The sequence below is a fragment of the Neofelis nebulosa genome, chromosome 5, assembly GCF_028018385.1.
Source record: "Neofelis nebulosa isolate mNeoNeb1 chromosome 5, mNeoNeb1.pri, whole genome shotgun sequence".
Taxonomy (NCBI): Eukaryota; Metazoa; Chordata; class Mammalia; order Carnivora; family Felidae; genus Neofelis; species Neofelis nebulosa.
The window spans coordinates 103,801,363-104,019,377 of NC_080786.1; the positions used below are offsets into that span (position 1 = coordinate 103,801,363).

At 36.1% G+C, this 218,015-nt stretch overlaps 2 protein-coding genes and 1 pseudogene across 15 annotated transcripts; 1 reads left to right on the forward strand and 2 right to left on the reverse strand.

The window, feature by feature from the left end:
• Positions 1 to 39,420: 39,420 nt before the first annotated feature.
• Positions 39,421 to 171,299, reverse strand: DZIP3 (DAZ interacting zinc finger protein 3). Of its 13 annotated transcripts, none has more exons than XM_058731487.1 (33): positions 171,081 to 171,299; positions 155,196 to 155,294; positions 153,249 to 153,321; positions 150,810 to 150,965; positions 145,541 to 145,657; positions 142,687 to 142,767; positions 142,065 to 142,189; positions 139,002 to 139,116; positions 133,395 to 133,514; positions 132,184 to 132,285; positions 130,266 to 130,358; positions 129,441 to 129,493; positions 120,693 to 120,769; positions 118,417 to 119,034; positions 116,332 to 116,364; positions 115,303 to 115,472; positions 114,450 to 114,494; positions 109,555 to 109,580; positions 107,148 to 107,313; positions 105,664 to 105,759; positions 105,361 to 105,488; positions 93,731 to 93,799; positions 89,951 to 90,047; positions 88,333 to 88,436; positions 86,458 to 86,545; positions 84,924 to 85,025; positions 81,182 to 81,307; positions 78,187 to 78,329; positions 76,777 to 76,897; positions 76,178 to 76,321; positions 75,988 to 76,089; positions 74,054 to 74,173; positions 39,421 to 39,483 (listed from the first exon to the last, which is right to left on the reverse strand). In XM_058731487.1, the coding sequence occupies exons 2-32, from the start codon at positions 155,225 to 155,227 to the stop codon at positions 74,063 to 74,065; spliced, it is 3,633 nt and encodes a 1,210-aa protein (XP_058587470.1). In that variant the 5' UTR covers positions 155,228 to 155,294; positions 171,081 to 171,299; the 3' UTR covers positions 39,421 to 39,483; positions 74,054 to 74,062. The 13 variants fall into 13 exon arrangements, with proteins under 13 accessions (XP_058587470.1, XP_058587475.1, XP_058587471.1 ...); XM_058731492.1 differs by lacking the exons at positions 39,421 to 39,483; positions 171,081 to 171,299 and adding exons at positions 158,331 to 158,456; positions 158,567 to 158,792 and having other exon boundaries at positions 71,485 to 74,173; positions 153,249 to 153,318; XM_058731488.1 differs by lacking the exons at positions 39,421 to 39,483; positions 171,081 to 171,299 and adding exons at positions 158,331 to 158,456; positions 158,567 to 158,790 and having other exon boundaries at positions 71,485 to 74,173.
• On the reverse strand, positions 55,342 to 72,088 carry LOC131513168 (proteasome subunit beta type-3-like; annotated as a pseudogene).
• A 133-nt stretch (positions 171,300 to 171,432) lies between the features above and the next one.
• Positions 171,433 to 207,767, forward strand: CIP2A (cellular inhibitor of PP2A). Of its 2 annotated transcripts, XM_058731498.1 has the most exons (21): positions 171,433 to 171,686; positions 175,724 to 175,871; positions 178,072 to 178,184; positions 179,042 to 179,136; positions 179,643 to 179,739; positions 180,861 to 180,983; positions 181,131 to 181,276; positions 184,802 to 184,877; positions 186,759 to 186,977; positions 188,257 to 188,416; positions 189,915 to 190,056; positions 191,161 to 191,260; positions 192,759 to 192,877; positions 195,967 to 196,162; positions 196,875 to 196,949; positions 197,046 to 197,156; positions 199,453 to 199,649; positions 201,818 to 201,931; positions 202,170 to 202,252; positions 203,069 to 203,208; positions 204,197 to 207,767. In XM_058731498.1, the coding sequence occupies exons 1-21, from the start codon at positions 171,585 to 171,587 to the stop codon at positions 204,365 to 204,367; spliced, it is 2,727 nt and encodes a 908-aa protein (XP_058587481.1). In that variant the 5' UTR covers positions 171,433 to 171,584; the 3' UTR covers positions 204,368 to 207,767. The 2 variants fall into 2 exon arrangements, with proteins under 2 accessions (XP_058587481.1, XP_058587482.1); XM_058731499.1 differs by lacking the exons at positions 171,433 to 171,686; positions 178,072 to 178,184 and having other exon boundaries at positions 175,766 to 175,871.
• Positions 207,768 to 218,015: the final 10,248 nt, after the last annotated feature.

A 218,015-nucleotide genomic window follows, 5' to 3' on the forward strand; every position in this document is an offset into this window, starting at 1 on the left:
CAAGTCCCCTTTACCTGTAACATCCCTGCTTTACCAATAGTAAAGATAGTCCCTTCCTCTCTCTGTGTTTGTGTCTTTGGCGTTATTAGCCCCTGCTGAGGTTCTGTGAGAGGGCAGAGACCATGGAATGGGTAGTGGAGGAAAGACGCTGTAGCTGTCAACCACAGCCTGTGACCTAGCTACAGAGGCAGAGAAATTAGAAGTTATGTTTTACATTAGTTAATTGTTTCTTGTCTTCCTTTTTTCTCCTCGTTAAGTTTTATGGAGAGCCCTGGGTGGTAGCTAATGTTTTTGGTTTTAGTTTCCATTGGGGAAAAGAATGTATAGCTAGGTTCCTTCCACACTGGGTCATTGTGTTTTACCAAAGCCAGAGTTACTGTCAGGGGGTTAATTTCTATGTTGTTCTCTCTCCTGGTTTCATGATCTGTTCCTTCTCCTGACATTTCATTGGATTCTCCTCAGTTACTCAGCTTGGGTGTGCATCTATCTCCTGTTACAATTCTGACAGATATAATTACCAGTAATAAATCTGTCCCTCCTCCACCCTTTTATACCTAAGGGAGTACAAGGCATTTAGAACCTTCATAGAACTTACATATTCTAGATAATCATATATTTTAGCCCTGACTGCTCTGTCTGTTGATGAAAGCTCATGCTGATGGCTTCATTTATATTGCATTGCCACAAACTAAGCCCAGGCCCTTAGTTTTTTGAGGAGAGTTAGCACATACTGACATGCCACTATTTACAAAGCACTATGACAGGAGTTTTACACACAGTATATCGTTTAAATGTCACAAGAATGGCAGATGCACTGTACTCATTACTCAGGCCAAATATGTTGGGATGATCCCTGATACCTCTCTATTCCTTATCTGACACATGGGGGTCTCAGCAAATGTTTTGAGTGGGTCAATAAACATTTCTGTGGTAAAGGTATTATCTACATTTTGCAGTAGCAACTGAGGCTGAGGGCACTGAGAAATCTGCCCAAAGTAACACAGCTGGGAAGTCAGAGTTGAGAGACTCTAATCCTGTTCTGTGTGATTCTGAAGCTGCCTCTCCCCTACACCAGGCTGTGTCCCAACATGGACCTCCATATTAGCCTCTGCTCTTTCTAATCCTGCCCTACCTGCTGCAACCCACTGTGCCCATCTGCACAATGTTCTCTCCTGAAATCATCTCTTTTCAAATCACTCAAAAAAATTTCACTGCCCCCCACCCATTCCATTGCCTGTGTACCAAGCTTACCATCCTCAGCTTTGCTCCAGTGTCCCCCACAAGCAACTCCAGTCTACTCTTCCAACCTTATTTGCTGCTGCTGATCCTCTGAGGACCTTCATTCTACTCAAATATGTCTATTCCTGGTAGCCCTAATCCACTCTCTGTACTTCTTTTTCCTCTATACCTTTGTATAATCCATTTCCTCCACCCCAACTACCACCCCACTGCCACAGCCCACTTTTCCATCCCCCCAAACCCAACCCCAGTCTATAGAAAGCCTACCTGCCCTTGAAGGCTAGGAGCAAAAACCTCATCCCTACTGAAGCTGTTTATGACCAACCTCAGCCCACAATGACCACGACTTCCTCTTGTTTCCAATATCTGTCTACACCTTCATTTTGCACTTGTGGATTGCCTCCTATAATTGTTGATTATCTCTTTGTGTATTATATCTCATTTCTCCTACTATATTTTGAGTTTTATGCATAGCAAATACCATGTCATATCCATCTTTCCGAGTGCTTAGGATAGAATTTTACACAGTATAGGCGTTTCATATCTGTTCTTATATATCATTGGATGCTCTTGAATTTGAATGAAGTACAAACAAGATCCTAGACTGGCTACTCTATTTTAGTGTTTTATTTCAGAGATAGGAAGCACATACTGTGTACAGAGCATTGGCTTTAATTAGACAGATGGACCTTCACATCTCGTCTTTTTTTCAAAACCTACTCTAGGAATCTGAGTTCCCTTTTCTGTAAAATGGAGAAAATATTACCTTCCTCATAGGGTTGTCTTAATGATTAAATGAGGTTCCTGTGCTAAATACCTAGCACAGTGATTGGCACGTAGAAAACACTCATTAAGTGGTACTACCTTGGAGCTATCAGAAGCACGTGAGCTATTATCATGGAAAACTGTGTACCCAGGAAGCCTCCCAGCCACCATCCAGTCCATCCTGTATCTTTTTTCAGGTGATAATTGAAGGGTGAGGGGTTTGATCAAGGTCAAAGAGAATGCTAGTGGGACAGCAAACACCAGCAGTCAGATCTTTGATTTCCCAATCCAGTACTCTTTCCACTTTACACCGTTTCTCATGATAAAAGCATATAGCAGTCAAAAAGTATTTAAATCTCTTTTACTTTTTTTCTAAATAAGCAATGGCTCTCCTAAACTCTTGTATAAGTTGAAAATTACACCCTAGAGGCTAATCTTTTTCTTATAAAAAGAAGAAAGGATATAGCATTCTGGTTTTGACTTATAGAGAACTAGAACGAACATCACTCTCACACCTACAATAAGACAAAGAGTGGACAAATGGCAAGTTCATGACTTTTTTTGGAACCCACTGGAGGGCAGAACAGAAAAACTAGCCCAAATCCGGGGAGCAACATCTTCTGAGGGAGAAATGGAATTTAAGCTGTTGTTTACCTGGGGCAGGTACAGCCATAAGAAGAAGCTGGACTGTTTCTGTAGTCTCAAAGTATTTCCCCTCAAATACTATTAGTTACCAAGGGAAAAATCATGACTGTACAGCAGATAAACCTGGAAGACATCACCTTAACTCAGTGATTAAAGTGAACATCACCAGTACACCCTGACAAGATACAGTGACGTGTACATTACTTCTGTGGTATTCTTGCCAAAAATGCATAACCTCCGTCTAATCATGAGAAAGCATCAGAAAACCCCAAATTGAGGGATGGTGATCAAAAGAATTGGCCTGTAGTCTTAGCAATGTCAAAGTAAAAAAGGGCTGAGGAATTGTCACAAACTGAAGGATACTAAGGTGGCATGACAAATATAGTATGGGATTCTAGACTGGATCCTGAGAAAAACAGGATATTAACAACAACAACAAATAAACAAACAAACAAAACTGGAAAAATCTGAGGAAAAATAATCTGTAGTTTATTTAATAGTATTATATCAATGTTTATTTCTTAGTTTTCATAATTCTGATTATACAAGATGTTAACATTTGAGGAACCTGAGTGAAGGGTGTAGGAGAACTTTATTATTTTTGTAACTTTTCTGTAAGTCCAAACTGTTTCAAAATAGAAGTTTTTTAATGTTTATTTATTTATTTTGAGAGAGAGAGGGAGAGGGCACATGCCCACCAGTCTGCAAATGGGGGAGGGGCAGAAAGAGAAGGAGAAAGAATCCCAAGCAGGCTCCATGCTGTCAGCACAGAGCCCAAGGTGGGGTTCAATCCCACAACCCTGGGATCATGACCTGAGCCAAAATCAAGAGTTGGATGTTCAACTGACTGGGCTACCCAGGTCCCCCTACATCTGCTAACATCTATAGGCAGTCTGTTTTCAATCTGTCTGCTTCAGAAGGAAGCAAAGTATCTGTGAAATATCAGGCATCAAAATTTAATTTTAGGTGGACAGAGGGAGAAGTCCAGAATGGACACTTAAGTCAGGTAGCCATCTTCTTTCTTTCTCATGCTGGGAGGGATATCAGTCAGACTACTTAAGAATAAGCTACTTCCTTATCTGGACAGAGTATAAATATATTCAACTATATTAATGTCATAGTTAGACAAACTAAAGAATAAAACACCAAATTTTCAAGATGCTTATACAAACATGGATCTTGGCCCTGAACATCCTACTAGAGCTAATCTATGTAACTAAATAAAAAAAAGGTATATAAAGAGTTGATTGTCTTTGCTTTTTCATCCCCAGTGAGAGGGGGTGGTCTTATACGGTAGGAACACAGTCCCTATATAATTTTAAATGTAAGGAGTGGTCAGGAGGACGGTGGAACAGGAAGTTTCAGCCCTCATTTCTCCACAGAGACACCAGTTTGAGAATGATATACACACCGCAATATCTTTGTGAGAAGTCTAAAATCCAGTTAAGAAGTTGCAGTACTCCAGATGAGCATGGAACCTTTAATACCTGCATTGAAACACATAAGAGCAACTTCACTTTTCGCACATCAGCCCCTCTCCCAAGCCAGCACAGCCTCAGCATCAAGAGAGATGGCCTTAGCCTGCAATTTCTCCCTGCAGGCCAGGGAGAGAAGTGTGCATCCAATGTCTTGGACTTTCAGCATGCCGCCCAAAGGGCTGGTTTCTGTCTCACCTCACCAAGAGCACTGATGAAACCAGCAGCTAAGAACAAAGGAAAAGAGAAGGATGGCTTGCTGTGCCCAGCACAGTGCCACAAGCTTGAGGAAAAAAAATAAACCACAAGAACTTGAGATTTCTCTATAGGAAAAAAGAAAGAGGAATGGACACCAGAAGGAGCAAGAAATTATGGGCTCCTGAAAAGAAACCAATAAATCCCTAAAATTAGGAATTTACATGCATAAGTCCAGAGAAGACATAGCCATAGAAAAGGTTTGAGAAACACGCAGACTCTCTATCAGTGCTGATTGGTGAAGGTCTTCTGAACCTGTCAAAACCAGTCCATAAAAACTGGGAGAGGTGGCTGTTTCTTCCAGTGCACAGGCACCAACACAAAACTACAAAGAACATGAAGACTCAGAAACATCACCTCAAAGGAACAAAATAAATCTGCAGCAACTGATCCTAAATAAATGGAGATCTGTGAATAGCCTGACAAATAATTCAAAGTGATCCTCTTAAAGAATATCAGTGAATCAAAGGCTTGAAATTTCCCCATTGTTACGAATAATGCAAGCAACTGTGAGTCAGGCTATGCCTGGATATTTCTGCCAAATATCTCCCAAATAATTCTTCCTGATCAAGGCTGGAGTCTCGCTGGTAGCAGCAAGGCATGTACTTACACAAATTCCCAGGATGGAGGAAGAAATAAACTGCACCTTAAAAGATAATGAGTTGAATAGGAACCTCATGGGGGAATCCAGCTCTTCAGCTCTTCAGCTGAATAGCAAATAGCACAGCTCTTTAGCCATGAGTTAGGTAATATGTGGGGGGCAAAAGTCTGACCAAATCCTCTCCCTTTTTATAATCTAAAACACCATAGGCATTAGAGCACATTTAAGGTGGATGGGATCTTTTCACAAGGATCTTGCCCTTACCTTTACAGGAATTCGGAGAGACCTCCTATACCCCAGCCTCCAGTAAGTCTGGTTCTTTGGTAGGGTAGATCTCTGTGATCACTTAAAAACCCATCAACTTATGTTTAAAGGGAACAACTGGAAGATGGCCATATGATGACAGAACAGTCTGTAACCAACAGAGTTGGAAAGTTTCACCCTGCGTTGTTTCTCTTCATTGACCCCCAAAAGTAGGCTGATGAGCACCAAGGGCTGGACTATGGTTTCGAGTGCCTTCTAAATAAATTTATGATTTGGGGGCGCCTGGGTGGCGCAGTCGGTTAAGCGTCCGACTTCAGCCAGGTCACGATCTCGCGGTCCGTGAGTTCGAGCCCCCGTCAGGCTCTGGGCTGATGGCTCGGAGCCTGGAGCCTGTTTCCGATTCTGTGTCTCCCTCTCTCTCTGCCCCTCCCCCGTTCATGCTCTGTCTCTCTCTGTCCCAAAAATAAATAAAAAATGTTGAAAAAAAAATTTTTTTTAAAAAATAAATAAATTTATGATTTGAGTCCCCCAAAATGCCAAGTATTCTTGACTCAGATAAATGCAGACTGTCAGAGTGTATGGTGGATTGGGCCTGATTAGAATGACAATGAACCATTACCCAGACCTAAAAATGTTTATCAGGGCCCAATGTATATTGCACCTAGCATATCCACTGACATATCCTATATCACTCTTCACCATACCCATTAGCCCTCTTGCACAGAGGAATGATTGAAGTATAGAGCTGGGGTTGTACCATCTTCTGGACACAGCAAAGGAAAGCACACCTGAACATATGAGCTTGAAAGGTCACCCGGGCTCAAATATGTTTAAAGCATATTCTTGGGTTTGGAAATGTCAATACTTATTGGGTATTGACCTAATGTCTTAAAACGGTGACTAATCAGAAATTAGACTGGCTAAGTTGCCATGACAATTAAAAAACTGAAACAAAATTTAAGAAAGCACCTGCCATCTGATGGCCTGAATGCTTATCTTTAAGGGTATAAAAGCATTAATATAATGTTCCTTTTGTGCATGGGAGTAATAAGTGCCACAGAGAATAAAATATTACCAACTCCATCAATAAGGATGTTTAGGTAAAATAATAGTGTTTAGGTCTCTTTGTCTATTATGAACTTGTTGTGACAGGTAAATTTTTGACTGGCTTCTAGACTAATTGCTTTGGAATAATGATTGTATATGAGGTAATTGAGCAGTAATAAGTAATAAGCTCCCAGATATTGAGCCTCTGAAACCACCACCTGGTTGTAAATCATAACCATAGCTAGCCTTTCAGATAAAAATGGGCTCTGGTGCAAAAATTTGTCTGTTTGGGATTCACCTCATACCTAAAAATGTCTGAGGCCGATGAAAACATTACCACTATGAAACTGAACATTAAATCTCCATCCCTTGGGTAATTCTGAGTTCAGTGACCAGACCATGGTTTAGATGGGAGCAACCAAAATGACCATAGGACGTAATTAGAACCATCTGACAATAACAAAGCATGTCAGTGAACAAAAAGCACTGGGCTTGAGGGAAGCCTTGGTAAAAAGTCTTGTAGTACACTGTCTTAGATGGATGCTTTTTGCTTCATGTTTTGTTATAAATGCTTTATCATATGGTTTAATTCTTTGTGATGCTACAGGTCTTTGTCTTCAAGCCTTGTTGAAATAATTGTATAGAAGTATCATAGTTGAGGTTTTCCTGCAGACTGACCAAGGGATCACTTTCCGTTGACTACTGTGAAATGAAAAATAAGCAAAATTATAAGCTAGAGATAGTTGGAGTATTACAGACTTGAAGGAAAGATATGAAAGACAACCAAAATGAACTGTAATCATATACTTATGCTTGAGACAAGGGATGCTCTGTGCTTCATAGTTAGATATGCCAAGCTCCTATGTAAGTAAAATTTGAACAGGCTAAACAATAGACTCTGCCTAGCAATTTAGGCTCCACATAGATTCACATTTGTGTCAAAGCAGAGAACAGTGAGCTGCCCATGGCATATATGCAAGTCAAATGATATCCAAGGTAGTGATCCCAGAAGATGACCTTACTCAACCTGGAGCATTAGCTTAGCTTGATAACTCAGACCATAGGGAGACCAATGGACAAGTTGTTCCTGCCCTGAATTATAGAAGAGTCTTGAGGGGGTTGTGCAAGCTGTGTCGAAAGACAGGGCTGGCTTGAGTAGGAATTTCTGAAAACATTAGGAATGAGCTTGGGAGAAAAGGGAACTGCTCTGCCTGAAGGGGAACTTTAGAGCCAATGTTCATCTTTTGGCTATTCAGAAGTGGCTTCCACCAACCATCACATCAGAATGAGGATCCCTCTAACAGGCCAGCCCAAATGCTGTACCTCTTTACCAATGCCTGGTCAGTGACATTGTACTTTTTTCCCACTGTTTTTTTCTTCTTCCAGCTGTCTCCTGAGACCTCAACCTGCTATCACCTGGCTGCAAGGCTTTTCAGTCCCTATTTTTTCAGGAGTATCCATATCCCCAATCCTAAGGCATCTTCTTATTTTTACTCTTCATTTCCTGTTCTATTCCAGGATATAAAAGATGAAACTCTTTCTTCGAGTACTCATTTTCATCTTCCTTGAGCTGGTGGCCCTAGAAGGGGCCCAGAACATCTCAGGAATGGCTGTGGGTGAGAGTATAGTACAGTAAATGATTCCCATAGTAAGTGACCTGGGATCTCCCACCCATATTCAGCTCCCTAGACTCTACCACAAATCCATGCCCAGATCCCAGACACCAGCAAGTCTAGCATGGATTGTTCTCAGTCTTCATGGAATTCATGACCCAGATGTCTCTAGAATAACCTTGGACACAGTGACCTCTTGTAGGGACTGAAGTAGGTGAGGTCTCTGAAAAATTGTCTTAAAGACTCCCCTGCCTCCAGCTCAGGCTACTACCCCAAATCCCAAGCACCTGTTTCCCCTCCCACCATCTCATTGCACCAGACCAGTGAGTCTGAGTCACTATCCCCAAATCCCCTTATGTTATCCTTGTTTCCATGGAGGGTGATGTAGATAGATCTCTAGTTTCTGTCCTTTTCTTCTCCTTCTGTCTATTAATGTCTCTTTTGTCTCTTTTTTTCAAAGATATTTTGCCACCTGTTTATCTGAAAGTCTATCTCTCTGTCCTCTGGCTTCTTGCCCCCTTCTTACATGATACTTTTTTTTAAATTTTTTTAATGTTTATTTATTTTGAGAGAGAGCAAGAGACAGCACACAAGCAGGGGAGCATCAGAGGGGGAGGGAGACACAGAATCCAACGCAGGTTCCAGGCTCTGAGCTCTCAGGACAGAGCCTGACAAGGGGCTCAAACCCACGAACTGTGAGATCATGACTTGAGCCAAAGTCAGATACTTAAATGACTGAGCCACCCAGGTGCCCCTTACATTATACTTTTTGAACTCCCAAAGGTAGAGATAGGATAGCCACAAGTGAAAAGGGGTTAGCTGGACTTGAGGTAGGGTAGGCAGTTAAGAATTCCTCTCTTCCCAAATTTAAAAGGTCTATTGTCTCTGCCCCATACTCCATGCAGTATAACCTCATCATTGGTTTTACTTATGGCTATGGCTATTTCTCCTCAATGTCCTATGGGAAACGATCTGCACTACTAATGTGCCATTAGACTGGACCACTGCTTGTTGCTGCCACCTACTCTAGAATAAGACAGCTAAGACATTGCTCTTGTGATGCTTAAATAAATCTCAACTCCAATCAGGAAACCCTAACTAACCCTCATTTTATGTCTTCTCAATCCCAATTCCCTCTGCCTGGTGCCCAGGTAATACATATGGTCTCTGCATTTTTCTGCCTCTATGTCTTTCCTTGCTCTAGGAAATGGTAATTAAGAACTAAAATAATTACTTCTTTTTATTTTCTCCATGTTTTCCCTTTCTCCCTCATTTCAAGCTGTTGGACAGGTTTTGTTAATCCTTGCTTCAAGGCCTTTGGCTAGACAAAAGTATGCAGTGCCAAGTACATGAATCTTCCAGCACCCACTAAAGAACCCATGGCTCTTCCAATGTGAGCCAGTCAAGGTGTTATTGAGTGGGCAGGAAGAGAAGGACATTTTCTCATACTAAGGACAAGGAGAATACACTTCCCTGGTCTAACAATTGGAAAGAGGCCTAAGGTCGTTCCTAGTAGTAGGACTGTCCTTACTTTCCCTTCCTCATTCCACCTGAATGAGGTGAAAACACCTCAAAAAATAAAGACCCCACATTTATCAAGGAGACTAGCATCTAGAGAGCTTTGTACCCTGAACATGAAACAGCAGAATTGGTGTCCCCAATGGGACCATAGATTTGGGACAGCTCTGGTCTCTGGTAAATGATTGATGATCAAAGGGGATTTCTCCATTTGTTGGCTTCAGATGTTTACTCCATTATAGAGTGGATAGCCCCAATAAAGAGTGAAGTTGAATTTCCTACAAGCCTGGAAGAATGAGGGCTATGAGTCAAAATTAAGTTGACTTAGAGAACATAAAGAAATATAGAACTTCTTGCACACCCCAGTTTGTGATCATGGAGGATGCCCCCAGCCACATCTCCTGGATCCCAAGTGTTCTCAATTCAACTCAAGAGAATTATGCTCTGGGAACCAAGATAGAAACCCCATAAGCCCAGCCCCCTCATTATTCCAAAAGCCTTTATTGAACTTTGTTCTGAGCAAAGTTCTAGGCTTCAGGGATGCAAAGAGGAATATGAACCAGCAGTTCCCCTGAGGATGGTGAGGTTCGGGGCACCAGGGTTGCTTTGGTCACAGCTCACACCCTTATTTCTGTTTGCTGCTGGTCACACCTCACCTGAGGCAAGTAGATTGTTTCTCCTTTTCATGCAGAGACCTGGCCACAACCTGGTTCATATTCTTCAGCATAAGCCATTAGCTTGTCACCAGTTCAGTCAGAACTTTGGAAGGCCCACCGTCTCACATAATGAAGATTTGAAAGTGCTAAGCAAGCCGTAGGAAATCAGCTCTCCCAGCCCCAGTGATCAGAGTCCCTCCCATCTGAGGGAGGAAAAAAAGCAATGAGAGGACACCGGAAAGAGGATTGGTTGGAGTTTTACATCCTAGACAAGGAAAAGTTTGGCCCAAAAGAGATTGTTTCCTCAACTTCACTTTTTCTTTTGTGGGGAATAATTGAAAGTTCAAATCAAAAAGCTATTGTGAGTTTTTAAAATATTTGTTGATTACAATCAAACTTTTAAAAAAATGTTTATTTTTGAGAAAGACAGAGTGCAAGCTGGGGAGGGGTAGAGAGAGGGAGACACAAAATCTGAAGCAGACTCCAGGCTCTGAGCTGTCAGCACAGAGCTTGACACGGGGCTCGAACTCATGAACCATGAGATCGTGACCTGAGCTGAAGTCGGACGCTTAACCGACTGAGCCACCCAGGCACCCCAAAATCAAATATTTTTTACCAAACACTTATTTAGTGTCTGTGGTGTACCAGACATTGTGGCAAGTATTAGGTACACAACAATGATGGTGATACAGCTGCTGCTGTTGGTTATTCATGGAGTAATCAGGGTGATAAAAATATAATTTCAAAATAATGCAGTAAACGCTAGGTGGAAGGGCTGCCCCAGATACAAGAGAAGCGCTGATTTAACCACCTGAAACATGCTGAGAGGGTGAGAAACCGTTGTTAGGCGACCGGTAAAACCTCTCACATAGTAAGTTCTCAATCAGCAGCAGCTCTTATTGTTTACTCACCAATTAGAAGGACCTCATGGGCACATGGGCCCAGGTCTCATGTGGTGAGTGAAGGTGACATTCATGCTTCTACTTTCAGTGCCTCTATTACTCTTTTAAAACATTTTGCAAAATACTTGTGAAAGATTTTCCATTTATTAGTAAAAACCTAAATGGTCTGTATGACTCCTGTTTCAAAGGAAATGAGACATTTTGCCTCTTCTTGGACATTTTGTGGTTTGTTTTGTGTTTTGTTTTGTTTTGTTTTGTGATGGGGCTGTACACAGGCAAGCCAGAGAGAAGAACCATTTTTTGCCTTAGTGACCTGGAACTAACCATATTCCTGTTTTTTCTCATGTGTCTCTGCTCAGAATCACTACTAAAATGTCCTCGATAGCTAATGAGGATTGAAAAGCAAACACCTAAATGTTAAGAAAAAGCATGAACTTGAGATAGTTGTATAATCTCTCTATGCCTGTTTCCTCATGCATGAAATGGGAATAATACCTCATAAGGATGTTGAAAGATTGAATAGATGACATATATAAAAACATTACATAAATATTAGCTTCAATTGTTTATGCAGCGAAAATACTTGTAAACTGGCGGCACCTGGGTGGCTCAGTTGGTTGAGCGTCTGAGTTCGGCTCAGGTCACGATTTCATGGTTTGTGGGTTCAAGCCCCACATCAGGCTCTGTGCTGACAGCTAGCCTGGAGGCTGCTTCGGATTCTGTGTTTCCCTCTCTCTCTGCTCCTCCCTGGCTCATGCTCTGTCTCTCTCTCAAAAATAAACATTAAAAGAATTAATATTTATAAAGTGACTTTTCCAAAGTACCATTTCAGAGCCTAGTACATAGTAAGTGCTCTAGAGTATTATTATCTTGCTAAAGGTACCACTTCAGTAACGTTACTATCTGCCATTGACATTAATCACTTTCTTGTCTATACCAAATCATCACTTTTTATACTGCAAACAGTAGTGAATCTGGCAGAATAAGGCCTTCATCAAAAGCAAAGTGATTAAGCAAGGAGATGGGGAGCTTGGCCAGGGATCCATCCATTTATCATTCCAGAAAAGATAAAGAAGACATTTCTGAAGCATTAACTTACGAGCCTAGAATTCTAAATTACATCACCTATAAATCTAAGTGCTCCATGAGTGAGACTTACACCTGAGCTGAGAGCTAAGAATAATGGTGTTATTTATCTGCTGGGGCCTCGTGGATAGCAGAGGTCCCAGAATTAACGCTGATAATCATGTCTGTTGAAGAAGTGCTGACCACTCTAAATCAGCCCAGGTATTTTATCTGGCAACAACCTCTGTCGAATAATTCAGACAATTCTAATTATTGTATAATTCTCAGGAAATAAGAGAGCCATCAACAGGAAATTCTCTGGTCATAGTTTGTTTTGCTGGCTTTGGGTGGTTTTAAAGGGGATAGTATTTCTTTTTCTTCCCTCATGAAAATCAATTGTAATTAGCAGGATTAAAAAAAAAGAAAACTTGGGGTGCCTGGGTGGCTCAGTCAGTTGGGCATCCGACTTTGGCTCAGGTCACGATCTCGCCGTCCGTGAGTTTGAGCCCTGCATCGGGCTCTGTGCTGACAGCTCAGAGCCTGGAGCCTGTTTCAGATTCTGTGTCTCCCTCTCTCTCTGACCTTCCCCCATTCATGCTCTGTCTCTCTCTGTCTCAAAAATGAATAAACGTTAAAAAAAAAAAAAAGAAAACTTTTCATTGGTAGTTTTAGCCTTCTCTTTTCTCCTTCTTCAAGAATTTAACATTCCGGGGGCGCCTGGGTGGCGCAGTCGGTTAAGCATCCGACTTCAACCAGGTCATGATCTCGCGGTCCGTGAGTTCGAGCCCCGCGTCAGGCTCTGGGCTGATGGCTCGGAGCCTGGAGCCTGTTTCCGATTCTGTGTCTCCCTCTCTCTCTGCCCCTCCCCCGTTCATGCTCTGTCTCTCTCTGTCCCAAAAATAAATAAATAAAAAGAATTTAACATTCTGTGGTGGTTTAAATGTAGGCTTTACATTTTAGAAGAAAATTGGAATTGTTCATTAGTGTTGGTTATAGCAAAAAAAATTCTTTTTCATTTTAGATTAAGCTGTCTAGTTAGTGGCTGGAAAAGAATGAGGAATTTAAAAACATTGCTTGCTCTCTAAGGACAAATACTATAGGCTTTAATGATGTTTTAAAAAAATTTTTTAGATCACCAAATGAAGCTCAGACCAAATTGAGCACACTCCAAATCACCTAGTGACTATTAAAGAAATGCCCCAGCAGAAGGAGAAAGGCTGTTTTCCTTTGAATTCAAAATAAACTAACAACATATAACAAATAATTTCCTAATGTTTTGATTAAAAAGTGTTTTATACAGTCAACGAAGGCACACCATTTCTGAGACAAGATAACTGGAAATGTGCCTTGATTTTTGATATTCTAAAAAGCAAGCTGCTGGGAGATTTGTGAGGGATTTCAGTCTGGAAAAGATAGAACTGTAGCAGAACTGCTGACATAGACAAGGCTTCCCCCAAGCAGGTGTTTACTGAAGGTTACTAGTCCTGGCCACACAACGTTAGGCACAGCTCTGCAAGGATCTTTCTGCAAGTGTTAAAAATTGACTTGGAGAGCTATCATCAACCCAAGGGCAGTAATTAAAGTGGAAAACTGAGAACAAGTTCAGAAACAAAAGGCATCATTTCGGTCCAGATCTGAGGTGACGTAAGTCACAGGAGACAATGTTACAGTGACAAGAAGAAAGAAGAAGGCACAAGAGCTAGTCCTGGCTCTGCCACTAAATCATTTTTTGGCTTTGAACAAGCTACTGAAACTCCCTGCACTTCTGGTCCCTATTGTTGAGGGGTAAAATGTGGGGCTGAAGCTTGGGCTCACCATAGGAAAGCACCTGTTGGGTGCCAGTCAGCCCTCTTTTGATGCAAGACATCCCTAAGTGACTGTATCTGTGTTAGAATCCAAAGAAAATGGGACTTTCTGGAAGTGATGAAGAAAGGAAAATCTCTCCTGTCTAGATTTTCACTTGTGGAGAAGAAAACCTTTTAACCATTAAGCCCATAAAAGGCACATAATAAATGTCTAAGTGAACAGTTTGTTGTGATTCATGCTACTTCATTCACCGTGATTCCTTATCATTGAGGGACATACAAGGATGCTGCATTTATTTCCTATAAAATGGGAAAATACCTGCCTTGACAGTCGCTTTCAGCCTCACTGGTAATTAAATGCAAATTAAAGTAAGATAACATTTTCATTTATCAGACTGGCAGAGATTAAAAGAATAGTGTTACCCAGTGTTCACGTGAATGTGTAAGGAAAAGGGCACTTTCACATGCTGCTGTTGGGAGTGGAACTGATTCTGTCCTTTCCAGAATGACAATTGGACAATATAATTTTCAAAAGTCCTTTCAAAAAGAGTGCATTTTATAGAAAATTTTCCTGAGGAAACAAGAGCCCCAAAATATATATAAGATTGTTCCTTTAACATTATTTAAAATAGTGAGAATCAGACGCACCCACCTTTGATCCTGGCTAACTGGCTGTTTCCAACTAGACAGTTAGTCTTCTTGCAGATTGGCATGGCCGGGCCTCAAGCCTGCCAGTATTCAAACTGGAATTACATCATTGGCTCTCCCAGGTCGCCAGTTTACCAACAGCAGCTTCTGGGGACTGTCAGCCTTTGTAATCATGCCACATTGGAATACTGCAGTGGTGGCTGAGGAGGGATCTTCATGGGGCATCACAGGCATCCACAGTGACTGCAGAAGCTTGCAGGCTTCATGAGGGAAGTATAGCAGCCAGTTTCGCAACCTCAGGATGAAAAACACACTCCAAGCATGGTGAGGAGGAAGGAAGAAGTTCTCCTTAAGTAACCGCATCATCCTTGAATTTCCACCCATCCTTGGCCAGCTTGTTTTAATAAGAGAAGCAATGCCCTCATGCTGTGAGTGGTCAAACCCTAAGAAGCAGGTTTCTGTTACATGCAACTTACCTTATATGTTAATAGAATGTATATGTTAATGCACCATCTTACATGTAAGTCCTTGTAACTAAAGTCTATTTCCAACTTGTTTATCATGCTCTATTGAGGCGTCTTGTCAAATACAGTAACATTGGCACTCTTTTAAAATTATTGAACCATGCAGTAAGCTTTGTTATTGGATGGGGCCAGTGCCCCCTTATTACCTCACTTTTTTTCAAGATAGCTACACTCAAAAATTTTGTGTTTATTTTTAATTTTTTTTTAATTTTTTTTAACGTTTATTTATTTTTGAGACAGAGAGAGACAGAGCATGAACAGGGGAGGGGCAGAGAGAGAGGGAGACACAGAATCTGAAACAGGCTCCAGGCTCTGAGCTGTCAGCACAGAGCCCGACGCGGGGCTCGAACTCACGGACCGCGAGATCATGACCTGAGCCGAAGTCGGACGCTTAACTGATCAAGCCACCCAGGCGCCCCTATTTTTAATTTTTTTAATGTTCATTTATTTTTGAGAGAAAGAGAGAGAGAGCACAAGCAAAGGAGAGGCAGAGAGAGAGGGACACAGAATCCTAAGCGAGCTCCAGTCTCTGAGCCATCAGCACAGAGCCCCACGCGGGGCCCAAACCCATGAACCATTAAATCATGACAGAGGATCAACCGAGTGAGCCACCCAGGTGCCTTATACTCAAAGATTTATTCTTCCTGATGAACTCTAGAATTACTTCTCAAGTTGGTCCAACCCATTTTATCTTTTGAATGAAACTCTATTAAACCTATAAAGTAATTTGGGGAGAATTCATGCCTTGCCAACATTTCAGCTTTTCATTCTTGAGCATGGTATACCTTTCCGTTTTTTCCAAGCCTCTGTATCTCTGAATGAAAGTTTGTAGCATTCTTCACATACAATTTCTGCACAATTCTTTTTATGGTTAGTGCTAAATATTTTGTTTTATTGCTATTAGAAATAGAATTTTTTTTCTATTATATCATATAACTGGTTATGACTAACAAATAGAAAAAATCATTGATTTTCAAATATTTATCTTGTATATCTTTGCTCACTTATCCTAAGAGTTTTTCAGCTGATGCTTTTATGTTTCCTAGATATGTAATTGTATCATCTGTAAATAATGATGATCTCACCTGCTTTTTAATAGACCACTTTTCTGTTTATATATTTTATTGCATTAAGCAGAAAAATATTGAATAACAATGGAATAGTCATGTTTGTTTTGCTCTTGATTTTACAAGAAATCTATTGTGTCCCCATAAATACATTCTAATGTTTTAAGATAAGTATTCTTTACTACGTTAACAAATATTCTCCTATTCCTGGTTTTGAAAGAGTATATAAAAATTTTAAAAAACTAAACTAGTGAGAAATATAAACCTAAATGTCCATTAATAAATTAGCTGAATACATTTAAAACATACATAAAATGGAATACCACATACTCATTAAAAATAAAGCTCAACGTTAAATTGTTTATAAACCAATCTGGGTCTGTGGGTGATAAAATTTGTGGTGAGAGTAGATTTATTTTTACCTTTATCTACTTTTGAAATTTTCTCCAGTGATGACTGATCAATCATTGATTTCACAACCTGAAAGATGTTGAGAGGATGAGACACAGTTGAGGTAAGGTGACTCGTAAATCCTTTCACATAGTAGGGTTTCAATTAAGCAGCAGCTCTTACTATTTTCTCAACAATTAGATGGACTTATGGGCACATGGGCCCAGGTCTCACGTGATGAATGAAGGTAGGATTCATACTTCTACTCTCAGTGCTTCTATTGGTTTTTAAACACTTTTCAAAATATTTGTAGAAGTTTTTCTATTTATTAATGATAGTTTATATGAATGGCCTGTATGACTCTTGTTTCAAAGGAAATGACTGTGTTTGCCTCTTCTTGGACTTTTTTTTTTCCTTTGCAGTGGGGTTAGAGGCAAGCAAATGAGAAGAACCACCATTTGCCTTAGTGACCCAGAACTAACCATTCTCCTTTGTGTTTGTTCTCGCGTCTGTGCTCAAAATCACCACCAAAACATGCTCTATAGCCAATGAGAGAATTAAATAGCAAACACCTAAATGTTAGGAAAAAGTATGGTTTTGAAAGTTATTTCCCCTGGTTTCAGAATTTTAATTAAGAAATACTGAGAAACCACAAGTTTCTATATGATGTGTGAATCACATTCTAGAACTGCAGGATCTTTTGATAAAAAATTGACTTGTGCTACTTAACAAGGCCAGTATGTCATAGGACATGGTCACCCTGCCTTTAGCTCACTTTATTTAATGATGTAAAGACAAATTAAACAGGACTATCATCTCTGTAACCATTAAGAATTACTAAGAAGAGTTGACTCTGTCCCTTGGTTATTTATGTTTTCAAAGGACTGGATTCCTCCCTCCCTCATTGACCCTTTCCCTCTTTTCATTCTATTACCTCCTTTTCTTTGTCCTCACTCCTTTCCAGCATCTTCCTAACCTGCCTGGTGCTTGGCCTGCTGCCTTCTCTGAGACTTATGTGGACAGGGATCCGATCAGTGGTGCTGTGTGGCTTACCTGTCAGTCAGTCTTCACATTGGAAGCAGTCTTGGTCCTCCTCTGTAGAGTCTAAAAACAGTCTATTATTGATATTTTCCTTCTGCATAAGTAAAACATGGCAATCACTAAAAAAAAAAAACAAAACTACAGTCAAGCAAAAAAGAAAGAAAGAAAGAAAGAAAGAAAGAAAGAAAGAAAATGAAAGCATCTGTAATCTACCATCCAGAAAACCGCTGTTATATTTAGAATGTACATTTCCAGTGTGTTGCTTTGCATATAAAACATTTTTTTACAAAAACTAGATCATAATCTCACACAATTTCCTAACCTATTACCTTTTCTCTTAATGATTATACAAATTTTTCCACAGTATCCAAAATTCTCTAACAATTTTTTTTTTCCATTTCAATTTAACAAGCATTGCTTTAGTGCTTCAGTAACAACTCTGTTACCCTATATAAACCAGAGGAGAACCAGATGAACAACAGCTCTGTTTGCAGACACAAAACAAATACAAGTCAGGTGTTGGGAATGGGGTGGACAAGGTGTTGTAAAAGTAAGTACCCAGGAGATTAAACCTTGACAAGAGGCTAGGAAAGAGCTCCCAAGGGAGCGGCTCTACCTTCTACTGAGAATGTAGGTATTTTGGTGCGTATATGCACCCAGAGATGTTATCTGCTCCTATCTGAAGCTTTCTCACCTAGGTTGGTCTACCAGGTTTTCCTGTATATTTTAACATTATGCTTCATAACTCCTATTAGCCATCTGTGTGTAGATAGGCTTGTTTCTTCACCCTTGCCAATCAAGAGGGTATTTGCTATCAAACAGGTGTCTACTAGGACTGTGAATTAAAAAAAAAAAAAAGGTTTATATAGAGAAAATAGTAACTGAGTATTTCTCCAGTCTGGCTCCAACCTCAGAACTGCCTGTTTAATGTACTAGGTTCAAACTCCAGGCAAGAGACAATGGGGAAATTTCCCTCCTTCTCTAAACTTCTTTCCTCATCTGTAAAATGGGGATAATTATCCCACTTCACAAATATGTCATGGGGATCAGGCTAGCATTATTATTTATATTATTAGTGGTAGCTGTATTAATTCATCCATTTGGCCAACAATGAATGGCAAGGGGAGAGAGGAATGGAAGCCTAGTGTCTCATACAACAGCATATTCCCAAATGACTGGTGGTTTCCAGTCACAAAAATGGCTTCCAGATTGCTCCTAGCAACTCTGGAATGAAGTTCCTCACCAAGACCACCTAGGGAGGCCATAGGGTCATGCTCCTGCCATGCTCCAGACCACTTTACTGCCTGAAGTGTTTTTCTTCTTTCTTGTCTACTTTGCATTATTTCTTCAGATTATTGCCCTACTCTCTATACAACTGGAACTCACTCCCTTTAAGAAGTACTCTGAAGGGGAACACTTGGGATAAAAGCACCAAATACCCTTGACATCAAGGAAGTCCCAGTATCTTTTCCCTAAGCCAGTCCTCTCAGCTATATATCCTATTTGGTCCCTCCCTTTTTTGCAGCAGAATCTGGACCCATGATCTCTCTCCTCCATTTCTCCTGTGTTTTGTAGGGTATCTTATTCACTTTATATATATTCTTTGACTAAATTTGGAGATCAGATGCCTCTGTTTTTTTCTGTGTAGTAAAGATCAACCTTTAGTTTTATATTTAGAGAGAAAGAATGGAATGAAGAAAACAGATATTTGAAATACGCAATTCAGGATAATATTCAGGACATCAAATTATGCAGGAATTACCCAGTTAAATATTTGGGTCAACAAATTTCTCACTTCTCCAAAAGGGAAAGAATATATTTATAACTATAATCATTGCAGTAAATGTTTCTCTGCTTTGATATGGAGACTTGGGAAAGCAGAAGAGTAGATTACTGCGTTGTGACTATTTTTGAGGGTAGTATCTTAATTTATGGGTCTTGGAGCCTTGATGTCCCCATCTAAAAATGGATCAAATAATACCTGCCAACATCACAGAAATGTCATGAGGCTCACACTGTGTTTGTGACTTACAAATGTCAAAAGTTTTATAGACTTAATTATTATATTTTTAAATGAGCTGGCTCTTTCATAGGTATAATATTTTAAGAAGTCTGTGGAGGCGATGTTGCAAGTAAACTTCCAACAAATTTCACAGATATTTAAGAAATAAAATATATTACTTCCAATTTCATTCCATGTATTTCTATTGCCGGTTATTTCTAGGAAGTTTTAAATTTGGTTTCAATATCATTTCACACAAGCAGCTAAGAATATTTAACAGATTTGATTTCATCCATCAATTAAAGAGAACTTTTTTGGTGTTTCATATTTTAATTATTTTATGCTACAGCATTAGCACTTCTGATATGGTTTCTCTACAGATTCAAACCTGGGCACAGGAAGCAGATGACAGGTACACTTGCTGAGAACTGACTTCTGGTCTCAGCAAAGCTGGTATTGCAGTGATATCATTCACTTCTGCTGACCTGCAGGTGCCTCTCTTGCTCTGTGACAAACTTGTAGAGAGAGGAGCAGAAGGGGCATGGCTTTTGAGTCACATGGACCTGGCTTCAAGTTTTAGATAGGTCTTTTCATTCTAGTTTTTTTTTTTTTTTAATCTTTAAGCTGTAGATAATAAGTCCTACCTTGCAGCATATTTGGGGACTAAATAAGGTGGAGACGATTAACAAACCTGGAACATAGAAATTAAAAAAAAAAAAAATGTTTCCTTTCTTCTTCCACCTCCAAGCTGATGCTCTCATACTTCCAGCTGAACCCTTGGCCACTTTGCTCCAGCAATATGAGGGGCAAGTTAGCATCAAGCTCAGTTGCTGTATTTCCCCCATTTGGAAAGATTCTGCTGAACAAGACTATTTCCTAGGTAGGGTGCTAATTGGTTGGTCATATGGAATACAAGTGAATTCAAATCTGTCTTGATGAATGCCTGCTCATTGAATATGCACCTATTTATCATAAGATAGCAATGACAATTTTTCTCAGAAACAAATGTTTCTGATTTACATATATGTGGCTGATGCATGAAGTGGGTTTTATAAATCACTATGTCATCACCACCAAAAAATGCCCTCTAGCCATATTAAAAAGAGCGCGTGACAAGGGGCCTATCAAATTGAATGGAAAGGCCATAAAACCATCAGTTCATTTGACATAAAACTGATATATTATGTGATAATGCTTCAAGTAGAACCCGGGACCCCATTCATCACACAGGCTGCTCGTTGGCTAGGTTCTGAGCTGTGTGTTAATGAAATCGTCATGCTCCGGACAAGCTGCAGATTGCAGACCCCAATCAGTACTGGGGACCTACACACAACTGGGGAAAATGTTCCCGTTGAAAATATGTTTTGTTCACTAATGAACTTTCCTGGGAGAAAGCTGTATTAGGACAGAGGTCACACAGATTCTTGGGGATAGTGTCTTCACGTGTAAAGGGTAAGACTAGATCCATGGTTCTCTGTAAGAGAAGTGCATCAGACTCATCTGGTTAATCTATAGAAGTGCAGGATCTGGGCAACCCCAGCTTTAAAAAGAGCTCTTAGGTGATTCCGATGCTCACCCTGGGTTTAGCCTTTTTACTCAAAGTGTCATTCCACCACTAACAGCATCAACATTTGCTAGGAGCTTATTAGAAATGCAGAATCTTAGACTATGAAATTAGAATCTGAATTTAAACAAATCGCCAACAACTCTATGCAAGTTAAACTTTAAGCAGCAATGGGGCACCTAGGTGGCTCAGCCCTTTAAGCAACCAACTCTTGATTTTGGCTTAGGTCATGATCTAACAGTCATGATGTCACTGTCGTGAGATCGAGCCCTGCATCTGGCTCTGCACTTAGTATGGACCCTGCTTGGGATTCTCTCCCTCTCTCTCAGTCCTCCCCCACTCATGTGCCCCCATCCCTCCCTCACTCTCTGCCCCTCCCCGACTCATGTGCACCCTTTCTTTCCTTCTCTCTGTCTCCCTTTCTCTCTCTCTCTGAAAATAAACATTTAAAATCTGAGCAGCATTAGAGAAGCCTTGACCCCATATTAACATCTCTTCGGAAGCTTTCAAAATACCAGTGCTCAGGGGCACCTGGGTGGCTCAGTCGGTTAAGCATCTGACTTCGGCTAAGGTCATGACCTCTTTGGCTCATGAGTTTGGGCCCCTGTCAGCTGTGCTGACAGCTCAGAGCCTGGAGCCTGCTTCTGATTCTGTGTCTCCCTCTCTCTCTCTGCCTCTCCCCCACTCAAACTCTCTGTCTCTCTCTCAAAAATAAATAAACATTAAAAAAATAATAAAATAAAATCCCAGTGCTCAGCTGTTCCACAGACTCTCATCAAAGCCTGTAGGAGTGGAATCCAGGCATCAGGGTTTTATCTCCCCAGGTGATTCTAATGCATAGCCATGCTTGAGAACTACTAGCTTAGACCCTCATTTATAGTTTACACCTGCGGCTTAAGCTGGCCCTGAATGCATGATGATGATGATGGGAATACGCAGAATCACTGATTTAAGGAGGCAGGTCCAAGTAACAGCAGAAAGGAGAGAAGCATTCTTTGAGTTCCTCCTTCAGCCAGGTATTGTTTCATTCTTTTATATATACCTTCAAGACAACACTGCCAGGTAGGAATTGTTAAACGTTTTTAAAATGAAAAAATTGTGGCTCAGAGAGGTAAAGTGGTTTGCCCAAGGTTGTGTAGCTAGTGGACATTGTGCATCTTAGGATGCATAGAATGCAAAAGTCATTCTATGTTGCATTACCCTCTCCTCTCTGGTTTCCATTGCTCCTCTCCCACTGGCTTCCAAGGATATATTAGATTTTTTTCAGTGGCAGCAAAATTTCCAAAGTGGTAGGTAGAAATAAGGTGATTGCCGTATCCAGGATCATTCTACAGGTATCATCAGAATGGAATGTAGAGAAATATCCAAACTCAAGCTACCTGGGATAGGTTGAGTAGAAACCTGGAGGAGCCAAGAGTTGCCCACCTGGGTGGTGGTGTCAGGTAAGACCTTATTTTAGTGTCTTTACTCCAGTTGACAAATGCAATCTCTTTTGAATGTAATGACCATACTTCTATGTGAAATTTAGTGCTCACTTAAAAAAAGAAAAACACAGCTTGAGATATAATTGGCAACCAGCTGTACATATTTAAAGCCTACAATTTGATGAATATTGATATATTTGTATATTTGTGAAACTATCACTACAGTCAAAGTAATGAACTTATCTGCCACCCCCAAAATATTTCTTTGTGCTTCATTGTAGTAACTCTTTCCTGTCACTCCCCACTTCCAGGTAACCACTGATCTGCTATCAGTATAGATAAGTTTGCCTTTTCTAGAATTTTGTGCAAATGGAATCATATAAGGTATAGTCCTTTATTAGTCTTACTTCTTTCAATAATTATTTTGAGATTCATCCAAATTGTTGCATGTATTTAATGTTTGTTCTTTTTGTTATTTACCCATTTATCTGGTGAGGGGTTGTGATATAGGAAGAAATATATATTTGGTTTATGTCCCTGGTTCTTGACACAGAGACCCTAAAATCCTTGGAATTCTCTGAGGGATAAGTATCTTTGGGATGTTAATGAGATGACTCTTGGCTAAAAGGTCCTTAAATGGAAGCTGGTCACCAGAGAGACCAAGGCATTTTGGAACATTCAGCCCCACCCACTCCTATCTCCAGGGAATGGAGAGGGAGTAGAGATTGAACTAATTACCAATCACCAAATCAATCATGCCTGTGTAAGGGAACCTCCATAAAACCTCCTAAACGATGAAGTTCAGAAAGCTTCCAAGTTGGTAAGCACATCAAGATCTTTGAAAGGTTATATACCCAGAAAAGTCATGGAAGCTTCATGTCCCTTCCCTCATACCTTGCCCTATTCATCTCTTCCATTTAGCTGTTTTTGAGTTGTTTATAATAAACTGATAATAGTAAGTAAAGTGCTTTTCCCAGTTCTGTGAGCAATTCTAGCTAATTATCAATCCTGAGGAGATGGACATGAGAACCCCTTTGGTACAGTCAGTCAGAAATAGTAGCAGGGACTTGTGATTGGAATCTGAAGTTTGTGAAGTCTTGTGAGCCTGAGCCCTAACCTGTGAGGTCTGTGCTAACTCTAGATAGTTTCAGAATTGAACCAAATTGTAGGATACCCAGTTGGTATCCAGAGGGTTGGCAAACTCATTGTTGATGTGGGGAAACAACAACAACAACAACATTATTGGTGTTGTGAGTAAAAACAGCTCAGACAGGTGTGTTTGTATTACCTCTAAGCTGGAAAACCCAAACAAAGTTTCTATGAATTTTACGTATAAGCCTTCATATGGCCATAAGTCTTCATTTCTCTTGGATAAATATGCTGGGTCATATAGAAGATGTGTGTTTAACTTCATAAGAAAATTCCAAAGTGTTTTCCAAAGTGGCATTTTATATTCTGAAAAGAAGTATATGAGAGTTTCATATACTCCACACATGTCAACATTTGATATACTCAGTATTTTAAATTTTAGACACTCTAATAAATGTATACTGGAATCTCCTAGTGGTTTTACTACCATTTCCCTAATGACTAATGAGCATCTTTTCATATATTTACGTGGAATGTGTCTGTGTGTGTGTATGATCTGTTCTAATTTTTTTGCCCTTTTTGTGGAGCTCTTTTCCTATTGCATTTTGAGGGTTCACTATACATACCGGATAAATGTAATTTATGTGACTTAAAAATATTTTCTTGTGGGGCACCTGGGTGGCTCAGTTGGTTGAGCATCCAACTCTTGATTTTGGCTCAGGTTATGATCCCAGGGTTATAGGATCAAGCCCCATGTCAGGCTTGTGAGGCATGTGGAACCTGGTTGAGATTCTCTCTCTCTCTCTCTCTCTCTCTCTCTCTCCTTCTCCCCTGCTTGCATGTTCTCTCTCTCTCAAAACATACATCATGAGGTCTGTGCTATATATATATATATATATATATATATATATATATATATATATAATTTCCTATCTATGGCTTACCTTTTTATTCTCTTAACATCATCTTTCAAAGAGCATCTTTCTTTCCATTGAAGTCCAATTAATTTCTCCTTTTGTGGATTGTGCTTTTGGCATTCCATCTAAGAAAACTTTGTCTAACCCAAGGGCACAAAAGTTTTCTTTTATATTTTCTTCTCAAATTTTTACAGTTTTATATTTTACATTGAGCTCTATAATCCAGGCATAAGGTATGGATCAAAGTTTATTTTTAATATGGATATTTGTTTCAATACCATATGTTGAAAACACTATCCTTTGTCTACTGAATTGAATTTTTGTCAAAAAACAGTTGTCCTATATGTATGGGTTTATTTCTGTACTCTATTATTTTCCCACTGAAATATTTTTCTGTCTTGACTGATGCTTCTCTGTCTTGATTACTATAGCTTTAAAATTAGTGTAGAGTTCAGGTGGTGGAGGTTCTCCAGCTTTGTTCTTCTTTTTTCAATGTTGTTTTGGCTATTTTAAATCCTTTAAAATTCTCAAAGGCTTTTTTTTTTTTTTGGTAGAAACTTACAAGCTGATTGTAAACTTTATTTGGAAATTCAGTCAAGATTGTGTTGAGTTTATAGATTAATTTGGAAAAAATTGGTATCTTAACAATATGGAGTGTTCCAATCCATGAAGATGGTATTTCCTCTTCATATTTTTAGGTGTTCTTAGGTTCTTTCAGCAGTGTCTGTAGCTTTTAGTGTAAAGATCTTGCACATCTTTTGTCAGATTTACTCCTAAGTATTTAATATATTTTGATTTTATTATAAAGATACTGCTTTTTAAATTTGACTTGTAATTATTCATTGCTATTGCATAGATATATAATGAATCTTTATTTACTTTACATTCTGCAACCTTTTTAAACTCCTAGATTCGTATATTTGTAGATTCTTTCAGATTTTCTGTACAGAAAATGTCAGGGCGCCTGGGTGGCTCAGCTGGGTAAGGATTCCACTGAAGCTCAGGTCATGATCTCATGTTTCGTGGGTTTGAGCTCCGTGTTGGGCTCTGTGCTGACAGCTCAGAGCCTGAAGTCTGCTTCAGATTCTGCTTCTCCCTCTCTCTCTCTCTCTCTCTCTGCCCCTTCTCTGCTCACGCTTTCTCTCTCTCAAAAAAAAAAAATTGGAAAATGTCATCTGTATATAAAGAAAATTTTACTTCTACTTTTCCAAATTGAATGCCTTTCTTTTTTTCATACCTTATTTCACTGCTAGAACATCCAATACAATGTTGAATAGGTGTGACTGCAGATATCTTTACCTTTCTCCTGAGCATAGTGGGAAAACATTTAGTCTTTCAAACAGTGTCAGCTATAGGTGTTTGTTTGTTTGTTTGTTTGTTTGTTTGTTTGTTTTTCAACGGATGGTCTTTATCAAATTGAGTATGTCTCTTTCTATTCCTAGTTGAGTTTTTTTTAAATAAGGAATGGATGTCGGCTTTTGTCAAATGCTTTTTGTGCATTAAGGTGATAATGACTTTTCTTGTCTGCTATTAAGATGAATTACACTGACTTTTAAAATGCTAACTCAACATTGCATTCCTATAATAAACCCCATTTGATCATGATACATTATCCTTTTTATATACTGTTGCATTAAATTTCTTAAAATGTTAAGACTTTTGCATTAAAGGATATTTGTCTATAATTTCTTGGAGTGTCTTCATCTGACTTTAGTATCAAAGTAATTCTTGCCTTACAGGAAAAGTTCAGAAGGACTCATTCCTCTTCAGTTTTATGGAAGCTATTGTGTACAAATGGTACCATTTCTTAAATGTTTGGTAAAATTCCCAAGTGAAATCATCTGGACCTGGACTTCTCTTGGTGGGAAAGTTTTTAACTATAAATTCACTGTATGTTCTTGCCTCCTTTGTTGTAGATTGACCATATAAGCATGCATTTATTTCTAGGATCTCTATTTTGTTCCATTTATCTATGTGTCTGTTCTAATTCCATTACCATACACACTGTTTTATTATAGCATTGTAGTATATCTTGAAATCTGGGATTGTGATATCTCCAGCTTTGTTCTTCTTTCTCAAGATTGCTTTGGTTATTTGAGTTTTTTTTAAAGGTTCCATACAAATTTTATTTTTTATTTTTTTAATGTTTATTTATTTTTGTGAGAGAAAGCACAAGTGGGGAAGGGCAGGGAGAGAGAGGGAGATGCAGAATCCAAAGCAGACTCCAGGCTCTGAGCTGTCAGCATGGAACCCAGTGTGGAACTCACAAGCTTTGAAGTCATGGCATGGACTGAAGTTGGACACTCAACCGACTGAGTCACCCAGGTGCTCTTCCATACAAATTTTAGTAGTTATTTGTTCTAAATATGTGAAAAATACTATTGGTATTTTGCTAGGGAATTCATTGAATCTGCAGATTGCTTTTAGCAGTATGGACATTTTAACAATATTAATTCTTCCAGTCTATGAGCATAGACTATCTTTCCATTTGTGTTCTCTTCGGTTTCTTTCATCAATGTTTTACAGTTTTCAGAGTAGTCTTTCACCTCCTTCATTAAGTTTATCCTAAGAATTTTGTATTTGTGTAATTATAAAGTGGGATTTTAAAAAACTTCTCTTTCTGTTACTTTATTATTGGTGTATATAAACAAAACACATTACTGTATATTAATTTTGTATCTTGCAAATTTACTGAATTATTATTTCTAAGTTTTTTTTGGCAGAGTCTTTAGGCTTTTTTATTTATGTATAGTATCATGTCATCTGCAATTAGTAACAGTGTTACATATTCCTTACCAATTAAGATGCCTTTGTCTTGTCCGATTGCTGTCACTATGACTTCCAGTACCATGTTGAATAAAAGTAGTGAGAGTGGACCTCCTTGTATTTTTTCTTATCTTAGAGGAAAAGCTGTTTTTAACCACTGAATATGATATTAGCTGTGGGTTTGTCTTTATTTTGTTGAGGTATGTTTCCTCTAAACCCATTATATTTTTTATGAAGCAATGTTGAATTTTATCAAATGCTTTTTTTGAATCTATTGAGATGATTATGATTTTTACCTTTCATTTTGTTAATGTGGTGTATCACATTAATTGATTCACACATATTGAACTATCCTTTGATCTCTAGAATAAGTCACACTTGATTGTGAATTTTCCTTTTAATGTATTGTTGAATTCAGTTTGCTAATATTTTGTGCAGAATTTTGCATCTATGTTCAACAGGGATATTGGCCTAGAGTTTTTTTGTTTTTTTTTTTTAGTTTTGTTTGGTTTTGTAATGTCTTTGTCTGTTTTTGGAATCAGTGTAATGCTGGTCTTGTAGAATGTATTTGGAGGCTTTCTTTTTCTATTTTTGGACAGTTTGAGAAAAATATGTATTAACTTTTTGTAACTCACCTATGAATCTATCTGGTCCTGGACTTTTGTTTGTTGCTTTTTTGATTCCTGATTTGATTTTGTTACTAGTAATCAGTCTGTTCAGATTTTCTACTTCTTTATGATCAGTTTGGGAAAATAGTATGTTTCTAGGACTTTATCCATTTCTTTTCAGTTGTCTGATTTGTTGGCATATAATTTTTCATAGTAATCTCTTATAATCCTTTGTATTTCTGTAGTATTGATGGTTACTACTCCTCTTTCATTTGATTTTATTATTTCCCCCCCCCACCCTCAGTTCATCCATTTTTTTTTTTTTTATCTTCTCAAATAACCAGCTGCTGGTTTCACTACTTTTTCTACTGTTAGTCTATATTTTATTTATTTATATTCCGGTCTGTATTATTTCCTTTCTTCTACTAACTCTGGGCTTTGTTCTTCTTATTTTTTTTTTCAGTTTATTTATTTATTTTGAGAGAGACTGAGACAGGGTGGGTGGGGGGGAGGCAGAGAGAGAGGAAGACAGAGAATCCCAAGCAGACTCTGCACTGTCAGCACAGAGCTCAACGCAGGCTCAGACTCACAAAACTGAGAGATCATGACCTGAGCTGAAACCAAGAGTTGGACATTTAACTGAGCCACCCAGGAGCCTATGTTCTTCTCTTTCAAGTTCCTTTAGGTGTAACATTAGATTCTTCATTTGAGATTTTTCTTATTTCTTGAGGTAGGCATGTATCACTATAAATTTCCTTGTTAGAACTGCTTTTGTTGCCTCCCAAATATTTTTTGCCATTGTGTTTCCATCTTCATTTGTCTTCGTATATTTTTTTACTTTGTGTATTTATTTTGATGACTTCATTGATCAACTTGTTGTTTAGTAGTATGTTTGGCCTTTACACGTTAGTGTTTTTCCAGTATTTTTCCTTGTAGTTGATTTCTGGTTTCATATCATTGTGGTCAGAAAAGATGCTCAATATGATTTCAGTGTTCTTAAATTTATTATGATTTGTTTTGTAGCCCAACATGTGATCTGTCCTGGAGAATGTTTCACATGCACTTGAAAATAATGTGTATTCCGCAGTTTGGGGATGGAATCTTCTGTGTACATTTGTTAGGTCCATTTGGTCTAAGGTGTCATTCAAAGAAACTGGTTTTCTTATTGATTTTCTGCCTAGATGATCTATCCACTGATGTAAAAGTGAGGTGTTAAAGTTCTCTACTATTATTGTCTTACTATCAATTTTCCCTTCATGTCTGTTAATATTTGTTTTATGTATTACAGTACCCCAATGTTGGGTACATAGGTATTTACAATGGCTATATCCTCTTGTTGGATTGATCCCTTTATCGTTATATAATACCCTTCTTTGTTTCTTTTTAGACTCTTTTTTTTTTATTTAAAAAAAATTCTTTTAATGTTTTATTTATTTTTGAGACAGAGACAGAGCGTGAGCAGGGGAGAGGCAGAGAGAGAGTGAGACACAGAATCCAAAGCAGGCTCCAGGCTCTGAGCTGTCAGCACAGAACCCAACACGGGGCTCGAACCCATAAACTGCGAGATCATGACCTGAGCTGAAGTCGGACGCTTAACCAACTGAGCCACCCAGGAGCTCCTACAGTCTTTTTTTAAAAACGAAGTCAATTTGTCTTATATAAGTATTGCCATCCCAGCTTCTTTTTTTTTCACTTCCATTTGTATGGAATATGTTTTTCCATCCTTTCACTTTCAGTCTATATATGACTTTAAATCTGAAGTGAGTCTCTTATAGGCAGCATATAGGTGGATCCTTTAAAAAAAAAAAAAACATGCCACCACACAATGTCTTTTGATTTAGTCCTTTTACATTGAAAGTAATTATTGATGGGTATATACTTTTTGCCATTTTGTTAATTGCTTTCTGCTTGTTTTTGTATGTCTCTTCTACTCTTCCTCACTATTCTTGTGATTGATGGCTTTCTTTAGTGTTATGCTTGGCTTTCTTTCTCTTTATTTTTTGTGTCTCTATTATAGGTTTTGGGTTTGTAGTTATCTTAAGCTTCATGTATAACATCCTAAGTATATGGCAGTCTATACTGAGTTGAGGGTCACTTAAGTTCAAATATATTATACAGGAAATTCTTTTTTTACTCCCCCACTCCACCTTTTACATATATGTTGTCATATTTTATATCATTTTACTCATAGTTTTCTTTTAATTATTGCCTTTTCCACTTAAAGGAGTCCATTAATATTCCTTGTAAGGTTTGTTTCTTGGTGATGAACTCCTTTAACTTTTGTTAGTCTGGGAAACTCTTTGTTTCTCCTTCAATTCTGAATGATAATGTTGTCAGATAGAGTATCCTGGTTGCAGGTTGTTTTTCTTTAAGCACTTTGAATGTATCTTGCCAAGCTCTTCTGGCCTTCAAATTTTCTTCTGAAAAATCAACATTTAGCCCAAGGGGTTTCTCTTTTATGTAACTAATTGCTTATCTCTTGCTGCTTTTAAAATCCTCTCTTTATCTTTAATCTTTAAAATTTTAATTATTATGTGTTTTGGTGTGGGCTTCCTTGGGTTCATCTTGTTTGGAACTGTTTCCTCAACCTGGATGTCTATATCCTTCCACAGGTTAGGGAAGATTTCTGCTATTTCTACAAAATTTTCTGCCCCTTTCTTTTATTTCTTCCTCTGGGACCCCTATAATGCAAAATGTGTGTTTACTTGATGTTGTCCCAGAGAACCTTTATTGTATTCTCATTTCATTTTATCATTTTTTTCTTTTTGCTGTTTAGCTTGAGTGCTTGCTCTCCATTACCCCATCTTTTAGACTGTTGATCTGGTTTTCTGCATCCTCTAACTATTGTTGATTCCCTTTAGTGTATTTTTCAATTTCAGTTATTGTGTTTTTCAACTCTAATTGGTTCTTTTAAAAATTTTCTCTTTGTTGAAGTTTTCACTAAGTTCATCCTCTCTTTTCTCCAGTCCAGTGAACATCTTCAGGACCATTACTTTGCACTCTTTATCAGGTTGATTGGTTACCTCCATTTCATTTAGTTCTTTTTCTGAGGTTTCATCTTGTTCTTTCATCTGGAGCATATTTCTGTCTCCTCGTTTTGCTTAACTTTCAGTGCTTGTTTCTATGAATTAGGTAGAGCAGCTACTTTTCCTAAACTTGAAGGAATGGTATTATCTATGGTAATCCCCTGTGTAGACTGTGTGTGCCTGGTGACTTTGGCTGGCTGGAGCTATAACTGGTGTGGGCTGGGGATCTTAGGGAACTCTGTGCTGGGGTTGCTCTGGTGGGATGGCCAGAGCTGCATTGGGTTTGGGCCAAGGCAGCCCTGGGGCTATCTGCATGGGGAGTGCTGTGGCAGGATAGCTTAAACTGAAGTGGGCATAGGCTAGGGTGGTCTCACTGCTCTCCACACAAAGGGTGCCCTAATAGGACACTTAAAGCTAAAGTGGGTTATATCCTAGTTCCTCTTTTAAACTGTGGCTTTATTTTCTATGCCCCAGATTATTTTGGGCTTCTGTAGACTAGGGTTCTGGGGCTTACTGAGGTGGTAGGCCAGCTATAGCATCTAAATCATGCTCTTGTTTGCACTATCGAGGTTGAGAAGGAATGTAAACCATGGTGCTCACCAGCCCCTTCCACTGGAGGCAGTTCTAGCAGCTCCCCTGCTGTTTCAAAGAGTTCTAGTGCTGGATCTTATATATTCTATATTCTTTTAAACTGTGGCTTTTTCTGTGCCTCAGAGCAGATGAATCTTCTCACCATCCCTCAGTACTATTCCTCCCTACTGCAATTTGTAGCATCAGGAGTGGTGGTTACCTTTGTTACCATGTCTCCATCTCTCTTGCTGTTCTCTCTCTGGTCTATCTTTTGCTGTGCAGAATCTGTTCAGTCAAACCTCAGTTCTTCTTCAGGGGGAGCTCCTCCATAAATAAATGTAAATTTGATGTGTCTGTGGAGAGGTAAGTCCTGGGTCTTCCTATGTTGCCATTTGAACTACTGTCTGTTGTTATTAAAATATGACATAAATATGGCAAAGTACATACATCTTAAATGTTAAGTTCAAGATACATAGAACATTGCATAAATTCTAGACTCTTTCCTCATGTCCATCCCTGCACTTGTCCTTTTCATCAAGTGTTAGTTTATCTTATCTTCTTAAATTTTCTATAAAGGGAATCATATAGTATGTATGCATTTTTATCTGTATTACTTCATTAAAAGTTATGTCTGCATTATTTATCTATATTGTTATGAGGAAAATAGTCCTCTCTTATCCCCTTCTTTATAGTACTCTATTGTAAAAATTTACAATAATTTACCCATTCTCTTATTGGTAAGGTTATTTCCAGTTCAGAGCTACTATGAATATTACTGTTGAACTTTCATTTACATGTATTTTGGTGTACATACATACACATTTATGTTGTGCGGATTACTAGAATGAACATGATGAATAGTAGAGCAGGTCTATTCTTAGCTTAGGGAGATCTTGCAAATCAGTTTTCTAAAGGCTTATGTCAATTTATATTCCTATAGGCAAACTCAATGAGAAGTCTGTTTGTTTGACATTCTTGTTAAAATCTGGTAATTTAGGTTTTTGCTTACTTATTTTCATTTGTAGTTCTATTTTTTAGCTTTCTGAGAATTAATGATGACCATTTTTCATGTGCTTTTGGCTATTTAGATACCCTCACTTATGAGGTATCTGTTTTTCTCTTTTGTTTATATTAAAGTTTACTTCTCTTATTTATAGAAGTTCTTTATATTATATGAGTAGGAGTCCTTGTCTTATTTTTTTTTTTAATTTATTTATTTTTGGGACAGAGAGAGACAGAGCATGAACGGGGGAGGGGCAGAGAGAGAGAGGGAGACACAGAATCGGAAACAGGCTCCAGGCTCCGAACCATCAGCCCAGAGCCTGACGCGGGGCTCGAACTCACGGACCGCGAGATCGTGACCTGGCTGAAGTCGGACGCTTAACCGACTGCACCACCCAGGCGCCCCGAGTCCGTGTCTTATACATGTATTTCAAATAACTTATCCCAGATCGTGACTTCCCTTTTTGTTCTCTTAATAGGTCTTAAAAAATTTTTTCTTGAGGTATAATTTACATGCCATTAAATTCATCCACTGTAAGTTTATGGTTTGAAATATTTAGTGAATTTGTTCAAACACTACAACCTAGTCTTAGATTTGTTTTAATTTCCAGAGACAAAAATTGGAGGGGTAAAATTTGGTATATTCTATACTTTGGTTTTGTAGAGAGGATTCACTCCACAAAGAGGATTCGTGTCATTGTAGCCAGATGTCCCACAAGTCAATGTTTTTATAGTAAACATTAAAAAAATCTTAATTGTAATGAAATATGGTTTATTAATCTATTCCTACATGGTTAGACCTTCTGGTGTCCTAAGAGAAAAATCCCCTTGTACTTCTTATCTTCACTCTGATAACTTGGTAGGGGTCTTGGAGATAAACCTCACAAAATTCACAGGGGGGCTCTCTGTTATGCTGGGGCCCCAGTAATGTTAATTTCTGAAGCTCTTTCGTATAGTCTTCAACAATTAGCCATTTGCCCTGTTAGTGATTTACTCTCTCTGGTTCCAGTAGTGTCGTCTTCTAATAAGCTGTGATTCTCTCTATTCTCCTGTCTCCCATTTTTAGAAAAGTTTTCCCATGACTTCAATTCTCTGATGGATCTAGGAAGAGTTGTTGATTTTTTGGTTTATTCAGGTTTTCCTTGTTATCAGGCTGGGAGTGATACTTTCCAGGCTCTTTACATGTTGGACCAGAAACTGGAAGTCCTTATGTTTACTTCTGATATTTATTTCTAACTCAATATTATGGTCAGAGAACATACTCTACATTATTACAACTTTTTGAAAGTTGTTGACAGTTGCTTTGTGGCACAGCATATGGTCCGCTTTGGTCAGCCTTTCATGTGTAGCTAAAGAGAAAATGTATTCTGCAGTTGATGGCAGTAGTATTCCATATAGGTCAATAAGGTCTGCTTATTCTGTTACTTATTGAGACAGGTATAGGAAATATCCCAATAGGATTATGGATTTATCTATTTCTACTTGTACTTATGTTAGTTACACAAAGGCTTTGTTATTAGATCTACCCAAATTGAGGATTGTTATATTTTCCTTGAAATGAGCCTTTTATCATTGTATCTTATCTCTAACCCTAGTAATATTTCTTAAGGTCTATTTTATATTCATCATGCCAAACATATTTAAGTTAGTGTTTGCATATATTATATGCAATTAATATAAAAATATTAACATATTTTTAATTTCTACATTTCTATGTTCTTACATTTAAAGTAATTCCTTTCAAAATAGGAAATCGTTATTGTTTTTCTTTGTTTCTTTTGTCTTATGTTTATAATCCCAGCCTGCAATCCTTGGCTCTCAGAAAATTAAGGTTACTGCTAGTTAATGTAACTACTAATATATTTGCCATTTAAATCTACGATATTTCTGTGTGTTTTATATTTGTCTTTTTTGCTTTGTTCCTCTTTTGTTCCTTCCTCTTAATCAAGTATTTTTTATTCCATTTTCTTTTCTATTGGGTTGACGGTAATATGTTCTTTCTTTTAAATAATTTTAGGGGCGCCTGGGTGGCGCAGTCGGTTAAGCGTCTGACTTCAGCCAGGTCACGATCTCACGGTCCGTGAGTTCAAGCCCCGCGTCAGGCTCTGGGCTGATGGCTCGGAGCCTGGAGCCTGTTTCCGATTCTGTGTCTCCCTCTCTCTCTGCCCCTCCCCCGTTCATGCTCTGTCTCTCTCTGTCCCAAAAATAAATAAAAAACGTTGAAAAAAAAATTTTTTAAAAATAAATAATTTTAGGCAGTTACCCTGGAGATAACATGCATCCTGACTAGTTTGTATCTAGCTAGTACTTTACTACTTTCTGAGTAATGCAAGAGTCTTATAATATTTAACTCATTAACAAACTCGGCATTTTTGTTGTATTTACATTGTATTTTGTATTGTATCTATTTTATTATCAGTCTGAGTTTATAGCTGACCCTTGAACAACATGGGTTTGAACTACACGGGTCCACTCACATTTATTTTTGATAAATACAGTCTAATACTGCATATGTATTTTCTCTTTCTTTTGATTTTCTTGAATATTTCTCTAGCTTACTTTATTGTAATAATACAGTATGTAATACAACATGCCAAATATGTGTTAATTGGCTGTTTATGTTATTGGGAAATTTTCTGGTAAAAAATAGATTATTAGTTAAGTTTTGGGAAGTCAAATGTTACATGTGGATTTTTGACTGCATCAATGTTCTTAACTACCCATTATCCAAGGGTCAACTGTATTTGTTTGTTTTCTCCTGTGGGTGCTCTTTATTCCTTCCTGCATTAACAGTCTTCCATTTAGGAATATTTTTCTTCTGCCTAAATAAGTTTCTTTAGAGGGGTACCTAGGTGGCTCAGTGGGCTGAGTGTATGACTCTTGATTTCAGCTCAGGTCATGATCTCAGGGCCATGGGATCGAGTCCGTTTCGGGCTCTGCACTATGTGGAGCCTACATAAGATTCTCTCTCTCTCTCACTCTCCCTCCCCCTCTTCCCCCCTCTCTCTTTCCTTCCCTCTCCCTCTCCTCCTCTCTCTCTCTCCTTCCCTCTCACTCTCCCTCTCTCTCTCCTTCCCCCCCTCCTTCCCTCTCCTTCTCCCCCCCTTCCCTCTGCCACTCTCCCCTACTCATGCTCTTTCTCTATATAAAATACAACAAACTTCTCCTTAGTAAATGAACATCTTAGGCAATAAATTCAGTTTACATTTGCCTCAGAGATAATGATTCATCCTCAGTTTTAAAGGATACATTAACTGGAAATGGAATTTGGAATTGGCAGTTACTATCTTTCAACATTTAAACATATTAGTGCTTTATCTTCTGGCTTCCAGTGTTTCTGTATAAAATTAGCTCTCAGTTTTATTGTCTTTTTAAAATCCCTTAATATTTTAAGATGTCTTATTTTTCCAGCAGTTTTTCTATGATGTACCTGAAATGTGGCAGCAGCAATTTTTTCGTTCCCTTCCTTCTCCTTTTCCCTCCCCCTTTCTTCCTTTTTCTTCATCTTCTATTTTTTTTTCATGTTTATTTATTTTTGAGAGTGAGAGTGAGCAAGCATGAGTGGGGGAAGGGGAAGAAAGAGAGGGAGACAAAGAATCTGAATCAGGCTCCAGGATCTGAACTGTCCCCACAGAACCCAACACAGGGCTCAAACCCACGGACCGTGAGATCATGACCTGAGACGAAGTTGGACGCTTAACCAGCTGAGCCATCCAGGTACCCCCTTCTTCATCTTCTAAATGTTACGTGGGGTTTGAATAGCTTCCTCAACCTAGGACTTTTGTGTGTGTGTATCATTTTAGAAAATTCTTAGTTAAAATCTCTTTAAATGAGATTTATGACCCATTCTCACTCTTTTTTCCTTTTTTAAATCCAATTACATATATGTTAGATTTTTTCACTTTTATACTTTTCTGCATTTTCTATGTTTTTTTGCTTTCTAAGCTTCAGCCTAGATATTTTGTACTGTTGTATCTTCCTATTCACCAATCCTCTCCTCTGCTGTTCTATTAAATTAAACCCTTTAATAGTAGATTAAACTTAATTTTTTTTAGTTTTGAAATTTTACTTAAATTCTAATTTATCTTCTTTTCATCTGTCTTCCTGAATATACTAGTCATAGTTATTTTAAAGTTTTGTCTCATAATGACATCTGGAATACTTGTGGGTCTGTTTCTGTTGCCTGTTGTTTTTCTAGTTTTTCAGTCATTTAGTTCTGTTTCTTAGCATGGTTGGTAATTTTTGTGTGTGTATGGAATGGCAGTTATTATGTATAAAAAAAAATTAAGGATACTCCAAATTATGGTTATCTTCTAGAGATTTTATTTTCTAGAAGACAGAACATAAGCAGATCGCTTTGATCCAATCAAGTCTGATCTATTTCTGGTTTGTCCTTACCCTGTATTCTTAGGATTCTCAAAGGAATGCCTAGATTGTTTGTGAGCCCTGAACTTCAGTTTTGAGATATTGTGATTTATCATATAAATTATATACTTGGTCTTTATCCTAATTCCTAGCACAGAGCCCTTAAAACCCTTAGAATTTCTTAAGTGATAAGAATGATAAAGGTGTCTTTTTATTCATAACAAGCCTCTTTCAACTATACCTTGCTTTATATTAATGAGATAACTTTTGGAAAGCCCCTAAAGATAAGAATGAGGACTAGTTGCCAGGGGTACCAACCATTTGATTAGAGAGTTGGACCATTCAAGGAGTGAGAAGGGCTGGAGTTTGACATAGTCACTAATGACCAATTTTAATCAATCATGTCTATGTATTGAAGCCTCCATGAGAGTCCTGAACCACAAGGTTAACAGAGCTCCTCAGTTGGTGAGCATGTGGAAGTTCTGAGAGGGTAACTCACCTAGAGAGGGCATGGACGTTCTGTCCCCCTTTCTACTACCTTGCCCTATGCATCTTTTCCATCAGGCTGTTCCTGGGTATTATCCTTTTATAATAAACCAACAACCTAGTAAGCAAACTGTTTTCCTTAGTTCTGTGAGTTATTTTAGCATAGAATCAAACCCCAGAGTAATGGAAACCTCTGATTTATACCTGGCTGGTTGAAGCTCAGGTGACTAACTGGACCTGTGACTGACACTTTAAGTGGGAAGACAGTCTTGTGGAACTGAGCCCTTAACCTGTAGGATCTGATGTTATCTCCAGGTAGTTATCTCCGGGTAGATAGTATCAGATTAAATTAACTTTGTAGGACACCAAATGTGTGTCCACCAGAAAATGGAAAAATTGCTTGGTGTGTGTTTGTGTATGGGAGAGGAACAATCCCACAATTTGGGTGGCTAGAGTATTCTGTGAATGGACAGAAAAAAGATTCCCCCTCCCCCCCTACTTTTAAAGAAAGGCAGACTGCCACCTGCAGTGCCTCATTTGGATGTGTCTGGAGTCTTGGAAGCTTGACTACCCTATATTCTCCTACAAATGGACCCCAAGAGCTTGTTTGGAGATTCTAGCAGGGGAGTGCAGTTACTTGTACATTTTTAACCAAAGAAAGGTCCTTCTTTATCAGAGAAGGCCATCCTCTTTGACCAAGTATACAGCTTCTGGAGGGATGCACATGGAGCAGTGAGGGAGAAAGGGAACACCTGCCTACCCAGCCTGATCAGCCAGATCAACCCTGATGATCAATAGGGTGACAGATGTTGCAGCCAGATTGCCCTCACATCTAAGAGGTGTTTTTGCCTTATACATTTTCTCCAATGCATAAAGTCTCAGCAACTCATTTCTTTTTGATTTCTGGATTCTTGTCTGGCACATGTACAGCTAAGGAATTGGCCATTGCTTCAAGGGGGGGAAATGCAATAACGTCAGTCTCACCTCTCTACAGTTTTGCCTGTAAGACACTGGTATGGTTTCTTAGGTTCTGGTTGTCATTAGCCATGAACTCCACTTTATTGTTTGTCTCCCTTATCTGATACTTTCTTGAGCAATATGTAGTTAGTTACTTCTCAGTTATCTATGCATACAAATTCCTCCAGGAAAAAATACAGCTTTGCTTTCTTCCTGGAATCATGGCTCCTCAACTCCTAACTATCCTCATTATTCTCCAATGCTTTTAATTAGATGTCTTGAAAACATTTTTTATCCAGATTTTATGGTTTTTCAAAACTAAACAGTTAGTGATACCAACTTCTCCAGCAAAACCAGATGTAGAAGATTTAAAATGCATTTTTATTTCATTTTAAAGAAATTTCTAATTTTATAAACATTAAATTCTAAATATATGAAAAATGTCACTCCTGCTTCTCTAAGGATTTTTTGTCTGGTATGTTGAGTTCTTTAAGTTGTTGTTATTTATTAATTCCAATCCCCACCATTAACTAACATGCAGTTATAACATTTTAAAATAATTATTTCTGAGGAAAAAATACTTTGAATTTATACTCTGTCAAATATAGACATTTGATAATGCCTTAGAAATGAAACACCAATTTTAGAAGGAGTAAATTTCATTACTTTTTCTAAATTAAAAGTAACAAAGAATTTTGGCAAGATGCATAAATGAAATTTATTAAATACAAAGAAAAATCCAAACCTTGCTTATATCGTATTTTAATTCATTTTAAATCAATTCCAGAAGGAAAAAGAAGGCTTGCTTATGTCCAAAAGATACTAAAATTGATGAATCACTGAATTCTACTCCTGAAACCAATATTGCACTATATGTTAACTAACTGGAATTTAAATAAGAATTTGAAAAGAAAAGATACTAAAAAAGGGAAATGAGAAGATAAGAAACTTTATAAGACAAAGAGCAAACCCCATTATTATAAAACCATTAGACTGAATATATTTAGATCTGGGAAACATCAATTTCTTGCCAATAACCATTTACCTTAAGAAAATTGAAAAAATATTTTCCCCATGTCAAAGACTAAAATCGGAGGTCTAAGGATGATTCTCCAAGGCACAAGAATTGTAAATCTGGATTTATTGGTTTCATCCTTGTGTTTATACAGTAACAAAGATTCTTCTTCCTATGGAAAATGATAAAAATAACATTTGCATATAGATCAGGACTAGAAAAAATTAGTTCAATAACAGATTTACTAAAGCAAGGAATTGAAAGTGATCATTAACATTTTTATTACTGTTATGTTCACATACTGATATTTTGCAGATTTAAAAGCATATACACATAAAAGTTAGAATAGAAAATATGCTAGGGGCTGGAACTATGGGTGGCATTTTTTCTCTTACATTTCTATAGTTTAATATTTATGATTCAGCATGCATTACTTTCTTAATAAAAAAATACTATTGGGGTGCTTGGGGTAGCTCAGTTGGTTAAGCTTCTGACTCTTGATTTAGGCTCTGGTCATGATCTCATGGTTTATGGGATCGAGCCCCACGTTGGACACTGTGCTGGCAGTGTGGAGCCTGCTTGGGATTTTGTCTCTCCTCTCTCTCTCTTCCCCTCCCCTGTTAGCATTCTCTTTCTCTCAAAAATAAATAAACATTTAAAAAATACTATTAAAAATTTTTTTAGTAAAATTCTGTGAAAGCTGTAATATGTTGGTGTTTAGCCTTACTCTCTGGTGGCCACCCCTTACCATCATAAATCAGCCTTTGATGAGGCTTAACCATTCAGAACACTAAGTTAGAACATCCTGTCTGCTTCCTATCTCAAAGGAAGAAATGGAGACACTTGCTAACCTAGACTAAACCAGGAATGATCTCGTGACATAGACTGGGCAGCATTGATGCTGACAATTAATAAAGAGCAGTCAGGTTTGTAATTCCTTCAGTGGATTTTTGGCAGTTCTGTGGGATTTTATCTACTCAGGCCTGGTAGGAAAGAGAAGACTGGCAGATACCTACTTGTTAAGCAGTAATTGAAGAGAAATCTGAGCAAACTGTTTGTCAAAATGTGGTTTTGAAAAAAAGTTTTAACTAAAGATGCAAAAACAGTGCATGCAACACACCAAAAAACACTTCCTGAAGTGCCAGGCCCTGGACAGTATATGACATCTTTTTAATATAGTAGCACTTGTAGGTGCAGGAAACAAAACAAGCTATTAAAACACATAAAGGACAGAAAATGAGCCAAAATGATGAAATGGAAGGATTCTCCTCAAAAGAAATTCCAGGAAGAAGTGACAGCCAGAGGATTGCTCAAAACAGATATAAACAATATATCTGAGCAAGAATTTAGAACAGTAGTCCTAAGACTAATAGCTGGGCTTGAAAAACATAGAATACAGCAGAGAATCTATTGCTGCAGAGGTCAAGGACCTAAGAAATAGTCATGATGAATTAAGAAATGATGTGAATGAGATGTAAAATAAACTAGATGCAGTGGCAGCAAAGATAGAGAAGCAGAGGTCAGAATAGGTGAAATAGAAAATAAAATTATGGAAAATGATGAAGCTCAGAAAAAGAGAGAAAGGAAATTACTAGACCATGAGGGGAGAATTAGAGACCTAAGTTATTCAATGAAATGAAATAATATCTATATTCTAGGAGTTCCAGAAGAAGAAGAGAGAGAAAGCACTGCAGGTTTATTTGAAAAAAACTATAGCTGAGAACGTCCCTAATCTGGGAAAGGACACAGACATCCAAGTCAAGAAAGTACAGAGAACTTCCTTCAAAATCAACATAAACAGGTAAACACCATGACATATCACAGTAAAACTGGCAAAATACAAAGATAATGAGAGAATTCTGAAAGCAGCTAGGGGCAAACGGGTCTTAACCTACAAGGGTAGACACATAAGGGTAGCAACAGACCTGTCCACTGAAACTTGGCAGGCCAGAAGGGATTAGCAGGAAATATTCAATGTGCTGAATAGGAAATATATGCAGCTAAGAATCCTTTATCCAGCACAGCTGTCATTCAGAATAGAAGGAGAGATAAAGGCCTCCCAGACAAACAAAAGCTAAAGGAACTCATGACCACAAAACTAGTCTTATGGGAGATCCTAAGGGGGACTCTGTGAATAGAAAGCAGCAGACGACAAAGATCCAGAGATATCACCACAAGCACGGAACCGACAGATAACACAATGGCACTAAATCCATGTTTCAATAATCACTCTGAATATAAATGGATTAAATGCCCCAATCAAAAGACATAGGGTATCAGAATGGATTAAAAACAAAAACAAAAACAAGATCCATCTATATGCTACCTACAAGGGACTCATTTTAGACCTGAGGACACCTGCATATTGAAAGTGAGGAGATGGAGTATTATCTGTCATGCTACTGGATGTCAAAAGAAAGCTGAAGTAGCCATACTTATATCAGACAAACTAGATTTTAAAACAAAGATGGTAACAAGAGACAAAGAAGGGCATTATATCATAATTAAGGGGTCTATCCATCAAGAAGAGCTAACAATTATAAATGTTTATGCCCCCAATGTGAACACCCAAATATATAAACCAATCACAAACATAAATAAATGTATAGATAACAGTACTGTGATTGTAGGAGACTTTAATACTCCACTTACAACAATGAACAGATCATCTAGGCAGAAAATCAGTAAGGAAACAATGGCTCTGAATGACATATTGGACCAGATGGACTTAACAGATATATTCAGAACTTTTCATACAAAAGCAGCAGAATACACATTCTTCTCAAGTGCACATGGAACATTCCCCAAAACAGATCACATGCTGGGTCACAAAACAGCCCTCAACAAATATAAAAGGATTGCGATCATACCATGCATATTTGAAACTTGAAAACAACGAAAAGAAAAAATTTGGAAAGTCTACAAATACATGGAGGTTAAAGAACATCTTAGTAAAGAATGAATGGGTCAACCAGGAAATTAAATAAGAAATTAAAAAAATATTTGGAAGCAATGAAAATGAAAACACAACCATCCAAACCCTTTGGGATGCAGCAAAGGCAGTCCTAAGAAGAAAATACATTGCAGTCCAGAACTATCTGAAGAAGCAAGAAACGTCCCAAATACAGAATCTATCCTCACATCTAAAGGAACTAGAAACACAGCAGCAAAGAAAGCCCAAAGCCAGCAGAAGAAGAGAAACAAAGATTAGAGCAGAAATAAGCAATATAGAACCCCAAAACCCACAGTAGAATAGATCAATGAATCTAAAAGCTGGTATTTTGAAAGAATAAACAAAATTGATAAACCCCTTGCCAGACTTCTCAAAAAGAAAAGAGAACCCAAATAGATAAAATCATGAATGAAAGAGGAGAGATCACAACCAACACCACAGAAACAAAAACAATTATTAGATAATACTATGAAAATTATATGCCAACAACCTGGACAATCTAGGACAAATTCCTAGACACTCACACACTATCAAAACTCAAAAGGGAAGAAATAGAAATTTTGAGGAGACCCAGAACCAGTGAAGAAAACGAATCCATTATCAAAAATCTCCCAACAAATAAGAGTCCTGGGTCAGATGGCTTCACAAGGGAATTCTATTAGACATTTAAAGCAGAGTGAACACCTATTCTTCTCAAGATAGTCCAAAAGACAAAAATGGAAGGAAAGCTTTCAGACTTATTCTATGAAGGCAGCATTACCTTGATTCCCAAACCAGACAAAGACCCCGCTAAAAAGGAGAATTACAGGCCAAATCCCTGATGAATATCGATGCAAAACTTCTCAATAAATACTAGCAAAACGAATTCAGCAGTATATTAAAAGAATTATTCACTATGATCAAGTGGGATTCATTCCTGGGATGCAGGGCTGATTCATTATTTGCAAATCAATGTGATACATCACATTAATAAAAGAAAGGATTAGTACCATACAATCCTGTCAATAGATGCAGAAAAAGCATTGGATAAAATACACCATCTTTTCTTGATAAAAACCTTTAAGAAAGTTGGGATAGAAGAACATATCTTATCATAAAAGCCATATATGAAAGGCCCATAGCTAATATCATCCTCAATAGGGAAAAACTGAGAGCTTTTTCCCCTGAGACCAGGAACACAACAGGGATGTCCACTCTCACCACTGTTATTTAACATAGTGTTGGAAGTCCTAGCTTTAGCAATCAGACAAAAAATAAAATAAAAGGCATCCAAATGGGCAAAGAAGAAATCAAACTTTCACTTTTTGCAGATGACATGATACTCTGCATGAAAAACCTGAATGACTCCACCAAAAAAACTGCTAGAACTGATAAATGAATTCAGCAAAGTCACAGGATATAAAATCAATGTAAAGAAATCATTGCATTTCTATACATTAATAATGAAACAACAGAAAGAGGTATCAAGCAATTGATCCCATTTACAATTGCACCAAGAACCATAAAATACCTAGGAATAAACCTAATCAAACAGGTAAAAGATATGTACACTTAAAACTATAGAAAGCTTATGAAAGAAATTGAAAAGACACAAAGAAATGGAAAAAATTCCATGCTCATGGATTGGAAGAATAAATATTGTTAAAATGTCAATACCACCCAACACAATCTACACATTCAATGCAATCCCAATCAAAATTGCACAAGCATTCTTCTTGAAGCTAGAAAAAACAATCCTAAGATTTGTATAGAACCACAAAATACCCCGAATAGCCAAAGTAATGTTGAAAAAGAAAACCAAAACAGGAGGCATCACAATCCCAGACTTCAGCCTGTACTACAAAGCTGTAATCATCAAGACAGTATGGTATTGGCACAAAAACAGATACATAGACAAATGGAATAGAATGGAGAACCCAGAAGGTGTCCACAAATGTATGGCCAACTAATCTTGACAAAGCAGGAAAGAGTATCCAATGGAAAAAAAGACAGTCTCCATAACAAATAGTGCTGGGAGAACTGGAGAGCAAGGTGCAGAAGAATGACCTGGACCACTTTCTCACACCATAGACAAAAATAAACTCAAAATGGATGAAAGACCTAAATGTGAGACAGGAAACCATCAAAATCCTAGAGCAGATAACAGGCAACAACCTCTCTGATCTTGGCCACAACTTCTTTTTTTTTTTAATTTTTTTTTAATGTTTTTTATTTATTTTTGGGACAGACAGAGACAGAGCATGAACGGGGGAGGGGCAGAGAGAGAGGGAGACACAGAATCGGAAACAGGCTCCAGGCTCCGAGCCATCAGCCCAGAGCCTGATGCGGGGCTCGAACTCACGGACCGCGAGATCGTGACCTGGCTGAAGTCGGACGCTTAACCGACTGCGCCACCCAGGCACCCCTTGGCCACAACTTCTTACTTGACATGTCTCTGAGGGCAAGGGAAATAAAAGCAAAAATGAACTATTGGGACCTCATCAAGATAAAAAGATTTTGCACAGCAAAGGAAACAATCAATAAAACTAAAAGGCAACCAACAGAATGGGAGAAGACATTTTCAAATGACATATCAGATAAGGGGTAGTATTCAATATCTATAAAGAACTTACCAAACTCAACACCTGAAAAACATACAATCCAGTGAAGAAATGGGCAGAAGATGTGAATAGACACTTTTCCAAAGAAGACATCCAGAAGGCTAACAGACACATGAAAATATACTCAACATCGCTCATCATCAGGGAAATGCAAATCAAAACCACATTGAGATACCACTTCACACTGGTCAGAGTGGTTAAAATTAACAACTCAGGAAAAAAAAAAACATGTTGGTGAGGATGTAGAGAAATGGGAACTCTGTTATACTGTTGGTGGAAATGCAAACTGGTGCAGCCACTCTGGAAAACAGTGTGGAAGTGCCTCAAGAAAATGAAAATAGAACTACCTTATGACCCAGCAATAGCACTACTAGGAATTTATCCAAAGGATACAGGAATGCTGATTCATAGGGGCACATGTACCCCAGTGTTTATAGCAGTACTATCAACAATAGCCAAATTATGGAATTATGAAAAGAGCCCAAATGTCCATCAACATGGATGGATAAAGATGCTGTGTGTGTGTGTGTGTGTATACATACATATACATATATATGTGTATGTGTATATACACATATATGTATGTATACTTACCCACACATAATGGATACTACTCTGCGATGAAAAAAAAATGAAATCTTTCCATTTGCAACCACATGGATAGAACTGGAGGGTATTATGCTAAGTGAAGTAAATCAGTCAGAGAAAGATAAGTTTCTCAAGTTCCACATATGAGTGAAAACATAACAGAAGACCATAGAGGAAGGAAAAGAAAAATAAGTTACAAACAGAGAGGGAAGCAAACCATAAGAGACTCATAAATACAGAGAACAAACGGAGGGTTGATGAGGGTGGGGGGTTGGGGAGGCAGGGAAAATGAGTGATGGGCATTGAGGAGGGCACTTGTTAGAATGAATACTGGGTTTTATATAAGTGATGAATCACGGAAATCTGCTCCTGAAGCCAAAACTACACTGTAGGTTAGCTAACTTGACAATAAATTATTAAGAAAAAGAAAAAGAAAAATGTTTTAATTGATCTTAATAAATTATCCCTTGATTTCACTTTCATCTTTCATAATTTTCAGCCTTTCTTTTTTGTTCATGGAAATCCTGAAAAATAAGCCAATCATTATGAACATCTCAGCAACACCTTTGTCTTATACCTTATAAAATTTTATTTCTAGGGATCTAACCAAGTCCTCTTTCACAAGTTTTATTCTGTGTACTCAGGGATAATTGAAGGACCCAGGAGAAGGCTCACTGGCTTCAAACTGACCAGGGATTATACAAATAGTGGCAAGCCCAATCATTTGCAGTATCAATGATATTATAAGTACCCCATATTTTACTGAAATTTTCAGGTAGACTATATAAAATCACCTATAGACCATGATTGAAAGACTTTCTAGGTTGCACTTGTTTTTCAAGCCATTGTCTTTCCCTAGAATGGCTATTCTGTCCTATTTTAGAAGTTTCATTTGATTCACAAGGCCCATTTACTCAATATTTGCTGAATACCTATGTTATGGCAGATAATGATTTAGGCAAAAGACAAATAATAATAAACAAGATAGACACGAAGATTTCTGTTCTCATGAATCTTATATTATGAAAAAGATAATAAACAAGTAAACAACTGAGTTTTAGGTGAAAAGGCGAAAATGGTATCTGTGGTAGAGAAGAGGTCTGTTTTCATCATGGGAATCCAAGAAAGCTACTCTGAGATCACATTGGAGCAGAGAACTGAAAGATGAGTGAAACATGTAGCCTAAAGAATATTCCATGTGTATAGTACCTAAGGTAAGGTCCTAATATGATTGAAAATCAGCAAGAGCTAATTCATTTCAACATTTACAACAAGAAACTCTGATTCTCCCAGCTCACAATGACCAAATTCTTATAATAGCGCTTGTCTGTGTCCTTCATTTGGCACCAAATGTGTGTTGCATTATAATACTAGCTATCTTTGAGAACTTGAGATGCTTGCTTTCCACTTAATATTCATCTACTTCCTGCCAGGAACCTTGTCTTTTGCCTCTTGATATACTCAAAACCAAAAATAGTACTCTCATTCTATATTCAATAAACACTCATGACCATAATCTGATGTAATGACCTGTGTTACTGTCGTGCCCTCAAAGAGCTTATTATCAACTCTTGACTTACAGAGTTGGGCTGAGAGCAGTGACAGGCACTGGCTATCTAAAAAAAAAAAAAAAAGTATCCAATAAATGTATGTTGGCTTTGAACTTTTGTTTAGGTTTATTTTGTAATGATTTGATAATTTTATAAATGTGTTCATAATTAAAACAGTAGACTTAATTGAAATTACAGTTAAAGTGAATCACCTTTAGTTGCTGAAAAATGGCTTTTGTGGTAGGCTTTTAGCATTAAAATGGTTTTTCTTGGACTAAAACAATACAAACTTCATAACTACAGCTTATAATTAGCCTTACTTTTTGTCATATAATAGTGTTTCAAGACAGAAATCAAGGCATATGATGCTAGTTTTTTACACCCTTGCCATTTTATCTAAGCTGAGATAGCACATTGACAGAGAGATTATTCACAATGCAGAAGTGTGTTATTGCAATATTGGAATCCTAATAGTGGTTGTAAAATTTCATGGTTTAAGAAAATGATACAACCCATAGATACATGTTATAAAATGGAATATGATTTTTTGAAATTAAAAGGTGAAGCATTTGTACATTGCCTTTTAAAAGTGCTGATCAAATACCATCAACTTTGAAGTAAAAAATACTATAATTTTGACTTTATTCTGAGTTAGAATAACTCCCTGTGATAATATTATTCTAAAGTTGTTTTACTTCTGCATTTATCCAAAGAAACAACCTGGTGATTTTCAAGTCGTGTGTGTGTGTGTACTGATTGATATACAATATTGTATTAGTTTCAGGTATACAGCATAATGATTCAATATTTATATACATTAAGAAATGGTCACCACAATATGTCTAGTTATCCATTCACCACGTCCTCACCAACACTGGTCATTATCAAAAGGACAAGAAATAACAATTTTGACAGGTATGAGGTGATATCTCATGGTGACATTTGATTTGCATTTCCCTGATGGTTAGTGATGTTAAAGATTTTTCATGTGCCAGTTGACCATCTACACATCTTTGGGAAAATGTCTATCCAGCTCCTTTCCCCATTTTTAATTGGATTTTTTATATTGAGTTTTAGGAGTTCTTTATATTTTTTGAATGTTAACCCCTTATCAGATATAGCATTTCCAAATATCTTCTGTCATTCATTTGGGAGAAGGCTGCCTTTTCATTTTGTTGATGATGGTTTCCTTCACTGTGGAAAAGCTTTTTAGTTTGATGTAGTTCTATTAGTTTATTTTTCCTTTTTTGTCGTTGCCTGAAGAGACAGATCCAAAAATATTAAGACCAATGTCAAACTTAGTGTTTATGTTCTAGGAGTTTTGTGATTTCAGATCTTATATTTTAGTCTTTAATCTATTTTGAGTTTATTTTTATATATATGATGTATGAAAGTGGTTCAGTTTTCCCAGCATCATTTATTGAACAGACTGTCTTTTCCCTCATTGTATGTTCTTGACTCCATTGTTATAATTGACCATATAAGCACGAATTCATTTCTGGGCTTTGTATTCTGTTCCATTAATCTATGTATTGGCTTTTGGGCCGGTACCAAATTGTTTTCAAATCCAAGAACAAGACGCTTTCAGCTTTGTTCTTCTTTCTCAACATTTCTTTGGCTACTCAAGGTCTTTTATGGTTCTATACAAATTTTAGGATTATTTGCCCTAGTTCTGTGAAAAATGCTATTGGTATTTTGACAGAGATTGCATTGAATCTGTAGATTGATTTAGGTAATATGGACATTTTAACCACATTATTTTAATCCATGAGCACAGTATATCTTACCATTCATTTGTGTCATCTTCAATTTATTTCATCAATGACTTACAGTTTCAGAGTCTAGGTTTTTCACCTTCTTAATTTAAATTTATTCCTAGGTGTTTTATTCCTTTTGATGCGATTGTTAATGGACTGTTTTCTTTCTTTTTCTGGTAGTTTATTGTTAGTGTGTAGAAATGTAACAGATTTCTGTATATTGCTTTTGTATCCTGTAGCTGTACTGTATTCATTTAATAGTTCTAATTGTGTGTGGGTGTGGGTGTGTAATCCTTAGGAGTTTTTTTTATGTATAGTAACCTGTTATCTGCTGATAGTGACAGTTTCACTTTTTCCTTTCCAATTTGGATGCTATTTATTTATTTATTTATTTATTTATTTATTTATCTATTATTGTTGGCTAATTGCTATGACTAGGACTTCCAATACTATGTTGAATAAAATAGGTGAGAGTGGACATCCTTGTCTTGTTTTTGATCTTAGGAGAAAAGCTTTCAACTCTTCACCACTGAATATGATGTTAGCTGTGGGTTTGTCATACATAGCCTTTATTATGTTGAGGTATACTCCCCCATCTCCATTTTGTTGAGAATTTTATCATGAATGGATGTTGTACTTTGTCAAATGCTTTTTCTGCTTTTATTTAGATGATCATATGATTGTTATTCTTTATTTTGTTAAAAAGGTGTGTGTAGCACGTTCATTGATTTGCGGATATTGAACCAGGCTTGTATCCCTGGAATAAATCCCACTTGATCATGGAGTATAATCCTTTTACTGTATTGTTGGGTTCCATTTGCTAATATTTTGTGGCCAATTTTTGCATCCATCTTAATCAGGGATATTGGCCCATAATTGTTTTTTTGTATGGTCTTTGGTTTAGGTATCAGGGTACAGCTGGCTTCACAGAATAGGCTTGGAAACATTCTTTCCTCTTCAAATTTTTTGGAATAGTTTAAAGATAGGCATTAATTCTTCTTTAAATGTTCAGTAGTATTTACCTGTGTAGCTGTCTGGTCCTGGACTTTAGTTTCTGAGTTTTTTGATTACTGATTCAATTTCATTACTAGTAATTGGTCTGTTCAAAATTTCTAGTTCTTCCTGATTTAGTCTTAGAAGATTTTATGCTTTTAGGACTCTATCCATTTCTTCTCGGTTGTCCAACTTGTTAGCATATAATCGTTTCTAGTAGTTTTTTAATAATCTTTTGTATTTCTGTTATATTAGTTGTAACTTCTCTTTCATTTCTAACTTTATTTGCCACCCCCCCCTTTTGTTTTGACTCTGGCTAAATGTTTATCAATTTGTTTATCTTTTCAAAGAATCAGTTCTTAGTTTCATTAATCTCTTCTATTTTTTAAATCTCTGTTATTTATTTCTGCTTTTATCTTTATTATTTCCTTCCTTCTACTAACTTTGGTCTTTGTTCTTTTTCTACTTCCTTTAGATGTAAGATTAGATTGTTTATTTGAGATTTTTGTTGTTGTTGTTGTTGTTGTTGTTGTTGTTGTTATTTAAGGTGGATCTGTATCACTAATCTTCTTAGAATTGCATTTGCTGTATCCCATAGGTTTTGGAGTATTGTTTTCATTTTCATTTGTCTCATGGTATGTTATTTCCTTTTTGATTTCTTCACTGACCCAATGATTGTTCAGTAGCATTTTGTTTAGTCTCTGTGGGATTTTTTTGTTTTTTCAGTTTTTTTCTTAGAGTTGATTTCTAGTTTTATATTAGTTGTAGTCAGAAAAGGTGTTAAGATTTTAATCTTAAATTTACTGAGACTTGTTTTTGTGGCCTAATATGTGATTTTTCCTGGCCATTTGTTGTTTAAAAAGGTAGTTTGATGTTATAAAGAGGGAACACTTATTCTGATGTCAGGAATCTGGATTAGAATCATGGCCCTACTGCTTAATAGTTGTGCAAACTTGGGTAAACCACTTCCTCAGTGTTCTTGTCTCCTCAGTGGAAATGGCATCTTTCCTACAAACCTTCAAAACTTTCAGTTTCCTAGATCGTTGTCAGTTTTCAACCTTGCTAGGCAGTATTAAAAATTATTAAAGTTCATGTAGTTCAAATGGATCAATGAAATGTAATGGGGTTTAATATTTTATGTAATAAAATTACTTCTTAACAATCTATTGCTATGTGAAACTGGATGTAAAACTAATGGTCATATTTTCTTCTCCATCTTTTTTTAAGAGAATTTTTTAAATTTTCTATTGAAATATAATTGACATGTAACATTAGTTTCAGGCATATAATGTAATGATTTGCTATCTGTATATAATATGAAATCACAGTAAGTCTAGTTAACATCTGTCACCATTCATAGTTACCTTTTTTCTTGTGATGAGAACTTTCAAATTCTATTCTCTTAGCAATTTACAAATGGGAATGCAGTTTATTAACTATAGTAACCATGCTGTACATTTCACCCCTATGACTTATTTTGTAATGAAATTTGTACCTTTTGACGGCCTTCACCCATTTTGATACCCCTCCCCCACCACATACACATGCAACTACCAGTATGTTCTCTGTATCTATGAGCTTACTTCTTTGTTTTTTTTTATTTAATTTTTTTTTATAATTTATTGCCAAATTGGCTTCCATACAACACCCAGTGCTCATCCCAACAGGTGCCCTCCTCAATGCCCATCACCCACTTTCCCCTCTCGCCCCACCCCCATCAACCCTCAGTTTGTTCTCAGTATTTAAGAGTCTCTTATGGTTTGCCTCCTTCCCTCTCTAACTTTTTTTCCCTTCCCCTCCCCCATGGTCTTCTGTTAAGTTTCTCAGGAACCACATATGAGTGAAAACATATGGTATCTGTCTTTCTTTGCCGGACTTATTTCACTTAGCACAATACCCTCCAGTTCCATCCATGTTGTTACACATGGCCAGATTTCATGCTTTCTCATTGCCACGTAATATTCCATTGTATATATAAACCACATCTTCTTTATCCATTCATCAGTTAACGGACATTTAGGCTCTTTCCATAATTTGGCTATTATTGAAAGTGCTGCTATAAACATTGGGGTACAAGTGCCCCTATGCATCAGCATTCGTATATCCCTTGGGTAAATTCCTAGCGGTGATATTGCTGGGTCATAGGGTAGATCCATTTTTAATTTTTTGAGGAACCTCCACACTGTTTTCCAGAGTGGCTGTACCAGTTTGCATTCCCACCAACAGTGCAAGAGGGTTCCCATTTCTCCACATCCTCTCCAGCATCTATAGTCTCCTGATTTGTTCATTTTAGCCACTCTGACCGGCGTGAGGTTTTAATTTGTATAACCACATCTTAGTGTGGTTTTGACTTATATTTCCCTGATGAGGAGTGATGTGAGCATCTTTTCATGTGCCTGTTGGCCATCTGGATGTCTTCTTTAGAAAAGTGTCTATTCATGTCTTCTGCCCATTTCTTCACTGGATTATTTGTTTTTTGGGTGTGGAGTTTGGTGAGTTCTTTATAGATTTTGGATACTAGCCCTTTATCCGATATGTCATTTGCAGATATTTTCCCATTCCATCGGTTGCCTTTTAGTTTCATTGATTGTTTCCTTTGCAGTGCAGAAGCTTTTTATCTTGATGAGGTCCCAATAGTTCATTTTTGCTTTTAATTCCCTTGCCTTTGGAGATGTGTCCTGTAAGAAATTGCTGCGGCTGAAGTCAAAGAGGTTTTTCCCTGCTTTCTCCTCTAGGGTTTTGATGGTTTCCTGTCTCACATTCAGGTCCTTTGTCCATTTTGAGTTTATTCTTGTGAATTGTGTAAGAAGGTGGTCTAGTTTCATTTTTCTGCATGTTGCTGTCCAGTTCTCCCAGCACCATTTGTTAAAGACTTTTTTTTTCCCATTGGATATTATTTCCTGCTCTGTCAAAGATTAGTTGGCCGTACATTTGTGGGTCCAATTCTGGAGTCTCTATTCTATTCCATTGGTCTATGTGTCTGTTTTTGAGCCAATACCATATTGTCTTGATGATTACAGCTTTGTAGTAGAGGCTAAAGTCTGGGATTGTGATGCCTCCCACTTTGGTTTTCTTCTTCAATATTACTTTGGCTATTTGGGGTCTTTTGTGGTTCCATACAAATTTTAGGATTGTTTTTTCTAGCTTCAAGAAGAATGCTTGTGCAATTTTGATTGGGATTGCATTGAATGTGTAGATTGCTTTGGGTAGTATTGACATTTTAACAATATTTATTCCAATCCATGAGCATGGAATATTTTTTCATTTCTTTGTATCTTCTTCAATTTCCTTCATAACCTTTCTATAGTTTTCAGCATAAAGATCTTTTACGTCTTTGGTTAGGTTTATTCCTAGGTAGTTTATGATTCTTGGTGCAGTTGTGAATGGGATTAGTTTCTTTATTTGTCTTTCTGTTGTTTCATTATTGGTGTATAAAAATGCAACTGATTTCTGTACATTGATTTTGTATCCTGCGACTTTGCTGAATTCATGTATCAGTTCTAGCAGACTTTTGGTGGAGTCTATCAGGTTTTCCATGCAGAGTATCATGTCATCTGCAAAAAGTGAAAGCTTGACTTCATCTTTGCCAATTTTGATGCCTTTGATTTCCTTTTGTTGTCTGACTGCCGATGCTAGAACTTCCAACACTATGTTAAACAACAGCAGTGAGAGTGAACATCCCTGTCGTGTTCCTGATCTCAGGGAGAAAGCTCTGTTTTTCCCCATTTAGGATGATATTAGCTGTGGGCTTTTCACAGATGGCTTTTATGATGTTTATGAATGTTCCTTCTATCCCAACTTTCTCAAGGGTTTTTATTAAGAAAGGATGCTTTATTATGCAGCAAAGGCAGTCCTGAGAGGAAAATACATTGCAGTTCAAGCCTATCTCAATAAACAAGTAAAATCCCAAATACAAAATCTAACAACACACCTAAAGTAACTAGAAGCATAACAGCAAAGACACCACAAACCTAGCAGAAGAAGAGAAATTATAAAGATCAGAGCAGAAATAAATATAGAATCTAAAAAACAAACAAACAAAGAAAAAAACAGTAGAGCAGATCAATGAGTTGGTTTTTTTGAAAAAATAAACAAAATTGATAAACCTCTAGCCAGGCTTCTCAAGAAGAAAAGAGAGGAGCCAAATAGATAAAATCACAAATGAAAATGTAATTATTACAACCAGTCCCTCAGAAATACAAGCAATTATCAGGGAATACTATGAAAAATTATATGCCAACAAACTGGACAACCTGGAAGAAATGGACAAATTCCTAAACACCCACACACTTCCAAAACTCAAATGGGAAGAAATAGAAAATTTGAACAGACCCATAACTAGTGAAGAAATTGAATCAATTATCAAAAATCTCCCAAGAAAAGAGTCCAGGACCAGATGGCTTCCCTGGGGAATTCTACCAGACATTTAAAGCAGAGATAATACCTATCCTTCTCAAGCTGTTCCAAAAAAAGAAAGGGAAGGAAAACTTCCAGACTCATTCTATGAGGCCAGCATTATTTTAATTCCCAAACCAGAGACCCAGAAGAAAAAGAGAACTATAGGCCAATATCCCTGATGAATACGGATGCAAAAATTCTCAACAAGATACTAGTAAATCAAATTCAACAGCATATAAAAAGAATTATTCACCATGATCAAGTGGGAATCATTCCTGAGCTTCAGGGCTGGTTCAATATTTGCAAATCAATCAGTGTGATACATCACATTAATAAGAGAAAAGATAAGAACCATATGACCCTGTCAATAGATGCAGAAAAAGCATTTGAGCTTACTTTTGTTAAGATTCCACATGAAAGAGATCATATGGTATTTGCCTTTCTCTAATTGCATGAAGCATTATGCCTTCAACGTTCATTCATTGAGTCACAAGTGCCAAGATTTCATTCTTTTTTATAGCTGAATAATATTTCACTGTGTGTGTGTGCACACGCATGTGCACATGTGCGCACGTGTGCATGAATCCCTTCTTATTCATTCATTCATTGGTGGACACTTAGGTTTTTTCCATGTCTTGGCTATTGTAAATAATGATTCAATAAACATGAGATGCATATATTTTTTCAAATCAGTGTTTTCATTTTTTTTAAGACAAAACCCAGGAGTGGAATTGCTGGATCATATGGTAGTTCTACTTTGAATTTTTTGAAGAAATTCCACACTGTTTTCCATAGTGGTTGCATCAATTTACATTCCTACCAACAGTGCACAAGTGTTCTCTTTTCTCTATATGAATGCCTGCACTTGTTATTTCTTGTCTTTTTGATACCAGCCATTCCTATATGTATGAACTACCTCACTGTGGTTTTGATTTGCATTTCCCTGATAATTAGTGATGTTGAGCATAACTTTATGTACCTGTTGGCTATCTGTATGTCTTGTTTGGAAAAATGTCTATTCAGATATATTGTTTAGTTTGTTTGTAGTTGTTGAGTTGTAGAATTTCTTTGTTTTGAATAGTTCTTTATCAGATACATGATTTGCAAGTGATCTTCTCCCCTTCGGTTTGTTGCCTTTTCATTTTGTTGTGCAGTACCTTTTTTTTTTTTTTTAATATACTTTGCTTCCTTTGCTGTACAGTAGCTTTTTAGTTTGATGTAGTCCCACTTGTTTTTACTTTTGGTGTCAGATCAAAAAACTCATTGACAAAACTGATGTCAAGGACATTACTGCCTTTGTTTTCTTAGAGTTTTATGGTTTCAGGTCTTCAAGTGTTTAATCATTTTGAGTAAATTTTTTGTGTGATGTAAGAAGTGTTTTTGTGTGTGTGAATGAAAACCTAATTTTTTAGAGTGGGCTCTGGGTACTGAGGGTAAGTCCCTTTCAGTGTTGTGGTGGTGATTTTGTCCTTTTCAATGACGTGAACAATGACTCCTATGTCTGACACTGCATCCTGGTCCATAGCTTTAAGCATGGCTTGTTATATGAATTCAAACAGGTGCTCTAGATTCATGTTTGGCTCCCAAAGGGACTCATATATCCCACACATTTGTTTATCGCATATGCTGATGACCAGAAAGTCGTCAGTCACCGTGGGGTAGCTGATGAGGTCTAAAGGGCAATGAAGGGCTTAAAGATTTTGGGAACTAATTGGGCAATTACTAGGTCAGTGTAGTACTGGCCAAACTATTTCTCAGAAAGGAGGTTGGCCACTATGCTCATGAAGGTTTAAGGCTTTATCTGCCAGCCATACTATAGCTCATACACGTTCATCCAGAACTTGAGGTGCAGAGCAGTAGTCTGGACATTGGTGGTGAGTCCAGCCAATCTGATGTACAGCCAGTCAGCCGTGGAAAAATCTTCTGGAAGTCTGTGGTTCTCACCTGGGCCTGGAAGTAGGACTAATTGTATTATCTTCTCCCTTTGTTTTATTTTTTATTGAGGTGTAATTAGCATACAATTTTGTATTAGTTTCAGGTGTATAACACTGGTTCAAGAATTCTATACATTACTCACAACTTACCATGATCATTGTCATCACTGTCACCATACAATGTTATTACAATATTATTGGCTATATTCCCTATGCTCTACTTTTCATCTCCATGACTTCCTTATTTTATAACTGGAAATTTGTACCTCTTAATCTCCTTTATATCACCCACCCCTTCTTCTCTGGCAGCCACCAGTTTGTTCCCTGTTTTTAAGAGTCTTTTTGTTTGTTTGTTCATTTGTTTTGTTTTTTAGGTCCCACATGTAAGTGAAATCATATAGCATTTGTCTTTTTCTATATGACTTGTTGCACATAGTGTAATACCCTCTAGGTCTATCTATGTTGTCACAAATGACAAGGTTTCACCTTTTTTATGGCTGAGCAATATTCCAGCTCGCGCATGCACATGCATGCACATACACATACACACACACACACACACACACACACACCCCACACTGAATCTTTATTCATTCATCTATTTATAGACATAGGTTGCTTCCATAACTTGTTATTATAAATAATGCTGCCATAAACACAGGGATGCACATATCTTTTCAAATTAGTGTTTTTGTATTCTTTGGGTAAATACCCAGTAGAGAAATTACTGAATCATGTAACATTTCTGTTTTTAATATTTTGATAAATCTCCATACTGTTTTCCACAGTGGCTGTACCAATTTGCATTCCCACCAAGTGTGCACAAGATTTTCTTTTTCTCCACCTCCTCACTAACATGTATTATTTCTTGTCTTTTTGACAATAGCCATTCTGACAGTATAAGGTGATATCTCATTGTGGTTTTGATTTGCATTTTGCTGATAATCAGCAATGTTGAGCATCTTTTTTCTTGTGGGTCTGTTGGCCATCTGTATTTCTGTGGAAAAATATCTATTAAGATCTTCTGCCCATTTTTTGATAAAATTACTTTTTTGATATCAAATTTTGTGTTCTTTATACATTTTGGTTATTAACCCCTTATCAGATAAATCATTTGTGAAGATCTTCTCTCATTCAGTAGGTTGTCTTTTCATTTTGTTGACGGTTTCCTTAGCTATGCAAAAGAGTTTTATTTTGTGGTAGTCACAATAGTTTGTTGTTGCTTTTGTTTCCTTTACCTGGAGACATATCTAGAAAAACGTTGCTAAGGCAATGAGAGATTATTGCATATATTTGTATCTAGAAGTTTTATGGTTTCAGATCTCACATTTAGGTCTTTAAACCATTTTGAATTTATTTTTGTGTAGGGTATTAAAGCATATGGTCCAGTTTTCCCAGTACCGTTTATTGAAGGGACTTTCTCCCACTGTATATTCTTGCCTACTTTATTGTAGATTGACCATATAAACATGGGTTTATATCTGGGATCTCTATTCTGTTGATCTTTGTGTCTATTTTTGTACCATACTGCTTTTTTATAGCTTTGTAGTTTATATCTTGAAACCTGGGATTGTGGTACCTCTAGCTTTGTTCTTCTTTATTGACATTGTTTTAGCTATTTGAGTAGCTTTTTTTGGCTTCATACAAATTTCAGTATAATTTTAGTTCTGTGAAAAGTGTTGTTGGTGTTTTAATCAAGATTGCACTGAATTTGCAGATAGCTTTGGACATTGTGGACACGTTAACAATATTAATTCTTCTTAAATCCATTGGCATGGAATAGATTTCCATTTGTTTATATCATCTTCAATTTTTCATGAGTGTTTTATGGTTTTCAGAGTATGGGTTTTCACCTCCTTGATTAAGTTTATTCCTTGGTATTTTATATTTTGTGGTGCAATTGCAAATGGGATTGCTTTTTTAAAAATTTCTTTTTCTGCTTTGTTATTAGTGTATAGAAATGTAACAGATTCTGTATGTTTATTTTGTATTCTGCAAATTTACTGACTACTTTATTTCTAATAGTTTTTAGGTGGAGTCTTTAGGGTTTTATAGAGAGATTATCAAGTCAGTTACAAATAGTGACAGTTTCACTTTTTAATTTGGATGCCTTTTATTTTTCTTGTCTGATTTCCACAGCTAGGACTTCTAGTGCTATGTAGAATAAAGTGGTGGGAGTGAATAAACATCCTTTTCTTGTTCCTGATCTTGGAGGAAAAGGTTTTAGTTTTTCTCCATTGGGTATGATGTTAGCTGTTTTTCATATATGACCTTTATTATGTGGAGCTATGTTCCCTTTAAATCCACTTTGTTCAGAAACTTCATCATAAATGAATGTATTTTTCAAATGTTTTTTCTGCATCTATGGAAATGATCATACAGTTTTTATCTTTTCTTAATGTGATACATCACATCAATTGATTTGTGAATACTGAACTACCCTTGAATCCCTGGAATAAATCCTACTTGATTGTGGTGAATGATTTAAAAAATGTATTGCTGAATTTAGTTGATATATTTTGTTGAGGATTTTTGCATCTATGTTCATCAGAGATATTGATATTGGCCTGTAAGTTTTTTTTAAGTTCATTTATTTATTTTGAGAGAGAGAGAGCGTGCAAACATGAGTAGGGGAGGGAAAGAGAAAGAGGGAGAGAGAGAATCCCTGTCAGCACAGAGCCCAATGTGGGGCTCGATCTCATGAACCATGAGATCATGACCTGAGCCAAAATCAAGAGTTGGACACTTAACTGACTGAGCCACTTAGGCGCCCCAGCCTGTAGGGTTTGTTTGTTTGTTTGTTTGTTTTTTAATAGTTGCCTTTGTCAGGTTTTGGTATTAGGATGATGTTGATTTTATAAGAATAAATTTGGAAATTTTCCTTCTTCTTTTAGGAATAGCTTGAGAAGAATAGGTATTAACTCTTCTTTAAATGTTTGGTAGAATTCACCTATGAAGTGATCTGGTCCAGGACTTTGTTGGGAGTTTTTTGAGCACTGTTCAGTTTTATCATAGGTAATTAGTCTGTTCAAATTTTTTGTTTCTTCCTGATTTAGTTTTGGAAGATTCTATACTTCTAAGAATTTACCCCCCCCCCTTTTTTTTGTAGGTTGTCCAATTTGTTGACATATAAATTTTATGATATTCTCTTATAATTAATTCCTTGTATTTCTGTGGTGTTGGTTATTTTCTCTTCTTTGTTTCTGATTCTGAGTCCTCCTTTTTAAATTTTTTTAATGTTTATTTATTTACTTTTAATTTTTTAAAAGATCTTTTAAAGTTTATTTTGAGAGACAGAAAAAGTGTGAACAGGGGAGGAGCAGAGGGAGAGGAGAGAGTGAGAATCCCAAGCAGGTTTCAGCACTGCTGGCAAGAAGCTCAGTGCAGGGCTCTAACTCATGAACTGTGAGATCATCACCTGAGGCAAAGTCAGACGCTTAACCAACTGAGCCACCCAGGCACCCCAAATGTTTATTTTTGAGAGAGAGTGAGCACATGTGAGCAGAGGAGGGGCAGAGAGAGAGGAAGACACAGAATCTGAAGCTGGTTCCAGGATCTGAGCTGTCAGCACAGAGCCCAACATGGGGCTTGAACTCACAAACCATGAGATATGACCTGAGCTGAAGTCAGACACTTAACCAACTGAGCTGCCCACATGCCTCAAGTTCTCTTTTTCCCTTGATGAGTTTGATGAAGGTTTATCATTTAGTTTATCTCCTCAAAGAACCAGCTCCTGGTTTCATTGTCTTATCTATATATTGTTTTTAGTCTCTATTTCATTTATTTCAACTCTAATCTTAATTTTCCTTCCTTGTAATAGCTTTGGTCTTTGTCCATTGTTCTCTTCCTAATGCTTCAGGTGTAAGATTAGGTGTTTGAGGTTTTTTGTTTTTTATTTTATTTTTTTAAGGTAGGCCCATATCACGATAAGCTTTCCTCTTAGAATTGCTTTTGCTGCATCTCCAAGATTTCAGACCATTTTGTTTTCTTTTTTTTAATTTTTTAAATGTTTATTTATTATTGAGAGACAGAGCAAGAGCATAGGAGGGGTAGAGAGAGGGGGAGAGACAGAATCTTAAACAAGCTTCAGGCTCTGAGCTGTCAGCACAGAGCCCAATGAGGGACTCGAATTCATGAACCAAGAGATCAAGACCTGAGCCAAAGTCAGTAGCTTAACCAACTGAGCCAACCAGGTGCCCAAGACCATTGTGTTTTCATTTGCACTGGTCTCCATGTATTTTTTTCTAAATTTCCTTTTTTATTCGTGGTTAACCCATTCATTGTTTAGTAGCTTGTTTAGCCTCCATGTCCTTTTATGTTTTCCAGATATTCTTGTAATTGATTTGTTTCATACCATTGTGGTTGGAAAAGTTGCTTAATATGATTGCAATCTTAAATTTATTGACTTTTTTGTGGTCTAAAGTGATCTATCCTGGAGAATGTTCCATATACACGTGGAAAGAATGTGTATTCTGCTATTTTTGGATGGGCTATTCTGTATATATTTGTTAGGTCCATCTGGTCTAATATGCCATTCAAAGACACTTTCCTTGTTAATTTTCTGTCTGAATGATCTATTAATGTAAATGGGTTGTTAAAGTCCCCTACTACTATTGTATTATTGTCAATTTCTCCCTTTATGTCTGTTAATATTTGGTTTATGTATTTAGGTGCTCCTATGTTAGATACATAGATATTTATAACTGTTATATCCTCTTATTGTATTGATCCCTTATTATATAGTGTTCTTTGTCTCTTACTAGTCTTTGTTTTAAAGTATGTTATGTCTAAGTATTGCTCCCCTTTCTTCTTTATTTTTCCTTCTATTTGTATGGTATGTTTTTTCAGCCCTTCATTTCCAGCCTACATGTCTTTAGGTCTTAAGTGAGTCTCTTCTAGGCAGCATAAAAACACATCTAATTTTTTAAATCTAGTCAGCCCCCCTAGGTCTTTTGATTGGAGCATTTAGTCCATTTAAAGTAATTATTAATAAGTATGTACATATTGCCATTTTGTTAATTGTTTCCTTGTTGTTTGTGTAGTTCTCCTCTGTTCCCTCCTTCTTCTATTGCTCTCTTCTCTTGTGTCTTGATGGATTTCTTTAGTGTTATGCTTGGATTCATTTCTCTTTATTTTTGTGTATCTATTATAGGTTTTTGATTTGGGGTTACCATTAGATTTGTATATAACATCTTATGTGTACAGCAGTCTATGTTAAGTTGGTGGTTGCTTAAGTTTGAACACACTCTAAAGGCATAAATTTTTAGTCCCCCCTCCATGTTTCATGTTATTTGTTGTAATAGTTTATAACTTTTTGTGTATCATATCCCTCAACTGGTTTTTTTTTTTTTTTGAGGATATAGATTTTACTGCTTTTGGGTTTTAATTCCATACTGCCTTTATAAGTGATTAAACTACTTCCTTTACTACATGTTTGCTTTTAGTCATGAATTTTCCTTTCATAATTTTTGTTTTAGTCCTGATTATGGCCTTTATTTTCTACTGAAAGAATTGTCTTTCACATTTCTTGTAAGGCTAGTTTATTGATGATGAACTCTTTTGTTTGGGAAAGTCTTTATCTCTCCTATTCTGAATGATAACCTTGCTGGGTAAAGTATTCTTTTTATTTATTTTTTATTTTTTTAAAATTTAGATCTAAATTAGCATATAGTACAACAATGATTTTAGGAGTAGATTCCTTAATGTCCTTTACCCATTTAGCCCATCCCCCCTCCACAAGCCCTCTAGTAACCCTCTGTTTGTTCTCCATATTTAAAGTCTCTTATGTTTTGTCCCCCTCCCTGTTTTTATATTTTTTGTTTCCCTTATGTTCATCTGTTCTGTGTCTTAAAGTCCTCATATGAGTGAAGTCACATGATATTTGTTTTTCTCTGATTAATTTCGCTTAGCATAATACCCTCTAGTTCCATCCATGTAGCTGAAAATGGCAAGATTTCATTCTTTTTGATTGCCAAGTAATACTCCATTGTATATATATGCCATATCTTCTTTATCCATTCATCCATCGATGAACATTCGGGCTGTTTCCATACTTTGGTTACTGTTGATAGTGCTGCTATAAACATTGGGGTGCATGTGTCCCTTCAAAACAGCACACCTGTATCCTTTGGACAAATACCTAGTAGTGCAATTGCTGGGTCATAGGGTAATTCCATTTTTAATTTTATTGAGAAACCCCCATACAGTTTTCCAGAGTGGCTGCACCAGTTTGCATTCACACCAGTAGGGCAAAAGAGATCCTCTTTCTCCACATCCTTGCCAACATCTGTTGTTGCCTGAGTTGTTAATGTTAGCTATTCTGACAGGTGTGAGGTGGTATCTAATTGTGGTTTTGAGTTCTATTTCCCTGATGATGAGTGATGTTGGGCATTTTTTCATGTGTTGGCCATCTGGGTGTCTTCTTTGGTGAAATGTCTATTCATGTCTTTTGCCCATTTCTTCACTGGATTATTTGTTTTTGGGGTGTTGAGTTTGGTTAATTCTTTATAGATTTTGGATACTAACCCTTTACCTGTTATGTCGTTTGCAAATATCTTCTCCCATTCTGTCGGTTGCCTTTTAGTTTTGCTGATTGTTTCCTTTGCTGTGTGGAAGATTTTTTTTTTGATGAGGTCCCAGTAGTTCATTTTTGCTTTTGTTTCCCTTGCTTCTGGAGATGTGTTGTGTAAGAAGTTGCTGCGGCCAAGGTCAAAGAGGTTTTTGCCTGCTTTCTCCTCAAGGATTTTGTTGGCATTCTGTCTTACATTTAGGTCTTTCATCCATTTTGAGTTTATTTTTGTGCCTGGTGTAAGAAAGTGGTCCAGGTTCATTTTTCTGCATGTTGCTGTCCAGTTTTCCCAGCACCACTTGCTGAGGAGACTGTCTTTATTCCACTGGATATTCTTTCCTGCTTTGTCAAAGACTGGCCATACATTTGTGGGTCCATTTCTGGATTCTCCATTCTGTCCCAATGATCTGAGTGTCTGTTCTTGTGCCAGTATCATGCTGTCTTGATGATTACAACTTTGTAGCATAGGTTGAAGTCCAGGATTGTGATGCCTCCTGCTTTGGTTTTCTTTTTCAATATCGCTTTGGCTATTCAGGGTCTTTTCTGGTTCCATACAAATTTTAGGTATTCTTTGTTCTAGCACTGTGAAGAATGCTCATGTTATTTGGATAGGGATTGTACTGAATATGTAGATTGCTTTGGGTAGTATTGACATTTTAACAATATTTGTTCTTCCTATCCAGGAGCATGGAATCTTTTTCCATTTTTTGGTGTCTTCTTCAATTTCTTTCATAAGCTTTTAATAGTTTTCAGTGTATAGATTTTTCACCTCTTTGGTTAGATTTATTCCTAGGTATTTTATGGTTTTTGGTGAATTATAAATGGGATCAATCCTTGATCTCTTTCTGTTGCTTAATTGTTGGTGAATAGGAATGAAACTGATTTCTGTGCATTGATTTTATATCCTGCAACTTTGCTGAATTCATGAATCAGATCTAGCAGTTTTTTGATGAAATCTTTTGGGTTTTCCACATAGAGTATCATGTCATCTGCAAAGAGTGAAAGTTTGACCTCCTCCTGGCTGATCTGGATGCCTTTTATTTCTTTGTGTTGTCTGATTGCTGAGGCTAAGACTTCCAATATTATGTTGAATAACAGTGGTGAGAGTGGACATCCCTGTCTTGTTCCTGACCTTATGAGAAAATCTGTTTTTCCCCATTGAAGATGATATTAGCGTTGGGTCATTAATATATGGCTTTTATGATCTCGAGGTATGATCCTTCTATCCCTACTTTCTTGAGGGCTTTTATCAAGAAAGGATGCTGTATTTTGTCAAATTTCTTTTATTGATGTGATGAATCACGTTAATTGTTTTGTAGATATTGAATCAGCCCTGCATCCCAGGTATAAATCCCACTTGGTCATGGTGAATAATTTTTTTTAATATATTGTTTGATCCGGTTGGCTAATATCTTGTTGAGGATTTTTGCACCCATGTTTATCAGGGAAATTGGTCTATAGTTCTCCTTTTTAGTGGGGTCTCTGGTTTTAGAATCAAGGTAATGCTGGCCTCATAGAAAGAGTTTGGAAGTTTTCCTTCCATTTCTATTTTTTTGGAACAGCTTCAAGAGAATAGGTGTTAACTCTTCCTTAAATGGTAGAATTGCCCCAGGAAGCCATCTGGCCCTAGACTCTTGTTTTTTGGGAAATTTTTATTACTCATTCGATTTCTTTGCTGGTTATGGGTCTGTTCAAATTTTCTATTTATTCTTGTTTCAGTAGTGTATATGTTTCTAGGAATTTGTCCATTTCTTCCAGATTGCCCATTTTATTGGCATATAATTCCTCATAATATTCTCTTATTGTTTTTATTACTGCTGTGTTGGTTGTGATCTCTCCTCTTTTGTTCTTGATTTTATTTATTTGGGTCCTTTCCTTTTTCTTTTCGATCAAACTGGCTAGGGGTTTATCAATTTTGTTAATTCTTTCAAAGAGCTAGCTTCTGGTTTCACTGATCTGTTCTACTGTTTTTGTTTTGCTTTTGTTTTTTGGTTTTTTTTAATTCGGGTTTATTCGCATTAATTTCTGTTCTAATCTTTATTATTTCCTGTCTTCTGCTGGTTTTGGGTTTTATTTGCTGTTCTTTTTCCAGCTCTTTAAGGCGTAAGGTTAGGTTGTGTATCTGAGATCTTTCTTCCTTCTTTAGGAAGGCCTGCATTGCCATATACTTTCCTCTTATGACCGCCTTTGCTGTGTCCATACGTTTTGGGTTGTGGTGTTATCATTTTCATTGGCTTCCATATACTTTTTAATCTCCTTTAACTTCTTAGTTGGCCCATTCACTCTTTAGTAGGATGTTCTTCAGTCTCCAAGTATTTGTTACCTTTCCAAATTTTTTCTTGTGGTAGATTTCGAGTTTCATAGTGTTGTGGTCTGAAAATATGCACGGTATAATCTTGATCTTTTTGTACTTGCTGAGGACTGATTTGTGTCCCAGTATGTGGTCTATTCTGGAGAATGTTCCATGTGCACTGGAGAGGTGCTTTAGGATGAAATGTTCTGAATATATCCATTAAGTCCATCTGGTCCGGTGTGTCAGTCAAAGCCATGGTTTCCTTGTTGATCATTTGATTAGATTATCTGTTGATTGCTGTGAGTGGGGTGTTGAAGTCTCCTACTATTATGGTATTACTATCAGTGAGTTTATGTTTGTGATTAATGGATTTATATATTTGGGTGCCTCCACATTTGGTGCATAAATGTTTACAATTGTTAGGTCTTCTTGGAGGATAGACCCTTAATTATGATATAATGCCCTTCTTCATCTCTTGATACAGACTTTATTGTAAAGTCTCGATTGTCTGATAGAAGTATGGCTACTCTGGCTTTCTTTTGTTGAAAGATGATAGATGGTTCTCCATCCCCTTACTTTCAATCTGAAGGTGTCTTTAGGTCTAAAGTGGGTCTCTTGTAAATAGCATAAAGATGAATCTTGTTTTCTTATCCATTCTATTACCCTATGTCTTTTGATTGGAGCATTGAGTCCATTGACATTTAGAGTGAGTACTGAAAGATAACAATTTATTGCCATTATGTTGCTTGTAGAGTTGGAGTTCCTGGTGGTGTTCTCGGATCCTTTCTAATCTTTGTTGCTTTTGGTATCTATCTATCTATCATCTATTTTTTTTTTCATCTTTTCTCCCCTCAGAGAGTCCCCCCTAAAATTTCTTGTAGGGCTGGTTTAGTGTCACAAACTCCTTTAAATTTTGTTTGTCTGGGAAACTTTATCTCTGCTTCTATTTTGAATGACAGCCTTGATGGATAACGAATTCTTGGTTGCATATTTTTCTGATTCAGCACGTTGAATATATCTTGCCACTCCTTTCTGGCCTGCCAAGTTTCTATGGATAGGTCTGCTGCAAGCCTGATCTGTCTTCCCTTGTAGGTTAAGGACTTTTTTTCTCTTGCTGCTTTCATGATTCTCTCCTTGTCTGAGTGTTTTGTGAATTTGACTCTGCTATGCCTTGTCGATGGTCAGTTTCTGTTGAATGTAATGGGGATCCTCTGTGTTTCCTGGATTTTGATGTCTGTGTCTTTCCCCGGGTTAGGAAAGTTTTCTGCTATGATTTGCTCATATAACCCTTCTACCCCTATTTCTCTTCCTTTTCTGGGATGCCTATGATCCTGATGTTGTTCTTTTTTAATGAGTCATTGATTTAATTCTTAAATCATGCTCTTTTGCCTTAATCTCCCTCTTTTTTTTCTGTTTCATTATTCTCCATAAGTTTGTCCTCCATATCGCTGATTCTCTGTTCTGCCTCCTCCATCCTTGCCTCTGCAGCATCCATTTGAGATTGCAGCTCAGTTATCGCATTTTTTATTTCATCCTGACTAGCTTTTACTTTTTTCTCTGCAGAAAGCAATTCTAATCTATTGTCAACTCCAGCTAGTATTCTTATTATCATGATTCTAAATTCTGGTTCAGACACCTTGCTTATATCTGTATTGGTTAAGCCCCTGGCTGTCATTTCTTCCTGCTCTTTCTTTTGGGGTGAATTCCTTCGTTTCATCATTTTGAACGTAGAAAAGGAATTAAGGAGGTAGAAAAAATTAAAATTAAAATTATAAAAATATTAAAATATTAAAATTAAAAACAAATACACACACACAAAAAAATGAATAAATGATGCTAGGTCCTAGGTGTGTTTTGGTCTGGGTATTGAAAGTGGCTTGATAGATTAGAGAAAAAAGGAAAAAAAAGGAAATCATTTGAAAATTTGAAAAAATGAATACAATGAAGTAGACTAAAATAAAATGATGGAAGTAAAATAGAATTTGAAAAAATTTACACAAAAGTAAAAATTATAGTAGAAAAAAATATTTTTAATAAAAATTGAAAATAAAAATGAACTTTTTCTTTCTGTATTCAAGAAAAGAAATGAAAGAGAGGAGAGAAAGAAAGAAAATCGAATAGATGGACCTAACAGATTGAAATACAACTGAAATTACTTTGTTTTCCTCTAGAAGTCAAACTGTGAAGTGCTTTACAGTCCGTAAACTAAGCAGGGGGTGAGACTTGTGTTCTTGAAGAGCGAGGTTGGCCCAGTTGGGCAGGGCTTAGTGTAATGGCTTCCTTCTCCACTAGATGGCACTGATAGCCTACTGGGATGGATTGCTGTGGTGCTTGTAGGTGAGTATACGCATGCGTGGAAGTGGTGAAAATGGCGTCACCCAGCTACTCAGTCTCTAGTACTGGAACTCTCTTCTCCCTGATCAGTAATTGTGCACCCGTCCTTCATCTTCAGATTCTGTCCACTCCTCACTTCCACACTGTCCATGACGAAGCCCCAGGCAGCACCTCCCTCCCGAGTTTTGTCTCAGATGCGGCTGCCTTCCCTGGACCCCCACTTCTGAGGGACTGTGGCTTTGACCCATTCCGCCCCTCTGCAGAGGGTCTCATCGAGCAATGGCCAGGTGCTGGCCACACCCAGGAACGCTTGGAGAACCATGCTGCTGCCGATGCCCAGAGACTGCAGCCACGTGCCAGACAGCCCCCAAAAAAGTTCACGAAACAGTGCAGCAGCAGCTCCTCAGGGATTATGGAAAATCACAACACACATCTGGCACCAGGCTTCATCCCCAATGACCTTGTTCCAGCACCAGTGAATGTGGCCGTTCTCTGAGGTCTGCTGCGCCCAGGTGGCCTCACAGCGTCTACTAAATGTCCTTCCAGCAGTGGAACCACTTCTCCTCGTGTGGCCCAAGAATCTCCCGGACCCCACTCTGCTCCTGGGGATTCGCCCTTCCCACCAGAGCACCGCCAGGTATCGAGCTGTGGAGTTTCAGACTCTGCACTCACCCTGTTTAGTCTTAATGGAATCTAAACCATCTCTTTTCTCCTTTCTCCCTTTTTAGTTCAGTCCCTGCAGCTGTTTCCAATTTTCCTCTTTCTCTCCAGCTACTTTTGGGGAAGGGTGCTTTTCTCATATTCTTCCCCCCAACCCCATCTCCATCCTCTCTCCACATGCAAAAGCGGCTCCCCGCCCTCCACAGCTTTTCTCTCCCTAAGTTCATCTCTCCATGCTGCATTCTGAATTCTGTGGTTCAAGTTGTGCAGATTGTTGTATTAATCCTCAGATCAGTATTCTAGGTGTGCAGGATGGTTTAGTGTTGGTCTGGCTGTATTTCATGGACATGAGACACACAAAAAACTTCTATGCTGTTCTGCCATCTTGGCTCCTCCCCAGGGTAAAGTATTATTAGTTTCAGGCAATTTCTTCCTTGCAGTACTTTGAATATATCATGCCACTCCATTCTGGCCTGCAAAGCTGCTGAGAATCAGCTAGAAGCCTTATGGGTTTTCCTTTGTGCGTAACTATTTACTCTTCCTAATCTAAAAATTCCCTCTTTATGATTGCTTTTTGCCATTTTGATTACTTTGTGTCTTGGTGTGGATCTCCTTGGGTTCATTTTGTTAGGAACTCTCTGTGATTCCTGGATCTGCATATCTGTTTCCTTCCCCAGATTAGGTAAGTTTTCAGTATTTCTTCAAATTTTCTGCCTCCTGCTCTTTCTTCTTCTGGGATCCCTATAAATGTTATTATGCTTAATGATGTTGCAGAGTTCCCCTTAAGCTATTCTCATTTTTTAATTTTTTCCCTTTTTGCTATTAGCTTGGTTACTTTCAATCATCCTCTTTCAGATTGCTGATTCATTCCTCTGCATCCTCTAATCTGCTGTTATTCCCTCTAGTGCATTTTTAATTTATTATTGAATTTTTCACCTGTTACTTTTTTGTTTTCTACTTGAAGTTCTCGTTGAGTTCATCCATTCTTTCCTCAAGTCCAGAGAGTAGCTTTATGACCATTACTTTCAATTCTTTATCAGGCATATTGCTTATCACAGTTTAGCTCTTTTTTTCTGATACTGTTTTATTCTTTCATTTGGTACATATTCCTCTATCTCATTTGCTTAACTTTGTTTCCATGTATTAGGTAAGTCAGCTACATCTCCTTGTCTTGAAAGTGGTGGCCTTGTGTAGAAGAGGTCCTGTGGTGCCCTGTAGCACAATCCCTGGTGACAATCCCTAGTCACCAGAACTGAGAGCTGCAGTGGTGTCTCTTCTGTGGGCTGCTTGTGCCCTGTTGTTGTGGCTAAGCCACTTGTTATCTCAGACTGCTGTAATGACCCACTGCCTGCTATAAGCACACTGGGCAGGGTTTGGTCTCTCTGCTGATAACAGGACTGTCTAGGCCATTGTGGTGGGCAAGACTGGCAGTCAAGGTAACTGAAATTAGCCTCTCTGCCAGTTGCAGGCACACCAAAAGGTAAGGCTTGCTTCCTACAAGGCCAACTCAAAGGCTTTCATTGGTAGGCTGCAATCAGACTAAGCATCTGCAGTTACCCTCTTTGCCACAGCAGGTGCAAAAGCAGTTGAGCTTGCTCCCTGTGCAGCCAGCTAAGAGGCTCAATTGGTGAAACTGCAGGCACACTGGTGTGTGGGGTTATCCCCCTTCTCCTCACTTTGGAGTGGTGCTGGTCAGGCTTGCAGGGGGCTGGATGCCTACCGAGGAGGGTGGGTCTGTGGGGCAATCCAGGGTCAGGGCATGTAGTGCTAGCAAGATAGGTGGAGAGTGTTAACAATGACTCACACAAGTATCTGGTTTTCCTGTCTGGAGAAGAGAAATGGTGCCTGCTGGTTCTCCATCCCACCCCCCCACCACACCCCCCAGAGAAATCTAAAGATCCCTGGCCTTCCAGTGCACATTCTGAAATTAGTAAATCAATCTCCTTCACATATACCCCAGGCACTTTTCAAATTGCTGCTTCTGTGCTGTCTTGAGTTACTAAGCTGACTCTTTAAGGGCAGGGACTCATTTTCCTATTGCCCTCCTGCTCTCCTAGACTTAAGGTGGCTGATCTTTAAAGTATGTTTTTAAAGCCCTGCTTATTTTAAATGCTCCTGAAGTTAAACACCACTGGTTTGCAAGGCCACATAAGGGGACTGGTCTTCCCAGTGTGGGTCCCCTGTGCCTGGAGTGCCTGGTATGAGGTCTCGTCCTTTTCGCTTCTCCGTTCTGGTGGTATCCCTCCCATTTGTGGTTACTCTCACCAGGGTTTTGGTTTCCACTCTTCATACCTTTTTCAATGTGATCTCCTCTCTACAATGGACTGTGGGAGATCTGTTCTACCAGTCTTCAGGATGTTTTCAGAGTTAGCTGTATAAATACAGCTGCTATGTTGGTGGCCTGTGGGATGAGGTGAGCTCAGGTTCCTCCTACTCTGCCATCTTCTCTCTTCCCTGAACTTTCTCTCTTCCATTCACTCAATAAGGGTAGTTGAAGATTAAAAAAAAATCTTTAAGAATTTTATCAAGGAGCAAATTCCAACAGGTTGAATGACTAATGGAAAGTTTGCTACTTTAGAACACTAACTCTGTCAGACAAGTAGTCTTTTCCCCATTTGACATAAGTTTTGGTTGAGAAAAGCAATTTTTTCATGATTATATAACATGCCAAAGATGAGAGTTCAATTCAAACATAGATCTGCCTGAGAAAGCCACTTTCTACTATTCCAATAGTAGACAAATTTTAGCATGCTTTAGAATATCTAAATATTGCGGTGCTCAATCCAAATACAGATTCCCAGATGGCCTCTTGGAATATGTATCTTTTATAAACACACCAGGTAAGGGGCGCCTGGGTGGCTCAGTCGGTTGAGCGCCGACTTCGGCTCAGGTCACGATCTCGCGGTCCGTGAGTTCGAGCCCTGCATCGGGCCCCTGTGCTGACAGCTCAGAGCCCGGAGCCTGTTTCAGATTCTGTGTCTCCTTCTCTCTGACCCTCCCCCATTCATGCTCTGTCTCTCTCTGTCTCAAAAATGAAATAAACGTTAAAAAAAAATTAAAAAAAAAAAATAAACACACCAGGTAAATGCGATGTGGTCCAGGATCCATACTTAGAGTCCATTAACTCTGAAAACTGCCTACTCAAGAAAATCAGAAATCAGGTATCTTTAAATTAGTATTTGTTATTATTATCTGGCTATACACCAGCTATTCCTTAGCTACTAGAGTCCTAGAAGTCTTACCCAAGAGGCTATATGATAGAATATCCCAGGAACATTTTATAAGTATAGAGGATTCTTGTTAAATTTGAATCTGGTAAAAATAATAAACCTACCTTCCCTGAATTAACCATAAGATATAATTCATCATGATTGGGGCACTATTAATTATGTCAAAACAGTAGGAATTAATTAATTGGAACCATCCCGAGCAAACCAAGGTACCTGAAGGAAAAATCAAACTAACTTTTTCTCACCATGTCCTACAACTATTATGTATTTTTATAAACTCAATACCATGTTCCTAGTCCAAAAAAAATTAGTAGGTTTACCATTTGTTTCATTTTATTTTGATGAATATTATTTACAAAGAAGAAAAAACCACTTTTCTTGTTTGTACAAAGTCAATCCAAAGTGGAGATGTATTTGTGAAGTACTAAAAGAGAACACCAAGGGACAGAAGATCTGCATTCAAATTAAAATGTCATTTTGTAGCTATGACCTTGGATTATTTTTCTTACTTGGGCCTCAGTTTCATCATCTGTAAAATAAGGAATATCTACTAAACAACCACTTTAGAATTATCAGTGGATCAAATGAGGTAACAGGCATTTTGAAAGTATCTCAAAATAGCTGGAAAATGTTATAATTATAGACAAAATAAATTTGAAGGGAAACATTACAAGACATATCTTCTGACAGCAGCTGTAATGATATTACTAGACGTTTACAGATTGTTTTTGATGTAAATGTTGCCACTTCCCTCATTGTATTCCCCGAGAAGGATGGGATTCTAGATCTCTCAGGAGCCACAGGATTGACAGTGAGTATTGTTTACATAGAAAGTCCCTGACAGTTGTCTTCATTGTTTGATTACACTTATCAAAAAGAAAAAAATACCATTACCTTCAGCACCTGTAGAATTGGACATGACTCTCAAAAGTACAATCCTACTACATTCTCACTACATAACAGTTACTGTGGTGAGTTCTCTGGCCCCATCCTTAGACCCAAGGATGGCTGAGTCAGCACCAAGAAATTCTTACAGACTGATTTTGTGAAGAATGCCTGTGGCCAAGTGCCAGCACCTTCAAGAATTAGGACTGGCCCAGATGCTACTTATCCATATGATCTTAGGCAAGATGTACTTATAAAATGAGGTGATAGTCTTAGAGGATCATTCTGACATTCTATAAGTCTCAATGACTACCATCTTGGGTATTTTCCTATTCTTTGTCATAACAGAAAAAAAAAATCACAGTTAAGCAGATATAGATGTTTTAAATAGATTTAAAACAGTTTCAGGATACATTGGGACTGATTAAAAGATAAAATCTTTTCCACATGAAGTGAAATCGTACTTGTAAACAAACTAAGAAACATTTTTTACAAGATAATTTGCCATATGACCTCAAGGTGTTAGACAATTTTTAAAGGCCTTATAATTTCTGAATTTTTCAATTGAGAGATTCTTGGCATTTTAAGTGTCTAGAAGACTGCCTTCATTTTTGGATATTTTCTTCTACATTTTCCAGTCTATTATCATTACAGAAGAAAACATTTAGCATACAATTACAGAAATAGATAATTAACCAGATTTAAAGTAACTTCAAGATACATTTACACTGAAATATACAGAGAAAATAGCTGAGTCAAAACACACATTCACAGTCTCAATTTCATTAATTTATGGAAACTATTTAAATATGACCCAGGTAACATCTTACATGGTAACTGAATTCTTTATATTTAACTAGAGACATGTATAACACAACATTTACACAATACTATTTTCAAAATAGGGTTTTGACCTCTAAGAATAAAAGTTCTTAGTGACAAACTTTAGGCAGCAACTTAGCCCAGTGGATATTAACTTTGTTCTAAGAAGCAGCTACATATAAACAGTCCCTCATACCCTGCAGCAAGACAAAAGTGATATTAAGAAAATTTAAGGCAGAAAAAAAGAATCCTACAAGTGTAAGGTCCAATAACAATGTTTACAAATGAACATAAGATCTCAATTATTTAGCTGAGCAAGTGACTTAATTTACACATTAACTCCTTTCCTGTTTCAGATTCTGGGAATATTTATGCTTACCCTACTGTGCAAGGCATTGAGAACACAGAGGAGGATCGGACATGGTTTCAGTGGTGGGCTGGTACACGTTTAACAAACCCCTTCTTGGGAAGAGAATCTTTTACTTATAATATTTATGGATCCCTATGGTATAAATACTCCTATGTCCCATTTCAAGCTACCAACAATTTGGTAACTGGCTCACAAAATTCCTAACAATTCAACAGTCATCTCTTACAAACTATTATTAGCTAAGCTCCAATACACTACTGTATGGTCCCCACCCTCAAGCAGCTCGTAATCTCTTTGTGGGTACACACTTAAGAGGCTAGACAAGAACAGGGAAGATAGGGATAAAATTTAAATAATTCAGTTACAGAATTTGTAAGCAGTTTTAAAACTCAAAAGGAACAAAATCTGTGGAATTTTTGTACTTGTTTTCTATTCCACTTTTCCTTTTAATTTCAGAAAATTAAAATGCAGCATATTTTCAGTAAAGGGTAAGTGGAATAAGAAGGAAAAAGACAAGAAAAAACATCCCAAGATTTATGTTAACAGTGATGTTTCCATCAGAAGAAAATGCTTACTAAGATAAGGGCAAATATAATATAACTTTTAAAATTTAAGCCCTTTCAGTTCAGTTCCAAGTCCTGAAGATTTATCCTGTCCTCTTTGGCTGCAGCTTTGATGAGATTAGTATCGTGCAAAAGAAGCTAGCTAAAGAACACACTTCTTCACACCACTCACACTATCAGCTCATAATAAAAAGGCAAAACTAAATTCTGGAATATGATAACTGAACTTCTTTTGCATAGTCACCTTCTTGGATCAGATCTTGGGTAAGTGCCGGCTGGGGTGACCAGGAAATTCTTCTGGTAACAAAACATGGAGTCTACAGGTTGGGCATGTCCCCTGTTGCATCAGCCAAGGTCTAATGCACTAAAGGAGCAAAAATATTCATGTCAGACTCTCAGAGTTAGACTAACAGAGGTAACTGCTACACTATATAATCAGTTACCAGCCAACCTGTCTTCTGGTGGATCTTAAAACCTTATCTAGTAGATTGCCAAGCCAATTGCTGCAATAATGGCACCTTCTCTGATTCACTAAGCAATATAGCTGGTACACTTTTCAGCCAGTTTATTAGGATCCTTTCTCCAAACCCAATTTTCAGGATGAGTACCAATTCTTCCTAACAAAGAGGCTGAGGAAACCTGCCACATATTTTTCCTCTAGTTAATTATATATTGTTCTCCTTTACAATCCAGAAAAAAATACAAAAGTGACTAATACCTTGTACCAAGTGCTAATGGTGTTTTGAATTTAAAATCCCTAGATGATGGATATACTTTTCAGATGTCTTTTTGGTGAAAATGAAGTATTCTTTAGCTATGAACTATCTGTTAAGTCAATCGCTTGAGTAAAAACTCTCCAAAAACAAATCAATTTTACCTGTATAAATAATGAGAGCCAGGTCAGATGAGAGAAGATTAAGAATAGGCACTATACCATTTGCAACTATGTGGATGGAGCTGGAGGGTTTTATGCTCAGTGAAATTAGTCAGAGAAAGACAAATATCATATGACTTCGCTCATACGAGGACTTTAAGACACAGAACAGATGAACATAAGGGAAGGGAAGCAAAAATAATATAAAAACAGGGAGGGGGACAAAACATAAGAGACTCTTAAATGTGGAGAACAAACAGAGGGTTACTGGAGGGGTTGTGGGAGGGGGGATGGGCTAAATGGGTAAGGGGCATTAAGGAATCTACCCCTGAAATCATTGTTGCACCACATGCTAACTAACTTGGATGTAAATTAAAAACAAACAGGAAAAAGAATAGGCACTATATATTAGGCTCACTAATTGTAATAACCCTAGAAAAGTAACCTCAGTGGGTCACCTGCTTTCTATTCTACAGGCAATGGCAAAGAATAAGAAGTTTCATTAAACATTTATTTTCTAAATGGAAGCTTCAAATGGCTCAGTATCTTTCCTGGTCTTTTGGGAGTAGCCATTCTGTGTCCACTTCTTCATATCAGAGTAGATACAAACTATGTGTCACGTTATACATATACGGCTTGAATGAGCCGGCTACTTACTGTTCACTTCCCTGAGAAGACTGTATGTAAGATTATCTTTTCCTGGGTCAAATTACATCTTTGCACCATTAGACTTGGATCATAAATTGTATATCGATAGCATTTGCACAGCAACACCAGAAACTAATCTATACAAATGCCAAGAATCAACAAAAGATATGCCAGTCTCAGATTTTTCTAATATCAAAACTGAAACTTGAGCACCTAAAAAGCAAATACAAGGCCCGGAAAGACTGTTAAGGTGAGTCTTTTGCTTTCTAAGGGAAGGGGTCATCAGTAAATGGGAACAAAGGACACTATATGTTATTTATAGCAAATTGAGATGAAGTGACACAGTTGCTGTGTCAATCAACATTCCCTCCAGTTCTATTTGAAACTACTCTGTATTATTTCAATTTCATCACTGTCTGTCTTTTCGTGTAAGGTATGTAGAGATCTGAGAAAGCACGGTGCAAAGTGGGGCTAGGTATGGGGAAAACAGGCATCAATGTTTCTGTGTGGTTCTCCAAAGCATGGAGTTCTTTCCCATGGAATTCGTAACACAGCTATAGCCATGATACATATAAATGACTTCAAGTAAGGCAGTATGAATCTTGCTTAGTTGATTAAATGGCAAAATATTTAAAAAGATAAGTTTAAAGGGTTACCTGAGAATGGAATTTGTGAGCACAAGGCAAAACTGAGAGGTTTTCTGGAGAGAGATTCTCATGACAAATCACACAAGGCTCCTTTTCTTCCTCCTCTTCATCCTAGGGAAAATACACACAGAAGGCCCAATTCAGCTCCTTTCTTTCTCCCAAATTTAAATGTATTTAGAATCAACAGTCTCATTCTCACCAAATTATTGTCTCCTTCCCATGTGGCAGGCCCTTGTGAACTAAGGGGCCTCCAGGCTGGTTTGGGGGGCTGGGCGGCATTAGACTGTGGAGGAGTGTGGCTGGGTGAAACACAGTTACCATTTGGCACAGATTTTCCTTGACTCTGAAAGTAAGAATATTATACTTTTTTTTTTCAGAAGTGTTCAAAAACAGGAAGAATTGGTAGGATAGCATAGAAAGTAGGGTACAGTGAGAATTAGCAAAAGGATAAAGGTCAATTAGATTTGTGAAAAATCCTGAAATAAAATGTTAGTAATATTACTTGTATACTCAAAGCCAAGTTAAAAACAACTCTATATGCCCTTTTAATTAAAACAAGTCTTTACAAAAATTAGAAATAATGTCTTCCTTTAGAGTCAAAGTAACCTAGAATCAATTCCAAGAGGATCATTTTTATTCGAGAATGATCAGGTAGTATTTCAAAAAGACTTCCTATACCATTTAAGTTGAAGTTCAATTTTTAATAGATGTTTAATGTGATTACAGGTTATTGGAACAGACATGAAGATAATTAAGACTGCTAACTACCTGATACAGGTTTGTTTTTTTGTTTTTTACCTGTGATCTCTTGGGGTCAATAAATTGGGAAATCTTGTACACAATTTCATCAAATGTCAGTCCAGATAAGGATTTCCCATGAATGTCCTTCAATTTCCGTAAGAAATCCGTAAGCTCCTTTCTGGAAGAGGTCAAATAAAGAGCAGTGGTGATTTTTCCTACTGCCTTGAGGGCATGCCCTCCATACAAGTTACAAAATCCTATCGTATGATGGGTATGTAGAATAGAGATGTGGCCCTTTAGGTCTCTGATCTAAACTCTACCTAAATTTATCTTAAACCAAAATGAAAACTCAAGTTTATTTAATATTTATTCTTTCCAAAAAAGAACTTTAACTGTTTTTGAAAACTTACTGTATGAAAATTGAGGTTGTTATCTACTTACTTATGTACTAAGCTCTTTATATCATGTCTCTAACTGCTCTTACTCAGGACTAAAGTACTCCTTTTAACTTGGGTTACTATAGGTCTCTTTTCTGTGTTAATATTTAATCTTTGTTTTGTTTCTGAGTTTTACAAAATTAAAACTGAACAGAGAAGCTAGAAGACACATTAAAATAATGTAGGTTTCTTTATCACACAATCAATACATTCCTTTTCAAATCCCATATTCCGTTGACTCAAAGTCTGTATACATTTTTGGTAGGATAGAATAGGATGAAATATTTTCTTTCCCAAATGAAGTGTCAGGTCATCAGCCTGGTAAACTACCTTGGATTACTATTCATTTTATACATTTTATATGTACATATACTTATAACTGTATTACAGTTCTATTTTCATTGTCTGTTCACTATATTTAGAAAACCATAATCCTGAAGCATAACAATATGTTCATTAAATAAAAGTGTTAGCCTTCAAATGAAAATACTGGTTAAAAACTGGAATTATTTCCTTAAATACAAAAGGATAAAAAACTTCATTTCTGGAGAACAAAAATATCTTTCTGCTAAAGTCAGAACTGTGAAAATCACAGCAAAATAATTATTTCTTGCATTTAACTGTGTTCTCTAACAAAAACTAAGAGCCCTAAATAAAATTAAGGAAATAGGAAAGTAAAACCTGATGTTTGGGCTTATATATAAGCATACAATCAAAATTCATTTTGGAAAGAGGTTATTAATTATTGTAACTGGTGGCATTAAAATTGGATAGGCTTATGACTAGTTATACTTTTTAGTAAATGAGCAAACCTAAATTTAAAAATCTATTCTGTCATAATTTAAGACTAATATATTTAGTGAAGAGGCTTAGCATTTATATTGAACACTATCCCTTTAAATTTCATTTTCCTTACCAAGGCAATGGAAAAGAAATATATTTGTGTGTATGTTTGTTTCATTCCCCTAATTATGGTGGTGGAAAACGTAGAGTATGATCTGTACTCACAACTAAATAAAAATTAAGGTACCTGGTTTGTTGTGGAAAAACAGTTTTCAGCCTGTCTATAATCCTCTCCCAATTCATCATGGGGGGGTCACTTCCCAGACCTGCACTGGGAGGAGGCCCAGCGTCTCCCACAGGCGCCGGTACAGTCCAGGCTATACCAGTCATCTGAAAGGAACACAGAATTATAACCCATCAGCTTTAGTTATTAGGAAGTAACATTCCATGACAACATGGTATTTCCATACCTCAGAAAATGGGTAGAATGAAGAGGAAGAATATCGACCTATACATTCCCTTTTTAGAATTTTTTAAAAAATTTAACTAGCACAATAATACTTCTTGTTTTTAATTACCCTTATTTTGAAAAGGAGACATGTGTGTCTCCGTAATTGAAGAAATTACAGAAATACAGAGTATTTACTGCTGTATTTTAGAATAGTAAAGAAACAACTAGTGTGCTAACAGGGGAATGAGTGAATTATAGCATATTTAATCAGGTCCTTAGAAACATATCTATATATCTGAGAAGAAGACATGCCCATGAAAGGTTTTTGTTTTGTTTCATTTGGTTTTGGTTTTTTTGAGAGAGAGGGGGAACATGCACATGCATGCATGAGCAGGGGAGAGGAAGAAGGAGAGAGAAAGAATCCTAAGCAGACTCCATGCCCAGTGCGGAGTCTGATGCAGGGCTCGATCTCACAATTGTGAGATCATGACCCGAGCTGAAATCAAGAGTCGGACACTTAACCAACTAAGCCACCCAAGTGCCCCATTATGTTTCATTTTTTTTTAAAAGTCTGTGGTATAGTATTTATGGTAGGGCTCATTTTTATATTAAATTAAAAAAATATATATGCATAGAAAAGGGCTCAAGTTATAAACAATCTGTAAACTGATTATTTCCTAGGTTTTAACTGCAAAATAATTTTATTTTCTACTTTGTATATTTCTGTTATTTGCTTTATGATTTAAAAAAAAATTTTTTTTTTTACTTACATCCAAATTAGTTAGCATATAGTACAACAATGATTTCAGGAGTAGATTCCTTAGTGCCCCTTACCCATTTAGCCCATCCCCCCTCCCACACCCCCTGCAGTAGCCCTCTGTTTGTTCTCCATATTTATGAGTCTCTTATGCTTTGTCCCTCCCTGCTTTTATATTCTTTTTGTTCCCTTATGTTCATCTGTTTTGTCTCTTAAAGTCCTCATATGAATGAAGTCATATGATATTTGTCTTTCTCTGACTAATTTCACTGAGCATAATACCATAGTTGCAAATGGCAAGATTTCATTCTTTTTGATTGCTGAGTAATACTCCATTGTGTGTGTGTGTGTGTGTGTGTGTGTGTATACACACACACACACACACACACCCCACATCTTCTTTATCCATTCATCCATCGATGGACATTTGGGCTCTTTCCATACTTTGTCTATTGTTGATAGTGCTGCTATAAACATGGGGGTACATGTGTCCCTTCAAAACAGCACACCTGTATCCCGTGGATAAATGCCTAGTAGTGCAATTACTGGGTCATAGGGTAGTTCTATTTTTAGTTTTTTGAGGAACCTGCATACTATTTTCCAGAGTGGCTGCACTACCTTGCATTTCCATTTTTTATGATTTTTCTAATTATAAAAGTAGTTTATGCTATAGTTGAATTTTCAAAGAAATAAAGATGAGACCACTACTAGAATGTCTGCCCCATGTCTCATGAATGTTACAGACAAAGGTGGTATGCAAGTTGTAGTGACACCTCTGAGCCATGAAACCATCAGTTTTGCCATATGTTATGGCATTTCTTCTTAGAAACTTTAAGATTCTAATTAATATCAGGAAGTGAACACTTTTAGCTGATTACTAGGATAATTATAAACATGACAACTTTTACCTAAGGCTTTACAGGTTATTTTCAAATATAAGATTACTCATGAAAGATTAGCAATTACTAACAGCTACTGAAGTAACTCCTACAAAGCCTACTTAGAGGAGAAAACTGCCCAGACATCTGGGTTTGCCTTAGTGTCAACCTTTTCCCCAGGAATCAGAAAATAATCTTATTAGGTTGAGGTACTTCAAAGTTTTCAATAAGGGTGTGTGTGTGTGTGTGTGTGTACACACACACAAAACTATCTTTAATATAATGATGGGGGAGCAAACCACATGAACAACACTGTGATATCATGGGGAATAAAGAGATGTGGTACTCAGTTAACATGTTAAGGTCTATGTACATATTTATTAGCAGAGTCAGCCTCTGCAAAAATAAAGAGTCCATCTGACTATATATTTCAAAGGGAGACTATTTATAGGTATAAAAAACTGATAAGAATGTGCTTATGGAAAGTCAAGATTAGAGAATTTTCCTTAATTAACATCAATCTTCTGGGACAAGATTTTTTTTTATTAAAAAACATTTACCTTTGCCAAGATTACAACTAATAATCCTGGTCATTTAAATTTTCTCTATTGCCTCTTCAGGTTTGGATAAGGCTTATCTGGCTAGTTGTAGCTAGGAGGACGATTCATCACTTTATAGTATATTCCAAGGTGATGCAAATTATATTCTGTTTGTGTGCTACTATACATATGTGTGTGTATGTTTGTGTAAATAAAGTTTTTTCTTTAGCTTTGTGGCATAACTTTGTTATGAATTGGCTTCTTTGCTTTCTAATTACCCATCAAACATGCTAAATATAAATTATCTATTAAAAACATTAATCCACCCTATATTGTTGCTATTATAGAAGCAAAACTATAAAATCCTATAAGGACTGTCTACTATAAAAAGGTATTTATCTTTGTCTCCAGAAGCTAAACCAGTATCAGCTAACAAAATAATATATGGAAAGCTCTTAGCACAACACTTCAAATGGAACTATTCATTCACCTGTCATTCAGCTATCCTCCCCTCCACTACTACCACCACCATCACCACCTATCAAATAAACAGAACACATTCATTCACGAAGTCTACTGTGGTGATAACAACTATTCCACCAAAAAGGGATCTGTACCAGCGGAGCTCTAGGTTGGCCAGGTGCAGAGATGACTCCAGGGCAAACGGCAGGCATCTGAGGAACAGTGAGTATGGGTCTAAAGAAAGATTCTTTCATAAGAGGTCTTCCTAAGAACTGCTGCATCTAAAATAGAAAAGGTTAAAAAAAACAAAAACCCAATACATTTATATATTAAATAGGCAATGATCTAAATTCATAGAGCAATGTTTGGGGGAAAACAATTTGAAATCTAGATACAAAGCACTAGCATTAGAATTGGTGTTGTCATAACAGTTAAATGTACGCATTTTTGGAAAAGCGAAGGGTAGTGAATATACAAAAGAGCAGAGAGAGAAGAGAAGTGAGTTCTAGTCTCTCTTTCTACCTGGCTGGGTAACCAGGGATGCCAAGTTACTAATCTATAAAGCAGAGGGTTATTAGGTTAAGTAATTTTTAAAGTTCCCTCCCAACTATAATAATATAGGACTATGCTAAGAGGCTCCTCAATGAGTACTGTCCACATTGATGAATAATACTGATATTCAGAAATTATAAAGGACCAAAGCTGACTATAGAAAATATTACTTTCCTTGGTTACGCATTGCAGGGAACTTGTATCACCTGATGGATTTTGACTTTATGGTTAGCTCCAATGAGAGCAGAAAGCTGAAGTGCAGTGGGCCTGGGGCATAAACCCCCTTACAATGACTTGTAGACACGCTTATAGGTGTTACTGCACCTTCCAGGGGGCTGTGGAAAGCTAGCCCTTCTTAGCATCTAGCAATGGGATGGATACCTTACTGACTAGACTACAGAAGAGGACAGATTAAGTTTCTACTATGTGCCAAGTCTAGCACTGGCATAAACAGAAATTCAAATATTTTTTGAATTGGAAAAAAAAATGAACATCAACACAGATCATAGATTAATAGGGAACAATAAAATGAATACATGAGGTTTACACCGGATTCTTATTTAATAGCACTAAAGGAAAGACACTGTGTATATCATTGTCTATAAGGTACTCTTGCTAAAAATACTGAACCTGATTTTAAGCAACCGTCTAGATCTAATCAACAGTTTATAGAAAACAGAACATGTACAATGACATCACAAGGATGCAATCAACTAAATCAATAATGTGGGAATTTGAACTTTTTTAACAAATAAATGACATGAGTAAAAGAGAGGGGGGAGGGTAGCTGCTAGAGATTTAAAGAACAATGAGCCACATGCGAAGTTTAAACTTTATTTGAATTGTTTTTAAAAATAAGTTATTAAAAGAGTAATTAAAATCAAATTGGAAATATTGCAAATTAGGTAAGAAAAAGACATTTTTAAGGCAATTGGGAAATATAAATTTTAACTGGATTTTAGATATTAAAATTTTTAATTTTCTTAGTTAAAAAAATGGTGATACCATTATATCTAATAATAATATCTAATGGATAATGGATATTAGATATTAAATTTTTTAATTTTCTTAGGTAAGAAAAATGGTGTTATCATTATATCCAATAATAATAATATCCTCATCTTTTAGGATGAAGTATACATGGATGAGATTATATGATATGTACTTTAAAATATCCCAGTAGGAAGAAGAGGATGACATGAAACAAGATTAACAAAATGTTGGCTCTCTTAGTTCACAGAGGTTCATTATACTATTCTATTTTTGTGTTTCAATTTTCATAATGTAAAGTTTTTAAAGAATGAACGGATGGTGGGTATGAGTCAGTATTCCTGCTCTCTTTGCAGACAGCCACTACCTAATACTACTTGGGAGAATTAGATAGCCAGGGTACAAAACCCAAGATATAATAAAAACATATAAAAAATACTGGGTTAAACTGGGAAGAGTACCCCTTATTTCAGATTTCTCAGGTTAGACTACTATACATTTAAAGCTTGTTGACTATTCTTTATAATACTAGAATCTCAGAGATAGATGAACTCTTTGTATGTATGTATGTATGTATGTATGTATGTATGTATATTTCAAGTTTTTATTTAAATTCTAGTTAACATATAGTGTGATATTAGTTTAAGGAATATAATCTAGTGATTCATCACTTACATACATACCCATAGATGTATTTTAGTAACCAGGTCATCTAGTATAATTTCCTGGTGTTATACATGGAAAAAACAAAGTCCAGCATAGCTGATTTTTCCAAGAATAACATAGTTATTCAGAGAGTTAGGACTTAAACCCAGATCTCTAGTATGTTTCCATTGAATAATCTTAACTTACGGCAAATAGCATCGTTACATTTCTAGCATTTGCACTCTCAAACTGTTCCACTAATGTCTAGCGGTCGCTGATGCTTGCACTTGAACACAACTGTTCGTTTTGATCAAACACAGCGGTGATGCTAGTTAGGAAGCACAAAAGATACACATGTACCTCTCAGATGTTAGCAGAAGGACGCACAGAGCTTAACTGCCAGTGGGGTTTTCCCTTGACTAAACCTGGGTTAAGCCCCATCAGACATAAGAAAGCCTTCAAAGTGATGAGGATCTAGAGGTCAAAGTTTAACTACATATGTCAGCTATGGCGTTATCACTGGTATCAGACAGCTTGTGCTGATCTGGTTTCAAGAAACTTCAAAGAAAACTCTGTATGTGGCTTCGGAGTCTCTGGAGCCATTTTACATTTAGAGTTATCGGAGAGTTTAACTACAACCTATAGGTGGTAGTTTGAAAATGGGCAGAAAGCAGTTTCTAGAAATCATACAAGCATATGTGTTACTTCCTGTAGAACTACAAGGACTCTTTGGATTTCTCCATCATTTGCATATAATATTTCTTATCGGGGTAATTGAGTATGATGAAGTTCCAAGCCTAGAATAATAATGTTCATAATGTAGTGTTCCTATAAAAACTGAACTAAAAATATAAAAGGCAATACTGCATTCTAAAGACCATGGTGTACACCATATAATGCTTTTAGCTTTGGATTCTGCTTTTGAAACACAGTGTAACTCCACACAATTCACATAATTTTCAAGTTCTCTGATACACTCAACTATTTACAGAAATAACATTTTCAAAGTTCTACTACAAGCAGAAGTGCTGGGGTTGAAAATGACTGGCCACTAAATATCTCACACCTTACTCCTTTTCCTATTCCCAGATGTGTTTTGATAATAAAAATGATCACCTAATGGTTCTTTCCTGAAAGGTCTTTTGAAAAGCTGTGTGAATTTATCGGGTTAAGGTACTATGTTTCCCAGAAGGATAATATAAATAGCCCAACAGAGAGATAGCTGATTGAGACTCACTGATTCCCAGCAATAAGCAGGAAAGGGGCATAAACGGAAGCTACTAAAGGTAGAATAGGGATAAAAGTTAAGGAACAGAATGTTCAAAGTAGAAGTGGAGGGGTGAAGTCTAAACTGCTAGGGTACTATACTGAGATGGTTTAGTCATCTAGGGGTAACCTGAGAGCATTGGGAATTCTGCCCATCCATCAGTTTTTTCTTACCTTACAGGTGAGATTGACAGGATGAATGAGAATACATTACCTCTTTAGCTACCAAATACATCACTAAAATCCAGTGATACACCTATGTATTGGCGTGGCTAAGCCAGTCAACTAGTTATATCATCTGGAAATACTATAGCAGGAATAGACATAATTACAAACAATATGCACAGTATGTGCCTATTCTAGTTTGAACACACATTAAACATATAGCCCTTAGCACTTCATCAAGATGGAGATGGCAATTTTTCAAAATGTCCCATTTCTTACCAGTATGTCAGGATTAGGTGGTGGTGGAGGAAGCTGGATTGGAGGTAGGGTACTCAAGGCAAACCCTTGCTTCACCTTGTTAATTTGTTCATTGTACTGTGTCTAGTAGAACAAGAGAAACAATATTTTAGCGCAAAATAAACCTCAAAGAAATAGCATATGGGAATACTCGATGCAGTTTTGAATAATAAAACACACAACAGTGATTCTCAACCAATTATGTCAGAAATAACATAAAAACGATTTTTGACATAAAGTAATTCTATAACACACTATCCCCAAATGTACTGGCAAGGTACAAAGACACATAATTCACAGATCCTATGATAATTCTTCAGTATTTCCATAATTTTCAGCCCCAAAATGGGAATCACTGATATAAAGTGAATAGTGTCTAAAGATTTAAGAAGCTGTAAGTAATATCGGGCTGATAAATATGGGAAAACAGTATTTGTAACGAAGAGTTGAGCTACTTGGCAAATGTTCACTTTAAAAACTGGAGGGGAAATTTTATGGAATACTCATTAAATATCCACATTTTGTTTACCTCAGAGTTATACCTCTAGTTTTCTCTAGTATTATATATACCTTTGTTTTATCGTCATGGATTTTGCCAAAACTAAGACTCCAATCTCTGAAGCTTAACTACATACTCTCAAGTTTTTGGCATTGTTACTTCACAGTATTATTTTGTAAACAACCCACAGAGACCAGAAAAGAAATAAAACATTAGAAACTTCACACAGAAGACCTGTGCATGAAAGAAGACAAAGATGTAGCTGCTCTTGTGAGGTCAGTGAGTAAACCCAACAGAAATGCTAAGCATCACTGAAGACCTCATAACAAGAGTCTTGGAAAGAAACAGTCAAGACGGCCACCGGAAAAGCTGGACAAATAGGTAATGCTCTGAGGCAGTTGTCACAATTAAATGTCATTGTTTTGCTAGCAATGTTGTGAAATCACAAAACACTGAACATTATATATTTACCTGAAGATATAAATACAAAAATATCCTAAGGCCAAATGAAGAAATTATTAAATATTCAGTAGGTTACCTCTTTAGATTACGTTAAGCATAGTCCTAATTCTATTAAATAATGAATAAATATTTCGCATTATGGAATAAGAACATAAAATCTAAGACTGAAAACCAAGACAGGTCTGCTTGATTGTCCTTTTAATTATATAAACACAGAATTACTCAGACCAAGTTATGACAATTATTTTTGATTAGAGCAGAATCAGCTTTGGAATTCTAGGAAAATTAGGTGTGAAGCACAATTTTTGAGTTCCTTTATTGTACGAAGGACTTGAAAGACCTGAAAAACCCACATGTATTAGCCTACGATTCTGTCTACAATCAACTACATGGAAATATCGATCTCAAACTTTAAAAAGGCATAAATTGTAATAACTGAAAAAAAACATGTTCTTCCTTAAATTTCTCCAGTAATTGTTGTTAATGTTACATGTTTTCTTTATATATATACCTCCTACAACATTCAATTTACTCTAAAGATACTTCAGCACTTACCCTGAGGAATGCAATCTTATTTCTAACGTCTGTTACAATGGCATTCCAACTCTCTACTGCAGCCTTTAACTGAAGTGATTCCAGGTTACTGATGTAGGAAAGGAGACACAAGAGAAAATTCTTTCTTTTTATATACCACATAGGTCTCTAAAAATTTCCATTATATTCTTTAGCATGTATGTAAATAATATAAAACAGCAACAAAATTACCTCCGACACCAACAATTACCTCAAATGGGCACAAAGTTGTATGGAAGGGTTTTGTTATTAAAAATAAAACAAAGACGGGGAATATATTTTCTTTTTCAAGAGCAAATACAACTTCTGCTTCCACAACACCAAGTGTTTTTCTATCGTGGCAATAGTTTTTAGGACATATGAAATCTTTACGCAGGAATCCCTCTGTTGAAGTAAGGAAGCAGAGAAGGCCGAACAGGGAAATGCCCTAGCCATCAAAAGCAAGAGCATCCTTCCAGATGCTGAGTCCTCTTGGAAGCAGGTTTTAGACTATCTTCACAGTAGCCCTGACATCCCAGGGCCATAGGTGGCCTATCAGCTCTTGTGCAAATTCCTAAAAGATACCCTTATGGGAGGGCAAATCAGAAAGAACTACCTCTTCTGCGAGGATGAATTAGACTGTTGCCTCGATGCAGTGCATAAACTACACAAACACAGCAGCTCTGCCAAACATGCCCACCAGATGACTTAAGTAGGAACAGCTTTGGGGCGCCTGGGTGGCGCAGTCGGTTAAGCGTCCGACTTCAGCCAGGTCACGATCTCGCGGTCCGTGAGTTCGAGCCCCACGTCAGGCTCTGGGCTGATGGCTCGGAGCCTGGAGCCTGTTTCCGATTCTGTGTCTCCCTCTCTCTCTGCCCCTCCCCCGTTCATGCTCTGTCTCTCTCTGTCCCCAAAATAAATAAAAAACGTTGAAAAAAAAAATTAAAAAAAAAAAAAAAAGTAGGAACAGCTTTGAGGTGTGGAAGGTCTGCCATCTCTAGAAGAGATTTCATGAGGCCTTTCAAAAGGCTCTATTAAAATATCCCCACCCCAGTGTCACCCAGCACACCAGTTTTAAAAGAGCAGAATAAGTTATCACTGAGATCATCTTATACAAATTGTCTTGATAATATTTTAGTTTATAGAGTGCCCCTTCTCCCTCTAGCAAGCAAAGATAGACTGATCACTTACAACAGTGCTTCCCGGACCTAAATGCACATCAGTATATCCTGGGAATCTTGCTAAACATCAGAGATTCTGATTCTTTAGAATTGAAGAATAATGATGATCATTAAAATGATCATCATTAAAAAAATGATGCCTTGGTCCCAGAAATTCTAATTTAGTTAATTCTTTAAGCATGAAGGTATACTCCATAAAATTATAAATTTAAGGACAGTCTCATGCAACCTGCCCCAAATTTAAAAATCACTTATTATCACACAGGAAGAAACTGGCTTTAACTTAGGATTTCAGGTGTTAATACTGATCTTTCCCTCAGTGTATTCCAAAAGTATATAAAATCAAGCATTAGAAGAGAAATCTATTAGAAAAAAGGTTTTCCACTTAGAATCCACCCCGTTTTGTAAATATCTAGTCTGGATGCATGTTTCTGAGATTTTTCATCTACTTCACTTCAGGGGAAGGGAAAAATTTGTCCGCAGCTATTACTGTGCTCAGATTTCTCAGTGCTTCGGGAAAAGCAACCAAGCAAAAGTATCAAAGTGACTAAAGGAATTTTGAGGTTTAAAAAAAATAAGGGTTTGTTTACTCCAAAGACTCTGGTGTCTTACATGTAAAACACAGATTATGTTTGACCTCAAACCTCTTGTTAGTATCTCTGAGATAAAGAAGCATTAAGGAAGAGTAAAATGTTACCTTGCCGCCATGTGAGTCACCCTGGCAAGCTGGCTGAGGCATTCCTTTTCAGTCTGCTCTAGGTGGAGCAGACCAAAATCTCTACGACACTGTAAGAAGTACACCTACAGATTTTTGAGAGAAAGACAAAGAAGTTGAAGGTGTCCTTGTAAATGAACACGTTGTTTTCTAAATCATTTCTAGTAAAGGTGAAGCTATTTTTCAATCTCTTCCAGCACCTGAGTCTCTTGACCATCCATAATACATTAGAAAAACTCTAATTCTGCAACTCTAACTTTTTTAGTCAACGGTTACTGAGTTGGTAACCATTCCAGAACATTAGTTTTTCAAGCTTGAACATACCCTGGTGTCATCTGAGAAACTTTAAAAAAAAATGGTGCCTTCGTCCCAGAAATTCTAATTTAATTGATACCAGGTAGAGCCTGAGTGCTAGGATTTTTTAAAGTTCTCAGGTAACTCTACTATGCAGCAAAGTTTAAGAAAACTCAAAAGAATCCTGCTATTTGTTTTGTTTTGTTAATTGAGGAAGGGATCAGAAAATAATAAGACCACACAGGAGGAGCATGCAGTCCAAATGGACTTTGGGAGGTCAATGGGTCCAATGTCTCCCCCATAGCAGGAATTCTTTCTGCACCATTATTGTTGCATGGTTACTTGGCCTCTGTTTTTTCTCAGTAATCACTCAATATTCACTGAAAGTAGATTATATTCTTGGACAGCATTAAGGGTTTATAAAATTAATCATGCAAGCAGAAAGAAACTTTCTGAGTAAAAGTAGTGAGAAACAAAATATACAAACTTGAGCTCTTAAAGTAATCTGAGGGTTTGATTTTTCAGTTATAGCTAGCATTTTACTCTCCAGATTATTTTTGGTTCAGGTATCATTCCTTGATTGTTGACCTCCAGATTCCCAATTATTCTGCTAAAGAATAGAGCTCACCCATGACAGAGGTAGGAAGATATATAATCCTTTTAATGTTAGTGAACTCTCTAAAAATTTTTACAGCGTTTGATATAAAACATTTTATATCAAGTTTGAATATCTATAAATAAAAATTACATCCATACAGATAATCAATCACATATCTTTTAGAAGAGACCCTAGTTGTGGTGTTCTAAGTTAACTTAAAACAAACTGTGAGTGACATTCTGGGGGTCTAGAAGGTAAGTTGGATATTTGAAATTGGGAGTGTATGATGTATATGTGTTTTGGGAAGATCTACATGGGAACTAACAAAGAAAGGAGATATTATCTCCAGCAGCAGTAAAATGTTATTCTTACAAACTTGGCTTAGTGACCTGGCTTCATGAGAATTTTCCCAAAATGTGTGTATTTCCTATATATACTGAAGCAGACCAATCTCCTGAAGTCATCTGGGGGAGGAAAACAACATAAGATCATCAACAATGAAGTAATCATGTACAAAATTGCAATGAGTCAAAGAGCACAAAAGTTGGAGTTATGTTTTCTGGCTGGTCCTAAGATGACTTATTTGTTTATTCAGAAATAAGGTTTTTTTTTTTCAATTCTTTAGTATACTAGTATACAAGGAAAACTTCCCTCCCCAACCCCATCTCTCTCTCTCTTTATTTATGTATTTATGTATTTATGTATTACCTCAGCTGTTAAAGCTCTGCTAGTTTCTGCATTCAGTTTGTTTAAGTATGTTTTAATTGTGCTTTCCAGGTTATGCTTCTCCATTTCCCACTGAGATCTGAAATATATGACCATTAAAGAATTAACAACACTGCAGCAAGGATAGACTTTTCTACCTTATTCAGGAGGGAGAAAGATACAAAACTATTCAATGAGTAAGAAATAATTTCTTGTAAAAGTTTACAGCAAATAAAAGTAAGAGAAGAGGGGCGCCTCGGTGGCTCAGTGGTTAAGCGTCTGACTTCGGCTCAGGTCATGATCTCAAGGGTCGTGAGTTCAAGCCCTGCGTCGGGCTCTGTGCTGACCACTCAGAGCCTGGAGCCTGCCTCGGATTCTGTGTCTTCCTCTCTGCCCCTCCCCTGCACATGCTCTCTTTCAATAATAAGTAAACGTTAAAAAAAAATTTTTTTTAAAGCAAGAGAAGACATTTACTTAACCCTTACTGTTATCCTTTACTATTAAGAGTGCAGAAGTTTTAAAGTTGTCAATATAGGGGCTATGATTTAAAACTTGGCTCTGAGAGGCACCTGAGTGGCTCAGTTGGTTAAGCATCCGACTTTGGCTCCGGTAATGATCTTGCGGTTAGTGGGTTTGAGCCCCGTTCATGCTATGTGCTGACAGTTCAAAGCCTGGAGCCTGTTTCGGATTCTGTGTCTCCCTCTCTCTCTCTCTGCTATTCCTTTGCTCACACACACTCTCTCTCTCTCTCAAAAATAAATAAACATTAAAAACTTTTTTTTAATGACAAAAAAATAAAACTTGGCTCTGAAATAAAGCTGTCTGACGATGAATCTGATTTCTGAAACTTAATAAATGTGAAACCTTGGGCAAGTTACTTAACTTCTCTATACCTCAGTTTCTTTGCATGTGAAAATGGAGAATACTGTAGTAATTACCTCAAAGACCTGTTGTGAAAATTCATTCAGATAACATACATAAAAATATTTTGTGTTTAATACACATTAAGTACTAAATAAATGTAAGCTATTATTATTTATAAATTTCACATAAAGTTTCTATAACCTTTCTGTATCCCCAAATAGCAACTACAAAAGGTTTTTATTATTCCTGCCATCACTGCATTAAAATATTGTACTGGTTGCCTCAGTGCTCACATTCAACACCTTAGAATCAAAACAAATCCTACAGCTGGAGAGGGAGAGGGGGGAGATGATGAGGACATTATTTATGAAGGACATTATGGAGAAAGACTACCTATAAGGTTTGACTTTTTCCCATCCCATTTCAGATTCCTACACCTGAGCCCCAAATTCTAAAATTTTTGTTTAATGTTTATTTCTTTCTGAGACAGAGAGAGACAGAGCATGAGTGGGGGAGGGGCACAGAGAGAGGGAGACACAGAATCAGAAGCAGGCTCTAGGCTCTGAGCTGTCAGCACAGATACCGACACGGGGCTCAAACTCACAAACCATGAGATATGACCTGAGCCGAAGTCGGTCGCTCAACCGACTGAGCCACCCAGGCGCCCCACCTGAGCCCCAAACTCTAGAGCACACAAACTAAATTATGACTTTAAAGGAAACAAATGGAAATATAATCTTGTAATAGGGATGTTTCCAAAGACTATCCTCATTGTTTCATTATTAGAAACACTTGGATACTTGCATACTTAACAAACATTAATGAGAAGCTTGATAAAACAATATACTGTATTGTTAATACCACTAAGGCTACAGTGTTTTCAGGGAAAAAAAATATTCAAGGACATATATTAATTCAACCAAAAGGAATTATTATGCCATTGAATATTGTACAAAATTGCCTACAAGAACAAGAGAAAAAATAAATTAGAAAATAAATTAGACTCCAACAAAATTAAAAACTTTTGTGTTTTAAAGCACATTATCAAGAAAGTAAAAAGACAACTCACAGAATGGGAGAAAATATTTGCAAATCATGTATCTGATTAAGGACCTATATCCAGAACATGTGTAGAACTCTGAAAACTCAACAAAAGACAACCCAATTTAATGCATAGGGGCACTTGTACCCCAATGTTTATAGCAGCACTTTCAACAATAGCCAAATTGTGGAAAAAGCCTAAATGTCCATCAACTGATAAGTGGATAAAGAAATTGTGGTTTATATACACAATGGAGTACTATGTGGCAATGAGAAAGAATGAAATATGGCCCTTTGTAGCAATGTGGATGGGACTGGAGAGTGTAATAAGCCATACAGAGAAAGACAGATACCATATGGTTTCACTCTTATGTGGATCCTGAGAAACGTAACAGAAACCCATGGGGGAGGGGAAGGGGGGAAAAAAAAAAAAAGAGGTTAGAGTGGGAGAGAGCCAAAGCATAAGAGACTCTCAAAAACTGAGAACAAACTGAGGGTTGATGGGGGGTGGGAGGGTGGGGAGGGGAGGTGATGGGCATTGAAGAGGGCATCTTTTGGGAAGAGCACTGGGTGTTGTATGGAAGCCAATTTGACAATTTCATATATTAAAAATATAATAATAATAATAAATAAATAAATAAATAAAATAAATGGCCTAAGGATTTGAATAGACATTTCTCCAAGTAGATACACAAATAGCCAACAGGCACATGAGAAATATTCAACATAGTTAATCATTAAGAAAATGCATATAAAAAACCACAATGATCAACTACTTCACATCCACTACAATGAGTAAAATGAAGACAGATAATCTAACAAGTATCTGTGAGGATGTGGAGAAAGCAGAACCCACATGCATTGCTGGTGGGATTGTAAAATGTGCAGTTACTTGGAAAATAGTTTGGTAGTTCCTCAAAAATTTAACCAGAGTTTACTACATGTCTCGGCAATTCCACTCTTAGGTATACACCCAAGGGAACTGAAAACCTTATGTTCATACAAAAATTCACTTACAGATGTTCATAACAGTATTATTCATAATAGTGAAAAAATGGAAACAAATGTTCATCTGCTGATGAAAAGGTCAACAAATTTTAGTATATCCCTACAATAGAATATTATTTACCCATAAAAAGGAATGAGTACTGATAACATGCTACAATATGGATGAACCTGGAGAACATTAAGTTAAAGAAGTTAATCATAAGAGGATATTTATTATACAATTATATTTATATGAAATGTCCAGAATAAGGCAAATCCAGAGCAACAAATGATAGATTAATGACTGCCAGAAGCTAGGGGAGGGGAGGAGGAGTGATTTCTAATGTATCCAGAATTTCTTTAGGGGGATAAGAATGTTCTGAAATCATACAAAGGTGATGGTTGTATACCTCTGTGAACATCCTAAAAGTCAATGAATTGTATAACTTAACACAGTGAATTTTATGCTATGTTTACTGAATCTAAGTTCCCAAAAAGTTACCTATAGGCAAAAATATGTCAATGAGAATAAAACTCAGCCAGTTTCATAAATCAGTCACACCTAGCACTATTAAGTGATAAGAACACATAAGCTCTAGTCCCTGGCAAGCTTATTGCGGCACTACAACTTTGCTCATCTAATCTCCCTCAGCAGTTTTCTAGGGCCAGAACTAAGGCAAATATATGTCCCAATTTGCCTAGGGCACTTCCAATTTATAACTGTTGTCCCAGTGTAATTATTAATAATGCTAATGCTCAATTTTATGCTCTAAAGTGCCCCAGTTTGGATAATAAATTATACGGCTACCCTGGCCAGAACATGCTGAGTGGAATACCTAAGAGTTTCAGAGATGCACATATACTAAACCAAATCAACAGCCAAGTTTGTACCTTTTCATGGAAAGTTGCTCCTTAAGATTCTTAATTTCATTATCTTTAGCGTGGCTCTGACGCTGTAATCTAAGAAAAAATGTAAGTCATAAATATTAGAAATTGTCATTAATACAGTCAGAACAGCTCTACTTGTAGCTGAGGAGGGACTAAATATGACCATCTTGAACCACAAATATTAAGCCTGAAAATAGACTCCTACAACTAGACCTTCTGCAATTTATCTTCCGATGTCTGATTTACTGACTTCCCAAAGAAAGTACTAAGGTCGAACCCCATCAATTAGAAGCTAAAGAGAATTGTACCCCCACTTCAAAGACTCAGAAAAATGTCTTTAGCTCTTTGTACCTTAGTTTACCCACTAGAAAACACCAATGGTATGTTTTAATTTTCTAGGCCCGTGATAGAACTGGTAACTTTAACTTGATTACAAAGTTATTATGTCAAGTCATACAAATTCATACAAACTATTAAAGGGTTAAAGTCTGAAAGAAACCCGATATTAAATATAAAAGTAAAGAGGCTGTGTGCAAATAAGCATTTTAATTAAAATAGTAAATTATAACAGGGGAGTCACCAACATCACCTAATCATGGGAAGACTGGGTAAAAATAAATCAGAAAACATCATTTGCAGTTAGCTTAAATATTAATATGCAAGAAGCTACTACGAGAAGTGAAAAGTAATACTTTTTAGTTGATGTATGTTCACAAACCATCTCTGATACTCCTTCATTGTGTTGCTGTATTTCTCCTCACAACTAAGTTTTTACACTAACCCATTAATTTGCTACAATATGAAGACACTTACAGCAAAAGCCCATTTCTCGTTAAGTCTCTGATATGTTGAGACACTTGAGATACATAGGAATTCTGGTTAATATAAATTATTGGAATGATAGCCTTAAAACAATGACTTTTTTATTATTATTTTTAAATATATATTTTAACGTTTATTTATTTTTGAGAGAGAAAGAGACAGCACGAGCCAGGGAGGAGTAGAGGGAGAGAGTAACGCAGAATCCGAAGCAGGCTCCAGGCTCTGAGCTCTCAGTACAGAGCCCCACACAGGGCTTGAACTCATAGACCATGAGATCATGACCTGAGCTGAAGTCAGATGCTTAACCGCCTGAGCCACCCAGGTGCCCTAAAACAATGACTTTAAATGTTGGTTGCATTGCTTACTATTAAATTTCAGAGATTACCCACTCACCTTTACTCCAAGCTTGTTAGAAGCTATAGAGACTTATAATCAATGTTCTATTGAACTAAAAATGCAATGAAAAGAAATCAGGTCTGTTTCTATACAAAAAAGATCATGTTCTCAAGTAAAGAATGAGAAAGACAAGCTTTGTTACTCAAGCAAGGTATGCAGGCGTATGTGGAGAGTTGAAAAAGAGGTAAAAAGATTTTTTAAATTGACATCCTCCTTTCCTTTGTACGCTTCCATTTTGTCAATATTTTACCTAACTATAGTTTAGAGGGCAATAAAGAGTTGACAGAGCTTGGTGGGGAATTCAGAAGACCTGGATTCTCAAATAATAGAGGATAAGGTAGGCATAGTTTCTATCATCCAGCTTGGATAGGAAATAGCTATCTATGTTCAAGCAGTCATAACTTCTTAGTCCTATTTTCTCATGAATAACATTAGAGCAGGATTAGATGTTCTTTTCTGACTGATCTCAAGTTACTCTGGCTGGCTATCATGTTTCTTATATGGGTTTTACTGACAGCGTTACTTAACATTTATTAAGTGCTTATTGTAATTTGTGCAAAATTTGTTGCTATTATATAAATCTTTCTGCTAATTCTGCAATTATCATCAACAAACATTTACCAAACATTTAGTGTAGGACTGACATTGAATTAGGCCAAAGAAAAAAGATTTCTTTGCTTTCTAATAAGTATCATGTTCTAAAGTAAAAGAAATCAACATTTTATAATTTAAAAATACTTATACATTTATCATATACTTTTGGGACATGTTCAAGTGAATAAAACAAAGGCTTAAAAGCTATATGAGAACACACACTGTGCTTGCTCATGTTTCCGCTCAGCCTACATGCCCTGTGTTTTCTCCCATCTCATTCTATGTAGTCGAGGTTCAATACTATCTTCAATGAAGTTCTTCCTTATCACAACAATCAAAAGTACTCTTTTTACCCTACAAAATCCCTACTAAGTATAGCTCCACTTGACAGTTATTTACATGTACAGCTGGCCCTTGAACAACATAGGAGTTAGGGATGCTGATAGCTATCCCTGACAAACGCAGTTGAAAATCTGTGTATATAACTTCTGACTCCCCAACAACTTTACTAATAGCTTACTGCTGACCAGCCTTACTGATAACATTAGTCAATTAATACATATATTGTATGTTATATGTATTATATACTGTACTCTTACAATAAAAAGAAAATGTTACCAAGATCATAAAGACAAAATACATTTATAGTACTGTACTATATTTATTTAAAAATTTTGCATATAAGCAGACCCACATAGTTCAAATCCATGTTCAAGTGTCAACTGTACTTTTTTTTTTTAAATTAAGCCTTTTGAGATAATCATAGATTAATATACAGGTGCAAGAAATAATAGAGATCCCATGTACCCTTTACTCATGTTCTTCAAAAGTTAATGTCTTGAAGAACTATAGTATAATAACCAGTATTCTGAATGGTGATACAGTCAAGACACTGAACAGTTTTATCACAAACCTCATTTTGCTCCCATTCCCATTTCCTCCTTATAACCTTGGATCACTAATGTTTTCCATTTTCATCATTGTGTCATTTCAAAAATTTTGAGGGGTACCTGGGTAGCTCAGTCAGTTAAGCATCTGACTTCAACTCAGGTCATGATCTCATGCCTCGTGAGTCCTGGCCCCACGTCAGGCTCTGTGCTGACAGCTCAAAGCCTGGAAACTGCTTCTGATTCTGTGTCTCCCTCTCTCTCTGCCCCTCCCCTGGTCATGCTTTGTCTCTCAGAAATAAATAAATGTTAAAAAAAAAATTTTTTTGGTAAATAAAAAAATAAACATTTAAAAAATCTTTAATTTGGAAATTTTGTCACTTCAAAAATGATATAGGAATGGAATCAAATAGTACATAAGCTTTGGGGATTTGCTTTTTCACTCAGCATAATTCTGTCTGCAGAGTCTGTAGTGTTACCATGGTTTCATTCCTGATGGTGGTGATATGTGTCTTCTTTTCTTTGTCAGTTTTGGTAGAGGTCTATCAGTTTTATTGATATTTGCAGAGAAACAGATTTTTAATTCATGAATTTTCTTTATTGTTTTTCTGTTTGCAATTTCATTACTTCTAATATTTATTAATTTCATCTGCTTGTTTTGGGTTTTTTTTTTCTTTCCTTCCTCCAGATTCTTGAGAAGGGAGCTTAGATTAGATTGAGACTTTTCCTTTTTTCTAATGTGTACAGTTGGTACTATAAATCTTCCCAGAATTGCTTTAGCTGTTTCCCACAAATTTTGATATATTGTATTTGATGTTAATTCAGTTCAACATACTTTTATTTCCCTTAAGAACTCTTTTTTGACCCACGGATTAATTAGAAGTGTTTTGTGTAGCTTCCAGCAGGAGATTTTCCTGTTATCTTTATATTTTTAATATGAAATTTATTGTCAAATTGATTTCCATACAACACCCAGTGCTCATCCCAACAGGTGCCCTCCTCAATGCCCATCACCCACCCTCCCCTCCCTCCCATCCCCCATCAACCCTCAGTTTATTCTCAGGTTTTTTTTTATTTCTATTAAAAAAAAATTTTTTTTAACGTTTATTTATTTTCGAGACAGAGACAGAGCATGAACGGGGGAGGGGCAGAGAGAGAGGGAGACACAGAATCTGAAACAGGCTCCAGGCTCTGAGCCATCAGCCCAGAGCCAGACGCGGGGCTCGAACTCACGGACCGCGAGATCGTTACCTGAGCTGAAGTCGGACGCCCAACCGAATGAGCCACCCAGGTGCCCCTATTCTCAGTTTTTAAGAGTCTCTTATGCTTTGGCTTTCTCCCTAACTTTTTTTTTCCCTTCCCTTCCCCCATGGTCTTCTGTTAAGTTTCTCAGGATCCACATAAGAGTGAAAACATATGGTATCGGTCTTTCTCTGTATGACTTATTTCACTTAGCATAACACTCTCCAGCAGTTCCATCCACGTTGCTACAAAAGGCCGTATTTCATTCTTTCTCATTGCCAAGTAGTATTCCATTGTGTATATAAACCACATCTTCTTTATCCATTCATCAGTTAATGGACATTTAGGTTCTTTCCATAATTTGGCTATTGTTGAAAGTGCTGCTATAAACATTGGGGTGTTTATAGTGCCCCTATGCATCAGCAATCAACAAAACTAAAAGGCAACCAACGGAGTGGGAAAAGATATTTGCAAATGACATATCGGACAAAGGGCTAGTATCCAAAATCTATAAAGAACTCACCAAACTCCACACCCGGAAAACAAATAATCCAGTGAAGAAATGGGCAGAAAACATGAATAGACACTTCTGTAAAGAAGACATTCAGATGGCCAACAAGCACATGAAAAGATGCTCAACGTCACTCCTCATCAGGGAAATACAAATCAAAACCACACTGTGATACCACCTCACGCCAGTCAGAGTAGCTAAAATGAACAAATCAGGAGATTACAGATGCTGGAGAGGATGTGGAGAAACGGGAACCCTCTTGCACTGCTGGTGGGAATGCAAACTGGTGCAGCCCTTCTGGAAAACAGTGTGGAGGTTCGTCAAAAAATTAAAAATAGATCTACCCTATGAACCAGCAATATCACCGCTAGGAATTTACCCAAGGGATACAGGAGTGCTGATGCACAGGGGCATTTGTTATTAATTTCTAGTTTGACTCCATTTTGATCTGAGTGCATGATTTGCATGATTTCAACTCTCTCAAATTTCTTGAGGTTTTATGGGCCAGCATATGTTCTATTATGGTATATTTTCCTATGGCCACTTGCAAACATATGTATTCTGCTATTGTCTAGTGAAGTGTCCTATAAATATTGATTAGATCCTATTTGGTTGATTGGGTTGTAGAAATTCTTTATCTTTGCTGATTCTATCTAGTTGTTCTATAAATTGCTTAGAGTAGGATGTTGAAATCAACAACTCTAATAGCAGGTTTTTCTATTTCTCCTTACAGTTCTATCAAATTTTGCTTCATGTATTTTGAGGCTCTGTTGTTTGGCACATACATCTTTAGGTTGTTATGTCTTCTTGGCAGATCGATCCTTTCATCATTATTTAATGTTCTTCTTTGTCTCCAGAACTTTCTTTGCTCTGAAGTCCATTTTGCTATTAATACAGCCATTCCTGCTTTCTTTTTTTTATTGTTTACATTGTATATATTTTACCATCCTTTTATTCTCAATCTATTTCAGTTGCTGAAACTGAAGATTCTTGTAAACAATGTATTGTTGGATTAGTTTTTTATTTTAATTTTTTTTCAATATATGAAATTTATTGTCAAATTGGTTTCCATACAACACCCAGTGCTCATCCCAAAAGGTGCCCTCCTCAATACCCATCACCCACCCTCCCCGCCCTCCCACCCCCCATCAACCCTCAGTTTGTTCTCAGTTTTTGAGAGTCTCTTATGCTTTGGCTCTCTCCCACTCTAACCTCTTTTTTTTTTCCTTCCCCTCCCCCATGGGTTCGTTAAGTTTCTCAGGATCCACATAAGAGTGAAAACATATGGTATCTGTCTTTCTCTGTATGGCTTATTTCACTTAGCATCACACTCTCCAGTCCCATCCACGTTGCTACAAAGGGCCATATTTCGTTCTTTCTCATTGCCATGTGGTACTCCATTGTGTATATAAACCACAATTTCTTTATCCATTCATCAGTTGATAGACATTTAGGCTCTTTCCATAATTTGGCTATTGTTGAAAGTGCTGCTATAAACATTGGGGTACAAGTGCCCCTATGCATCAGCACTCCTGTATCCCTTGGGTAAATTCCTAGCAGTGCTATTGCTGGGTCATAGGGTAGATCTATTTTTAATTTTCTGAGGAACCTCCACACTGTTTTCCAGAGTGGCTGCACCAATTTGCATTTCCACCAACAGTGCAAGAGGGTTCCCATTTCTCCACATCCTCTCCAGCATCTATAGTCTCCTGATTTGTTCATTTTGGCCACTCTGACCAGTGTGAGGTGATATCTGAGTGTGGTTTTGGTTTGTATTTCCCTGATAAGGAGCGACGTTGAGCATCTTTTCATGTGCCTGTTGGCCATCCAGATGTCTTCTTTACAGAAGTGTCTATTCATGTTTTCTGCCCATTTCTTCACTGGGTTATTTGTTTTTTGGGTGTGGAGTTTGGTGAGCTCTTTACAGATTTTGGTTACTAGCCCTTTGTCCGATATGTCATTTGCAAATATCTTTTCCCACTCCATTGGTTGCCTTTTAGTTTTGTTGGTTGTTTCCTTTGCTGTGCAGAAGCTTTTTATCTTCATAAGGTCCCAGTAATTCATTTTTGCTTTTAATTCCCTTGCCTTTGGGATGTGTCGAGTAAGAGATTGCTACGGCTCAGGTCAGAGAGGTCTTTTCCTGCTTTCTCCTCTAGGGTTTTGATGGTTTCCTGTCTCACATTCAGGTCCTTTATCCATTTTGAGTTTATTTTTGTGAATGATGTGAGAAAGTGGTCTAGTTTCAACCTTCTGCATGTTGCTGTCCAGTTCTCCCAGCACCATTTGTTAAAGAGACTGTCTTTTTTCCATTGGATGTTCTTTCCTGCTTTGTCAAAGATTAGTTGGCCATACGTTTGTGGGTCTAGTTCTGGGGTTTCTATTCTATTCCATTGGTCTATGTGTCTGTTTTTGTGCCAACAGTTTTGTTTTTAAAATACACTCTGCCATAGTCTTTTAATCGATGTATTTAGATCATTTACATGTAAGGTAATCAGTGATGTTAGGGCTTAAGTCTGCCATTATTTTTTGTTTGTTTCCTGTTTCTTTTTTCTTACCTTCTTGTGGGTTATTTTAACTTTTTTTTTTTTTTTTTTAGGATTCCATCTTGACTTATTTATAGTGTATCTGAATACATATATCTCTGTAGCTTTCTTTAGTGGTTGCACCTGGTATTACAATATGTATATGGTAATCTACTGGTATTGATATTTTCTTTACTTTCATATAGGTCTCTTTATCCTCTAAAGTTTTAAAATATAATTGCTGTACTTCCTCTACATAAACTTCACCTAAGATGGTATTATAATTTTTGATTCAAACATCAAATATGATTTAAAAAATTAATGAGAATAGGATGGAGTCTTATTATTTACCCCTCCCTTTACTCACCTGGATGTTCTTCTTTCCTTTCGGAAGTTCTAAGTTTCTATTATCATTTCCTTTATGATTATACACCTTCCTTTAGCTATTCCTTAATCATAGATTTAGTAGCAATGGATTCTTCTAGTTTTTCTTTGAGACTTGTCTTTATTTCCCTTCAGTCCTAAAGGATATTTTTGCTGGATATAGGATTCAAGGTAGTTGTTTTCTTTTAGTTTTTTTTTTTTCTTCCAGTACTTAAATAATGTGCCACTTCCTTCTGGCCTCCATGGTTTCAGATGAGAAATTTGATTCATTTGAATTAATGTTCCCATGTGTGTTTTCTCTGGTTGCTTTCAAGATTTTTGTCTTTAGTTTTTTTGCAGTTTAGTTATGATGTGTCTTGGCATGGATTTCTTTCAGTTTATACTACTTTGGGTTCATTCAGCTTCTTGAATTTGTAAATTTAGGTATTTCACCTCATTTCTTTTAATGCTTCTCCCTTCCCCCGCCCCCACTCTCTTCTCTCCTTCTGAGATTCTGACAAGAACTTACTTTATTATTGTCCCACAAGTCACTGAGACTCTGTCCTCTTTTTTATCTTTTCCCTAGTTTATCTCCTCTATGCTGTTAGATTGGGTAATGTCTTTTGTATTTCCTCAAGTTTACCAGTTCAATCCTCTGTCATCTTTATTAGTGATTATATCCAGCAAGGTTTTTTTTTTTTAATTTTTTTTTAGATCTTTATTTACTTTTGAGAGAGAGAAAGAGACAGAGCATGAACAGGGGAGGGGCAGAGAGAGAGAGGGAGACAGAGAATCTGAAGCAGGCTCCAGGTTCTAAGCTGTCAGCACAGAGCCCAACGCGGGGCTCGAACTCACAGACAGTGAGATCATGACCTGAGCTGAAGTCGGAAGCTTATCTACTGAGCCACCCAGGTGTCCCCAGCAAAGTTTTATTTGTTATTGTATTTTTTAGTTTTATAATTTCCATCCTTTATTATATATTTTTTGTAAGACTTTCTAGGTTCTCATCTGTTTAAAGAGATTTCAATTTTCTTGTTGAAGCATTGTTATGATGGTCACTTTAAAATCTTTGTCAGGTAATTCTCAAATCTGAATCGTCTTAATGTTATCATTTGTTGACTAGCTTTTCTTTTTCATGTTCTAATTGTCCTCATTCTTGGTATAATGAGGATTTTCTATTGTAGCCTAGATATTCTGGGTATTATGAGACTCTGGATTCTAGTTAATCTTTTTTTAGCAGGAAGACCCCCTGTTGCTGTGTACTGTGAGGGCTGAGTGGGTGTGTATGTTTAGCTTCTCATCTGGCCCTGCTTACAACATCCCACCAAAATTGTGGACACTGACACACTGCCTCGATGCAGATGGGTGGTGTGGAAGTTCAGTCCCCTCAATCCATGACATTTCCCATGAAAGTGAGGCACCAACTTACTCTGCTCTTTGCCTCAGCAGGGTATAAGATCAGCTTCCTGCTGGGCCCTACTGACACTAGGGAAGGAGAAAGCAGAGGGATGACTCATATCACTTTGTTTCTACAGGATGGAGAGCAGGGGCTCCCTGTTGGGCCCCTCTGGCACCACCTGGGGTGAGGGGAGAGAATAGAGTGCCAGCTAGCACCAAGGGTGGAAACTCAGCTCCCCATGAGGAGAGTAGAAGTGAAACCCATATTGAGTAGTCCCAAGTTAGATTACCTTAAGTTTCATTGATGCTGAGTAGAGGCAGAGGCTTAGATTGCTGCTAGATCACATTGACACTATCCTGGCAGAGGAACTGTAACACTACCTACTTCTGCACCGTGGGGAATGGAAGACCAGCTGCGATACTTACCTCAGTAAAGAAATCCGGTTTGTGCTATCTGCTATCATACTACCTGGTTCCAAGGGATGGTATGGGACCATTGGTGCTTGACTAGAGTAAGTTGGATAGTGCCAAAAAAGTTTTCTGTTGTTGTATTTTCCTTTTCCTGATCCTTTGGCTAGAGCAAACAGGCTTTTCTTGGGCTTCCCCCCACCACCTCTGCCTATTGGCTATTCGAGGTTAGTGATTTCTGCAAACTCTGTCTAGGATATATAGGAGGAAATAAGGAAAATTCATGTCATATCATTCTTCAAGTACCAAAGCTTCTTGACAGTCTGCTTTCTTCTACCTTTTAGAGCTTCCTATGCTTGTTTGTTGTATTATGTCTTGGGTAGTTTAGTAGTAAAAAGGATGAATGGCAAGGAATAGAGCTACTTCTTAGTAGAACTAGAAGTCCCTCTGTTATAAGTAATTTTAAACCCTTCACATTAATCTCTACTCTCCATTAGCTAGCAATGTCTGACATGTGTTGGTATCTTCTACATGTGCCTTCCTGAATTCTTCTCACACAGTAGGCCCTTGATAAATGTTGAATATTCTACATGGAGGGCTCATTGTATGAAGATATATGCGTCCCCTAAAATGGTGAAGCATACAAGGGCACCTGGGTCAGCTATCAGAGTTGAGGAAGGATATCCTCAGATGGTAAAGGAGAGAGACAGCTCATCTGCATGGATGACATTACTTTTCTGATCTCTGATACTATATAACACATATCTGGATTGGTCATTGCCTTCTAAGCTAAAATACAAAGTTTTGAACCCTGAAGTGTGGGTTCTTAAGTGACTGTAGCCAGTTTAGATTTGTCCAAGCTACCTTAGGTCTTCACCTCCTTAAACTTGAAGGATCTAACTCCAGCAGGGATAAGTTACAAAGTGTTTGTAACTGATACTATGTTGCCAATTCTAGGCATCCAGTTCTTCCTAAAAATTCCTTCAAGGATGAATGACATAATATGTGGGAGAAAATTTAAGACTTAAATCTGCCAAATATTTCTGCAACTCCATAATTAGTATTGTAGACTCCTTACTCTAAGATATTCCCTAGAACTTGTCTATTCTCCCTACTAGCTCTAGCAACTAATGGATTTCAAATTAGACTTTGTGGACAACTGGTATCTGTTGCATTACTACTTATTAAAATAATGTGTTATAAATCATGTTATTATTCCAAATGATACTGGTTGGATATAGTGATTAGTATAAAAAGAGTAAAGCAAGGCCACTCATTTTCTCCTATTAAGTCAGAAGTTTTAAGTCTTAGATATTTAATACTTAAGATTGTTAAGGGATGGGAATGCAAGCTGGTGCAGCCACTCTGGAAAACAGTATGGAGGTTCCTCAAAAAACTAAAAATAGAACTACCCTACAACCCAGCAATTGCACTACTGGGTATTTATCCAAGGGATACAGGTGTGCTGTTTCGAAGGCACACATGCACCCCAATGTTTACAGCAACACTATCAACAATAGCCAAAGTATGGAAAGAGCCCAAATGTCCATTGATGGATGAATGGATAAAGAAGATGTGCTATATATATACACAATGGAGTATTACTCAGCAATCAAAAAGAATGAAATCTTGCCATTTTCAACGACATGGATGGAACTGGAGGGTATTATGCTAAGTGAAATCAGTCAGTCAGAGAAAGACAAATATCATATGACTTCACTCATATGAGGACTTTAAGAGACAAAACAGATGAACATAAGGGAAGGGGAAACAAAAAGAATGTAAAAACAGGGAGGGGACAAAGCATAAGAGACTCATAAATATGGCGAACAAACAGAGGGTTACTGTAGGGGGTGTGGGAGGGGGGATGGGCTAAATGGGTAAGGGACACTAAGGAATCTACTCCTGAAATCATTGTTGCACTATATGCTAACTAATTTGGATGTAAATTAAAAAAAAAAAATTAAAATTAAAAAAAAAGTACATACAAATAAAAAAGATTGTTAAGGGAAATGAGATTGTTGGGAAGGAGCAATCTTGAAGGAATTTGATTCATTTTCAATCTCTTGGTCTTGGAACACAAAATATCTGAGAGACCAATATAAAAAAGGATTCAAGTGATTTCACAGTGTCTTTGAGGAATGTATTCATCATATGCTATAAAGAAACAGCAAATCATTGGTCATATTTTTACAAATTAGAATCATGATCTGAAAGTTAATTATCTTTCTCATGTAATTCTATTATAATTACACTTGTTCAGCCAATACATGTAAAGCTTGATATACAGAGTGAGCCGTTGCTTATTTTTCAATCCAGCTGGCAAGACAAATATATAGTTGGTTTTTAAGCAAGTACAGACCTGTAGTCAGCTATTCTTAATGTGTAGTCACAATGCCACCTAGTGGCTACACAAGGATTATCTTTTAAAGATGGCATTCAGTACGGAGCAAATCCAGAATTACCTATGAACAACAGATTTGCACTTACTTGGAAACCTTATTGATTCCAAAAGCCACTTGTTGGTTAAGAGATGAAATGATTTTGTCTTTCTTCTTAATCTGCATTTGGTTTTCTTGCCACCGAAAAGTCACTGTTTTCAACTGTCTTTTGAAATCCTGATGAAAATGAAAATTATTATTTCATAGTTAATTCTGTTCAAATCACCAGATTTTGAAAGAAAAAAGAAAATGTGTTCTTTAAAAAAAAAAAAAAAAAAAAAAGAAACTACCATTGAACTGAACAACTGAACTACCTCTGACTTGCTTCAGATATAATGGCAAAAGTACTTACTTCACACTGATAATGCAATTTATAAAGCTGCCTTTGCCGAGCAAGCTTCTCCTTCTCAGTTTCTCCATATTCTGTGGTTACTTTGCTGGTTGAGCCCTAATGAGCAAATGGAATACACATGACTTATTTTCCTCTAAAAAGTGCTCTAAGACTTTAAAGGAGATTTAAAGTTGCCATCTAACTCCTACTCATGCTTATGTCTCAATAAAAACATCACTTCTGTGATTAGTTCAGATAAACCCACCTCTCCCCAATTACAGCATTCACTAAATAGTACCACGGGTATGTGTCTACTGCTGCTACTAGTGGATAACATTATCTGCATGCTTACCATATTTTTAAGGTTTGTTTTTTTTTTTTTTTTGGTAACTTTTTGGTTACTTTTGGTAACTTTTATTGTTGTAAAGATCATCTGAGGTAGACACTTACTCCCATTTTAGAGATGATAAAACTGTGAAGTACCTCATCCAAGGTTACACAGAAAGTAGAGAAGCCTGAATTCCAACTCAGGCAGTCTTTATTCCCAAACACTTAATTATTATCAGTACTATCTTAGTTTAATATTCAACTTATCCACCAGATTGTAAACACTACAATCACAGGAACCATGTCTTAGCATAGCTCTGACAAAAAGCATGTGCTAAATGTTTTTTTGAATATATGAGGGCATTAACATTTTCCAAAATGTGTGTGACATTTTTATTATATTTTGGAGTTCTCATAGCTACTGAATGAAAACCAAAGGCCTCATATTTAAACTTTAGTCTGACATCCAAAGCTAAGAATATGTCATTTCAAATAAAATATACTAATATTCTAATTGCAATGGGAAAAAGAAGATAATGACAATTATATGTATGTTGTACTATCAGTCAGAGAATCATTTTTACTAACTGTACCCTTAGACAATCAATATTCCTATGTACTATGGAACAGGTTACAAAATTACCTTAGTATAGAATTCTCATTTAAATCAAGTGACTAAAAAAAATCTGTCTTTTGCTTGGTCGGATTTAGTGTTCTGCTGAGCACTTAAATCATGTTCACGTGTACCTTCATATATAGGAAGGTCATTCCCAGCAGTGACCGCTACAAGGAAAGGAACCAGAGGGGGGAAAAAACCTGTTGTATGTTAATATTTTTGTAGACATTTCATGTCTATAACCAGTTTAATTTTTTAAAAATGCAAGTACCTTTTTTTAAACAAAACTATTTTTCTCATGAATATTAATCCAAGTTTTTTTTTTTTTGCAAGGAATGCATTTATAATCAACACTGCCCAATAGTTAAATCCAGGAAATGGTTTCAGAGCCAAAGTGAAAAACTTCAGCTCCTAAGGCTCTTTTTCCCTCTATCCCTCTGACCCTCCCTTCTTGTTTTTTATTGCCCCTCACAAGCACAGCATAAAACACTAGGCTAACAGTGGTTAACGATGGTTTCTAGAAGAAGGAAGGCAGGTCTGTACCCTCTCCAGTCAGGCTTACCTGCTCTATCATGTCCAGAATATGTAATTCATCCAGACTATAGAACTTGTCTTCTGTTGCAGAATCCTCTTGAATATCACTTGCATCATCTTTCATAAATTTACTGACTGGGTGTAGATGTGCTTGCTCTTTCTTCAATGGCTCTTCCTTTCCTACCATATTTGGGCTACAGTGATGACAATCAATGTAATATTTTATAATGGTGTATAGGGTTTCTCATCTAAGCCATTGTTTCCCTAATTAATATTATATCAGTCTCATGAGAAAGGAGGGTTCATGGCCAAAGCAAGTTTAGACCGTGCTTATACTGTGTATTTCTCTTGATGATTCATAATGAATTTATTTATCATATATAAGACAGCACTCAATCAAGGTACCTATTCGGTTCATCCTAGTGTTTTCAAGAATTATGAGACCATAGAGTTCATATTTCAAATTATAATTATTAACATCAGTTACTTTGGGAAAGAATACTTTGGGAAATACTGACAAGCATTTCTACATCTGCTATATTATTTTATCATCACAGCATTCTTGAAAAGTAGGTTGGTTTAATCAATTTCATTGCTTAGGTCCAGTGTACATTTAAATAGTGGGCTGCAAATATCAACATAAAGTAGATTTAAAAATGGAGATTCTTTGGTAACAGGACTTAAAAAAAAAAAAAACTGTAGTGGTAACATGGATTTCAGTAACTAGAAACCACTAAAAAAAAAGAATGAAAATGCTGTAAGTGCAATGATAGTTAACTCATTTTTATACCTATGTCTAAAATGTAAATGCATGCTACTATCCTTTCAACTTGGTGTAGTGAGTGGCTATAAATTTCCTTCCCAATCTCATTAAATGGTAACAAGAAATAGTACTTTTACTTATAACACAATATAAATGACGTGATTAGTGAATAGAAAATCGGTAACTCTAGGATACGTTATTACTTCTTTTAGGCCACGGAGACCTAGAAAACAACATGGCATCTCATGCTTGTAGAGTAACTTGTAAAACACTATAAAACACTCATTAGGTATCACTGAGGTATTCTAGAATGACTCAAACATTTTGGAAAGTTCAATGAAATCAAATGCTTGTGTAGACCACTGGTTCCCAAACCCAATTTTCCAAATTACCTGAAGAGCTTTTTAAAATTATATTTTTCCAGGTATCCTGACAACTGTAAATACATAGATGAATCTGTATTTTTGAAAAGCTATAGAAGATTATTCCTAAATGTTTAAAGTTTAATAATGACACTGTAATAATATAGGAAAATGTTCTTATCAGTAAGAGATGCAAACTGAAGCATGTAGAGGTAAAATTACATGATATTTGGGACTGAAAACACCAACAAAAAACAAAATGTTAAGGGAAAAAAGTGAAGCAAATGTGGAAAAACAGTGTAATTGTTGAACTGGGATGATTAGGTACATATATTAACATGATATATTATTTTTACTTTTGTGTATATGTGAAAATTCTCACACAAAAACAAAGCTCCCTGGGTGATCTGATGATCATTCAGTTTGTGTCTACACTACAGGTAAAATAAGCAAAATGATGGGTAGCACTGTATGATTCTTTAGTAAGTTATTTTTATGGCTTCTAGACATGGTTTGAAAAAAGTAGAACAAACAAAAAACTATCACTCTAGTGGCTCAACTCATTGACAGAGAAAGTGAAAATTCATCCTTGGATGATGAACTATTAGCAAGTAGATCACATCCATTATCAATGAGAAAATATCAACTACAAGTGATGACTTTCAAGTTAAAATATGTTCTTGCTACCATTTTAAAGATATTTTAATAATTTATGTCCTCACAGTGAGTTCTCCAAAGTTACCAACTTTCAATTAAACTTTCTGTTGGGTATAATGAGCCTCTTCATTATTATCTCCCTTACTTCCATCCACTACTGCACTGTCATCAGTCACATAGTTGTATAACACAGTGATCTTTAGACATTAAAAGGTTTCCAGTAGGTTCAAAATTCACGGTAAACAACTGGAATTAAAAACCACCACCACCTATGCATTAATTAAACAAACCAAAACAAAACAAACTCTTTGGTAAAAGAGGTCATTAGGACAAACACTGATCTGTTCTTTAAGGTTAATTCTTACTTAAATTTAGATTTGGCTAACCACCATCTAGACTATATTATAGAAGATTTTATGCTGGATCCAAATTAGTCTTTGACTCTTGAGTAGCCTTATAGAAAAATGGTGAGAGATTCTATTCTCCCAAAGTAAATGATAATTTAACTTTTTGTTACTTTTAAGTGACAAGTTATTAAGAAAAGTAACTGTACTTTCTTCTTTCAGAACATTTCCCAAGGCAAGGCTGTGTCATACTGGCAAAACACACTTTGAGAATACTAGGAAAAATTTAAAAATTAAATAAATACTTACACTTGTTCTTCTTTTGATTCCTTATTCTGAAAAACAGCATCAAGAATTAGTAATCTATATCAACTATGCCAGTACAGCACAGTGATGTGACTGCATTTAGGTGTTTCTCAACCTTTTTTGACCACAACCAAAATAAGAAATATATTTTACATCATGATGTAAATGCACTTTGATTCAGAGATCTTTATCCATGAGTATAAAACTGAAATTGAAGTCACACTAAATAATCTTTACCCAGATTATGTATGTTATAGACTGCAAGTTTATGCTTCTCCCAAATTCATACACAGAAACCCTAACCCCCAATTAAGGGGGAAATTAATTAGGAAAGTAGTTAGGTTTAGATGATGCTATGAAGTCCTCATGATAGAATCAGTGCCCTTTTAAGAAGAGACCAGAGAGTTAGATCTCTTGCTCTTCTGTGTGCTCTCTCTCTCTCTACTTGCTGTGATGACGCAGTAAGAAGTTAGCCATCTGCAAACTAAGAGGGCCCTCACCAGACACCGAATCTGTTGGCACCTTTATTTTTGACTTCCCAGACTTCAAACATGTGAAAAATGTTTCTTGCTTAAAGCACCCAGTCTATGGTAGTTTGTTATAGCAGCCCAAACTAAGACAATACATAATGAACTCTGAAACTTTTTTTACTCTTACTAATTCTATTTATTTTATAAAATGGTAGTTGTGACCTGCTACATTGATTTTGTAATCTACCACTGAATCATGAAATAACTTAAAAATCACTGGTTCAGATATTGAAAGTAAATACTGGGGTTGAGTTTGTACCTACTGGTAATCTTGGGACAGGACATGTATAATTTTCCTTTATGGAATACTGTACTAACTATAAGAGTTCTTGAAAATCTACATACAAGGTGAAAGCAGATTGATATATTAAGAAATCTTATAGAAAAGGAAGTGTCAAGGAGATCACAATTGGAAGGAAATGTTAAAAAACCCTAAATTTTATGTTCATTAAAGTAAAACTATAAAAGCTACATAGTAGGTAAAGGTAATATCAATGACACTCAACACATATTAATAGTATTAATTGCTCTTATACATTATCCTATTAACAGTATTAATTACTTTTATATAAATTACAGTATTAACTTCTACCACCACCTCTTGTTTACAAGAAACTTTTGGATCTCCTTCCCCATAGATTCCATGATGTATTTACAAATTTGTTCTGCTTTATTGCCTGTAAACTAAGAGAATTTTGCATTTCAACATCTGATCAATGTCCTGTGCCAATTTGATTCTACAATTTAGAATTATCAACTCCTACCTTGGCTTCAGTATATCTGAATAGCTGAACTGAAAGACATTTATTTGGTTGTTCATAATGAACATCTAGTGTAGCTGCATAGTTTCTGAAACTTCTTTTTAGTTCTTCCCATGACAACTTTTTGTCAACACATGCAGCAGCCTGTTTTACATGCATCTCAGCAACTTCCCTGCTATAGACAGCACATCCAATTTGAAGGGCTAGATTTATTTCCTGCCATGTTTCCTTCCTTCCCCAAGGCATCATCACAAAGCCTTCTATTCTTCTGCCATCTGCTTTACCTCCCTTTTCTATTCTTAACCCTTAATTCCCCTGGGTGGGAGGTAGGAGTGGGAAGGAGGAGCTAATTAACTCCCAAAAGAGTTATTTATAATTTGGATATATTAGAAACTAAATACTAAATTCCTAACTGAAGAAAAAGTAACTATAGTGTCTCTATATATACCTGTTAGAAGTTATCTGTACTGTCTCCTCTATTTGCTATACAAATATTTCTTTTTCATCATATTCTTCCAGAGTCCCTGAAAGATCTTTTCAGGACTTCAGCTAATGTTAGGCAGAGATATTACAAGACAAATAATTAACAGAGGACACAATTTCATTCATAGAAATTTTGTTGTTATTCTGTATAACACAAGATAATTTTTTGTATGCTAGAATTTTTCATGAGGAAAACTCATTGGAGGATGTGATGGACTTAGCTAGACAACTGGTTGCTTACACTGTAACTAGACAATTCTTTGTATCAACAATAATGAAGTATATTAATAGGACTACTATATATGAAATAGTCATACGCAAAAATTTCAGCATTTTTAAAAAGGTCCCATACTTTAAAATTTAGATAAAAGAGAGACCTCTCTTCTAATGTCCACATCTTATCTTCATAAAATTGTCTTATTTTCACAGTATCTCAACTTCTTCTAAAAAAATAAATTAGAAAAAACTTAGGTTGGGTGCCTAGGTGGCTTAGTTGGTTAAATGGCTGATTTTGGCTCAGGTCATGATCTCACACTTCATGAGTTCGAGCTCCGCATTGGGCTCTGTGGTGACAGCTCAGAGCCCGGAGCCTGCTTCTGATTCTGTGCCTCTCTCTCTCTCTCTCTCTGCCCCTCCCCCACTCATGTTCTCCCTCTCTCTCTCTCAAAAATAAATAAGCATTAAAAAAAAATTTTTAGGGGCACCTGGGTGGCTCAGTCAGTTAAGCGTCTGACTTCCGCTCAGGTCATGATCTCACAGTTTGTGAGTTCGAGCCCCGCGTCGGGCTCTGTGCTGACAGCTCAGAGCCTGGAGCCTGCTTCACATTCTGTGTCTCCCTCTCTCTCTGCCCCTTCCCTGCTCATGCTCTGTCTCTCTCTGTCTCAAAAATAAACAAACATTAAAAAAAAAAATTTTTTTAAACTTAGGTTGTTATAAACAATAACAAAAAACTTCTTGACATTTAATAAGACATTTTTATTTTTTAATTTTTTTTAATGTTTAGTTATTTTTGAGACAGAGAGAGACAGAGCATGAATGGGGGAGGGTGAGAGTGAGAGGGAGACACAGAATCTGAAATAGGCTCCAGGCTCTGAGCTGTCAGCACAGAGCCTGATGTGGGGCTTGAACTCATGGACCGTGAGACCATGACCTGAGCCGAAGTCGGATGCTTAACCGACTGAGCCACCCAGGCACCCCTAAGAAGACATTTTTAATATTATTAGCATATGAATTTTTGAGTCGTGTTTACATTTATTTTCCATTGTGTTTATTACCTGTTTCATTTCAATTTGACATAAAAGTTGGGTTTTCCATTTAACTAGAATTGAAAATCTGAACAATCATATTTTAATTTGTTGTAAGAGACAAACTACGTACCTTTGGAACCAAGAGTTATAGTCTGACATTGCAGATTTATTTGCCCAGCTTTCTGTAGTATTAGACCTGGAATTTACTAATGTTTTGGTAAGAATTAAAAAGTATCAGTTAAACTAATAGATCAGTCTGTGTTTTATTATATAAGAACTGACCAGTAGTAAGTCTTCTTATTCATGTCTTTTAAAAACATAACTTAATTTTCAAAATAACTTTTGAGTGAAATTATAAATTATAATAAATGATTATGATAAACACGAAAATTATATTGATATTTTATTGATCACAGCATAAATAATCTGTATTCTGTTCTTCACCTAAGCATTTTATAAATTTACCTTGTGTTAAATTTCATTTATGACTAAAATTTGTGTATACTTCCAATAAATAACATTGGCTTACCAGATTGTATAGTTGGTCAAATATTCTCATTGCATTAATTTATAACATAATCTACAGAATATATCTAGATTTTAAGTGTATGTTTCAGGCCAGAAAAACAACACTTTTTTTTTCTTTTTTACCATAAAGTTTGCATAGCATAGTAGTTAGCTGTATAGTTGATTTAAAGGAAAAAAACCAACCAAGAAACAAACAAAAAACTCTTGAGTCCAAATCCATAGGAATCTACAAACATCAAGAGTGAATTAAAACATAAAGTATGAACTTTGGGTGATTATGATGTGTCAGTGTAGTTCCATCAATTGTAACAAATGTACCGCTCTGATGGGGGATGTTGATAATGCAGGAGGTTATTCATATGTGGGGGTCAGAGATATATGGAAAATCTTTACCTTCCCCTCAATTTTGCTCTGAACAACAACAAAAATTGCCCTACAAATATAGCCTTAGTTAAAAAAAAAATTAAAAAAAACAAAACTAAAAAAGACTCAACTTTCCTTTGTAATTTTCCAAGCAATTAAGAGACTTTTCGCTAAAACTCTGCCATAGATAGTAACAGTAAGTTGTTCATTTGTAATTGGCGAAAAGCAAAGACAAAGCATGAAGGAAGCTTCTTGCATTTGTACCATTTTTGTACATTATTGCACTGTTGGCAGAATTTTGGATATCAGGAAGAAAATCAACATTTCTAAAGGCTTTGAAAAATGTTTCTGAATATATCACTGGAAATATGATGAGAAGCTTTTTATAAAAGACTGAGTAGGCATTTTTTAAATGAGAGTGGTATGCAGAAATTAATGAAATTTCCAAGTAACTCAGTTTCTTATTTGTATATTTAAATGTATAATTATGATTTAGGGAAGTGAAGCAGGACATACTAGGAGCTTAAATCATTCAGGATCTACCATATATAACCACATATTCAATAAGCTATTGACATTTTTTTAAGTTTATTTATATATTTCATATTTATATTTATATTTATATTTATATTTATATTTATATTTATATTTATATTTATATTTATATCTATCTATTTAGAAAGACAGCACAAGCCGGGGAAGAACACAGAAAGGAGGAGAGAGAGAGAATCCCAAGTAGGCTCTGCGCTATCAGCACAGAGCCCAATGCGGGGCTGGAACCCATGAACCATGAGATCATGACCTGAGCTGAAATGAAGAGTCGGACACTTAACTGATTGAGCCACCCAGGCACCCCTAAGTTATTGACATTTATAAGTCATTTATGTTATATACCTACTTGAACTAAGTTCTAACAGCGAATCCATATGTAAACCTAAGTGTTCATAATCAGACATCTCTCTATTATAATGCTAATAGTCACTTACCTTTTTATTCTTAGTCTTTTTCTTTTTCTTTGGTTTACTCTTAACCTGACAAGAAATAAATAATTTAATTAATATGCAATTCAAATCACACAATAAGTTATTTTGCAAAATATATTTCCTCTAACCACTGAAATCTTTCATCTTCTAATATTATAGATTATTATTCTATTATTCTCATTATTCTAGATTCTATAGAAAACTATTTTCAGTTTCACTCTTATTTTAATCTCAGTCTTCTGCTCTTGAGAGATCATTGATCTCTAAAGGAATAACATAATATCAATGAGGAGGCTACAGAAAAAAGCTCACAGATCCTCACTTGCACATGTGCGTGCATGCATGAGCAACAAAGGAGGAAGGGAGGGACTTTCAAAAAATCAACACATTCAAGTCAATAAGATGAAAAATTAAGGCCAGGAGTAATTTAGTGACCATATAAAATTAACATTAAAGAAATACAGAGATTACATCCTGCAGGACTTTAATTTTACTCCTATGCAAATGACACTGAAATATCACGTTTTTCTCTTTTCTCTCTTCTTTCCCCACTATGTTTTCTTCTACTTTGTACTAACTTCCCACTTCTATTGCTATCACTCAGGATGAAGAAACATTCAGAAATCTAGCATAGTGCCTGACACATAACAAGTGTTTGGTAAATGCTGACAAAATAAAAAGGTTAAGGCAGGAAAGATTTTTGGAAGAAGTACTGGAGAAAGAACCATTCCAATTCAAGCTCTGTGTGAACACTGATAAATGTAAACTAAGATTGTCTAGGATGCTGTAAATACAGCACATGTAACAAAGTAAAAGCCCTGATTAAGTTCTTTTATATATTAATGAGCGCTTATACTTCCTGGAGATCTTTAGTAGATTCTGTTGAAGATTCACTGGGTATCGATGCTCCATCTTTATTCATTTCTGCTAACTGTATTTCAGGGTTTGATTTCACATTTATATTGTACTCCATGAGAGGTGGACTTAGTTCTTCTTCCTCATTCTGTAACTCTTCTATTTCAATACCTAAATGGTAATAACACTCAAAATCAGGATGCATTTAGTTTTAGCCTCATATCACTAAAAAACACCATCCTGGGAACAGAAAGACATCTTATTCTCTTTAATTACCAGGTGAAAATGAAATGCCCATTTATTAGTGACCAAATAGGTACTGATACTAGCTTAGAACCAATGAGTACAAACCCAAATGCTAAGATACCTTACTGTTATGTTAAGTAGACTCTAAATATTAGATATTGTACAACTTAAGTTGATTCTAAATACTAAGTCTTTTGAGGATCCTGACATTGACCCTGTTAATACTGCACCTAGTAAAATTTTAGGTTAGTGATATTTCTTTATTTTTAACTTAAATATTTTTATTGTTTAAGTATAATTTTACTTCAAACAAAACCCATGGTGTTGTTTTGTAAAGTATAATTTTAATTGCAGAATACGAATTGCATTTAAAGAACCACAGCACAAAAATGGAAATTAAAAAAATTAGCAACTCACCACCTGGCAAAAAGTATACAGCCTAGCAGTGGATAATTAGATAAAAGCTAAATAAGCTGAAGAGTAGCATATATGAGCAGGTAGAGCAAGCAGGTAGGCATTTTTGCCTGTTGAAGTGTCCAGTGTGTCAAAAGTTAATAAACTATGCTCGGGTAAATCCTGGAGACATGCATTAAGACCAAAGTGGAGGAAAAAGGCTCATACTACATTCAGCTGACCAGTAGTAGTTTGGTCACATGATTTTCCAAGCTTGTAACAAATAATAGTTTATCATATAGTTATTTGACCAAGTAAAATTCCTAAAAGTTTCCCTTAGCTATTCCAAGTTGAAAGGTCACCGAGGCAATTTGTTTCTAAACATACTTACGTTGACTGCCCGTTATTGACTGTAGAGCAATTCCTATGATACATAAAGAAAAAATTTAGATGTACAATTGGAAAGAGAACCAACAAATATCTGACTGGGACTAAGAAAAGTCAGAAGATTTTTACATTGTACCAATTACTTTTATAACTGTAAAAACAACCAGTTTCACTGATAAATCTAGTTTAAACAAGGCATAATCTTTAAATTGTAACATAGAGTTTATAAATTCATGTTTAGGCAAAGAAAACAAAACTTTGATAGTTCATAATAGATAATGCTTAGAATATAAGCACTTTAAAACAAGCAGCAGATTCTTAAAATTTTAAAAATCTAAGGTCATAAAGTAACAATAGTCAATTATGAAGCAAACCTCCATTGAAAGTGTCAGGATTTTTTAGCAATATGAATTATCCTGATCAGCCCTTCCTCTCCCTTGTCCATTAATATTTATTAAGCACGTACAATACATAAGGTTGTATTAAGCTCTAGATATTGAATGGTGAAGAAATAAGAAACTTCACAGTGATTCAGTGAGAACAATGGATATTAAACAAATGAAAACAACAACTGTAATAACTACTAGGAAAGAGAAGATGATAGGAAAGCCTCTATTAAATTAGGGACTAAAGCTTTTGGGTCTAAGTGGGAATTGCTTGAAATGCTTTGAATTTATTTAGTACTTAAATATTTCCCAAATATTACCTTTATTCTCATTTGTTAATACAAATCTTAATGAAGTGAGGAGCCTGCGTGGCACAGTTAAGCCTCTGACTCTTGATTTTGGCTCAGGTCATGATCTCGTGGTTGTGAGATTAAGCTCTGAATCGGGCTCTGCACTGGGAGTGGAGCCTGCTTGCGATTCTCCCTCTCTCCCTCCCTCTTTTCCCCTCCCCTGCTCATGCTCTCTCAATAAATAAATAAATAAATGAATACATAATAAAGTATTCATAAAGTAAATGTAAAAAAAATCCTCTTATTTTAAGTCAAGGGTTCTTGCATGACTTTCTCATATTATCGAAGTCAGCATTCTCTCCTCTTACACTCAGAGAAGGCTCTTAAAGGTTAAGCAGGAAAACACGACAGTATCCCAGGACCTTAGTAAAAGGAATGTTATTGAGGCCTAGCAATTATCAACAATAGTAGCTCAACAATTACAAGAACCCTGATAAGTTGTATGCTTACAAAGCATCAGTGTGGTCATCAGTTGCTCACTAGGTAGTACGACTAATAACTTGGGACCAGGAAAAGTCACCCGGGATAGCAAAGTAAAGGTTTCAGTGATGCTGACATGCCTTGAACTCCACTCCCCATGATGACAACTGAGAAGCTATCCAGGAATGTGGGAGAGGAGGTCTGAAGTCTTTCCCACATGAAGAGACAATGTCCTTCATGGACATTTGGACAATGGCTACCGCTGACCTTAAACATTACCTGATTTTTAAATTACTCATGGGCATGGCCAATGAATAGTTGCCAAACTTTTCAATTAATTGTCATGGTTCTGCTGGAAAGGAGGAGAAAACATATACCCATGTTGTCTAGAAGGCCATACTTGAAACATACAGTACCTGTATTTCATGGTTTTAGGCATCCTTAATTTTATAGTAGTGATAAAACTCCTTTAGTTAAAAATCTTCAACAATTCCTTTCTGAAAACAAAAACTCCTCAACATGGCCAGGGAAATCCTCTTGAATGTATTCTCTTTGTTACCTCTCCCCTATTTTGATCTCAGTAAGGCCAAACTTTTTAGTTCCCTGTATTACAATATATTTTTATGTTTCTATACCTTTGTTTTTGTTTCCTTCTGAAACGTCCTTCTCCATCTTCTTCGCTGGGCTAACTTTTACATGTCATTTAAGAATTCCTTAAATATTACACTCTCCAGAAAGCTTTTTTGGACTCTCAGGGTAGGATCTCCCATGGTATTCTGGAACATCTCTAGTACTATAATTTTTAGTAGTTTCTTGATGAGTCTATCCTCCCAAGATGTGAGCTCACTGAATCTCCTGCCCTTAGCACTGTGTCTGGCACATGGCAGACATTTAGTGAAGGTTTACCAGCTGAAGTAAATAATTATTTTGTACCTTGTTGATAGCAGGATAACATCCTCTGGATGATTTCTGGTACTGGTATGCCTAGGTAGATGGACAGTTGATGGTAATCAAGGGAGATATTCTCAATGGGATTCTCCTTCACTTTGTCAATATCCTCTTGCTTCATCCCAAGACGCAGAAGAATATCTGAAACTTTTTTCCAAATTGAATTGAATTGTGACTCAGTGAGACCATTCATCAAAATCTCACTAAGGAGGATATCCCTGTGTTTGCACAGCCTCAAGATGTCGGCAGACTTAGAGAGATCAGAAGATGATGGTTCCATATTCCAGCCTTTTTTGGGTGCAGGGAATACATTCAAATGTTTTATGAGAGCTAATAGGAGATATAAGTCAAACTGTTTGGACTGTGGTAGCTCCTTGTTTGGGGGATAAAGCAGATGCCATGCTCCACCCAAAGGGTGATTGGTCCAAAGATGGTTGTAGTAGGGTTCCAGCACATTCTTGTGTATAAGAAGTTCTTTTTTCAAAAGAGGGGGTGGCATAGCCTCATCAAATATTTGCCGGACAATGTCAGTACCAGAAATGATAATTATATGAAGCAGATGATAGAAATAATTATAATCAAGTTTGAAGATAGGCATTTCATCTGAAAATGAATTTTGAGAAGTCAAAACATTCCACATTAATGCTTTTTTCCTATGTGGTCTGTCTCATTACATCCTAAGCTCCTGTAGGACAGGGATGATTCCAAAACAATGAAATACAGTATAGTGCTTTGCCACAGCCAGTGCTCAATAAGCATGCTGCTTCTAGCTATCAAAAAAATCCCAACAAAAACAATATGTTCCCAAGCAAAAGTAATCACAAAGACTAATCACCAGAGAAGCCTTTCAACCATCCAGGGTTTTGTTCAAGTAAACGAGCTTTGGCAACCAAATGGCATAAAACTTTAGGCCTTTGGAAATTCTGAAGACTTTCAGGAATGGTAACTGCCAATGTTTAATTATATTTTATTCAGGCAACTTTATTTTAATCAGCACTGCCCAGTAGAACTTTCTGTGATAAAAATGTTTTAGATTTGTAGTGCCTATGAGCCACTGAAGACTGGAAATGCTGCTTTTCTAACAAATGAACTGAATTTGAAATTATATCCAAGTTTTATTAATTTAAATAGCTGCATATGGCTAGTGGCAACCATATCAGACAATAGAGAACTATATCAAAAAACATAAAGTGATCTAATGCCTTGATATCCCAGTGTAGTCCACAGACCAGCAGTGACATCCCCACGGGAGCCTGTTAGAAAGACAGAATCTTAACAACCACCTCCCCCCACCCCACCCAGAGCTACTGAATTGGCACCTACATTTTAACAATGTATAACAGATGATTTGAATATACATTAAAGTTTAAGGCACACTGGCCTGATGATGATATTCTTATCCTCTCAAAAGATAAATTAATGATTAAGTAGATAATTCATCAATGAAATGGAATAAGGCATGAGAATGAACTATTTGAGATTTTTCTGGTTTAATAGCACTTCCAAAGGAGGAAAGTAGACTGAGGTGAATTTAAAGTAGTAAGAACTTGATATATGATGGTATACTTTTTGTATGAATATCAAAATATGTATTTATCATAAAATGTAGCTTTATTATTTTATCCTTCACGATTCTGTGTTTCAAGAAATTTAGAAACTAATATTCTTGTTTGATATACTTGACATATACCGTGGAAGCAAGCAAGGTTACAAAGCAAATGACCCAGGGAACTTTCTCTGGGTAGCCTAGTAAGAAGCTGGCTGGGATCAAGGACACTCATTCCCCCCAGCAAGGACTGATATCAAACTATTCTTCCATGGGACTATGAGCCCTAAAAGCCTCTAAGTGGCATTGCTGACCAGCTGGCATTCCTAAACAGCTGGCACTTAAGTTTAGACTACTTGGCCTTGAGTCCCAAATTGTCATGCCTTCCATTTCGCTCTATTAACAGGGAATGCAACAAGAGAGGAGGGTTTGGTAGGGAACACCTGCTGGAGTCCAATCTCACTGTGTAGTCAACAGTTATACACAAGACCCAGCAAACTTCTCTATGATGCCAAGGTAATGGAAGACCCATACACCCGCTGATCTTTCCGTCCATGAATTTCAGCCCATGCCAAGTGATGCTTACTTAGTGTAAACATAAGCCCAGTGAATGACAAACATAAACACATGGTTGTCAGTGGTATGATACTGTACAGAGCAAGTCAAAACTTTTAATATACTTTTCAAGAGGAGACATATAAGAATAAAACAGTACCTTTTGCACTAAATTTTAAACTGATCTTCGGTCTTATATCAGTATCAGTAATTTTCAGAGACATCAACTTTTTATAACTGCAAGTAGAAAAAACTTAAGTCACCATTAATACCAAAGTTACTTAAGATTTCTGATATCAGCATGGCTAAATAAGTGAATATTGTCCTCTCCTCCTCCTTCTGGAAAAATTTAAAAGCAAAGGAAAAAAGGGAATGAACAAACAAAACCCACCAACAAGGATAACCCCACACTGTCAATTTTGTTGGAATTACCAGACAAATAGAACTGCTAAATCTCATACCAAAAAAAAAAAAAAAAAAAAAAAAAAAAAAAAGGCTGTGTAGCAACAGAAATACTGTAAAAAAGCAGCAAAACTATAACTCCCCCCAGACCTTCCTCCAACATAAGATCTTATCAATCACTAATCCAAGAAGAAAACTCGTGTAAGGACTAGTGATTTTTAAAAAAAGCCATACAGAGAAAGACAGATACCATATGGTTTCACTCTTATGTGGATCCTGAGAAACGTAACAGAAACCCATGGGGGAGGGGAAGGGAAAAAAAAAAAAAGAGGTTAGAGTGGGAGAGAGCCAAAGCATAAGAGACTGTTAAAAACTGAGAACAAACTGAGGGTTGATGGGGGGTGGGAGGGAGGGCAGGGTGGGTGATGGGTATTGAGGAGGGCACCTTTTGGGATGAGCACTGGGTGTTGTATGGAAACCAATTTGACAGTAAATTTCATATATTAAAAAATAAATAAATAAATAAATAAATAAATATAAAAATAAAAAAAGGCAACAAAGAAATTAGCATAACAGCAATACAAATAACCAAAAAAAATGAGGGGTAAAAGTAGCAAAATTTATTAAACAGACTAAACACTAATGTTGTCATGAAAAACTTGAGACTTGGCACTGAGATAAACTCTCCCACAGAAAACAAAATAAAACAAAAATGGGGCAATACCAACCGGATGTTTTAAGTTTAATGAGGACAGAGATTTAGGTGTTGGAGGTTGTTAGAGGTGTTTTATCTCCAGCACCAAGACACTGCCCACCATACACTACAACAGAAACATTTTAAACTCTAACAATATGAAGTACTGGCAAAGATACTGAATAAAAAATATTCTATACTGCTGGTGGGAGTGTAACCAGGTAAAACCACTGTGGGAAACAATTCAGCAAAATCTAGAAAAGTTGAAGATATGGTCAGATGGCCTACTGATTCTATTCCTAGGGATATATTCTGGAAAACTTTCTGTACATATACATCTGGAGACACATGCAGGCATGTTCATCATAGCACTGTTGTTATGGTCAGAATTCAGAAATAACCTGTATTTCTACCAGTGTAAACGGAAAAAAATTGAACTATACTTATAAATAACAATATATTATGAATTTATATCCAGAAGTAAAACATGACAACAAATGCACAAAGGTGGAATGATATGGAAACATTATTGTAAGGTTCATACAATACCTATACTATACACACAATAGTATAGTATTGGAAAATGAACTTTGACAAGTTAAAAACATATAAGTCTTAGAGCAATCATGAGAGAGAGAGGGTGAAAGACAGAAAGACAGAAAGAACAAACAAACCCAGGAAATAAAACACAAGGAACAGATGGGAAAAACTGAAAACAACCAGGAAGATGGTAGATTTAAATCCAGCCATATCAATAACTACAGCAAATTTACATGGAATAAACACCCAAATTTAAAAGACAGGTATTGTCAGGTTCGATATAAAGAAGCAAGACCTATGCTGTCCATAAGAAACTCTCTTTAAATACAGACGTATATAGGTTAAGGTAAAAAGATGCAAAAAGATATATACCATGCGAATATTAATCCAAAGAAGACACAAAATGACTAATAGGTACATGAAAAGATGCTAACGTTAGTAATCATCCAGAAAATGCAAATCAAAACTACAATGAGAGATCATTTCACACTTGTTAGATTGTCTGTTACCGAAAACACAATAAGTGTTGGCCAGATATGGAGAAAAAGGAACCCTGTGCACTGCTGGTGGGAACGCAAAGTGATACAGTCACTAGGAGAAACAGTATGGAGGTTCCTCAAAAAATTAAAAGTAGGGGCACCTTGGTGACTCAGACAGTTGAGCATCCAACTTTGGCTCAGGTCATGATCTCTTTCATGAGTTCCAGCTCCACATCAGGCTCTGTGCTGACAGCTCAGAGCCTGGAGCCTCCTTGGGATTCTCTCTCTCCCTCTCTGTCTGCCCCTCCCCCACCTGCGCATGCTCCTTCCCCCCTCCCTCCTTCTCTCTTTCTCTCTCTCAAAAATAAACATTAAATGGGGCACCTAGGTGGCTCAGTCAGTGTCCGACTTGGGCTCAGGTCATGATCTCACAGTTTGTAGGTTCAAGCCCCACATCAGACTCTGTGCTGACAGCTCGGTGCCTGGAGCCTGCTTTGGATTCTGTGTCTCCCTCTCTCTCTGCCCCTCCCCTGCTTGCACTTTGTCTTTCTCTCAAAAAATAAACCTTAAAATAAATTAATAAATTAATACATTTTTAAAAATATTTTAAAAAATTAAAAATACAATTAATCCAGCAACCCCACTTTTGGGTATATATTGTATACCCAAAGGATATGAAATCTCTGTCTTGAAGAGATATCTACATGTCCATGTTCCCTGCAGTATTATTTACAATAGCCAGGACATGAAAACAACTAAATGTCTATAAGTAGATGCATGGATAAACAAAATATGATTTTTATACACACACACACACACACACACGCATGCACTAGAACACTATTTAGCCATAAAAAAAAGGAAATCCTGCCATTTGTGACCACATGGGTGAACCTGGAGAGCATTATACTAAGTGAAGTAAGCCAGACGGAGAAAGACAAATACTGTATGATCCCACATAAATGTAGGAGCTAAAAAACCCCAAACTCACAAAAACAGAAAGTGGAATGGTGGTTGCCAAGGATAAGGGTGTGGGTAAAATGAATAAGGGGTCAAATTCCAGTGTACAGCATGGTAACTACAGTTAATATTTTTTGTATACTCGAAAGTTGCTAAGAAAGATCTTCAAAGTTCTCATTACACACACACAAGAAAAAAGTTAACATATTCATCACCTCATACAGTTAATTAACCTTACTGTGGGAATCTTTTTATAATACATACATAAATCAAATCATCACTTTCTATACCTTAAACTTATACAATGTTCTATGTCAGTTATATCTTTTAAAAGCTAGGAAGAAAATAGCAGCAATATAGAAAAAAATAAATAGATCACGAACAACTGTTCTTTACCCCAGGAAAATAAGGCTGATTCAGCATGTGAAAATACATTAATGTATTCAGCATATTAACAGATTAAAGAATAAGAAGAAAACCATATGATCATCTCAATGCATGCAGAGAAGCACTAATTCAATACTCATTCATGATAAAAAAAATTTAAGAGAACTAGGAAAACAAAAGAATTTATTCAACCAGAAAAAGGGCAACTACAGTTGATAGCTAACAACACACTAAATGGAGAAAAACTGAAGTCTTCTCCCTAAGATCTAGAAAAGGCAACGACGTCTACTCTCACCACTTGTATTTAACATTGTACCAGAGGACCTAGCCAGTGCAGTAAGAGAAATAAGCAAAACGTATATAAACTGGAAAAAAGAAATAGAGTTGTTTTTAGCCACAAATGACATGATCATCTGTTGAAAACCTCAAAGAATCTATAAGATGATATTAGAATTATTAAATACCAAGTCACAGGATACATGTCCAATATATACAGACCAATTCCACATAATACAAATAACTAGAAGTTAAAATTTCAAAAGTATTATTTGCAACAGCATAAAAAAACAAATACACAGAAAACTACAAACATTCCTGTGAGACATCAAAGAAGTTATAATTAAATGTAATTACACTCCACATTCATGGATAGGAAGCCTCAATACTGTTAAGACACAAATCATCCCCAAACTGGACTATAGATTCAACATAATCCCAATCATAATCCCAGCAAAAAGTTTGCAAACATTATGTTTCTTAGCTTTAATAAAGAACAGCAAAGGATCTAGAACAAAGTAGTTTTGAAAAATAAGAATAAAGTTGAAATCACACCTAATTTCAAAAGATAATAAAAAGCTATAGTATTGAAGATAGTATGGTATTGTTAAATGGACAAACATACAAATGAATGGAATACAAAAATGACTATATATAGTCTATAGATTTTAGATAGATATAGATGGGACAGAGTGAACCTTGACCCTTATGTCATACCACATGCAAAAATTAACTTGAAATGGATTATAAATCCGGGGCACCTGGGTGGCTCAGTCGGGTAAGTGTCCAACTCTTGATTTCAGCTCACAGTTTGTGAGTTCAAGCCCTATGTCAGGCTCCCAGCTGACAGCACAGAGCTTCTCTCTCTCCCTTACTCTCTGCCTCTCTCCACCTCTCAAAAATGAATAAATTTTTAAAAAAGAAGTGGATTATAAATCTAAATGTAAAACTGTTTTTAGTTTTATTAAAAAAACTGTTAGAAAAAATATAGGAGAAAATCTTTGTGATTTTGGGGCAGAAAAAATTTTCTTAAAACACAGAAAGCATTAAGCATAAAAGAAATGTTAAGACTTCACTGAAATTAATTTTTGATTTTTGAAAGATACCTTTTAGAAAATAAAAAGGCAAGTCATGGCCTGGGATAAAATATTTTAAAAATACATATTAGGTAATTTGTATCTGGAATACACAAAGAAATTTTATAACTCAAAGATAAACAATCCAATGTAAAAATGGGCAAAAAATTAGACTAGACAATTCATCAAAGAAGATATATAGGTGAAATAACACATGTATAAACATGTGGAAAGATATTCAACTTCATTAGTTATTAGGCAAATGCAAATTAAAACCACAATATACTATTACACACCTGCAGAGAAACTAGAACTCTCCTCCACTGTTGGTGAGAATGAAAATGTATAGCTACTTTGAAAAACATTTGGCAGTATTTTATAATATTAAACATATACCATAAGACTCATCACTCTTGCTCCTAGGAATTTACACAAGAGAAAGGAAAGAATATGTCTATACAAAAAGTATGTAAGTGAAATTTATAGTAGTTTTAATCATAATAGCCCAAGCCAGAAACAACTCAAATGTACTCAACTGTTGAATGAATAAATAAGTTGTGGTACATTTATACAATGGAAGACTACTTAGCAATAAACAAAAATAAACTAGTGTTGGGGTGCCTGGGTGGCTCAGTCAGTTAAATGTCCGTCTTTAGCTCAGTCATGATCTCATGGTTTGTGGGTTTGAGCCCTGTGTTGGGCTCTGTGCTGACAGCTCAGAGCCTGGAACCTACTTTGAACTCTGTGTCTCCCTCTCTCTCTGCCCCTCTCTGGTTCGTTCATTCATTCATTCGTTCTCTCTCTCTCTCTCTCTCTCAAAAATGAATAAACATTTTAATAAAAAAAAAAAAACTAGTGATACATGCAATAACATGGATGAATCTCAAGAACATTATGCTAAGTGAAAAAGTTCAAATGCAAAAGGCTTCCCTATTAAAGGACAGTCAGTAAAAAGCAGTACCATCAGGACAGAAATCACATGAGTGGTTACCAGCGTCTAGAGGTTGGGCAAGGGGAATGACTACAAAAGAGATTTGGGGGGAACTTTTTGGGAAGATAAAAATATTCTGTATCTTGATCATGGTAGTGGTTACCCAAATGTATACAAAGAAACTCATTTAAATGTATAGTTCTAAAGAGTGGATTTTACTGTATATAAACTACAGCTTGAAAAAACTGACCTAAAAAAAAGAACTTCAGTGTTTAGAAATGCATTTATAATTGGCACTTTCATAAAAAAGAGCAAGGAAATGATTACTGTGAAGGTCAGGATAGGTTACCTAGGGAGAAGATGAGGAGTCAGGGAGAGAGGGCCCAAGTGAGTGCTTCTGGAGTACAGGCAAAATCCCATCTTGGGTAGGGCTATGAGAGTGTTTGCTTTATAATATTCCTTAAACTCTGCATTTATATTTTGTGAGCTTTTCCTTATACTTTAATAACCATAAAACATGTTAAAGTTTAAAAAAGAATGATTCTGTTATTCATTCGTAAAACTCCATAAAGTAGCTCTTCCAATTTTGGTATTGTGATCCAGTTACCAGAGGATTCTCCCACAGATAACAACTAAAAAAACCTGGGCAAATTACAAAAAGTACTCCCTGTGGCACTGGATAGTAGAAGTAAAAGACCAACTCTGCTGAGAGGGTACGTGCTCAGAGGAGAGGAGGTAAGGGCTGGGTGAAATGTTAGTAAATTCACCAATCCTAGAGCTTTTAACCTGGGGCTAACTATACCCTGGCAGAAAACAAGTCTCCTAGGCTGTAGGAACCAGAAAATTGAAGCCAGGGAACCATGGCTATTGAAGAGAGTGGGGGAATCCCAGAAGAGAAAGAGATCCCCAAATATTTCTACCCACACCTCTGACTGCTGAACCACATGTTTGGAACAGACTCAAAGCAGCTCAGGTGAAGGCAAAAGAACTGAATGGAAACTGGGGCCACTACCTGCCTCCCCCAAAAAAGAGTTCACAGTCCATATACAAGTTAATTGACTGTCAAAACAAAAGTACATTACCTATTGCAGAATAACGGAATTTGGAACCTCTACATCTGTCATGTATTCATTGGGTACCAACTATATGTCAGGTACCCATGTGCCATTACGCTATGCACTAGAAATATGCTAGTAAGCAAGATAAAGTTCTTGCCTTCAGTGAGGTTATAGTCAAATGGAGAAGACAGACAAGAAAGTATAATAAAACTTAGTACATAGAGTTGACCTTTGAATTGAATACGGGTTTAAACTTCTACATGGATCTTTTTCATACAATGCAGTACTGTAAATGTATTTTCTCTTTCTTACGATTTTCTTAATAACATTTTCTTTTCTCTAGCTTAGAAATTTCAATATACTTCTCTAACTTTTTTTAAATCCAGTCAATTCAGTATATAAAACATATACAAAATATGTGTTAATTGCCTATTTAAGCTATCAGTAAGTCTTCCAGTCAAAAACAGGCTATTAGTAGCCTGTTAAGTTTTGGGGGAGTCAAAAGTTACATGAAAATTTTTGGCTGACGGTGGGGGTGGGGTTGGTACTTCTAGCCCCTATGCTGTTCAAGGGTCAATATTAAATTTTTTGATAGAAGTAAAGGGAACACGTGATAGAAACACCTAATGTCTAATGTCTTTCCAAAACTTTTAACCAGGCAAAACCAAAGGAGTAGAGTATTCCAAGCAAGGCCTGAAGGTAAAATAGATGGTATACTCAAGAACTAAAAGAAGCTTGGTATACTTGGTGCATATACACTAAGAAAAGAATGACAAGAGATGACACTAGTGAGTGCAGCAGGGACGGAGTGTCTGAAAAGTCAACCTAAGAAGTCCGAACTAAATTAAGAGCAATGAGAAGCCTCTGAAAGATTTTTAAACAGAAAAGTGATACAGTTCAATTTTCATTTTTGATAAGTATTCTTCATGGCTATGTAAACAACCGACTGAAGGAAGGTAAAGCTAGGGACAAAAAGACCAGTTTAGAAGGCGTTTCAGAATTCCAAGTGAGAAATAATAATGTGATTTAGTTTAGTGCAAATGTAGGGGTGGAAGTAAGAAGGCATTTACAATATTTTTAAGAAGCTGAATTGACTGGACTTAAAAATTACAGAGCAGTGCTGGGAAGGAAGATTCTAAGTCCAGTTATGGACATGCTAACTACAGTTATTTCTGGAAATAAAAGTGGAGCTTTTTGAGGGTGCCTGGGTGGCTTAGTCAGTCAAGCATCTGATTCTTGATTTTGGTTCAGCTCATGATCTCACAGTTTGTGAGTTTGAGTCCCGCATCAGGCTTCATTCACGCTGGCAGTGTGGAGCCTGCTTGGGACTCTCTCTCTCCTCTCTTTCTCTCAAAATAAACTTTAAAAAAAAATTAAAAAAATAAAACTAAAAGTGGAACTATTTAGTATGCCGGTGGATAGATCTAAATTTTAGGAGTGGAACCTATGCCAGAGATAAAGACTTGGGTTTCATTATCTTATAAAGGAAAACTGATGCCTTAGATATCAATGCCATATTCCTGGTAGTCTGAAAAATGGTAGATGTTTACACTTTCAACAGAAGAAAACAGAATCAATGAATTAGGAGAACTTTTTCTATTGAAATTTCTAATTTTAATAGCAATAATGCTCTCTACCTCTATGAGTTCCCAACTAACACTAGATCTTCCTCTGCATTACAGTTTTCTCATCCAAGAAATAAGATGATTCTAATCATTCCAGCAAGCTTGGAGGCCTGGATAAGTTTTGAAAGCTAGGAGAAAATTTTTACATCATAACAACTTAATTTAAATGACTTTAAGAAAAATATGTTTTGTTTTCAGGAAAAGATTATCTTTATACCCACAGGAAAAGCATTCACATAATTAACCCTTACTTGCTTTAGAATTTAATTGTCTACAGCATAGGGAGAGAGGAGAAGACAAACGTCAATCAAATTCAATTTTTTTCATACAACTAATACTCTTTTAAACTTAATAGAGCTCCAAAAAAGAAATTAATACACAAACGTAATGGAGCTCCAACAATTGACAGAAATAGAAAAAAAGCAGCAACTGAAAAATATGTACATGCTCAGGAAAAAGAAGAGTTTATTTCAAGCTTACCTTGCTCCTAAATTTTCAATGGTTATATATTCATCCTTTCTCACAACTTCAAACTGCAAGTGATGGAAAAAGAAAAAATAGCCCTAAAGTAGTTCAATTTTCAAAATTCTTTAATGTTACTTCTTAGCCTTACCATTTGAAAAAAGACAATGAGAATGAAGCTAAACAGACTTTAAAACAAGTAAAACAGAAGTAACAAGGTGAACCATACACAATCCTAATCAAACAACAAACGAGTGGATCTTAAAAAGCAGTCCAACTTTATATCAGTATAGGATTTAAATGCCGAATCTAAAACACAAAAAAATATATATGCAAAAAAAGAAATAATACATATTTATCATTTTGGTCCATTAGCTTATAAACTGAAGATGTGACAAGACACTTCCATAACTAGAAAAAATTAAGTAGATACAATTTGACTATGTTGTATGTAATAGGAACAATATGTGATGTTCTACAGATATTTTCATGGGAAAATGTTTACAAACTAAAAAAAGTTCAGAAAGTCTAAAATTATTTTATTCTTAGGTGGCACAGAATTAGATTATCATCTTTGATTTATGACAGACTTTCCCTCTTGGTACAGTCATTGCCTGCTTTGTTTCTCTCCCTCCCTCCCCTGTGTGCATCTTTATTTTTAAATATTTTTGTTGTTCTTAAGGTCCAAATCTATTGCTTTGGAGAAATCAAAGCAATAGAAAGGTCAGGGAGCTTGTCATCATCAAAAGAAAAAATATGACTAGAATACTATTATGATTCCCAAGTCTGTTTGCAGTAAAAAATATCAGTGAAGGGAAGAAAAATAAGAAAAAAGATACTTACCAAAATTTTAACAATTCCAGGTACATCACATTGCAGCATCCTTACCATATCACCTGTACATCCTTCCTTCAAACATTTTCTCCCACTAAAACTCTAAAGTTATCAATAGAAAAAACAATAAATTATTAACAGAAAAAATACAAATAAAAATTTAAAAAATCACTAATGTACAAAATTGATTAAAGTTCAATGCAGATGTTGCTAGATGATAAAAGATGTGAACAAACACTGGAGAGTTAGCTGTTTAAAGAGAGTCCATAGGGCATGTGGGTGGCTTAGTAGGTTGGGCATCTGGCTTTTGGTATCTGCTCAGGGCTTTATCTCATGGTTCATGGGTTCGAGCCCCACATCAGGTTCCATGCTGACGGTGCAGGGTGGGATTCCCTCTCCATCTCTGCCCCTCTCCCACTCACACTGTCTCTCTCTCTCAAATAAATAAAAACTTAAAAAAAATAAAGATAGTCCAATTTGTGTATTAATTGATTTCCTATTTAAAATGCATGATCACACTTTTCTCTCTCATCATTTCTACTTCAAAATCTTCAAGCAGCTATATTACAGCCTAAAATGTATTTGCTGCCCCGCAGGGAAAGCAACTTCAAGTAAAATGTACTGATTAAACAAGTATAAAAAGGAATACTGAATTTTTATCAGATATATGAGGGTTCCAGGGAAAGGAATAAAAATGTTGAGTCCTTTCTCTGGCTCTGACCTTACTATTTCCCTTGGTTAAGTTACTTAGTGTTCTTTTACTTCTCTTTCTTGAAGTTGAGCTATATTGATTGCCCTAACAATCAAAGAAGGTGAAAATTATTCACATGTTGCTTTAAGTAAATAAATAAATAAATAAGCATAAAATTTCATACAATGATGTTTAGTGTACGATGCAAGTTCATATTTTTTTATCTGTCAATCCTCACAACAATCTTAAGAGGTAGGTATTACTATTCTCACTTCAAATGGTTTAGAAAACTGAGTCTGAGAGTCGTTACATCACCAGCCTAATGAAAAAAAAAAAATAGTGGTGGCTCAATCTGCACATGAACCCAGATCACTCAACACTATATACAATATTCTTTGTACTATACTACAATTCCTTTATAAGGGGTTTTCTGCTGTTTGCACAATATAGACACTCTAGAATGAAACAGTACAGACCCAACCTATGGCCATTAGCTCACTAAAGAGTAACCAATATAGAACTGAGCTTTGGAATTCTACTTTCTTAAGAATTTAATTTAATTATATTAAAAAGATAAAGGTAAAAAGAAATAAAATAAATAAAGAAATAAAAAGATAAAAAGGTAAAAAGAAATAATACAGATGGGGTGCTCAGTTGGTTGAGCATCCAACTCTTGATTTCAGCTCAGGTCATGGGATCAAGCCCACATCAGGCTCTGTGCTGACCATGGAGCCTGTTTGAGATTCTCTTTTCTCTCTCCCTCTGCCCCCTTCCCCCACTTGCGCTCTCTATAAATAAACAAATAAACAAATAAATAAATAATTGAAGACTATAACATTTATTATTGTCCCCCGCTCCTTAAAATAGAAACTATCCTTAAAATTGTATGTACCCTTTCCTTTTTTTTTGGTTTACCAAATATGTATATCCTTTGAATCTATGTTCTTTATGTGAATACATGCAACAATATTTCTATTTTTAGGACTGTAAACTTCTAAAAGGAAGGAAACAAACTGATAAAAATCACTAAACAAAGCAATTAGCAGAGTATTCCCAACAAAGATGTGTTTAATAAATGGTGATAATGAACAAAGAATAATGAGGAGAAAAGCACGAGACAACAGGCAAAGAAAAATAGAGGGGAAAGAAAAAGGAGAGAAGGATATGAACAGGAAGAAATGAAGAGAAATGGATAAAGGAAGAAATGCTGTGAAACTTTGAAGGAAAAACAAATACCTGGTCATTTTCACCTGGATATTTTAAATTTTTGAACTTTTTCCAACAAATTTTATGGAAATAAACACAGCAGCTTTTACTGCACATTAACTGAAAAAATCCCTGGAAAAGATAAAAGTAAGCAGTTGACATGAAAATAGTAGTTCATACAGATATAGAAAATACTACCATAAGTCTCATTCATTCATTTCATTCATTCATTTATTTATTTATACATGAATACCTTAAGTCACTTTCAAAACTATTCTATAACTAAATGAATTTTACATGGCATTCAAAATTTATCAACAGATCACTGGTCATCAAAGAACTTTATAGGTCATTTTTCATAGGTCCATTTTCCCATCACTAAAGACAGTGCATTAGGATAGAAAGAAAAGGCAGTCAATTTGAAGTCAATGTAATCATCTTCCATATACCGCATACAACAAAATATCCGAAATTTGATGTGTGATCTTTTCAGAGGAACGTGCTCTCTGCCCCTCTTCTTCACCTCCATTTTTACATTTCTCTTTTCCTCCAGCCCCAATTTCATACCATTTTCTCCTGCATCTCTGCTAATAATCACCAGACCTGATTTGTTCTCTTAGTGATAGCTACTGCATTATCCCAGTGTTTAAATTTCTTGTCCTTCCCAGTGTGAGCTCCCTGGGAACTACAGCCCTGCATCCTTTAAATAGGTTGGCACTGACGGTCACATCTTATCCTATCTTGTGATTTCCCACAGCCTCATTCTGATATATCCAGAGAGAACTAGACTTGAAGTACTTTGTTAAATTTCTTCAAATCCAGGTTGGTTTCATTTTGTTTGACCAAGACCCATACAACAGATAATGATCGCTCACTTAGTAAAATAATCCTTGAGGAGTAACAACCTTTCTCCTTAGTAAAATGCTAGTATTTTCAACCTATAACATTTCTAACTATAAAGAATATTTCACATATTTTTCATGTATGATTACAGGCATTTGAATATTACAAAATCCTTAGCAAAATCGATTGTTTTTTTATTGACTCACAGGATTTAAATAATTCCTGCTCACTATGAATCTAAGTACTCAGAGATACTCAACTTCTTAACTGCATGAATTACTACTGTAATTAAACTAAGTACTCTTTTTAAACAATATTTTGATGCATGATAAGAATAATTTTTATCAAAGTTTAATTTTTAATTATATTAATTTAAAATCAGTTAATAATTATATTACCTTGTAATTGGTGTTCTTTAAAATGTCAGCTTCACAAGATCGCTCACAATCTAGATAACTGCAAATGGTCTGCTTCATTATATTACTTTCAGTTGTCTTGATAAAATCATTAAGAAGATCCTAGATTAAAAGGTTTTTTTAATTTTATGAATTATTAGTAACAAGACTGCAACACTTCCAATATTTTACCTTAAATAACATGTCCATTTTATTATCTCCCTTTTTTTTTTTTTTTTTTTTTTTTAATTTTTTTTCAACGTTTTTTATTTATTTTTGGGACAGAGAGAGACAGAGCATGAACGGGGGAGGGGCAGAGAGAGAGGGAGACACAGAATCGGAAACAGGCTCCAGGCTCCGAGCCATCAGCCCAGAGCCTGACGCGGGGCTCGAACTCACGGACCGCGAGATCGTGACCTGGCTGAAGTCGGACGCTTAACCGACTGCGCCACCCAGGCGCCCCTATTATCTCCCTTTTTGAAGGCATTGTATGTTTTCTTAAAAAACAGTATAGAACATATTTCCCTCATTCAAAGTAAACAATACCTGAGAAGGCCCTAAATTAGAAATACTGGGTTTTTTACTGAAGATAAACATGGAGAAAGGAAAAAGTCTTTATTTGAGTCTATACCTCTGTTCACCATCCTAACTTATGGCACAACACCCAGCATGTTCCTGTTAAAAATTACTTGCTCTGATATACATACAGAGAGACAACAAATCACTGGGAGCCCAGGAGGTCTGCTAGAACTGGTCTCCAGAACACCATATTGGCAGTGGGACTCCTGGAGTGGTGCAATATGCCGCTCGCTGCCATTATGGGCAGAAGTAGCGTACAGAAATATGCTTCCAATGTTGAGTTACAACTTGGAATGAAATTTCCTATTTTAAAAATGCTGATTAAATGTAGATGAAACACATTACCAGGTCTATGTTAAACAGGTCCTTTGACCAGGTCCTTAATCCTTATCCCTTAGAGAGACAGTATTACGAGATTTCAAATAGCAGTATTTCTAATATACCGAGAGTATACAATATGACTAATAAGCTTCTATAGACTATTTGATAAATCTAGTCACCATAACATTCTTTTGATGCCATTCAGAATTTTAAATTGATGGCTGATATTGAAGAATAAAGATATTTTGACCAAATTAACTAAAACATTTTAGTATCAAGAAGAGAGAGAAAGAAATGAGAGGCGTTTAAGGACCTTTCAGTATGAGGGTAGTATATCCTGTCAGCATAGCCAATGGCCAAATGGAAATGCTAAAAACAACAACAGCAGCAACAAAGGACTCACAGAAAATATATAACTACTGCAGTTTCACAGATCTTAAACTTAGTACTTCAATATTGATCTACTGATACTCCCACCAAATATATGCCACACATGCCTATAGGCATATATACATACGGATATACACAGCTAGCTACAGGGGTGTGTATCTCTGTGTTTTCCATCTTCTCTACGCCAGCCCCTTGCCTTCTTTAGAACACTAACTACAATTTGTATCTATTTTATTAGGTTTTTTTCCCTTTTTAATCCTTTTGTTCCTTATTCTTTATTCCTTATCTCTTGCCTCCCATCTTAGGCATTCATTCATTCAACATATTTACAAAATGCCTGTTTTAAGCCAGCTTGCTATGGAAGTTATGTATGTTAATGGTAACAGTAGTAAACTTAGCAGGCTAAGACTTAGCCTTCATAGGACTCACATCAATGTCATCTACCTCTATCTATTCAGCTTCAAGCCAGAAATCTTGAACTCAGCCACTGCATAATAGATTCCATCACCTTTTGCATGTAATATATCAACAAGTAACTACTGAGTCTTCTTCCAAAATACATTGCAAATTTTTCCATTTCTATCTCCATTTTTACCACTGGAGCTGCCTAACAGTTAGGCAGCTGTTACCTAGATTATTAACTGTAACAGCTGCCTAACTGCCCCCCTCTTCCCCACCTACTCTGCTCCAAGGTACTCTCTACACAGAAGCAAAAGATGTCAGTTACTTGCTTAAAACTCATCAATGGCTTCCCACTGTACCTAAAACAAAGTGGGGAACCCTTACCAAGGACTGCAAGGTTCTGTAGAATGTGCTGCTGAACCCAGTATATCTAGCCATCTCTTGAAATTCATCTCTAGCCTTGCTCATTATAAAATTTACACAGTTTTATCTTTTTCAGTTCCTCAGACTTGCTTGTGAAAGCCACACTATATTCCATTTACCTAGAATTGTTCTTTGCCCAGTCTTCACAGAGCTAGTTCTAGTCTCAATCTGCTGGTTCCAACTTGAGTTATCACCTCCCAGAGAGGCCACATATACATACGCATATATACGTATAAATATAGATACATACAGTATACAAGTGTATATGTGCGTGTTCTCCATTTTCTCATTTTATTATAATTTGATTATATCATTCTACTGTTTAAAAGTCTTCAGGGGTTTCACATTAAACTCAAGACAGGGTCTGAACCCCATACTTGGCTTATTAAGGCCTTCCATGATGTGGCTGACATTTACGTCTGTTATATTATGCATTTATGAAACAAGAACAGATGGTCATTTAAAAAAAAAACAAAGAACATAATACGTAACAACAAAAACTCTTAGTAGATAATAGCTGAAATAGTCATTGAAATTAAAATTTCAATAGAAGGATAGGAACAATGGTAATGTTAAAAAATAACAAGCATTTCAAAGGATATCACCCTGGCTAGGGTGCCAGCATCTCTAAGGGTGCTATACTGCCCCACCAGGATGAGTTTATCTAAGGGGATATATGAGGACAGGAACAACTGGGGCAGGGAAGGCCTCTGGTGGAACTCACCCAGGATAAAGGGGTACAGGTCGCCCTCTAATTGCCCTAAAAATAAACTAATCATAATGTCTGAGAAGCAAGATTTTCAGTGGGTTGCCAGGCATCAATCTTAACAAATTAAGAACATGCTGGCCTACAGCCAGAACAGGGTCATTGAAGCATTCTGTTCTGTCAGACATTAAACCTTTATTGGATTTTAAAGAAGTAAGGGAGTGAGGGCTGGTAGAAAGTCCAAAGCAGCTGGAATGGTGGCTGGGTGCCCAAAAAACTCATGGCAGCAAATATTTTTGGAAGCTGTATATAAATATTTTAACATTATAATAACTAATATAATAGCACTAGTGTGCACTGGCTGAATATCAGCCCTACACAGAAAGCTAAAGCTGAGGAAAATATCCTAGAAAATAGTACAAAAAAATAAAATGTAAGAAATAAGGAAAAAAATAATAAAATCAGAGATTCAGTTCAGGATGTCAAGTATCTGAATAATAAACATTTCAGAAAGAAAAAATGGAAATGAAGAAATTATCAAATAAGTAAATTTTTAGAATGTACCAGAACATTTTCAAAATATAATCTCAGAACACTAGAGAACACAGAATATCCTAAAAATTCCCAGAAAGAAAAAAACAAAACAGGTTACCAGCAAAAGATTGAGAATCAGAGCATCAGATTTCTGAAAAGTACTATTGGAAGCAAAGAAGGTAACAGAAACACACTGAAAATATAAAGGAAAATAATTTGCACCCTACAATTGGATGCCCAGGCAAGATACAAATAAAGTGTACAAAAAAGAAATTATTTCGAAGACTTGAAAGATCTCAAAAAATTTACCTCCCAATCAAGTACCCTTTTCTAGGAAGCTGCTGAAGGAGCTGTACCACCAAAACAAGGGAGTAAACCTAAAAAGAAAGCTTGAGATCAAAGAAACAGACGATTCTACATAGAAGTGAAGGATATTCCAAGGAATAAAAGAAAAACCTAAGGCACATTTAATAAAAACATATGACTGACTATTGGTAGGATGGGGAAAGGGAAATGTATGTGTAAAGGGGAGGTATAAGAGCTAATAAACCCTCCTCATCTGCCATCATGGGTAGTCAAAGATAATATCTACCATGGAGAAATATTTAAAAAGCAGCACATCTTTTCAAAAAATATAGGTAAATATCAAAGAAAAATGTCTAGAGAGTTGGAAGAAGGTTTCTCTAGTTAGGAACTACAATTAAAGCTGATGTACCACAGACTGTTAATGTTTAAGTCTTCTAATATTTGACAAACTACATGCATGTATTATTTTGCATGAAATAAAAAAATTCACTAAAAAAAGTTTGAATAACAAAAAATATTTTAAAAGGAGGAGGAAAAAGAGAAAAGTAAGACCAAGTAGGGCCTGCTTTAGGCAAGCAGCGAAGTTCAATGTTAAAAATAATATATAAAATCATTACTAAGTCTAGGTTTAAGGTCATGTGATTATCCTGATAAATGCCAAAAACTGCTTATTCTATTGATTACTGTGAGAGCTACATTAAAATAGTACTCTGAGAGTGGAGAGTTTTCTATCTCTCCTTCTAGTTATATTAGCTTTTGTCCCATACATCTCGAGGCTCTATTATTAGCTATATACAATTTGACCTATTACAGCTTACTAGAAAGTTGAATTTTGTATCTTTACAAACATCTGCTTTGAGGAATGCATTTGGCTTTAAAGTCAGCCCAAACATAAAGATCCCGAAAAGTTTAAACTAAAAGTCTGAAAAGACGTATGTCATTCAAACACTAACCAAAAGAAACTCAGTGTAGCTATTTTCATATTAAACAAATTAAAGAGTGACTGTAATATGACTTAAAAGATGGATGAAAGTTACCCCAAAAGTAAAGAATACCCAGAAAGTATGAGGAAATGGTAACCCTCATACTTTGCCTTAAGAATACAAACTGGTACAAACTTTCTAAGAGGATATATGAAGACAAATACCAACATGTTTACAAGTGTTTTAAAGACTTACTTCACAATTCCACCTTTAGAAATGTGTCCTATGGGAATTATGTGGGACATGCACAAAGATGACTTTACATAATAATGAAAAACTGGAATGTTTAGGATAAACTGAATATTCAACAGCAGGAAACTGGTTATGCAAATTAAAGCATGATTTTATGATGAACCATGAAAACAAATCATACTGTAGAATATTCTAATTACTGGGAAACTCAGAGTATATATTTCTAAACTATATATCAATGTATATAACATACCAATTTACTAAAAATAAAGGGTACAAGTGTTTATACATGTGTGTCTGGAAAAACATAAATAAAAATACTAGTATTAGTTTCTCCTTTTGAGGAAATATGGATAAATTTTATCTTTCAGTACTTAAACATTTTTCAAATTTTCTGAAATAATTTTTTTAAGTTTTCTTAGTACTTTTTAAATTTAAATCAACAACAAAATAACGGTAAGTATAATTAGAAAAAAAGTAAGTTAATTAACTACCACATTTAGCTATAGCCCCATGAAGTACCGGACCTGCATAGCTTTTAATCTTGTTTCTAAATAACAAATCTTGTTATTTGCTAACACAGCTACCTCACTTCTATGTGTTGAATCATACATTCTGCACAAAGTAATGGGATTAATGTTGTTTCTTATACAAAAAGCTAATTTCCAATAAAAGAACATGCTGCTATAGAATACTACAAAATTAGCACAGACCACACTTCATCAAAGAGGATTCTGATTAGTCACAGTTGAAATGCTGTTCTTAATTTCTTACTTTAAAAGTTGTAGGTAAATCTTCATCTTCTGCAGGATCTATGTCAAACCAATGATCATTTGTATCTCCTATTTCTTGTAAGCTTTTATGAAATTCTAGCAGTCCTCCATTATATCTGTAAGGCATTTATTTTAAAATAAGGTTAGTTTGAATGGGACTTTAACTAGATAGTTTACCAATAAGACAATGAGCAACTCTTTTTTTTTTTTTTTTTTGGTGGTAAGTAGGGTGATGATAACCTCTGGCATGCTATAGAAATACAAATACTAGGACTCTCACCTGTGGTAGATTGGGATGAAATACAGGTGGAAGGGGAGGCAATAGATTATGTAGTAGCTCAAGCTTGAACAGTATGGGGGCCTTGGTAATTAAAGGGATTGTAGAGTTGGTTGGCTTTTGTCTACTGTCTTGGAAGCCTTGAAGAAAGAGAATGACAGTCACAGGTCAGCCAACTATTGACTCAGGGCACACTGTGAAAGACAGAGGACTCTATGGCAGCATTTAAAGAGACTCTCTCCTGCAGCCATAAAGATAATATGTGCTGAAAATGAGGCCAGATTTAGTCACAAGGTGAAACAAACTGCAAAAGAGACCAAATGTACCTCCTTGACAGGACTATTACCAATTCAGGACACCCTGTGAAAGCTAAAAGGCCTCTACGGTAACATTTAAAGAACCATTACCAACTCTAATAAGGGCAAACTGTGCTGAAAATGAGGCCCAGTATTTAATCATAAGGTTAAAACAGCAGCAAAAACTAAAAACACTGCCTCAGTGGATTATGCTAAAATCAGGGCTCTGATGGGGAAAAAGTAGACCCTGAGGTCTGAAATGGAGACATTTAAGTAAAACCCTTAAATTGCCTTCAATTGCCTTCAATTGCCTCTGGCTGACAAGGAGTATCAGAATCCCTTTACTGACCAAGTATCATCTGAGGTTCATATCTCAAAAGATGATGCCCTTCCTTCTCAAGATCCTCTCCCATCTGTGCTTACTGCCCATAGAGCAATAACTCTAGGGTCAGGTATAAACAGAGCCCATGTAAGAAAACAGAGTTCCTGCCCTGAAAGAAAAAGCTTATTCACCCTAAGAATTGCAGAACTTGACCAGTATGTACTGGCAGAAACATATGTGGGAGTGGATCTTAAGAGTGTTGACCCAATAGACAAATATACAACTGGATAGAGAAGTGTATGTTGATATGGGAGGACTCTTCCACAATTCAAGATTTACTTTCCTAGCTAGGACACCTGAGACACCATGCTGCTGAGAAGGCTACTTGAAGCTTGGATCCAACATTGACCTATAGTAATTAAGGTGGAAATGCAGGAAATTTGAAGACAGAGTATTAAAGAAAGTTCAAGGAGGTAAGGATATTATAATGGACTTACTACCTAAGACCAAAGAAGCCACCACTAAACACAGTTCCCTGGAAAGGCCCAGAGGACACTCTAACTATTAAAGCAGTGTTTTCAGGCAGTTCAGTGGTGGTTGTTTTCTATAGGCCAGGGATGAAAGTCAATGATGCTGTCATGTGACTGGGGTTTCTAGTTATCTGTGATATGGAAAACAGATTCTCTCCAACACCCATCAGTAAAGAGACTAAAGAATAGTTCACACATCTGGGGGAAGGACAGCAATACACATTCTCTGTCTTGTCTCACAGCTATGAGAATTCTCTCTACAATATAAAGAGATTTTGATCATCCTAAAATTCTGCAAAACATCACACCAGTCCACTATATTGATGACATCATGTTAGTAAATGGGAAGCAGGAAGTCTTCTGGGTACCCCAGTGAAAAACAAGCATGCCAGAGGATAGACGATAAACCTTACAAAAGAATTAGGTAACTACCACAGAGATGACTCTTCTGGGAATCCCATGGTTGGACATAGCAGTAATACTGCATAAGGATTTAAACTGCCTAATTCATCTTTCAAATCTCAAACATTATTTCCTCAAGAAGACTTCTCATTCCCATAACTAGACTGGGGGCCCAGTAAAAACTTTAATTATTCACTGTATTTTCCTTCATAGCTCTTTATTATATTTCCAAATTAATTAGTTGTATAACTGATTATTTGATTAAGGTCTACAAGATTCACTATAATGTCAGTTACATGAAGATAGGAACTGTTTTGCACATCATTGTATCCCCAATGCTATCTAGAGATGCTAGCACAGGCTCTAGAATATGATACATTCTTAGCAAATAAAATTAATGAATTATGCTACAAATGGCTAAGGGTACAAATAAGGAAACAATCCATATCGGTTCCCCCGTACAATTTCACTAAACATATAATCCCCAATGTTCCCCAAACAAAGCATCTGGACTCTTTCAATGCCTTAAAAGCTCATTTATACCTTAAACACCTATTCAACTGGTGATAGTATTAATAACTACAACCAGCATTTATTTTTGTGTTCTTAGCACTAATTTTTTTTAGTTTATTTATTTTGAAAGAGAGAGAGAGAGAAAGAGAGTGAGAGAGAGAGAGAGAGACAGAAAGTGAGAGAGAGACTCCCAAGCAGGCTCCATGCTGTTACCATGGAGCCCAATGCAGGGCTTGGTCTCACAAACTGTGAAATCATAACCTGATCTGATATCAAGAATTAACGCTTAACTGACTCAGCCACCCAGATGCCCGAGCACTTAATCATTTGCAACATCCCTATAAGGTTGGCACTATTATTAGTTCCATTTTATAGATAAAAAACATAAGGCTGGAAAAAAAAAAAAAAAGATAAGGCTAAGCAACACTACATTCCTTAGAGTCATTGATTAGATACATAGTAGAAAATGGATTTAAACCCAGGTCTGTCAGATTCCAAAGCCTATGGTCCCTAATGTCTTTGCTACACTGACTTTTACTGCCATGATCTGTTAGATTTGATATTTAATATTCTCAAATACATTAAAGAAATTATTTCTATAGGAACAGGTGAAGAAGACCCAGAAGAGCACAAATGTCATCATACCTAGTATAGTGCAAGAACTATCCATGTCACAATGCTAAAAGTTGAAAGACAAGATTTACCCATTTATTAAAACCCTTACCTCTTCTGGGCACATCGAAGCAAACCACGTCCAAAATAAACTAAAGACATAAAGTTTTCACAAATTTCATTTTCTTGGATCACCATCTTCATCACTAGAAATTTATTCTCTGCTTCTGTATAATCCTGTAGTAACATAAAACTAGGTTTGGCTGATGTAAAAAGCATTTTTTTTTTCTATTACAAGAATTATTTTCCAAACTGGAGAAATTAGGGCAGCTTTAATATTGATCTAGTCATGCAGTCATTTATTCACATCTCTAATCCTAGCATCTCTGTATGTGATCATATAGATAATATACTCAGTGATTAAAATACCTATTCACAAAAGAACTTAAGATCTTCCCTAGCCAACATTTCAAAATGAACATTTAGAGAATTTCTTTTTTTTTAATATATGAAATTTATTGTCAAATTGGTTTCCATACAACACCCAGTGCTCATCCCAAAAGATGCCCTCTTCAATGCCCATCACCTACCCTTCCCTCCCTCCCACCCCCCCATCAACCCTCAGTTTGTTCTCAGTTTTTAAGAGTTAGAGAATTTCTAAAATCAACATTTTGTTAAAATCAAGTCATCGTATGTGAAAACACTTACAATGGGCAATAATACATACTACATACCTCTTTCTTTCCTCTTTCAGTGAGTGCTACTCCATACAAAAATAATAATGTCAGATAATAACCAATATTAATCTGATGTGCCTAAAAAGAAAAAAATTAATTGGGTCTTTAGACGAAAATAGTTTTTAGTATAGTAAGTTTAATTAAATATCCTAGGCTACTCAGTAGTTATTAAAAAGAGTAAAAATTATCATATTATCGATCATCTAATAAGAGAAATAGCAAATACATTAGATGTATTTGATAATTCAACCCTGAAGAAGAAAGAGGATAATTGATAATCTCAAAATAAAACACTAGAGTGTGATTAAAGAAAATGAAAGCCATCAGGATTTATTTTCTCCTTCCCCCTCCTGCCCCCACATGCTACAAATGGCTAAGGATCTCCATACAGATGTAGCAGTGAGTACAACTACATTCTGAGTCCCTGAAGTCCTTCAAAACAGGAGGGTGGTCTTAGAGACTCCGGACACAACACCCACTGTACCAATGCTAACTTCCTGGTTTTGATAATATATACTGTTATGTAACACCTAACTATTGGGGAAAACTGAATGAAAGGTATTCAAAAACCTTTCTGCACTTCTGAATTGTACAGCTATATTTTTGCAACTTCTGTGCATCTAAAGTTACCTCAAATAAAAAGTTTAAACATTGTCCATGGAGAACAATATTGTACATTCTGTTCGTAAGCTCTCTATTGACTTAAGATCATAACCCTGTCTTTTGTCACATTAGCTTTTTACAAGACTGTCCCATAAACAAGATCTTTTGCAGGTACATAGGGATGATAAGCATCTGCAGGACAGAAGTCTTTTTCTTTACTGATCTAACTGTATTCTCTTACTTAGCATACTTCTCATGGCCAACAGTACACATTTATGAGGTAATTGGCTAGTGTTAGAAGTTTGGCTTCAAATTAATCTCAGGGCAAATAGACGTGCAGGTTTGCGCTCAATGGACCAAGTGAGTTTGTGTTCACATACCGGTTTCCATCTTAAAATTTCCATTTCTGCAGAGGAGGTAAAATGCAGTTCAGAGAATGGACTCTAAAGCCAAGACTACATGGATTTGTATCCTGACTCTACTACTTACTACCTGCTGAATTAAGCAAGTTGTTTAACCTCTTTGCTTCAGTTTCTAATCTATAAAATGGGAATAATGGTGGAGGGATGGTGGTTATGAAGAGCAAATGAGCTAATCCTTACAAAAAGTGCTTAGAACAGTGTCTGTCATATAGCAAACACTAAATAAGTGTAAGCTATTATTTTATAACTTAAAAAAAAAATTGGTTTCACAAATAAATACAACAGAGCCTTTGGCTCACACAAGTCTAAAAAGAACATTTTGAGAACAGGATAAGATGTGGAATTGTGGTAATGCTATAATCATAAATAAAAGGTAAAGAACTCAGGAATTTACAGATGTAAGTGGTAGGTTTCTGACCTACATGACTCTGCCCTTCCCTTCCTACCATCCCCCCCACTATTAGCAGGGATTATTCTAAGTACTGGAACTCAATGGATATAGAGATATTATTGGCAACTGTCCCCTGCCCTCACCCCACTGCCACCTCCTACCAAGTTGTTCCACCTATCCTTGGTGGCCTTGAGGAACAGTGAGAGCTACAGGATACAGCAGTAGGCTGCTCTGATCATGACGATTCCAATTCTGCTCAACAATGCTACCAGGAGAGGGATCTCTTCCATTTCTTAACGTAAGACTCATCATTGAAATAATGCCTAAGTACAGTAGGCTAAGCAATCAGCATCTGTTAATGCTCATTTATTTCACTTCCTGGCAACCTGGTCAGTGGGAGAAACAGCACATCTTCAGCATCCCAGAACTTCTTGCTGAATACTTGTTAATACAAACTCCCTTTTGTTGGCTCTTTTGACTCCATGTACAATTCCTTTAGGGTGGTATATATCACCACTTAGAACCCCCATCCCGAGAGTCCTAAATAAAGATGATTTCTCCACATCTTTATAATATGGGACTTGGTGTCTTTGGGTACCTTGGTTGGTACCTGGGTAGTCCTTTCTTGACAGTAACTCTAATCCATCTTCTACATGTGTACAAAATTTAGTTTACTGATCCAAATTATTCAAGCAACTGAGTTTTCCTTTTACTGTCTTATACTATTGGTTCTGATTTTTTTTTAAGGTTTATTCATTTTTCAGAGACAGAGAGAGAGAGTGTGAGCAGGGCATGGGCAGAGAGGGAGACACAGAATCTGAAACAGGCTCCAGGCTCTGAGCTGTCAGCACAGAGCCTGACGCAGGGCCTGAACTCACAGACGGCGAGATCATGACCTGCACTAAAGTCGGACACTTAACAGAGTGAGCCACCCAGACGCCCCATATTGGTTCTGATTTTTGATGCCAGGTTTATTCTTCCTCAGATTTTCTATTTATTTCTAACATACAAATATATCCTGTTAATTTTATCTCTCATGAGTACTCAATAACAGATGACAGAAGTTCCAATTTTTACAAATATAGTTATCAGAAGAGGAGCTGATTAATAACTAGGAGGAAAGCAAGTAGTAGTTTCTCAAGTTTATAACTATTTCAATTGGGAAAGTCCAATTTTACTATTTATTGAAGTTTCTCTTTATTGAAGATAAACAATTTTATAGTAAGGAAGGGACTAGATTAGGCTTATTATGGACATGCAGTCATCAAAAAGTACAAGACACAGGAAGGAAATAAATTTATGCATACTTTTTCTCTAGAGGTAAAAGGAAAATACAAACTGGTCTACACCTTAAAACAAGCATGCATTGGCTACCCTCTCATTGAGAAATGTTGTCCAAACCCATTATTTCAAACTTTCAAAAGAAAACACTTACAGTATAATTAGTAGCCTGAACATTCCTAAGTGCTGCTTCCAGTTGTGTTATCAAGCAACGTAAAGTTAAAACAGGAACAATTTCCTCCCCATTCTGACTGTTAGCTGCAACTTCTCTCTGTGGAAAATAATTTGGTCCAAAATTTAAGTTAAAGCAAATATCTACACTTATTTTTATTATGCAAATAATACATGCTCGTTGTAGAAAATCTGGAGAGGATTTAAAGAAAAAATCCACACCAGCGAGATACAATTGTTTTCTTGTTTATTTTTCAGTCTGACAAATGTTCTCTGTAACTATTTCCTCAAAACACTTAAAAAGCATTCCTAAGCCTGCTGAGGGGTTGGCCACAACCACTTCTATTAGTAATCCCAGTTTATTCTCATACCTTCTATCCTCTAAGCATAGCTAAAATCTTCCTTCCAGCCCTGACCCTGCAGGAAGCAGGAATGCTTGGCATTAATACCAACATGAGGGCAAGGCATCTTAAGCTACGATCTGATTGGAACCAAGCTAATATACGACTTATATCACAGTTTGTTACTGCCATGGATGAAATGAAAAGGAGGACTGTGTGTTATCTTTGCATCCATTTCCCAAGCCTTGTACCTACAAGTGCTTGGCTTAAATTCCATTATCTGTTTAATGATATATTATCTGTGTGGAAAGTTTAACCTACACTTTAACTTGGTTTCTAGTATACGATACTGCTCCGTTTTTCTCCTAGATAACTAGAGACTTTATTTCCGTCTCTCTAGCACTCAATTTAATGAACGTCTTCCCCATCATCACATACGTTCCCTAAAGTAACCCACTGTCATGTTTTTAAGTAGTGTCTACGTACTGACAGTTTGCAAGCTTATATTTCCAGCTCAGAACCATCCCCTTAATTCCAGACTCATATATCCAACCAGTCACTCAACAGTAGCTCTTGAATTTGAGTAGGCATATAAAACCTAACACTGAAGTTCCACCTCCTTTAGAACTAAAAAAGCTGGACAAAATGTAGAAGCCATTTTTTGAAAGCAACAGAAAGCTACGAAGGCATTGAAAATCTCTGGAGCCAACATTCAGACATGAGACTGACTTTTGGAGCCACTTTTCTCCTTAAGGCAATTGACATTTTCAGTTGTGGCTAAGATGTTAGGCGTAGCTTTTAGCCAACTTACAAAGCTGGGGGGAAAAACAGAGTGTATGACCTATCAAGGATGAGGGACCCTGGTAAACACCTCATCCTTTGGTGCAGACTCTGAAGAAATATACCCTTAAAGTAAGAGTGTCTGTTTTGGTTCCAGTTTGAATGCAAGTAGTTTATTTGGGAGGTTCAGAGAACAATGGTGGAGAATAGAGATGTGATTCAGGGAAGGAAAAACAAGCTTTAAATTAATGGGTAAGTTATTAAGTTAGTTACCCACAGTGGGCAGCTGGGGTTAATAGAACAGAGAGACTCTGTAAACCAGTGAAAAATACAAGCTGCAGTATTATTCAACTCAAGGGGAGAGAAAACTGGAATATTTGCAGAACTCCCAAGGCTTATTGAGTGGTGATGGGGTGACATGAGAATATTAATTCCTTGGGATTTCTGAACTGCCATGAGTACAGCCTTCTGTAGTTTCAGGGAAAAAAAAAAAGCCTTGAGGCATAGACACATGGAAAACTGGAGATTGTCCAGAGCATACTGAAATAAGAGTTCAAGGGGCCAGGAGTTATGTGCAGGACACTCACAGTATCTACTACAAAAGGGAAAACATAAATAGACCCTTCTTCACAGAACAGAAGCTTGGAAACATCTCAATCCCTAGTTGAATGAAGTGATCTGCCAGAAAAGCACAAAGAAGCATTACTAAGGGAAGATTCTGTCCAGTTCTTCTAGTACTTCTCAAAGCAACGTTGCTCTAAATCAACTCTAGCAGCCACTGCAGGTAGCAGAATTCTCTATCATCCTTTAGATGACTGTGGAATTAATTTTGATGTTTTCATGTTCATTCATGATTTAAGTTATTTTTGCCTTTTTCTTAAGATTTTTAGCAGGGGGCTATCAATTTTACTGATCTTTAAAAAAAACAAGTTTTGGCTTTATTGACTTTTTTATTCTATTTCAATAAACTTAGATATCTTTATTTTTTTTTTTAATTTTTTTTTTTCAACGTTTTTTTTAATTTATTTTTGGGACAGAGAGAGACAGAGCATGAACGGGGGAGGGGCAGAGAGAGAGGGAGACACAGAATTGGAAACAGGCTCCAGGCTCCGAGCCATCAGCCCAGAGCCCGACGCGGGGCTCGAACTCACGGACCGCGAGATCGTGACCTGGCTGAAGTCGGACGCTTAACCGACTGCGCCACCCAGGCGCCCCTAGATATCTTTATTACTTCCTTCTTTTGACTTTGTTTTTAATTTACCGTTCTTCCATTAATTTCCTGAATTTTATGTTTAGATGACTGATATTCAACCTTGCTTCATTGTCTAATACATGTATTTCAAATTATAAATATTCCTTGAAACACATATTTTACTTATAACACAAGTTTTGATATACATTTTTTATTCAGTTCAAAAATTTACCTAATTTCCATTGTGATTTCTGACCCATGGGTTACTCTTAAGAACAATGATTTTTTAGTTAATCTTTCTGTATTGATTTATAAGTGAATTGTACAGTAGTTTGAGAATATGCTCTATATATTGTGATCCTTTGATGAGACTTGCTTTGTGACTAACACATGGTCAATTTTTGTAAATGCACTTAAAAAGTATGTATATTCTGCCACTGTTGGGTATCGTGTTTCATGTTTTGTGTGTGTGTGTGTGTGTGCGCGCGCGTCAATTAGATCAACTTTGCTATCATTCTACCTATTTTGTGTCCATGTTCTATCAGTTATTAAGAGAGTCATGTTAAAATCTACTGGGATTATTAATTTGTCCAGTTTCCATTCAATATTATCAATTTACTCACCTTCTCATATGTAACAGTTCTGTATGTATTTGAGTCTACTCTGGAATTTCTCTTCTATTTTCTAGACTTGCCAACTGAATCAGGAGCAAGTAATACAATCTTACACTTATGAGAGCTTCACATTAAGTTTCAATATCTAGGTGGGCAAATTCCCAGCCTGTCTCCCCTACACTTTTCTAATTTTCTTGGCTATTTTTCCTTTTATTTCCCATCTGAACTTTAGAATTAGCTTTCAGTAATAACAAAACCAAAAACAACATACTTGATCATTTTTATTGGAATTATGTGAGATACAGACAGCTTTATCACATTGTGTCTTCTTACATGTATTGCTTTTCATTTGGTCTTTTTTTCTTACCTTTATTAGAATTTTATAAATCTCTATTTAGTTTTAATATAAAGTATTGATTTCTAAACTTAATGTGAAAAAAATCATTGTGTAGATACTTGCTAAAATGCAGATTCCCAGACCTACCCCCAGAGATTTTGATTCTTTAGGACTTTAGTATGGGGTTCAGATAGTCTCATGTAGGTGGTATAGGAAAAATTTTGAGAAATACTAGTTCATATCTTATATATTTCTTGAGTGTTTTCCTAGGTATTTTCCCTTTTTTATTGCTATTATAAATAAGTACTCTTTCATCTATATCTTCTAATTGGCTGTTGTTTGCATATAGAAAAGCTACTGATTGTTGTTTCTGGGTGATTTCCAACAGATAAGAGGAAAATAGTGGCATAATTCCATCAGTTTCAAACCAGAATTCATACTGGAAAATTATCTCAGTTAAGGTTATAATTGTATGTAGTCTTTGGATATTTGTAGAGCTTGTTTGAATTGTTAATCATAACAGTATTGATTTGTTTCATGGAAATAATTAATAATGTATTCTTCCACAGAAAAGGCAACCATGGAATTGCCCCAATTAAAAGCTACAAAGAAATGAGTAGAACATTTTCTTTAACTTTGAAAAACTCCATTCATTTAGGAACTGATATCCATCTTATGCTGAAAGTTTCACAAATTATCTAAAAAAACTATTTCCAAAATGAAAATCTACAGTATATTCTCTATAGTATTTATTTTATTCATAAATAAAAAAGTTTAGGACATTATTTTTCTTCATCTTACATTCTTGAAAAAGTTGTTAACGTTCTACAAATTAGGAAAACTGAAAGCAATTCCCTGTCCCAGGGTGGCATGTTATGGGTTACTGGTAGAATAAAAATAAACACTAGACCTCACAGTCAATGGCTTACTGGCTACTAACCCATATTCCCACCATTATTCTTGAAAGGCTAGTACCAACTAACTTATTTCATTAATAAAAGTCTGTAAGTCAAGGCCCTTTGCAAAAAGTAAGATGAAGATTTCAAGACTTTAGCTACACTATTGTGAGAAAGAAAGGAGGGAGGAAAAGAGTCACTGTGAAGTAATAAGAAATACATACATGATTTCTGCTCCTAGTTCCTGATAATTTCTGGTCTTTGACTCTGGGTCCTGACACAGAGCTCCTAAAGCCCTGGGAATTTCCTAGGTGATAGGCGTATCTTTTGTTCTAATGAGATGACACTCAGCAGGCTCCTGGATAGGGCTGGTCACCAGAAACACCAAGCCATGATTAGAAGCTTGAAGCTTTTAGCCCTATCCCCCATTCCCAGAGGGAGAGGGGCTGGGCACTGAATTAGTAATTATCAATGATGATATGATATGATACAGCCTCCATAAAAAATCCTGGAAGTATACAGTTCAAAGAACTTCCAGATTGGCGAACACATCCACATGCCAGGGGAGCAGTGGCACATCCCAACTCCACAGAGGTAGATGCTCCTCTACTTGGAACCCTTCCAGACCTTGCCGTATATATCTCTTCATTTGGCTCATCTAAATCCTTTATCATAGCCTTTATTATATAATAAATTGATAAACATTAAGTGTTTGCTAACTATACTAGCAAATTGTGGGACCCAAAAGGGGTCATGGGAGCCCCAATCTATAGCCAGTTGGTCAGAAGTATTAGAGACAACCTAGGACTTGTGACTGGTGTCTGAATTGGGGCAGATTTGTGGGACTGGGACTGAGCCCTTAACTTGTGGGATCTGATACTAACTCTAGGTAGATAGTGTTAGAATTGAATTGACTTGTAGGATGACTAGTTAGTATAGGAGAATTGGTGTGGGAATAAATCCACACACCTAGTGTCAAAAGTGCTGTGAGGGTAGTAGCAGTGTGAGAGTAAAGGAAAATAGTATGTTTTCCCTGGAGAGTCCTATACAAAGAGTTGCACTTCTGTCTCAAAGAACAAATTATAATCTTACCTGCATGATTTGGAAGGAAAAATTTTCTTGTAAGAACTTCTTAATGTGAGGGACCACACCTTTTGGTAGAGTATTAATTGCATTCAATAACTTCTTCATCTCTACTAGTAGGTTAACAGAGACAAGATCGGTAGGTGTGTCCTTTTCCTGTTTATCCTAGAAGACATTATTAATTAAAACTTTCCATAATTATACATGTTCATATTACTCTAATATTAAGACCAAATATTTTTAAAAAGTGCCTTTACATACTATATGTAGATCACTGTGACAGACCTATAGAAAATCCAAGTAAGAATAAGACATTCTCTCTGCTTTCAAGGAACTTAAAACATAACAGGAAATCTAAGACCAAAACTATGGAAGCTTTAATATATTCATTTAATGCATTAATTTAATACATTCATCATAAATTCATTTGAAAGTTATAAATGAAAGTAGATATTTTAAGATGTGAAACTTATACCATTTTTTATAGAGTAGTGAATTAGAAAACATCATACTTATAAACAAAGTAGTAAAATAGAATGACTCTTAATTCGGTCAGAACTGAGTAAGTCATAATAATCTTGGGTCTACAGGAACTCATTCTTACAAACTTAATGAAGCCATAATTAATGGTTAATCAATAGCTATACAGTCAAGTCCTGGATTATTTATTAACATTAGTTGTGAGGAATGAGTGGGCGATAGAAAGGGAGATGTGCCTGGATGATGGCCTTCCTTCAAATCTTAACATGATACCTCAGTTCCTATACACTGTTTAAATTTATGGAATATGAATATGTTGTTGCTGACCTCTGATAATCAGAACTGACAGTTTCTTACTAAGGAGCCATGCAAAACTTGAGTCACTGAAATGCCCTGGTGGGGGTGATTCCTTGATCATCAGGTCTCCAACAGACTAGAATTACCCAGGAAAGTGACTAGGAATCAGTAAAGTCCATAATAGAGTCCCATCTGCCTACTCTCCCCTTCTGGATTTGAGTCTTAAATTAGGATTCCTCCATTCCCATCAATACCCAACAAATAATCTTACATTTTATAATATTTCATTGTATGAAAATTATATCCAAAAATGAAGGAAAATGTTAACAGTTTGCTACATCTCAGTGAAGGGTATATAAGTATCCTTTGTATTATTCTTGCAACTTTTCTGTAGGTTTGATATTTTTCAAAAAGTTCAAAAAAACAAAAACAAAACTTCCACAATAGATAGACCCTTAAAAAGAATAACCACTGTTAGTACTGCACACATTTCAAACTAAAGGTCAATTCTGCAGTCAAAAAACACCACAAACTCATCTTATACTAATTACCAAATTGATAAGCAAGATTATGGCATGAATAAAAATTTTTAATAGGGCATACTAAGCTTCACATTTATTATTTTTATCTATAAATATGATTTCAGTTAGTTGTTATTAATTATATAAATTCCATCTTTTAAGTCAGATATTAAGATATTTGATGCTCAAATCATTTTTGTAAAATTAATTTAGCCTCTAAACCAAATTCAGGTCAAAGTTTCTACTGCATTTGATTTCTGTATTTCCAGTTCTGTAGTTAAAAAAATATATTCTGGATCTAATCTCCCTGGTTCAAGTATATTTCCCTATGTACATCTGCATATATTGTATTTTGTATTTGTATTGTATTTTTCTGCAACAGCTTTGGTAGCGATAACCTCATGCAGGTGAATATGATTATTTTATGTTTATATTTTCTCTTCCTATATTACTTGATAATCTTATAAGCTTTGTTAACAGTGCACATCAATAATCATATATAACTATGTATATGGTTAAAATTGCACTAAAAGGAACCAAATAGCTCTTCATCCAACCTTAGTTAAATATAAGCACATGTGATATTTATGTATCTGTGTGGATGTGTGCTTTTATATATATATGTGTGTATACATATATATGTCTTTTTTAAGCTACGACAAAATTTATTGTCATTGCCAATATAAGCCTTATATTAACGTACACTTTAGTTATTCTTTCATTTTGAACTGGAAGTTCTAACAGTAAAGATAAAAACAGGAAAGAGAATTTCAAAACAACTCTGAAATGCCTTACTAAATAAAATTCTGTGTGTGTGTTTTCATGTGTATAGTTTTTATTTTGTTTGGATTTTGCTTTTAAAAGACAAATAAGAGATTCTTAAAATTGATTGTTGGGATGTTCTGGGAAAGTCAATTCAATCACCTACTAATTTTAACTTCTAGTGAGAATTGGTGCTTCTAATAACTTTGAGACACACATATCAATTATCAGAGAGCTTTCATTATGACCATACTTTTACTTGTAAAGGAAGGAAAGTAGACTCACCCCCAAATTTTTAACAAACATTTTAACTGACTAGATTTAGAATTATGTTGTCATACCTAATTAATCATTATTAATTAACAATGAAAATTAAATCTTCTCTTACCAGTTGATCAGTTGATTTTTCTACCTTATTCTTGATGTCCTCCTTAATCTGCCCCTCCACAGGAGGATCCCTACTTTAAATGAAAAATAAAGGTGTATTCAGAGGGTCTCCTTACAAAGAACACAATTAAACTGCAGTAGTAAAGAATCTAACAGGTGAATTTGTCTGAAAGTTCAAAAGTATAAACAATGTATAGCAAAGACTGATAACTCAAGCTAAAGAAAAAAATTATGCTGTCCCTTACTAAATGGTGATAAACAGAACTGAAGGCTGATGTAAAAAGCTTTACTTGAATAGACACACAATAGACCAAAATAATGGGGAAATTTAAACTTTATAGCACTGCTTCAGTATAAAGAAAAAAGGATCTTAAGAAGCCTCATGTTGTGTGTGTGTATATGTGCATGCATTTATTAAGATAATAAAGGTTTGGAAAGGATCTATCTTATGTAGATCCTTTTATATTTTGTTTCAAGTTCCTGGTATTATAGTCATCCAGTTTTCCAAAATAATTTTTTAAAATTGAGGGAGAATATCGTATTTAAAAACCAACTATTTTTGTAAAAATGAATAACTTGACAAGTTTTGCTTCTGGCATTGGTTTAAAATGCAAACATATATGGTGTTACATACAGAACTGAAAAAATTTATTGCTTTTGCCTACATACAGAACCATGATATTAGGCCCATAAGAATTCTATACACTAGCAGAGATAAAACTGAGGTGAGAAACATATCAATTCATTTACTCAGCATTATACTTTATAAAAATTATCCCATTTTACTTCACATTTATGTATTCATCTCATAGACAATCATTTATCATCTTCCGCTATGCCAACAGATTTTGTCAGGGGAAACTGGGACAGATAAACAGTACAGTATTATCCACATAGTGACAGTTTCAACAAAAGATGATTTATACACACAAACAATACTTCACAAGATGGTTCTCAGTGCTCTTTAAAATGTCATTGCAAAGAAAAACCTCTTAACTATCTTTTTATCCACTTCTAAGCCCCACTCCAAAAAGGAACATAAGGAATTTTCTTGTGTTGTCAAGGAATAAGAAATAGTGCACCAGTATTCTGAAGCCTCTCAATTTTTGTAGAAGAGTACATAAAGTTCTCAAATGCATACCCTACTTGCTAACTCCATTTCATGGAGTTCAAGCCAACAGTTCTCAGTCTCAGATGCTTATTAAAATCACCTGTGAAGCTTTTGAACAACCTACTTCAGAGCTTCTTAATCCAAAGTGTAGGATGTGGGCTGCTATATTCACCAGTTTTCCTAACAAATTTGGTATGTAAGCTTAACTAATCCTCACTCCCTCCCCAATATTAAAATGGCTCTATTAAAGGTTACTAATGAAATCCTGCTTGTTATGTCAACAGATTTGTCTTAGTTCTTCATTCTACCTAGCCTTTCTGCATTATTTAACATTGCCCATCATACCCTCCAACCTCCTGTGGAAACTTCTGCATTCTTTGTGGCTGCTGGTTCTCCTCCTAGCTCTCTACTCCTCAGTTTGTACCACTGACTACCCCTCTTCCTCTCATTCATCTTATTCGTTTATTATTAATACTTAATACAGAACAATATACATTAACAGAATCAAACCATGCTCCTGATATATTAGAAAAGGAAGGTACATCAACAGTCACTATGGCAGTCACTTTAAGATGGGTAAATTGATGTCCAGAGAGGTTATATACCTAGAAAGTAGCAAAGCTGGAACTAGAGTTTAGCCAGAGTATAGTACTTAAGAGAAATTTCCTGAAATTAGATTTCCCCCCATCTACATCCCCCACTAATCAAAGTTGCTAAACTGTCTTGAAGCATAAAGGTGTCTCATCTATACTAGCTTCCCAAGGTTATATGGAAAGGACAAATGTTGTGTCTTCAAATGCAACAAACATGGTTGGTTTTTGTCAACCTATCCCTTACCTCATAAAAAACTGTTCTGGTAGAGAATCCATGCTGCAGAATGTGTTTTGCAAAAGTCTTATTCAAATGTTTACAGACTTTTACTACTGATGTTTAAAGCTGCAAGAAAAGTAATATTTTTAATGGTCAAGTAGAAGGATTACATTCTTTTCCCCCACTATAAAAATATATATGATCATTAAAGAAATAGTTGTAATAGTTGAAATAGTTGTAAAAGAAAATGAAAATTACATAGTTTGGCCATCCAAAGGTAAGTCACTACCTACATTTTAATATTTTACTTCTTCCAGCATACGTATATTTTACCAACTTGTAATCATACTGGATAAATGATGTTCTACATTATGGTTTTCACCACTGAGCACTATATCAAAAGCATCTTTCATGTGATATTATACTCCTAGTATCTATTCTCAATGGTTACATAAGAATTGGCTGACTGGGGTTTCCTAGACCATTAATTTATAGATGGACATTTAGATTGTTTCCTATTTTACCTTTATGATTATTCTAAGAAATTCTCATAAGTAGAATTTCTCAGTCAAAAGACAAATATTTTAAGCCTCTTGGTGCATCTAAATGGCTTCCCCAGAAGTTTATGCTAATTTATTTTCCACAGAGTACATGAGTTTCTGTTTAATGCAATCTTCATTAACACTAATTGTTTTGTTTTCCTTATTCTAAAGGTAACATTTAGCCACCTTCCCCCAAAATCATGATTCTATGTCTTCATAAAATAGGAAAGGTGAGATGTACACTCTCTGGTTCAAATATCAATGAATGTCGTGGATGTTACCTGAAAGAAAAAAAAAAACTGCCGCCACACAAATGAAAATAAAAAGAATATCCATTTGTACATCTATTTATATAACTCTCTATTCAATTATTCCAAGAGTAACTCTTCTAAAATTAGTCACATTTACACCCTGATGTTTATAGCAGCACTACCTACAATAGCCAAATTATGGAAGCAGCCTAAGTGTCCATTGATAGATGAATGGATAAAGAAGAGGTGGTATTTGTATACAAGGGAATATTATTCATCCATAAAAGAGAATGAAATCCTACCATCTGCAATGACATGGATGGAGCTAGAGAGTATTATGCCAAGAGAAAGGCAAATACCACATGACTTCACTCAAATGTGGAATTTAAGAAATAGATGAGCAAAGGAAAAAAAGAGAGACAAACCAAGAAACAGACTCTTAATTACAGAGACTGATGGTTACCAGAGGGGAGGTAGGTGGGGTTATGTAGGTGATGAGGATTAAGGAGTGCACGTGTTGTGATGAGCACCAGGTGATGTATGGAATTGCTGAATCACTATACTGTACACCTGAAATTAATAGAACACTATATATTAACTAGAACTAAAATAAAACAAAACAAACCCCACTAATAGCATGTATAATATACAGCTGTAAGCTAGATCAGCAGAACTTTTGAAGGCCCATTATTAAAATGCAGTTCAGCATAGGTAATTCCCAAATAAAGAAAACATGTTCCACAAGATCATTTGCAAGTCACCTATCCATTCAGATTGTATTTACTCAAAGAAACACTATTTTACATGATACTGACTCTCCCTTAAAAGCCAGAAAAAGCCAACCAAACATGTAGAAAAGAAGTAACGGCTAGACCTGAACCTTCATAAGCCTTGAGGCCTGAGTATCCCGTCATTAGTGAGCTGAATAGGGAAGGGGGCAATTTGGTGCCTGACTAAAAGAAGTCCTGGGAGATCATCTGCAAAACTAATATTCCTAATTATGATACTGCCTGTAGATATTTTCTATATTTGACTCACACCAGCTCTAAGTTACAAAGGTAAGGGTAATTCTCTCAACAATCCAATGGATACTTTCTAATCAAAACACAAATGCAAACATTTACACACACACACACACACACACACACACCCATCTAATTTCTTCGTTTACTAACAAGTGTTGGCAAGGATGTGGACGCAAGGAACCCTCATACACTGTTGGTGGGAGTGTAAATTGGTGTAGCCATTGTGGAAAACAGTATGCAGGTTCTTCAAAAAATTAAAATTAGAAATACCATATGACCCAATAATTCTAAGTATTTACTCAAAGAAATTAAAAACATTAATTTGAAAAGATCTTTGCACCCCTGCAGCATTATTTACAATAGCCAAGAAATGGAATCAATCCAAGTGTCCACCAATAGATGAATAGATACAGATGTGATATATATACATAAACACATACACTGAAATATTATTCAATACTTGAAAAGGACGAGATCTTGCTGTTTGTGACAACATGGGTGGATCTAGAGGGTATTAGCTAAATGAAATAAGTCATTATTTCATTCAAACAAATGAATAAACAAAAAACAGAATCAGACCTATAAATACAGACAACTGATGGTTGCCAGAGGGAAGGGGATAAGACGCACGGGCAAAACGCATGAAGAGGAGTAGGAGATACAGGCTTCCAGTTATGGAATAAGTCACAGGAATAAAAGGCACAGCATAGAAATATAGTGAATAATACTATAATAACATATCATGACAGATGGCAGCTACACTTGTGATGAGCATAGCATAACCTATAGACATAATGAATCATTATGTTATACACCTGAAACTAACATAACATTAAATGCAAACTATACTTTAAAAAAAAAGGTTAAAAAATAAATTTCCTCATTTAAAAGACAGTTTTCTAACACCTCTTAGTTTCTTGCCCATCCCTAACAAAAATGTCTTACTGTCAGTATATCTCACCTATGCAGAATCCAGTTCTCCTAGATATTTTATAGTTTTACTCTTATTTTTAAAAACTCAATAAGCAAATATGTCAATTTAAATTTGCATTCTTCGTTCAATACCAATGAAAGATCTAACCTAACACTAATGATGAAGAGGTTTTTATTCTCTCACACTAGATCAGATCTGTTTCATCTCTTCAATAAAGCTTTATAAAAAAGGACGTGGCTTTGGGAATTCTAGGACTGTGATCAAACTGCTTTTCTTTTATAGCTTCTATAACCTCCCTGCTTATTTTAATAAAAAGTTAGGCATTATCTCACAGATTATACAAAAGCACACCTTTTCTAGACAAAGCAGTCCCCCTCATTTCCAGAATTTAAAAGCCCAGACACAGATACCTCCCCCTCTGATAAGCTCTCCTTCAGGCAGTTGTTTGCACAGATCACAGGCTGAAAAGGGAAGAAAGTCCTCTGGTAACAAGGTAGAGAAGATGGAAGGCCTCTGCTAAGCTATTCAGTGCTCAGCTTGAAAAAGAAAAGGATATAGTATTAATTAATAAATCAGAAGATATTTGGAGCCTGAATTAAGAATTAAGAAAAGCTAATGGCTTTTTTAGTCTGCTTAGAAATACAACCTGAGATGAATCTCTGTGGTGAAAGGTTTTCCAGGAGAATATCATCAACCCCATCATTTCCCCAGGAGCTAAGCAGATCATGTGTGGCAAACCCTACTGCAATAGCAGCAGCCGCGGTGACGGTGGCACTTTACAGCCTCTGCTGGGAAGGAAGGCGTAAGTGCCTAGCAACAGAAAGGAAGTAGCCAGCCCGAAACATTAACACACTGCTTCTAAAATAATCCAGAGGTTCTTACCATTCTAGAAGAGGCTGAAGGAAACCTTCAAAATCAGGGTTAACATGGGATAAAGGATGAATCTGGTTTCCCCTGGTGTGTTCATCTCAACAGGCTTTCCCTGTCAGCAGGAAACTAAAAATTTACCTCCCTTCCTGGAACTGAGGGATTGCTTGTCCACAGGAACCTATTCAGGTGCTAGCTAATTGATCAGAGGGCAAGTTAAAGGTCAGTGTCAATTTCTAGCACACCTTTATCCACCAAGCAAAATGATCTTACCCACAGGCTGTTTTACTGGTAAAAAACAAAGTCCTGCCATCTTTATCCTTATCCAACAGTAAAATGCCTTTCTTACTGCTCCCTCTGAGCTCCCAGCTCCCTCTTTCCCTCTTATCTACTGAAATTGTATCAAACTTTTTTTAATCGCAAAAGTATTCCACCTCCCCCTACTTTTAAAGGTGGCTTATTCACAACAAAGCAGGCAGTTTTGTTTCTAATTGTTTAATCATTCATTCAAATGTTTACCTTACAGCACTTGTCACCTCAACATTATAAAAGCACACTGTTTTTTAAATCTACTTGAGTGCTCATCGTAAGTCATCTGACCAAGTTAGAGGCTCTAACTAGCCAAAAAGTTCACATTTCAGTGTGTGGGTAGATAGATGTCCCATGGATTTACTACTCTTGTCAGTTCTGGCCCTTACAGATCACACAATGCCAGATGGAAAAAGGGAGTTATCGTGTGCAAAAACATTAAAATTCAACTCATTTTTCTCAATGCTATTAGTTTGAAAACAAAATAATATATTTTTCAAGAGAGAAATTCAGTTGTGAGAACTTTTCTTGTGCCCACTAAATCTGGGTTCCTCTATCTTGACACTATGGACATTTTAGGCTAGATGAAGCTTTGTTATGGAAGATACACTCTGCATTTTAAAGATGTTTTGGAGCACCACTAGCTTCTACCTCATAGGTGCCAAAAGCAACTCTCTCCCACCTCTCGGGTCCATTGTGAAAACCAAAAGTGTTTCCAAGCACTGCCAAATGTCCCCTGGGGGACAATATGCCCCAGTTGAGAACCACCTAAATGATTTAAAATGAAAAGAGCCTGGGTGGCTCGGTTGGTTAAGCGTCTGACTATTGATTTCGGCTCAGGTCATGATCCAACAGTTTGCGAGATAGAGCCCTGCGTCTGGCTCTGTGCTGACAGTGTGGAGCCTGCTTGGGATTCCTGGTCTCCCTTTCTCTCTGCCCCTCTCCCACTCTCTCTCTCAAAAATAAACAAACATTTAAAAAAAATACAAAGGTTAATTAAGTAAACACATAACAGATTGTTCTGAGGAAGAACACTAAGACTATCCTGGTATTATGTAATATTTACAATCATTTGTCTACAAGAAAGAAAAATGACATAAAGTACCTCATTTAGATTTCATATCAATGTCAAAAGTTGAGAGATTGCATAGCATTGGTAGTTAAGAGCACAAAAATATTGGAATACTCCTGCAAGGGTATACAGAACTGCTTTGATACACATTAGCTATGCAACCTTGCTTGAAACTAATTAACATCTGTGCTTCAGTTTCCTCATCTGGAAAATAAAGATGGTACCCACTTTAGGTTCCTCAAAAAATTAATAGAACTACCCTATGACCCAGCAATTACACTACTAGACATTTATCCAAGGGATATAGGCATGCTGTTTCGAAGGGACACATGCACCCCAACGTTTACAGCAGCACTATCAACAATAGCCAAAGTATGGAAAGAGCCCAAATGTCCATCGATGGATGAATGGACAAAGATGTGGTGTATATGCACAATGGAGTATTACTCGGCAATCAAAAAGAATGAAATCTTGCCATTTTCAACTACATGGATGGAACTAGAGGGTATTATGCTAAGCGAAATTAGTCAGAGAAAGACAAGTATCATATGACTTCACTCATGAGGACTTTAAGACACAAGACAGATGAACATAAAGGAAGTGAAGCAAAAATAATACGAAAACAGGGAAGGGGACAAAACATAAGAGACTCTTAAATATGGAGAACAGAGGGTTACTGGAGGGGTGGTGGGAGGGAGGATGGGCTAAATGGGTAAGGAGCATCAAGGAATTTACTCCTGAAATCATTGTTGCACTATATGCCAACTTGGATGTAAATTTAAAAATAAAAAACAAAACAAAACAAAAAAGATGGTACTTGCTTCACAGGGTCATCAAGATTAAATGTTTAAAATATGTAATAGAACAAGACCTAGCACATAGTAATTACTATGTAAGTGTTACTATCATCCCTTCATTATCATCAACAAATTTTGTTTAAATTTGTAGCAAAATCAGGTTTTTCTTCCAATTCTCTACCTTGATGGAGAATTGCTACCATATGGAAAGGAAAGGTAATAATGAGCTTGAGAGCTGGGACAAAAAACACATTTTTCAAATATATCCCACATGGCACAAATGCAGCTTAGTTTGCACATTTGGCATCTTGGGTTTTTCACATCAGCACATATGACACATGTCATATTCCTTAAACAGTATACCATTGTATAAATGTATCATTTCACCAGACAACTATTGATAAACACTTCCTCTCTGGTCTTCCCTTTTTTTCTTTTGCTATTACTAACAATGCTGCAATAAACAACCTGAACATGCAACTTGGTAAAATCTTGATAGCTATTTTACAAAGCTGGATTTACAGTACACCTGGGTGGCTCAGTAGGCTGAGCGTTCAACTATTAATTTCGGCTCAAGTCATGATCCCAGGTCATGAGATAAAGCCCTATGTCTGGCTCTGCACTAAGTGGAGCCTGCCTGAGATTCTCTCTCCTCTCTCTCTGTCTCTCTGTCTCTCTGTCTCTGCCCCTCTCCCCCACTCACACTCGCTCGCTCTCTCAAAACAAGAACAAAAAAGTTGGTTTATGACATCAGCACTGAATTACAGAAGTATTTCAGAAGTTCAGGGGTCTGTTAGCAAAGCAGGTCTCTGACACTGCTTGTTAACACTTCTGCTAGATTTTCTCAAAAGAATTCCAAAAAATTCCTTAGAGATGTGAGATGTTTTGCTCCATATGAGTAGTAATTACTTCAAGGCTTAAAACATTACGAAGAGGATGCTTTCTAGGAATAAGGCAAGACATTAGTAATGGAAGTTTCCTTATAACCAAAATTTTAAATATTATTGATCTGATTATGTTTACTATGCAAGCAGCAACAGCCATTCTTGGTGGCTTTTAAAGTAGAGGCTCTATGACTCTAGCACTCTGAAAGTCTTTATTACTCAAGTGTGAGCTCCAGGTAGACAAGAATGGCTAGGACCATCAGGTTAGACTCACACAGGTTATACCATTATTTTGTTACTGTTGTAAGAGTGAACAAAATATATTGATTATTTGGTTTTCTAATTTTCCATTAATTTCTTCCATTTTTTTATCTGACTTCCTGGCAAGGCCACAAAATGAACATAGCTAGCTAGACACAAGTAGCCAAAACATTATTTTACCCCAAAGAAAAAATAGTTTGTTTAAGGCAAACTCCAGGACTCATGGATAATGGTTGGAAAATCGTTGCAAAAGTTATCATAAACTGAAGAGCATTCTTGCCCTAAAAGATCAGGGAATTCACTGTCATACCTCAGCTTTTGTCATCTTGAAAAAAATCATTATTAGCACTGTCTGGCAGCTTATATCAGAAAGGAAGAACCCTGCAATGTACACCCAGCACCCTTCCTTATAAATCTGCCAAAACAGGAAATATCCTTGTCACAACCAGCATCTTGTCAGGAGTAGGTTTGTTTTTTGTTTGTTTGGAGAAGGTTTTTAATTTTCCTCAGACCCTCAGACCTATCCAGTTACTTCAAGACTTAGCAAACCTAAAGAACATACATTAATTTGTTTTTAATATCTGGAATGTACCTATAATGAATACGCACAGGTTAGGATTTACCTGGGGAAAAAAATCCAGATATTAAAATACCCATCAGTTTCCTTTTATTTACAGGTTAACACTGCGAAAATCACTGTTCAGAAACACAGCTAGAAACCCTTGGAAGGAGCATGTTATCACTAAGCAAATTTTCCAAAGCAGAATATTTTCAGCAATGTTATCATTACTGTTATTAGACAATGATGAGAAAAAGGAAACAAGACAGAATGTTGACACATGACACATGTAGAGATGATAATCAAGCAGGAAGTAGAGTATATAATATGCACTTGACTCTCTCACCACCAATGACAAGGCCTACAATACCCAAATCCAGACTGATCCACCAATGTAAGAAGACTCATTATCTCAGAAAGACATATATTTGTAAGAAGAGTTTAGCTGAGAAGGTAGGTCAAGGTTTTGGTTATGAAGAATTTTCTCTCATAAAATTAATTGGGTGTAATTAACTGTGGTTTCATCAAAAATAAGATTAATTTTCATCAGCTCCTATGTGTCTGGCTCTGGGCTGAGTACCTATGTACAGTGAATACACATCTGATCCTCACACAACTGTGAAATAAACATTACTGTAATTCATTTTAAAAAGTAAGCAACTGAGGGATTTAGAGTTCATATTGCTAACAAATTAATAAAAGCAGAAATTCAGGCCCAAGTGTCACTAACTGCAAATTCCATATTCTTTCCACTAGGTCCCATTAAGTGCAATATTTAACTATTTAAGCGTGGTGTTCAATTTTGAGCTAAACCGAGTAATATGCATAAAGACAAACACTTAGAAACAAAACTATTTATGTGACCTTACTGACTAGTAATGATACTGTAAAGATAATCATGACATCTGATAATTTCATAATATACTATTCTCATTAGTTTTTGCTAAGAAAATCCATTTGTTCAAGAAAACAATTCAGAAAAATGCCAGTACTACACGTGCTACTAAAATGAATAATAATTAATATGTGTTTAAATGCTCTGTTAAGGTTAACAATTTTGGAGAAGTCTCCAAATTTTTTTTTGATCACCATGTATCTAAAGCAATAAGTCTGAGAATACACTGACAATACATGAATAGCAATTCATTTATGAATTATATACAGATATTACTATAATATAAAATAAAAAAGAATGATATCAAAATAAGTAAAAATTTCTAATTGTTCCCACACCCTGATAGCTTCACATATCCCAAGGTGTGCATATTCCACTTTGGATGCCACTATCTTAGAAAATGGTTCCACATTTTAATTCAAGAAACAGAACATAATAATATCTTTCATGAACATAGTAATATCTACTTTCTGAAAGACTGGAAATTTAAAAATGAGATATGCAAAGGACTTGGCTCTGTATAAAGTAGGTCTTCAATAAATACTATAGTTAAAAATGATTATTGTACCTTAATTTAAAATAAAATTATGTCACTTACCTTTATCTGCAAAATTGGGATTCAGAAACAATGGATAATATTTATGTTTAAAAAAAAAGGCAACCTTCTCATACTGAGATATGAAATTAGATGTGAAATTGGGGTAAAAAACATTTACCCAAATTACCCAAACCATGTACTTAAACTAAAGTTGAATTCTGTGAAATGTGCAGGGAAAAAAAACAAAACAAAACAAAACAGGAATTGTTTGAAAGGTGAAAAGGTTAATTTTATGGTTTGGCAAATCATTTAGAGGTAAGTTGAATTTTAACACTTGACTGGGAAAAGAAACAGGAAGAGTAATTGAAAAGAGAGCAATTTTGGCTTAACAGGTTTTTTGCCTTTGTGTTGAGGGTAACATTTCTCAAAAATCAAAGTTGACATTAATTCTACAGACTTAGTTTTCTGGCTCTGCATAAAGGGCAAAATCAATTTAATATTAATATTTGAATATTTGAATATTTAATATTGTTTTAACTACAGTAGAGACAAGGTATCCAAATGAGTCCATGCCTAGACCTCTGCCAATTTTCTACCACTAGATTTCTTTGCCTTGAATCTTTGGAACCCGGGCCAATAGAACTTTTGTTCTACCTGCTATTTATGCATACTTAATAATCTCCTAATTTACACCTGGCCTCACATCTCCACTGAATAGAAGCCCCACAAAGTCAGGAATTTTTTTTTTTAATCCCTCTGCTATATATCTGCAGAGCCTACAACAGCACCTGGTACACTTCAAGCACTCAATATTGATTTAAAGAATGAAGCCACCTTTCCTCTGAATACCGCAAGTCCTCAGAAGGCAGAAGACGGAGTTTGTGTGTAAATTAAGACTGCCTTCTCAGCCAACCTGAGCCCTTCTTTACAGGTCAAAAGTAGCCCATATACTACTGTAAAACTATCCCTGCAGATAACCATGGAATCAAGACAGGGCCTCTGTCTTCTGGCAACTACTCAGTGTTCTTTGTTGTTTCCTCTAAATATTTAAGTACCCTGTGGTTTAGTTTTTCTATCCATACTCACCTTTTATCATTTAGGTTCAAGGCTTTAAATTTTTACCTTTAGCCTTGACCTCTCCCTTAACTACAAATAATATATTCGACAGCCCATTCAGCATCTCCTGGACGTCTAGTAGATATCGAAACATAACTGAAACTGAGCTCTAGATACTGCCTTCTCCCCACAAAATGGCTGAAGCAGAGCCACTCAGCCAAGCCAGGTCTAGATCAGACTAACTGCAGTCAACTCAAAGACTGGTGAGCAAGAAATAAATGCTCATGATTTATAACCACTGCGTTTTAAGGTGATTTGCTATGCAGAAAATACTGAACAATATGCCACACTGTCTAAAATTCCAACACTCCATCTTGACTGATACTTCCTTTCCCTCTTCCCTTTATTTTCCTCCATAGCACTTACTACATTCATATACTTTATTTATAGTTCTTATTTGTTGTCTATGTCTCCCGTTAAAATAAAAGCTCCACCTGGATAGAAATTTTTATCTATCTGATTCACTGCCATAACCCCAGTACCTGGAAATGTACTTACCACTCAAGCACTCATTAAATGTATGGTGGGTGAATGAACAATTAGCTCTGTGTTCACACTATTGGTATAATTCTCATACTACAACATTCAGTATTCTATAACCTCTGCACTTCTGTCACAAATTTATATCTTTATTCAGTCTGATTTATCTAACAGGACTTAAGCTCTGGTCATGAGACGTTAAAAATTTTCAGGAGGGCCTAGGTGGCTCAGTTAAGCATCCAACTCTTGATCTCAGCTAAGGTCATGATCTTACAGTCGTGAAATCAAGCCCTCCATAAGGCTCTATGCTGGGCATGGATCCTGCTTAAGAATCTCTCTCTCCCTCTCTACTACTCCCCTGCTTGTGCATGCTCTCTCTCGCTCTCACAAAAATAAACGTTTTTAAAAATTCCACTTTATGGGGTGCCTGGATGGTTCAGTCAGTTGAGTGTTCCAACTCTTGGTTTCGGCTCCAGTCACGATCCCAGGGTCATGGGATCTGTGCTGAGCATGGAGCCTGCTTGAGATCCTCTATCTCTCCCTCCCTCTGCCCCTCTTCCCAGCTAGCACTCTCTCTCTAAAAAAATCTATTTTACTCTTAATTAAAGGTATGCTAAGTTTTTCTAAAAGAAATAAAGGAGCTAGACAGCCCTAATACTGAGTTCTAAGATCCTAAGCAATTTTTTTTAACTCCCTTTAATATGTTTCTGGAACTATAAATTAGGGAAAATGTCTGTGCAAATACAAAGGATGTCAATAAAAAAATCTATGGAGAAAAGGGATTTTAAGCCAAACCTTGAAGATATTAATATTTTGCCCTAAAAAATGTGTTCTTATAGTACTCTCCATTTCTCTTAATAACACTTACTCTGATTTGTGTAACAGAATCTAAGCTCTTTGAGAATGAAGGAATATTCATATTTAAAAATTTTTTTACCTGTGTTGGTTAAACTAATTTAACTGGATTTTTTTCTTTTTTTAAGTAAAATACAGAAGCACCTAGGTGGCTCAGTGGGTTAAGTGTCTGACTCTTGATTTTAGCTCAGATTATGATCTCATGGTTGTGAGATCCAAGCCCCACATCAGGCTCCTCACTGAGTGTGGAGCCTGCCTGGGATTCTAGATACCTCTCCCTCTATCTTTCTCTGTCTCAATATAAATAAACAAACAAATATTAAAAAAAAATAAAAGTGAAATACAGATGCTCACTTTAGCTACTATCCTTTTAAAATCTGTGGGCATAAATGTCCTTTATAAAAAATATATATGTAAATCTGCTAAGCCTTGAACCTTAAAAAAAAAAATAAAAATAAGGGAAAATATGTATATGGATGGAATTAATAAACCTAAATATAAAATTAGTGATTCTGACAAAAAAGGAAAAGAGTAAAGTTGGTTCTTGAAAAGCTGAATGAAGTAGATAAACCCCTAGAAAGTTCCAGTAAGGAACTTTCCATAAGGAAAAATATAGGTAACATTTAAATGAAAAAGGAAATTTAAAACTACAATGAAGAGATTAAGAAAATTACTAGAATACTGATGCAACTTCATATCAAAATTTCTTTAAATCTAGGGCACCTAGGGGCGCCTGGGTGGCGCAGTCGGTTGAGCGTCCGACTTCAGCCAGGTCACGATCTCGCGGTCCGTGAGTTCGAGCCCCGCGTCAGGCTCTGGGCTGATGGCTCGGAGCCTGGAGCCTGTTTCCGATTCTGTGTCTCCCTCTCTCTCTGCCCCTGCCCCGTTCATGCTCTGTCTCTCTCTGTCCCAAAAAAAATAAATAAAAAACGTTGAAAAAAAAAATTAAAAAAATAAATAAATAAATAAATAAATAAATCTAGGGCACCTGGGTGGCTCAGGTCATGATCTCACCGTTTGTGAGTTCGAGCCCTGCATGGCGCTCTGTGCTGACAGTTCAGAGCCTGGAGCCTGCCTCAAATTCTGTGCCTCCCACTCTCTCTGCCCCTCCCCTGCTCGCACGTGCACTTTGTCTCTCAAATTAAATAAACATTAAAAAAAATTTTTTTTAATTCTTTAAATCTAAAGAAATAGTTGCTATATTAGAATATTTTTATTTCCAAACCTAAGGAAAGGTGGAAAAAATGATCAGATCTATAACCATATTACCATTTCAAATACTTTCAAAAGATCTACCACTAAATCAGCTACTTGATTTTATAGGCCAGTGGTATACAATCTACAAGGACCACCTGATTCCTATGTGATTCTCATTCTGTAGCACAGAAAAAAAGATTAGAAAACATCCAATTCATTTTTCAAAAGTTCACAAATTCCAAAAGAAAAAATTAATGAAAAAATTTTAAATACAAAATCCTGAATAAAATATTTGCATCATAGCAAATACAAGTTTTGTTACTATAATCTGTATGACCTTGGGCAAATTATTTCACCTCTTAGTTTTTTCACCTGTAAAATGGAGATAATAGTACCTAAAGTATGAAGCTGTTATGAAGATTAATTAGTAAGTATAAACTTCTTAGAATAGTGCCTGGCTTCTAACAAATGCTCACTAAGTGTTAGCTATTATTATCCCAAGAACAAAAAAGCAACACAATACATTGCATTATCATGTCAAAGTGGAAAATGTGATCTATAAACATAGGTATTTGATAATTTTTTTAAGTAGATGCTTTGGCAAGTCTTTAAGTACAACAGGTATAAAGGGCAATCTAAACATTTGAAAGACTACTACAAGCCAATAGCACAAATTATACTAAGTGTTAAAATACTGGTCATTCCCATTCAATTAAATCATAAGACAAAGATGTTCAGTATCACCATGATTATTCCAATTTGTTTTTGCACTAATGAAATAAAGACAACATATACTGGACAAGATGAAATTATTATTTATAGATGATATATAGTGAGAAAGTCTAAGAGAGTAAACAAAATTCTATAAAAACTAATAAGAGATTTTAGTCAGGGTCTGGATAAAAGATGTATCAAAATCAGCATCTTTTTTTTTTTTTTTTACAGTAGCAATAACAAAATTTTAAAGGAGAAAAAGAGAACCCGCTCACATTAACAAAAATTATACAATGCCCTGGAACAAACTTAATACAAGACTAGAAGATAAACTACATAAAATTTCACTGAACATGAAATACAACCTGAATTGTATTAACTATCTCAGCAGTATCTGTATCTTCTCAGTCACCCCAACTAGAAACTTGGAGTCCCTTCTAGTTTCATGCTTCTCTTCACATCTGAAATAAGTCATTAAATCCTGCCTATTTCACCTACTTATTTCTCCAATTTTTCACCTCTTTGTTATCTCCACTTCAATTACCCCTGGTAATCCTTTGCAAAGACTCAGCAAATTAAATATTCTCCTTACTCCTACCCTTATCCTTATCAAAATCACAGGCTGCCCAGTTGCCAGAGTAATCAACCTAAAACACAAACCTAAATAGATCAGGCCCCAGTTAAAAGCCAAAGATCACCACTGAATTCAGTATCAAGAATAAGGTCTTCAGTCATCTGGACCGAGCTTCATCACCATCATCACCACCATTTCCTCCTCCTCCCCATTTTTTGGTGCCTAAAATAAGACTGTTTCTCATATTAGGATGTGCAAGTATCTCTGCCTAAATGTGTTAGGGCTTCTCACAGTTACCATCATGGTACATCCTACTATACTTCCAACATCAATTTTTGAAAAAGATTTTTTAAGAAAGGCATATTAAAATGAGTATCTTACAGACGAGAATGCAAAATTTGTATCATTACTTATGTTAAAATGAAAGATTGTAAAGAAGATGGATAATTACTTATGTTAAAATGAAAGAGTGTAAAGAAAGATGGCATTTACAGATAGCAGCTTTGACCTCTTCCCTTAGCTGAGAATGAGTATGAAGATGAGACACTTGTCATTATTAGTGAAAAGTCTAACACCAACCAAAAGGTTGTCACTGCATTTGCTAATGAACTAAGATGTAACTAACACCTGCTGAGAAAGTAATTATGCCAGGCAACTGCTCTAAATTCTTGTAAGTTGATTAGCTCATTTTATAATGGTTTGCACCACCTGACATGACCTCATCTTTACTGCTACTCTCACCCTTGCTGTCTACCCTAGTCATAGCGGCATCCTTGGTGTTCCTGACACACATCATGGTCCCACTTCAGGATCTCTGCCCTTGCTTTTCTATCTACTTTTCCCCCTAGAGAGCAGGGCTGTCTCCTTCAACTCCTTGAAGCACTTCCTCAAATATTGCTTGCTCTATCTTGACCTCCCAACTCCCTTCTTCCCAACCACCATTATTCTCCAAGAATAATTCTGCTAAATTTTTTCTCCATCTCACCTCTTACAAACTGTTTTTTTCCTATCAGACCGTAATTTCCATAACATAGGTTTTATTCACTTAAATCGCTCGTGCTTAGACAAGTACCTGTTACACTGTAGGCTCTCAATGATTTCTGATTTATTGATTGAACAGGTACTACCGTTAGCTGGATTTTAAGAAACTGAAGCAGAGAGAATCTGCCTTATGGTCACATAGTAAAAGGTGGAACCAGAGTTTGTAAACAAAGCCTGGCTTCACTGGTCAACTGCATGGTGCCTCTAACTTATATGAATTCCATATGTACTACCTATTTAGTACATTTCCCCAATTAGTTGCTTCGCAGCAGGGATACTTCCTCCTGCCACTTCTAACCCATGTTATACAATCGATAACTGTTTACAGAATGAATGAATATGTACATTAATTACCTAATTATTTTTACATGTATGTCTCCATTGGCTGGATTATTGTAAGCTTTCAAACTAAAAACTTTTAATATAAAAAATCCTTTTTAAAAATGTAATGTAAAAACACTTTTTTTTGAACTGACAAAACATGATCCATGACGAATGATTTAATTAAAACGACATGCGCCTTGCTCTTCCAATTGTTTCCAAACTGGTTTTTAAAGCTTAATTCAATATTAGCATACTTCAAGCAAAAAAAGGTTCCAAAGCCAGCAACTCATTTCATTATATACACACGCACAATATTATCTCTTACAAAAAACGCAAAGGGCGGTGCCGTGTTTCATAGAAGACACCGAGGCTTAGAAAGCAATTGATCATGCCAAATAAAAACAGATACCTTCACTTACAAAAACTGACGCTAATGAGAACACTCTCCGCAGCAATACCTGGCCCAGAAGTCACCAGGAGCTAGCTTTCTGGAATAAGTTTGACGACTACCTTAAGGGCATGACTACCTCGCCACAGAATCCCAATGGCCCCAGGCTTACTCGGAAAAACAAACATTTCTGGGTAGAAAGGGTGGACGCAGGAAAAATATTTAAAAAGAGGTCCCTCCCAGGCCCCCTAAAAATCTAGAGGCCAAGATTCTCCTCAGAGCTCCTCACCGTGTCTAGACTACGGGGAAGCGACCATTTCTCAGGCAGAGGTTCGTGCACAAAGAAAAACCGGCCATCCAGCGTGAAGGCCGAAGAAGCAAACGAAAACTGAGAGCTCTAATGAACACGGACCCCCTGCGCCTAACCGCCCCTTCGCAAATTGAGTCGCAATCGCATTTCTCGCGAGATTTATCGTCTCCGCGGGATCTCGAAGTTGAAAGCTCGCGGCTTTTCGAAGCGACGGTGGGTTGAGGGAATGGGAAAAGAAGTTCGGGAAAGGACAGCTTCCAACCCCCTTGAAGAACCCACAGACCCACTAGACCCTCCCGCTTCTCCTTTCTTCATTGACAGCAGCTCTCCCAGGGTACCCAGGGACTTCCGGAGCGCTACCGGAACCGGAAGCATCGGGACTTAGGGGGGTGGGGCTGAAAAATCAAAAAAAGGGCCGCGAAAGTTGCAGGCCGGTGCCGGCAGGGTGGTAGTGGCTCCCAGGTGGGGTTGTGGCGAGTGCCAATGGACTCCACCGCCTGCCTGAAGTCCTTGCTCCTGACCATCAGTCAGTATAAAGCCGTTAAGTCGGAGGCGAATGCCACCCAGCTTTTGCGGCACTTGGAGGTGAGGGACTACGGGATGGGGACTCGATAAGCTTCCCTGTAGAAACCCTTAGTTCACGGTGCGGCCGGGGTGTAGCGGCCCCAGCCTGCAAAGTAAGGTCTGCCCATCGCTCCCTTAGGTCTCTTTTTGTATTAGTAAGGAAGGCGAAAGTCAGCCTTGAATTCCCACTCTTAACTCCGCCCAAGTCCATCCGCGTTCAGCTGGCTGCAGCTAGAGGGAAGAGTGACTGATACTCGAAGTCCTAGGAAGAGGGAGGGTGGGACAAAATGTTGGGGGATTTAGGCTCTTTTGGGGATTGGTAGAGGAGAAAGTTCGGAGCTATTTCTTTTCCTTCGTTTCTTTGGTTTTTCCATCGCAACAGAGCTCTTGCAGAATACACAGCACTTCTCGAGAGTGAAGGTGATGGGGAGTGATGATTAAAACTTGTTTTATTCCTGTCCCTTAGGCAGTTTACAATCTGAACCAATTGCTTGCTGCTTCTCTTATAACTCATGTTGAACTCGAATTTGAAAAAGAAAAAAATTTTTTAACTTTCCTTGGGTTAAAAAGCAATCACAATACTAATCATAATTTTTTTAACCAAAATATATTGTTCCCAGTTTTCAAACCTGAATTGCTAAATTGCTTTCACTTTTTCTGTTAGTTCCCACTAATTTATGGCTAGGTCACTTATTCACAGCTTTCTCTGTTCCTATTTGTTTTTAGGCTTTTAATCTCATTTCTTGCACATTCCAACTAACAATAACCTCAGTTTAATTAAAAAAAAAAAAATTAAGCTCAGCCAAAGCTTATTTTAATTCCATCTGTCACAGGTTCTGTTAACATAGAACTGAACATAATTTTAAAATATATTCTATTATATTTATGAGATAAAGTCTAAATTACAAAGATTAGCAAATTACTACTGGAGAGAAAAGACTATTGTGAATAGTACAGCAACATCAATCTGGATAACTGTTGTGATACTGGAATGCATTAAATGTGCCTGTTTCCTCCAGCTTCACTGATGCTCCTTCTTATCGCTTCAGGTGCCCATTTCCTAAGTACATTTTCTTTTTTCATTCATTACCTCAACAAATCTCTGCAAAACGAATAAAGTGTTAGCTGTTAAATGCTAAAGCTTTGCTTCTCAGTTAGAATATAAAAATGTGATAGTGGGCTCCAGAAGCCACAGAGTAAGCAGTTTTATTTAAGAAGTAGGAGTACATCATTTTAAATACTAATCAGAAACATGCCTTGAATCTGAGAGCCATGTTGCAGTGAATTGAAGGAGACTCAAAGAAATTTGAGGCTTAGAAACTGCTTGATACTACATTCTGGAACTTTTAAGGGGTTTACTGAAAACTCTTTTGCCATTTAGAGAGATAACATACATACAGCATATAATGTGCACTGATCTTAAGTGAAGAGCTTGAGTTTTTATCATACGTATATAGTCAAGTAGGTACACTTGTTTCATGACACAGAACATTTCCAGTCCCCTATAAGGTTTCTTCAGTGGTCCCGTTTCATAAGGTTCAGATAAGTGGACTCCTATAATATGTGCTTTTGTGTCTGGCTTCAACTCTACAAATCTGTAAAATCTATTCATGTTGCACATGTGCCAGTACTTTCATTCTTTTTTATTACTATGTAGGAATTCCACTGTATAAATGGGCAAGAGCTTACTTACATTCTGATGATGGGCAGTTGGGTTGTTTCCAGTTCTGGGTAGGATTCAGGGCAAATATGTTATAAACGTTTTTATATTTTTTTGAGATACATGCACTCATTTAGATACCTAGGAGTGGAATTGTTAGGTCTTTTGGTGGATCTTTGTTCATTTTTTGTTGAAACTGCCAAGCAGTTTTCCACCGGTTGCACCATTTTTACCCTCCTACCAGCAATATGTGAAATTTGCTGTCACTCATCCACACAGATCCTTAGTGTTTTCAGATTTCTAAATTTTAACCATTTTGATGGGTGATACTAATGGTGAATATCTTTGTGCATACTTCATGAGAGCAACATCTGAGGATACAAAGAAGTGGCTATCATGTGAAAGGAGATGATTGATTCTGCTATTTTGCACTTCTATATTTTTTCTTTGTAGCCCCATGCAGGACCTGAGCTTTGAATTTTTTTATGATTGGCAGAGCTGGGCTGGTCTCACTTTTGGTGGTTTTTTATAGTGCTAATGTTACATAATGATTATGAGCATGGATTCAGGAACAATGCATTTCAGTTATGCTGCGTCCTGGTGTATGCCTCAGTTTACTCATCTGCAAAACAGCACCTAACAGAGTTCTTATGAAGATGAAAAGAATTAACATATGTACATAGAACAATGCTTAGGCCAAAGTAAGTGCTAAAATTAGTTATTACTAAAATCTGTTTGCATGAAAACATCCAAGTAAAGAAAATTTGTAAAGTGGTTTTTACGTTTTACCTTGTAATAAATATTACATGTTGGAGTACTTATGCTGTTGAAATACAGGTCTTGTCCTGAGGCAAATAGTTTTTAAACCAGAAAATGTCTTCATCTTCTAAAGGACTAGCTTTATATAAGAAAGCAAAATGGCAATAAGAAGATTCCTTACCCCCAAATATCTACCAAATTTTTTTGTCTTTTTAAATTTACTTTAATGTTTTTTGTTTTTTGTTTTTTACTTTAATGTTGAAACTCTTCAGGGGCACCTTGGTGGCTTAGTCAGTTAAGCAACCAACTTCATCTCAGATCATGATCTCACGGGTTCGTGGGTCTGAGCCCTGCATTGGGCTCTGCACTGACAGTGGGCATCCTGCTTGGGATTCTCTCTCCCTCTCTCTGTCTCTCTCCTACCTGTGCGCTCTCTCTCCCTCAAATAAATAAATAAACAACAAAAATATTCCTCAGGAATAAATATCCTGAAGCTTTCTTATCAGCAAAGCTTTAGAAGAAAAACTGACATCTGGGTGAGGAAATAAAAGAGAGATAGAAAGGAAGGATTCCTGCTTAGACCTTTTAAAAAACAGATTTTATCTAATTCTAAAATAACTTTTTCCATCTTTATAGAAAAGATACTTATTTTTACAGTAGGCTTTTAATAACATTCAAAAAGCATTTTGAAAATACATGGCTGACAACTGTTTTTGGCCTTCAATCTCAGCTTTACCTTTTCAGGGGGAAAAGGAGAGGGTGGTTTATAGAGTTTTAAGAGGGGAGTAAAAACGTTGAATAACCAAAAATAAAATTTGTGCCTGACCTGACTACTTGAAATAATTTTCTAAATTTTTTTTAAATTTATTTTTGAGAGTGAGAGCATGCTCGCAAGTGGGGAGGGTCAGAGAGAGAGGGAGACGCAGAATCCCAAGCAGGCTCCAGGGTCTGAGCTGTTAGCAAAGAGCCCCACGTGGGGCTCAAATTCGTGAACTGTGAGATCATGACCTGAGCTGAAGTCGGACGCTTAACCGACTGAGCCACCCAGGTGCCCCTAAAATAATTTTTTTTAACTTCCTTTTTTGTCATCTCTAACTTCTGGGCTCAGCACCTGTCTTTGGAGGGAACAAAAGGAGTGATCACATAGTGAATCCCATGGGTAAGCCTTTGGATTTAGCTAGTTTTCACTTTGCATTGCCTCCCTTAAAAATAGGTGGAGTGCATATACTGGAACTTACTCAATAAATATGTTGGTAGTAGAGTGTTGATTTAAACCCTATGACTTAATAGAGTGTTCTGTGTAGTAAGGATAAGTATTGCTGGGTTGTCAAAGTTTGCCAGCTTGTGAAATAAAAGTATAAAAGACAATAGGATAGTGTAATAGGCAAACCTAACCTAGTTGGTGGAAGAGGGTTAGCTTCAGGCAGAAACGGATTAAAACTCAGATCTGAATGATTATATTAGCCAGTGAGAGAAGAGATGGGTAATTTTCCAGGCAGAGGGAACAGCATTTATGACTTTTCTAAATTGGGAAAAAGCGAGGCAGTGGTACTTTGGAAGAACTGAGTTCTTGTTTGAAGTGGAGAAGAGATGCAAATTGCCAAATCTTAACTGACACATTTTAATGACTGTTTTGTAGGTAATTTCTGGGCAGAAGCTCACACGATTGTTTACACCAAATCAGATACTACCAAGTGAATGCTTGAGCTGCCTTGTGGAGCTACTTGAAGACCCAAGCATAAGTGCGCCACTGGTCTTAAGTATCATCAGCTTGCTGTCTCAACTAGGTAATGTGTTTAGTTTCTCTTTTCCAGTTTTTAGAAGATGTTGAATTTAATATTTTTAAAAGGTGGATTTAGTTATATTTTCGGAGAATGATTCGCATTCAAAAGATTTATTCCTTGTGGGACCTTTCAAAACTATTTTGCATTATGGATCCCTTGTAAAGAGAATATTGTATGCATCCATTCTTAAAATTACTGGAACAAAGAATCTGAAGTATATCAAAGGTTCAGTGGTCTACAGAAAAGAATAACTTGAGAAATGCTGGCCTACTTTTGAATTAAAAAAAAAAAAAAAATACATGCACATATTACCACGGCTAACTACATCACTCAGAAAAGTCATAGCTAGCGATAAAAAAAATCACTCTTTTTCGATAGGCTACACTGAACTCAGAGCTAAGGGTAAAAATGCAGGTGTTGCTTTTTCTACTTCTATCTTTAGTTTTTAAATTTTCATTTAATGGGTACTTTTTTTTTTTTAAATGTGTGCTTGTGAGTGGAGGGGAGATAATTCTGAGTGTGATTATAAAATTAATACATGCTTATTATGAAAAAAAATCTCAGTGATCCAAAAATATTAACATAGACCAACATGCCCAGTAGGACTTTCTGTGATGATAGAAATATTCTATATGTATATCGTTTGTTATAGTAGCCATTAGCCACATTAAGGCTATTGAGCGTTTGTAGTGTGAGTAGTACACTGAAGAACTAAATCTTTAATTTCAATTAATCTAAATTTAAATAGCCACTGTGGCCCAGTATCTCTCAAGTTAGTACAGATACAGAGTAAAATAGAATGAGTCTTTATTCATCACCACCTCCTCATCATTTCTACGTTGGTGGCTAACATTCTTAAGAGTTTGACAGGTGTCTTTCTAGATATTTTCTTTTTTTTTTTAATTTTTTTTTTTTAACGTGTATTTATTTTCGAGAGAGAGAGGGACAAATTGTGAGCCGAGAAGGGGCAGAGGGAGAAAGGGAGACACAGAATCCGAAGCAGGCTCCAGGTTCTGAGCTGTTAGCACAGAGCCAGACACGGGGCTCAAACTCACAAACCATGAGATCATGACCTGAGGCGAAGTCCGGCACTTAACCGATTGAGCCAGGTGTCCCTTTCTAGATCTTTTCTATTCTATAACAGATAATTTTGGTTATTTTTTTTAAAATGGTGTTGTAGAGCATCAGATTTTTCTTTTTTTTCACTTAACATATCTTAGCTATCTTTCCATGTTGTTATCTAATAGCTGCCTTGTGCCACACTGTGGAGTACTATAATTTATTCAGCTACGCTCCTAATGGTGGGAACTCATGTATGCTCTTTTTCAAGTTTTTTTTGCTATCAGAATCAATAGTGTAATGAACATTTTATGGATTTTTTGCTCAAATATTAGTATATTTCTGTTGAGTTAATTCTCAGAATTTTCAGGTCATTTTTCAATTTGATCGTTACTAAATTACTTTCCAAAAAAGCTATGCTAATTCTAATATCCACCAACCTTTTGTGTGAGAATGGCAGTCATTTTCAACATTTAAATATATTAGAAATTTTTAAAGTTACAGTCTTTTTATTTTTTAAGTTTTACTTTTTAGTTAATAGACTTTTATTCCTTAGAGCAGCTTTAAGTTACAGAAAAATTGAGATGATAATCTTTTAACTGCAAAATTTCTGCAAGTATGTAAAGCAAGTTTTTCCCTTAAATTAGTCTACATAGAAAAATCATTTGTTTATTGACAGAAAAGGAAAAGCTTATACCCCCTTCCCTTTTACAGCTCATACTATTTCTTTGATTAAACTTTTGAACTGGAAAGTAATTATAAGTAAAATAGCCATATCATACTTGATAAGTAACTTTAATACAAAATAAACTTAAAGATTATTTCTCTTTTATTCATGAAAACCATGAATAAAAATATTTGGTGCCATTTTGGGGCACCTGGGTGGCTCAGTTGGTTAAGCGTCTGACTTTGGTTCAGGTCATGATCTCATGGTTTGTGAGTTCGAGCCCCGCATCAGGTTCTGTGCTGACAGCTAGCTCAGAGCCTGGAGTCTGCTTCAGATTCCGTGTCTCCCTCTTGAGAGAGGGAGCCCCTCCCCTGCTCGCTCTCTCGCTCGCTCTCTCTCTCTCTCAAAAAAAAAAATTAAAAAACATAAAAAAAATTTTTTTTTAAATATTTGGTGCCATCTTATCTTCACTTACAGCTGTAGACAATGAAACCAGAGACTGTCTTCAGAACACATACAACCTGAATAGCGTGCTGGCAGGAATGGTTTGTCGGGGCAGCACTTGCCATGGTGATTCAGTGTTTTTGCAGGTACATACACCCACACAGTACTTTTCACTTAATACTTCTTTTTCCTTCCTTATTTGCAGATCAAAATTCACAGTATCTATTGTAAATTGCTAGCTTATAGCATATGTGCTGGCATAATACTGCATGAATAGGCCCAGTTCTCCCCATTAATAAATTTAAGAGCTGGTTGATTACACATGTACTACTAATTTAAAAGTTTCTAGAGGAGGGAAGCTTATCCACATCCAGCATTATTTTGAAGAGAAACAAATCTACATTATAACTGCTTTGACAGACTTATAAACACAGATGTCAGCATTTTGAGATGTAAGCTATTCGTATTAAAATTGCAAAATGAGTCGGCATCTAGTCTCAGTCTGTTGAGGAAACATTCTACAAAAAAATTGAAGCTATAGATTTAGTTTTATTTAGCATAGACTCGAAGTTCTCATACAGATAATATTTTATTGAACCTAAAGTGCCATCAGTTGCAAGAAAGGAAAACATTACCAATTACACTGACATGCAGTTTTAAAAGTGGCAAAAATATGAAAAAATATATCTTAGAATTGATGGAATATATATGTTTCAGCTTGCATATTTGTTTAAGATGGTTAAGTGAACCAGGTTGATGACAAGATGCTCTGTTTAAAATAGATTATGTGGAAATGTGTGGAATCAGGAAATGAACCCTAAAATTCTTAGTAGTCTCACTACTTTATGTTTAAAAATAAAAATGAACCATTTAAGAAATCGAAAAGTTCTTGCTCTAAACTCTGCTTCCTAAAATGGTGACACACTCAGAATATGATTAGGAGTCCATATGAAATGTTTTTATGTTTATATTTATTACTTTTTTTTTTTTTTTTTATTCTCAGTGCATTCAACTTCTACAAAGATTAACATATAACATCAAAATTCTCCATTCTGGTGCCAATATAGATGAGTTAATTACATTCCTGATAGATCATATGTGAGTATGCAACCAAACATGTAACCAAATAATTTGTTGATTTATTTTCAAACTAAAACTGTGGAATAGTTCAGTTTTTCTTAGATAATTTTTTCCAGCTTTTTAAATTGAGTGAGACTCTGATTCTTGTTTACTCCTTTTAGATAGTTTCAAGGATCAAGTGCATAAAGCAGCTTTAGTCTTCATAACAGAAATTTATAAAATGAATTGATTTGGTCAGAAAACTATCAACCCTGACAATTGTATGCTTATATTTAATCTTGATAGGAGAATATACTGATGAGATAGCACCTGGTCATTCTGTTATTTCCATATTTCTGTGCTACAATTGAATAAGATCATTTAGTTTCAAAACATGAAATAAATGGTCCAAATACTACTCAAAGCTTGACTGTGTTCACATTGTTTTTGCATATAAAAAGGAGTTTAAATGTGAATTACTATAAAAGAGTAATTTAAAATGAACTTAATGCTTTTATCTTTTATTATTTTCCTTAAAACAACAGTCAGTCTCCTGAAGATGAGTTAACAATGCCTTGTCTAGGATTATTGGCAAATCTTTGTCGACACAATCTTTCTGTCCAAACATACATAAAGACTTTGGTAAGAAGTTTTGCGTAAAATCTTTCTTGTTTGTGGTGGGTTCTAAACTTAAAGAAAATTGTATCCATCTTTTTCATTAAAAATAGATTAACAAGAATTCTCATGTCTCATCCAGCTGACTCATCAGAATTAAGGAACAATCACATTGACACATAATTAACTTGAAGTATTCCACCCTTTGCACATGTTGTATTTAAGATGATAAGTATTGGGGCGCCTGGGTGGCTTGGTCGGTTGAGCATCCGACTTCGGCTCAGGTCATGATCTCACGGTCCGTGAGTTTGAGCCCCGCATCGGGCTCTGTGCTGACAGCTCAGAGCCTGGAGCCTGTTTCAGATTCTGTGTCTCCCTCTCTCTCTGCCCCTCCCCCGTTCATGCTCTGTCTCTCTCTGTCTCAAAAATAAATAAACGTTAAAAAAAAAAAATTAAAAAAAAAAAGATGATAAGTATTAATAAACAAGTACTAAAAGTTTTCCTTCTCTATAGCATCCCACTATTTCTTGTATTAAGTAATAAGAGAAATTCTAAATTATTTTGTGCTAATAGGAAGGATGCACATCACTGGCAATTCTGTTTACCTCAGTCTTCTATTTCCACAAAATTAGTGGCAACTCCGCTAGAAAGATCCATGAATAGATGACTAGCAGTAATCACCAGCCCTTGTGATCACTGAAGGTGAACAAATGAGGTTAACTGAACCACTGTTAGAAATATGTTAAATCAAGAAAGTTCTTTGATTCTTAGTTTGTGAACAGTTTCCCTGCTGTGCAGTACTCAGTATCACCTGTTTCCTGTTGTTAAATTAAACAGTATCTCATTTGTTCATGTACTGGAGGTGCTTTGGAGACAGAAGGTTATCTTGAGCCATGGAAGTGTTTGGGAAAGATAAACATTTCCTCATAGTTCCATATCTTAACATGGGACTCAACTTTCCACTGAGATTGTACCTGTTTTTATTACTATAAGCAATATGGAAAATGTGCCACCTCACTTTTTGAATGATCTATCAAGTTTGATAATGTTTAATAAAAGATTACTACTCTGTTCAAGATAGACATCCTAAACCAAAATATAATACTAATTTTTGTTTTAATATATTTTTGAACTTTTTTCTTTCTCAGAATAATGTGAAATCTTTTTATCGAACTCTTATAAGCTTCCTGGCCCATAGTAGTTTAACTGTGGTTGTGTTTGCACTTTCAATATTGTCCAGTTTGACATTAAATGAAGAGGTTGGGGAAAAGGTAAATATGATTTTTTTATTATTTGTGAAATAGTTCTGGAATTTGTATTCTCTGATATTTTAAGTCATTGAGACTCTTTGTTAAACTTTAGAATGGTGTCGACTTAAATTTTTTTCTATAATATAGTTTTCCTAATTTGTTTTTAAGCTGTTCCATGCTCGAAACATTCATCAGACTTTTCAGCTCATATTTAATATTCTCATAAATGGTGATGGCACACTTACTAGGAAGTATTCAGTTGATCTATTGATGGATCTCCTTAAGAATCCCAAAATTGCTGATTATCTTACCAGGTATGGCTCTCTGACAAATTTTAAGACTTATTGGTATTTCTTTTTTTTCTTTTCAACCAACATATGTTTGTTATTAATAAAACTGCCTTTTCAGATTTAGTGAACTTGGATTCTACTGATGAACAAGGAATAAAATTGAAATATTTTGATGTGCTTTATTCCCAGTCATTTTGCTTTTCGGGCCTGAAATGTAAAAGTGTAAGAACAGGGCAGGTGTGTGTGTTGCTTAGATGAATAAAGTTGTCTCATTCTCTTAAATATACACATCTTGATCTTTTCCAACACCAGTTTTAAATATTGACATTAGAATTCTTTGAAAGAATACTGTTACCATAAGAACATTCGTGTCAGTGTGTTTGTCCTTTTTTTCTTTTCTGCATAAAAATGGATAACATTATTGTTTGCCTCTGTTGTGTCTTAAGGTAAAATGAGAACCCATTTTTTATGCCCATTCTATCTCAGTGACATTTCATGTAATCATTTATCTTTTGAGATCAGTTAGCAACTGTTTTCCAAAGAGCTCATGGCCTTTTTATATCTTTTTTCTTAAATAAACATCTCAAATAACTGCTAGTCAGACCCATCTTTTTGTTACATGTTGATTCTGTCACTAATATTTTTTAAATATTTATTTATTTATTTTTGAGAGAGGGAGAGAGAAAGTGAGAGCACTTGCATGTACACAGCTGGGTAGGGGCAGGAGAGAGAGAGAGAGAGAGAGAGAGAGAAAGAGAAAGAGAAAGAGAGAGAAGAGAGGGAGAGAGAGAATCCCAGGCCAGCTCCACACTGTCAGCACGGAGCCCAAAGCAGGGCTGGATCACACAACTGTGAGATCCTAACCTGAGCCAAATCCAGAGTCCATTGCTTAACCAACTGAGCCACCCAGGCACCCTGGCCTTTTAATTTCTGAAGTTAAATTTTCCCAATGCCTTAGCTACTTTGTAATCATGAATTAGGAAGTTGTAGGGATTGCTTCAGAGTTCATTTAGTCGTTCACAAATGAGAAAACCAATTATTGAGCCCCTCCTGTGGTTAAGTATTGGGGGAGGAGGGATTATTAGCAGAGGCAGGGATTTGAAGACCTAGTCTCTAATCTTTGAGGAATGTAGAATCCAGAAATTGTATAAAGACATAGTCCCTAATTTTAAGGAACATAGAACCTAGAAGTTGAAAAAACAAAAGCTGGGTCGCCTGGGTGGCTCAGTCAGTTATGCATCTGACTTCAGCTCAGGTCATGATCTCATGGTTCTTGAGTTCAAGCCCCGCATCTGGCTCTGTACTGACAGCTCAGAGCCTGGAGCCTACTTAGGCTTCTGTGTCTCCCTCTCTCTCTGCCTCTCTGTTCTCACTGTCTTTCTCTCTCAAAAATAAATAAAAACATTTAAATTAAAAAAAATTTAAAAAGCTAACCACTAGGGCAAGGTTGATTACTATCCATGTGGTTAACTGATGTTTTTCAGAACCAAGAAGCATTCATGTTAGCATTTCATTTTTTTTTTCTTAAGCATAGGTGGATAAGAAAACCTTCCAGAGTGCCCTTCCTTAACCTGTTCTCTCTTTATCTAAGAGTCCTCCCAGTATACCCATTCTGACCATCAAATAGTGCTTATTTAACAACTTCTAAGTAAACAGGATATACCTCTGCAGGAGGACCAAAAGAAAATCTGATTTAGCATTAGTAAGTGGTTGCTTAATCTCTTCTTCCATAAATCTCTCAGTTTCACTATCTATTTTCTGTCTAGCCTAGAACTCCAGAATCACCTCTGGAAAGGAAATTGTATTTAATTGTGTTGTCTTGTTCATTTGCTGTACCATTTAGCAAACTATTCCTGAATCTGTCCCAAAGTCTAATGGCCGGGTTCCCAATCAAAACCTGGGAAAATCACACTTTATGACTTTGTATCCCATATACTCACTATCTCTATCTGGACAGCACCTCTCATATTTATATTTATTCCCAGCTTTGTTTTACATTTCCTACAGTGGACCTTTCTTTCTTTCTTTCTTTCTTTCTTTCTTTCTTTCTTTCTTTCTTTCTTTCTTTCTTTCTTAATGTTTATTTTTGAGAGAGACAGACAGACAGAATATGAGCAGGGAGGCACAGAGAGAGAGGGAGACATAGAATCTGAAGCAGGCTCCAGGCTCTGAGCTGTGAGCACAGAGCCTGACATGGGACTTGAACCCACAAACTGCAAGATCACGACCTGAGCAGAAGTCAGATGTGTAACCACCTGAGCCACCCATGCACCCCATCTACAGGGGTCTTTCAAATATTTACTACTTTCCTCTTGACACTTTTCACTCAGAAGATGACCTTATCTTTGTTTCACAGAACAACAGCAACAACAACCTGAATCCTACCTGATTGGAATTGTTTCAGATTTTTGCTCCTGAACCAATTTACTTGTGTTTATACCAATTCTTATTTGGTGTCATTCTGTTTCGCTCATAAACACACATCTTGTTATTCTGTGCATTAACTCTCATTCTGTCTTCTTTTTCAAGTGTCTTGTCTCTTCAGTGTGTCCCATTCTATTGCCTCCCTTTACTTAGATTCAACTTTCCTTCAACCGTATGTTCCCTTTAAAGTCTGTGTTCTTGGGGCGCCTGGGTGGCTCAGTCGGTTAAGCATCTGACTTCGGCTCAGGTCATGATCTCATGGTTCGTGAGTTTGAGCCCCGCATCGAGCCTGCTTCAGATTCTGTGTCTCCCTTTCTCTCTGCCTGTCCCCTACGCTTGCTCACTTGCTCTCTCAAAAATGAATAAACATTAAAAAAAATAAAATGCTAAAGTGTGTGATCTTCCATTGCATTCAAGGTAAATATCCAGGTTCCCAGCATAGCCATCAAAAATCTGGTCTCTGGTAACCTCTTATCCCTGTGTCTTTACGTTTTTGTAGGTACTTTTGTCTAAGCATTTCAGACGATAAATAGAATCCCCAACTTGCTAGAAATGCCTTTTGTGTAACCATGTGCTATTCCCTCTGAAGTACTTCTGCTAGAAGGCTGGAATACTTTCCCCTTCTGATGTCTAATTCCTGTTTGTTTTTTGAGACTCAAGTCTGGGAAACCTCAGCTGATCTGGCCTACCACAGCAAGTATGGGTTTGATACTCATCCTCCCAGCATCCTATACATTTCTCCATTATAATGTTGCATTTTACATTACATAATATGTTCTGTCTGCCTTTATTCTTTTGAATATTTAAACTTTTGAAAACTGTAACGTGCAGAAAAATCTTAACTGCACAGCTCTGAAGTTTTACAAAGTGAACACAGTCATATAACCATTGTGAAGGACTAATTGAACTCTTTGCAGCAGTCATTTAACCATTGCTCTCCGACAGAGTCATTCTCCCAAATACAGGATGTATCATTCAAGTATATATTTTGCAAAGATTGTTCTATATTAGAAGCTCAAAATAAATAGATGAAAGAAATCACTTAAATTTTATATTTGTCTTGTATATAAATCCTTTTTGATGTATCAATTTCATATTTATCATTTGATGTATATTTTAAACTAGGTATGAGCACTTTTCTTCATGTCTCAATCAAGTATTAGGTCTTCTTAATGGAAAGGATCCTGATTCTTCTTCAAAGGTGTGTAAAAACATAACTTTTTTGTTTTAAATTTTTGAAAACTGTAATGTGCAGAAAAATCTTAAATGTGCAGCTCTGAAGTTTTACAAACTGAACACAGTCATATAACTATTACCTAGATCAGAAAATACAGCATTACCAATACCCTAGAACCCTCAAATCTTCATTCACTGGTACATTCCCCTTGGAAAATTGTTTCACGGTGCCTAGTGAATATGCATACACCCTGTGACACCGCGTTTCCACTCCTAAGCTACATAGCTAAGAGAGACATATCCATAAGCTCATCAAAAGACATGTACAAAACATTACATAGAAAATGCAGCTTTAAAAATGACACGATTTCCTGTTTGTTTGTTTTTTTTTAATGTTTATTTGTTTTGGGAGAGAGAGCGCACACACCTGTGTGTGAGCCAGGGAGGGGCAGAGAGAAGGAGAGCGAAAGAATCCCAAGCAGGCTCCATGCTGTCAGCACAGATCCTAACATGAGGCTCAATCTCACAAACAGATCATCACCTGAGCTGAAATCAGGAGTGGAACACTTAACTGAGCCACCCATGCACTCCTATTTTCTGATTTTTTAAAACATCAGATGCTTAGGGGATAAATTCAACACAACACACACAAGGTCTCTACTCTGAAATTATAACACATTGAGAGATAGGAGCGCGTGGGTGGCTTACTAGGTTAAGCGTCTGACTTCGACTCAGGTCATGAACTCATGGTTTGTGGGTTCAAGCCCTGTGTTGGGCTCTGTGCTGGCAGCTCAGAGCCTGGAGCCTGCTTCAGATTCTGTCTCCCTCTCTCTCTGCCCCTCCCCCACTTGTGCTCTGTCTGTCTCTCTCAAAAATAAATAAATATTTTTAATTTTTTTTTTTTTTTTAACATTTTTTTATTTATTTTTGGGACAGAGAGAGACAGAGCATGAACGGGGGAGGGGCAGAGAGAGAGGGAGACACAGAATCGGAAACAGGCTCCAGGCTCCGAGCCATCAGCCCAGAGCCTGACGCGGGGCTCGAACTCACGGACCGCGAGATCGTGACCTGGCTGAAGTCGGACGCTTAACCGACTGCGCCACCCAGGCGCCCCATTTTTTTAATTTTTTTTTTTTTTAACATTTTTTATTTATAATATTTTAAAAAATTCAAAACATTGAGAGCTATAAAAGACCTAAATAATACAGATATATTAAGTTCATAGATTAGAACACTTGCAAAATCATAGCAGGCTTTAGTGGGTTTTTTTTGTTTTTATATTTCTTTTGTCTTTGGTGTATATGGAAATTGGGAAGCTAATTATAAAATTCACATGGATATACAAAAGTCCAAAAATAACCAGGGCCATCCTGGAAAAAGTGAATACAGTTGGAGGATTTCTAACACTACCAGATATTAAGACTTAACGTAAAGCTGTAATAGTTAAAACAGTGCAATACTGTCATAAGGATGGACTGGAACACAGTACAGTGTCAAAACAAACCATAGCATATGGTCTCCTGATTAATACAGTGCTGTCTTAAAAGTATGGTCATTTCAGGGAGCTTGGGTGGCTCAGTCAATTAAGTGTTTGGCTCTAGGTTCCGGTTTAGGTAATGATCTCACTCCCAGTATGGAACCTGCTTAGGATTCTTTCTCTCTCCTCTCCCTCTGTCCCTCCCCTGCTTGCACACATGTCCCCCTGCTTTAATAAAATCACCTTTTTGCACCAAAGAATAAAACAGAAAGAAAGAAAAAGAATAGTAAAAAAAATTGGAAGCTGTTTTTAATTTTTGTTTTAGAATATTTTCTTTAAAAATATGTCATTTTCAGCTTCATCATTTGGTTGCTTTGTGCATTACAGGCCAATGAAATTGACATTTAACGAAGACTTTATATTGCACAGGTTTTAGAATTACTTCTTGCCTTCTGTTCAGTGACTCAGCTGCGCCATGTGCTCACTCAGATGATATTTGAGCAGTCTCCATCTGGCAACACCATTCTGGGAAGCCGTTCTAAATGTTTAGAACCTACTGTGGCTCTACTTCGTTGGTCAAGCCAACCTCTGGATGGATCAGAAAACTGTTCTATTTTAGCTTTGGAGTTGTTCAAGGAAATATTTGAGGTAATATAATGATAACCAAAATGCCTCTTCATTTTTATGATTCTCAGTGAACAGTTTACTTTCGAAAATATTCACAGTAAATTTCAAAATGTTTATATACTTTATGAAAACTTTTCAATTAACAAGCTCCCTACCATTGACCTACCAAATTTCCTTTTTTTGGGCAAAGTCGGGGACATTAGTGTTTTCTTTTCTCACACTGAATAACTTATATGTATTCCTTTCAGTGTAATAAGTAAAGGTATTAGCTGAGATTTGTATGGTTTATTGTTGTATGACTATGTCTTTTGCAGTAGTCACATTCAGCTTCTCCGTCTCAGTGGATACTGTTGACCATCTTTATTATCCTTTGAGTGGATTAATATAAGAACATTGGATTCAGTCACTCAGATGGAGTGGAACATGCCAGACAATGCGAGGCACTTAGGATACAGACAAAAATTCTTTCTGTAGAGGCTATTACATTCTGGTAGTTTCTACTATCTAGGTCATTTAGCATTCTCTACTGTTTTCCCTGTTTTTATACCATTCTGCCTAACACAGTATCTTCCTGGAGTGTTTCCCTTCATGACTGGATCCTAGGCACAAACAAAAATGTATATGAGTGATTAAATATATTTGTCAAAGATTATGCACAAATTATTCTTTCTGTTTTATGTTGGTCTTGACTGTTAATCAGTTTTAGCGTTTTAAAAAGCCTTTCAAGATCCTTGATGGGAATTATTTATGGTTGTAAAGTATTAAGACCAGTGATTGTTATTTAATTATATAATTTCACTTGGCAAATTCAGGATTCTTGTTTTGAAATCACAGATACAGTCTAGTTAAAAGTCTTCTTTGCAGTTGAAGGGCACCTGGGTGGCTCAGTTTGTTAAGCATCCGACTTTAGCTCAGGTCATGATCTTGTGGTTCATGAGTTCAAGCCCCTCATCAGGGTCTATGCTGACAGCTCAAAGCCTGGAGCCTGCTTGGAATTCTCTCTCTCCCAATCCCTCCCCCACTCATTCTTTCTCTCAAGAATAAACATTTAAAAAAAAAAATTTTTTTTTAAGTCTTGTTTACAGTTGAATAACCCCAAACCTTACTGTTCCATTTAAGAAAAAAGTCATCATAGCCATCAAAACTGGGTAGATTTTAAATAGGAGACACAGGTCAATCAACTATTGAAGTAATTATACGAAATGTGATGAGAGTGTTGCAGCTCAGTGATGACTAGCTCTGTGTTCTTTATTCCATCTTTATTTTGATTTTTAATCATTGGTGGTGGTTAATTCTCCAGGATGTTGTAGACACTGCTAACTGCTCCTCAGCTGACCGATTTGTGACCCTTCTGCTGCCTGCAATCCTTGATCAACTTCAATTCACAGAACAAAATCTAAATGAAGCTTTACTAAGAAAAAAATGCGAAAGGATGGTCAAGGCCACTGAAGTTTTGTTAAATATCCTTTGCTGTTAAAACATGGAAACTAACCGCTCATTTTTTTCTAGCATCACATTTACTGCATTTTTGTCTTTATTTGTAATTTTGTCACTTCTCACACTTACATCTATTCAGAATTACTGAAGTTTAAACTCTAGAACTAATCCTCAATAAGGAGTGTGAAAAAAGTTATCCAGACTTTATTTTTTCCTTATTTTTCTTTGTAAAACTTTTGAACTAAATAATATTTTTAGAATACTTTTTAAACTGAATTTGGACATTTTTATCATAATTTGAGATTAGGAGATATATTCTAAAGTAACAGAACCGCTCTGTTACTCTAGTGCTAATTGCTGTCCCTGGGTGATTTGTGGTGCCACCGTTGGTAGCAGCAAATCAGAGAATAAACAAACATCAGTAGAGTCATTAGTAGTTTAGTTTATATTAGAATTTTTACTGAAAATTAAAGTCTGTAGGAATGTTTTAATAAAGATGACATCACACTTGGTTATAAAAAAGACAAATGTTGTCAAGACAAATTCATTTATTTCTAAAAAAGAAAAGCTTGAGTTCAGTTAATGTCACTGCCTAACTTCCATATTGCATGCATTTTTCTTAGGTCTTTCCTTGTGCTAGCTGTTTTCTTTTAGATCAGCTGATTCTATGTCCATATGAAGCTGAAGTTCCATTTTTAAAATATTTCATTAATGCTTTTTATTATCAATAAGGAGCCATTATATCTAAACCATATCTCTTATATTATACCTGGTCAGGTTTTCTTTTTTATATCTCAGAGCAACAAGAATTTGCTCAACTTTGTCCTGCCCTAGAGCAAATTCCACATCTGTTTACTCTCTTCTCTGAGCTGCTGTTTCTTAATTTTTCTTTACCGCAGTAATTCCCAGCCCTGGCTATGTGTTAGAATTACCTGGAGAATGTTTTAAAAATTCACCTGAACCTTACTTCCTTCCAGCAATTCTAATTTAATTGGAGTAATGTGAAACCCTGGGGAGGGGGAGGAGGGGGAGGTGTTGTGATTGATTGTTCAAACTGCCCAGGTGATTCTAACATGCAGCCAAAGTTGAAAACCACTGCTGTAGAGACACATGATTATGTTGCTTGATCCTAGAGATAGCTGTTATATGCAAACCTCAAAACTGGTACTATTCTGAGCCAAAGCCGACCCCTTTTTAATATAGATATTCAAATTAACTTGTAGTATACAAAATAGGAAAAAATAACTTCCCTTGGTTCAGCAAATATTGAACCATTGTGATAACCTGCTAATACTAACATCCAGCAGAGTAACAGACTTTTGGTCTCAGTCCCATCTCTTGCCACTTACCAGTCACTTAAATTCTCTGAGGTCTAGTTTCCTAATCTACCATTGAGCTAATTATTGTATGGAAGTGGAGTGACAAGATACTTTGTATGAAATCACTCAATACTATAAAGTGCTATACAAATGTAAGCGGTTTTTTGAAAATTTTTTGTTTGTATTCCTTAACAAAACTTACCTCTGTGTGGAGATGATACTCTAAAAATGCATGTTGCAAAAATTCTGACTACTGTCAAATGTACCACTCTGATAGAACAACAATTTACATATGGCAAGATTGATCTGGGGTTTGGAACAAAGGTAGCAGATTCTGATTTGTGGTGCGTATATGAAATCCAAATGGGACAGAATTTAAAGTTTTTTAATAATTTTAAAAACATTCAATTCATAGTTTATATGCTTCTAAAGAAAGGATAATCTTAACATGTGATTTGTTTTCCATTGTTCATTTTGTGTTGTTTTTAATTTGTTACTATCTAAGGGTCTTTTATACTCCTTTTTAGGAGGTTTTTTTGACATTGCCTCAGGAATTATTTTTATGTTCATTTTAACCAAAAAGCATGGAAAAAGAGTCATTTTATTATGAGGAAATTAGTAGTTTTTGTGCTAAAAAGGTTGTTCTTTTCACTGGCATGTCAGGACTTTCATTTAAAGGTGGATTTTCTCTGATAGTGATGAGATTATTTTATCCCCCTCCTCCCTCATGAATTAAGTCCATTAACAAGTCTTTAGTGAGGACCTGCTAAATGCTACATACTGATTTGTTCTGATTTCCATAAATGTCACAATTGTCAATAATTTGTGATCCTCAAGAACAAGGATTACCTTTTTTTACTTTTTTATACTGCCTTGTGGTACAAGGCTGAAAACATGGTTTAGTGTATTGGTATTTAGTGTATTAGGTATTCTACACCACTTAAGGTTGCCCTTTATTGTTGATATTCCAATGACAGAGCTAAGAATTAAATAGGTCATGTTGTCAATGCTGCTAGTAATTTGGAGCAGAAAATTGAAGCATGCTGGTATCTGAGTTTAGAAAAACAAACACTGTCTAAACTTAGACTATTAATGCCAATTTGTTTTTTTGGACTTGGGTTATAAGGATGCTGGTCTCTATTGTATTTTTACTTCCCAAAAGAAACAATACTTTGGTACGCCTAGGTGGCTTAGTTGGTTAAGCGTCCAACTCTTGATTTCGGCTCAAGTTATGATCTCGCAGTTCATGAGATCAAGCCTATGTCGGACTCAGCATGCAGAGCCTCCTTGGGTTCTCTCTCTCTCAAAATAAATAAATAAAATACTTCATCTTCCTGAGGTTTAGAAACAAAAGTGTTGGTTTTTCAGAATTTTCTTAGAATTATGACAGAAATAAATCTCTAAGCAGTTTTTTAGTTATCGAATTGAAATATGACTTATTTTTAAAGCAAACTTGCTGCTGATGTAGTTTTGAAAACTCTTGATTTGATGAACAAGCTTAAACCATTGGTTCCTGGCATGGAAGTAAGCTTCTACAAAATCCTGCAGGTGAGTTTAAACTCTTCAAATATTGAAGTTTATTCATACATAAATGCTTCCTAATGTGTGATTTTCTGTTTTAATATTCTTAATCTTTAGAAAATGTTTCTCTTAGAATTGGCCATCAGAAGACAATTGTTAGTTGTCTTAAGTAGCTGTAATGTTCCCAGTATATGATGATTTTACATAGTTTTGCAGAAATTGAACATAAATGCTTCTGATTCTAATGTATGGGCTGTTTATGATAGTAGTGCTTCCTCAGCCTTTTTCCTTTCTTGTGTCCTACTTCAGGTTTGTTTATTTCTACTAGTATTGCAGTGAAGAGGGGGTGGTATTTGTTTTGGAGTTTTTGGTTTTGGTTGGGGTTGATGAGGTAGGATATTAAGAGGATAAAGGACACATCTGGAAGAAAAGGACTTGATTGTGAATGATAACAGGACGAGAGAGGGTGTGCAGAAAATCGCTAACTCACAAATTTTGATGATAGTAGTAGCTGAATAAGAGCTCTAAATGTTTACCTTGATAGCCACAAAACCTGACTTACATGTGTGAGTTAAGTTACTATAATGATTTAACAAAGATGGCTCCGGGCCTGTATGGAAGCCAAAACTGAAACCTTACACAGGTGCCACTTACACACTCTGAGAGCATAATGCTTAAGAGATGGAGTTCAGATGTTGACTCCACCATTTATTAGTGTGGACTTGAGGACTTGAGCAGTTATTTCACTTCTCTGAACCTCAGTTTCCGTAACTACAGAATGAAAATAATGATCCCTCTCCATAGGAGCAGTTACAAAGAGTTACCATGAAGGTTATGGAGATAAAGCCCAGCTCTTAACATGGTTCTGTGGCCTTCAATTGTAACTGAGTACTTACAAGACACTCAACATAGTAAAATGTGGATAATTATAAAGGATTCATATTTTAGTATTTTTCTCTGTTAACACCTTAAAAGTTGAATCAAACTGATTTTTATGTCCTTTAGGAGATGTTTTTCAGAGTAAATTATTTGGGGCTTACAGTACTAATAAAAAAAATATTTGCTGACATGAAAGACTTATGCTTTAAGTATAATTATTTCAGTTACTAAATTAGAATTTTTTTAGTTAATTTGAATTTTATTCTTTTGACTTTAATTGGAAATGATTAGTTATTATTTCTTATAGCCAGATTTTGTTTTTAAGGGTAGCTGGACAAACAAAATTCAAAAATCAGTCAGCTATGGATGATATTTTAAATTCATCCAAATATTGAAAATATGATTTTCATAGGCACAACAAAACCATTCAAAACTTTTGCCAGAAATTTTTAAAGCTAGTGTTCATATTGACTGTGTAGATGACTATAACTAGGTAAAGGCTAATGAATACATTCGAACATCACGTAGAAACTGTTCACAATTTGCCTAGAATTATTTTATGATTTAGCTCTATTTACTCATCTTGCTCTAAAAAGCCTGACATTATTCTTTCTGCTTCTTGTTTTCTGGTTTCTGATTTACTTAGGATCCACGCCTGATTACACCCTTGGCTTTTGCTTTAACATCAGATAATAGAGAACAAGTACAGTGTGGATTGGGAATACTATTGGAAGCTGCTCCACTGCCAGATTTTCCTGCCTTAGTGTGAGTTGTAGTCATTTGTGGTATATCTCTCGTGGTTCTGGAATATCCTGCTATGTTTCTTTGGTAGTCCTCAATACAGATAGATTAGAAAATTTGTGAATTAAAGACATTGTAACAGTCAGTAATTTTTCAAGTGATTAAAAGAAAACTTGATTCCAGTAACTGAAAAGACCAGGTGTATACTCAGGGAAAAACTACATTTAGGTGGTTAAATATTTTATCCAGGCACTATGCCTCTCTGTCTCTCAGTTGCTCTATTAACATAGCAGCTTCTGAACCATGCTTTACATCCTATCAGTTTATTTCTTACAAGATAGAACAAGTTTCCCTGTGTTAGCTGTACTTAAAAAAAAAAAGGTAAAAAGACATTTAGGTTAGATTTGAGGAAAAACTTCCTCAGCTTAAGGGTTGTAGGTAACCACAGAATTGCCAGAGGATATGATGAGAACCTGCTCTAAAGGATTAAACACTTAATAAAGAACATAGCTTTTAGGACTAAAAAACTACCAACAAAAACAAAACAGAAAAGAAAACAAAGAACTTTCCCAGTTGTATAAATGATAAGTCTAAGCATCACTCTCATTGACCAGATCTGGATCGTTTTACAGATACCAAGGGTTCAGCCGTAAAGAACTATGTGGACTGAAAGGTTGGGTGCGGTGGTAGTGTTCCTAAAGAAAAATCCTGTGCTTTTTTTCAGAAAGTGGAATAGATAATGGCCAGGCAGAATTGTCCGCTATACTCATTAATTTCAAACATTAAGAGAGTATTTGCTGTTATGTTTGAAAAAAATTGAGATTTTCGGGCTCTCTGTAAACTAAATGGTTAACCAAATGTCCAGTTGTGTTCTACTTTAATTTTAAAAAATTTAAGGGGCTTGGGGCACCTTGGTAGCTCAGTCGGTTAAGCATATGACTCTTGGTCTCAGCTCAGGTCATGATCTTCCAGTTCATTAGTTCAAGCCCCACATCTGCACTGTCAGTGCAGCGCCTGCTTGGGATTCTCTCTCTTTCCCTCTCTGCCTCTCTCCTGCTCACTCACTTTCTCTCTTTCAAAAATAAATAAACTTAAAAAAAAACATTTAAGTGGCTAGTATAAATGAATTTGCAAAAGTGGTTTGAATAAACTGAAGCAAGTTGATAAGCAGGTAAGACATTCCTGTATGCTGGCGTTCTGAAAACTATAGCCAGCAGGAAGGCTGTAGATAAAGTTCTATTGCAACAAGAACATACCCATTCATTTTCATATTGTCTGTATTTTCTGTGTCTACATTCATGCTATGACATCAGGATTAGGTAGTTGTAACTATTAAGCCTAAGATACTTACTGCATTGTCTTTTAAAAAGTTTGCTAACCTCAGCTATTTTCTTAACTGACTTAGCAAACTCATTTTTCAGAATTAATAATTTAAGTAATCCTAAATTAAGAGATTAAGAACTATGGAGAACAAGACCACATAATCAAAATTGTCTTCATTTTATAGTGAATATTTTTAAACAAATAAATGGACAAATAGAGAGCTTCTCAATTTAAAGATAGAAGTGGTCTGGGGGCACCTGGGTGGCTCAGTCGGTTAAGCATCTGACTTTGGCTCAGGTCATGATCTCGCGGTTCGTGAGTTCGAGCCCCACATCAGGCTCTGGGCTGTCAGCTCTGAGCCTGGGTCCTGCTTCACATTCTGTTGTCTCCCACTCTCTCTGGCCCTTCCCCTCTCAAGCTCGCTCTCTCTCTCTCTCTCTCTCTCTCTCTCTCTCTCTCTCTCTCTGAAAAATAAATGTTAAAAAAAAATTTTTTTAAAAGTGGTCTGTGAAGCTGCTTCATTTTGTGGTGGCTTGGTTGCTCCAGCTTTGGTAATCTGATATAAAGGAAAGCCCCTGTGTTTCAGAATGGAAAGCTTCAGCTTCACTGAAAATGGGAGTCTTATCCTCTGTCTCTGTATGTGAAATCTACCACTTTATATCTTGGCTGCCCCATTCTTACTGGTGTCGTCTGTGTTTCTCTTTTGACACTGTTTAAGGTATTCATTTGTTTTATTTATGTCTGTTTTTGCCTCTGTTTACATCATCTTAGTTTAATAAGGTGAATTCATATGCTGGGTGGGCGGGTACATAAGTAGGTTTTTGGTGTATGTTTGTTTTATTTAGACATTTAACAAACATCTGGTGAGGGCCAGCAATGTGCAGGCCCTCTAATAGGCATTTTTTTAAATTTTTTTTTTTTTAACGTTTTATTTATTTTTGAGACAGGGAGAGACAGAGCATGAACAGGGGAGGGTCAGAGAGAGGGAGACACAGAATCTGAAACAGGCTCCAGGCTCTGAGCTGTCAGCACAGAGCCCGACGTAGGGCTTGAACTCACGGACCGTGAGATCATGACCTGAGCTGAAGTCGGCCGCTTAACTGACTGAGCCACCCAGGCACCCCTCTAATAGGCATTTTTGATACTGTAGTAAATTAGACCAGGAGCCACTGTCATGTGGTTTACATTCTAGTTGGGATACAAGTTTAAAAAATTAAGTTTCATAATGTGCACTTCACTGTGGATGGAGGGGCCTTTCTGAGGAAGTGAATTTGAACTGAGACCTGATGATAAGAAGGAGGCAAGTCTATGCAGATCTGGTAAAGGAACAGCTCATACAAAGGCCCTGAGGCAGGAACAAGATATGGTAAATAGAAGGGGCAGAATAGTCAGGTTGGTGAGAAAGTACTGACGAGAAAGGGCAAGACTGAAGGACATAGGTAAAGGACCGGTGATGTTGTCCATGGTAAGAAGGATGTTCTTACCAATAGCAATATCACTGTACTTAATTTTTACAATTAATCCACACTCAAAGACCAGTTCCGGTGCCTCCAAACCAGAGGTGGAATTGTCATTATAAGGGGTTGTAACTAGAAAAGAGTTTCTTCTGGCAAATTTTTAGGATATTTTCCAAAATTTGGCTTCATCATAAACTCCAAGATTATTTGGAAAACATGTGAAGGCTTATATTCCCAAAAAGATCCATTCTAGAGATTCCCTAATTCTATACTAACTTTGCCTTTTGCTCTATTTTTTGTAATCATTTGTTTTTCTTTTTGATTCCAATTCAGACTTGGAGAAAGCATAGCAGCAAATAATGCCTATAGACAACAGGAAACAGAACACATGCCCAGGAGAATGCCCTTGCAATCATTAAATCACAGTGTTCCAAGATCGGTAAAATGTTTAACTCCTCCACTTTTGAAAGCTAGAGTTCCTGGATTGAACATTGAGGAATTAATAGAGAAACTACAGGCTGGAATGGTGGTGAGTGGCAAATAGCCGTTATAAATGGGATTCTGCGTGGTACATGACAACTAAATATCAGCCCTGATTATAATATTTATTTAAGCAACTTTAGATGCAAATTTGAGCAATGAAACCTTATCTTTTAATTTTTTTTTTTTTAACGTTTATTTATTTTTGAGACAGAAATAGAGCATGAGCAGGGAAGGGGCAGAGAGAGAGAGGGAGACACAGAATCTGAAGCAGGCTCCAGGCTCTAAGCTGTCAGCACAGAGACCCATGCGGGGCTCGGAACCACGAACCATGAGATCATGACCTGAGCCGAAGTCAGACGCTTAACTGATTGAGCCACCCAGGCATCCCGAAACCTTTCTTTTAATATGAAAATAACAATATTCCAGAAAGTTTGGAAAGAAAGAAAAACATTAGCCATAAAATTATAACATTTTAGCACAGCAATCATTTTTCCCCCTAGTCTTCCCTGGGCAGCCCACCCTTACCCCTCTATTACCTCCCATCTAAGAAATATATCCCACAAGCATATCAAATCCTACCCAGATACTCTTCTGCAATAACCAGGTTAGTGAAATGTTTGTGAACCACCTGATAGGACATTCGTATTTTTTTACATTGTTACTCATCAAATTTTAATGATTTAGTTTCACATTAGACATTTATTTTTTTTATTTTGTTGAATGTGAAAGCTTTCTGATTTTTGACTGTTAAAACTTAGGTAAAGGATCAGATTAATGATGTGAGAATATCTGACATAATGGATGTATATGAAATGAAACTGTCCACATTAGCTGTGAGTACAAGCTCGTTTTAATTATATGTAACTGTTAAGCTTTATTAAAGGTGTTTTCTGGGAAGTGATAAAGATTGATGGTATGTTTTCTTATAGTCCAAAGAAAGTAGGCTACAAGATCTTTTGGAAGCAAAAGCTCTAGCCTTGGCCCAGGCTGATCGGCTGATTGCTCAGTACCGCTGCCAAAGAACTCAAGCTGAGACCGAGGTGTGGACAATACAAAGATCTAGCTGATAAGTGGAAAAATAAATGAAGTAGTACATGTACAAAACTGTGGTTCTATTTTTGTTCCTGTATTTGAAGTAAACCGTTCTCAGCATTTGACACGACTGTTCCCTCCATCTTGAAACCCTCCCCTGTTTAATTTTGGTCACAACGTCAACTTCTGGTTTTCTTTCTGAATTAATGGCTATTCTTTTTCTGTATCCTTTATGAGTTTCTTTTTCTCCACTCAACCCTAAAATACTGGCTTTTCCCCATGATATGTTCTAAGCCCTTTGCTGTTAGGTAGTCTATGGTTCCAGTCATTACCAGAATGTTAATGCCGCCAATTTTATGTGCTGAGCCAAGATCCTTTTTGCTCAGTAGTAAATGCTTCCTATACAGCTCTGTTTAAAAGATAGCAAATACTTCCCATTCTGTATAACCAGTCCTGAACTCAGCAACCTTTTTAAAAATTTATTCTTTTTTGTATGTTGTTCTGAAGGGTTTTCCAGACAAGAAACCTTGAAGTCACACAGTTACCTTCTGTAAGGAGTCCTTTACCAAATCCAGTTGATTCTACCTTCTAAATATTACTTTTTTCTGCCTTCTCTCTGTTCTTGCCACTATTTGCTAAGGTCAAATCCTTCATTTTTTTATATGAAAACATAGCAGAGCCTATACTTCCTACCTTCAGGCTGGAGCCCTCTTCTCAACCACCCTCCCCATGCATCCCAAGTCATCTGTCTTGTATTTTGTTCCACTCTCCCTTCTTCCTCCACAGTGAGCCCTGAGGCTGTAATCTGATTTTATTGCTTCTGTGTTAAATACTCTGCAGTGGCTATCCATTTTACTCAGAAGAAAGTTTAAATTCCTTAGTTTGGCACACAAGGATTCTAACTCATTCCGCATCTCCTGGCATTTCTGTGCATTCTCTGCAGTCAGCTATATTAGATTACTTTGCAGTTTCTTACGCAGTTCTGTTACTTTGCAGTTACTTGGCATACTCTTAGGTCTCCCTGTCTTTTTACTTGCTCTGCCATGTCTGGAACACTTTTCCTCTTTCTCTGCCTAACTCCTAATAATCCTTCAGGTTTCAGTTTACCTCCATTTCTTAGGAAGCTTTCTCTGGTCCTCTTCTTCCCACACTTGTGAAAATTGTATAACCCCACCTCGATCCTTGATGTCAGAGACTATTTATCTCCCGGCCCCAGCAAGCACCATACTCAGGTGCTCAGAAAGTTCGATATTGTGCTGTGTGCATCATTAGGAGTAAGAACTTACTGCAGTAGTATGAAATTTCCTAACAGACACAAATGGAATCTCAGCAGTTTGATATCATTTGTAATGAATTATAATAAAGTCATTTGACTTTTGAGAGAAGCGTTAAAATCAATGATACATAGAATACCTTTAGAGTCTTAAGTACAGATATTTTTAAAAATATGAATAAATATAACCATATGCTTTTCTTTTGACATAGATTCATTTGTCTTGACTAATAGCATGTTGAATTTATCATAAATTCCAACAAAAAAATTAGTGATATTAAAATCATTTTGTCCTCTCCCTTCCCATAGCGCATTCTTATATTCTATATCTGTTGAACATGTCTTGCATTTTATTGGAGAACTTAATGTTTTACTCATTTTACTGGAAAGACTTATAAAAATAATAATGGGGTATTAACTGTTTTATAGACTGTCATAAAAATATAGAAGGGCTTAGGTTTTTATCTGTCATTTCAAAATAAGAGTATTTCTCAGGCTGATGAATGGTGGGGAGAGTTCACTTCTCATTCTAGTTTTCTGTTTCTTTAATGTTTCATGTCACAAATACTTTCATATTAAATTTAGATTGTATTCTCTGTGTTGATTTTAAGCGTTTTCTTAAACATCTGTGATATGGTTAAGATCTTATTCTTAATTCCTACCTAAAATGGAGAAAACTGATTTGTATAAATTTTATGGTTTGGAGTTGATGGCTAGCCCCAAGGAGCACACTTACCCTTTTAATTGAGTGATGTATGTAGAGCTACCTTCATGCTGTTATAATTGTGTTCATTTCTGTGAATCTGACCATACCAAGATTGTTCTGGTCAGAACAATTTATTAAGTAAAAAACTATAACCGTGTCAGATTTGTTAGAACTAGTTAAATAATAAGTATGTGTGACTAATAAAACTTTATATAACCCAATAGATGCTAGCCTATTAGATATTTGGTAAACCTTTTAAATTGTAGAAACTGAGCATATTATATACATGGTAGAAAAGCCTCTGTTCTGTTTTGTTTGTTTTTAGGCACGGACACTTGCTGGTATGTTGAGAGAAGTTGAGAGAAAAAATGAAGAGCTTGGTGTGTTGCTGAAGGCACAACAGGTTGAATCAGAAAGAGCCCAGAGTGATATTGAGCATCTCTTCCAACATAATAGAAAATTAGAGTCTGTGGCTGAAGAACATGAAATACTCACAAAATCCTACATGGAACTTGTTCAGAGGTAAATGAATAAAGTAAATATTTCTGTGTAAAGTTAGAATCTAGAATGAACACACAGCGTTTTGTTTTTTTTTTCCTGTGGTCCTAAAATCCTTTTGTAAGCATTCCTATGTTCTGATAATTCCATAAGTTAAGTAGTTGGCAGGAAACTTACATCACAGGTAAATGAAGTATTGCTTACTCAAACTCCGGGTCCAAGTCAGAAACAATTCAGGTCTCTTTGTTTTTTTTTTCCAGTTGACTGTACTTTTTTCATGTATTCATGCAGTCATTAGTCATCTGAGATGTTAGCACCACAAGAACAAGTTGAGTCTGCTTTGTCTGACAAAGTCGAGTCTGACAAATCCCTAGGGTCTGAAACAGTACATAGTTACCACAGTTTGTAATAAGTTGAACCATTTAATGGGCCATTTCTGCAGATCGAATGTGTTGAATATTGCATAGTATTCAGCCTAATAGCATGGAAACTCGGATGTTAGTGTTTAAATCATTGCTTAATTTGTTGTCAGCATTTCTCCTTAATGTCGTTGAATATGGTTTACTTATATGTATGACTATATATGTGGAATAAATTCTTATAGGTGAATTGTTGGTTAAAGGGTATGTGTCTTCAAATTTTTGATGGATTGCCAAGTTTCCTTCCAAAAAGGCTACAGTAACTTACATGCCCACTAACAAAATGTGAGATTGTGTTTTACTCCTTTGTTGAAATTTTCTATCTTTTAGGTCAGTTTTAAAACTTCTGAAATATAAAGAAGACCAGGAACAGTTATGTGTTTTCTACCAAACAATAAAAATTAAAACATTCTGGTTAACGTGTTCTTTGTTTTAACTTACATTTTAAGATGGGTAAGATTTGAAAAAATGTTTTGTCTACGCTATTAATACAGAGATACAGAAAATTTTAACTCTGCAAGGTCCATGTGCTCATTTGCCCATCAGCTAAAATGAAGTGTAGAAAATGTATAGCATCTAGAAAATTTGTGATGCTAAAATATCCCAAATGGGATATTTTCTCCCAACAACTTGCTCCAAAGTTTGATTGTTTTAGGCAGCCCTGACAGAGTGGACTATTGTTGTTAAGTCAGGGTGTGAGAAAAAGTAAGCAGTGGTCCCAGAGAAATACGTGGTTTCCAGGAACTGCTGATGTTCAGATAGTGAGTAAGGGGCCAAGAGGTAAAACTCCTGCCTTAAAGGGCCATGTGGGTAACAAATAATGAAGCTGGCTGGGGAAAGATCATTTATAATGGTAGAGACTACCTAAAGGCATTCAAATTTAGAATTTTATTTTTTTTAAGTTTACTTATTTTGGGAGAGAAATGGAGTGTGTGAGCAGGGGATGGGCAGAGAGAGAGGGGGAGAGAGAAAATCCCGAGCAGGCTCTGTGCTATGAGTGCAGAGCCTGAAGCAAGGCTGGACCTCAAGAAGTGTGAGATAATGATGTGAGCCAAAACCAGGAGTCAGACACTTAATTGACTTAGTCACCCAGGTGCCCCCAAATTCAAAATTTTAAAACTGTGTGGGACAAATAAAATACTTCTGGCCAGATTTGCCCAGTGCCACTAGTTTGTACTTAATGACGTGAAAAGGACATTTTATACTTAAGATACTTGGGTGTCAAAGTATCACTTTAGAAAGTATTTCTGTGTTTACTTTGCAGGCAAAATAAGCAGGAGTATTAGATGCAGAGCTCTAAAGAGACCAGAGAAGTTTTGTGTCCTCAACCACTTTGTTGATTTGACATTTTTAATTAAACATATATTATGCCCAAGAGGCTAATGATGGCAGACTTAAGTTTTATGTTTTAATAGACTTCATCATTTTAGAGAAGTTTTTAAAAAATTTCTAGACCTAACTATAAAGATAACTATATAGCAAATTATGTAAGGCATTGTTATCTGTAAAATAAAGCTCTATATCCATAAATATGAGGTAAATGCCCTGCATATTTTCTTTTCATAGTAAATATTACCTCCAACATCACCCAAAACATATCTTTAATATCTTTTTGAGTTACTATTCTTTCTTCTTGTCTTGCTTGTTCATAACATTCCTCTTCTTTCCTTCAGTGTATGCAGTTTGATTTGAAGAAATAATAAAAGGACACACAGTGTTTTCCTCATCATATGTTTGCCTCCATAAAAATATCAACTCATCTTGTCTTTTCAGGAATGAAACCACCGAAAAGAAGAATAAAGATTTACAGATCACATGTGATTCTCTAAATAAACAAATTGAGACAGTGAAAAAGTTGAATGAGTCATTCAAGCAACAAAATGAAAAGTAAAATCCCTAGTTCTTAATTCTAATTATTTTGGATTTTTCAAAAACAATGATTCCCTTTATATAGAACATTATTTTTACAGATAAATTAATAGAATTTTAACTTATTTTAGATATAAAATACATTTTTGGCAAAATGTGAAGGTGATTATCATTCTTATTAACTGTCTCATAAAATACTTTTTGGAGAGAAAAAAATATTTCCTTGATGTTTTCTTCTATATTTTTATAACTTCAGGACTATTGCCCAATTAATAGAGAAAGAAGAACAGAGAAAAGAAGTACAGAACCAACTAGTAGACAGAGAATGTAAGCTAGCAAGTAAGTAGCTTCTTATTTAATAAATTGTCTATATTTTAACATACCTTGTGTTGGAAGAAAAATCAAAGCATGAATGGTTTTTTGCTTTTTCATTATTTTCTACTTCTCTCATTGTTTTAAACATTAAATCACATTTTAAACAGCTCCCCTTTTCTTGCCATAACATTTTACAGAGCAGTTTAGTTAGACTGATTAAATTGAAAAAGCAATATATATATTTTTTTAATCTGGGAGTTAAGGAAAGGATTCTTTTTAAAATGAGTTTTAAAAGAATGTAACAGCAGGTGGCAGTGCTAGGTAATTTTTAGTTACCAGCTTCTCAATAGTAGTAGCTCTGAAATCCACAAAAAAACATTTTTGTTCTAACTCACTTGCCTTAGAATACAGACATCTGCCTATATAATTTTCATACTTTTCTCCATCTCTCTTCTAACCTTTGAGCTCTAAGGTTTGTCTTTCCCCTCATTACTATATGTGTGTGTGTGTGTGTGTGTGTGTGTGTGTGTGTGTGTGTATACTCTGTTCCTATTATATATATATACATATATATACATATATATGTATATATATATAATAGGAACAGAGGAAAAGGGAAAGACATGGAGATTTGGCATTTTTTAATACTGGCATAGGGGATGAGTTAGGTGGTGTTTTTTATTAATCAAATACTGTAAAACTTTTATTTCCAGCAAGATATTTCCTCATGTTCCTAGTTGTCGTTTTTTTGCCCTAATTACGTACTGCCTAATAAATTTTTTCAGGGTAACATCAGTTATAGGACTTCTGGGCATATAGCTGACTCTGTTTGTTTTTAAGATATGCAACAAAAAACAAAAGTACAAGAAGAAAAGATTAAAGCTTTGCAAAAAGAAAGGGAAGATAAGGAAGAAACCATTGATATCCTTAGAAAAGAATTAAACAGAACAGAACAGATAAGAAAAGAATTGAGCATTAAGGTAAGAATCTGTTGAGTTCTCATTTATAGTAAGTCTGATTTTGTGAAAAAGATGAATTTGGGTAAATTAAAGTTCTACTTAGTAATTGCATTTAGAAGATACTATAATCTCAAAATTGACAATTGTTTTATTATAAAGACTCTCTTCACAATGTGAAAGGTGATTTCCTAAAATCACCAAAACTTTATTAAATATATATTCTGTGCCAGCACTTAACTTCTTTTAAGTAGGCAAAGAATACCTAAAGGGATTCCCAGTTCTGGATGCCAAATACATCCACATGTATAATTGTATATGGCTGCATCTCCGTTCTTTTAGGAGTAGTTCATATTTGTTCAGAACTTTATAATTTGCAAAGGACCCCTTGAAACATTTTTCTTAATCCTGCTAACACATATATTAATATATAATTATCAATAAGTATTTTAAACCTACAAATGAAAGTGAGTCTTGAGTTACTTGCTCAAGGTCAGTCACAAAGCTAAGTGGAACAGTAGACATATGCAGTATTCTGAATCTGGTCTAGTCTCATTCCACCTGTCCTGGTTGTTTATGTGTGGTAGCTGTGAATAGTGCTTTCTGGCCCATCTGCTACCAGGAAGATGAGGACTAGGATTGAATGACCATTTGAACAACCACAGAGCACAAATGACAGAAGAGGCATAAAATTTAATGCCACATTTACCAATTTCCTGGTTCTCCTTTAATGTGGTTATCTTAATAGTGATTCCAAATTGTAATGTGTAATATTTTCTGCAAAATTTCAGCTGCTAATATTGACTTAAAAAGATACATTGAATGTGTTTTTCCAATCTGTATTATTTATAATTCCTTATCTTAAACTTACTATATAATTTAACTAAATTTGTAATGTGTCCTTTGACATGGTTGTTTTACAAATGAAAATTAGAACATCTTAAGATACCTGTGAAGGGAAGACATGCTAAGTTGTTTTCCTCAAATCTTCCCCTTTTCCTCAATTCTTTAGGCTTCCTCCCTAGAGGTTCAAAAGGCCCAATTAGAAGGTCGTTTGGAAGAGAAGGAGTCGCTGGTGAAACTTCAGCAAGAGGAGTTGAACAAACACTCTCATATGATCGCAATGATCCACAGTTTAAGTGGTGGGAAAATAAGTCCAGAAACTGTGAATCTCAGCATATAGAAGTTATGTATTTATCTTCCTGGGGAGGTGTGGTAGAGAAGGTAATTTGTGACCCCAGAACAGTAGTAGATTATTGTCTAATTATTAATTTAGTAAAGAACGTGATCTGATAAATATTTTTATTTGGTCTTAAAAGTTTTACTTTCTGTTTCTGGCTTTTATTGCTTAAAGCTATCTTTCATTCTTATATTAGAATATTTTTCTTGACCTCCATTATTGTTTTTGTAAAGTTTTTCCATTTTCCTTCTGATTTTTAATTTATTCTCATTTGTAATTAGATTTTAAATCAAACTTTCTTGATTTAACAATCCTAAAGATTAATAAATTGAAAATACAATTACTAGTATAAAAAGAGAAGGCATATTATTGCCAGGGAAATTTTTTTCTAAATAGCACAAAAGAAAATTCAGTGAATTTAAAATAATTTTGTTACTGCATTTAAAATACAGTACGATATATGGTATTAGTTCTAAATTTGAAAAAATATAATGAATAGTTACAAAAATAATGTATGAAAATTAGAAAATATCTGATGTGTTAAATGAATACATTGTCACATAAAAAACACTATAGTTTGTACAATTATGAATAGCCTTAATTTTTAATCTTTTTAAAATGTACTATGTTGGTATACCCATATCATTTCCAATCAATTATGAATTTCTTTTGATTTACATAAGGATAACTTGGATTCCACCCTTGCTACCTATTCAGAAATCTGTTATATGTTGTTGATTCTAATGTCAGTTGCATTTAATATATTGCCTTTCATTGAAATAGTTTTTAATTTGGCCATTTAATTTTAAGGCATAGTTTAAATATCCTTATACATGTATTTCTTTAATACAAAGGGATTTTTTCAGTACTCTTCATTTGAATCAAATGTTCTAAGTGGTGTTTAAAACAGAAGAGTTTTTATATCGATATTTGGTTGATTTTTATTGCTACTTTTTATAACCATTAATTTTGCTTAGTGTTTTCTTCCCTATTTATATCTTCCTGTGACTTAAGTTAACTTATATTTACTTCTATTTTTCAACCATAATATACCTGAAATTATCTTTAGAAATTAAATATATTTTCATAATTTGCTAATTACATTAAGTGTCAAACTATAATAGTTTTACATACTTGGATACATTTTGTATAGTTCTGCAGATTTTAAAAACAGCATTGTACAGAGTAACATGTTTTAGATTGTTGTTTTATAAGGGGTACATTCTGTTTCTCTCTTGAAATTGCATGCAGTTTCAATTTTACATGAAAAAGTGTTTAAATGGATAAATATGACTGAAGAATAAAAGGCTTTGTAAAATAAAAGAGAAAATTCTATAAATAAACCAGGGGTGCCTGGGTGGCTCAGTCAGTTAAGCATCTGACTTTAGCTCATGTCATGATCTCACAGTTCGTGAGTTTGAGCCCTGTGTTAGGCTCTGTGCTGACAGCTCAGAGCCTGGAGCCTGCCTCTCTGCCCCTCCCCCACTCACGCTCTGTCTCTCTCTGCCTCTCAAAAATAAAAGAAACATAATAAAAAAATAAATAAAATAAATAAACCAAACCTCTAGGGAAAATCAAACTATCTTCACACTTTAGACACTTTTAAGACACTGAGACTAGCCCAGAACTGCCCAATAGAACTTTTCATAATGATGTAAATGTTCTATACACTGTCCAGTATCATAGCCTTTAGGCACATGTGATTGTTTTTAAATTTTTTTTAATGTTTATTTTTGAGAGAGAGAGACAGAGCACAAATGGAGGAGTGGCAGAGACAGAGGGAGAAAGAATCTGAAGCAGGCTCCAGGCTCTGAGCTGTCAGCACAGAGCCCGACACGGGGCTCAAACTCCCAAACCATGAGATCATGACCTGAGCCTAAGTTGGAAGCTTAACTGACTGAGCCACCCAAGTGCCCCTGCCACATGTGATTTTTGAGCACTTAAAATAAGGGTAGTGCAACTGAAGAATTAAAATTTTAACTGCCATACTGCTGGATGGTTCAGATCTAGTCCATTTTTCCAAGTATGCATTTACTTAAGCCACTCAATTTGCCTATTCTTAAAGATCTATATAGACAGAGTCCATGTATTTTTTAGTAACCTTTTTTTAACACAACAATTTTAATGAGTTATTCCTTATCTTTTTTCTCTAAAGAGAAAAAATTGTACTTCAGCTTTAAAGGTGAATACTAATCATCACCCACTTCATTTCTTCTGTTTATCCTAGTCTTTCTCTCTCTTGTAGCATCTTTCATATGGTTGCTATTATTTTTCTTAACCTTAGTATGTTAAGTACTTTTTCTATTTTTTTTTTTTTCTTTTTAGGTCCATACCTCAGATTAAAATAGTGTGTGTGTGTGTGTGTGTGTGTGTGTGTGTGTGTGTGTGTGTGTGTTTTAAAAAATTTTAGTTTAAGCAAGTTTGAGCCACTACCAAAGAGTTTTACAAATGATTTCTGTATATATGACCACTTCCTAGTAGAGAAAATGAAACTAAATAAATGCATCATTATAATAGAATTACTCAAATTCTCTTAAAAAAATTTGCTATGAGGAGTTTATCCAAGTGTACATTACACAGTTCTTTTTGCCATTTACATTTGCCACTTGAACAGATACGAGCTTCTCTTAAAATTTGGCTCATTGAAATTTATACTAAACTGCCTAATGTCAGGGCAAAACCAAATACTCATTAAAACTTAATCCTGTGTTTTGAGAGTAGTTTGTCAGATTAATGTCCTTTTAGTTGTTTCTACTTGTTATAAAGACTAGTTATTTATGCTAAGGATGTAATGAGACTGTCTTAAGACTGTTGGTTAAATGAAAATGTTTGACTTTCAACTTCTACCCAAGGCTCATGCACAGGTGTTAAAGTACGTCTAATCAAGGTATATTCTCTAAATCTCATAACCTTATTTTAACTTCTTTTCCTCTTTTCAAATAGTTATGAATTGTGTTTACAGCCTTGCTTCTGATTTACCTACTGATGAATCAAACACATACCTTGTTTGTGACTTAATTACTTTATAGGAGTCAGCAAACATTTTCTGTAAAGGACCAGATAGTATTTTAGGCTTTGTGAGACATATGGTCTCTATCACAACTACCCAGTTCTGTGACTGTAGCAAGAAAGCAGCCATAGACAGCAGGTAAATAAATAGGCATTTAGAATAGGCATATAGAACTGTGTTCTAATAAAACTTTACTTACAAAACTGTCAAAACTTTGCTATTGTGTCTCTTTATCTTTGGTAAACTTTGGCTTAAGGTCTGAGGTCTATTTTATTTGATATGAATATAGCCACTCCAGCCTTTTAATGTTTTCTGTTGGTCTGGTATATGTTTTTGTATCCATTTACTTTTAACCTGTATCATTATATATAAAACTTATGATTGTAGACAATACATAGTTGAGTCTTGCTTTTTTTTTTAATCTATCTTGACAATTAAGTCCTTAACTTTCACAGTCTGCTTGGAGTTAATATTGTACTACTTAGTATAAAATTGGAGAAAACCTGCAACTGCATTGGTCTTCTTATCCTCTCCTCTTCTTTTATGCTATATATGACATATATCTGTATCATTAACACCCAAAACAATGTTATAATTTTTCCTCTAAATGACTATATGGAAATATATCTGGCTCTCAACATCATAATATATTTACCTGTTTACCCACAAGTAGTATCTTCATTATAACATTATTTTACTCTTTTGAAATAATTAGTAATTTGTGGGGAGATACTGCAAGTACCCTGTTTCTTATACCTTTCACCTACAAATCTCAGCATCCACTGATAATTCTTGCCTGGAATACGTTGTCAGTTACTCTGATGGTTGCCACATTTTTTAACTTGTTTTACTTTCTAATAGAAAAAAATTGGACATTTTGGTAATATTGTGATATACTGGGAAAAGCAATCAAAATTACATCATCTATTACATCACTGACAAAACTAAAATATAGTACTTACAGGTTTACACTTAACAGAGTGTGTACTTTTTGTGTGTGCATCTTCTCACAAGCCAAGAATTTGAGATTTGCTTTCTGTAGTTTAAGAAAATAAATAATAGGTATGTTAGGCATGTGGAATTTTTTTTTTTTTTTTTAACCACAGGGCCCTTTGGATAGTATTTTCCTTCCCAAACCCCCTAATCTTGTTCACTCGCCTTGGTTCTCTCCATGATCACCAGTAAATACTCAATGCATATTACCCATAATGATAAGTCTTTTGGATTAAGAAACAAATTGTATATTTTCTGCATTCACTTTAACATTCAAAATAACTAATTTTTAAAAATGAACACATGAAAATGTGACCTATGCCTTTAAAAGGTAAATGGTTAATTTTTTAATAATGTACATAATGAACCTGATAAGTACTTGAAATTGTATGCTTCGTAATCCGTACATTTAGGGGAAACAAAAATTATGGGTTTCTTTGAATCTGCAAATCACTTTGAAATCTTAAAAAAATCTTGCTCTATTCAGCACTTTGTAGCTAATTGACTTTCTTCCTGTCATGCCTGTCATGAGGCTTGTTTTGTTTATGCTTTTGTTCATCTAACCATTTGAAAATACCCCAAGAAAACTTAATTATCACCAGGAATGAGAGGTACCATACTTCTCAGAAACCAGCTTTTCTTCACGTTAAAATAGCCCATCGTAAAGGTCATTAGATGTGAGGCAAAGTAACTTTCCTCTCAAGTAAACGCATTTTTAGTTAATTCCCCAAGGACCCAGTGTTTATATGCTCTTGGTATCTTTAAAGACGATGGATAATTCTTAGAATATACAGCAAAGAGCTTTTTATGTAAGGTCTAGCCAGTGCTGCACAGAAAGTGACATTTTCAAAGTCAATAGAGTAGGTTGGGTTACAGTTTCATTATGTTATTAAAAACTAATTTTCCACTAAGTAGCTGAGCATTTGGCAGGGATTTAGTAGTGAACATGATTCTGCCTCTCCATTACATTATCTGCACTATTCCAAGAATTATATTTCATCTCACTAATCTCAAAGAGCCAAAAGATACAATGTATTAGAGTGGCCTTATGCTTTTCTCAAACTTCAAATAAAAGGGCTTATGATTAGCCCTAGGAAAAGACAACACTGTTCACGTTCAATTAGGCAGGATTTCATTTACCCACAAATAAAAAATAGTATTAACTACAACAAACTAATTTGTATAAAACCCACAGTTAATCAGAGCATGTTAGAGCTGAAAGGATTCTTAAAGAACAGTAAACCCAGACCCCTTGTGTTTCAAAAAGATTTAAACTTTATATTACATTTTCAGAAGAGAAGCCCGGAGAGTCAAACACAAACAGATACGTGATTAAAAAATAAACATGTATTGGGGGGGCACCTGTGTGGCTCAGTCGGTTAAACGTTCAGCGTTGTCCCAGGTCATGATCTCACAGTTTGTGAGTTCAAGCCCTATTTCGGGCTCTCTGCTGTCAGCACAGAGCACACTTCGGATCCTCTCTTCCCAACCCCCCTCTGTCCCTTTTCCACTCACTCTCAAAAATAATAAATAATTTTTTTTTAATAAATAAACATGTATTATGGACAATTGCACTTCTAGGAATTTAAGGATATTCAACAAGATTTAGAATGTGCATTTTGACGCTATTGAAAAACAAAATTGGAAGCAACCCATGTATACAGTGTAAAATACATTTAATAAAATAACAGCCTTTTGAAAAAAATAATAAAATGTGTAGGCACATGGAAAGAGATCCTGGAAAAAGGATGGAAAAAGCATAAAACCAGACTGTAAGCAATGATTCATATATCTGCATATCTTTAAGATATATTGGTATGTATAAATATAAATGATAAACTGGTTGCCTTTCAGTAGTGAAATTATTTGAATTTGTTGTTTATTTACATTCTAAAATTTTTAAATGTTACTTTAAAATTTTCAAAACCATGTTTTAAAACCTGAGTTTTGTAACCACATCAAAATTTAATTTCTGACTTTATCTAAGGAAAATTTCGTCTACAAAATGAAGATAATACATACTTTGTAGTGTTGTTTTTATTTATTTAAAAATACAAAATAAAGCTGGTGGCTTTTAGTAGTTTCTTTGTAAGTACTTACCTCCCTTTTGCGAGAGAAATAGGGTAGAAACCTTTATTTCCTTTGTCCTCAGTTTCTTATTTATCATCAGACCTATGGCCAATTGTAGAAAGTAAAATTAACAGGAAAGATTCTGCATTTTCAAGACTGTGCAGGGTGGCAAGGTTAGTACTAGGAGTTAAATCTTCAAAGTATTGTCTACACCTAGGGTAACTTCTTGACCAAAGCTAGTCTAGGTTGCTCTCTTACCTAATTTATTTTTACGAAGTAGCTATTCTAAGCAGTGTTAAGTAAACCATTTTTCTCTTTGAAAGAGACATTTTCCATGCTTTAAATCTGCCTTCTCTTGGGTGTCACAGGCTTCTCCAACTAATGCATATAATCTACAAAATTCATTATGAAGTTGTACATTGTTATTTTTTAATTTCCTGGAAGAGATTGAGGAAAGGGCATGGTTGAAAAAAGTTTGCCAAATGTTAATAACAACACAGTATGTCTAAGACTTGGATCCTGTTATCTTCCTAGCTCTTTTGACAGATTTATGGACACTAAGAGCATACAGGCTTTAAAAAGATACTTAGCTACTTAAGCCATCATATATGTGTAATAACTTCAGTCAGTTTCCACTTAATATAAATCAGAGTTTTCCTATTTCATCTTAATATTTCTATTGAGAAATGTCATTTATATATTAGCCTCTTAAAAAGTCCAAAAATATTAGGGCCATGTATCTCAAAGTAAAGATGTATGCATTGTGTTTACAGAAATAAAATAGCAGCCATTAGTTGTAAGATCAGGAATAATAATGGAAAGTTGTCTGGAATCAAGAGGAGAATTAACAGTAATAGACATTTGAGGCTGGCTGTGTAAAAACACTTTAATAAGCAAGGTCACCTTGAATTACTTAGACCTGTATTTCATGCAAACACCCTTGAGATTAGACTAATTGGAGCTATGACTTGAATTGCTGCTCTCTTTGAACTACTAATCTAAATAAGAGACTTGAGTTATTAATGATGTGGATTGATCCAAGTAGTAAAACATTTCATTCAGTGATGATTATAATATTAATCAAATGTATTTATGCCCATTTTGCATCTGTCCCGTCTGTAGGCAATAGTATCACCTTAATTTTAACAACTGTAAATGGAATTCTCTACTTGGGAATGGGGCAGCGGTAAGGAATAGATTATATAAGCACATGGTTAGAAGTTCAAAATTTAAGAAGAGATACATGGACTTCCAGTTTCTACTCTGAGAAGCAAAGTGCTTGAAAATTTTTTCTCCCACACTCACAATGAGAAAAAAGCTGAACAAACTGAAATGACTTTATTTAGATTCATCAGTGAATTGAGGTCACAGGACTAATCACCACCTCAAAAACTGGAGTTAGGTGAATACAGAGAATATAGATCAATTTACCTGAAGCACAAGCATGGTAGGAACACCTGAGTGGTAACTTTGATGAATTGCTACAGACTTGGGTGAACTAGCTTGACAGTTTATCAATCCTTAAGAGCATCCATACTTTCAGTGTCCTGAGTTTTACCTCTGGGAGCCTCACCAGGTTCTAGTGAAGATCAGAGAAAACTCCTCTCATGTTTGGTCAGAGGCAGAGAGAACGTAATCCTTTTGAAATTAGCAGAGAGCATTCTTAGCAACATAGTAAAGGTTTACCCAACAAAGAAAAGCTCTGGAGCCTTATCCAACTTGGAGGAAGGAGAACTACCCAACTCCAGTCCATTGGAATCTTCAAGTCTCAACTAAGGGAGAAAATTTTCTGACAAGTATTTGTAGAGGTTATAGCCGTAAGGCACAGGCCTACTAATTGTAAGTGATCATCACTACTGAGCCTACGAATATGGGAAGGATAATAAAGGAATACTACAAACATCTCTGTGACCACAAATTTGATAACAGATGAAATGAACCAATTTCTTGACACAAGCTACTAATTAATATAACAGGAGAAATGGATACTCTGAATAGGACTATATTAAAGAAATTAATTACTAGCCTTCCAAAATAGTATCAGGCCAAGAGGGTTTTACTGATGAATTCCACCAAACATTTAAGAAAAATGATACAAATGCCCTATAATCTCTTCTAGAAAATAGAAGCAGAGTGATCACTCCTTGTCATTCTATGAGACCATCATTACCCTCTCACCAAACTCAGACATTACAAGAAAGGAAAGCTGCAGACTGATATCTCATGGACATAGATACAAAAATCATCAAGTTGAATCCAACAGTGTATAAAAAGAAATGAGCTATCAAGCCATGAAAAGACATAGAGGACATTTAAATGTATATTGCTAAGCAAAAGAACCCAGTCTGAAAAGTCTGCCCTGTATGATTCCAATTATATGACATTCTGGAAAAGTAAAAACTATTACAGCAGTAAAAATAGTGCTTGCTGGGGGCAAGTGGGGAGTAGGTAGCAAGGAAAATGGATAAATAGTTACAGGATAGACATTTTTTAGGGCTGTGAAACTATTGTGTATGCTACTGTAATTGTGGGTACATGACATTAATTTGTCAAAATCCACGGAACTCTGTAACATAAAGAGTGAACCCTAAAGTAAACTATGCACTATGGTTAATATATCACATTGATGCATTAATTGCCAGGGAGTGGGGTGAGTATATGGAACTCTATCTGCTTAATTATTCTCTAAATATGAAACTATACTTTAAAAACATCTTTTTTTAATGTTAAAAAGAAAAAAAAAAGATACATGGTGATATTATTCTTTTACCTGTCTGTTGGCCATCCTAATTCCCTTCCACAGAATCCTTGACCTGTTGTGAGTTTCTTTAGCCTTAAAGAGAGGTGTAATACATACAAACATGTATATACATGTATATTTGTTTGGTGGGTTACACAAATGAAAGCATTCCACACATAACTGTTTTATACCTTCCCTTTCTCACCACATGATACCTAGGAAAATGTTCTAGGGTTCTCATTATGGTGTTAAATTTTTCATGGCTGCCACACATGTAGAAAGGACTTTCTGTTTCCTTTTTTCTTAACTATTTAATCCCTTTCCATTTTTTCTATTGAGTTATCCACCTTTCTTTCTTATTGATTTGCAGGTAGTCTTTAGTAAGTAAAATTTCCAGTTATGATAAAAGTTGCAAGTTTTTTTCCCAGTTATTTGACTGACTTTTGACTTCATTGTATACAGATCTTCCTCAACTTATGATAAGGTTATGTCCCAATAAATTCATTGTAAACTGAAAACATCCAAGTTGAAAATGCATTTAATACACCTAACGCCCATATTTGATAGCTTAGCCTAGCCTACCTTAAATGTGCTCAAAACACTTATGTTAGCCTACAATTGGGCAAAATCATCAAACACAAAGCCTGTTTTATAATTGAGTGTTGAACACCTCACTATACTGAAAGTGAAAAACAGAATGGTTGTATGTGGATGGGTTGTTACCTTTGTGATGCCGTGGCTGACTAGGGGCTTTGGCTCACTGCTGCTACCGGCATCACGACAGTGTCGTACCTCCCATCGCTCTCCTGGGTGAAGGCCAAAATTCAAAATTTGAACGAGTTTTACTCGTTCAAAAGAGTGTATATCTCTTTTGCACCATCATAAAGTAAAAAAATAGCTCTAAGTTGAACCGTTGTAAGTTGAGGACCACCTGTACATTTTTTGTATGAAGAATTTTTTTCCAGTTTTTTATCCTCCATAATTTTTGTTATTGTATCTTGATAATGTTTTAAATTTCACAGAACTGGTCTCTCCTTGTTTTTTATTTGAGAAACTTCCTGAATGTGCTTGTTCATTAATTTTTTTCCATATTAATTTAGGATCATCTTGTCTAGTTAAAAAAATGGTTGACATTTTCATTTGATTAATATTAGATTTATAGATTACTTTAGGGAGAATTGACATTTCTATATTGTTAAATCATCTTTTCTAAAGCATAATATACCTCTCTATGGGTTTAAGTTTGTTATGACCTTCAATAATATTTTATTTGTATATAGTTTTTGTATACTTTTAAGTTTTGACTTTTGTCATCTTTTTACCCACTATATTTTGTGATATATTTAATCTTTCACTTTTCATTCTGCTTTAGATCAACCAAAAGTTTATTAATCCATTTCAAAGAGCCAGCTCTTGGATGTGTTTATTATTTCTATAACTTTTCTTTTTGCTAATAAAATTTTTTTTAATGTTTATTCATTTTTTACACAGAGACACAGAGACAGCGTGAGTGGGGGAGGGGCAGAGAGAGAGGGAGACACAGAATCCCAAGCAAGCTCCAGGCTCTGAACTGACAGCACAGAGCCCGATGCAGGGCTCAGACTCACAAACTGTGAGGTGATAATCTGAGCTGAAGTAAGACGCTTAACCTACTGAGCCACCCAGGAGCTCCTCATTTTTCTTTTTATTAATATACAATTTCTCATTTTATTAAAAATTTTTAATTGTGAAAAATATATACATGTAGAAGAGTACACAAAACATTACATGCTATTCATGATATATAACAAAGCAAAACACCAGTAAATGACTACCAAAGTTGAAAGTCCCTCATGCGCCTTCTCAATCTCTGTCTTCCCTCCTCCTCAAAGGTAACTACTGTAGAGCTAACAACACAGTTGTTTTACCTGTTTTTAAACTTCATATAAAAAGAGTCATCAAATATGTATTCATTTGTATCTTTCTTCTTTCATTCAACATTGTGAGATTTAAAAAAATTTTTTCATCCCTAAATCTGTCTCTATGATATTTAAATATAGTTGACTTTTGTGTGTTAACCTGTATCCAGCCAACTTGCTAAGATTACTTACAAGTTATTCATCTACTCTTTTGAATTTTTATATATACTTCCAATCGTCTTGAAAAGAATGACAATTTTCTTTCTTTCCAATTTTTATACTTTTCATTTCTCTTTATCATTTTATTGTACTTTGTCAACCTATTAATTTTTATTTATTTATTTTTTTAAGTACACTGTAGCCCCAATGTGGGGCTTGAACTCAGGACTCCAAGATCAAGAGTCCCATTTTTACCAACAGAGCCAGCCAGGTGCTCTCAACATATTTATTTTTAAGACCTCTAATAAAATGTCACTTTGAATGGACATTTTAATGTCTTTCCCAATCTTGAAGGGTATGAGGTTAACATTTCACCATTAAGTATAATTGATGTAACTGTTGTTATTAGAAATGCTTTATGAGATTAAAGAAGTTTCTCTTTTTAGTTCAAAAGAATTTAAAATTTTTATTAAATGTTTTCTCTGCAAGGGATATAAGTAGGATGGGCTCTCTGTTCCCATTGAGCTGACAGAATTTGAGCTTCGTATTCCTGCAATCTTAGGCTCTGCTGGATTGAAGTGTTTGGTTCCCAGAGTAAAATTCTTTCATCAAGGGATACAGTAAATGTTCTGTTAGACTGGAAGTTGAGACTGGCACCTGGCCACTCTGAACTTCTAAATGCCAGTGAACCAAGAGGAAAACCCATCACCCACCCTGCCCTCCCTCCCACCCCCCATCAACCCTCAGTTTGTTCTCAGTTTTTAACAGTCTCTTATGCTTTGGCTCTCTCCCACTCTAACCTCTTTTTTTTTTTTTCCCTTCCCCTCCCCCATGGGTTTCTGTTACATTTCTCAGGATCCACATAAGAGTGAAACCATATGGTATCTATCTTTCTCTGTATGGCTTATTTCACTTAGCATCACACTCTCCAGTTCCATCCACGCTGCTACAAAACGCCATATTTCATTTTTTCTCATTGCCACGTAGTATTCCATTTTATATATAAATCACAACTTCTTTATCCATTCATCAGTTAATGGACATTTAGGCTCTTTCCATAATTTGGCTATTGTGGAAAGTACTGCTATAAACATTGGGGTACAAGTGCCCCTATGCATCAGCATTCCTGTATCCCTTGGGTAAATTCCTAGCAGTGCTATTTCTGGGTCATAGGGTAGATCTATTTTTAATTTTTGAGGAACTTCCACACCGTTTTCCAGAGCGATTGCACCAGTTTGTATTCCCACCAACAATGCAAGAGGGTTCCCGTTTCTCCACATCCTCTCCAGCACCTACATAGTCTCCTTATTTGTTCATTTTAGCCACGCTGACTGGAGTGAGGTGGTATCTCAGTGTGGTTTTGATTTGTATTTCCCTGATGAGGAGCGATGTTGAGCATCTTTTCATGTGCCTGTTGGCCATCTGGGGACTGGCCATCTTCTTTAGAAAAGTGTCTTCTGCTCAGTGTATTCATGTCTTCTGCCCATTTCTTCACTGGATTATTTGTTTTTTGGGTGTGGAGTTTGGTGAGTTCTTTATAGATTTTGGATACTAGCCCTTTATCCAATATGTCATTTGCAGATATTTTTTTCCCATTCTATCAGTTGCCTTTTAGTTTTGTTGATTGTTTCCTTTGCAGTGCAGAAGCATTTTATCTTGATGAAGTCCCAATAGTTCATTTTTGCTTTTAATTCCCTTGCCTTTGGAGATGTGTCCTGTAAGAAATTGCTGCAGCTGAGGTCAGAGAGGTTTTTTTCCTGCTTTATCCTCTAGGGTTTTAATGGTTTCCTGTCTTGCATTCAGGTCCTTCATCCATTTTGAGTTTATTTTTGTGAATTGTGTAAGAAGGTGGTCTAGTTTCATTCTTCTGCATGTCACTGTTCAGTTCTCCCAGCACCATTTGTTAAAGAGACTGTCTTTTTTCCATTGGATATTCTTTCCTGCTTTGTCAAAGATTAGTTGGCCATACATTTGTAGGTCCAATTCTGGAGTCTCTATTCCCTTGGTCTATGTCTCTGTTTTTGTGCCAATACCATGCTGTCTTGATGATTACAGCTTTGTAGTAGAGGCTAAAGTCTGGGATTGTGATGCCTCCAGCTTTGGTTTTCTTCTTCAGTATTACTTTAGCTATTTGAGGTCTTTTGTGGTCCAAACAAATTTTAGGATTTCTTGTTCTAGCCTTGAGAAGAATGCTGGTGCAATTTTGATTGGTATTGCATTGAATGTGTATATTGCTTTGGGTAGTGACATTTTAACAATATTTATTCTTCCAATCCATGAGCATAGAATGTTTTTCCATTTCTTTGTATCTTCTTCAATTTCCTTCATAAGCTTTCTATAGTTTTCAGTATACAGATCTTTTACATCTTTGGTTAGGTTTATTCCTAGGTATTTTATGATTCTTGGTGCAATTGTGAATGGGATCAGTTTCTTTATTTCTCTTTCTGTTGTTTCATTATTGGTGTATAAAAATGCAACTGATTTCTGTACATTGATTTTGTATCCTGCGACTTTGCTGAATTCATGTGTCAGTTCTAGCAGACTTTTGGTGGAATCTATTAGGTTTTCCATATAAAGTATCACGTCATCTGCAAAAAGTGAAAGCTTGACTTCATCTTTGCCAATTTTGATGCCTTTGATTTCATTTTGTTGTCATAGTGGAGGTAGGTCCAGACCACACCAAACCACGCACCTTCGCACTGGTTAACTGCGTATCCACCGGAGTGGCACAGACCTGCGGACAGCTATTCCCGACAAGCGCTGCAGCATTGCCTGGATTAA

Bases quoted from the DNA above. Each gene is read 5' to 3' on its own strand.
- DZIP3 (XM_058731487.1), bottom strand. From the start codon at position 155,227: ATGGATTCTCTACCAGAACAGTTTTTTATGAG. The intron at 76,322-76,776 runs GTAAAAAACAAA...TCTTACTTTCAG, and splicing joins TTGACCCCAAGAGATCACAG to AGTCAAGGAAAATCTGTGCC. The intron at 74,174-75,987 runs GTAACCCTTTAA...TTGCTCCTTTAG, and splicing joins CTCACAAATTCCATTCTCAG to TGCATTAGACCTTGGCTGAT.
- CIP2A (XM_058731498.1), top strand. From the start codon at position 171,585: ATGGACTCCACCGCCTGCCTGAAGTCCTTGCTCCTGACCATCAGTCAG. The intron at 191,261-192,758 runs GTGAGTTTAAAC...TGATTTACTTAG, and splicing joins GCTTCTACAAAATCCTGCAG to GATCCACGCCTGATTACACC. The intron at 202,253-203,068 runs GTAAGTAGCTTC...TTTGTTTTTAAG, and splicing joins CAGAGAATGTAAGCTAGCAA to ATATGCAACAAAAAACAAAA.